This window comes from Rosa chinensis, chromosome 7 (genome assembly GCF_002994745.2).
Source record: "Rosa chinensis cultivar Old Blush chromosome 7, RchiOBHm-V2, whole genome shotgun sequence".
In the NCBI taxonomy this organism is placed as follows: domain Eukaryota; kingdom Viridiplantae; phylum Streptophyta; class Magnoliopsida; order Rosales; family Rosaceae; genus Rosa; species Rosa chinensis.
The window spans coordinates 54954408-55241732 of NC_037094.1; the positions used below are offsets into that span (position 1 = coordinate 54954408).

The window sequence follows — 287325 nt, forward strand, 5'->3', positions numbered from 1 at the left end:
GTCTATTATGGCGTGTATCTAATGCATGCCATAAAAGACCAGGTGAAAATTGATATTAACGGCGTGCATCTAATGCACGCTGTAAAAGACTATATCAGAAAGGGTATTAACGGCATGCCCGTAAAGTGCGCCGTAAATGTATGTCTATTATGGCACACATCAATGCACGCCGTAAAATCTGCGCAGTAAAAGAGTCATTTTCTTGTAGTGTATATACAATATACAAGTTTAAACACCCACACACACACACACACATATATATATATAATCCAACACACATTCAGAAGTTTCATAGTATGATTACACTCTCTGTTTAACAAAATCAACATATAGTTGGTAGCTTCTTTTGGTAAGACTTTCACCTGGTACAAAATAGGTCCTCTAACCACAAAATAGGTCCTTCAAAACACACAAAAGTACCCAACCTTAGAACTCTTTAATTGAATAGTTATTCATGACTTAGTAAGATAAACAACCAAAAGTAATGAATAAAAATACTCCAAGACTACATGGTAACCAGAAAAAAGCAATTTAGAATCATTCTGTCAAACACCTTGTGTGCATGAAAAATTGATGCTGAACAACAAAAGAAAACCAACAAAATCACACTACAAACAACAAGGTTCCAGCTCCTCTTTCAAGAGTCAAAACAAAATGAAGAAAGAAGGAAATTAACATTCAAAATCCGTTGAGAAACCAAAAATATTGATCTCCCCATAGTTTCGTCAATACCCAAACCAAACTCAATTCTTATCGTTTATTCTCTTCTCCGACCTAATTTCCTGTCCAAAGCAAGTTCTCTACCCACTCCTAAAAGCTCCAGCACCCTCCCTTTACAAGTTCAGATAAGAACAACGGTTGAATAGCCAAAAGGTAAACAAGTTTGGTGTCTTTCTAAACTCTAGCCACGTCACGCAATTATAAGAGCAAACTTTAAAGAAAAAGAAAAAAAAGAAGAAGCCTTGTTTCAGTCCACACAATAGCAAGCACAATAGAACAAAGATAATACAATAAAGAAGAAAAAGAAAACAATAAGCACAACAGTGGGACGATACCAAGTTACTAGTCGAGGTAACAAACACTCATTAAAAAAAATTACGGATATCACAAGAAAAAAACTCTCTCTTCCTATGCAGTATAATCAGGCAAAACTGCCATATTATAGTTATGTTGATTCAAACTTACTACAGAGAATGCATTCTGCAAGAAGAGAAGTTTTTATCATAAATCAAGAGATTGACTAACAAATTGCTATTCATTGTTTCCTTTATTATTACAGTAGAGGATGATCTGAACTAAAAGTTTTGCTAACTTAAAAGGAAGAGAAAAAACGACCATGGTTATGTGTTAGAATGACTAAAATCTGAAATGGCATCCTACATTATGTCAGCAACAATGGAAACTTAAGAGTTTATAAGTTCTTCGTAATATGATAACAGAAGGGAGACCACTGCCACTAACAGGAAGGAAGTCAGTTTCAGAGGCTACCTAGAAGAATATGAGAGTCATTAGTGACAAGTAACAACCCAGGGCAACCCCAGTTACAAGAATTTCAGTGAGCCTCCACCTGTTGGGAACTGGAGATGGCTTATTATTATTATTATTTTTTCTTTTCTTGTTTTTTCTATTTTCTTCTCTCTTCTCAACGCATTTCCGCAAACACTATCGGAGACAATTATATTACGCTCCCTTGATGGCGTTGACCATGTTGACCCTCATTGACTATTTCGTCCTTTTGTCAGAAATTCCATTTTGCTCAATTTTCCACTATTTTCTCTCGATTTCCGCAATTCCGCTTATTTCCTACACAACAAATAAAATTGGATTAAGTACATTGTAATTGGTTCAAGTATTAGCTTATTTCTAGTGTTTTATATATAATTACACGTATAAAAATGCATGTAATCACACCCCCACACTTGAACTTTGCTTGTCCTCAAGCAAACTAAATGAAACAAAATCTGAAAATCTACTAACTCACAAACATAAGTAAAATACAGTATTAGCCTTTCCAACCATAACCCTCAAAGAACTAATTATGTACATGACCATGAGGTTGACAAAGCACAACATAGGATTTTTGAATTTGTAAGGCAATTAAGATGCACGTGTGAGAAATACTCAAGTATATGCATGTGTTGACCACGTGTCAAATCGATCCACCACAATTCAATAGGCATATAGAAGACCCGACATAACCTAATAAACTCACATAGGTTCTCTAAATATTACCGCTCAAGTGTTTAGGGCTATATGCGTTTCACTCAAAAGCAATTTCACAACACGCGCCGCCATATGCTTGCTTTTCGATCTCATCTCCGCTAGGTAACCCACAACATTCAAGATCAAGAGGTCTTTTATTTGATTGTAATGGGGCTAAGGGCAAGTGGCTAATAGAAATAAAGGATAGGGAAAGACAAAGTCCATGGAAATCGGTGAAGCAACTCTCTCTTGTAGAGATTTAAGACTTTTGCTTTCAAATGCTAAGTCACTCACTCTAAAACCCAATGTACAACCCACTAACTAAACTACATAATACTTTTTTTTTTCTTTTTCTTTTTTTCTATTTTTTTTTTCACACAACTTTTTTTTTTCCTACTTTTCTTTTCCTTGAACTTTCTTTCTATTTTCACAATTTTTTTTTTTAGAACTTTCTTTTCTATACAAATCACTCACCCCCACACTTATTCTTTTGTAACCTCACACTTTTGACTTATCTTTTCTTTGGAAGCACTCAAACATAAAGTCATTCTCTCGAATCGCTTCACCAACTACCACGGAAGGGTAGGATAAAAGTGTATAGGCTAGGTAGGGATTTGTGGTGCAAATGAATAAAAGGCTAAATATATAAAAAGGCTCAAAGTGGCAATCTAGTGGTAAATATATAAAAAGGCTCAAAGTGGCAATCTAGTGGTAAATATTTTTGGGCACATGCTTCTTTGGCCATGGTGGTATTAACCTAATTGCCTCAATCCTTTCTATTCCGTCGCAAGCTAAAAGTAGCCTCGAGAGGTCTCAAGCAAGTTCTAGATACGCAATGTCATGAAATTAAACACACATGAAACAAAAATGAATGAACAATGCATACACTATATTAGGCTCAAAAGCTCACAAATAAGGCACGCAAGTTAATCAAATCACCTATATTCTTCTCTAATTATGATGAACCAACCTAACATTAGGCTATGTGTACACATATAGTCAAGCATAGATCACATATACACTCAATTACAAAACAAATTCGAAGTCCTAGATCATGCTCAGTCTATCCACAATCATAACAAGTTAAGTCCATGGTTCGTCATTGGGGTTGGAAAAGGCATTAACCACTAAAATATAATTACATAAAGCTAATCTAATCTATTTTTTTTGTGTGACGAAAATAGGGCACCCGAGCCCTCACCCCCACACTTAAAACCAACATTGTCCTCAATGTTGTAAAGTGAGCTCGAAAGCTAAATCCGTGTCAGAGTTAGGCATGAGAGTGAAGTCCGGGCGAAGGCACAAAAACTAACTGTGAAAATGAAAATCTAAATGCGGAGTAAAGTTACGGAAAACCCCCTTTGTCAACCCTCCATTGCTCATGACCGTCTGAGAAGACCAATAAGAGACACCAACCTCAAGGCACAAGGCCTTGACTTCCTTAATGTATGCTCCATAATAGCTCAAGGTGCTCAAGAAAGATCAACTCCATTGAGAAATATATAGTGTCCAAAGAGCAATGCATCCCAAATAGGCCACCAAAGAATAAGGACAATGTCCTCATTAAGATCATAGGCTTTCCCACCTCCAACATAACTCACAGCTGCCTATAATAACCTCCATTGAAGAATTGAAGTGTAAGAAGTCCAACCAACCCGAGTGAACAAAAACTAGTGAGTGCAGAAAACATCCAGCAATGACCTTTCTGTCTTTAAATACCCATATCTCAAAATCAGAAACTGATAAGTAAGTGAGACCCCTTGAATTGGAAAGTAGACTCAGAGAGCTTTCTATCCATATAAAGTGAGCCACCTATCTCCAACTGAGATGAAAACCAAAGCTGGTCAAAATTGTTGATCTATCATGAAGTCTTCTGCTGACCCTCAGTCACCAAAGCAGAAATATCTGAAGCTCCAGAGGTGCAAAGAGGGTGAAGATGAAAATAGACTCAAGGAATTACCTTCTCTTAAAATTACACTTTAAAATTAGTTCTGAGTCAAAAATCGTTGGCCTCCAAACTCACTGTTGTGTTCTGTAGTTTCTAACCTCTGTCACTTGGAATATCATATCTAAAGCTAGAGAGGCTAAAATCAAAAATTGTTTCTCCTGTATATAGAGAACATGTGAAGACACATCTCTGAAAAATTTTAGCTAAAAATTGCTTGGGATGTAGAAGGTGTAGCTTCCCAAAATCACTGTACAGAAGCTGTCTCTGTTCTGACCTCCATGCATTGACCATTGAATAACTGGAGTTCCAAGGACTCAAAAAGGCTGAAATTTTGATAGTACATAGTAGATACACAGAGAAATATCTCCGAAAAGTTTCGGATGAAAGTATTATACAGATTGGAAACTATAGCTACCCAAAATCAACTGAATTTTCTGGACAGAAACTGCACACCACAACATTCTTGCTTTCTTCACACTTCCAACGCCAAACACCTCCCATCCTCCCAAAAAGATGGCTAAATAGCCTTTTTGATGAAAAATGAACAAGTAAATTTCAAAACCACCTAGGGTTGCCTCCCTAGAAGGGCTTGTTTTTAAAGACCCCAAGCCGGTCTTCTTCACTCTTCTTCCTCAAGGTGGCTCAAAGGATGTCTTCTTACTACCCACAACAATTGTGCTAGCATCACTATCATTTCCAAAACATCTAGCAATTGAAGAAGCAAGCTTGTAGCTTGAAGGTGGAGGCCAATCATACCTCTTAGATCTTTCCTTCTTCTTGACAACTCCACAAACCTCCCTTAACTTCTTGATGGACTCCTTTTGTGCTTCACTTAATGGTGGACTCTTCTTCTCGTGTTGCTCATAAGTCTCAAGAGTAGGGGTTGTTTGCTTTTCAAGCTCGATAGTAGGCTCCAAAATAGGAGTAGGAACTACATCATCATGCTTCAATGGTGGCTCATGGTCATAACCCCAAATAGGTGAGAAATGGTCTTGTGCACGGATTGTAGGCTTGGAAGGATTCAAGGGTCCAAAGATCCGCTCACTCTTGGCTTCATTACCCTTCACCAAATCAATAGAGAATACCCCCTTCATAATGTCCGGTGGATAGAATGGATTGCACACTTTAATCTTCACTTTGTCACCTAACACCTTGAGTCTAATGGTACCCTTCAACATATTAATCTTCACACCCGCAGTTGCCATAAATGGTCGGCCTAGAATGATAGGTAATTCATTATCAAGGTAAAGGTCTTCACACATATCCAACACTACAAAGTCGGCCGGTAGAATAAACTTATTTACTCTCACTAGCACATCCTCTACAACTCCCACCGGACGCCTTGTGCTACGATCCGCTAGTTGCAATCAAATTGATGTGGGCTTTAAGTCGCCAATTTGTAGCTTCCGATATATAGCCAAGGGCATCAAATTGACACTCGCCCCTAAGTCCATGAGAGCTCCTTCAAACACTTTCTCTCCTATGGTACACCCTATGGTAAAGCTCCCCGGATCTTGCATCTTTGGTGGTAGTCTTCGTTGGATAATTGCACTTACTTCCTCCTTCAACTCAAATGTCTCATCGGCTTTAAATTTCTTTTTATTCATGCAAAAGCTCTTGAGAAATTTAGCATACACCGGCACTTGATGAATGAGGTCCACTAATGGGATATTGACATCCACTTTCTTAAATATTTCTTGTATCTCCCTCATCAAGCCACTCTTCTTCTTAACCCTCTTTGAATTATCTTTTCTTGCGGCATTAGGATAAGGAAGTGGTGGTTCCGGTGTATTCCCGCCACCAAAAATCTGATAATTGATAGTTGGGTGAGAGAGTATATATGGGTGGGTCGGCTGAAGGGGAAGAAACAATAATTAGAATTAACAAACAAAAATCACCAAAAATATGATAATTGATGGTTGGGTGAGAGAGTATTGTATGGGTGGTTGAGCTTTCTATCCATCAATTATCCTTGGTTATGCCGATTACTAAGTCACTTAGTAATCTAATATGCAGCCCAGTTGCCTCGATGATGGACTTGATTGGAATCATTCACCCGCATTCTTCACTCCAGCACAAGTTCATCCTCTGACCGCGCTCTCCTCTGAGGTGTATCAAGATCCCCATAGAGATAAGCTGTGACCACATCCATTAGCTGCATACTCAGTTTTTCAGAAACTACCAAACTGATAAGGTAGCGGAACGTTATGACGTCCATTACGGGAGAATATGTCTCCTCGTAATCAATCCCAGGGCGTTGAGAGAATCCTTGCGCCACTAGACGAGCCTTGTATCTCATAATCTCGTTTTTCTCATTACGCTTCCTTACAAATACTCATTTAAATCCAACAGGTTTAACATGGGGAGGTGTGGGAACTACAGGCCCAAACACCTTTCTCTTTGTCAAGGAATCTAATTCGACCTGGATTGCTTCTTTCCATTTTGGCCAGTCATCTCTACGTTGACATTCATCAACGGAGCGAGGTTCGATGTCATCGCTATTTATAATTTCGGTAGCTACTGCGAATACAAATATATCATCGATGATAATCTCATTCCGATTCCAGATCTCACTTAAGCATGCATAATTTACCGAGATTTCTCTATTCTCGGGAGTGGGTTCAGACGTTGGAGCGTCCCCCAACGTCGCCTCTTCTAGGACGGACCCATAATCCGGAATTGTCTCGTGAGATGGATCAGTTGAGATTGCGATGTCTAGTGGATTGGTTTGTGCCAGTTTTACCCTCTTCCGGGGATAAGAATCATTTGAACCTAGTGGTCTACTTCGCTTCTGGGCAGGGACATGTGACTGGTTAGCCACCATAGTCGTACCTCATCCATCTGGGGCGACGTGTCCTACAGGGACATCTATCCTTGCAGACATATTTTCAGCAGGTATATGTGATCTCGTCACTTTAGCTAGATCAGAGAAAGCGTCTAGCATATTTTGGGCTACCCTCTGTAGATCTAGAATTCTCCGCACTTCATTATCACATTGTGCGGTTCGGGGATCAAGATGAGACATAGTGGGGACATTCCACGTCAATTCACGTCGTTCATCAGGAACGGTAACGTTCTTATCTCCCTCTAACGGCAGGAAGACTGTCTCATCAAAGTGACAATCCACAAATCTAGCAGTAAAGAGATCGCCTGTCAAGGGCTCTAAAAAGCGTATAATGGATGGGGATTCATAACCGACATATATGCCCATCCTTCGTTGAGGACCCATTTTTGTACGTTGTGGTGGCGCAATTGGCACGAAAACTGCACACCCAAATACGCATAAGTGTGAAACATCAGGTTCGTACCCAGTAACCAATTGTAACGCGGAATAAGGTTGGGTGGCAATAGGCCTCAGTCGGACCAACATAGCTGCATGCAAAATTGCATAGCCCCACACAAATACTGGAAGCTTGGTGCGCATTACCAAGGTCCGTGCGATCATTTGTAATCTTTTAATGAACGCTTCTGCGAGACCATTCTGGGTAGGGAACTGGATGCTCAACATTAATCCCAAGGGACATGCAATAATCATCAAATGATTTTGATGTAAACTCTCCTGCATTATCAAGTCTTATAGACTTTATTGGATAATTCGGGTGGTGAGCCCTTAATTTAATAATCTGGGCAAGGAGTTTAGCAAACGCAGCATTTCTTGTGGACAATAACGTAACATGTGATCACCTTGTCGATGCATCAACCAAAACCATGAAATATTTAAATGGTCCGCATGGTGGTTGGATAGGTCCACATATATCCCCTTGTATCCTTTGTAGGAAAAGGTTGGAGTCTTTTTTAGTCTTTGCATATGATGGTCTTACATTTAATTTTCCCAATGAGCATGCTTGGCATAATGTGTTACTATACACAAGATCCTTATTGGTAAGTGGATGCCCGTGGGATGAATTTAGGATACGGCGCATCATACTTTGACCTGGGTGTCCCAAACGGTCATGCCAAAGTAAGTAGTTGCTCGAATTGGTTAGTTTCTGGCTAGTTATGTGATTTGCCTCAATTGATCTTATGGTAGTCATGTAGAGACCACTCGAAAGGCATTTTAGCTTCTCCAATGTACGCTTCCGGCCGTACAAATTGGAGGTTATGCAAAGATATTCCACTCCTTTTTCCTCAGTGGTTTCAACGTGATAACCGTTGGCTCGAATATCCTTAAAACTCAATAACGTTCTTCTGGAACGTGGAGAATATAAGGCCTCATTAATGGTAAATTCAGTACCATTGGACAACATAAAATGGGCTTTGCCATGGCCCTCTATTAGGTTGGATTGACCTGATATAGTTGTCACAGAGGTATGAGTAGGCAATAAGTTTGCAAAATACTTCCTATCTCGGAGTACGGTGTGCATAGTGGCACTATCAGCCAGACAACAAACTTCTCCACAAGACATGCCTATTCATAAATTTAATTCAATGGATCACATGTATGAAAATAAATAACTTTATTGAATTAAACATCCAAGCATAACCAACTTATAAAACCAATATCCCAAAAATCACCAAAGATAATCCAAAGGAAATATAAACTATTATTCATAACAATAATATAGATATGGCACAAGTGCCTATTATGTCCATGTTCTCTAGTTTACAATCCTCGATGTACACACTGGCTGCTTGGAAATCAGTAATCTCCAAGGTGGTATCCATAGGAACTGACCCTTCCACAAGGTTGGCCTCTCGAGTTCCGCGTCTGGCGTAATACTCTCCTATCTCTTCATTTGTTGCACGGCAGGTGCGAGACCAATGGTCAATTAGTATCGAAAGCAGTATGCATACTAATTGACCACTTACAAGAAGTAACAACGATGATGAACTTGTGCTGGAGTGAAGAATGATTCAATTCTAATGGATGAGGCAACTGGAATGATTCACCCGCATTCTTCACTCCGCCACTTAGTGAAAAAATCAGTAGCAACGAAAGCAGTAGCAAGGATAATTGATGGATAGAAAGCAACGATGGTGGCCCAGTTGCCTCGATGATGGAGTGAAGAAAAAATCACCCGCATTCTATCCATCAATTCCAATCAAGTTCATAATCTTATTCCAATCGAAATAAGTCTGCATACTAATTGACCACTTACAAGAAGTAAAACATTTTTAAACTTCTCAGTGCCTCCACATCTATAACATAGATTATGCTGATTCTGAGGGTGACGGGCCGGGCCAACATTCTCTCTAATTTGAGCTTGTTGGACCTGGGCATTTCTGTTTCCACCACGTGGGCCTTGTCCACGTCCTCCTCGACCCCTTGGGCGATTACCTTGGTGGTCACGGTCATATGGGGCATTTCTGGGCCCATTTCTCCTTCCATGTCTTGGACGTTCAGGCCTCCTTCCCCTTCCACGACCCCAGTTTCTCCTTGCGCAATTATTTTCGCGATGGGCAATAACATTTGCTTCAGGCAAAGGAACTGCTCTGGTACTGGTGGGCCTTGCTTGATCATTCCTCAAAAGTAGGTCATTGTTCTTTTCATTTAGCAACAGGACGGTGACCAATTCTGAGAATCTAGCAAAGTTTCTCTCCCTGTATTGTTGTTGCAGGACCATACAGGAAGGAGGAAAGGTGGAGAAAGTTTTCTCCAATAGATCAGCTTCTGTGAGCTCTTCTCCACAGAATTTTAGGAGTGACCGAATCCTGCAGATTTCAGAGTTATACTCATTGACAGTCTTGAAATCCTAGAAACGTATGTTCTGCCAGTCGTGCCTTGCTTCTGGCAAATAGATAGTCCTCTGATGGTTGAATCGCTCTTCTAGAGCGACCCACAGGGACCGTGGGTCCTCTTCAGCTAAATATTCCACCTCGAGTGCTTCTTCCATATGTTTCCTGATGAAAATCATAGCCCTTGCCTTCATATCTTCAGGGGCGATGTTGTCAGCATTAATCGTTGATCTCATCTTATTTGCAGTCAAATGGAGCTTGACATCCTGGGTCCATTTGAGGTAGTTCCTTCCGGAAACTTCCAAAGCAATAAAGTCAAGCTTGTTGAGATTTGACATTCTCTACAAGGATTCAAAGGATAATTGTTAGTGCTATGGGTAATAATTTCCACAAGCAATCAATAAGAACTTCAGGTTCTATAACATGGTATGAAAATTAGGATTAAACATGTATGGTGAATTCATGAATGAAATTTCAATTTCCTTATATGACATTATCGAAATTACAAATTCGATATTCATGAAATGTTATTTCTCAACCCTTTTGGTAACTCCAATTAAATACGACCAGGTAAGAGTATGAGGTTTGGGTGGAGCGAGGCTCTCTTAAGTACACAGCCTCATTGTATCTTGCCTAGACATCGCATCGAATTGGGTGCGCCTACTTAAAAAGATTCATAACCTTTCAATGTTATCGAAACTACGGGTTCGATACGTGTGAACTTCTGGTTCAATATTTATGTATGATCTTTTAGTTCAATATTTATGTGTGAACTTCTAGTTCATTAAGTACCTGCATTCTATTCATATATATTCTAGTGCAAGGAATTTTTTTTTTTTTAAAGCCACTAAAATATTCATATAATTAATATGAGCAAATAGATAAGCAAGTAACACCACAAAATCATTATAGTAATAAATGCAATATACGTTATTAAAATGAATAATGAAATAAGAAAGAATAAATTATGAAGTGATTGTGGTAATGAGCATAAATTACTATAGTAATTGCTTTGAATAGAAATCAATCAAAATCAAAACACGGATTAATCAATCACCAATTAATTGGCCTCAAATCTGCTTCTGGCAGAATTAATACTAAATAGTGTTAATACATACTAACTTTCCATGGTGGTATAGCGGACAACATGTTGAGTAATTGGTACCTATTTTTTAGCTTGGTTCGAATCCCAGCAACTGCACAATCTGTTTTTTTTTCTTTCTTGTTGAATTGATGTTACTGATATTGATTTGGTACTACTGGACCAAGTGCTACAGATATATAGTTGTAGTCCATAAATTTTTCTCTTTTTTTTTCCAATCAAACAATCCCAAACACATGAACAAATATATACAAATATGTATACCAAGTAAATAAATCATGTAGGATTTGCTAGGGTTCATGCATTATGGTGATTTTTCATATTCAGTCAATAGGCACAATAAGCAAGAAGCATGAATATAAACTTAGGTTTTGGAAAACATTACTTGATGACGGATGGATGAATCTTCAGCTTATGTGTGCAGAACTGAGAAGGTTGTCTTCTAAGCCAATCCAAGAGCTATTCGCCTCTTCTGAACAGCTCCCATTTCGAATGGTGTACAGGTCTCAAAACAACTCCAATAGGGCTGAAATTTGGAGGGCAGATAGAAGAGGCAGAGACGAACAACTTTGATGAAGGAAATATTTTGATTTGAGGTCCCAGCAGTGCAAACAGGCTGCAGCAGGGGGGTTTTTTTTTCTTGGCTAGGGCTTGGGTTTGAGCCTCGTGCTGATAACGTGTTGTAAAATGAAAGCAAAAGTGTTTCAGAAAAAGAGAGAGTTTGGACGCATGGAGATAGAGTGTATCTATTCATCCCACCATGAGGGGGTTTATATAGGAGTACATGATGTATATAAATAGGCAACGTTTAATAGCAACGTCAATTACTCCTATTCACAATTCTATCAATCACTAATCTATAGTGAAAGACATATATGACTCTCCATCTATTTACATGATATTAGCCATAACTATTTACAACATAAATGATTTTGTTCAGAATATATTAAGATTATATAAATGGTTGTTTCTGTTTAGAATTGGTATCCATAAATTTCTTCATTTTGATTTAGGTAAAATGTTTAGAAACCCAATTAGAAAGTTGATTCAATGGCCCTTCACCAAAGTTATACCTGGCTTCTGTCAAGGGTCTTCAAGTGTTAGGGATATTAAGGAATCTAAAATCCCGGCAGTGAAAGATCAAGAGTTTCTTTAGAGCTGTTGGGCTTTTGCTAGTGCTATAGCGGTGGAATGGCCAGTTTTTAGAAAGTACAACTAGGTTATAAACCTGTCTCCTCAATGGCAATTATACCTCGTACCGTGGGATGCAAAATAGGGAGGAATGGTTTATGCAAGCTTAAAATTCATAAGGGATTATGGAATAGCATTTGAAAAAGACATTCCCTATTTGAAGGTTCCAATTACTGCTAATGGGGAAAGGATAAGGATAAGATCAGTTTACTGTGTGAGTGGTTATACAGACATAATGGGAGCTTTAAATGAAGACCATCCTCTTTGTGTTACAGTAGTGTGCTTGGCCGGTTTATTTCACCGCCATGAGGTAACCTTTAATATAATCTGTTAATGGAAAAACCACTTGATTATTGTTTTTTCCTCTTATGTCTCTGTGATGTTTATTAGTAATCGTAAACTTCTTTTGTAGGGCATTATTGATGAGGGAGTTATCCAAGAAATAGTGAAGGCTAAAGGCGGGACTAAATGCAAATATTATGATTATGACTATCTGAATGACCCTCATTGCATTAGCCCTAAAAAGAAGTTTTAAGGCCTATGTCCCTCTTGTGCGTATGGAGATGATTTCCACTGTGTGGTTTTTGTAAGCTTGGAAGATGACTCCAGTGGGAAATACATACTTGTCCAGAACTCTTATGGAGCTGAAATGGGATGTGGAGGATTTTTGAAAGTTCGAGCAACTCAGAAGACCTTGAAAGCTTTAGGAGTTCTTCTCGAAGAAGCATACATTCCGGTTGACCGTTATATCAGCAAAGACGCTATTCTTGCACCAAAAGCAATTGAGGTAAAACCCTTCACTTGATTACTTGAGTTTCATATCTTTAGTATATCTGTGAAAATATGGTACTTAAATATTTGAACGTAGACAACCTTTTGATTGAAAAATAAACCGTTATCTTAATGTCTTACAACAAATGCGTGCATTTTAGAGTATTGTAGAACTAACTCTGCATCTTATCATTTGATGATCAGCATGTGCCTTTTCATATTCACTTAATAATAGTGTGTTTTTGAAATCTTATCGCCTTTCAATTTTCTACTTATCAAACTTGCATCGTAACAAAGAATCTTAGGTTGTGTACTCATTACAATTAGTTTTAGATTAGAGACTGCAGTTGAGCCTAGATGTGTGTGCACTCACTAAGATCTTATTTTGCTGATAGCTATCAAATGAAACTTTTTGGGCCATAATACAAAAGAAATAATTCAAAGTCTTTGTCTCCCTTTCATGTTCATATATTTGGACACAGTTTGTTTTCAAACATAAATTGTAATTTGGCTGGCTTCCATTATCTTGTTGGATTGATTGTGTTTTTCAGGCATTTCTTAAAGGGGTGCGCTTGAATCGCCCTGCTGGAGATGTAGGAAAAGAAGTTGTGAAGCTGCCTAGGTTTGTCAATGAGACCGCAAATACGACTATCTTGTTAAATTTCATTGATATTGCGATGACGTACGTCTCTGTTCCATTAAATTTGTGGTATTAACATGATTTTTGTTTTATGATAAAATTATTTTGTTTGGATAGTGATGTGCTGTTAATGTTCATTTTATTAACCTCACTGACTTTCCAAATATGTCCTTTGAAATTATAGTATGTGTTGGCACCCTGAACACTTGAAGAAGTGGTTGCTGGACGGAATTTTGTTTTTTTTTTTTGGCAGTGGAAGGATAATTTTTATTAGAGAAACAAAACTTTACAAACACAAACACACTTACAAAGCCCACTGTGTGGGGATAATGCAAACAAACAGATGATAAACAAAACAAGTGGAAACAACCCATCATTATCCATCCAAGTAGCAAACCCTCCAAGGGAGGAAAGGACAGCAGCATAAATATAACCAGCCACCTGTCGACTAGTTAAGTGACCCAGAGACGTCACAGTACTGTTTGCCATCGGAAAATTGGAATATACCCAGTTCATCCCGACATCGGAGCACCACCACAGGTTTAGCCCAATTGCAGACCCAACGGAGAAGGAAATAGCTGGTGCTAACACCGCCACAAACCGATCCATTGCGTGATACAGAGATACCATGAGGAATGCAACTAGTGAACACACGAAATCCCATGCAGAATCCAACAACCAAATCTCAAAACCAGACAAAACGCCATCGAACACCATCAGCAGATCACCAGGCAAGAAAATGCCAGGCGGAACGGTAACCAAAGAAAACATAAAAAAGAAATAGGAATCGAGAAAGGCAGCAGCAGAATCGCTGACGTGCCGTTGTAAGACATACGACACAACACCGAAGTCGGAGCACCGAACCGGTGAACATTCGTTGAAAAAACTGATTGGTGAGGGAGACGTGCACCTGTTGTGTGAAGAAACTGAGAGTTGAAAATTGGGAGAAAGGTAGGGATATATAGGTAATCTGAGATCTATAGAAGAGGAAGATTTGGGTGATCGGATAAAGGAAGAAAACCAAAGGGAAAAGCAAACCTGCCACTGCCGGGGCAGAGAGATCAACCACGAAACGGGTCGGGATGAAAACCACGGAGGGCCGGGTTTAGCTGAAGAGGAAGAGAGAAGCGAGAGCCTCTCTCTCCTAGGACTTTCTTTCTTCTTTTATGTCGGATGGTTGCTGGACGGATTGAGTGCAATAGGATTCATTGATAATCAAAGACGATTGGTGATCAACAGAAAAGTTAATGTGACAGAAATTCGAACCGCATTAGATCAGTATGTTGGTGAGTGTCTAGCTTTGATATTTTTATTTACCTGGTTTTGTGATTCTCGTGTTCCACTGATTACAGTGCTTAATCTTGACACTTTTTTGTAGACGACTTTGTCACATGCCCTGAATGTAGAGATACAAACACATAGCTTTGGGACGGGCGTATCATATGCTTGCATGTAAGTGTTAGATAACTACTTCCTCTTTGATTCATTTTAAGGGCCCCTTTCATTTGTAGAAAGTTTGTCATAATCTGTACTTATTTATTGTAGTGTCCGTGATGAAGACCAAACATTTATGTATGTCCAGAGACCGGATGGTAATCACTCAAACTTGTTCTTCTTCTACTAGTATGATCAATACACATGTTGATTCATAGATGGTGTCCTATAGTTCTGTTAGTATGGGTTCAGATATGAGGATGTGGGTGATATGGTGAAGCACACAACATTATTATCAGCACACTAATTTCATTCTCGAGTACTATGAAGCATGATCAACTCTTCTAGTTCTTATTTCCATCACCAAGGCCAATTTCAAGCTCTTAAAGAGCGAAATAGTTTTCAAATGAGGTATTTTGGAGCCTATATATGCCAAAAAGGCCTTCAGACGACAGAACAGTTCTATCGTCTGAACGAACAAAAATATGTCGTCTAGTACGGTGTCGCCTCTTGGGGGCATCAGACGACATAAAAAAATAAAAGTCTTGTGTTGTCTGATGAGTTTTGCATTTTGGGAACATTGTGATTTGTATCTTTAAAAGCATTCAAAAAACAGTTTTGTATTGTCTGATAAACAAAACAACCACAGTCTTTTTTAAATACTATTGTGTGAAGCATATTTGCAAGACTTATTTGTGTGGTCTGAATGCCCTTAAATAAGAAATATGAAGACTCGTATGTAGTGTCTTCTCTCATACAACAACAATTAAAGGTTGTGCTAATTTACTTTAAATGACAATTATATGTGGTCATAAAGAGCATCAGAGGACAATTAAGTGTTGTTCTAGGGTAGGTTTGTATGACATTTAAGTGTTGTGTGAAAGGTTTTGAAATCATACGTATGTGATGTTGGGAAATGGTTTAGACAATAGATATCATATTCTTTCTGTTATGTCAGTCTCATTACAACGACAATTTACTGTCGTTTGAGGTTATTAAGACGACAAATATTTGTGGTTTGAATATAAAAAGGACCACTAATAGTACGTGTTTTATATTGTCTGTGATCAAGTCCAATCACACTTATTTGTTGTTGTTATACGCTTTAGCCAATACTTTCATCTAACTTATGTTGTTGTTTTGCCTTTTAGACTACAATTTTCTGTTGTCCCAATGCCAAAAAGACAATAGACTTCTAATTGGTTTTTGTGTTATTTGTGTGTAGCTGCAACCACACGTTTTGGTGTGCTTTTGTTGTAGCTTGCAATTTGAGACAACACATTTTAGTAGTCCCCTGTTACAATTGGTATGCATGCATTCTAGAAATTAAAATTGGCTATTCCTGAAACCATAAACTCCACATTCAAAATCAATCATTGCAATTTCCATTAATCCATCATTGTCTCATGTACACAAACCTAATCATCAGCATCAGTTCTAAATGGCCCATATCTACTAAACTGGGCAACCAACTAAACACCATGGCAAAATAGCTAGCAATATTGCAATCAAAATCTGGCCTATATATCAACTATGCATGTTCAAAAACCGATGATACATATCTCCAACTACTAGTTAACCTACACACTAGTTATCTTTGAACTTAAGAACATACTTTTCCCACTCTGCCCGGACAACATCAACATTCTCCATTGTGTAATAGTGATTTGCTTTTCTTTCCCACTGCAATGACAACAAGGACATGCAGATGCTTAGTTATAGATCACAGTGGATTAATCCAATAAATCATTATTACAATAGATTAGTTGCAGATTACCTTAGCATTCCACTCTTGATTTTTGTCCTCCACTATATCCTTCATGTAATGCATAATCTAATATCCACAAGTCTTATCACCAATCTGCTCCGGAATGCCCTGAAACAAGGCAATATTTTTGAGACAGAAAGGAAACTAACTTGTCTCTACTATAAATGCTTCACTATGGCATTCAGCAAAAAGAAAATCCATTATAAGAGTATAGAAATGGGACATCCTATTTTAATAGCAGTATCGACATGACCGATTTCTTTTTTTGACACAAAACTGGGATATGGTCAATTATCAATGAATCATCCTAGTAACCTAAACTGTGAGTAACTAGTACAGCAAAAAATGCTATCTGGAGTTCAAAACTAAAAAAATAACACATACAATTACAGAAGCAAACTAATATTACATTTGAGAGAACAATATTACCTGTGGAGCACATTACGATCATGAAGATATTTCAAGCCACTCAAAATCTGCCTTGTGAACACAGAGACTTAAGAATCCCTCAAGAGATAATTTGAATAGAGACTTTCAAGTGATCCTTTTGTTACAAGCTCAAGTAAGATGTAGAGCTTAGTCTCATCCTATAACTATATTTTGAACCATAAAAAGATCTTAGCAGACCAGCAAATAAAAGCCTATAGAAGCAGGCTCAAATTAAAGACTACTTGGCAATGAAAGGAGACTTCAAAATTTAATTCAACTAGATAGCGCATGACAACAATAGATTCATGCACACATGGTATATAAGTGATTACAGGCTTCAACTAATGATTTCATAAGTACAGAGAAGAAAAGAATAGCAGTCCTTACATCCACAGAGGCAAAGTTGATCGGCATATATACTATGAGATGTACAAAATATAGGATCCCAGAAGAATATATGTATCAAAATTTAACAACTGTAACTAAGCTAAACTATTCCATTGCAGCAAAAACAATAGAAGTTTAAAATTTAAAAATTATAAGAATGAGCAATATTTACACGGAACTCACAATTAGTGTACAAACCAAATGAGTTCATTCAATAACTTAATTCAATATTGAGACCTTAGAAAATATAGACACTCCAATAAGCAAAACTATGATTTCTATAGAGCTCTCAGAACAAGCCCCTCTTCCTTACTGAACAAAAAATCTATCTCTTAAAGAGTAATAGAAACTGATGTAGCAGTTATCAAGTAGCTTGGAAAGAATTCATCTAAAAACTCTACATGACAGAAAAACAGTTGTTGGTTGGTCCTAACTCTTAAGATATATATATATATATATATATATATATATAAATAGATAAGGAAAAACAAAACACATACAAATACCTATGTACAAAGGACTAACCACAGTCAACAAGAATAGATTGTAAATACTAAATGCAAAGTGGTGCTGGGTCCCAAAATGATATAAGAGAGTCTAGAAAATTCAAAGTCATTACAAAAGTTGTACTTCTTACTAAGATAATTTAACAGGAACATAGAAGAGATGCAAATCAAGGAAGCAAGGAGCATACCTTGTTTGTACCAAGATATTGAACAATGTTGTCATGTTCAAACGCTTTTATAGTTTCTTTGATAATATATATATATATATATATATATATATATGGTTGTCACAACAATTGGGTATTTGGGCAAAAATTCAATCATTCTAAGATCAGGACTTGCTCCAATACCCCAGAAAGAAAAAGAGAAAACATATCAGGGCAGGGTTGGTCACAGCAGAAATAGGGTGAATGCAAAGGGTGGGAATAGAGAGTGGGACAGCTTCACACCCCTGACAACGATCTACCTTATGCGGTCATGCCACATCCCAGAATGAGGTATCAGGAGCAATCAAGTTTGACCTTAGGCTTCAGGAGATGCCAAGCCTATATATATATACACACATACATACATACATACATATATATATATACAGTCCCGCTACGGTGCGGACGGTACGGATTTTCGGTTTTCCCCCACTTTCTGATCACATTTTCACATCTTAATCGTTCAGTTTTTAGGTCCTAATGTATAGATCACCTCTGCAAAATTTCAGCCAATTTGGTGATCGTTAAGACATCGAAAACTGCAATTTACCATTATAAATACGAACGGTTCCGGTTCGACAGATTTGGTTCGTTCGTGTAAATTGCAGTTTTGGATGCCTTAACGATCACCAAATTGGCTGAAATTTTGTAGAGATGATCTGTACATTAGGACCTAAAAACGGAACTGTTAAGATGTAAAAATGTGGCCGGAAAGTGGTCGAAAATAGGAAATCCGTACCGAAATTTCGGTACGGACGTCCACACCTGAGAAAAATCCATATATATATATATATATATATATATAAACTGAGAGTAAGAGATAGCGAAAAAGTTGATACCTGCTTAAGTTGTAAAAAACTCTGCTTTCCCTGGCTTCCTTGATCGAGTAATGAAACCTCCTTTACAACAAAAAAGAATCCATCACTGCAATAGAATAAATGGAGAGTGAAAACAGACAAGAAAAACATTGTTTAATCCATTCCCATACTCGTTTTATCCCTTGTTTTCTTTTAACTTTACATGTTTTGGCTAAGAAATCTTAAAGCTTTGAGCCAACGGATCAAGGAAAATCAAAAATCACTTAATTTTAACAGATAAAGAACTTACAAAACCTTCTAAGAGCACAGCAAAAAACAAATTTAGGCAAGATGGTTTGAAGCAGGAACTAGGTATATAAATCAGTTATGAGGGGCCAGCAATAAAACAAAAACAGTGAAAACTAAGTAGAAAACATTTTTGGACCAAAAAATAAAAAATAAAAAAAATAAAAAAAAGTAGAAAACCTTTGATGCTAAACACCAATACCAATTACCAAACAGTTCATTCATCAAAAGAGTCGTCAAAACGTCAGTCCTTTGTTTGACGAACAGCAATTATCACATGGAAAATATAAGGGGTACGGTCCTTAAACAAACTCTGGAAACTACAAGAACTCAATAAAATCGTAGTTGAACACTTGTATTACAAAAGGAAGACCTTATCCACTGCAATCGATCGTTAACAGAAAACTCTCAATAGTTTCTCAAAATCCCCATCATTTGATATAATTTATTTCTTAATTTTCAGATAAGTGTTCTAAAAGCTAGACTTATATAGTAAAATTCCTAAGGTAGTGGGATTGGCGAATACTTTATATGAAGCATAACAAATTTGATGAATATAAATAGGCCTACGGAATTCGTATGATCATACTACACTAGTAACTGTTGGTTAAATCTTCCGACAAGGTATGACTGAGTAACAGCTATGAGAAAAAGGTATGATCAGAAATGAAATCCTAAACCGTGTATGGCTATTCCAGATGTCAAAAAACTGCTATTCACGAAGCCCTATGTTTCTATTCATTAGCACAGAACTTCTCAATAGATTCCTAGTTTCCTGCCACACTATAGGGATCGAAGTTCCTTTTGTTGAATTCAAAGCAACTTAAAGCATGCAAATCAGGACAGCCATGTCTTCAAAGTAGGAAATACTGGAGTACAATGTTCAACATTCAAAGTCTTCTTCTGACTGAGGTTAGTTCAAACTAATTTATGTAAAATCCTAATCACCACCAACACAGGGACAGCAATTAAAACACAACATGTGAGCAACTTTTTCAAAGTTCAATAGCAAGAAGAAACCCATCTGCGAGCAGCTAAAGACTTAGATACCCAGCAAAGACACTTTGGCCATATGAATACAGCAAGTAGTCACTTACTCAGTAAAGCCTTCATAGACAGTTCCATAGGAACCACTTCCCAAAAGCTGATCCCTTTACCACGAAGACGAAACACTACGTCTGAGCTTCCCATTCGGAGAAAACACATTATGGATTGGTTGCACCCTCACAGCAATACCAACACCATAATTATCACTATCATTATTGGACGGAGATGAGCTGTAAGACACAGACTCAGCCAAGTCATTGCCCTTCGCTAACCTCACTTCATCTCCCGCTTTACTCCCACCACCATTTGCTTCACTCACAAGATCCTCTTCCTCTGAAGAGCTGATGATTCATTATACATCGAAATAAGGTGAAACTTTCCAGATCATTTGTTAACTAGCAGAACAGAAACGTATCAAAATTTCACGACATTTGGAGATCAGTAAGTAGGGCAATACAAAGCTCAAAGTTAACAGATCAGCAGATTTCTCAGAAAATTCAGCAAAGCTGTTTTAACCACAATATGAAGTTTTGATTTTAAAGTTGGTTTGTTTTAAGAGTAAACAAGAGAGACACAACAAAAAGAACTAGCTTACAAGCCAAAACAATAGCTACTAGATTGGAGAGTAAACAAGGGAATACAAAGAGGATGCATGAAGCATTACAACCCCATTTGGCTTTTCATATCCCAGGTAGTAACTAAACTAAACCATCTACAATCTAGTTAGATGTTTGGGGTGTGACTCTCTGCTTGTCAAATTGCACTTAAAAATCGCAGAGGAAAACGTTCCAACACAATCACACCAATTACATACCAAATCAGAATCAAGCTAGAGAAAAGTTTGCTTTCCGTACCTCAAACCCTTAGCTTTCAGCAGCTAATACAGCCAATAACTGCTCCAACAAATCAATTTCCAATTGCTAACACCCATTTTGTATTTCACAAATCCAGCCACCTATACCAAATTTACAACAAATCACACCCAAACTCCTGGAAAGACTGAAACATAACGAACTTACTTGAAAAGATACGAAATTTGAACTTACTGGAGATATCTGCATACAAAGAAGGATTTCAGTGTTCTCCACCAACCACTTACAGGCACAATACTATTCGTAGAAATAAACAACATAATCCCAAAGAAGATTCAGAAGATTGTGCATGCTATTAAATCAAAGTAACAACAACTAATAATCTTCAGTCCTAACTAGAAGTAATATTCTATTGGACAACAACCTTTCCTCTAAGTAAAATTAGAACAAGGATGTCGAAACCCCAGAGTACCAAAATTAATAGAATTCTAAAAGGTAAAACATAATTGAAATCACATAAATTGGAAACAAGTTATTATTGAAAAACAGAATAAAAGAAAAGCCACTCCCCCAACTCAAAACAAACCGAGAATAATCAAACCATCCAAGCACACCAATCCCACAATCAGTTCATATGCTCAAGGCAATAGAATAATCGGACCACCAAATCCTCAACTCAATTTTCACAAATGAATTACTTGATTTGAAAAGTAATAAGTAACACATAACAAATTCACAAAGCCATGAATCTTGACCAAGCATCAACAGAGCAATAAATAAATTCAAGTAAAATTATAAAACAGAGGAGTCAGCCACCTAAAGCAAGACAACCATAGATACTAAACAATCTGAACGGAAACCCATCACTTCTGAAAACTTCCTCCCTTTGCCTTCTCACAGTTCAGTTTCAAAAGCAGCAAAATCAAACTCCCATTCTCATTCGTTCATCCTCCTTTTTCTTATAACACTCAATCGATCCCCTCCCTTATGTTTTCTTTCTTCTTCTTTTTTTTCCTCTTTTCATCTCCCTCTTCTCTCTTTTCTTTTCCCTTCTTCTTCCCCTTTCATCTGGTTTCTAACTCTCTTTCTTTTCTATCACCCCAAACCTTCTTATCTCTTTAACAATTATCAAGCAAAAATAAATAAAACAATTGATTAAAACATAATATATATATATATATATATATATATAACAGAAAGTTTTAACTAAAGAAAAGTAAAAAAATAATAAGAAATTTAAAAAGAAACTAACCCAAACACAAAAACACAAAAAAGCTTCAAAATTGGGTGCAGGATAGCATACTTACACTGATAAACAACAATCTAAATAGGACCATAACCCAATTTTCTTTATTCTCAGAAGGAAACTATCACTAGATTACTGAGATACACAAATACCATTCCACTGCTGCACTAATTCAATTCATTGGGCAACAAAATAGACCATAAAATTATTTGAATCACCAAACTCAATTCAGTGTTTGGTAGTTCAAAAAATCAACCATGCTTATCGGGATGGTGTCCTCCCCATTCTTAATATGCTATTAACAAAATCAGTTCAAAAGTCTACAAAGGACTAACCTTGCTACAATCACACCAACCAAGCCCCAATGGTCGATATAGCAAACCAATCTTTCTTGTAGGGAACTCTTATGTTGGGTCTTGATTGCTTCGGGGTGAAAAATCTGAAGGTATAGATCTGCAAAACAACCGTGTTTCAATTAAACTTACCAATTTCATATATTGAGAAAACAAAACACATGCATTAAAAACCCAATAAAAACGAAATTGAACGAAACCCAGATCATATAAATCCCAAAAAAATTGACTAAAGCCAGCACCTTTCTCAAAACAAAGCTTCAATGGTGCAGTCAGGCTTCGAGGACAGAGGGAGAGGGCTAGTACTAGCGACCGTCCATGAGAGATTGTGAGAGAGAAGACGACGACTCACTGAGTGATTGACTTTGGATTCAAGAAGACACCAAGTAAAGTCATTGAATGCCGCCGTTTCGCCGCTGTCGTCTATCAAGAAGGCTGAGAGAGAGAGAGAGAGAGGTCTGGGTTTTATGTAACCGGAACACTGAACGGTGTTTGTTATTTTGACGAGGATGAAAGGCACCCCATCCCCAAATAGAAAAGAACCGAATCGAAATTAGCTGAGAGAGAACCGAGATCGGAGAGAGCTGAGAGAGCTAAGTGAAAAGGAGAGAGCGAGGCTGGTGTTTTAGTTTTCGCGGTTTCTAGGTCGAGATGAGAGAGCTGATTGATCGACTGAGAAGGACAAAAAGTGACTTAATTGCGAGGGATATGACATAAGTCAAAATTACTTGGGAAATTTTAAAACAACCCCCACATTTAGACAACATTTAAATGTTGTCTGAATGTCACAACATATTCCAGTCAACTAGGGCATATGGCTATTTGAGAGGGAAAAGAATTCATCAACTTTTGGATATCCCTCCAAATTTGAGATAGGAAATCACCACCTTCTACAACTACATAAATGTGTTGTCTGAATGCTAACCATTTATCCAAATTTGAGATAGGAAATCACCACCTTCTACATCTACACAAATGTGTTGTCTGAATGCTCACTATTTTTCCAAATTAAACCAGTATGGTTTTAGTGTATATTCAGACAACAGAAAAAAAAAATTATGTCGTCTGAAAAACTCAGACGACATAAAACAAAACTTATATCGTCTAAAGTGTGTCGTCTGAAGGCCTTTTTGGCATAATGCTATTCTGCTGCTATGACCTTTTGCTCTCCCAAGTTACCTTCAAGCCAAAGCTTACTGTCCCCGAATGTCAGCTGCTCCTATGTATGCCACTAGCACTGCTAATGTCCCTCGATACACTTCACAAATTGCCCACTTTTCTTAGGAAACCAATTGCATATCACATACGACTCCACAAATAGATCTGACTGACCTGCGAAGCATTTGAGGTTGGAAGTTAGTAAGCTTGGGGGAGGGGATCCCTGTTGAGTGGTTAAACAAGGCTGATAAATAGGAGATGAGAGAAAAGTTTCGATTGCTTTGATGCATTTAACTGGGCTGCAGAGGCTTGTTATATGTTTAGGCATGAATTTCCTAATTGATTTGGTTTTGCTGAACCATTAATGGGGTAATTTGGCTAGTATAATATCCAAATTAGTGAGGGAGGTTGGGAATTGGGCTAGGATTATGCTAGGTGACCTAGAGGAGTAAAGAATGAATGGAGTAAAGGAACTCAAAATGGAGGTAACTTCTTATGGCATGCTACTTTTGATTATCATCATTACAAATTTATTTCAGTAATGCTCAGATTGCTTGTGTGGGTTGATTATGTATCTTGGTTTATTCAGATGGATTCATATTATATCTGTGAAACAAGTTTAAGATAAATGACTGATGGGTTATCAAGGGTTATACATTGATTGTATGTACTGTTGATCCGCTACTTTTCAAGTAGTTAGTCATTAGTTCCTTACGCATTTCATAGATGGCCAATCTGTTCTGCTACTTCGTGTAGGTGCATGAAGCTGCTACTGCAAATGGAAGGTTTCGAGGTGCAGAAACCGTTGAAGATACAAAGGAAGAAGAGCTATTGAAAATGATTATGTTTTCTGTAGGATCTTCTGTTTCCACTAATATCTCCACACCGACATCGGCTCTTGCAGACTATCAAGGTGGTTTTACGGTTAGATTTTCAGTCTATGTTGGGTTTCTGTTTGGTTATGCTTAATAAAACCTGTTTTTGCTTTCGGATTTTGTTGAAACAGAAGAAAAGAAAAGAAGAAGGAGGAGGAGGAAAAGAAGAAGAGGGAGACGGGAAGAAGTTGATGCTCGATTTGAACAGAAATTGAGTAGACTGATCATCCCAGGTATTCTACGATCGCTTCGAATTTGTTTCATTTATTTTTTGTCGGTCTCTCAGCTTTTCAACCATCATACATCACCGTTTTGGGTTTTGGTTTTTCATGTTTAAGAAATCAATCCAGGTAGTTTTCAACTGACTTGGGTTTGGATTATGTAGGGGTATTGTTCGTACTCCAGTTTGGGGTTTGATTGATTGATTGGAGGAGGTTGAAGGTGGGTTTTTGATTTTGGGTAAAATTTCAGAATTGTGGTGGTTTTTATATTTTTTTTATATACCTGAATGGCACAACAGTTTTGCTGCAGAGATAGAGAGAGATTGGTACAAAATTTTCGCTTTATTAGTTTGGATTTTTTTTTTTTGAAGCTTGGTTTATTCATTATCTATCTACTTTATTTTGCTCATTAGCAAAGTGAATGAGCAAATCAGACACTAAAATCTAGATTTGGGCGATAAGTGAAGTGAAGCTTTTGTTTGTGTATTTGATTTTACTATGATTGTTTCTTATACTCCAATGCAGGTGCTTCATTCATTGGTCAATCTGAATAATGTCAATTTGCAAGGAAACCATATTGCTCAAAAGCATAAAATAGCAAAGCAGGTATTAGTCGATCTCTTGCCTTTTCTTCTCTGTATAAACAATTTGCAGTGGAGCATATGTGTGCCATTCTGTTTATGATTACAGTTTAATCTCCAATTTTTGTAATGGCAGTACTTCAATTTTTGGTTCATTGTCCTTTTACAATCACTATAAGAAAAATAGCCGCTTCTATTGTCACAGGTCAAGTAGCTAGGACACTTAATTTTTGAGTTAATTTCCACGTTTCCTTTCTCCTTATCAGCTTTGAAGGATTTTGGTCAAGTAACGAAGAGATTTAGTTTTGCGAATTTCAGGTCTTGCTTTATCCTCACTGTTTTCATTTCTGTGTCTTTCTTTTATTTTCCTCAGATGCTATCAGATTTCAGCACCATATGAGAAACAAAGAATTCTTTGCTGTGCCATGAGTTAGATTATAAAAATCTGTATCTCAAATGATCATCAGTATGAACCAAGAAAAAGGAAGAGCTTGAGAGGGTAGGTTGTTCACACAAGTTTAGCTAGAGCATATTTACATGCAAATATAGGAGCAGATCCATCAGGAGAGAACTTGGAATTGGGCAGCGCCATTCCTAGGACCAGATGCATTAGCTATTTATAATGCCTATAAAAGAAAAGCACCTCAGGAGTCAGGAGTTAGCAGCCAAAGTAGAAATGGGAGCTAATATATATAACTTCATTATCCTAATCAAGATTTTAGTATTAGGACAAGGTAAAGAAAAGACAGCAGGAATACAGAATAATGCAGTCAGGACTTTAGAAAGAATTCATATTACAAACATAGCTGATATAAGAATTTTCACTCAGTACTTCATGCATTATGCCAGTACAGCATAATTAACCTTAGATAAAGCAACTTCAGATAAGTACCTTAATAGATTACCTGGTTCTATAGAAGAATTCCTACGAGCTGAATGGGAGGAGGCTTTAACCAAGCCACGACCCCTGAGAGATGGTATACATGGTATAGAAATAAAGAAAAATCTAGGAATACAGTTTGTATTTAATATCCTAAAACAGCTTTGTCAAAATATTAGTATTCAGAAAGCACATGATCCTTTCTGTAAATATCTTATACAGTCATTACCTTTCAGTTATAATAAGAAGTACTCTAAGAAAATTAAGACTTGGAGTGTTTATTGTACTTTAGGAAGTCTACATCTTTTAGAAAACAGTATAAGCCTAACAAACATTTTAGGAAACGGCAAAATAATTTTGAAGACTCTTAAGAAACCAATTAGATGTTTTATTTGTAAGAAAATGGGACATATTTCCCCTAACTGTCCAGATAAAAAGAAGGAAAAGTTTAAAGAAAGAGTTAACATAGTAATGAAATTGGGGTTCTTCTTCCAGTTGGCTAGCTTGGATTTGATGAATTGAGCTTTACAGTCTATATTAATAATTCTCAATTGGATTTTTTTTTTTTGTTTTTGTTTTAGTATCTGCTTCTGAACATTGTTGTTCTGTTGGGTCTTGCTCCTTTTCTATATATGATTGTTAATTGTTACTTCTTTAATTGGTCAAAAATTAGTGAGATGAAGAAAGGGAAAAGCTGGAATCTTAGTTGGTTTGAATTAAAATATAATTGATTAGTTGAAGCCGAAAATGTTAATGCATTGAGCTTATACCAGTTTGCCTTTTTCTATCTTCATATTGAATGTACAAAAGCATGTGTGCATATCATTACAATATAAAAACTGAATTCAAATACAACATTTCTTTTATCTATGACTCTAATATAATTGATTTGGAATTTATTATCAACGAACTTACATATCTTATCTGCCAATTTCAGCTTGAAAAAACAATGAAATCTACTTTCATTCTTGAGATACAAGCTTTTCAGTACAACTTCAAAATGAGAGTCCATGTATCAAGAGTATCGAGACCAAAGAAGTTCAATACTGACATATATGAACTCTATTGTCTTAGTTGACAAAAAAGTAACCACTGTTTTTTGAATCAATTCCAGCAACAACTTTTCCTGACCAACTCCAGCGTCTAATGCAGCTGCAACTGAGGCAATCAGCTAGAGCATTTTGTGCAACTGTGATTGGAGCAATCACTTTTTTGAACAAGCTCCAGCAATAACCTTCGCTAGATTAACTGAAGGCCCTTTTGTAAAACTAGCATTTTTGCAGCAGCTCCAGTTGAACAAGCTTCAACTAAAATGTAACATCTATAAAAACTGTTTGATACTTTAATAATATGTAACCATGTTCCTTTAATATTTCATCATGCTAATTCATTTACAAGAACAAACTCCGCAGCAAAGCGCGGGAAGAATTTCTAGTCTTAGACGATTCGGTATTAACTGTTACTGTTATGGCTATGAATTTTATACATTTAGTAGCTTATGCTTCGACATTGTGTTGGCAATTTATTTCTTTTAAAACTTGCTGGAAATCATGAACAAGAAAGATCGTCATTAACAGATTTTCTCCAATTGTTATGAATGCATACTTTAACAAAAGATGCATGTTTGCTTCAAATTTGACCTGACCTGGATGAGGTTTGAAGAGTTCAGTTACCAACATAGGCATTCTTTGCTCCTTTTGTTTTTTTATCTTTTATTTTTAACAAAAAAAGAGAAGAAAGTTCATTAATTCAAGAGATTACCAGTAAGGATCATCGTAACTTCTCAATTACTCGTAATGTAGAACCATTATCCGGAAAAATGACGATATTGAACCTAAAAAATGTAGCGTGCCGTTGTATGGCCAAAGCCCTGCTACTACACTAAAAAGAGAGAACATATAACCTTGCTACTACACCACCTCAAACCAAAACAACTGAAAAAATGCTACTTCATTACTACTAAAACTTAACATCAAAGCAAAACGATACAACTAAAAACACATAATTCAATAAAGCCAAAAGAAGTATAGAGCTGCTACTACACTAGCCGAGACACTGAAATGACAAAACTAGAAAACCTGCTACTGCATTTACCGGAAATCTTTTCATGAAACCAAGGTATGGATCCCAAAACGGAGAAAAGTAAGAAAAAGGACGATGCAGATGCCCAAGTGTTAAACTACATAGCTCCTCCATCGTACAAAAATAACAAGAAGAAATATCATAATCCGAATCAACTGGACACAGGAAGGACATCACAATTCAACTTCATACTTTGAAAAAGGAAATCAGTAGTCCAAAAAGAAGAGACTATTAACTAAGGGTGTAGATGAATAGAACCCTAGAGAAAACGAGAAGAAGATGATTTCCACTGTTTCTCTTCTTCGTTCAAATAGACGAAGACAAAATGATTCTCTCTCTCTCTCTCAGTTCCAACAGGACTTGAAATTCAATTATTAGCTTATAGCGTGTATGCACACTCTTTCATTCTAGTCTATGACTAATCATAGTCGTTATGGGCTTCCCATTGAGTTAATTTCCAAACGTGGTGCCGCTGAACTCCTACTCCTACAAATCAATCTGTAGCAGAGCAACTAAATGTCTGGTTTTCAAAACTTGAGAATCTTTTATTATGTCAAATCAACCGTACAGATCTTGTTGGAATGACAATGGGATGAGTTGCATGTAACGGGTGAAGAGCAGATTCATTCAATTGTAACATGGAATTCAATAACAGTATAACAATTAGAAAGGCAAAAATCATTTGGCGTCGATCAAATTATAATCTTTGCAGAGTGATAATGATCCACAATCCCCTAATCCCAACTGTTCCTCAAGATATTAGAAACATCTTTGTTCATATAGTGACATACTACAAGTCATAGTCGAAAAATAAATATAACCAATAGTGCACCGGCTAACTTTGTGAATACCCCCATTGTTTATCTTGGCTCGAACTTCCTTCTCTTGCCAAATGTCGGGACTACAACAAAAGAGATATGATAACACAAATCCATCAATGTATTTATAGTATTACCATTGATAGGAAATTACTATGTTATTTACTCGTCATAAAGCCTGTTTCAATCCCCAATTACTATGTTGTTTACTCGTCAATTTGCTGTAAATAAATACATCAACTTCTTTTGAAAAATATTGATTTCTCAAGCCATGTATAAAATGATAACATGCCCATAAGTAGTTACCTCTACTAAAGCTTGGTCCCATATAAAAGATCAACTAAACAGTCCGCGCCAACAACAAGATCGAATGATTTAAGTGTCATAGGTGAATTTCGAAAAGTCATCTTAACAAGTCTTGCTTTGTAAACTTTAATAACACCGGAATCAGCTGCTTCTAATGTTATATTGTGGATAGTGAACACAGCATCTCTCTGGTAATCAGCACTCCCCACTCTCACAAGTTGCAGTTTGGCATTCTAAACAGAGAAGTTACAACACCAAAGTTGAACAATATACAGAACCACTAGCATGAAACTCCTTTCTCTTCCCCCCGGGGGGAGAGAGAGAGAGAGAGATGCATACGCTATGAAAAACAAAACATTTTCCTATTTTAGCTAAAATTACAGAAAGTTATGTCAAACCTTTCGCTCGTTGAATTTTTCCAGAGCTAGCTGGGCAAGTTTTATAATCCGGGAATGATGCATGGGAAGATAGAACGGCTGAGGAGATGAATGGTACCGAGGGCCACGACGGCGCAGTGAAATCTGAAGAAAGAAATGACAATGTGTGGGTGTGAGAGAGAGATACCACAAATAGGAAGAAAAGCAACCCTGATAGTGTTCCAGTAGATTCAATACAAAAGAGTTAGTCACCCGGTGGGGGAGTCATCTTGTCAAATCCAATTGTTTGTATTAAATCATTCACAATTCAAACAGAATGAAACAATAAACTAAGGTTAAACATGTAAAAGTAAAAAGCAGTAGATGCATCGGAATGCCATAGTACCTCTACAACACTCTCGGGAATGGAATGTAGCCACACAGAATTTCCAGAACCAGGTGTTGTAGTTAGCAAAGCATCCTTACATTTGTGCATCGGGTTGAATGATGTGCTCCAAACTTTAAAAGCCCTAACCAGGATATCTCTCTTGTTACTATTCATACTCCCCAGCGTTCCAAGCACAGACCGAAGAGTCATTGCCATGCCTCCCAAAGTTATAACAATTGCCTGATCAAATTCCAACCCCCAAATTAGTTACAAACAAATAAATTAATCCAAAAATGTCCAATTTATATATATGTGTGTGTGTGTGTGTGTGTGTGTGTGTGTGTGCAGAATTCCCCCAACAAAATACAAAAATAAACAAACTAGAACTAGCTTTTGATCTAGTGGTATTTGTTTCCACAATGTTTAATCATGTCGTAAGTTTGAATCACCTTCCCTATGACAAAATAACTAAACTGAACTACAGGAAACTAATCAGGAGAGAACAGTTGGCTTTAAAATAAGTTCGCAAAAAAGGTTTAGACGTAAAGAACGAAAATCTGAACCTGCATGATTAATATTAGAATTCATATAAAAAAGGGGGCCTCCGGTAGATGCAATCGGACACTTTGGTGTCCAACAAAAAGAATCCTTCACTTCAGGTTCCATACCATCAGGTCATCAGAAACTTTGGGGCATCCACCCAAATTTCCATCCATTTCTCCATTTGGCTGATGTGGATTATGAGTCCCCAATTTTCAATGGCATGGATGTCAATATAGTGCAACATGGCAGTATACTAACATCAACATCATCAAAAACTGGGCTCGGCAGGCAGACACCACACAACTGCAATAAAACAGAGAAATTTGAACGGATTCTCCAAAATGCCTCACGACTTGATAGTATGACGGATCCCAAAGTGCTTTACATATTGAACAGTAGTACAATGAGAGTAACTTGAAACAAAAGAAGTAGTTTCTTACTCTTAGTATTGCCGTCCACTAAGTGACAATCTATACAGGTAGTGCTTAAATGAACTAAAACCGTGATTTCACAAGGTTCCCTTGTTTATAAAATAAGAGAGGCAGATGACAGTGCAGTGGCATAACCTTCTAGAGTTGTGGTTTTAGTTGTATATTTACCATCAATGTGGTTTTTTGATACTTGACCCCTATAAGAAATTTCAAATAAGTTATTGAAAGCATGTCAGCGAAATGAAGAATCAAATCTTTAGTGCGAGAAAACCTGGCAAAATCTAATCACAGTTGTGTGGTACATTGCAGTGTCATCTCTCAAACTGAGAACACTGAGATCATGCACATAAATTTCTTTACTTCTTTCGTGTAAAAAATAATAATAATAATAATTGCAACCATATAACGAACCGCAGACAAAAAAAAAAAAACAACCGCAGCCCTCAATCGGGAAATTCACAATTTCATAATGAGAATTTCAGAAAAGTTTCCGGCTAGAGTTTGGCATACCTGGGACTTGACGGCAGGTAATTGCTCCAGTGAAGCTGGAGGAGCTTCCCTAAGAAGAGGAACAGTTGAGATTGTAATTGGTCATCACAAAATTAAAAATAAAATAACCCAGAGCAGTATGATTTGTGTCTAGAACCAAAATCAAACCTTGAAAATTTAGACCGAGCAGGAAAAGCAGCAGCGGCGAGTTGAGAGAGGGCTGATGGATGCACCGAGAAGGATGAAGGAGATCTAATTTTAAGGAGTTTAAAAGACTAAATTACCCCTTTTTTTTTTTTCTTTTTGAAAAGGGGTTTAGGATCCAGCCCCCGTCCTGTTCCGTTTATTATATTTGTTTGAGCCCAAAAAGTATTTTTTGGGCTGGACCCTTAGAGTAGCGCCCCATACAAGGAACAAGAAACAGACCTAGCAAGGGAATCCTGATGGAATCCCTGCGAAGCCATGCAAAGGCCCAGTAAGTCAGACGATACGAAACCCACATGGAGTAATCATTATATTCTTCGTCCACGAGGAGGTCAGGGAGTGCGGTGCAGCTTTGCTCGCGGTAGAATAAAGGGATTAAGCATGCGATGGGGTCCGTACACAGTTGCAGAAGAACAGGAATATAGCATTATGACTATATTAGTGCGCTATTAATGCGATGTGCTCGCGGGGATAGGATTAAATATATTATCCCAGCTAACCACGTCCAAAAGGTATTCAGCTTTGCCTATATTCTAGCAATATTGGTGCGCCACTATTGCAGAAGGGTTCACCAACAGGCAGTAAAGAAGCATATCCCGCGTTCACATCCAATGGGCACTCAGCTTGGCCTATATTCTAACAATATCCAAGCCGGCTGATAATTATTAATTATCAGCCCACTACAGCTACCAAGACCATTAAGGGTTTTTGATTTGTTTCAAGGCCAACGACTGTGGCTTGATGAATATGCAAAGTAGCCTATATATAGAGGCTACAACGAAATTACAAAGACGGCCAATTCATCGACTAATCTCTATGATTATCCAAGCCTCTCCGGAGCAAACAACCCTTCTCTTCTTACAGGTGACCACACTCTAGTCCCAGTCTCCACGGGAGCCGACTGTCAGTGCCACCGAACCCTCTGTCAACGTACATCTGTCCTAGTCTCCTCGGGAGTCGACGATAGTGCCACGACCACAACGGTTACAGAAACCAGCCAAGCAAGGGTAACGCCCTCGCAACCCAGCCAAGCTAGAGTCATGCTTTAGCAAGATCTCAATACTTCCCGGTGATATTCGCTCTGCTCAATCTACAATATTGAGTATCGACTGTGTGAACAAGAAGAAACTTCAACAAAGTCCTCACCACGAGGCACAAAGAATCTCGCGACGAGGTTGGTGCTCTCCTCGTCTACAATCGCTCGACAGAAGTCAGGTTAAGGGACATCCCCGACGATCGCACCCGAATGGTGCTGGCACGCCCAAGCAAGAAAAGAGACTGTTGACTAGCTACAACAAAAACTGAAACTAGAGCCGAACATTTTGGCACGCCCAGTAGGACACAATCAGAAGTGTTTCAGAGCACAAGTGTCATCATTGGGAAGTCAAACGATAACCCTTACTAGAAGGTGTACGTCAACTGCCCAAAACATAAAGCCTCTAGTTACAAGCCACACCATCATGTAGATTGTCGTGGCCTTTCGGAAGAGCAAGTAACTCAAAGATTTTCTTTTGACTCGCCACCATCTGAGATGGCAACCGGAAATTTACCGTCCATCTCTGATAGCGGAGACTCTGCAACATCCCGAGCAGAGGCGGTCGAGCAGGCTACTGACCATTCCAGTATGGTTGGAGCAAGTGAGGCGGCCGGGGAATATGTTCCTCTCCCTATACCAGAGGATGCAGACATCCTGCAAAAGATGGCTATCATGAAGATTAACACTGAAAGTTTCATGGAAGCATCAAGGCGGAAGTTCGTGCTTGAGAGTCGAAAGGCTCTTCAATGGTTCTAGCGAACGGACCGGATGATTGAGCAGCGGCTTCAAGACTTTACAAGCCGAATACACACAAACCACGAACAACTCGTGGAAATGATCTCTGCCCAAGCAGTCCAAGCCACAAAAGTCGCTACTGAAGTAGCGGCCATTAGAACTGAGGGATTGGCTTTAAACACGCAGGTAGCCATGCAGAAGGCTGAGCTAGACCAGGCCAGAGAAGTCATGAATAGGACGTTAGGAGATCCTAATGCTATTCTCGGCTCTTTGGGTCTAACTCTCGCGACTGGCAAATACATACCGCCAAATATTCGAGAAAAAGCTAGCTGTAGCGGCGCGGCAACTTTCATTCCACTCGTCGCATCTGCCAAAAATAAGTCGAGCGTTCCGATAACCGGCGAAAAAGACAAAAATACATCGTCGGTTTTGCAGAAGAGAGGGAGTTTGAAGATCAGTAGGGAGACAGTCCTAGAGCCTACCATAGCTGCCCAGTACGACAGCGACGGATATGAGTGCATATTCGACGAGTCTATAGAGGCTCGAGAACGGACTGGTATGGTAGGAAATCTACCAAATGTCAATGTGACCGCGGGAAGTCAAACGGTAGCAGGCTCCACATCCCAGACGCCAGCCCAGACTAAGACGGCCCACATAGGTGGAATATCATTGGTCAGCCAAACTTCATATGCTACACCTTTGAATCAACCAGCGGGCGAAACAATGGCCTACACTCATCCTCCTCCCGACCCAGGGTATGTAAGGAGAGAAGAGGTAGAAGCTATGATCAGGGCCGCAAACCAGAGGCCTAACTTGGAAAAGGCCTATCACGGGCCTTTCCCACCGCACATTATGCACTCACCTTATCCTAGGGGATATAAGAACATCACGTTCTCTACTTTCTCGGGAGAGGAAGTCGAAAGTGCCGCAGTCCATTTGGTCAGGTTTCGAGTACAGCGTGGCCAATACCAGAATGATGATAGTCTGAAGTGTAAGATCTTCGCCACTTCTTTGTCGGGGGCTGCTTTTACCTGGTTCACCAAGCTGCAACTAGGATCAGTTGCGAGTTGGCCCGCAATGGAAAAGTTGTTCAAAGAAAATTTCGGGACTATCGAGCCTGAAGTAGATCTGGCTTCACTTACCCAGATGGCTCAATAGCCAACTGAATCTGCTGTCACATACCTTCAGCGTTTCCAGATACAGAAGGGGAAGTTGAGCGTGATTCTACCGGAGAACGAACTGGTGAAGTTGGCAATCAAAGGCTTAGAACCTCGCCAACGCAAGAAGCAGCATGGAAGCACATTCAGCTCCATGGGGGAACTAATCACAGAAGTAGGAAGTTTCGAGCACTTGCTCTGAGAAATGGACGCTATGAAAAACGCCTCGAAAGAGACATACATCCCTGGGACACGCCGAACAGTAGCTGCGCTTAGTCATCAATCAAGCTCCTATGATCCTTACTACAGGAGCGAGGAATCTGGCGTAATAGAGGCTGAGGAGTCCGAAGAGGATGAGGTAGCAGCGCTGGAGCTCACTGGGAAGAAGGCAACAGCGATAAAGCAGCTAAAGTTGTGCAAAGAATCGGTGAAGCTCAAATCGGTGGTTTTCACCAAACCAGAGTTTGCAAGTTATACTTACGATGCGAACGAAGCGCATGAAATCTTGGATGAAATGATCGCCGCAAAGATGGTGAAAACTGACTTCGGCCCATTTCCCAAACCAGAATAGCTGAGAGGGAAGAAATACTGCAAACTTCATAATATGTGGAATCATAATACAGCCGATTGTATTAAGTTGAAGGATCAGATCCAAATATGGTTAAATAACGGTAGTTTGCAAGTAGAAGCGCCGAAAAAGCAACAGCATTGGTAGATCTAGATCCCTTCCCAGACACCGGCATCAACATGGTGGACGTGGCATGGGGTGAAAAAGATCAGTAGAATCAAAGTCCAGACCACACGGCTAAGGATTTGAAAAGGGCTGGAGACAAAACTGCGAAGCAGGAATCCATGACTTGTTTACCCGTCGTCCTATGCTCACGATGCAAGGAAGAATGTGACACTCAGGCGCTGCATGAGGAAATCTCCCAGACCGTCCGCTTTGGATCTCTGCCGCCAATAAGGTTAGTATCATCTTCTAGAAACTTCCAACCATGCAGCCCAAAGGTGCAAAGTGGTTCAGAAGCTTCTTCTCCAAGGGACTCAAACTTATTCAAAAAGTTGAAAGCCGCAAGGGAAGAAGGGCAGACGGATAAGCTGCAGGAGGTTTTAACCAGACCTTACATCCCTCCAATGCCGACATACACCATCAAGGAAGGAAATGGTATACGCGGGAGAGGGGTAAGACGACGGAGATGAGTTCTTCAAGGAAGAGAAAGCTCCAGTGAAGGTTTGGATAAGCCAAGAGGACCTTAACAGCGTTGGACCAAGGATTGATCAAACCATCGCAGCTGGTGAGGTCGCCAAGGGAATATCAGAGATAGGTAGAGGCACTAACCTCTGACAGGTTCGTTTCCCCGCAGGGCTCCAAGCGGCATCTTAAGTTGTCCAGGCAAGTGCCAAAACCCAGCATGCGTGAGAAAGATAGCGAGAAGAATCTCCTAATTCCCACGAGGTGAGAATCACCGCCAAGTCGGAAGGAAAGTATTTGGCGAAGAATATCGCGTGAAGAACGAAAGCCATGTGTCCTCAAGAGCAGCACTCAAGAGAAGTCCTTAGTTCCCACGAGGCAAGAATCGCTCCCAGTTCGTAAAATCAATATTTGGCGAAGAATATCTCGCGAAGGAAGAAAGGGCAAGCCTTCAATCTTTGACAGGCTGGGGGCAAAGACAATCGGTCCGCGACTGTGTAGTGGAAGCCTAAGAAGGTTCAAAGTGTAGTGGTTGCGAAGTCTGAAGAGGCTTCCTCATCGAAACAGAGGCCACCGAAGTGGGAATTCCCCGTAGCAGCAGATCAACAAGAGCAGGCCATGATCCAAGAGGGATCGCTGGCCTTTTACGTTGCAAACAAGCTCGCGGCAGAAGTTGACTTGAGCCCTCCCACGACGGAATCAGAAAAAGCGGACATGTTGGACATTACATGTAATATGGTGTATGTCCTATCATCAAAATATGCCTTGCCAGTGGCAGCTCAATGCCAAGCAGAGGATGATAAATCATTGGACAAACAAACTTTCGAGATCACCTCAGCAGCGTCATTTCTCGAGAAGAAACCAAAAGAGGTAGAAGCAGCAGAGGTTGCAGACACCAATGAGAGGATTCGGGACATGTTTTTCAGCAAGCCAACGCTAACAATGGCACAACACATGAGGCCATTGTATATCACTGCCGATGTGAACGGCATCAAGGTTGGCAAGATCATGGTAGATATAGGCGCCGCAGTCAATGTCTTGACTACCAGAACCATGCAGCTACTAGGAATCAAAAAAGAGAAGATCCAATCCACATCCTTGACTCTAAAGAACTTCACGGGAACTGTAACCAAAACATTGGGTTTGATTTTCCTACAAGTCAAGGTGGGTCCAACATAAGGGGTTTACGCTTTCTTTGTTACAGATTGCTATGCGGCATATAGTGCAATTCTGGGCCGCGACTGGATCCACAGGAGTTATTGTGTCCCATCCACCCTTCACCAGGAGCTGATCATATGGGACAAAGTCGCGGACAAAGCGGAAATTGTCAAAGCAGACCCGCGACCTTTTTCAATAGCCGCCAGCTATATAGATGCGAAGTACTACCTGGAACCAATTTCTCCTTTACAGGTCGTTGGTATTGATAATAAGGGCCGCCCCACAAGGGTGACAGCCTCTGAATTGGCACAATGGGGGTTCGCGGTCGCAAAAAACGACCTCGAAAGGCTCGGCCATGCAGTGCCATCCTCAGACATCAATTAATGGATCACGACCTCCCACAAGAAGAGGTACAGGCCTTGCTTTCTTTGTACGATAGATTATCTTCATATTTGATCGAAAAAGAGGCCTATGCGCAAGTAGCAACATTAGAATAGGTAGATGAAGAGTTCTCTGATCGCGAGAAGGAAGAAGAACCTATCCGACTAGCTCCGGCAGCGTTGGATGATACTCCGCCGAAGGTCAGAGATCCTGTAGAAAAGGTAAACTTAGGGACTAAAGCGGATCCAATGGAAGTGGCAATCAGTGAGAACTTGGAGCTTGACAAAAAATAGACGCTTATCGACTTATTACTGGAATTCGAAGATTGCTTTACGGTCTAGCTTCTGAGCTAGTCTGTCATAAACTACCAACAATCCCGAATCACAATCCGGTGAGGCAAGAATCCAGGTAGATGAATTCGGAAACCCAGGTTTTGGTCAAGGAAGAAGTCGAGAAGATGCATAAATCAGGAATCATCAGGGTAGCCAAGTATAATCAGTGGCTATCCAATGTTGTTCCAGTTCGAAAGAAGAATGGCAAAATAAGGGTGTGTGTCGACTATCGAGATCTCGACAATGCCACTCCCAAAGACGTCTACCCCATGCCGGTCGCGGATATGTAGGTAGACGCAGTAGCCGGTCATGAGCGATTATCCTTTATGGACGGAATTGCCAGTTATCATCAGATTCCAGTGGCAGAAGAAGATAGACACAAAACTACATTTAGATACCTAGGTTTCGCGGGAGTTTTTGAGTACGTGGTTATGCCCTTTGGTTTGAAGAATGCGGGAGCCACGTACCAGCGAGCAATGAACCTAATCTTCCATGATATCCTTGGAAAGATCTTAGAGGTTTATATTGATGACGTAGTTGTCAAATCAAAGCAGCGGGGAAACCACATCACGGATTTGCGGAAGGTTTTTGAAAGCATGAGAGTTCACAAGTTAAAGATGAATCCGGCGAAATGTGTGTTCGGAGTTCAAGCAGGCGATTTCCTAGGGTTTATTGTGCATCAAAGGGGCATCGAAGTATCCGAGGATAAGGCTAAAGCGGTGATCAACGCTTCGCCTCCGAGAACAAAGAAGGAGCTGCAAAGGTTGTTAGGAAAAATCAATTTCTTACGACGATTCATTTCCAAGTCAGCAGGAAAGATTCAGCCTTTTTCTGCTCTGCTAAGGCTGCAAGGGCAAACAGAATTTGTATGGGAGGCGAAGCATCAAGAAGCCTTTAATCACATAAAGGCTTATCTAACAAATCCACCAGTTCTTGTTCCGCCAAAACCAGATCAGCCACTCAAACTCTATGTCTCAGCTGCAGAAGCATCAATAGGCAGCTTGTTGGCACAGAATGACGAAGAGGGAATAGAGCATGCAATTTTCTACCTTAGTAGAAAGTTAATGGATTGCGAGACAAGGTACACACCAATGGAGAAGCTTTGTTTAACGTTATACTTCTCTGCATGCAAGCTTCGTCACTATATGTTGTCTTTTACTACATGCATAATAGCCCAGACCGACTTCGTCAAATATATGTTGTCACGGCCCATTCTTAGGGGCCGGATTGGCAAATGGGTTTTGGCTCTTTCAGAATTCTCTTTACAGTATGTGCCACAAAAGGCAGTGAAAGGTCAAGCCATTGCGGATTTTCTAGCACATCATCCCATGTTGGAGGCCATTGAGATTCGCGAACTAGAAGTCGCAACTATTACATCTGGATGGCCATACCCTGAACCCTTGTCGGGTCACCAGGCAACTGTAATGTTACAACCTTGGGTACTATACTTCGATGGTTCCAGAACTCAAACCATGGCAGGAGCTGGAATCGCCCAGGAGAATCCGGCTGGGGATCACTATTCTTATTCATTCCAGATGGAGTATCAATGTACCAATAACCAAGCAGGACTATGAGGCATTGATCATAGGCCTGGAGATACTGTTGGAAATGGGAGTCAGAGACGTCCAAATTCTGGGAGACTCTTTTTTGGTTATTAATCAGATTTGCGGGAAGTACAAATATGGTAGTTTTGCGTTGGTTCATTATTTGAATAGGGCGCTGGAGCTAGTAGACCAGTTTGATGACGTGGGGTTTGAACATATTCCCCGCGAATATAATTTCACCGCGAACGAATTGGCCCAACTAGCAACAAGGATAACCCTGAGATTCGGCGTACGCGAGAGGATCATAAAAGTTCAGCGTTGAACGCTTCCTTTATGGATGGCAAGAGAAGATCCTCCAGACGACACATTAGTAGTGACCTTAGAATCCATCGATTTGGATTGGCCCATCCCTCTGATCAATTACCTCAAGGACCCTGATCAGACCACAGACAGAAGGATCTGTTTCCTTGCCATCAACTATTTCCTCAGACATGATGAGCTTCGTAGGAGAGTTGAAGATGGCTTAGATTTCAGATGTGTGTATGGAAGTGAAGCAAAGCCACTCATGCGGGAAACTCATTTTGGTATCTGCGGCTCACATCAGGCAGGTCCAAAAATGTGATGGCTGCTCAGAAGACATGGATATTTCTGGCCCAACATTCTGAAGGATTGTATCACCTTCGCGAAAAGTTGTTCGGATTGTCAGGCCCATGGACCAGTCCAGCATGTTCCCAACGTCCTAATGCAGCCCATTATAAAGCTTTGGCCCGCGAGAGGATGGGCACTAGACTTAATTAAAATGATTCATCCTCAGTCATCTCTGCTTACTTTACTAAGTAGGTTGAAGCAGAACCTCTGAAAGAGGCATCCGGTGGTACACTATGACAATTCTTGTTCCGGAACATCATCTGCAGGTTTGGAATTCCAGAAGTATTTGTTTTAGACAGGTTGGCAGCCTTCGTGGGTGGAGAAGTTGCTAAACTGGCAAAGGAATGGGGCATACAATTCATTCATTCTAGTCCTTATTATGCCCAATCCAACGGCCAGGCAGAAGCTAGCAATAAGATCGTCATCACTCTCCTAAAGAAAATGCTGGAAGCCAATTCGCTACAGTGGCACGAAACGCTCTATGAGACTCTCTGGGCCTACCGCACATCTAAGCGGAGTCCCACCGCGACAACACCTTATGCTTTGATGTTCGGCCATGATGCGATCCTGCCTTTGGAAGTCAACGTCCAGTCATTACTAGTTCAAGAACAACATCATCTCATCGGAGAGGATTACGTTCAGGCTATGTGGCAGGAACACAAAGACCTTAGCACAAAACGCTTGGAGGCTTTAGATAGCCTGATTATGGAGAAGCAGCGAGTCGCTCGTGCTTACGACAAGCGGACGCGGGGGCGGAGTTTTATCGAGGGAGAGTTGGTGTGGAAAGCAATTCTCCTGCTAGGCGAAAAGTTACATGGTCGTAGCAAGTGGACTCCCAGGTGGGAAGGCCCATACGTTATTTACAAGATCTTACAGAAGGGGGCATTTCATCTCAAGGATTTGGATGGTGATATCCATCACAACCCCATCAACGACAGATACTTGAAGAAGTACTTTCCTAGTATCTGGGATTTGGAGGAATCATAGGCGGTTTCCTCGCATTAAGCCTCGAGAGCAATAGAATAATTATTCTCCCAAAGCCCATTGACAAGGGCCTGTTTGTGAGGCCCATACTTATCTTTTTCACTAAGGGCCCACCTTTTGGGTTTAGCTCCGCTTGGTTGGACATGGGGGGCAAAAGTCTGCTTGGGCCGAGTAAGCGGCCACGAGGAGTAGGAGAGGTATGCGGTATGACTAGTTTCATCGTGCGTTTATTTCAGGCGGTGGTGGAAGGCTGGGCAAACTTGTAATTTCCCAAGCATCTTTTCCTATCGGCCACTTAGTGTCGAGGGAAGTTTAGCGCGCTGAAAAAGATAATTAAAATTATCGATTGTGGGGCCTATGTTGAGGCCTCACGGGTGTGTTCAAACAACAGTTTTTACGAACATTCAAAAGAAAAGATTCATGTATTCATAAAGTGGCTTTGCGGCCGAGCAATACAATTATAACTTTCCCCAGATTACAAAGCCAAAAGTGGCTAGAATTACAAAAATGACAAAACTTCTTGGAATCTTCTATTTTCTCCTACACATGAAAGTGGCTATAGAGGCCAGCACTGGGTTGAGCCGCATCATTATCTCCGAAAAGGGGCAGAGTGCAGAGGAACTGAAAGAGCGGCGTGACACTGTGCACCCCTTTCCACTTTGGCAGTCACCATTTTCTGGGAAATGGGTATGGGAATGGCCATCCTGCAATCCAAACCCATTCCTTCCGTGAGTCCATCCTCTCCCTCCAAGATTCTTTCGATGATCAGAAGAGAGAGCTCAAGAAGGAGGTGACCGCTAAAGCCCTTTCCATCTGGAGGACTCAGTTCAAGCCACATCCAAATGGAAAGGGGTCCGAGGAGGAACAAAGGCATCAGAGTGGCCTTCCCCCCTCCTCGGCTTGCTCCGCGTATGAGGGATCCAGCAAAAGAAGATCTCGCATGTCCAGATCCCCCACACTAATGGAGCCCCTCATGCTTTTCCACTCTTGACAGCCTGGGTGAAGATATAGGCTGGGAGGAGATGGTAGGCACGAGGTTGCCTGAGATTAAGCCACGAGGCCTAACCCAGGCTTGAAATTAAGCCATGAAGCCTAAGATTTAGAGGCTAGGTTCGTTTTCATGAGGTGAAGACTTGTGAAGAAGAAGGAAGAGAAGTAAGGATTGGAAGGCCATGGTTTCTGGGTTGAAAGCAAGCTTTTGGAAGATCTGTGCATCCATCGTGCAAAGTATCCCTATTTATAGGAGAAAGTGAATCAATCCTGACCTTCGGATGAGCGGTTGGGGAGTCAAATCAGTACGAGCGCCTTTAATCCGGCTTAATTACTCAAATCTAGGAAATGAAGAGTGGGGAAGCGAACGGTTTTCAAGGAGATAACTATTCATTTTTCAAGATTCTCTTTTCACAACCGTTCATCAACGGTTAGTTAATGCACAGTTAAAGCCAATTATGATTACGAGACAAAGAAATATTTGCGATTCGAGGGCAGCAAAAGGGTCCAGATACAGAGTCGGTCTAGAAAACACAATTGGCTATACTGTCAAGGCCCATTTCAACAGCAGGGGGCATTTTTTAGTATTCCTATTCTCGCAAAGCCTATGCTTGAAGGCCTGTTCGTGAGGCCCATCAACACTTCTTCACTGCGACTAGTAACACTAAGGGAGCAATATGGTCCTAAGCGGTAGGGCGGCGAAAAGGGAATTTTTTAGCATTTACAGAATTTACACTTAAGGCCTCGCGGGGTTTCAGGTGTGAAGGCTTTCTCGCGGCGAAAGAATAAGTCAACTTTTGGCGCACCGCATTGCACTTTCCTAGCGGAGAAAGCAGGTTTGTCGCTGGGAATAATTAAAGTATGTTCTTTATGACTGTGGGGCCTATGCCAGAGGCGCCGCGAGGGATCGAATATTTATATATAAGAATAAGCATGAGAAGAAAATTCTAGATATATTCATAAAGTGTCTTTGCGGCCAAAAGCAATACACTCCAAACTTTCACAACTTTCACAAAGCCAAAAGTGGCTAGAATACAAAATTGAAATCTTTTAAAGATTTTCCGAATCTTTCTTCAATTGGAAGCCAGCTAAGGAACCCAACATCGGCTTGAGCCACGCCATCATCTTCAAGAGAGGCAGAGAGCTGAGGAACTGAAGATAGGCTTGAGACTCTGCACCCTCTTCAACTCTGGCAGCCACCTTTTTCTGCGCGTGAAGTATGGGAACAGCCATTCTGTAGCTTGAACCCATTCCTTCCGTGAGTCCATCTTCTCTCTCCAATATTCTGTCAATATTCTAGAAGAGCATGAGAAGGTGGTGGCCACCAAAGCCCCTTCCATCTGGACGACACATCGAGCTCACGCCGGATCCAGAGGGAAGGAAACTGAGGAGGAAGGACGAACCACAAAGTGGCCTTCCTTCCTACCCCATTTAGCTCCGCGTGTGGGATTCTAACAAAGATGAGTTGGTATGACCGGAGAACCCACACTTGGAGCCACCCTCGGTTTCTAAACTAGTCTGAAGCCTGGTACGTTCCATCTAGACTTTCAGAGGGGAGAAATGAGGGGTTGCCTGAGATTAAGCCAAGAAGCCTAACTCAGGCTTGAGATTGCGCCAGGAAGCCTAAGATTTAGAGGTTAAGGTTTGTATCATGAGGAGAAGACTTGTGAAGCAGGAGAAAAAGGAGCAAAGAATGGAAGGCCATTTCTGAGTTATTTCAGAAGAAGGTTTAGTGTCAGCGTTCCCTTTCCAGAATTCACATACTTATAGGAACAGGGCATGCAGGTCTCTACCCATGAGGGGACGATTGAGGGGTCAAACTAGTGTCAGCAAGTCCAAATTAATTGCCAGGAGATCCCAAAAAAGAGGGGACTAATGGCGCGTGAAGGAACCGAACGGTTTTCGAGAAGGTAACTATTCATTTTTCAACATTATCCTTTCAACAACCGTTTTCAAAGTGGAGGTTAATGCGGAGTTAAGACTCATTAAGACGATGGGACCAAGAATCTTGAGTTGGGCCAGTAAGTGGATCCAAAAATAGATATTGGTTTAAATCTTAAAAATGGGTCCGCATCACAAAAGGAAGTAAACCTATACATTTCGCTACTATTATGAGCTTGAAAGAATTACTAGCTTACTTTACTCTAGGGGCCAAGAAACAAAAACCTACTCTATAAAGGCCTAAAGTGGCTGGCCCGCAAAATCAAGCCTTACGTAGAGCATCTCAACTTGAAGGCTTGCGGCGTGAACTCCATTTTCAGCCAACGAAACACGTTCTGCGGATTGGGCCAATAGAGCGCTCAATTCCTCTGAAGCAGCCAAGGGAGCTTCCAGTTGGGCTTCCTCCATTCTGAGCTCGTCATGCATGTGGGCCAGGCTGGCCTGGAGATATTGAATCTGGGTTTCTACGTTCGACATTTGGAACCTTATTTCCCTCATGTGAGCGGCCCGATCATTCAATTGGCCGCGAACAGTCTCCACCTAATTGGTAAGGTCATTATGGGCGCCGCGGATCGTACGAGCTCGAGCTTCCGCGATAGATTGACGAGCGCAAGCCACGTCGAATTCCCTCAACAGCTTCTCTATAACATCGAGTTGAACAGGGTGGACCGCACGCTCTCGAAGGAGGAACACAATGGCCCCCAGGACCCTGGCGAGTTCGGCAAGTCCTAACCGCCGCTTTCCCAGAAGACTTCGAAGCTCCGCCCTCGCTAGTTCAGCAGCGGTAGGAGGATTTTCTGCAAGAGCTCGAGCAAGTCTCTCAAGCCTAGTAGGAGGAGGTGGCGAGGGATTTGCAGCACGATCATAGACCACTATTGCAAGAGGGTCGATGGGTTCCTCAATTCCTTCACCTTCGCCCACAGCTCCGGCAACAGCCTCTTGAACTTGGTTTGGCATCCCCACCGTCGGAGGCTCTAGAACTCCAACGCGAGTTTCACCGGTGGAGTTTTGGGGGCAAGCAGCTCCGGGAACAGAGCCGTTGGAGGCAATGTTCGCCGCGGCAGTTTCTGGGATCAAAGATCCAACATCACTAATCGCTTCGTCCAAGTCTGGGACGTTCATCCCACCAGCAAGATCTTCAGGATCAATGACCACCTCCTCGGTTTGAACGGAGTCCTGGGAAGTTTCAAAAATCAACAAGGTTTAGGAGCAGGTTTCTATTTGAAAGAAAGCAAAATTATAGGCCAACGGTGGCTCACCTCTCGAGCCTCTGATTCGAGATCTGGCACAGGGTTATTCGGGAGAAGAGATCCTGTTTCATCCACTCCTCGGGCCGCTAGGGCAGCAGGAATCTCTGTTTCCACCAACTCCCTATAAGAAGCAGAAGCCTCAGAGTGGCTTTCCCCGCTGTTATGATCCGGAGAATCATCATCAGAGATGGTTATTGGAGGAGAAGGACCTCGAGTTTATTCTCCTGTTGGGGGAGCAGGAAGTGGCTCTGCGAAGCTGATTGGTGTTGGAGCGATCGCCGGCACTGAGCCTGATGCAACGACTGAAGACCCTGCCTCATTCACATGAGAGGGACCAACGACCCTTCGACGAACCTATTGAGGAAACAGCGCATAATAAAAACACTGCTCAAATCCTACAGAGTCAACGAGAATAAAATGGGACCAGAGCTTACCAGTTGCATCGACAGGGGCTCGTCATCCTCAAAGTCCTCTTCAGCGATTTGGACGCGAGCGCGCTTACGAGTAAGAGCAGCAACAGGCCAATAGCCTGCACAGAAGAAAAGGATCACAACTAAGAAAATAGAAGGGGTTTGGAAAACCAAATGCTCAAAGTCAGGACTGGTCTGGGCCAGGTTACCTCAGCGAGGCTTTCATCGTCATCGTTAGAGGACTCCACTTCAGGAGACTCCCCGGCTAACGCCTTTTACTTGCTGGCCTGAACAGAGGCCGCGGCTGAAGAACCAGTCTGATCACAGCCAAGTGGCGGCGGAACAGTACCACTCCAATTGGATTGCTGCAAAACATGCTAATGGGTAAAATTCAAGGGAAGCAAATGAGAAAAGAAATATTAAAAGAGACAGAACTTACTGTCTCGCCTGGCCAAGGTTCCAAAAAACGCTAGGCGCTAGTCGGGCGGAAGGCCGGGGACTAGCGCCTAGGGGCCTAGGCTGGGACTAGGCGGTTTTATTTTTTTTAGTTTTTTATTTTATTTTTATAACATATAATCAACTAATCAAGTCCCATGACTCCCATCTAAAACGGCCAAATATACAAGTATACAACCTGTCAAGTGTCAATTGATTATATTCTCATTCACTGAGGCCAAATTCAATTAATCAAGCCCCATGACTCCCATCCAAACAGACAAATATTCAATTAAGCAAAAGCTGCAAAACAGAACAGTCCATACAATACCCAGGAACATTCAAAGTTTCAAACACTGATTACATTCTAACATTCACAGTTTCATACAATACCCAGCAAGGCAGCAACTTAACAAGAGATTAAAAGACTCACGGAGCTTGAAGAACCCAGAAATCGAACCAAGTCTTCTGCTTTGCTGCTTGATCGGCCTCACTGGCCAGACCGCCCCTGCGCCTGCATCACCGACCGCAGCCGTCCTCACTGCGCCCCAGTAAGAGCTGCAGAGTTGAGCAACAACTAAAACAAGAAATAAAACTCTCACTCCAATTGAATCATCTGGGACATGAATCAAGCAACTTATGTTCTAGCTAAAAATTTCAAATTCGTTTATAAATCAATCTCCAAGCCAATTACAAATTTCACAAATTCTCAAAAATCCATACTTTCTGTATGTACCGCTTGAAAACGTAACATTCCAAAAGATATCTAATTTCCAGAACCCATCAATTTCTTTGCTCAAAGTTCAAAACTTGTTGCAGACAATATGAAAAATAGTCCAATTTGATCATCAATAACACTGACACACAAGAAAATTCCAACTAAAACCCATCAAAAATCCCTGATACATATGCATAATATACGAGAATTAACAAAAAAGCAGAAACTTTAGTGGGGAAGCGTACCATTTGCTGCCTCCAGGAAGCAAAGTGACCGTTACAAAAGTCATGAATAGAGACGAAAGAACCCAGAAAACATGAGAAAGCCACCAAAAGCTGACAATAGGAAGTCAAGCCACAACACAGCTCCTCTAAACAACACCAACCTTCTCATTCTCCTTCTTCAACTTCTGGGTACTTTCTCTCACTGTTTCACTCCATCTAATCAGCCACCCATCAGAGAACCAGAAGGAAGAACTAAGAAGACGCGAAGGAGAAAAAAAAAAGAAAAAAGAGAGGAGGAGTCGAAGAAGCAAACCAAGACTCCAAGCGTCACCGGCGACTCTGACAGTCGGAGAGAGGTTGAGCCGCTGAGAATAGTGCGGCCAGACCACAGAGAGAGGCAGAGAAACTGAGAGAAAGAGACGGGAGCAAGGAGCCTCCAGTTTTGGTTCAAAACGACGGAGAGGCAGAGAGAGACTGAGAATTGAGAAAGAAATCGAACCCTATCTTCGATTTGGGGGGCTTTAAGTCTGAAAAAAAAAAAAAAAAAAAAAAAAAAAAAAAAAAAAAAAAGGCTGAAACTCCTAATCACCGACCCGCCTAGGCGGCCGATTTTCTCCTCAGCGCCTAGCTCGCTCAACTAGGCTAAAATCGGAACGGGTAGGAGATGCCTAGCCTGATTTTTAGAACCTTGCACCTGGCTCGCGAATTTGAATCCCTGGTTGCGGTCGTCGCGCAGGCGGAGCAGGTAGAGGGGGTTGTTCCGGTTGTGCCGTAGGATCTAGGAAGTGCTAGGTAATTTCGCGGTCCCCGGCACTAAGACTACTTAAGCCGCGGAGGATCAGAGCGAAGAGTTGGTCATGCGGGAAGTCCCAGTAGTTTACCGACACTTCTTTCCACCAATCCGCATATTGGTCGCCGACATCATCGACGAGGTACAGCCTCCTAACATGGTCAGGGACCGCTACCAAAGTAAACAGACTCTGGAAAGGGGGGGACCCAGGCAGGCCTGATCTCCGCCAAGAGGTGTAGTGGTTGGCAGACTCAAGTAGAGGCCAAGGCACCAGTTGGGCCAGCCCAAGTTGGCGAGCAAAATGATTTGGGGCATAGAGTTCGTAGCATATGCTTTCGTCAACAAGACGGATATCCCAACATGAAATGGCTCGACGAAAAGCTTCAAGTGCTCGCTGTGATCCCTTCCACTGGGCAGGAAACCATCCTCAAGAGGAGAGGGATACCGCCTAGAAAGGACTATAGTCGAGTCCGGCATCTCCAGCATCAGATACAAGTGAGTGAAGCACTCGGAGTAGGGAGGAGCGCTGTACTTGGCGTTGTGGCAGAACCAATTCCCCATAAGGGAGTCAACTGGTGGATCTTCAGGAATATCACCGCGGCGAAAGCAAGGAAAGTAGGTTTGTAGCTAGAAAGCGAGGATCCAGAAAGGGCCGCTGATATTGGCGTCAAAAGGGCGCATCACAACGGTGTAAAGGGAGAGATATAGCGCACCCAACATCGTTTGCCCAAGGCCAATGCAGATACCATTATAAAGGGCAGTGGCCAGAGGGCTCCAAGTACCGGTAGTTTTGCCAGAAGAGGTATAGAAAATAAACTTACATAGCCAAAACTCAAGGAAGGCAATCCCTCCGGTCTCGTCGTGCTTTTTGCGGTAGTAGTCTCGCCACGACGGGTAGGATTTGCTGTAGTGTGTCCGGTTGGTCTGGTCCATTCACATTGAGAACTTAATCCCATCAAATTGACCATGCTCATAGGGGGGCCTATCAATGGGCAATCCCGTGATAGTAAGGATGTCCAGCAAAGTTATGATCATTTGCCCAAACCGGAAATCGAAGGTATTGCTCGAGGTATTCCAGAAGCAAAGAGCGGCGGCTATCGGCGCAGGGTTGGTGTTCTTTGGAAGACGAAAGCACAGATCGATGGCTTGGGTTATTCCCAACACTTCCCAACGAGGCAGATCTCTCGCTCGAACCTCCTCGTACCAAGCTCTATCCTCGGCGGGGACAGTAGGCCAGTGACCCACTTTTCTCCTCAGTCCCCAACTGCTAAAATCACCAGGCATCCATCTAAGAGCAGCTATGGGTCGATGGACTGGAAGCGAATAGTAGGCCAAGGCATCATCTGGCAACGGGTCTTTCAGAGTAGGACCCAGGCTCTATTGATTACCGTTTTCACCAAAACCCATCAGGCGATGTCTCTCCACACCAGTCTTGCACAGGCATAACATGCCCATATTGGTCTGCCAGGTAAAGGTGGCATTCTCATTGATCTCATCTGGTTCATCGATGGGTTTGTTTTTCTTGGGTGCCATTTCTGGAATTTTCAGGGATGGAAGGTAAAAGTTCAGAGAAGAAAGAGACTGGAAAAAGTTTTTTTCGTTTCTGGGTTCTTCTCCGGGAAAGCAAGACAGGAAGATAGTGGGTTAAGAAGGACTGATACTTTTTCTATTGATTGGTTGGAATCGGAGGCGTCCAAGTGTAAACAAGGGATTTGTGAGGGAAACGATGCAGCAAAAAGGCGTTTCGCAGCCAAAAGGACGCCTCGTTTCATTATTACACCGCTCTTCATTAATGACCTCGTTTCCACCAAAGAGACGTGGCGCTTCAACCCCCTTCGATCAGTTACAAGTTGCCGCGGGCCTGATCTTGAGGCCTAGGTGGCAATGTTTGAGCCCAAAAAGTATTTTTTTGGGCTGGACCCTTAGAGTAGCGGCCCATACAGGGAACAAGAAGCAGACCCAGCAAGGGAATCTTGACGGAATCCCCGCGAAGCCCTGCAAAGGCCCAGTAAGTAGACGATACGAAACCCACATGGACTAATCATTATATTCTTCGTCCACGAGGAGGTCAGGGAGTACGGTACAGCTTTGCTCGCGATAGAATAAAGGGATTAAGCATGCAGTGGGGTCCGTACACAGTTGCAGAAGAACAGGAATATAGCATTATGACTATATTAGTGCGCTATTAATGCGATGTACTCGCGGGGATAGGATTAAATATATGATCTGATAGGAGCATTTTAATGCGACGTTTTAACTGCATTTCCCTACATTTTCTGCGTTATTTCCTTAATAAAACTCTGTTTAGGAAAGTTTCCATTCTTCGATTGGGAAAGTTCCTATTTGTAGAAAGTTTCTATTTTTGTAGTTTCTATTTTTCATTTTTGGAAAGTTTCCATTTTCAGTTTAGGAAAGTTGCCATTTTTCATTTTAGGAAAGTTTCTATTTTTCTTACTAGTTTCTATTTTCAGGACCTCGGAGCTAAAAAGTGGAAATGAACTCACAAATGGAAAGAGGAGCTCGCCAATGTTGGAAGGAGACAAAATGAGATACAAAGGGCTGCATAAATAAGCTGAAAAGAAGAAATGAAGTTTTCCTGGTTCAACCAGGAAATCCTGTTTCAACCAGGAAACCTTGTCCAGAAGAGGAAACCCTGCCAAAACAAGACTCTTGAGTCAACCAAGAAAGGAAAGCAGAAAAATGAAGTGTCATGGCATTGAAAGAAGCTTCTTGAAGACATTAGAAGATGACATGGCTTGAAGGTGACGCATAAAGGCCCAAGAACTCTCAAGAGGTTATGGATTTCGGCAAATGGATAAAGGCCCATGGAAATTAGGGTTTGTGACACATGCGAGATATTTTTGGAGAATATATATGTGTTTGCCGTAAAATACAAAGAGGAAAAGGAGGAGGCAACATGAAAATCTGAAAATATAATTGAAGATTTTGATTGGAGTAATTCAAGGGAGATTTTTAAGGGCAAAGAGATATTCTTGGAAGATTTAAATGTGATTTTTGGCCGAAAATGGTGAAGCAAATCAGCATTTATTTATGGAATTTCGGCAATTACTTTCCCCAGGATATTTGTGGCCGAAATTGGTGAAGCAAATCAGAATTTATTTATGGAATTTCGGCAATTACTCTCTCCTAAGATATTCTTGGCCGAAATTAATGAAGAAAATCAGAAAATCCTTATATAATTTCGGCAAGGATATATATTAAAGGAATTTAGGGAATTAATTTGGAGAGTTTTGATTGGTTAGATGACACACCAAGGCTTACTTGGCATTCTACGATTGGTTGGACCACATCACAAGGCTTACTTGGCATCATACCATTGGTTGAAGTGATGTGGAAATTTCTGATTGCTTGGAGAACCCTAGCCGTGCCCCTATATATTCTCCCCTTTTCTCAACGTCAAGGTTCCTCTCCCCCATACAATTTACACTTTAGAAAAAAATCAGAAAATCTTCTTAGCATAGCCGTGAGTTTCTCCATCCTCTAGTCATCTCCACGAGTTCAAGCAAGGCCAAGGGAGAAGAAGCATAGCCGTGAGCATCCATCATCCATCTCCAACCTTGAAGCTTGCTTTCGAGATTCAAGAGACCACCACATCAATCATTCATCACCATCCCCATCTCACGGTGTAATCCGATTCTCCTTTGTAACCTTTGCTTTGAATTTCGTTGGTTATGAACTAGTTGACATATGTGTTTGAACAAATATTTATTTCTGGAATTTTTATGATTAATTGAGAATTTTCAGATTCATATTATTGTTCTTCGAGAGTTGCTTATGTGGGTTTGTTTAATTAAATTTGCGTTATAGATAACTTTTGTATTTTAATCTTATGTGGTTGCAAACACTTAGGGTTTCGATATAATTGGTGCTAGGTTTAAGAACATGAAATCGACTTTTCGTTTTGTGTAAACTTGAATCAAAGTAGTAAAGGTTTTGTACAAAGATCGAATTTAATTAACGAGGATTGCAATTAGGTGGACTTTTCCATACTAAGTTGTACACTTGAGTTGATAGCCTTTCTCTATGTGTAATGCGTTAAACATGACATGATTGACTAGCTTTCTAGGGTTTGATTGCATGTTTGATAGGATTAATCTAGGTGCTTTCGCTTAGGTTAATTAGCATTGAAAAGTAAAAAATGGGAATTCATTTGCTTTCGAATGTTTCACATGATCAACTCCTTTCTCATGACTTAGATGAACAATATTAGGGTTTGAATCAATTTTAATCATATGTTTCGATTTTGATCTTTGTTCTCTCATTCCATCTTTGTATTTTTATGTTTTTGCATTTTAATTGTTTTGTTAATTTAGTTTTATTTTCGAAAAACCAAAAACAAAATCCCCCCTTTTCGTAAATAATGTTTATATTTTGTTATATCTTTGTTAATATTATACTTTGTTTTAATTTTAATTGTTTAATTGTTTGATAATGACAGGTGTACCCTCAATCCCCGGAATAGAACGATCCCTATTTATTACGTACTACTAATGACATTTCAGGGTTAAATTATGCGCTTGCTAAAAGCCGCATCATTATCCCTGCTAACCGCGTCCAAAAGGTATTCAGCTTTGCCTATATTCTAGCAATATTGGTGTGCCACTATTGCGGAAGGGTTCGCCAACAGGCAGTAAAGAAGCATATCCCGCGTTCACATCCCATGGGCACTCAGCTTGGCCTATATTCTAACAATATCCAAGCCGGCTGATAATTATTAATTATCAGCCCACTACAGCTACCAAGACCATTAAGGGTTTTTGATTTGTTTCAAGGCCAACGACTTTGGCCTGATGAATCTGCACAGTAGCCTATATATAGAGGCTACAACGAAATTACAAAGACGGCCAATTCATCGACTAATCTCTACGATTGTCCAAGCCTCTCCGGAGCAAACAACCCTTCTCCTCTTACAGGTGACCACACTCCAGTCCCAGTCTCCACGGGAGCCAACTGTCAGTGCCATCGAACCCTCTGTCAACGTACATCTGTCCTAGTCTCCTGGGGAGCCGACGGTAGTGCCGCGACCACAACGGTTACAGAAACCAGCCAAGCAAGGGTAACGCCCTCGCAGCCCAGCCAAGCTAGAGTCATGCTTTAGCAAGATCTCAATACTTCCCGGTGATATTCGCTCTGCTCAATCTACAATATTGAGTATCGACTGTGTGAACAAGAAGAAACTTCAACAAAGTCCTCACCACGAGGCACAAAGAATAATCCCGCGACAAGGTTGGTGCTCTCCTCCTCTACAATCGCTCGACAGAAGTCAGGTCAAGGGACATCCCCGACGACCGCACCCTAAAGGTGTTGGCACGCCCAAGCAAGAAAAGAGACTGTTGACCAGTTACAACAAAAACTGAAACTGGAGCCGACACTACAGCAATTTTGGAATCAGATGACAACAAACATTTTAACTGTCGTTTGAAATAATTAGACGACAGTAAGAAATATTCTGTCGTCTAAGTTTTCTAATCCAACAACAGTTTTTTCTTGGCTCTTGTGCAAAAGCATTTCAGACAATGGTTGATTTTTTTGATGTTGTCTGAATGAGTCAATTCAGACAACAGTTATTACGTGATGTTGTCCAAGGTTCATTTATACAATGGTTGATAAAAGATGTTGTCTGATTGTTTTTAATTAGACAACAGTTATTATTTCTCTGTTGTGCAATTACCATTAATACAATGGTTGAAAAAGATGTCTTCTGATTGTATTGATTCACACAACAATTTTTTAGTTGTCTATTGTGCAACTCTCTTTCAGACAATATACTGAAATTGCTGTTGTCTGAGTTTTAGGGTTCAATAGATGCTTGGCGCCCTTCTTAATTGACTTGGCCAAATTTTCAATTTTTCACTTCCCGCCACCATTCGGCCAAAACCCGAGCTCGCGCTCTCTCTCAAAATCACTCTTCATCTCCCCGATCTCACCAGTCATCTATCTCTCCCACACTCCCTCTCAGCTTTCTCTCTCTTTCACTCAACAAAACTACCTCTCTGAAAACTCTTCTCTCACTCTCGTTCAAGCAAATATAAGAATCCGATTATGGTGACCAATATGGTGGTCGAGGATGCGAGCTTCGAGGATGATCAGCTGGCCGCGATGACCACCGACGACATTGTCAGGGCCACCCGTCTTCTGGACAACGAGATCCGAATTCTCAAGGCCCCTTCTCTCTCTCTAACTCTTTCTGTACTTGCGCTTCTACTAGTCTAGGGTTACAACTAGTGGGAGTTAGGGTTTCCTTAATTATTGATTCAGTTCGGAGAATTAGGGTGAAAAGCCCTCGAATTTGATTTTGTTCTGCCCTGGAATTTGTGGGTTTTTGTGAAATTTTGTTTTGTTATTTATTGGGTTGTAAAAGGATAAGCATGTAGTATTTTTTGTGAAGTAATTTTAGGATTCTTTGTGTGTATATTTGTCTGACTTTTTGCTGTGGGATTGAAGGAAGAATTGCAAAGAACAAACTTGGAGCCGGATTCATACAAGGAAAAGATAAAGGAGAATCAGGAAAAGATTAAGCTCAATAAGCAGTTGCCCTACTTGGTCGACAACATTGTTGAGGTATGCTCCTTTTTCTCTGTGGGATTTAGGTTTTTTAGTCTCGGTGTTTCTTGCTTTAAGCATAGTTATTGTGGTTTTGAATATCCGGGATGCAAATGGAAAAGTGTCCAATTTCCTTTGCTAGCCTAGCCTAATTTATGTGCCAGATATGCTGTTTAGCTTTTAAAGTATCAACTGCAGATTAGCTGATGAAAAATGATCAGTACCTTTTACTGTAATGCTAGCTGGTGATTAAAACCTTGCAATACTTACCATGTGTGATGTGTTCAGTCTTTATCACATTTTTCTTTTCACAAGATATGGCTTTAGAGTTTAGACTCATGAATAACAATTGGAATCGCATACAATTAGGCTAGGACAACAATACCGGATCTTTGAGGAGCCTTGAAGAACTCTGACAAGCTTCGATAAAGTTTTGTATAAAACTAGAAAATGAACTAAAATTAAATATGATTAAGAAATGCTTCAGATAGCTTATGAGTTTGGAACCCATTATCAAGCAGATTCTTCACTTTTCATTGTTTTCTACGGTAAGTGATGAAGAGTGTGTGTGATTTCTTGAGCTATATCGGTCTAGGCAATAATGAACATGAAGAGAAACAAATCTTAGGTTTTACACTCTTTGCCGATGTCTCTGTATATGTTGCTCTCTCAGTACTGCATATATACTTGGAGTAAAATACAAATAGTTTTTAACTGGACGGTAGGAAATGTACATTTTTACAATGTATTATTTTGACAATGGTGTCATGAGTCCCTCAGGTAAGAACTAAGTTTGAGATGTGCAATTTTACAGATTCTGTAACGTAACAAATGAGAAAAGGGACTCCGGCCAGTTCTTGTCTTTAACCCAACTATAAACAAATAATGTTTTGATGATAAGGCATACTTGAAGCAAGTTTGTTATGGGAGTTCGTCACAAACATTTAACTTAATTGTAGCACCTTTGTGCTGAGGTTTGAAAGGTTTCAAGATTGGAATGCACAATTCAAACTTGAAATAGTAAAGATATTCTTTGATCTTTATATAAGGCTACTGCAGAGATGCCCTTTTAAACTATTTGTGTCTGTGTTTACTAGCTCCGTCCCTGCTCCCAAGTCCCAAGGGCTAGCTGATGTTCTAGCTAGCTAGCTAGACATATAGTTTTGTACAATATTGAAGTTTGGGGCATAGTTGGAACCCCGGCCTGCCTCTTAGCAAAGAACTTCAAATTTGTTGAACTAATTGGATTGTCACAAGAGTGATGGCAGACTTGTACCAATTTAATTTTAAGCCGTTGAAAGACTTATATTAAACTATTATATAACTTGTTTGGGTCACCATACCCTGAGACCTTGTTAGATGACTTATAAGTATATGAATATGTAATTTCACTCATGACTCTCTTGTTGTAGATATAGACTATATGCAGACCTTTGAACTCTGAGCCCATTTTTTTAAGATGATGAGTTTGTTGTTATTCAAAAATTACCTGGTTCTGACTGATGAAGCTGAGGAAGATAGGGCAAACATGGATCTTGACTCACAAAGAAAGGGCAAGTGTGTTGTTTTGAAAACATCTACTCGTCAGGTAAAGGCGGCTGATTAATGTTTTGTTCATATTTTTGTACATTACTAGTAAAAGCAAAGAGTGCAGTTAGTCGTATTGTGGCTCTTGCATTATCCTTCATATTAAAACAGTCATTCATCAACATTTGGAAAACGAGTTCTTAATCTGTCTACATGAACTTCTTTAGAGTTTGTTGAATTCGGGGGTAACCTCTGCATGTAGCTGTCCCATGATTTTCTTCAAATTTGAGAGTTGATTTTGGACCCAATTCTTTTTTGTACCATATTAGACCCACTTGTTTAATTAGGATGTATTGGTTTTTATTGATTGCAGACAATCTTTCTGCCTGTTGTTGGGCTTGTTGACCTTGATAAAATAAAGCCTGGAGATCTTGTTGGTGTGAACAAAGATAGTTACCTGATCTTGGATACTCTGCCATCCGAGTATGATTCTTGAGTGAAGGCTATGGAGGTTGATGAGAAACCAACTGAAGATTACAATGATATTGGAGGGCTAGAGAAACAGGCGTGGGCTGCTGACTTGCTCACTGTTTGTATCCCCCCAAACATTTGGATTCCGTACCCTAATACCTTTTTTTTTTTGTGGCTGCAACATATTCAAGAACTAGTTGAGGCAATTGTTTTACCCATGACCCACAAGGAGCGTTTTCAAAAATTAGGGGTTTGCCCACCAAAGGGAGTTCTTTTGTATGGACCTCCTGGAACTGGTAAAACTTTAATGGCCCGGGCTTGTGCTGCACAAACGAATGCCACTTTTCTGAAACTTGCAGGCCCACAACTGGTTCAGGTATAGCATAATTTCTTATTGTTATTGTCATTATAACTTTTGTTTCATTGAATGCAAGATTCTGTATTGAGCAATTTTAGGTGCATTTGTAATGATTTTGAGGATGCTTTAATGCCTCTGTCATTGTTTCATTTTCTTCATTTTGGATTTGCATTTGCTCCTTTTATTTTGATCTTTTTGCTCTGTTTACACAAGGATCATCTGTTTCTTAAAGTTACAATGTCCTTGCATTGTGAAAAATTGAATTATTTGTTCGTGATGTTTCTTAGATTTAAATGTTTGTTCTACAGATTTCCTTTGCCTTATCAACTTGATGGCTTACAATGCTGGAATTGCTTAATCAACTTGATGGCTTTAGTAGCAATGACCGGATCAAGGTTTGTTTGTTTTCATATATTCACTTCTCTTGTAACTATGATTATTTGTTACACTGAAGGCATAAATGATTTGAGCTTCCCAGAGTAAACTATAGCTTAATAAACATATATGTAATATCCCTGTATGTGATGAATCAAAATTTTAAGAGCACTGTGAAGATTTTATGCACATTTGTGATCTCGCTTTTCATTTTCATATTGTCCAGTCTGGTATGGTGAACCAGTAAGCATTTTGACCTTTGGGTGACATTTTGGTTTCTCTTTAATATGATTCTTAACTCCTCTGACAGATTCAATTTGTTAATGGACGTGTACCACAATCTATATCAGAAATACGAGGGTATTTGGAGAATAATTTGTTACAAATAATTGAAATATGAGTTGCAATTCAGCTCTTAATACTTTCTGTTGTTTTATTGTCTAAGGTTGGTGTGCAAGGACATAACTGGGGTCTAGAGGATATTGCCATTCCAGCTAGCAATTTGGTCGATGATCCGCCTGTTGCTCCTACAAGCAAGTTGATCATGTTCATGGAGTAATACTTGTTACTTAGATAAAAAAATGTTTATAGGCAAGTTGGAATTCAAATTTCATCCAATTGTCTTGTTGATTTGAGTCATTCTTCCTTATCAAATTACTTTGCCCTCTTCAGTTGCAATGGTGGAACTTTTTCATGGATCTTTTTATATCCCTCAATTTCAGGTTACACGTATTAATATGCTTTGTTGTGTTAATATCCACTGATTTGCTATTGCTGTGTTATGCTTTGTTGTTGAACTAGAGCAGACGAATAATTTGCAGTGGACGCTCGCATCTATACCGTTAATTAAAGCCTTGCATTTGTACTATCTATCTGGGCTGCAGTGAATTATTCTTGTTGTAGATCGATCCTTCAGTTTGTGTTCTGTGGTGTTGAAAGTTGAAGAGAGATCGATTGATATGGGAATGAAGATGGGTGGTTTGGTAGAGAAGGGCAGAGAGATCTTTGGTTTGTTTCAGTACGTTAAGTTCCAGCTCTTTTCTATTTAGGATGCATTGGTTAAAACTCAAGTTAGAAAAGAGGTTCTGCAAATGTTTCTGACCCAGTTGAACTTTTACTAAAATTGTACAGTTCAGTTGGGAATTTGAAGTTATTATATTCTTACAAATTGCAGTAGACATCCTAGGGATCGTTTCAGAATTGGAATCTCCTAAAAATGATTTTTCTAGAATTACTTGTGATTTTTCAAAGTTGCAGGTCTGCTGCTGGAATTTCTGAACACAGCAACTTCTGGATCCTCTTTTGATCAAAGGCTCAAAGCATCTCTGGTTGTTATGCAATACTGCCAGCCTGCAACTGAAGGTATTTCCATTTTGAAGTCATTTTGCATATAATCTGAAAGTGAAGAATGACCTTAAGGGCCAACTTGTCTACTATCTCAAGAGCAATAAAGTCATTGGCAATAACTTCAGAGTTATGTGGGGAAAACATATGGCATATGGCTAACAGTATTGCACCTTCATATGGACCCGTGAGAATCTTAATTTCCAGTTTCCAGGTCATCAGTTGCATATATTTACTTCTAATTATGGATGTAGGTTATGGAGAGCACCTGTAGATTCACTTACTCCTACAATTGTAGACATGCTTAGTGAATAAGCTAAAGTAAATCAAAGAAGGTCCTGAGCCTTTGTTCTCTGTTAATTATATGCAACATCTCAGCAAGGAAAATTTCTATTCTAAGTCAACTTTAGGCTGTTGTTGATGCAACTTCTGCTGGCATACTCATTATCACCACAAAGTGTTCTTCAAGACTTGGTTGGTTTCAATTCACTAAGGCCCCGTTTGGAAATGGAATTTGGATTTGCATTTGAATTTCAAATCTTATGTATTTCAAATCTGGGTAATTGAAATCTCAAAATTTCAAATTCATCTGTTTGGGTAATTAATGAATCATGAGGATTTGAATTTAAGAATTCAAAACTAATGAAGCTATGTAGATGCTAATTTAATGAAGGAAGATTTTCTTTAGTATTTAATTTCTATGGAGGTAATTTTCATGCTCCATAATTCCAAACGCAATATAAATCTCAAGGTTTTCATTTCATATTTTCAAAAATAAAAAATAAAAAAAAATATTAATAATACATGTTTCATCTGTGTAATTCCATCTCATACCCTCAATTACAAATCCGACGTGTTTCATTTTATATTCTCAAAAAAATATATAATAACAATAATAATAATAAGCATTTCATCTCCATAATTCCATATCATGAAAATCCAAATTGTAATGCTCCACCCTCAATTCCTTGGTTGTCCTGAAAACAATCAACATAGAGAAACACGATTAGTCATGAAATTTTGAGTCCAACAAAACTGATGCAGCATCTTTCTTATAAAACAAGCATTATAATTGCATTGGACACTCACATTGTAACTAGCTAGAATACTCAAAACTTGTGGAGAAACATATGAGCAGATCCAATAGTTGAAACATGAGAGAAAGTGGGAACAAGCATACCTTCAGATTGCCATATGAGCATTTTTATCCACTCACTCTTTTCAGCATCATTAAGAGACTTCAGTAGAGAAAATTCTTCGGGATTACCACTCATCAATATGCGTACAGCTTTGAAAACTTGCAATTTGCTGAGATTTGCTACTTTAGAAACCACTTCATGTACATCCTCTCCTTTGAGTTGTGTGGAGACTTGAGCTGCCATAAATTCCTTCAAGGTGTTGGCCACATCTCCAATTGCTTGTGCTAGTGGATCCTTTTTCTTTTTCTTATTTGGAGGATGTGAATCACAAGTTGAAGTTGCTGCATGTGTTGAGGCATATGAATTGGGAGTCACATGACTTTCATTTTCTTCTGCTTCAAATTCCATAGTTTCTTCAGCATCTCCAACATCTTCTGCTCCTTCACCAGTAGCTCTATCCCTCCCACATAGGATAGCGATATCATCCCAGTTTTTTATTGACTTGTTTTGATATCCTTTAGCATTAGGATGTGACTGCAAAAATATGACAATGAATCATGCTAAAGAAACATATACAACAAACAATTTATTCAATGTTTCAATCATACCTCAACATAAGCATTCCAAATTTCCAGGTTTTCAGCAGTGATTGGAACCATCTTTTTCTCTTCATCCCAAACAAGCCCACTTTGACTTCTGATGTCTGTGATAATAGCATAGTGTCTCTTCCAAGCCTTGAGTCTATTCTTGACATTAAGTTTTGTGAGACCAAGTTGCCATGTAGCATTCAACTTATCCACTACTGCTTGATAAGCTTGCGGTTTCCAGTCTCCATCAGTCTTGTGTCCTGCAATTATGATAATACATTAAATCTAATCTATGTTCTCTGTAACTAATATTAGAAGTTAAGGATGCTTTGATGAGGGTTTAAGAGAAATGGAAGACATTCATATAGTTTTACTTTTATATATGGTTGCAGGGGGCTTTAAGAGTTTGACTTGTATTCTATATGAAGCTAATTAAGCACCCATTAAGCTATTAATCCTCTGACCTGCATGTTCCCAAAAATAAAACTAAATGCAGTGCTCTTTTGCACATCCAGACAAGTACTCTTTTGAAACTGGAATGAAGACTTGGTTGAAAATAGTTTCAAAACCATCTTACAACAGTCACATCCTAGAGAACATAATGGAAGTGATAACTTGGTTCATCATTTATAGTATAATGGAAGTGATAAATTGTACTAATCCTCTGACCTATGTGTTCCCAAAAATCAATTATACTATAATTGATAAACCATCTCACACAGGTACACTAGCAGTTAATCTAATTGATGTGGAAAATGAAGACGCAGCTCATCAACTCATGGATAAACCTTCCCAACATTAATAATGCCACCAATTCTTCCCACAATCCCAAATCAAACGGTAGAAATAAAAGATAAAATGAGCAAACAGACCACAAAAATACAGAAAGACAAAATTATAGTATAATGGAAGTGATAAATTGTACCTGCGTTCATTTGATCATAAAGTACTTTAGCGAGTACATCATCCATTTCTTTGTTCCAAGAGAGATATGCCCTAGATGTACCTGTTCCTTTGACCTTGCCCTTTATGTTGAAATTGGACACAGGTACAAGACTCTGAGATTTTTCCATGCCCTTACTCTTCATACCTGGATATAGAAAATCACATAAAAATTGAAACAATGTACAAATAGCATGATTGATAGTTAACGCATGATAGATAGTCTAATAACATGTGCAAAAATGATAGTCTAATAACATGAGCATGTGCAAAAATGATGCCACAACTTCTTTAATTGTAACATTTCTTGTAACCACCAATCCCCCTCTATCCCGTAAGAGTGCACAAAACTTCTCAAATGCAGCAGGTTTCATGCGTAACTGTTCAAAACAAGTAGACTCATGTTCTAAGACTCTCATCCAAAGCATGCTTCTATATGTCTTTTCATCAACTTCACTTCTTGAAGGTTGTTTTCTCATAAACCTTTTGCGTCGCCTTTGAGCACCCATGACCAACATCAGAAATCCAATAACCAATACAACAATATGCATTAATTTTTTCTTACGTAACTTATCCCTATTCATTTCATGGTTACTTTGAACCATCAGGCTTCTCACATCATTATTCATAATGCTACAAACAAACAAAAAAATATCAATAATATATGAACACTTAAAATATGTATTAGAACATGTACCCTAAAAGATAGAACTGATCTAATAGAAAACTGAAAAAAAACAAACTCAAGTCTCTTCTATATATAACCTTTTCCTGATCATAACTTATTCTTTAATGGAGATTGATTGCAATTGTACCTATCTGGGGACTTTCTATATTGTTTGTATGAAGTTATATCTGTATCAAAATTGTTAGGAATGTAACACAAATTAGCATGGCCTTATGTATATGAAGAAACCCACTGGTGGGTTGGGTCATTAGTTGGTACCATCAAGTTTAGTACAGTTTGTATTTGTGTTTCTTTTACAAATCATACTAAGTAGGGGAACGAGTATTGTTATGAAGTTTGCAGGAAGAGCTAGAGAATGGTTGGGTCAATTACAATGGTAGTGGGCAAAAGCCCAAAAGTTTTGAGTTGATAGAAATAGAAACAAGTATCTGTATGTGTATTGTTAAAAAATTCAATCTCAGTTTCCAGAGCTTTGACCGAAAATAGAATAGGCCAGAGACGAAGAGACAAAATAAGAAAACAAAACCCAATACATGGAGAGAAAAAAAATGCCCGAATGATGAATGATGAATGCAGGTGCTACAGAGACATTGAAGGACAATATGATGGAGCAAAGATGATCCATATTATCCACAGTATGCTACACAAACACCGATTTTACATATCATACAAAATCAAGCTGCATATAGTTTAGCCCAAACTTCACTAGCACTATGAACGATCAAATTTAGAGATGAGTAATCAAATTAAGAGAAGAAAGAGAGACCACCTTCACCAAATCTCAAATGAACTCTAGCCCAGCCTTTGCGATTTGTAGAGAGCACGAGTGGAGAGAGAGCGAGATCCGCTTGCTTTGAAATCGAGCTGTGGTGTTTCGGAAGCAAGAGAGGATGAGATTTCAAATAACTACCGTACCCTAGTTATTTAGAATCTGCAGATTTTGTTTAATGAAATCAATGGGCTGATTTCATCGAATCCATATCCTTAATGAAAAATTTGTGCCAAACGGGCTTATTTGTATTTGGGCCTCCGAAATCCAAATCCTGAAGTCCAAATCACTATATCCAAACAGGCCCTTAAAGTTTACAATGGAGTTGATCTTGGTCGGTAAATAATGGAGAGAATTAGAATCAACTCTTGTGAATGATATTGGACGAGAGTGTGTGCCTTTGGTGACTGATATTAGGTGAAATGGTTAAACGCAATTTCGGGTATTGATTTTAGTGACTTTGTTAAGTATCCATAGTGGTTCAAGTGAATTACTATGTGATATGGAGTTTGATTCGATTTCTGAATCTTGAAATGATTGGGATTGAATTGTGGTAAGTTTTGTGGAAGCAATTGATAGATGGAATGGTCGAGATTTTATAAGCATTGTAAGAGTAACTCTAAAGATGTGGGTTTTTCTCAGCTAACTCAGGAAGTGTTTAGCTTTATTAATCCCTAATTCTAACGACGAATTTGTTTGTGTTTGGTTTGACTCAGAGGATGCTAGCTAGACCTCTGTGCGACTTATTTGATTTTTAGATTTTGAGTGATTGTTTTTATTACATCATTCTAGAAGTTGTGTGTAGCAGAGTTGGCTAAGGTTTTGAAAAGAGTATTGGGTGACCAAGGTTCGATCCTTGGTGTCGTTGCTGGTTAAACAAAAAGGAAAAGACTACATGCACGCAATCTTATTGATTTAGTAGATTACAAAAAAGAAAAGAAAAGAGGACTATGCTATACTAAGCCAAATCAGCGGCTCCGGATGGGTTGAGGCTAAGCTCAAGAGAAACATGAGAGCCACTGTTGTAACCGCCCGAACCACTGGAATAGTAACCATCTGCGCTACCTTCCTCTGAAGTAGTCTTCGGGTTACCAAGGACGTCCTCACTGTGCACGGGGAATAGAGGAAGAGTTTCAACCTCCTGGTGATCTCCTCCTCATTGTTCCATGAAAGTTTGTCCTCTTGTTGTGCCGAATGAGGTAGTACTGGTATTAGTGTGGAAGGGTGAGGAGGAATATGGGTCAACACTATAGCCGACAGATGACCCAAAATTTAGATCAATAGATCCATCAGCACCAGTAGAACCAGTGGAACCAAAGTTTAGATCAATGGACCCACCTTCATCAGTAGAACTTGTGGATCCAAAATTGAGATCGAGAGATCCACCAACCCGAACATCCCGAATTGGCCTCATCATCTGCTTCTCTCGAGCTTTGAGGTTCTGGAACCAAAAGAAAACGTTCTTGTCCTCGATCTGCCCAAACTGTTTCAGATGAAGGCAGATCTCTTGAATCTGCTCTGGAGTTGGGTACCTAAACCCCTTGTCATAGTAAAGCCCCTTGAGGATTCTCAGTTGAGCCGGTGTGGGAGCCCACCGGATAGTAGTCGGCCTGATAGGCATGTTGGCACTACTCCCGGCTGCTTGGTTGCTTCCTCCCTCCTCGGTTGGTTGATGTGGTTGTAGTTCCATTTGTTGCTGGGTTTGCAGCTCCATTAGTTGCAGAGTTCGTGGTTCCATGGTGATGGGTTTAGAGGAAATGAAAATCGAAGAATAAAGTTGTTGAGTGTTTGAGGGAGATTGTTGTTGGAAGGATTGAAGTTGATGAAGTGGTGCTGGAGATCTGAAATTCTCAGATGAAGGAAGAGAATTGAATCTTTTAGATGGAAGAAAAGATCAGTGAGAGAAGGATTGAAGATTGGTGAAAGAATGGTTGAAGATCTAAGAGTGAAGGACTGGAGATTTGAGAGAGAAAGGCTAAAGCTCGGAAGAATTTTCTTTTCTTTGGAGTGAACAGTCACTTCCTCAGAATGCACCTATTTATAGAAAAAAGTGAGCAAATCTCCACCGTTGGATGAACGATCTCAGAGATTCAATCTATGCGTTGGATTAAAGTCGTCCTAAAACCCGGAAAAGTTGTTGGCGCGTGGAGAGCGCGTGTGGGGACAGGGCGAATCTCGAGGCGCTGTGGCAGACAGCTTTAGCTAAAAGTGATTCTGATTTCCGTAAATCACGGAAGGGATAAGCCGTGGCAGGTGGGCTGTACTTGGGCTTGTCTCGGATCAAGGCCCTCACTGTAGTTGTGGGTGGAGGCCCGATGGGCTGAAATTCTGAATAGTTTTGGGTGAAATTCATGGGCCGGATTTCTGCAACAGTTCTGGGTATTTTGGGCCGGATTGTTGAAACAGCTTGGTTTAAATAAAAGGAGTTGTATGGATAACAACGAGAGCAGCTTACGCACGAGTGGTTGAAGGCTGAGTCCTTGTACTAGAGGTCCGAGGTTCGAACCTCGCCTCTCGTGTATTTTTATTGTGTTTGTATAAGACATAATAAGTATAACATTTGTACATATTTTAATACGGACAGCTTGTGCTCCAGTGGTTAGGAGCAGAGTTTTCGCACCACAGGTTAGGGTTTCGAACCTTGCCTCCCCTTTTATTTATTTATGTCGCTTATGACATAATAAATATAACACATGAGCTTATATTATTGTAAGCAGCTCTTGCTTCAGTGGTTGGGAGCAAAACCTTCGTGTTCAAGGTCGGGAGTTCGAACCTTACCCTTACATTTATTTTTTGGAACTTGTATATGCTCAGTATACGGACGTATTTTTATACGTAGAACCGTAGCTTTGTAGATTTCTACGGTTTGGTATCTGTAGATTTCTACAGTTTTGATAAAGTTAGAGATAGTATAGTCAAGCGTGGTAGCTGAAGTAGAAATTATGGTGATCAAGTTTGGTGTTTGGTTAGTATTCTGTATAAATTACAGAAAACTTTAATCGGGAGAAATCGACCTACGCTTAAATTTCGGGACGAAATTTCTTTAAGGAGGGTAGATTGTAATACCCCGAAAATTCAATTTAATTTCCGATGACATTTTGGAAATGATTTCGTGGTCATGGGAGAAAGTACGAAGCTTGGAGGAGTGGTGAAATTAGTTCGAACGACTTTATTTCGAAAACGTACGTTAGTTAGGGGCTCGTGAAAGTTGACTTTTTATGCTTTTGGAATTTGTAAAAACTTCCTTCATGAAAGTTGTAGAGCTCGTCGTTACAATCTCGTGCATATGTGGAACGCAATATTCGGAGTTCGTATGAATAAGTTATGAATATTTGAAAATTGGGAATTTTCTATAAATATGAAATTTTCGGATTTTTTTTCATTAAGGACGAAAATTTTCCTTTATTGCTGAACAGTCCCCACCCCTCTCTCTCTCTCGCTCGGAACCCTCTCCACCCTCGCCACCGCCTCGGACCCGACACTTTCGAGCTCGCAGCCTCACGCCAAGCCTCGAACCTGTGTCTCCTTGCCCCGCCGCCGCCTACAGAGTTGGATCAAAGCAGCTCCAGCCGTGCGAAACCCGACCCGGCCGGATTTCCAGTTTTCCGGCGTCCCCTCGGCCGATCCTTACAATTTTCGTGATCTCCTCCTCATGTTGATCATCCTCATGTAAGTCTTTCATCACGATTTTGTGTATAGAACGCTAGATCATGGTTTGACATTTTCAACGTCCCTGATTTGATCTAGGATCTGATCAGACGCACGGTATTAATCCGACTTCCAAGCTTGATCTAGGACGATCTAGGCCGAACCAGACTTAGCTCCACGTATGAAAGTTCATCAACCCTTCATTTTGAAGAAGTTTGTAGTTGACGACTTTTGCATCGGAGGTGGTTGACCGCCGTCTGACCGCCGCTTGTGGCGGCGCGTCCGACCTTATTTTGAGTTTATATTATCTGGAATATGATCAACGCATCCATACGAGCGTTTTGATATATTACAAGGTTATTTTAGAAAAAGTTGATAAATAGTGGATTTACGTTTTGACGTTACTATTTAACGTTTTTACGTTTTTCCTTCGGATTGCGATCTGCGAAGATCTGACCATCGGTTTTACTTCAAATTTGGATATGTTGATCGTATGACTGTCCCGATGACTTTGTGTGGTCACAGGCGCAGATCCGACCGTTGGATCTTCGTATAATTGTGAATTAGTGATTCGGAATGCGATTCGTGAGAATCCGACCGTCGGATTTCCATAAAATTTTGTGGACATGTTTGTAAGGACGATTCAGGAAGATTCGACCGTTGGATCTTCGTGATAATTTTGGAGGATGATCCTAAGGGCGATCTGTGAGGATCCGACCGTTGGATCGTCGTATAATTTCGATCCGACCGTTGGATCATCGTATAATTTATAATCCGACCGTTGGATTGTAGTATTTGTGTGGTTTATGAATGATTGGCTAAGTTAAGATCATTATTGGATTAGGTGATCGATGGATTGATTTGGCGGGCGATTCGTGAAAATGTTGGTTGTGCTGTTAAGAAGACGCAGCTGGATTAAAGGTGAGTAAACCTCACATGGTTCATATTAAGAACCAAAATTACTTTACTTATGTCGTAATGGATTGAAAATGTTTTACGGAAGTGAATATTTGTTTTAAAATACATGGGCTTGATCTTCTACGGTCCATAGGTAAGTAAAATGTGTTTAAACTATAAAAGTGAATTTCTCGGTTTTCACTATGTGTGGTTTATAGTTGGTATTAGTGGTCATTCCTGAGCGGATGATTACGTGTATATATATATATATATATATATATATATTTACGTGGAATATATATATTGGTTGACGTGTGATTGGTGTGATGATATGATTGAGAATGGATTGGTGATTTTGGAGTTGTATTTTGAGTACATATTTACACAATAATAGTACGTGTCATGGAATTATTGATCATATTGTGTGAAAGAATATATTTGTACTCGATTTTGGATTTAGGGTCGATGTAGTGACCAGTATGGGGGGGAATCGAATGCTCTAATCCTCAGTGGATGACGGGATACGATTGTTTGAGTGTATCGGATGCTCTAATCCTCAGTGGATGACGGGCTACGATTGATTGAGTATATCGGATGCTCTAATCCTCAATGGATGACGGGATACGATTGCTCAATATATATATCGGATGCTCTAACCTAGGCCAGGTGACGGGCTACGATACAGTTAGAGCTCTAATCTGTCAGTCACCGTATTTGCATAAATACGCTTTCAGGGTTTTGGGAAGATAGATGTGAGTTTAGACCTCGTATTAATCATTGGTGATTTAGAGTTGGTGATATTAGTGACTGATTTTGGGGATTGTGGATTGCTTCGTGGATGTTGTGATTGTTGGTTGTTTTTCTTGATTTTGGTGATCGATTATTGAGATTGTGGTTTTCTCAGTGGATGTTGAAATTGTTGGGTGTTTACTTGAGTTAAAAGATTTGTGATTAATAAAATCAACAGTTCTTTCTGTTTACTCATGAGCTGTCAAAAGCTTACCGGGGTTGGTGTTGTTGCAATCCCGGTACACTATTCAAACGGTGTAGCGGGTAATCCTACAGGGCAGGAAAATCAGGAAGGTGATCAAGCTATGTGGAGTAGCTGCTAGTGATACTCTGATTTTCTGTTGTGAGTTTTGTTAGGCTCAATTGGAGCTTTACCAATTTACTATGTACAAGTGAGTTGTATTAATTAAATTGAGGAGTTGGTTATGTAATATTGAGCGGTGTGAGGTGTGTGTTTATGAAAAAAATTCAGGACGTTTATTCTATTAAGTTGTATAATTCATGCTTCGGATTTGAATTTATTTATTCAAAATCCGGGGCGTGACAAGGAGATGGAGGCTCTACAAAAGTATCTTTCTAAGGAATTTGAGATGAAGGACCTTGGGCAATTGAAGTACTTCCTTGGAATTGAAGTTGCAAGGTCTAAGAAGGGGATTTCTTTGTCCCAACGTAAGTATGTACTTGACTTATTAGCTGAGACCGGAATGCTTGACTGCAACCCTATTGAGACACCGATAGAGATGAATCATAATCTCGCCATCTATCCGGATCAAGTTCCAACAGATAAAGGAAGGTACCAACGTCTAGTAGGGAGACTTATTTACCTTTCTCATACTAGGCCTGATATTGCTTACGCTGTGAGTGTGGTAAGTCAATTTATGCATTGTCCCAGTGAAGAGCATATGGATGCAGTGTATCGTATTTTGAGATATCTTAAAATGGCACCTGGAAGAGGTTTGTTGTTTGGAAAAAAGGATGAGTTGGAGGTTGTGGGGTACACAGATGCAGACTGGGCTGGTGATAAGACAGACAGGCGGTCCACATCTGGGTATTTTACATTTGTTGGAGGAAACCTTGTGACGTGGCGCAGCAAGAAACAAAAGGTTGTTGCTAGGTCAAGTGCTGAAGCTGAGTTTCGAGGTATGGCACATGGAGTTTGTGAGATGTTGTGGATTCGTAATGTGCTGAAAGATTTGGGTTTTAAGCTCAAGAAGCCTATGGTTTTGCATTGTGATAGTAAGTCTGCTATTGAAATCACTCATAATCCTGTTCAACATGATCGGACTAAGCATGTGGAAGTAGATCGGCATTTCATTAAGGAAAACCTGGATAGGAAGATCGTCAGTTTCCCCTTTGTGTATACAGAAGATCAATTAGCAGATGTTCTTACGAAAGGAGTGTCAAGGAAAGTGTTTGACAACTCAATTGACAAGTTGGGCATGATTGACATCTATGCACCAACTTGAGGGGGAGTGTAGAATATTCTGTAAATATTTACTTTCCTTGTACATATAGATTTCATCTCTCTGTATAATTATAGGAGATCGTTTCCTATTAGGATTACTCTTGTATCACTCAATTCTTAGGGATGAATGATTATCGTAGCATTCCAAAACACATTGAAGTCTTATTTTCTACTATCTGTTCTGGCCAAGCTCAGTGTTTTACCCATAAAATTTCAATCTCAGTAAATAAGCTTTTATCTCTAGGTACTTGATATCTTTTAGCTGAGAAGAACTTGTTTAAAGTAATAGGCTTTATTCATCAATACCCAAAAACAGAATGTAGGAAGGCTCCAATCTGGTTTTCAAAAGAAATCTGAAATTCTTAAGATTAGTTTATTGGTTCAAAATTACTTTATCATATGAGTATGAGGTTTTAGTTTCAGAATTGGTGCCATGTTCTTTTTCGAATCTCTCTGTTCATGGATATTACAAACTCGATCTCAACAATTTGAGGAAATGGTCCTGTACGTTTTCCGGCATTTTCTATCCAAATGTGTTGTAGAATGGATAGCTTCATTAGCCCCAAATAGAAAATAAGAGGATCTTTATGATTAATTTGTGACCCTTGCTTGGGTTGTTTAAGCAACAAGCTGCAAATCAAGATGGACGAAAATGCCAAGTGTGTACCGCTCAACTGTTAATTCTTCTGAAAATAACAGCCATCTAAGCTTCAATCCCGCCACCAAATAATGTTGACTTATTCACTTAGTATCTCAATATGGTGAACGCTAGCTAGTAGTCGTCCAATAATAGCTCATAAAGCCAGAGATGGTCCATAACTGCATGTTATTAGTTTTTCATCTGCTTAATTTTGATATGTCTTCACTTTTTCAGGCAGATTCTTCTACGTCCAAGGCAATGTGATGAAAATCTTGTGGAGCAGTTATCAATGCACTTGGCTGTTGCAGATGCTTCAGGATTGCCAGCTGGGTGGAGTAGACTTGCCCACTTTAGCTTTACCTTGGTTAATCAACTTGACGGCAAGAAGTCCATAACAAAATCTACAAAGGGTATTTCTTTACTACTGTTCTATAGAAAGAACACACTGTATGTACAGGATATTACACACAGTGTGTATTTCTTGTTTGTATTATTAGCATTATCTCTTGACCTTGATTGAATTCGTATTTCATTTACACATTTCTGTAGTAACTTACAAATTTGAGTTGATTTGTTCGTCATTGTTTCTTTGTACCTGCTGATCCATCTTGTGTTCTTGATTGTTTTTGTTTTTGTTCATAGGCACTGTACTGTTCAATGAATATCAGAGTGAGTTGGGCTTCAAGCCGTTCGTGCCTGCTAGTGAGCTTTATGACTGGACTGCTGGTTATCTTGTGAGCAACAAGTGTATTATAAAAGCAAAGGTTGCAAGCCCAATTGTTAAAATTGAAGACCCCGGAACTGAGAATACCTCAAAGAAAGAATCCAACAGGAAGGAGCCTTCAAATGTGAATTCTGGGCAAGCTCAAGTTTTTTCAGCATTTCCTAAGACTCAGGTGGCTGCCTTACACGATACTCCAACTTCTGAACCATTTTGCACCAAGGTTACAACCCCAACCGATATTGTTGAAGACCTGGGAACTGGGACTTCCTCAGAGAAAAAATCCAACAGGGAGGAACCTTCAAATGTGAATTCAGCTCAAGTCTTTTCAGCCGCACCTAAGACAATCTCTTCTGAACAGGTGGCTGACTTACAAGATACAACAGCTTCTGAACCATTTTGCATTAAGGCTACTAATGATGGCAAGGCTGGCCCTTCTGTAGTTGAGAAACTTGGTGGAGTCTTCACCAGTCACCACCCCATCGCTTATAGAATTCAGGGGTTTAGGGCTCATAGATAAACATTTTGTTCCACTGCTTGAGGAAGTCTGTTCATGGCACCCTTCATTGATTGAATGCCAGAAGAACAGATCTCGTACATTTAGTGAATGTGCATTCAAATCTTTGGGTAAGCTACTGCATATTCTAAAGACTACCAAGGTCAAGGATATGACTGGGGATAAGTTTGCAGATATTCAAAAGTTGTGGGAAGAGCTTGATGTCTTCGGATTTGACTTGGCTTGGTTGAAGCCTTGTGTTCAATCTGTTTTGGGCAGGAAGAAATTTATCGAAATGTCAGGAAAAGTTACAAGACTGAGGGAGCATGTGGATGAGTTGGAGGTTGAATTAAAGAGACAGAGGACTGCACTAATTTCTGCTGAGGTGGATCTTGAGATGAAAAGAAGAGACTTGGCAGAGACCGACGAGTTAGATTTAAACTCTGAGCTGGGTTATGGAAGGAAATAGCCTCAATAGGCATGTCTGCTCATTAACATTTACATTGTGTTTAAGTACTTATGGTAGGAGTTAGGCAAGTTGGATCAGTGAAGTATTTAAATACTTGCCTTCTATCTTTGTTCTTTCAATGTTAAGAATGTAACAGTATACAATTCCTCCTCTGGAGCACTATTAAGTAGATGAACTCATTATTCTTTGGATCTGGCTCCTCTAAAGTGAGGAGTGTGAATTTACTTCAATTTCATAAAATCTCGACTCCTTAATCTATTGACACATCACTCTTCCACAATTTACGATTTTTCCATATAAACCACAATTTACTCCTTAGTCTACTTTGATTCCTAGAATGCAGTAACTAGTCCATAGCATGCTTCATATTTTGTTTGGTCCAAAACCCTCCCTTAAACCCTTCACCACCAAAATCACCAAAGCCTTCTTCTCCACTACACCAACCTCCACACCAACATTACTTCTAAAACGATGCAACTCCCTACTCCAAGTCAACCTCGTCCACCAACACATCCTCGTCCGCGGCGTCTCCCACTCCCTCACCGACCTCATCGCTGCCTACGTAGCCTGCAACGCTCCTTCACAAGCCTTGTCTGTCCTCGAACGCCTCGCCCCGCCGTGCCCCGCCACCGTCTACTGGTGGAACGTGCTTATCCGGAGCGCCGTGCGTTCTGGGTTTCTTGAAGACGTGCTCTGTCTCTACCGGAGAATGCAGAGACTTGGGTGGAAGCCTGACCATTATACTTACCCTTTTGTCTTCAAAGCCTGCGGCGAGCTTGGCTCGTTCCGGCGAGGCGCCTCGGTCCATGGGGCTGTGTGTGCGGCTGGGTTTGAGTCGAATGTGTTTGTTTGCAATGCGGTGGTGGCAATGTACGGCAGGTGTGGGGCTTTGGGAGATGCACGGAAGGTGTTCGACGAAATGCTTGAGAGAGGGATTGGGGATGTTGTGTCGTGGAATTCGATTACAGCGGTTTATGCTCAGAGTGGGGATTCAAAGAATGCGGTTGGAATGTTTGGTTTGATGACAGGTGATTTTCGTGTGCAGCCGGATGCTGTTAGCTTGGTTAATGTTCTTCCTTCATGCGCTTCGCTTGGGGAACCGAAGTGGGGGATGCAGATTCACGGTTATGCTGTTAAGAGTGGGTTGGCTGAGGATGTGTTTGTGGGGAATGCCGTTATTGATATGTATGCTAAGTGTGGGATGATGGATGAGGCAAACAATGTGTTTGATAGGATGAAGGATAAGGATGTGGTTTCGTGGAATGCTGTGGTAACTGGGTATTCTCAGGTTGGTAGATTTGAGAATGTTATTGGTTTATTTGAAAAGATGAGGGAGGCGAAGATTGAATTGAATGTTGTCACTTGGAGTGCTGTGATTGCAGGGTATGCACAGAGGGGACATGGTTACCAAGCACTGGATGTGTTTCGGCAAATGATGGCTTGTGGCTCTGAGCCGAATGTTGTGACACTTGTGTCTCTTCTTTCAGGTTGTGCCTCTGCAGGAGCACTAAATCATGGCAGAGAAACTCACGGTTATGCAATAAAATGGATGCTGAACTTGGAAGGTAATGACCCTGGCAATGATATTATGGTAATTAATGGTTTGATTGACATGTATACTAAATGCAAGAGTGCCAAAGTTGCTCGAACGATTTTTGATTCTCTATCACCGGACACAAAAAATGTGGTGACTTGGACGGTGATGATTGGCGGGTATGCCCAGCATGGTGAAGCAAATGAGGCACTTGAACTTTTCTACCAGATGCTAAGACAGAATTTTCCCTTAAAGCCAAATGGTTTTACTATATCTTGTGCCCTGATGGCCTGTGCTCGTCTGGGTGCATTGAGGTCTGGTAAACAAATTCATGCTTATGTACTACGCAATCAGTATGATTCTATGAAGCTGTTTGTGGCCAATTGCCTTATTGATATGTATTCCAAATCTGGAGACGTTGATGCTGCTAGAGTTGTGTTTGATAACCTGGAGCATCGGAATGAAGTTTCTTGGACTTCACTAATGACAGGTTATGGAATGCATGGTCGTGGTGAAGAAGCTCTACAAATTTTTGATGAGATGCAGAGACTGGGCCTGGTGCCTGATGCTGTAACATTTCTTGTTGTTCTCTATGCTTGCAGCCATTCTGGAATGATTGATGAGGGAATGAGATACTTCAATGGCATGAGCAAGAACTCTGGGGTTGTTCCTGGGCCAGAGCACTATGCTTGCATGGCTGACCTCTTGGGGCGTGCTGGTCGCTTGGATGACGCTATGAACCTGATCAAAAGCATGCCTATGGAACCGACCCCAATTGTATGGGTGGCCTTACTCAGTGCTTGCAGGATCCATGGCAATGTTGAACTTGGGGAATATGCTGCAGATCGGTTAACAGAGTTGGACTCAGAGAATGATGGTTCCTATACATTGCTTTCAAACATATATGCCAATGCCAAGCGTTGGAAAGATGTTTCCAGGATTAGATTGTTAATGAAACATACAGGCATCAAGAAGAGGCCGGGTTGTAGTTGGGTGCAAGGAAAGAAAGGCACAACAACCTTCTTTGTGGGTGATAGGACTCATCCACAGTCTGAAAAAATATATGAGATCCTTGCAGATTTGATAAAGCGCATCAAAGGCATGGGGTACGTTCCTGAGACAAGCTTTGCCCTTCATGATGTTGATGATGAGGAGAAAGGAGATCTTCTCTTTGAACACAGTGAGAAGTTAGCTCTGGCCTATGCAATCCTAACCACCCCACCAGGTGCGCCCATCCGGATTACCAAGAACTTGCGTGTTTGTGGTGATTGCCACACTGCAATGAAGTACATATCCATGATTATTGCGCATGAAATCATACTGAGAGATTCAAGTCGTTTCCATCATTTCGAGAAAGGATCCTGCTCATGCCGAGGCTATTGGTGATAGAAATTATGCTAGTTGTGTGCTCATCTTTCCTTCGTATCATATCCTATCTGCATGAGATTGTAAGATTACTGGATGATGGTGAAGACGGCCATTATTTATAATAGCGATGAAAACATCATTGTCTCACAATCATTGGTCCACGATTTGCAAGTTTCAAAAATTCCTTCCTCGATCAATGAGTCATGCCTAATAGTAAAAGAAAAGAATTGGCCTGAGGAGTCGTTCTGTTCTTTCAAAGAATGGACGCCAGTCCTGCTAGATGTCATTGCACCTTTCTAATCAGCGTGCCATCATTCAACACTCATACATCCATATTGGCAGTATGAATAGTGATGCAAGAGAGAATGGAATTGACAGAAAAATACTTGTTTTTGAGGTAATTATATACGATACCAATTTTTTCTCATCATAGATGCATACTGCATGTGGTCTATCATGCAGTATTCCTTCTTGATGCTAGTTGCTGGGAAAGAAAAAAAAGCATGTTTTGTTGAAGTCCAGGTGGAGAGAAGAGAGTGATTGTTATGCACAATCTAATGAGCTTTTAGTGTCCATGAATTAATCAGGAAAGAAATGTAGGATGGTGTAGAGGAGGCAAAGAAGAACGCCCTTTCTTTTTTGTCTTCCATTTATTTTGCAATGGGGGCGTATGAACATAATATTACTTCCTCTTGCTCTTACTTCCATTACATTTTCCTACATACTCGAGAGCAGAACTTATTGTTACTGGGATTTTGGATGCATAGATCTAAATCATTAACGTTGTTGTTTGGTCCCTTCCTGGCATAGCAAAGGCATCCAAAGACATGAAGGTGATCAAAGGTGGGTGGACGGTTGTTGAGAAACTTCCTGCCACCACTTGAGTAGGTAATCTATTAATTAGATAAACTGCAGTCAAAACACGTTCAGCACAGAAAATAAAAGGAAATTTAACAAACGTTGCATCTCACATTAACGGTGCATTAGAAAAAAAATCCAAGTTCATCAAGTATCATCGATAATAATGTAAGAAAGTAACGGGCACCTGAATGAGCCAGTTTTAAAAGTTCTTTAGAAGAAATAGAACTTAAAGGGAAAGACAATCTTGTTTGTTTGGCTGAGGGACAAATGTTACAATCATCATCTAGAAAAGAAATAGAAAGGACTGATTTAGTAACTAAATTGAGTTGAATGACGAAGGGAAGTAAAAACACCCAATTAACAGGTTTTTCACAAATGAGTCATGTTAGGTACTGTTTCACTGTTTGATTCAAGCTTTCTGTTTGTCTAGCTAGCACTTTGTGGATGGTAGGGAGTGCTCCTACACAACCAAGTGCCTTGTGATTTGAAGAAAGCCTCCTAAAACAAACTGAGGAAAATAGGACCATATCATTGACACTGGTTTTAGGCATTCTTTGCAGCATTGGAGTTAATCATGTTGCCTTATAACCGGTAATTATAGCCTAATACACAAACCATTACGGCACGGTTCATCCAGTGTATTCGGTACAAAAATGAATCATGTAGCAAGATAAAATGGATATTTTACAATGTACATAAACAACATCCGTCCTTCATCCTCTATACAAAGCGAAAGCCCCAAATCTCTACTTGTTGAGTAACCAATAAATTGTTCCATGCATTTATCCTTCTCAGTTTTCACAATACAGTACAAAAGGATATATCATCTACCCCATCCGTTGCTTTTTCGTTCCCACTATATAACACCTTCACTTTGCTTTCTTTTGGTCCAACCACCTTCCATTTTTTCTTCTTCTTTTGGTCTGAACCACCTTCATCTTCATTAAACCACTATGCTAGAATTCCCCCTTGGCTTTTGTACTGAACTAGCGAAGAAGGTTCTTGGTGGCCGCAAGCAGCTGTTGCTTTAGCAGGATTGGCGTGGAACAGAATCACTGATACGTCTTTGATGGTCATTATCCAAGCTCTTTATTGGTCCTAGTCTTTTCAGCGTGCACGAGCTTTACGTACTGCCTGTTGGATGTGTCTCTCATGCTCTTTGAGCATGTCTTCAATGTTTCCCCCTGGAGGTACCAACGGTCCAGAGCAATGGATTCTGCTCTGAGGTACGTACCGCTGAGATATACAAATAATTCAGTTTCTTATATATAACAAGTTTTTGTGTTTCTCTTAAATCAAAAGAAAGCTTTAAAACGTCAAGTGCTTGCGAAAATGAATTTCTCACCATTCCAGATTCTTTGAAAAACAGTCTGTCATCCTTCCTACTGGAAGAATTAAACAAGTCTGTTGCAGTTAGAGGCTTGTGAGATTTCAGTTCCCTTAATTCTGGCTTATGTTTTGTAGAAGCTGTCGTCTTATTCAATGATGATCCTACTACACTACGAGGATGTATCACTGAACTACATTGAGAATAACCATTCTGCCTAGCTCCTCTGTGTGGTTCCATTGCAAAGCCAGAGACACTATCCTGCTGGTGAGGCATGTACTTGTGACCCATGGATTTCGGGTTCGACTTTCCCTGCTGTTTTTACGTTAGCCAAAAGTATAAAGTACGTAATAAGAGGTACAAGAATGAATTAATGGTTACATGTGTCAGGCCACTCATATACCTGCATATTTCCTTGGGCATTATAATCTGGTGTTGGTGCTATCTTGGCATCTCTTGAAGCCCTTCTAACAGATTCAGGACCACGCCCTTTAATAGGATCCGCTCTTTGCCTGAAATTTAAACAAGAGATCAAATGCATAAATATTAACAATAACATGCATATCGTTTCAAAACTGTTAAGGAAGTTTCTTAATCTTCAAGAATCAATGGCCTCTCCAAGAAATACCTTTTTTCCTCATCCCGAAGCTTGGCATCAAACTCCTTGCTTGGAGGATAGTGTGGTAAAGCTGATGGATGACAAGCTACAGGCGGTGTAGTGAAGAACTGAAATAGAAATAACCAAATTAAAGATAAATTAACAGTATTTACACAAGAACCAAATTCATAATTAAGTCAAATTATTCAAGTATTGTCAGCAATATCTTAACACAGTAGTTATCAAATCCTTTTTCTTGTCATTGTAACTTTTCATATTTGAATCAATCACTCGGCCTATAAACGTAGACCATCAGTTTCATGTGAAAGCATGTAGCTAGGACATATCTGAAGCTATATGAATATTAAATGACATGATATAATAAGTCGCAAGTCTGCAAAACTCCTACAATAATGGAAGATTGTTTTAACTTAAAAGAGAACACAAACTTACTTCACTTCTAAGGGCTGAACCAGCAGATCCTCGATGATCTTCTTCTATGGCGAGGAGTTTATCGACAAGAGCCAAAGCTGTAGAAGGGAAGTCTTTGAAGGTCTCAGCAAGGCGACGCTTGTAAGGTTGTTGAGGCTTGAAACTAGTTGCATGTGGTAATTTTGTTTTCTTCCAGAAGTCCTCAGATGGTGAACCACAGAGCTTGAAAATCTTATGCATTTGTTCCACCTGAAAATAATGGTGATATTATTGTCACATAAAAAATTGAGGTTTAAGGTACAATTTAACACTCATAGTTGCAATGTCTATGGAGCTTAATAAAATCTAAAGCAAGCAATCAGTTAGTGCAACAAAGTTACAGATACTTTGCCTGCATGGATGCATGTGAAAATCAAAGGTTGATAGAGTTATTGATAGCTTAATCTCTTTTGCAAACATAGAACATGAATTTATTGCTCAGATAAGTAATTACTTCTCAGTTGCAGGAGGCACTTGATTACAACAGAGCAATAAGTAACCGATGAAACTGGGGGATGGAAAGAGAACTTATACAAATTATCAATGATATATTGGAATTTCTCGTTTACCTCTGTTCTACCAGGCATGATAGGCTTTCCAGCAAACAATTCTGCAAGGATACAGCCTGTGCTCCACAGATCTATTGCCGGACCATACTCTGTGGCACCAAGCAGAAGCTCAGGTGCCCTATACCACAGAGTTACAACACGACTAGTTAATGGCTGCTTCTGATCGGGCTCATAAAATGTTGCCAAACCGAAGTCACCAATCTTGAGAACTCCATCATTATTAATCAAAAGATTAGAACCCTTGATATCTCGGTGCAGGACACCTCGACTATGGCAGTGTTCAAGGCCACTAAGCAATTGTTGAGCTAAACATTTTATCTGCAAGCACCACACAGGAATTATTAATTTTTTCTTGCAAACATTCACGGTTCAATTGAAATGACAGCGAAGGCAGAAATAAAATGTGATTTCCATGGAAGAAAGAAGAGTAGAGACCAGGTAATAGGTTCTCAGACAGTTCAAAAATTAGTATAGCACGAATACTCATTCCTTTTGCTAGCGCTAACATAAATTTTCTAAAAGGAATACAGAAAGAGGCAAAATGAACTAGATAGAAATGGCTCTATACTAATTTTCTAAAACAATCATTGTACTCTATTACGACAATACTAATTCATAGATGAACCATGCAACCTGATTCATTGTACAGATTATAGACACAGTTAAAATGATAGATACGCTTGACAGCAAGAGAAGAATGTGTACCTGTGGTTCAGTAAACTTGATGCCACGTGTTGCTGCAAGACCTGCAAGGTCATGATCCATATACTCGAACACAAGATATAAGCTGCATGACATTGTTGAAGCGACTAGACCCTCAAGCTTCATGACATTTGGATGGTCAAGTTTACGTAAAATATAGATTTCTCTAGCCATGAAGCGCACACTTTCCGGGTCCATATTTACAAACCGTACTTTCTTCAATGCAACTATTTTACCAGTTTCAAGATCACGAGCCTTGTATACACTGCTATAAGTTCCTTGTCCGATCTGCAAAGACAACATCAATCAGAGATTTTATATATGATATGGCTGAATTACCATGAGATAGAGACTCTTTCTACAACTCTAGAATAAATCAGACGGAGATATATTCATATACCTACCAAAAGACTGCATAAATTCTGATATCTTTTTCATCTGATGATGCTGTCTTCATGGACTAGTCTATTCATGTGAACTGAACCAAAGGCATTTGAAGTCCATTGAACCAAAAAGTTAATTACTTTTAGGCGTATGGGAAGACAATCTTATGTTTCATATTAGTTCAAGATACTATTTTAACTAAATCAATGGCAATGTTGATTGTGTAAATCCTAATGTCTTCATGCTTATATTTCCATATACAAAGATATACAAGCACACACATAACATGCCACATTCTATTGAAATCCATTTATGAGTTATCAATTTACACACAACACATACAAAATGAGTTTCAAACACCTTATAATCACATAACATGTCCATGAAGCACAAACGAAAACAATTTTATATCATGCATGTATATCTACCACTATATATAAAATGCAATGAAGGAAGCAATTAACAATTAGAACTAACTTTGTCTAGCTTCTCAAAGGTGTCTGCCCGGCGAGGAACCCACCCTTGGATGGCATCTCCGGCAACTGAAGTTAGCCACGAAGGCCACCCTGCAGCTGCTTGTGAGGCTTCTTCACCAAGTGGCAAGCTCACTATCCTAGACATTGCCACTTTTTTTTCCTTGGCGGCCATTTCCACTGTTGCCCCTCTTTGATGATTAGCAATCCCAGGTTTCTGAACCTTTGATTTATCTTCAAGATCTCTAGACACATTGCTAATTCTCCCATTTGCTTTGGAAGCGTTTCTTGATAACAAACGCATTGATGAATCACCGCCTTCTGATACAAAGTCATCTCTTAGTGAAGGAGTTGGAGCAACCAATTGAACCGAATACTCCTTCAAATTACTTTCTACTCTCTTAGAATCCTGTACGTGTTCTGGTTCTGAGGTTCCTTTCGAGCAAATGCAGCCCATATTGTCACCTCAGAAATCCCCTGTATATTCCCAAATCACCCCTTATCTGCAAATATATGAGAGGCACTAATCAAATATTTTGATCTCACATTCCTGGGAAACTCAAGAGTTTCCCTTCAATCCATCTTCCCTCCTCAAATTCTCAATCTGGGTCTCTTAGAACCCCCAAGAACAACCTCAGTCACATGTTTAAAGCCTCATCATGATGATCATTGTAGCCCTTCCCACATTGCCCCAAAGTCCCCAAATACAAAATCCTCCACAATGTGCAAGGAAAAGGAAGACAAGAAACAACTTTTGGATGAGGGTAACCTCAATACTTGTTATGCAAGCAAGACTTTTGGATAGGATAGAGATAAGAGAAAAAAAGAGAGATAGGAGACTCAAACCCCAGACCAGAAATTCCTGCACCAAAAAAACACGGGAGAAATGAAGTTCTGTCTTGGAATGCAGGAGTTCTGGCTGGCGGTTCTGGGTTGCAGAAATTTCCTAATCTTTTTTTTTCCCCTAATTATCGATAAATATCCTAAATAATTACAAGCCAAAAAAACAATATTTTCTTTGATTTGACAGAGATTAAGGATTGGAGAAAGGGGGGAGGACATGAATGGAAAATTAAAAAAAAATCAAAAAAAAAAAGGACAGAGAAAAAAAAAATAGAGGGTTATGAAAGTGTGGGTTGTGATTTGGAGGTGAGCAGTGAGAGATAGAGATTTTCGGGTGTACTTGTCCCCTGAAAATGCGAGAGACCGATGGTTTTTGGGACTTGACAGGAAGGAAAGGTGGCTGAGGCAGCTGACCCCAACAACACCAAGATCCTCTTTGACTCTATCTCTCTTTCTCTCCAGCTATGCAAGATTGTTGTTGACAAACGGTAACTACCATTACAGGAAGGGAGTGGCACCATGAGAGAGCCGAGAGGGAGAAAGCTTGCTTGCAGCTCTCTCTATATAAAGACGTGCCGTGCAGTTTGTCTTGCAACCACCGCTACTCCCTCCAATAGCTTAGCTCGTTTTAAATTTTATTGTCATATTGTCTTTTTTTTTTTTTTCCTCTCTTATGAATACAAATAATTAAATGAAATATCTAAATTATCAAGAATAGAAATTTGAGCTAATTAAGGACCAAGAAAATTGCGAAACCTTATAGCGAGAATTTGTAAACAAAGTAGGATATTAAGCTTATTGGATGTGTGACTACGTATATGGCTTGACGGGGTACAGTAATCTTGGTTTGTTTACTTTTTTTTTTTTTTTTTTTTGAAAAAGAGTTTGGAACTCAGCCTAACTGAGAGACTCAGCCCCACGCTCATAATTGTTATTATTATTTAAAAGATAATTATACTGCGAGGGGGACATATAACCTAAACCTCGAGTACTAATACATGAATCCTTGTAGAGTACATCTCGGATCATCATAGGAGTCTCATATATCTAACCAATAATCATCTAAACACTCAACACTAGCAAAATGCGCTAATCTATGGGCCACACAATTTGCTTCACGTTAAATAGATCGTAGAGTGAAAGAAGACAGTGAGCTCAAATAGGCTTTACAATCCTCCACTATACAACCTACCTCAGAAAGATCTTCCGTATTTATATGAAGGCCCATACTCACCGCAGCACAGTCGGTCTCAATATCAACACTATCCATGCCTTGGTGAATAAGTAAAAGAAGACCAGCTCTCATGGCCTCCACCTCCATTTGGAAAGCCGATCTAACCCGGGAAAATGGCCGTGCAATTGCAGCTAAACACTCACCATCTTCATTTCTAATAACGGCCTCGATCCCACCATGACCAGTTGCTCCATGAAAAGCCCCGTCCGTGTTCAGTTTGAGTCTACCCCTCGGGGGAAGCTTCCATTTCACTTGCGGCCTAGACTTATTCTTTCTAGACACTGGGTGCGCCTTATGATAATCATCAAGAAGTTTGCTAGCCCAGCCAACAATATTAAGAGGACAAAAAGAATTGCCCTTCCAAACAACACCATTTCGTTCATGCCATAGAGCCCATAATAGCATATAAAACCAATCCCATTTGTCTTTAGGAAGAGAATCACATGCATGCAAGATCCATGCAGAAATGGACATGCACTTAAGGGTACGTACCTTTATATTGAGTGGACCACATAACCAAAACTCCTCTACCCTTTTGCACTCTTTCAGAACATGCAAGTCATCTTCAACATGCAACCCACAGAAAGGACAACTAGTATCCATGATATTGCACCTGCGAGCCAAAGCCTTTCGAGTGGGCAAGATACCCTTATGCAACCTCCACATAAATACCCAGACTTTTGGGGGAACACGGGCCTTTCCATTGCAGATCACATGCCCTCACGGAGCTTCCAGACGACGATGCATGGTTAGTAAAATCCTCCATGAGTCTGAGAGTATGTAACCACTTCAGACACTATAAATCCCCTTCTTATCATAATGCCACACCCATCTATCCCTTTGTTCATGAATACTAAGCGGGATGCCAGCAATAATATCATCCTCAGCCGGCGTAAAAATTTCCTCAACAAAAGGCATAGCCCATTCCTTCGTTTCTTGCTCAATCAGGTCAAAGACCAACAGGTCCTCCAGCCCTTCCATAGGCAACGAGAAGGGTTTGAAACTATGGGGTAAAGGAAGCCGCAGATCTTCCCATACCCTAATGGTTTATTTACTTTTATTTAGGTGTTGTTTTGGAGTATCATTTCAATGTTTTGTTAAGTACTGCTGTCTCAGGTGATTCATGTTATTTTTAAATAAAAATTTTGGGACTTTCAAATAAAGCTTCTTGGGTAATTATTTTGTGGTCTCAAACTATCACATGACAGTGTCATGTGGTGGTCAAAACCAATAAATTGAGTTGTTCCAAGGCGATCATTGTGCTAAAAAAAACGAATCTTTTTAAGGAAAACTGAAATTGGGAGAGAATTGAGTTGTGCTTTCATTGATAATAGCGGCCTCTTTATATAAAAGATTACAAGCATAGAGATAGAGTTGTACATGAAAACATAATCATACATTGATTGTATATCTACGAATATATTCGAGAACATCTCTCACATAAACCCTATTACAACAAGAGCAAGTAACTTAGAGTTTGGGCCAAACATATGTTCTGGATTTACTTGAACACTCCCTTTTTGTGTCTCCCAAACGTGGCACTCCTCTCGTTGCCTCATTAAAAACCTTGCTGAGTAACAAAAACCCAGTGGGACAAAAATAACCTCGGTCGAAAGAGAAAAAGAGCACAACACACCCGTCACTTTTAGAGACCATACATGTAAACATCTCTCCCTGATGACTACGGTCATGGGAGTTCGGATAACTTTTTGAAACGATACTATCAACATGTTTCTCGAAAGTGGAATTGGCAATGACTTAGTGAGAAAGTCTGCTACACTATTCTTAGATAGAACCTAGTTCACTTTGATCTTGAGGAGAGTCTGTTGTTGTTGATTATGCTTGGTGTTATCGCTTTTGATGTAGCCTTACTTCATTTGTTCAAAGCAAGCAGCATTATGCTCATAAATGCTCATAGGTTCATCTGTGGTAGACTTCAAACCACAATTGCTTCAAACATGCGTAATTATGGATCCAATCCATATATATTCACAAATCACTTCGTGAAGAGCAATAATCTTTGCATGGTTCGAATAAGTAGTGACTAGGGTCTGTCCTGTAGACCTCCAATATATCACTGTCTTTACCCTTGGTGAACACTTAACCATTTTGGGAATGATCTTTGTGTGGGTCAGAGAGATACCCAGTATCAGCACAAGCTTCCAAAACACTAATGTTGTTTTGGGATGGGGATGAAAGATGCAGGCCAGTGTTGGCGGCTTTGCTGGTGTGTAATGGGCACGAATCCATCATCTCTCTGTAGGGGTAGAACTAGCCCATATCAATCGTACATCTCAAGTATCGAAATATATCTTTTAACCCAATCCAATGGCGTCGCGTTGGCACAGAGCTATACCTAGCTAACAAGTTCACTGCAAATGAGATGTCAGGTCTTGTGCATTGAGCTGAGTACAATAATGCGCCTATTGTACTCAATTAGGACACATTTGCCTCTAGCACATCTTGGTCACCATCCTTCGGGAGAACAGGATCATTTTTAAAATCAAGACTACAGACGATCATGGGGGTGCTTGAAGGCTTGACCTTGTCAAAAAATCTAAGCATCTATCAACATGATGCTCAAGTTCCAAACCAAGACATAATCATGTTCTCCCAAGATCCTTAACCTCAAACTCGGATTTCAAGTGTTCAACGGTTTCCCTTAACTCTCTAAGGGCTTCCAATGAAGATCATGTCCAACATGAACCGTGATAGAATCTGGAACTTGCCTTAGAAACGCATCCCTTCCTAATCAAGTAGTCACTTTAATGAGCATTTTAACCTCATTACAAACGCGCTTTGTGGTCTAGAGCCACCTGACTTGGGTAAATGAAGTTCACCATGAACCTTCATGTATATTTCGTATCTAGATCCCCATAGAGATACATAGTGACCACATTTGCAAGCTGCATGTTCAGTTATTCAGAAACTATCAAATCGACAAGGTAGTAGAGTGTAATGACATCCATTGCGAGAGAATATGTCTCATCGTAGTCGATTCCAGGGCTTTTTGTGAGAAGCCTTGCGCTATAAAGTGAGATTACTATCTCTTTTTCTCATCAGGCTTTCTAACAAAGACCTACTAGTCAACAGGTTTTTATGTTAGAAGATGTTGGCATCACTGGCTCAAAAAACTTTCTCTTCGTTAGAGAATCCAACTTAACCTGGATCGCATCTTTCCATTTAGGTCAATTTCTCTACGTTGGCATTTATTCATCAATGGAGTGTGGTTCGATATCATCAGACACAACAAACTCATACGCTATGAAATGCGCGAATACATCATCAATCATGATGAAGTTTCTATCCCACGTCTCATGTACACTAGTGTAATTTTCATAGAGCTCTATATTCACAGGAATAAGTTATGACGTTGAGGCGTTCCCCAACGATAACCATAATCCGGAAGATTCTCATGAGATAGATTTTGAGTGTTGATGATCCAAGGATTGGTTTGTGCCAAAGTATCATTTGAACCCACAGGCCTCCCACACATCCTAGTTGGGGCCATGGCCTATAATACCAGAGTGTCACTCTCTATGGCGTTAGTGTCATGCCTACCTTCGTGTAAGGTGGTGATACGTCCTCTTGTAGGGATGTCCATCCTTGCAAGCATATTTGCAGTAGATATGTGTGATCTCGTCACTTTAGTGGGGATTGAGATTAGACATAGTGGGGACAAGGCACGACAATTCTTGTCGTTCCTGCTGAACATCCATGTTCTTATCTCCCCCTTCATCAAAGTGACAATCTGCAAGACATGCGATAAAGAGATCGCCTAACAAGGGCAATAAGTGGCGGACGATTATTGGAGTCTCAAATCCAACTTAGTTGCCTATTCGTCTATAAGGACCCATTATAGTGTGCTGTGGTGGCAAAATTGGCACATAAATGGCTCATTCAAATGTGCGTAAGTACAAAATACTTGTACCCAGTCACTAGCTGTAACGTAGAGATAGATTGAGTGGCAGTGGGTCGTAGACGAATTAGCATAGCTGCATGCAATATTCCATCACCCCAAGCGGATATAAAGAGATTGGTGCCTATTACCAATATCCGAGCTACCATCATAGTGGTTTTCGCGAGACCATTTGGGTGTGTTCATGGGAATATGATGTCCAACATTAGTCCCAATACTCTGTTTCCACGGGTCTCGAATTATAGTTCTTCACAAAGATGTTGTCATGCTTTTCAGCGACATTCATAGCTCCAATGAGCTCATGAAACCTTGTGATACATCCTGCAGTAACATCAATTGGATAGTTCTTTGCAACCATCAATGCAGAGACGGGGAAGGTAGAGAGAGTCCTCTCAATCAACATCGCATCTGCGATATCTTTTTCACAGAATTCCATTAAGGATTTAATGCGAAGTGATTCCGAATTGTAGTCAATAACTGACTTGAAATCACAGAAGTAGAGGTTATGCCATCTCACTTCTAGTTCATAAAGCAGGGAGTCACAGATATTGCCAAATCTTTCCTTCGAGTGAGACCCGCAGCCTTCTTTATTCATATACTCATACTGGCGCGAATCATCCATATGACTAGTCATTAGGATGATGACTTTCGCCTTATTTGCCTCCAAGGCTGCTCTATTTGCTTCCAAAGCTTGAGCTTGCTCAACAGCTAGCATGTCCTGGCTAAACTCGAGAATTGTATCCAGGATTCCATCAACCTTGGGATGCTGGCGAACGTTACGAACCCACTTGTGATATCCATAGCTAGTTGTTCCCAATGGAGCGAAGTCCAGTTTGTTCAAGTTACTCATCTTGAAAGAGAATAAGAAAAAGGGTTAGTTTCGGAGCGGAAAAAGCTACCACGAAAACATATAAAATTTCTGAGCGTAGTCTCTCCCAAGAAATTATTAATTTCCGAGAGTAATCACTTCCAAGAAATTAAGAATTTATGAGCGTAGTCACTTCCAAGAAATCTGAATCCAAGAAGTATTGGATTAGATCGAAACAATGATGTAAGTGGTCGATCATAATTCTCTACAAACTCTAAGTTTGGAGATCTCAACAAGTTCCAAGCTTGGAGTGAGCACGAACCCCCACAGTTCGGCTTTTGGTTTCCCCTATGAAGAAGAAAACGGGGGTAAAAGAAAGGGAGGTTGCAAGTCCCTGAGAAAAAGAAGAGAAAAACAATAAAAAAACGGGAACTAATAGAACCTTTAAAACATATCTTGAAACGTGTGAAAAATCACTGGAAAGTCGATGAAAAAGTGTCGGAAAAGTGGCCGGTGATCAAAGGAGGCCGGAACTATTTGGCTGGTGGGCTGCCCTCGGTTTGGCCCAGGCCTGACCCTTTTTTTTTTTTCTTCTTCTACTTCGGCCCAAGCCCGCTCCTCCTTTTTTCTGGGCTGGCGCTGATTTTTTTTTCCTGGGCCTGCTGCTTTTTTTTTTAGGAAAATTCTCATACACCCCAAATCTAGCAATATACTTCTCTTACACCTCACCAACTTATTTTTATTCCCACTCACACAAAACTTTTCACTTTTTCCCACTACTTTTCAAAACCACTCACTATTCATCTCACTAATACCCCTCTCTATCATCCTTTTCTTTTATCTACATATTTATTAAAGCGTGGTGGGCCCATCTTGAAGTTATTTGTTTAGACTATAATTACATATCAGAATTCATCCTCTATATTCAAAGGTAAGCAGTTAGTTTTTACTATTCATAATTCCAATCGTTGACAAAGTTGAGTTACTGGCTATCTGTAAAGTTACAAGTAAAGAATTGAAAACAGAAAGAGAAAAGTTGAGAAAGTTGAAGGACTTTAGAGATAATCTTAACAGAAATACTCCCGATTATTGCGATATCATCTTTAGGATTCAAAACAGAATCTATAAAGTTGAACAAGATATTGAAAATATCTTATATGTTCTTAAAGAGGAACAAAAACCTCTTGATTATTTGAGCATTGGTTAGATCCGCACATTACTTGTATCAGAGCTTATAAAATAGCTCAAAAGGGGAATCCCCAATGGGGACAATGTCTGATTTAATATTAGAGAAGTTGAATTCTCTATTGAAATCCTCTGATGAGAAACATCAGATCTCTTTCAGCAAGTTATCTAGATGTCAAGATCATCTAGAAAAACTACCTCCTATAATCTACCAATTAGAAAAATTGGAAAACAAAATAGATTATATCAAGGAACTTCCAAAAACGGAAGAAGAAAAACTAACAAGTGTTAGTAGAAAAATCAATGAACAGCAAAAAACGCTGGATTCTATGAAAAATATACTGAAGGACAAGAAAGTGCCTACACTAAAACCAAAGAAAGCTAATGGATTTAAACCATTAGAAAAGCTTGAGAAGAATCATGTTCCAAACATGATTTTTCTTGGACCATCTACTAGTCAAACTAGTATTCAGTATGAAAACCCGAAAAATACAAGAGATGTCAAAATGATGAGCATCTTCGGGAAAAACAAAGGAGTACAGCTCCTAAATGCTGAAGAGTTCGAATACAATGAAATCGAACATGAGGTAAAAAAACTCCTCAATTCCAAAGTTAGATTTTAAACAAATCTACAAAAGGGGAGCATTTGATCTGATGGATAGCCATCATTTCAAATTACTGGAATTTACAACCCCCTCTACAACAGGAGAAACCGATCTACTGATGATCACTCCTGCAGAAGTTGCTCGAGCAAGAACAAAAAATTATCAATTTATGCATATTGGAGCAGTCCAAGTAGGCATAAAACTTCTTGCCCGAAAAGGTATAAATTGTTCAGTCTTATGTGTCTTACAAGACAATAGACTAACAGATTTTCAAGCTAGTCTGTTGGCAACACTTGAAGCTTCTTTATGCAATCAAGTGGCATACTTCAACTGCTTTCCAAATTTCTCAACCAGCTTGAAAGATGCAGCTCACTGTCTAAGACTGAGAGTTAAGACAGATGTCATATCAATGAAAAAAGATATGCAAGAACTCGCAATAGTATACAGAATATACTATAAACTGATGAGTACTACAGTAGAACCAAAGACAAGGATATCAAATATCCCAGGTCTTACTACTAGATTCCTCACCAGTCAGAGGAACCATTCACAGCAGATCCACAAGGTTACTTGGAATGAAGTAACTTTTCCCAAAGCGGCAATATATGAAAGCAGAAAGACAGGAGATATCAGTCTAAAATTTGACAATCACAGAAAAAGTGACGTCTGTCCTAAAAATGTCAGGATAAACAACAATCTTCTTAGAAGAACCTACAACACTAGAGAAGCTAGTGTTAGTGGTACCAAATTCTCTGTTGAAGAACCAACAGAACCTATCACTGAAGAAGAATTAGAAGTTGATCTGAACAGACCAGTAAATATGCTTAGAGCACAAAAGCTCCATGATTTCTATGATGAAGCAGAATCCTGTGAAGATCCTGAACGATTAGAAAAACTAATTTAAGAATGAAAAATTTCAGACCAGGAAAGGAAAGAAAACTCCTTCCCTATCAGGATATTGAAATGGAAGAAGGAGAAAACTCTAAAACAGTCATCATAAGAGAGAAGGGAAAAATAAAACTCCCTTTACAGAAACCCCTACGGGCAAAAATGGAGAAAGAAATTCTCAAAGATTTGTCCCAGAGGACAACAGACCCAGAATACCAATTTCTACTCACGGTATCTGGCTAAATCTAGACAAAGCTCTAGACAAGAGAAAAACTCTTGATCAATGGGTTGATAGCCTGATGATGGCTTCTGCTCTAACCCTTGGAAAATTTGAAGCACCAGATCTTCAAGTGTACTATGAAACTACTCTCACTGGAGTAGCAAAAAAGTATTACTTCTCTTTTAAAGAGACTGCCAGAGGGAAAGACTGGCTTGAAGAAATTCAAAATTCAAAATCTCCGTATGATTTTGCAGTACTGCTGTATGATAAATTCTGTGGAGATCTCTCAAATTTAAGTGAGAAGGCTAAAGAAACGGCCAAATCCAATATCTATGCTCTCAAAATCTGTGACATGAGATATTTTGAATAATACTTGAATGAATTTCAAAAATATTACTGTACAATTGGTGAACTAGAAAATACTGATCTAGTCAACCTGTTGCACAGGAAACTCCCTGAACCATGGAGAACAGCTGTGAGAGAAAGCATAGCTGAAAAACCAATTGAAAGATTTTCAGTTGGACGAATTGCCGACAGAATCAGGCAATTATTGAAAAAACAATGCAAAACCAATCTTAGAGCAAAGATGGCTAAAAAACAACTCAAAGGAGTTGAAAATTTCTATTATGGAATACTGGATATGCCAACCAACTGGGGATGTCATGAATCCAAGTTCCACAGAAAAAGAAAAGAAAATATTACTCGAAAAAATTCAAAAGGAGTAAGAAAAAAGATTGGAAAGTCAAGAAAAGTTCCAATTACAAGAAACAACAGGATGAAGATCCTAAAAAGAAATTCTTAAAGAAAAAGAAGAATCACCGAGTCAATCCTCAGAATACTCAACCAGGCAAGAAAGCTTGCATATGCTGGTTATGTAAAGCTAAAAGGCACTATGCCAATGAATGCCCGAAAAAGGGTTAAAAATCTACTAAAGCTCTATTTGAAGAATATGAGCCTATAGTAGAAACAACAAATATGAAGGGCTACGAAATAGCCTATTCTGATGATGAAGAAGACGACAGATCAGTTTACTCTGCCTGGTCTGAAGAAGAAAATTCATCTACTGATGAAACAGATTCTGAAGTATAATACTTAGAATCTAGACAGATAAATGTTCTACATGTCAAAAACTGGGAAGAAAGTAAGATGGAAGCAATAACATCTTCCTACCAGGTGAACCCTGGTACATTCGTTTGTGACTATTGCTTATGTCACGAAAAGAATGGACTTCCTATGTTCTGTGAAAGGTCTAAAAAGAAATATCACAAAGAATGTTTCATAACAGAAGCAAGAAGAAAGACCAAAAATGGCCTTGTCAGCCAATTGGTAGAACAAGAGTATGAAGAATATTTCTCAGAAAAGAGAAAGAATTAGAAACTAAGTTCCAAGAAATCGTGGAACCATCTTCCTCAAAAGAAAAGGAAGAAAATATCGAGGAAGAAAAACTCGATGCAACCATTGAACTGGTTGAAATACTAGAAAATGTTCTAGAATGATGTAAACCATTCACACCTCAGGAACAGGCTCAAGAAAATGAGCTACAACAATCGAAAGTCGTCTCTACTAGTAGATACAGCAACTACATAGAGATTGGACTCAAATTCCTTGATCACAAAAAATATCATCTACATGCATTTGTAGACAATGGATCAAGATTTACAGTTGCAAAGAGATTTGCAATTCCAAACGAACTCTGGAAAGAAGATAAGAAAAGAACAGCTACTGGGGTTACGTTTGATGGAAGCCATCTTACAATGAATAAAGTAGCAAAAAATGTTCATATCACCATTGGTGGAGGAACATTTATCATGCATAATGTTTGGCAATCTGAAGGCCAAGGATCAAATTTCTTGTTGGGAAATGATTTTATTCTCCAACAGAGATTCATCCAAGATAAAGAAGCAATAGGCTTCAGAAAAAGGAGAACGGGTATTCTGGGCAGACAGATTTACCCAAGCCAAAACTGTAGTAGGTCCAAATTTTACTACACAATATCAGAGATCACAACAGAATAGTGGTGATCTTATTCCCTACAAACCCAAATTTGAAACCATCCTCCAAATTAAACAACAAGAAGAGCTACTTGTTGAAGAATCATCTGAATCATCGTCTGAAGAAGAAGAAGAAACAGCTAGCGCAGATGAAGAAGCTAGTTTCATCCATGAGCATAACCTCAAGCACTTTCAGAATAAGCTTGAGTCTAAAAAAATTCCCACTCTTGAGAAAATCAAGAAACTACTCAAGCAGAACATCGATGTAGACCCTCAGAAGTTTTGGGAAAAAGACCCAATGGTCTGTAAATTAAGATTACATGATATGAATGCCATTTGTCATGTCAAACCCATTCCTCAGTACAAAGAGGAAGATAAAAAAGAATTCAGAAAAGACATTGAAGATCTCCTGAACAAGAGATTAATTCAACCTTCCACTAGCCCTCCTCATGCTCTAGCATTCTACGTGAGAAACCATGCAGAAAACCTCAGAGGCAAAGCTAGAATGGTAATTGACTACAGAGATGTCAACAAAAAGACTGTCAAAGACGGTTATCAAATTGCTCAAGTAAGAGTACTGATCAACCAGCTCAGAGGAGCTAAAGTCTTTTCGAAATTCAATGCAAAGTCAGGTTTCAGGCAAGTCAAGATGCATCCTGAGAGTGTTCCTCTTACTGCATTCGGAACGCCACAAGGACATTACGAATGGTTAGTAAAGCCTTTTGGTCTAAAACAAGCCCCCTCAATCTTCCAAAGAAAGATGGACAACATTTTCAAGCATGTGGCTGAATTCTGTGTTGTCTATATTGATGACATCCTTGTCTTCTCCAAAAACAGAGAAGAACACATGAAACACCTCCATGAGGTTGTAAAGCTGATAGTTCAGCATGAAATTATCCTAGGAGAAAAAAAAAATCTTCTTTATCCTTGATGAAGTTGATTTCCTAGGAATAAATATCAAGAATGGAGTCATAAAACTCCAACCTCACATTCTTGAGAAAATCTGGAAATTCCCAAATAGAATTCCTGATGCCAAGAGTCTAGAGAGATTCTTAGGAGTCATAAACTATGGGAGAGATTTCATTCCCAAAATCTCAGGACTAACAACAATGTTATCTCCTAAAACAAGTTCCAAAAGAAAATGGAATTTCACTGATGATGATGCAAAAATTGTGAAGCAGATAAAAAATCTTTGCAAGAATCTCCCTCCGCTTCAACAACTAGAGGAAAATGATGAGATCATTCTCCAAATTGATGCGAGTGACAATTACTGGTCCGGTGTTGTTCTAGCAAAAACGCCTGGAACTAACATTGAAAAGATCTGTAAATTTTGTAGTGGCAAGTTCAGGCCTGCAGAACAAAATTATCCCACAGGGGAAAAAGAAATTTTGGCTGTCAAGAAAATAATTTTAAATTCTCCAACTTTTCTTGGAAAACCCTTTACTGTCCGCACCGATTTTTCTAGAGTAAGAATTTCAAAAATTTTAAACTTGATAAAGCTGCTGATAGAGGAAGATTAGCAAATTGGCAATTGTTTCTTAACTAATATGATTATATTGTTGAACTAATTGCATGAAACAAGAACTATCTTCTAGACGCCTTAACCAGAGAAATGGCAATGTTCAGCCGAAAAGATGACGATGAAGGTCGAAACCCCAGAAGTAGAAGATCTGGGAAAGAACATGAACCCTCTGAGGATCCTAAAGAAAAAATCCTCAGAAGATTCCTGCTAGATCCAAAAGGACTAGCCACAACTGATCAATCCCAGGGTAAAGGATTGGCTAGCCCATCTCAAACGGCAGACGGTAAAGGCTCATCAAGACAGTTGACGGCTGTTGCTTTGCCAAAAAGCAAACCTACTCCGATTGGAGTAATAAATGTTTTTAACTATGAACTTCAAATGTTTGATACTCCTGTGTTCAGAACTGGCAGGAGACTTGCTTAATTACCACCAGAAGGCAATCTTAGATAACATCTTATTTGCCTTTCAAGAAAGAAACAATGGCATAATGTTCCTAGCTCTGTTTGCTTTAGCAGAGGAGCTTCATGAAAATGGCAAGCCACAGTTTGAAGAAGTTCATACACAGAAAAGTGCTGATAGAAATAAAAAAATTCATTTTCTTGAAGATCCAGAAAGTGCTAGAGTTCCTATCCTGGCATTAACAGAATCAAACTGGTTCGAGTTCCATAATCTGATAAGAAGTCATAATTCTGAGGCATGTATTCCTCCAACTCTCTTCATTATTGCAGGACCTTATGTTGAAAGATATCTAGTCAATGTTCAGAGTGAACATCCTCAAGAACACAAGCTCTGGCTTGTTGAAAATGGTTTTGTCCATAATCTATGGACTAAAACAAATGATGATCTCAAGGGACTGCCCCTTATCATTGTCAACACAGTCAAAAATGTCAGAAAAAATGACTGTATGCTAAGACTGAAGTTCAGATCTACTCCACCTGAATGGATAAAGAAGACAACTTGTGAAGTTGAATACATTTCTCCATATCATTATGTGAGAATTATTCAAAGAAGATATCTTCAGCCCGCCTGTACGTGTTGGATACAATGGCCAGCCTAATTCAAGCATTCCATGGATGGAGGCCATGTCTTTGGAATATATCAAGAAGATCATCTCTGAAGATACAAAAAATATGTTTTTGGCAGCAGGAGAAAAGACAATTATCACTGCTTATGATCATCCTGACGTTGTCAGCAGTGACATTTTTCTATCTCTCACAAGAAAGGAGATAGACTCGACACTGGCATGCTTACAGTGGGTTGAAAAGCTTGAAACAGACAACCACTACAAGATGTATGTTGAAACAGATGTCGAAGACAATGCAACAACTGCGCGTATGGCCCAAGCAGATAACAACTCATTCGTCCTTGGTCATAATTCAAAAACTGACGAGAACATGTGAAGCAGCAGGTGTAGAAACACCGAAAGCATTTTTGGACTTTTCCCAAAAGTTGCTTTTGCTTTCCAAAAAGACAGGTGAAATCTCCACCAGCAGGAGCACTCAAGAAAGCAGAAAATCACGGATTTTTTCTGTACATTTTTAAGTTTTGAATTCCAGTTTGAGTTCCGCTCTCTATATAAGAAGCTTTAGGTTTCATTTGTAATTCATTCGAAAATTGAGAAGAATCATATTCTCTCAAGAAGTAAGAAAGCCATAGTAGCAGTGTGCTCTCTTTCCTTCCTGTCTAGTGTGAAGTAGTGTGCTTTTATTATAAGTAAGTATCTGTTAATCATTCTTATGGATAGCTAAACAGCTTCTTAGCTGTTTACCTGAGAATAGAGGTGGCAAACGGGCCGCTAAGCACGAGCACAGCACGGGCCCGGCACGCTTAAAAGAGGTCCGGCACGGCCCAAGCCTGTTAAGCCTGTTAGTGGCCCGGCACGACCCGAGCACTTTAGAATAACGGGCCGGGTTGGGCCTAGGAATATTGGCCCATTGGCCTGGCCCGGCCCGGCCCGAGCTCGTAATGGGCCTGGCACGGCCCAAGCACGACATATTATGGGCCGGCTCGTTATAAACACAAAATTTCATTTTGTTTTTAAAAATATTTAAAAACCACAACGATAAGATTTGAATATTAGACCTCTTTATTTAAAATCTCATGACATTTCCACCAATGTTATTTCTTTATATTGTCAAAATAGTGAAATAAAACATTATATCCTTGTTTTGACATAAAATATTTTTTTTAATCTCATAATAATACAACTATAGAATGAAGAAAAGAATAATATGATATTATATCTTCATTATATTAATAAAGATTAATCTCACAATAATATACTACAAGCAATATATTTTGACTTATTTTTTTCTTTCTTTCTTTCTTGTAGTGGAATATAAAAAATATTAGAAAACTAATCTTAAAAAGCTAAGATTAAGAAAAATATTGTAGAACTTAATTTATTTTAATTTTCTAAATAGTTAAACAAAATTGATTTTTATTTATTCAAATTAAAAATTTTAAATCGCGCTTTATAGTGGGTAGGCACGAGCATGGCCCGTTTATTGGCCCGGCACGAGCACGGCCCGACACGATATGAGCTCGGGTCATGGGCCGGACCGGGCTTAATGTTTAAGTAAATGGGCCGGCACGAGCCCAGCACGATAATAAATGAGCCGGCCCAAGCACAGCACGAAGCACGACTAGGCCAGCTTAAAATGGGCCGGGTCGGCCCGTTTGCCACCTCTACCTGAGAATGAGGCTCTGAATTTTAGTCTGTAAATTATGTTTGAATAAATAATTTCAGATTGCTCATCCACCTTATCAATTATGTTTTAAACTTTAGTTTGATGTTTTAAATATTTTTATCTGTTTCTACCTTATTCCTGTACGATTTTTAGGATTAAACTTTCTTTTTCTTAGGAAAAATTGCCTCAGCTTAAGATAGAAACAAGCAGTAGTGATTCCGCATGTTAAAGTAACCGTTAGGTGAAAAACTTGGGCATGTTGAAGGCTAGTTTTGTTTTTCTCAAAAGTATAAACAGTTTTTTCTAGGAAAAAGCAAAGGTTAAACCAAAGAGTCAACATAGGATATATTAAACACTAGTTTAGAAAAGGCTACCCTCATAGGCATTTTCCCCTAAGATTTGTGTAAATGGGCACAATACAAACTTGTTGGTGCAAGTAGGCACAATACATGTGATTTCTGGGTAAACAGGAATTAACCTTTTTTTTTTCTTTTCCTTCTGGTAACTTGGGTCGGGCCACGTCTCCTTCTCTTCTCCTTTCTGTTTCTTCTTCTGCAAGAGGTTCAGTCACTGTGGCGGTTGGTTCAGTAACTTCTAGATCGGTTTTTAGGGTTCTACTTCCGGTTTCTGAATCTTGGGATCGAGACGCTGATGCTAGCAAAATTTGGTAGCAATAGGAGGTCCAAAAGGTGGTGAACCAGTGGAGTATTTGCTGCCACTACAGCAAACTGGTCTTTTACAGCACATATTTTATGGCGCACATTTGACGTGCGTCGTAAAAGACTATCATTTGTATGTTTATTCAGGTCATTCACGGCATGCATCTTATGTGTGCCATAAATTTAGTTATCATGCATAAATATGTGTGCTATAAATGAGTTATTTTATTAGTTTTTTACGACTTACTTTTTTAGCATGCCGTAAATGAGTTATAAAGTATTAAATTTTTTTATTAAATTATATTAATAACTTATTGAAAAAAGAAAAAAAAAATCTGATTTCAAGTCGAGGAAGAGCTCATGTCGTAAAACTCTTCGAATCCCTTCTCTCACTTTGTCTTCAATTTTTGAGCTCAGAACCTCCTCTACTCTCACTTCCGGCTCTCGATTTTGCAGGTCAGTTACTCGATTCTCTCTGTCAACTTTCGGATCTGAATGTTGAAATTGCTCGTTATGTCTCGCCGACCTTGTCGCCGGTGAAGGAAAGGACGGGGAGGGTGGCGGTTAGGGTTAGGAGTCGTCACCAGCGACTAGCTCGCCCTGGCCTCCATGGGCCGAAGGCCCGACGAGCAGGGGTCGGTTTTCGCCACCGAGGTTGAGCGGTTGAGCCCAAGCCGGCTTCTGATTCCGGGAAGCCGTTCAGCGTCATCGTGGAGTTTAATAACTGGCGGAAGCAGCCTGATTTGGCTGAGGCCGTGGCGGCGATTCGGGCCTTGGTGTCTGTTATAAGGCTCTGATGGAGCTCCAAATTAAGCTCAAGAAGGCTTCTGATTCCCTAAAGGTGACTCAATTTCTCAGCCCTAATCTGTGTTCTGATTCTTTGATTGGCAAGTAAAGTAGTTCATGTGCTAGTTCAATTTGGGAAAAGTTATTTTAGCTTGGAAATCAATGTGTAATTGAAATTCGTGGGTTCATGAATCCTCTACTGAAATTGAAATTTAGCCATGTAATTGAAATTCTCTTTTTCTGATTTTTTTTTTAATTTTTATTTATTTTGATCTTCCCTCTCTGGTTTGATACTTTGATTAGAAACTGATTTCGTGTTTTGGCTAAGCAAAAGTTTTTGTATTCATTATTCCCTGCGAATTCTGTTGTGCATTTCTCTGGAAAGTGAAATAGTAAGCGTACAAGGATTTACTTGGTGAGAGTATAAATTTGGAACAGAAATGGAAATTAGCTGCACTGAATGAGAACTGAAGTTTAGCTTACAACTGGGTATATGGTTTTGCAGGTTTGAGACATGTCGTCTGATTTCAAGTTAGAGGGAGTTAAAGGCCATGAAATTGAGGACCCAGAAGTTGGTTCTCCAAATGGAATACATAATATTCTTGCAGGTCGAAGAACTATGACTTTCAGTGACAGGTAAAGTCATCATCAACTATTGTTTTTTATTTTTACAAGTTTCAGCAAAATAGGGATTTCTTTTGTAATCTAGTTAAACTAAAAAAATTGGCCATTGTGAATTCCTCAAGTACATCAAATTTTCATAAGCCATATTCCTCAAGATATTCTAACGTACATGTAAAGCTTACTGTATTTTATTAAGGGTGTTTGTACCTCACTAAGTTGATCCTGTTCAGCGCGTTTCAGGTGGGATCATACCTGCACCGGAAGGCATCAATGGCAGCATATGTGGGAGCAGAGAGTTGGTGGAGAAAGTTCTGGAGTTCATTCAAAGTGATGACCGCCTAAGGGGGCTGAGAAGATTGGAGTCACGTGTGAGTCCAGAGGATGAAGCTATTCATCATGGACACAGTAGCAGTTCTCCTTTGTTAGCAGGGTAAGATGCACCCTTCTGATGGGATCATGTTAGGGTCAAGTTAAAGAAGGAGGTATTTGTTGTTGAATATGCAAACTGTAGTTGTGGAGTACATTTTCTTTTTTGTTGTGAGGTGTGCTAATTTTCTCATTACACATGCTTAAGCAGATTGTTGCTCTGGGCATGCCTGCTGTATCGCCTACTGAAAAGGTTGGAAAGTATGTGAGTCCAAGGGAATGGAATGAACTGATTAGTGATCCTAGTAATGTCTCTGGTATTCTTAATGTCTGATAACTATGATGCTATTAATTTTCCTTGATTCACGGACTAATCATGTCTTTTTGCTTTTGAGTTAGAGTTCTTTTGAATAATCTGTACTCTATTATAAACCAAAAAAACTGTATTGACTAGCTCTGTGGAATACATGTGATTGTTTTTTATTCTAAACAATCATGATTTATTGGATGCGCATGTTAGTGTTAATTGGATAATTTTAAACTGACTTAATGGACTTTGGCTCATTGCCAACCCATGTGTATCTTTTTTTTTTTTTTTTTTGTGAAATCCTCAAGTGTATTTTCTTTGTTCATTTAAGATTTGAGAGGACTCCCTTTCCTTGTGATTCCTCCCTTTCCTAGCCTTTACAGATAATAACTTTTGAAAATGTTGAAAAGGTACATTTATTGCTAGGATTTAATAATTGTATGTTCACTTTTAATCAAGAAGGAAATCCTCTCATTGTATCCCTTTCGGTACCCATTTTTGTCAAACACCTCTTTTGCTTGGATGTAGGTAGCTTGATTAGTTTGACCTGGAGCAGATCTTGTTGGTTGTGTTTCTCAATATAGTTGGCCTTTTTTTTTTCCCCCCACTTTCCCATGTCATCTTAAGGCTGGAATCATCTTTGAGACCAGAATCTTTTGGTTTCATGAGTCTGTTTTTACATGTACTAGAGTATAACTGCTTAATCAATTTGCCCATTGTATATAATATGGTACTGCCAATGTTGTTACACGGTCATTGGGAATTTATGGTGAGGACTTCATTTTCAGATACATAAAGACTACAAGATCAAAGCTAACCAAAAGGTATGAGCCTCTGTTTGGTGTAAAGTTACAATACCAACTTTAACTATTGGCAGCTTACCTTCATACCTTGTATTAATTTGAGCCACACTTGAGCCTTACATGAATGTTCTGATTTTTTTTTTTATGTTCTGATTTTTCTGTCAGTTTTGGTAGCTAGGGGTTTAATTTGTTGGTTGGTTTGAGTTGTAGTTGCATTAGGTCTGTAGGTTTGTTCAAGTTATTCATCATAATAGTTTTAGAGCTGGTAATGATAGATACTCCTTAACATGTAGAGAAAGCAGATCCATTTTCTCATCTGGACATGTTATATGTATGCTGATAACCTTAATGTAAAGCAAAGTTCTAGTGCTCTTGGTATGCCTCTAGTCTATCAAGAAACCATTTGTGCAACAACACTAGCTAGAACACACACATACACACACACACACACACATTCTACACTAGGGTTATTTGTTTTGACTTTTATGGATTATTCATTTGGACTGATTGAAGGGCCAACTTCACTAATGTTTGTGATTGTGTGTCTTTGTAGGCTCTATGATGTGTGACTTCTTTATGGGAAATGGTTAGCATGTGGCATCATATCAAGCTATAATCAGCCCCTTCAAGTACTCTTGTAATCAATCTGAAGACAATTCTAATCTAGCTAGTATGTTCTATATTTGAAAACCAGTTTAATTATACTATGATTTTGTAATATGAATTTATTTAATTGATCTACGTGAATGCTTTTGTTTACTATGCTTGAATGAAAGGGTTTAATTGAAAGTATTGTCTATTAGAAGAGTGAATGAAGACATCTTTTACGACATGCAAAAGGGTCTTTTACGACACACAAATTGGTCTTTTACGGTACACAATTAAAATTCACGGCGCGCAAAAGAGTTTTGTGACGAGCAAAAAAATGTTTTTTACGCAACAAGAGAAATTTATCTTTTACGACACGCTTCTTTGGTCACTTTCAGTAACACTAGCCTTGCGCGCGTGCGGAAGTGCGGCAACATCTTCCGACTCTGAAGCAGTCACCTAATCAACAAACTCAGCATGCCCAGTTCTTTTGGTGTGCAGATCACTTTCCTCCATGATCAAACATACAAAATCCACAAACAACTGCCCTACAAATCAAAATTATCAATAAGTTATGAAAACCTTTTCAACTATCAACAAATAGCAACATATGAAACTGGAATGTGTTGCTATCAGCAGAAACACACACCAATGAATATATATACAGTGAAAGTCAAGTATAAGCCGCAAGAACTTAAAAGGAAAAACAAAGCTGATGACTTCAACATTATATGATGTAAGGCAATAACTCCCCCATAGCATAGTCAGATTCTTCTACGAATTAAGGAGCAGGTTCAGCTTTCTCTTATTTTTGGTCAAGCTCTTTTTGTAATTAGTCACAAACCTATCCAATTCCCTAAGTGTTTCAGGATCAATATTGCCGATGTCCAATTCAATCTCATTGTCTTGTTGTAAAATCCCTTGACTCCTCTTTTTAACAATCTGGATAACATTAGCTAGTTTCTCAGAGGCAAAGTGTGGGAATAAATCAACCTCAGATAATTATCACATTGTGTGCAGCAAACTTTTTTTTATTTTTTATGACTTTAATTTACTGAGGTGAAATCGATGTTGGAGGGTCCAAAAAAAAAAAAACACTTTACTATGCTGCTTTGGAAACACTTTACTATGCTGCTTTGGAAGGAGCGTTATCAACTACATTCATTGAGATCAAAATCACAGTTCACCTTCAAGTTAACATAGCATGCATCATTCAGCACTACCCAAATAAAATAATGCAACAATTTCAACACCACCAACTCGCACTACATGTCACCCCTTTCATTTCCCCCATTCCCTCAGCAACTGAAAGCCAGTCACAAAAATTAAATCCCACAACCAAAATCAAACGCAAAAACAACAACCCACGATCAAACAATCCCAAAATCCCTAAAATACTAAACCCAGAGGAAAAAAAATCACAAATTAAGACAGATAGAGCAAGAAATCAAAAGCAGCATACACCATTTTCTCCATAACCACAGGATTGGGCGACCTATCAAGAAATTCCTGCTGGGACTGTGCCAAGACCTCTCTTATCTTTATTAATAGAGATTCACTTAAAGTGAATGCTACTGAAAGTGACCAAAGAAGATAGTGTGATGTGCCGTATCAGTGGTGTTATAGCTCAAGGTGTCCACAGGCTGACTTGCCCTACACGCTACATATTTGTTATTTCCTTCCCAACAAGTATGTTGGCAAACTGAGAGTGGCCATTGAAGGTAGTGAGAGTTAATTGCATCAATAATTCAATATAATGTCATTAGTCACATTGAAGTTTACTGATATATGCTTTTTTGGTTGACAATCAGTCAATCACAGCCTTCATATGAATATGTATAAGGAGCTAAGTCTTCAAATTTGTTTGCCATGACTTTGAAAGCATTGGCAGAACTATCAGAGAACTTTCTACATTACCTGGTCCTAAGTGTATTCTGTGTGGCCTAGGTTCTTTAGTACTTTCAGTAGCCAAGCTATCCCTGTGAAACAGAGAATTAATTGGCATTCTTCTTCTGTGAAACATATTCAAGCAGGGATGCAACTAGGTACTGTTACTTTGTTTTTCTTATTTATCTTCAGTTTTCTTCCCTCACAGTATGGCGCTGAAGTATACAACATAACTCCTTCACACCCATTAGCAGAGGGACAAACTCTAGTCTCTCCTAGCCTAATATTCGAATTGGGCTTCTTCAGTCCTAATAGTTCTGCTAATAAGTATGTGGGGTTGTGGCACAAAAGTATATTTCCCCGTAAATATGTATGGGTGGCTAACAGAGATAATCCTCTTGCTGCTACAGACACCTTGGCTACTTTGAGCATTGGCAGCAATGGGAATCTGGAGCTCGTAGATGGGAAACAGAGTTCTGTCTGGTCAGCCAATATATCTAATTGTTCATCAGCAGTTCTCTTAGATAATGGAAACTTCATTGTCAAAGATGGTATGGGAGCTGATTTGTGGGTGAGTTTCAATGATCCTAGTGACACACATCTGCCAAGAATGTTGCTGGGATATGATAGCGGTTCTGGAAAACGGAATTTCTTGACATCTTGGAAAAGTGAAAATGATCCATCACCAGGCCTATTCTTGGTTGGACTGTCAGAAGAGTTACCGGCACAATTGTATATTTGGACTAATGGATCTACTCCCCACTGGAGAAGTGGGCCATGGGATAAATCAAGGTTTATTGGTATACCCACATCGAATTCTGACACTTCTCCGTATCTAAATCCATGGACTCTTGTTGATAATGTGCCCCAGGGAACAAGGTATTTATCTTACAGTTTTGACAAAATTCCTGGTGCGAATGTTTTTACATATGCTGACATATCTTCCGAAGGTATACTGAGGTTTTTGTTTTCAGAAATTGGCAAGAACTGGTATCTTGCGTGGAAGTCATGGAACAACCCATGCGATAATTATGGCGCCTGTGGACCTTTTGGGGTTTGCAAAGCTTATGAATCTCCTATCTGCAAGTGTTTGAAAGGGTTTATACCCAAGTCAAATAAGGAATGGAGTAAAAGAAACTGGACCGGAGGTTGTGTGAGACGAAGGAACTTGTCTTGTGAGACCAACACAAATGAATCAATCTCATCAAAAGGAAAAGATGGGTTTTCGAAGTTGGAAAGATTGAAATTACCCAATTTTCATGAATATTTGGGTTCTGTGGCTCTAGACAAGTTCGAGGACTGCAAGACACGGTGCCTGAGTAATTGTTCTTGCCTGGCTTATGCTTATGTTGATAACATAGGGTGTTTGGTGTGGTTCAAAGACCTTTTTGATATGCAGCAGTTTACAGCTTTTGGAGAAGATCTTTACGTTCGCCTAGCACACTCAGAACTAGGTAAATGATGATAGCTCTTGCACAACTCGTACACCACTAATTTTCATATGTATTGTAAGTTGATTTTGCCTTTTCTTTTCAGTTGAAGGAAAGCCGACAAAGTTAATTGCAAGCCTTACAACTATTGGATTTTTGAGCATCTTGGTTGCTATAATCTTCTGTTTGCACAGGTGGCGTGCTAACCAAAAGCGTAAGCCAATTAGACGAGGGGGTCAATTAATTTATCACATTATAAGAATTTATTACTTATTGTCTGTTACCCAAATGTTGCTTCTTGTTTAGTTCCAACTCTGTGTTTGATAGTTTTATTTGCAAAATCAGGACACGTTGAATTAATAGCACGACGCTTGGAATCAACTAGTAGGATTCAGATTCATAGAGACGGTCTTCGAGATTATATAGGAAAGCATGATTTCTCGGAGCTAAAGATATATGATTTTGATAACATACTAATCGCCACAGACAACTTCAGCATCACAAACAAACTTGGGCAAGGAGGCTTTGGCCCAGTTTATAAGGTATTTTCTTTGCTAAGAAAACATATATAGCATGTCTAAATGTTCAAGATATAGACATGCAACAATGACTAATTTGTGGACATCATGTAGGGGATGCTACCAGAAGGGATGGAAATAGCAGTAAAAAGACTATCTAGTAGCTCAAGACAAGGTGTCGAAGAGTTCAAGAATGAGATGCGGTTGATCTCCAATCTTCAACACAAAAACCTTGTTAGGATGATGGGTTGCTGTGTTAAAGAGGATGAGAAGTTACTAATTTACGAGTTCATGGCAAACAAAAGCTTGGATACTTTTCTATATGGTTAGTTTCACAAGTGTTTTATTTTAGCTGCAGTACTTTACTCATTTTTACCTATATTGCTTTTAATATAAATATGCTTGAAAAGTTCTAGCATAAGTTATGATGAACTCACATAAACTAAATTTACCAAGTGAAAAATTATCATAGAGTTTGACTAAGGGAGAAATTCAGCCCTGCAAGTTTAATGCTCACCACTGTCAAATAATTCGTGTGCTTGATCAGTTCAGATCTATATTATGTCCTCACTACTTTTCATACAAATGTCTCTATCTTTTAACACTTAAGGGGTAGTAATCTAGTTATATTTAAGGCTAGAAGTCTAGTCATTGTCAATGTTTCTTTGCTACATGCATGTGAAATATGAATAACATTACTACTCTAACTTGGTCCATTGAATGTTTGATTAGATCCGACGAAGAGAGCAATGCTTAATTGGGCTACACGCTTTAATATTATTCAGGGTGTTGCTAGAGGGCTTCTTTATCTCCATCATGATTCCTATGTGAAGGTGATACATAGAGATTTAAAAGTCAGTAACATTCTCCTAGATGAGAAAATGAATCCAAAAATCTCAGATTTTGGATTGGCGCGCATAGTTGAAGAAACACATAGTCTAGATAATACTCAAAAGGTTGTTGGAACACGGTGAGAATCTATTCTTTAAGCCAGAAACCAAAAGAAGCAATTTTATCAGATACGTACTAATGTGTTTGCTGTGCAGTGGCTATATGTCTCCAGAGTATGCCATGGGTGGGATATTTTCTGAAAAATCTGATGTCTACAGCTTCGGGGTCCTGGTGTTAGAGATTATTAGCGGTAAGAAGAATGTCAGCTTCTATTGCTATGACCAACAACTAGGCTTCCTTGCCTATGTAAGTTTATACTGTAAATCTTAATGTAATTGTTGTGTACAACTTTGCGGTCTTGACAAGTCCTAACAACAATTAATGGGATCATTTTCAGGTATGGAAGTTATGGAATGAAGGCAGGGCATTGGAGTTAGTAGATGAAGTATTGGGTGATTCATATTCCTCATCCGAAGTAATGACATGCGTGCATGTTGGGCTTCTTTGTGTACAAGACAATGCTCCGGATAGACCAACCATGACAGATGTAGCTTCAATTCTAAGTAGCGAGAAAGATGGTCCACATCCAAAGAGGCCTGTATTCACTATCCAAAACTCAGTTTATCATCTTGGATCATCCTATGAAAATACAAATTCCTCCATAAATGAAGCTAGCATTACAATGATTGGAGGACGTTAAGCGACAACAAATTGGCACATCACAAGGCCTTTTGGTCATTCTCAAGGGGTTCTTATACATACGGGTAAAGCTTTGGTATATTAACATTTCTCATACATCAACTAGTTTTACCACTTTAAGGACTCACGTTACCACTTTGAGGACTAATATTACTATTTTGAGGACTCATATGGTAAACTAAGAAAATTTACCACTTTAAGGACTCATGTTACCACTTTGAGGACTAATATTACTATTTTGATGACTCATTTTACTACTTTTAAGGCAATTGTATGCATGTTATACGTTAACGCATTGTATAATTTTCCTATACATATTGAAGGTTTTCTATTTGGTAGTATATGAAGGTTTTTTTAGTTAATGTAATACCCGAGATATTTAAAATAAATGTCATGAAGGAGTTATTCACGTATCTTTCTTGACACACGTAAAGAAATAAAGTAAAAAAAAAAAAAATGGTAGATCTGGGCCATTAATGTGAGCCCTAGAAATATTAAACGAGCTAAGGTGAGAGTGTTTGATAATTATTTTACGATCTCAGTGTCATGGGGTGTTCATGATTATTTTTCTAAATTTCTCTCTTGAGGTGAAATTTTCGATTTGTGGACTCAATGACTCGACGAGTCTGTGGAAATTTTCGGAAAATTTTCAAACACCGAAACCATTTAATATGATTTTAAGAGGTTTTAGAATTATGCAAATTATTTTAAAGAAAAAGAAATTTGTGTGGTGCAATCTGTACCATAGAAATCAACCGCTTGATCAGGGCCGTTAAAAATCAGTTAAATAGGAAACTATATAAATACCAAGTCCGATCAAGAAAAGAGGAGGATCAGTGGATCACCGAGATAGACTCTCTAGAACCCTCTTGATGAGAAAGAAAATTAATCTCCTCTTGCATTTGTTGTTAGCAACGCACGGGAATAAGTTTCAGTCAAGGAAATCAATTATCATCGTCTATGAAAACTCTCTCGACCGACTTCCTCAATCGCCTTTCCTTTTGTACTCGATGAAACAAGCACCAAAGCACATCGTCGCCGCTAACAAGCTTGAATATCGAAGTTGCCGACGTATTAAGCTCCGATTATTTAAACTAAGGTAATATCCGAGCGCGACTCTTATTGGTATTGAATTCCGATTAAGAAAGAAATCAGTTTGATTAATCGGGGTCGGGGTGTTACAAATGGTATCAGAGCAGGGATATGATTTCTAAGGTGTGACCTGGGAGGAGAAATGGGATTGACTGCATTGAATTATTTCGCGTTGATGTCTTCGATCTTTGATTTGTTTCACATGCAACTGGTCCATTGATTGTTTGAAGTCGTTCTTGTTGTATGTTGGTTAACTGTACAAGGTGTTATGTGTGAAGTTGCCCGTTCTTGATGCAGCTGGTTCTGAAATTTAAAAAAAAAAAAAATGTTATTACTGGCTTAACTTAGAGAAATGGTTCCAATTTGTTCTCAAGTTTTTCTTTTATGACTGAAAAATCAAAACTTTGTTTTTCCGAGGTGTGAAGATATTTAAACTTCAAAACCAATATATAGTTAGATCGATATTCGATATTCGTTCTGTTGTATTGATATGTATCTTTTTGGTCCATTCTTGATTCTTGATTAGTGTGACAAATTTCGATCAATAGAATTTGATTTTGATTTCAAACTTATTGTTATCATCTAAACTCTCCCTTGGTATATTTGGATGATCTGTGTAACATTGTCAGTCAGTACTTTTGGTAATTGATACTAAAAGTGATGCATTTATGAATAAAGGTTTGGTTCTGCAATTTGTTTTGCATCTGTACTTGGTACTTGATAATGATAATAATAAAAATAAAAATAAAAATAAAATAAAATAAAAAGAGAGAGAGAGAGAGAGAGAGAGAGAGAGAATTGTAACTACATATACCTATATGCATATCTGATCTGTGTGCTTGATTTGATATATAAATAGATATCCTTGAATATGGTTGATTTCATGGTTCTATGATTGAACTTGGTTTGAGCAACTAAGATAGGAATTTGTGGGAGCTTCAATTCGTCAATCCAGTTTTGTAATGGAAGAAATAGGTTAGGTTCGAAAAGAAGTTAATTTATACCCCGACTTGGACAACATAAAACTGTGTACAACTTTTGCATATGCTTATAGTTTACTGGTTTGGTTGTTTGGCACATGTGGATTACAAAATTGGAGATGTATATGTTTCTATGGAGTGTTTCAAGGCTTCTACTTTACCGCAAGGTATTATCATAGAAGTCTTAATTGGGGTCTGTTATTATCATAGAAGCCTTTATTGTTTTAATATTTTGATTTTCACAGGGACTTTTGAATCCAATTGTCAACCTTTGATTGAGTTTTTGTTTACAACTTTGTGGTTGTGTTATAAGGTCTGAGAACTCCAAAGTGAATGGAGAGTTACTAGTCATTTCAGATTTAGGAAAGAAAAAAAAATGATTCCAATTACTTCTGTGAGTGAAGGGTATGTGGATATACTTAGGTAGGTAATTGATATGGAAATTGTACGTTGTGAATATGGTTGTGCTGAGATATGGGTAGATTTGTTTTGAAAATTTTATACGCCACAAACCTGAATACAAACACGTTACAGTTTAAGAACTTCTTAGTGTACTGTGATTTGGTCACTACATGATGAGTTGAAAGTGTACAAGTTCAGTTCAGTTCATTTATTCAAGTGTTTGAGATTCTGTCCATGTTTATTGTATAAGAATTTCCTACGTTACATGTTGCTGCTCCTATATCCCATACTTCTTAAATTATTCTGTCTTAATCATTTCGATTTGCTTCCAGGAAAGTTAAAGTTAAATTGGTAGTTTCCGGCCACTAATATTATTATAGAGAAGTTGTGTAGAAGTAACAGATTCACAAGGAGTTAAATTAGCCTTCATACTTGATTTTGAGGGGTTCACATATCTATCTATTTCCCATTTGTATATATTTATTTGTACAAATGTATTCTTTTCGCTGTGCATTTGTGTATGTAATGATATACAGATCCTATCCAGAGCAAGGCCTCGCTCTGAAATTAAAGTGCGAGGTTGGAGTTTAGAGTCACTTTTCGGTCGCATATCCACATCTCGACCGTTCAGCTTTTAGGTACTAATGTGTAGATCATCTCTGCAAAATTTCAGCCAAATTGATAGTCGTTAAGGTATCTAACTCGTTTAAACCAATGGACGAACTGAATCTGTCAAACCTGAACCGTACTAGCTTTAAGGCAGTTATCAATGCCTTAACGACTATCAATTTAGCTGAAATTTTGCAGAGATGATCTAGACATTAGTACCTAAAAACTGAACGGTCGAGATTTGGATATGCGACCGAAAAGTGACCCTAAACTCCAACCTCACACTTTAATTTCAGAGTGAGGCCTCGCTCTGGATAGGATCTGATATATATATATATATATATATATATATTCACTCTGAAATTAAAGTATATATATCTCAGATCCTATCCAGAGCGAGGCCTCACTCTGAAATTAAAGTGTGAGGTTGGAGTTTAGGGTCACTTTTCGGTCGCATATCCAAATCTCGACCGTTCAGTTTTTAGGTACTAATGTCTAGATCATCTCTGCAATATTTCAGCCAAATTAATGATCTTTAAAGTATCTAACTCGCTTAAACCAATGGACGAACTAAATCTGTCCATATATATATATCGTCCCGTCAATGAAGCCAGGGACCTATCAATCTCTGCTGCAGGTATCTTATCAGGTAAACTACTTTTACTTGGTCAATTTGCTTTTTACCATTTTGATATGCCTTTAGATCCTTAGATTCTAAAGGTTGGATTTACTTGCATAGTTACTCTGTTTGGATTGGGTTGCAACTGATTCTCACTTCTTTTCATAGATGTGCACATTTTGAATGAACAGGTCTGCAAATATGTATGAAATCATCTAATCATTATGAATAAAAAGGGGTTAATGTGGCATAAATGGAAAAGCAACAAGTTAATGGATTGATTCTGGTTAGGCCTGGGATAAAAATTAAGTAGGGATTGTGACAAGACCCTAAACCTGATTGGGGCTCGTGGATTCGAGCGGATAATTAAGTAGGGATTGTGCCTCGCTAGGGTGAAAGACCCAAAACCCAATCAGGAATCCGCTTAGTACGGGGTGCCCTCGGTGGCCGTAATCTGAGGTTTCGCTTAGTATGGAGTGTTCTCGATGACCTTAATTCGAGAGGTATTGGGCCGGGCCTAAATAGGATATAGAACCAAAAAACAAAATGGAAAGGAAATGATGCTTCTTGTCATGAGATGTATACGATAAGTTTGATTTGTGAAACTGGATACGAATAGAGTTGCATTTTAAATGATGCTATGAAAGCTGGTTGAACTAACCAGGGCAAGGAACAAAATTAATGAAAATATTATTTACAAATAGCACAAATGGATAATTGAGGAATGAGGAATGTGTGTGCTTGCTTGATTATGATAAATGAACATACTGGTTCTGATCTAGAAAGCAAGGAACTGCCCATGAAGCTTATGTGGAATATGTCTTCGCTATAGTTGTAGTGGAATCAAAGGCTGGGGATATAACACACTGGTGCTACCAGGTATGGTCAAGATTGCAATCTTGTACGTGGTATGTTTTTTAAAATTTGAGCTGAATTGAAAACAATGCTAGGCATGAATTTTGAACTGATAACGTGAGAGAACGTTCAAAATAAATAAAGTCTATTGCCAAGTGTTTTCACTAGATAAGTTTATTGCAATGTGTAGATGTTAAGTTTTGTTGGGTTCCAATGAACTGTTTTCGGTTTCCAAAGTCTCTCTGTACTCAAATTGCCTCTCAAATAGCAAGGTTTTGGTGGGGAAATAAAGGAGCTCATGGTATTCATTAGAAAAGTTGGCATTCTTTAGGTTTCTCAAAGGCTCAAGGAGGAATGGGTTTTCGGGATTTGACCGAGTTTAACCAAGCTTTGTTGCTAAACAGGGATGGAGGATTCTTACCAATCCGTCTTCTGTTTGGGTAATGATGCTTAAACACCGTTATTTCCCTTCTGTTTCTTTCATGGAGGCTCGTCTTGGTTCTTCACCTTCTTGGTTATGGGCTAGTTTATTACATGGTCGGGAACTTCTTAAATCAAATACTCTTTGGAGAGTGGGAAATGGTTTGCATATTTCAGTTTGGGATTCAAATTGGATTCCTCATATGCAGGAGCATCGTTTAACTCCTCCACCTCGAGCTGATTTTACTATTTCTGTCTCTTCTTTGATTGACTGGTCTTCTCTCTCTTGGGATTTGACATCTATTGCTGGGCATATCTCTGTGGATCAGAGTCGGGCAATCTTAGCTATTCCTTTGGTTAATTCTTCTGTTCCAGATAAACTGATTTGGTCTTTGAACAAGTCTAGCAACTATACAGTCCGGTCTGGCTACTATGCTGCTCACCTCAAATCTTCCCAGATGGTGGTACCTCATGCTCATCACTCTCATATCACTGATCCAATTATTTGGAAGCGTCTATGGTCTCTACATACGCTACCAAAAATTAAAATTTTATGTGGAGGGTGGTTTCTAATGCTCTAGCTACCCAATCGAATCAATTCAAGCGTAAATTGACTCCTGATCCTTTGTGCTCTTTTTGTCATTGCTTTCCAGAGACAATAGAACGTATACTTTTCGCTTGTCCTTGATCAAGAAGGGTTTGGTTTTGTCATCCTCTTGGTTACCGTCCTAACCTTCAACAGCTAACAACTTTTGATAGATGGTTTCAATTTTTGACATTCCCTCCCTCAGTATCAAAGGAACATCAAAAGGAGATTTTGACTCATCTGACTTTTCTTCTTTAGCATATCTGGATTCTGGAAGCATCGATGCTACTGTATTTTTAATCAGCTCTCTCCAAACTCAAAGTTGGTGGCTAATTCGGCTTACAAAGCTTCTTCGGAGTTTCTTCGAGTTGTGATAAAGACCAAGTGCCCCCAGGCTTCTAGTTTGCCCGGCCCTCCAGGCCTTCTCCAAAGCCAAAATGGTTACCACCGCCTCCAAACTATATTAAGATAAATTCGGATGCATCCTGGTCTTCTACTGAGGTTGGTGTGGTGGCTATTGCTCGAAACTGTGATGGAGTTGTGGTTGGTGGAAGTCATCTTTCTACTTCAGCTCCATCGCCTCTGTATGCAGAAGCATTGGCCCTCTGCTTGAGTGTTCATCTTGCTCAAAATTAAGCTTCAAGCAGATAAATTCCTCTTCGAATCGGATTCACTTCAACTTGCCAATCTCCTTCAACATTCTTCTCCATCTTCAGATTGGGTTGTTATGCCCCTGATTCATCATATAAGAGATTTGACAGTTGCTATTCGTTCCGACAGCTGGACTTGGTCCAGCAGATTGGCAAATCAGGCTGCAGACCATGTTGCCTGGTTGGCTCGCAAGAAGAAGTGCCCGGCTGATTGGTTGCTTCAGCCTCCTTCGTCTTTGTCTCATATCCTCCTTTTTGACGCAGTTCACGCTCCTACTTGGTTTGTTTACAGCTTTGTTTGTTTGGGCGGTGTGTTTGCTCTTTGTATTTAGTTTCCAGTTTGCTTTGTAAGTCGATTGGTTTTTAATGCATTTCTCCTTTGTCAAAACAAAAAAAAAAAGTTTTGTTGGGTTCCAACTTACTTAACATTTAAATATGAATTGGAAGCTTGCAGATTGCTCGTGTAATTGAGATGTTGGATTCTACAGTTTTTGGAAAACATTTAATAATTAAGGTTGGGTGATGGAACTAAAAAGGCCATCCATAACTTACCAATATTAGTTGGGAAACTTGATCATGTTGAAGTGGTTGCAGACTAGTAAAAATTGCCGGAGTCCATTATCGTACAAGAAAAACCTATATTATTGGTAAAGCAACATGATATCATAATCCATGAAGTCCACAAGTCATATATACGCAAAAGCAGTGGAAAACATTTCCTACTCCATTTCATGTAACACATGAACTCAAAGTTCAATCGCATGCTTAAAGAAACTGGGTACATAACTAAAATAAAATATACATAAATCTCATTGAGTATTTGGCATGTTAGAAAGAATGCATCTTTTGGGATGGTAAAGAACTAATGTTTGAGGCATTTATTGGCCTATCGTTGTTATAAATTTCAAGGACAATTTTTTTTTTTAAGAGGGTGGGTTTGTAATAGCCGAGGTATTTAAAATAAATAAATAATTGTTACGAGAGAGTTCTTCACGTATTTTTCTTGACACACGTAAAGAAATAAAGTAAAAAAAAAAATGGTAGATTTGGGCCATCAATGTGAGTCCCGGAAATATTAAACGAGCTAAGGTAAGAGTGTTTGATAATTATTTTACGATCTCGGTGTCATGGGGTGTTCATGATTTTTATAAATTTCTTTCTTGAGGTGAAATTTTCGATTTAAGAAAGAAATCAGTTTGATTAATCCGAGTCGGGGTGTTACAGTTAAGAAGATGCTCCGATCCATATTGATGCTTTTACAAGTTTTATACATGAAAAATTAAGTATGCAACTGATCTCCATGAGAATTGATTGTCTTGTACTTTTCGTGGGAAGAATTCCTCTAAAATTAATTCATCTAAATCTCTAGTATTAGAAATGGAGGCGTTTGATTTATTGTTAAAGGCTTCACCCAAATTTAAACTCTCAAAAATGCCCATGCCAGAGACAAAATAGATTAATATCTACAAAGTTAATTAATATGGTAAGCTACAGGTACACCCAATCAATCATGTTTCTCTGTCTCTTAATTGTATTATGAAATCACCATTGTAATAGCTAGTGAGAAGAAAATCAAGTAATCTTCTCCACCATTGGAAAAAACAACCCTAAGCGTCGTCCTGTACGACGTCGTCAAGCATGGGCGTGGCCTCCTCCCTGCGCACCCTACAAGCTTTGATCCTTCACCATTGAAGCCACACTATGTTACAAGGTAACATCCTTGTTTGGAACTGTAGAGGAATCGTGAACCATGAATCTCAAAGAGCCATTATTGATATCGTGCAAGCTCGAAAACCTAGCATTATTTTTCTCTCAGAAACCCTAGCACAGAAGGAACACATCAATGCTCTAACCCGAAAACTCGGTTTTGTGGACAACATATGCTACCCACAGGAGCGAGACTCACAAGGCGTTGCACTGCTGTGGAACGAGGATACCCATGCAGAACTACGTTCCCACTCTTCTAACCATATTGACGTTCTTATTAGCAAACAGGATGATGCCCATAAATGGCATTTTACTGGCATCTACGGGGTGGCATCCAGAGGGGGAAGACACCGCACTTGGACCCTTCTCCGAACCCTAGCGTCGGAAGTTTGTTCCTTACCATGGCTTGTGGCTGGTGATTTCAATGAAATCATGTCAAATAATGACAAATCTGGGGGACCTCCAAGAGCTGATGCTCCAATGGCTACGTTCAGACGTACTATGGCTGACTGTAATCTCATTGACATGGGCTTCCTAAGGAGTCGATTTACGTGGAGCAATAGATTCACCAAAGAGAGGCTTGATCGGGGTTTTCAAACTCCATCATGGAGGTCTAGGTTCCCTTTCAGCAAAGTGATCACTCTCAACCCTAGTGAATATGATCATTCTCCACTTTTAATTGTGGTCAGTGCTGCAAAACTGAGTTACAGGAAAGCTAGCAAGTTGTTCCGTTTTGAAGAGTGTTGGCATGGCCAACATAACTGTGCTGAAATTATTCAACAGTCATGGGCTACGCCTTCTACAGGTAATGCTTTACTTCAGCTAGCCTCCAAGATCAAAGGGACAAGATACAAGCTGCAACAATGGCATATTTCAGAATTTCAAAGCCAAAAGGCTGCATTGCGCACCATTCAAGAGAAGTTAAATGATATCATGAAATTGCCTTTCTCCCCAGACCAATATGAAGAACAAAGGCTCTTGCATGTTCGTCATAGTCAGATTCTAACCCAACAGGAGCAGTATTGGAGACAAAGGTCTCGCGCTATTTGGTTAAAAGATGGTGACTGCAACTCAGCCTACTTTCATAGAAGACCCAGTAATAGACGCAGTAAAAACCTAATTCGGGGACTCAAAGATGAGCAAGGGCAATGGTAGACTGAACAACCGGAAATTCAAAGATTACTACGGACCTATTTTGAGAGCATTTTCTCCACCGAAAGTACAAACAATGAAGCACTTGACACAATACTGGCTGCAAAACCGAGGAAGGTCGCTTCTGAAATGAATGATAGCCTCTTACAGCCATACTCGGATAAGGAAATCAAAACTGCGCTCTTTCAGATGCATCCTTCAAAAAGTCCGGGTCTGGATGGTATGTCTCCTTTATTTTTTCAAAAGTATTGGCACATTGTGGGTGTTGACTTATGTTTAGCTGTGCGTAGTTTTCTGGACACTGGTGAAATTGATCAGAATACAAACTACACTTTCCTCTGTCTAATACCAAAGATCAAGAATCCCACTCACTTTAGGCCAATTTCCCTAAGTAATGTTATCTGCAGACTATGCTCTAAGGTTGTAGCCAATAGGCTCAAACAATGGCTCCCTGATATTGTATCCCCATTACAGAGTGCGTATGTGCCAGGGAGGATTATTTCTGACAACACTTTGGTTGCCAATGAAGCTGCACACTTCATGCACAAGCTCCGCCACCAGGAAACAGGTTTTTTCTCTCTCAAATTGGATATAAGCAAAGCGTATGATCATCTTGAATGGCAATACCTCCAGGCAATCTTGACATGGTTAGGGTTTCACCCTGATCGAGTCAATATGGTTATGAATAACGTCAAAACTGTCAGTTACTCCATCTTGATTCAAGGAGAGCCCACTCCTCCTATTTTGCCTACTAGGGGAAACAGACAGGGTGATCCGTTGCCACCGTATTTATTTATCCTCTGTGCGGAGGGTCTTTCTGCACTTATCACTCAGGCGGTGAACTATAATTTGATCACAGGTCTCACCATGTGCCCACAAGCCCCAACGCTTCACCATCTCCTTTTTGCTGATGATAGTCTGCTTTTTGGTTCAGCTAATATTGCAGAATGTTTGGCGTTTAAAGACATCCTAGACACATATGAAAAAGCCTCGGGTCAAAAGGTTAACTTCCAGAAGAGCAGTGTTGTCTTTAGCAGAAATGTTGACATGACCACCCAAAACAATTTGGCTACCATCCTTCAAGTTCAACAGGTCGATGAACATGACAAGTACCTTGGGTTGCCATTGAGAGTTGGCAGATCCAAGACAGCCAAGTTTGCCTACATCAAGGAGAGATTAACCAAACTGGTCAATTGGAAATCCAAAATTCTCAGTTGTGTAGGTAAAGAAATACTCATTAAAGTTGTTGCACAAACAATGCCTCTATATGCCATGAATACCTATCTTCTTCCCAAAAGCTTGTGTGATGACATCCATCAGCTGTGTGCTTCTTTCTTATGAGGAGATACTGATGAGAAGAAAAAGATACATTGGAGGAGTTGGGAAAAGATTTGTCTAACCAAATATGGAGGTATGGGATTTAAGAACATTTATGCTTATAATATTGCCATGCTTGCAAAGCAAGGATGGAGACTAGTCTCCAATCCTCATTCTCTTATTGCTAGATTGTATAAAGCAAAGTATTTTCCTCAATGTTCATTTTGGGAAGTGGAGATTGGTGACTCACCCTTATTCTCCTGGAGAAGTATCCTACAAGGTAGACATGTCCTCCAAGCTGGTATTCAATGGAAGATTGGTGATGGAAAGCAGGTTGACATATGGAAGGATCATTGGCTTCCTATTCAGACCCTCGTACCGCTCATCAAGCCTCCCAATGCTACCCTACACAAGGTCGCTGACCTTATTGATGAAAGTACAAGACAATGACTCCCAGCTGCAGTCTATAGCATATTTCCAACTGATGTTGCAGAGAGAGTTCTTTGCATCCCCCTTGGTCGCAACACAACCGGCGATAGACTCATTTGGGGTCCTGAAAAGAAAGGCTACTACTCAGTCAAGTCTGCCTATTGGATTGCAAGAACAAACGTCTTGCAGCATGTCCTTGTCTCCACATCTAGTGGAGATCCTTACCAAGATCTATGGAAGTGTCTTTGGAAGGCAAAGGTTCCAGGTAAAGTGAGTATATATGTGTGGAGGGCTTGTAACAACCTCCTCCCTACTCGGGAGAGACTCCTAAGTCCTAACTAAAGGGTATGAGGGCCCACTTAACTGTATGCTCTATGCTCACGGTATTGAAGATGTTGGACATCTCTTCGGTCACTGTCCAGTGGCCACTACCATTCTTACTGCAGCACCATTTAATTTGGGTAGGACACTACCTCCTTCTCTAAACTTCAAAGAGTGGATGCTGGAAAGAGCCTTCACTATGACACCAGCGTTGTTTGCACAGCTTCTAATGGTTATATGGGCTCTCTGGAAGAATCGGAACAACATGCTGTGGTCTGGAACAAAGCAGTCAGCCCAAGACATCACCTTAAGTAGTTTGGCATGGCTGGAGGAGTTTCAGAAAACTAGAGCAGCTCCTGCACAGGCTTCATAGAAACAGAACCAAAGATGGAAGCCAGCAGAGAATGGAGCTTTCAAACTCAATGTTGATGCTGCCTTCTTATCAGATCAAACCAAAGGAGGCATAGGAGGGGCAATCCGAAATGCTGCAGGGCAATTTATTGTTGCATTCGCTAGTCCAATTGCTCATACTGCATCTCCTAAACAGTGTGAACTGCATGCTATCCGCGCTAGGGTTGGATCTCTTAAATACACTTCGCATACAAAATGTGGTAGTTGAAAGCGATTGTACTGAGGCTATCTCTGAAGCTACTTGTCAAGATCATTCTTTGCTGGCTAATGGTGGTCTCATTGATGACATTAAGGCTGCTACACGTAGAATACCATCTGTGCAATTATCCTATGCTCCTCGTTCATGAAACATGGTGGCACATAGACTTCCAGGCATTGGTTTTGAAGCTCAACATGGCACCGTGTGGCTAGACTATGTTCCTAGCTGCATCATTGATGTTATAAACACCGATTGTAAACACCTCAATTGAGGCCATCCAATGAAAGTTATCTTTGATTCAAAAAAAATCTGGTAAGCTACAAAAAAGAAAAGCAAAATAAAAATTAGAAAAAGATGTGACAACATGGGAGAGCAAAAATTAGAGTAGAGTAGGGACTAGGGAGATGGCTTCATGTCTTCGCCCGTGTTCAATTTTAACCGCCCATTGTGGTTTCATACAATAAACTAGTGGGAGATTTGTGGTTTCTTTTTTCAATTGATCTCAATTTCTGAACAAATCCTGACCCATTTTAGCTTAATCTTTCCCTTTTTATGTCATTGTTTGGGTGAGCTCATCTTATCAACTTACTTGGTATACCATATGGACCATGAAGAAAGTCATCAACAGACTCGTCTTGACGCTGCTTGACTTCGGTTAATTCTCTAACAGTAGGCAAAAGGACCACTCTCGGTTTGTTGGGGCTCGAACACATCACATCTCAAATGAAAAATTATTGTCTTACCACCCCACCAAAAACATGCACTCTAATTCATTACTTGTTTGATTGTTTGTTTGTATATTTTTTTTTGGTGATGCCGTATGAAAATAACTCTCTCTGGTAAATATCAGATTTTAATTGTGGATGCATGTCAATTATTATAGATTAAAACTGGGTCAATTATGGTCACCCACCAAAAAAAGTAAAAAAATTCCATTTCACATAAACAAGAAAGTGAAGAAACTTTACATTTTGGTGCAGTGACTGAAAATTGAAGAAGAAGCCGTCAATGGCGGCTTGTTGGGTAAAAGAAGCCAAAGCATTTTGCTCTCACTTCCCTTGACTAGCTCCTTTTAGGTACTGAATTGTTTCTTCTGTAAATTTCTGAACATTGCTAAATATCAATCTTTCACATCAAGTTCTAATGTATTCCAGCTATTTTTGATGATGATGATGATGGGTGTTATGATGATTCTTTAATGTTGAGATTGCTTGGTTTTAATTGAGAGGTTGGCGGGAGAAAAGTCATGGGAGATATTTATTGGGTTTCATTTACTTTCTCTGAATTTCTTGTTGTTATATTTACCTCTCAGGATGATAATATCATACACTACATGCTTTGCTTCCTTCACATAGAAGTTCAATTCTATTGCTTAATGTTAATTGTGTCCATGGTTGAAAAAATGTTACAGCAGCTCACTAAGTTTGAATGTTAGTGCATGTTCACCGGTGGGCTTGAGACCGATGTCCACCTAGGATGGCTTAGGTGGTGACCAACTTTCTCCAAAAATTTGTCTCCACCGATTGAAACTTGACCAGCTTGAATTTGACATTTGCTTACCCAGGCTAAGAGTAAGTCCACCCGTTGAGCTTGACCGGTTAAGACTATTCACTGCTTTTTTTCCTTGTATTTCTACTATCGAGGCTGGCCGGTCAAATACTGTTCACAAAATGTCACGACTAGTTAAGTTTTTAGTCAAGAACTCGACTAAAAAATAATAATTCTGAAGTATGGCATCGATGCAGATTTTCAAGAAGGAAACTCAACTTGCCTTGCATAAATAACAAAATACGGTAAATTGAGTCATTTAGAGAGTTCGCTGCATATCTAATGATTCCGTATTTATATTTTTTTTCATTTGTTTTTTATATTTTATGTTGCTGACTCTGTCTTTATCAGTGTCATGGGCAATGAGAGTTCAAAAATTTAACCAAAGCTTAATTAATAAAGATATTGTTCTCTCTCTCTCTCTCTCTCTCTCTCTCTCTCTCATGAATACAAATAATTAAATGAGATAGTTGGCATATAACTGGTCTACTCATAAGAGGAGAGAGAAACCCTAGGATTTAGCAGAGGGCCGCGGCAGACATTTTTCGGTTGCTGTCGGATCAAGCAACGGCGAGGATTCTCGTCGTGGGTCGCGGCAACACAAGTGACTGGTGAGTCTAGAGAGGGAACGAGTTCCGATTAAGAGGTTGATTCAATCGGTGCTATTTTCGACCTCTGCTTAGGTCTGACTTGTTTGGAGCAGTTCTCGGTAGCACGATTAGCGGTGTCGGATCGGCGGCGATCTAGGGAGGCAGAGGGAGGCTGACTTGGTGAATCCGGGTCAGATTACTGGGTTGTCGTTTCGCACCGGCTTGGTATTCCGACCTTGATTGAGCGGCATTGCAGGGGCTGTGTTCTCCGAGTTGAGTGATTGAGCGGCATTGCAGGGGCTGTGTTCTCCGAGTTGAGTGATTGAGTTGAGGCTCTGGTCTGCAGGTGGGTTTTGGTCGGTTGGTGTTTGGCTGTAGTGAGGCTTTGGTGACCTGATGGCCTGTTGGAAGGGTCGCCCGCCGGAAAGCTGGCTGGCGTCGTCGATGGCTTAGCAGAGGACGTTTAGGGCTTCTCCTCACTTTGCTTGGGTTTGGGCTTGGGCCTTTGGGCCTGGGCTCCAACTTGAGCTGATGGGCTTTATTTTGTGGGCCTTTAAGGAGGGTGTCTTGCCACCCTCATTTATCACTTAATGCTGAGGGTGGGCCTAGCCCAAGATGTGGACCTTCTTGGATATTTGGGTCGGTATATGGTCCATGTCCAATCAATTTCGGATCATGGCTGCTAAGGGAGTTGGTAATTATCTGGAATAAGATTGGCGTTTTTTATAGCGGCTTATGAATAAGGAGGTGCTCCTATTTGTTTGCTAGGAAGTGGCTCTCTGTTGGTACCGCAATTGCGCGCCTGGCTAATGGGGATGCTAGTCAATGATTCTGCCCTAGAAGACACAGAGTTGTTCTTTGTTTATGGGTTCGCTTACAAAGCGGGCTCAAAATCGACTTGTAATGAGTTTACATTACTTAGATAGGAGCGTGGTTGTTACCCCGTCATTTTTCTGTTTTTAAGTGTATGTTAGACTCTGGCTTTTGGCTGGTCATCTAATGCAATGAACCTTTGTTTCAAAAAATAATAATAATAATAATAATAATAATAATAATTAAATGAGATATCTAAATTATCAAAAAGAAAAATTTGAGCTAAGGATGGAGAAAATTGCGAAACTTTACGGTGAGAATTTGTAACTAAGTAGGATATTAAACTTATTGGTTGCGTGACTAAGTATGGCTTGATGGGATACGGTGATCTTGGTTTGTTTACTTTTATTTAGGTGTTGTTTTGGAGTATCATTTCAATCTTTTGTTAAGTACTGCTGCTTCAGTGATTCATGTTATTTTTAAATAAAAATTTTGGGGCTTGTAGATAAAGCTTCTTGGGTAATTATTTTGTGATGTCAAACTCCCACATGGTACTATCATGTGGTAGTCCAACCAATAAATTGAGTTGTTCCAAGGCAATCATTGTAAGGGTAAAGAAAAATAACCAATCAATATATTTTACTTTACATGTAGACCAATAATATTAGTACAAATCACAGTAGACGTGGTGGTTCAGAACTATACAATAATTTGCCCAGTATCATTTGGTATAGTGGCATAAGTCTCCCCTTTGTTAGTGAGAAGTCATGAGTTCGACTTACTAAAATTAATTGTTGTAATTATGAGTTGTTTGTATAATAAAAATTAAAAAATTAAAAAACTATACAATAATTTGATCACGGATCATTCATTGATTTTTTGTAAACTTGAACAGTCAATTTCAGGTGGTTGTGGTAGACCTTTTCTAAAAGCTGCACTTTCTTTCAATTATGTGTTGTTTGTGAGGAGTTTTTTTTTTTTTTGAAAGGGAGAGGTGTCAATCAATTAAAACATGGAAGTAGGTAATAACATATCATGACTCACTCTTGAGGGCTATGACATTAGTTCATCACTTCATCTTTTGTTTATTTCTTCTTTGTTTTTTGTTTTATTTCTTAAAGAAATAATTTAACCATGATATAGTGTTGGATTGTTGGATTGTTGGTTTGTAAGCTTAAGTTGCTTAACTTCATCTTTTCATCACCGAACTGGACTGAACCGACAATATGACTCAACCGAACTTGTCAGTCCAACCTAAAGGAAGCAATACTTCCCTAAAAGAGATTTGGGAGTCTTTGTTTTTTTTTTTTTTTTTTTTATTACAAAACGGAACAAATTGAATCAAAATTTCAAGCATTTTAATCGAAAATGGGTATAGGTATCTAAATATATTAGCATCCGAAAAAGATTGTGAGCAAAATTAATGTCACCGTTGTTGGAGTTAAGAAAAAATTTCAGTATAAGAATGAGTGTGAGATTGTTAAGATAATGCTTGGTGGATGCAAGAATATGAGATAAATGAAATGATTAAATTCAGTTTACCCCCCTGAGGTTTGGGGGTAATTTCATGTTAGTCCCTGTCCTTTTAATTTAATTAGTTTACCCCCCAAACTTGTCAATTCTCCTCAACCGTATCCATTCCATCCAATTTGGAAGTTAAGTCTGACTTTTGAGGGTTAAAATGGTCATTTCAAGACCAAAAAAAAAAATTTATTTTTTTAATTTTTTTTTTCTTTTTTTCTTTAAAGAGGATCAAAAGATTTCACTCCTACTCCCATGGTGACTCGAACCCATGACTTCGTCATTAGGTGGTTGAAAGTCACTCGCTGATCTACGATATTTGTGATATATCTCCGATAAAGTGAAGAATTTTAGGAGATATCCCCAATAAAGTGAAGAAATATCTGTAAAAAACGATCTTACACTTTATCTATAAATATCTGTAAAAAATGATTTTACACAAATATTTCTTCACGATTTTACACTTTATCTGTAAAAAATAATTTTACACAGACATTTCTTTACTTTATTGGGGATATATCCTAAAATTCTTTTCTTTATCGGAGATATATCTTAAATATCGTAGATCCACGAGAGACTTTCAACCACCTAGAGTATCTTTTTGTTTTTATAAACCTATTATAACTTGTGGTGTATAGGTTGAAGACAAAATTTATATAAAAAAAAATATGGAAAAAAAATAATTTTAAATAAATAAAAAAAAAACAGAAAAAAAATTCCTTTTTTTTTAAAGTTTTTTTTGTCTTGAAATGACCATTTTAGCCCTCAAAAGTCAGACTTAACGGTCCAGATTGGATGGAATAGTAGAAATTGGACACGGTTGATTGAAATTGGAAAGCTTGGGGGGTAAACTGATTAAATTGAAATGACAGGAACTAACATGAAATTACCCCCAAACCTTAGGGTAAACTGATTAAATTGAAATGACAGGAACTAACATGAAATTACCCCCAAACCTTAGGGGGGTAAACTGAATTTAATCCTAAATGAAATGATATGTTGGTATTATAGACTTTATAAATGAACTAAAGTAAAAAAGAAAATTAGTGTTACTTATCATCGAAAGAGAGATTTCATTGCAGTGAAGAGACTAACTGTATTGATGATTAGATTATTAATTCGAGGTAATTGCATCGATTAATTATAATGTGAAAATATATAAAACCTTAGCTAGGTCCTGTCCCAATGTGGCTCAGCCACTAGAGGCTGTATAAATATCATTTAGAGTCATTTCTTACAGAAGAGAGTTTTCACATTTGAAAAAAAAAAAGTTCTTCCTAGAGAGAAATGAGAGGAGACAGAGGAGCTTCAAACCCTCTCTCCATTTCTCTTTCTCGTTCATCTGAGTGAGCGAGTTTAGTGTCTCTGACCGGGTTTAAGGTAATTTCATTTCAAAGTTACGAGAAATTTGGATATATATGTTTTGAAAATTTGTTAATTACTCTTCTTAGTATTGTACCATTTGGCCTGGAAATTGGCCTTCTTTCTTACAAACTTGGGTTAAGCAATTTGGCCCGACAATATGGCCCAACTAAATTTGTTGGTCCAGCCTAGAGAAAGCAGTACTTCCCTAAAAGAGATTTGGAGTCTTTTTATTATTATTATTATTATGAAATGGAACAAGTTGAATCAAAATTTCAAGCATTTTAATCGAAAATGGGTTTAGGTATCTAAATATGTTAGTATCTGAAAAAGATTGTGAGCAAAATTACTGTCACCGTTGTTGGAGTTAAGAAAAAATCTTCAGTATAGGAGTGAGTATGAGAATTGTTAAGATAAGGACTAAATTCAATTTGTCCCTCCAACTTTGGGTCGATCTTCACTTCAGTCCCTAATCTTTTTTTTTAATCACGTTGGTCCCTGCAGTTCCAATTTCCATCACCCGAGTCCAAATTTTAAAATTGGTTCCAAATATGACATCATAAGCTGAGTTAAACCCCTAAGAAGGGCAAAAGAGACATTTATAATTTAAATCAATTTCTAATATGCTTTTCTTTTTGTCTGTAATTTCTCTCTTCTCTACCTCACTTTTTTTTTTTTTTTTTTTTTTTTTTAGAATTTTGAACCCCTAAGATGGGTCCTTGGGTGCAAGACTGCAAGCCAACACGCGCCGCCTCCATCCACCTCTGAACCGGATCCGAACCCTAATTGAATGCTTGACAAAGCCGCCTCCATCTCCTGACAAAGCCTCCTTCATCTCCTGACGAAGCCTCCTTCATGCCCTGACGAAGCCGCCTTCGTCTCCGCTCTCTCCCTCCGCCTCCGCTGTTGACTTTGCTAGATCGCCGAAGCCGAAGATCTTCCAACTCCTTTGGAGGTTACTATTGCGGCGGTCCACCGTTACGACTTCAAGACAGTCGGGAAGAAGGAGATCGCAAGGAGCAATCAAGCGTCGGATCTGATTACGTTTCGAAATTTTGCAGATACTGGGTTTTAGTGATTTGAAGCTCGCTCCTCTGGGTTTTATCACATGTACTAGTATCCCAGCCACCCCTCCTCTACCTTTCGCAGTCCAAGACCCGAATTCTCTAACTCAAGCCCAATTACAACAAGAGCAACTCAGCAGCTTTCAAGGAGAAGAAGTACACCTCCGTCGACCATGCAACGGCACTTACAGCCTCTCCACTCATATCGGTGGTTTCAGGAAGGGAGACATCCCCAAACACCACCACTTACACGTCGAAATGGAGCATTTCCAGAAGGACTGGGCGGTCTCTAACGTTGTCAATTGAGTCTATCAGCTTCGTCGTGGAGACGACATTGATGGCGTGCTCAACAGATGGGTCGGACGCTTCGCCATGAAGAACTTCCCCATCATAATTTGAGTAAGGTTCATTCTTGATAAGAATTATTAGTATGTGTTTACGATTGGATCTGTGAAATTAGAAATTGTTTGGCTTAAAATTTTTAGGAAATGACAGTAAGGGGCTCGGTGGAGCACTGAATGGAAGTGTTCTGGTGGATGAAGACGACCCTCAAGAACTATTGTGCTTGCACTGGTATTTATAACATGTTGATTAGATTGCGCTCATGGTGGCAGTTAAGCGGGTGTGGTTGCACTCATGGTGGCGGTTGAGCAGAGCTGCAAAGGGATCTGGGTTTTTGGGGTTAGAGAAAGGGTTGTGGACTTGTGGGATTTAGGAGAGGAGAGAGAAGAGGAGGGTAGTTTGGATATTTCGTCCAAATTGCGGGTCAACTTCTGAAAAGTGGGCTTTCATGTTGAGGCCAACTCAGCTCATGACGTCATATTTGGAGCTAATTTTGAAATTTAGACTCGGGTGATGGAAATTGGAACTGCAGTAACCAACGTGATTAAAAAAAAGATTAGGGACTAAAATGAAGATCGACCAAAAGTTAGAAGGGGTAAACTGAATTTAGTCCTTAAAATAATGCTTGGTGGATGCAAGAATATGAGATAAATGAGAACAATATGTTGGTATTGTACACTTTGTAAATGAACTAAATTAAAAAGAAAATTAGTATTGCTTATCATCCAAAGGGAGATCTCAGTGCAATGAAGAGACTAATTGTATTGATGATTAGATCATTAATTCGAGGTAATTGCATTCAAATGTTAATAAAGTATTGAAATGAAAATGTGTAATCGCGTTGAGCATTTGGTCGGGACCTCTAACAAAAATGCATATGGTTCTTTTTATAATAAATGGTAACACTACTAAATAAAGAAAAAGATACATCTCAGTGTTAACTATCGAGACCGTATTGATTGCACGAAATCAAAGTTGAGAATTAATGCACGGTTATATACATTTGAATGCAGAAACTGCTAATTTGGGAACTAAGAGCATCTTTAGCAATGCTAGCCATTTTTGAGTCAAATTTTAGCTAAAGTAGCTAAAAATTCATTTTGGCTAGCCACTTTAGAAATTCTTCTGTATCAGTGCTCTCTGTTTTAGATCATTTTGATTTTATATTATTTTTAAAATGAAGATTAAATAGTTTAAATGTATTTATAAATTACATAAAATAACTCAAAAGGAATGTTTTAAATTATAGAGAGCCTCATCTCGCTCTCTATATTTAGGAGTGAGATAGCTAAAAGTTATAATGGAGAACCACTTAGGAGTCTGGTGCAGCTGTTAAAATGGATAAAAAGTTAAACATGCTCTCTAAAATAGCTAAGGAGCCAAAATAGAGAGTCTGCTAAAGATGCTCTAAGACTCACAACTATGTCTTCAAGCCGATTATCCAAAATTTTCTCATCTGTGGCATTGAATGCCCTGAATTCCTTTTGACATCTGCATCTAATGGCCTTTACGAACTTGCATAACCGTGTCTTCAAGTTGATTATCCAAATTTTTCTCCACTGAATTCTCTGAATTATTATTGGGCAAATTTCATTTTACCTTCCTGAACTTTACACCCTAAATCATTTGTACCACTGTACTTTTAATTTCATCACGTGTGCCCCAGTACTTACCAATTTCAATCAATCTTGTCTAACCCTGGTTTTTTTGCCAATTGTTGTGTGATGTATATTGAAAATGTAGTCACATATGATATAATTTTGCATGCCACATTAGTAAATCGTCATCATACAAAGGAACCCATTAGAGCCACACTTTCAATTTATAAAATACTTGACAAAAAAAATGAATTATTGGACATGATTGATTAAATTGGAGAGTACAAGGGTACATGTGATGAAATTAAAAGTACAGGACCACAACTGATTTAACATGTAAATGTTAGGAATGTCAAATGAAATTAGCTCTTATTTTAACGTATGCATCTAATGGCATTTACGAACTTGATTTACAATTGACCACGGTGCCCATTTTACTTGTTAAACCGCGGTCATTTACTATGTCGCGGCAATTAAACCGTGGTGATTCAATATGTTGTGGACTTGTGGCCATTCAATCACAGTCTCACATGCTATTTATCGAATTTGTGTAAATAGTCATGGTGTGGGCTAGGTAAGCAAAAATGCTTGGTAGGCTCGACCCACATGCTTACCATGTGGGCCTTGTTAAATTAAAGTTCATATAATTTCTTACACTAGGAATTGTTAGATGGCCTATTGGAAATGGTAGTTCTAGTCTTGAAAGTGATGTGCACTGCCTAGGTCTAAATTGACAAGCCTAGCTGTATCACTATTTTGTGCGCATAGGTTTCAGTTGATAATGGAATCTAGGATTGATGGTATGGAAGTATGGAGTCTATAGCTAAATGTGGGGCTATCACTCGGTCGGTTTGAATCAGTTATATGTATTACCAACTTCAAAACCAAAGCTTTCGGTTTCAAAATTGAGCTACCAATTATCAACTAAAAGTTTCGGTTTTTAATCATGTTTACCAAATTCGGTATTTCGGTTTTCGGTATTACCAACTTTAGAACAACTAATTTTTTGTAATATAAATTAGAATGGACAGTAATAGGTTTTTCAATTTTATAGTCATAAACTTTGTATTCATCTACTTATTATAGCTTTATTTTGTACATATGACATCAAGTTTGAGCCATTTTCAATAAAGCTAGGTTATTTAACCATTTTTGACTAGATTACTTAAAGTACGTGTATTATTAATGGAGTATATGTAGTAATTTTCATACTATTATGAAAGCTTTTCTATGTATTATTTAATATGCATGTATGTGTATTGAAAATTATAGTATATAAAACTAATATTTAGATAATCAGTAGATTCAGTATTTACCAAAACCAAACTAACTTTTTTGGTAATTTTCGATTTCGGTTTTATTGGTCTCAATTACCAAAAAGTCGGTTTACCAAACACAAAACATCGGTTGGTATTCGATCGGTTTGGTAATTACCAAACCAAGTGGCAGCTCTAGCTAAATGTGATCTATGGTGGTCATCCATTACCCCAAATACAACCTATCCTATTTCTACCATCACCCCAAACTAAACTCTCCAGAATTTCATGCCCCACGGGTTCAGGTGCATAATATGTATGGCACTTACGATTCTGTAATTTTGTCTCATGAGTTTTTTTTATTTTTTATTTTTTATTTTTTATTTTTTATTTTTTATTTTTTATTTTTTAAGGTTCAGTCAAAACGGTTGTCCTTAAGCCTTAACCATTAACAAAACTATAGAATATAATGGAGGGATATAAAGTCTAAACTCAAAATGACAATAAGCCTTAAGAGAACGTTCTGAAATAATATCAGAAGTCTCTAATAATCTTGTGGATTCTAATATACACCAATTAGCAAATACTGCCCAACTGGCTACTCCATTTGCTTTACAATTTTTGCGACGTACCGGAAAGATAATACTCACGTGGAGCCATAATAGTGATAATACACTAATAATGCCAACTTTCCCACTATGTTGCCACGGAAAAATAAATCCAGTAACACTTGATTTCATCTTACCACTAACAGGCTGGGACTATTTGATGATGCAAAGAACTCGCCGCGGTCCAAGACCAGACACGGCACTTAAGAGGTCTTTTTTTTTTTTTTTGAAAGGGGTTTGGAAGCCAGCCTAACTGGGAGGCTCAGCCCCACGCCCGGTTCCATTTATTTTATTAATAGTAGAATTTTGCATCCGGGAGGACATAAAACCTGAACCCCGAGCTACAAGAAAACAGTGACAATAATCATCGTAGAGAACATCCTGAATAATAGCATGAGTCTCATCTAACCAAACATCATCAATAGCAAAAACACTAGCAAGGTGTGCAAGCCTATCTGCAACATCATTTGCTTCCCGGAAGGTATGTTGAATTCTAACTGATTGAAAAGAAGAAAAGTACTCGACACTTAAGAGGTCTTATTTAAGTAAGATTTAAACGATGCCATATTTTTGGTTTAGAAATGAACAAAAATTTTCAGATTTTTCAAAACGAAGAAAATAAATGCATCCATATTCAATTTTATTTTCGTACAATGTTCTACTAAAATCTCAAGACCGGCCCATGCTTCTAGAAATCTGATGGGTGGAAACCACAGCTTTTAGAAACCTTGTGTCGAACCTGAGACCAAAACTAAGAGAAAGATTTCAAACAGGTGTCATGAGCATGGTGCTACATTTCACAAAAATGGCAAGTGCTTGTAGCAGATTTACTACTCCTTCATGCAAGAAACTCCAAAACTTGTTCCATTCGTCACAACATGAGCTTCCAAACCAACACGTGTTTCTCACAAACACTCATGCATGTAAGGATACTGCTGTTGATCTCACCATTTGCCACTACATGTCAAACTCGAATCGATCTTATCTCCAGCTTCCGTCCCAGTCTCTCATTTCGATCATCAATATCAGTTACCAGGTTAGCCAAAGGACCATATACTACTACTACCATCCATCTCTTTCAATTTCATAACCTAATGGATTTGCTTAACTCGGTTCTGAATTTCGTGGTGCCACCGGCAAGTTTGGTGATGCTGGCTTTTTCTTGGCCTGCACTGTGCTTCATCAGTGGTTGCGAGTGGCTTTACAACCAGTTCAATGGTGAAGATATGGAGGACAAAGTGGTTATAATTACTGGAGCTTCTTCTGGCATAGGGGAGGTAACTATTTTCAATTTCAGCCTGCATAATATTGACATTATGTAAAGCTATGCCATCAATGAGATTTAGTAATCCAAAGACTTATGCATTGTAATTGAAGAATGGAGAGCAAGAGAAGTCTATAGGGTCCCTCAACTCAAAGTATATAATAGAAGTGATATAGGCCCCCCTAATACAAATTCAACTCAATTACATGAGTTGACTGGAGGATGAAGTGGTGATTAGAGAAATTCAACTAGAAAACAATTAAGGTTGGCCTAGAAGAGTTCTTCAGTATTATTCTAAGCTGACTGTTGACCTATTCTTATACCAGTTGATTTAGATTCTCTTGGTCCCAATAGATCTTGGCTGGACCTGAAGGTTGAGGAAAACGGTGGCATAATTAAGCACACAGAATCATTGTACTTCTGACTAATTCAGACAGAATTAATTGTTATCTCTCTTATATTATTTTTATTAGAATTTGGAGAGCCGGATTAGTCTTTTATATGACCTCTCCCAACAAATGTCTTTGTCATGATAAATTGTAAGAGATGTGCTACATGATTGCTAGCATCAAGTCTTTAATCTCATAGATACCACATCGCTTGGTAGTTTGATGGTAGTGTATGTATATGATGTGATATAAGGCTTGTGCTTCCAGCAAATTGCATATGAATATGCAAAGAGGCGGGCGAAGCTTGTATTAGTGGCAAGAAGAGAGACCAGGCTGCGAGGGATTGGTGAGAATGCAAGGTTCTTGGGTGCAAAGCATGTCTTGATAATTGCTGCAGATGTTGTCAAGGAGGAGGACTGTAGGAGGTTCATTAATGAAACCATAAACATTTACGGCCGAGGTATGCGTCCCTCAAATTGTTCTTGAAGAAACTTCATTTAGCAAGTTCCTTATAGTCCTTAATTATACTATGTTGTATAATAACCATGAGAATAAATTAATGATATTCTTGTGTCTTTTATAGAAACAGTTAGCATTCATGGTATGTCAATCATGATCAATTGAAAATGTATTATAAGCTTGACAAACCTGTGACTGCACTTCTTAAGCTCTAGTTTAGTTACTAGACTATTTGCACGTCTCTATCCACATACACCAAAATGTATGAATACCTTCACTTAGTCTGCGTAATTAAGATAGAATTTCACAAAGAGCAAACCGGCCAGTTATGAAGCCTTATGTAATACCGGATGTCTCCCAATTTGGTGGTGCACTGGTATTATCTTGGACGAATTTTTTTGGATAAGAAACTCTATTAATTGGTGAAATCTTAAGTTAAGCTCAATTATAAATAAACAGACACTTGAATAGAGAGTTTCCTAAAGTAGCACCATTTTGCTACAACTGCTTCACTATAACAGCTATTGTTTCAGCAGTAGCATGATAATGAGTCAGCTTAAATCAAGAATTAATTAGCTTCAGTTAAGATAGTTAAATAGAATTGGATTGGTTATCTTATGTCTCTTCCCTTCAACTGCCGAAGCTTAATTTTTTTTTTTTTTTTTTTTTCCAATCAATAGAAAGGGGGAAGCAAGAAGTTCATGTTTTATATTTGATGATTTTGTCACTCCACTATTATGAGGAATCCAATAGTTTGTCTTTAATTACCTTTGTGTTCCAATCTTTACTTTTTGCACTAGTCAATCGGTTTCAAGAATACAGTCTGGTGTGTGTTGGATCAGGTGGTTTCTAATAAGCTACAACAGTCTAGTGCTTATACTATGCTGAAAAAGAAAGTACTACCAAGTACTGCTTCTTCTAATCATCACATTTCTTTTACACACTAAAGTGATAGGTGGTTAACTGATGCTATGCCAAAAACACTATTCCACCTTCATGAATGTGGTTTGTGCCTTAGTTCTGGGCCTGCTGGCCTATATGTTTGTTCTGAAAATAAATGTAGTCATTTAGTGTTAGTTCTCTTCAAAAAGCTATCTTCATACTCCTTTTTCTCCTACTGAAATGCTCCCATTCTGCAGTGGATCATCTTGTAAACACAGTAAGCTTAGGACACACGTTCAGCTTTGAGGAAGTTACAGACACTTCTGTGTTTCCCCAGCTGTTGGTAAGGATTTGAAATTGCATACACAGAACTTTAAAATTTTGGATTATAACTTTAATACGATTTGAAGTTATTTATGATCAATTTCTGTAGCAATTAAAATACTGTGGTTTTGAATATCTTTGTTCTCAGGACATAAATTTTTGGGGAAATGTTTATCCTACATATGTTGCTCTTCCTTACCTGCGTCAAACCCATGGAAAAGTCATTGTTAATGCTTCAGTTGAGAGCTGGTTACCTTTGCCGCGGATGAGTTTATATGCTGTGAGTATATGTTACGAAGTACTAGCTGGGGATAGTTTGAATGTTACATGAATATCATATGTTTGAGTTATTTAACTTATTGTCAAAGGGGCTATAGTGGTCCATCAAAATGTCTCTGCAGGTGATTAAATCAAAGAGCATATATTAACTATTGATTTCCTTTTGTTGTGTCAAATTTGAATGATCACTAGGCGGCAAAGGCAGCTCTGGTCAACTTTTATGAGACACTGAGATTAGAAGTAAAAGACGACGTGGGGATAACAATTGCAACTCATGGATGGATTGTTAGTGAAATGTCAAGAGGCAAGTTCATGGTAGATGAGGGTGCTGAAATGCAATGGAAGGAAGAAAGAGAGGTACTTGCTGTTGCCTTTTTTGATACTTCATTACTGGATCTGCAATGCATAGACGATTTCATTGCTAACCGGACTGATTTTCATACTAGGTACATGTGAGTGGTGGACCGGCGGAGGATTTTGCAAGGTTAATTGTAGCAGGGGCTTGCCGAGGAGATGCATACGTGAAGTATCCAAGCTGGTATGACATATTCCTGCTTTACAGGGTGTTTGCACCTAATATTCTGAATTGGACATTCCGCATGATTCTTCCTACACACGGTATGAGGAGAACTTCACTCATTGGCACGGGGAGGCCTATTTCATCTGAAGGTAGCTATGGAAGGCCTTTGTTGGAAGGAACTTCACCAAGGAGACTTCTTGTTAGTCCAACTTTCACTCCACTCAGTCATCAGCACAAACTGGAATAATGAATTGAAATCGCTTTTAGGGAAGTGGACATGTTGTAAGCATCAATCTCTCAGCTGGAAACTCGGTTTCATCATGTTGTGGCGTTAGGCAGTGACGATGCACATTTTGAGCAGTCGAATGAAAGAAGTAATTGGATTCTGTTTGTGTAATAAAATCTTTTCATCTTTAATAAAATTCCGTACATATCTGATCTTTAGGATACTGATGTTTTAAAAGGTGAAACAGGGGAAGTCCAAAATCTTCTCTTCATGCAAAGGATACTACTAGAGCTTCAGGTCTCCGCGAAAGACTTACAATTTTTATTCTTTACTAGGATTTACTATTTAGTTGAAAGTACGTGCATACGAAAAACACACTTGCCTGTAATGTAGTGAGTTCTGTTTTACCAATCAAGTTCAAGTGGAGTTGGATCGGCAAGGGGTTCCATTCCCATGAAGTTTACTCATGAGTGTTTTTAGTCTTTGCTCTTATTCATCAAGAATTAGTTAGGTAAAGTTGGTTCCACAAAACATTTCAGTGCAAAAATCTGTGCAACCAACTCTAGTTAAAACTGGCAAATTCATATATTTAAGGTGTATCTTAATTGTGCGGTAATTTTCTCTCATTCAAGCAGCTCTTAAGATTATTTGAGTTGGAGACGTGTCATTATTAGTTTCTATTTCTAACGTTAAATCTCTCAAGTCAATAAAAAAATCGAATAAAATAACTAAAAGTACGTGTACATCTGTAAAGAACTATTTTGTACAATCTAACTACTAAAGAAAATATTTACTCCGTGCTACACCCATAGTATTTGAAATGGAACTTTACATACAGATCATAGTGACATATTGTAATATCATATGGCACGTTTACCGATTGGAAAAATTTCACAGAAGAACTAGTCTCCTTCTACAACAACTCTGATCAAGCAGTAATGAAAACGTGGTCTTCAAATCTACCCAATCATATATATCAAGATCAGAGAATTGGAGCTGTCACTAATAATATCTCACGTGTGACGTTCCCAAAGGATCGAGTTGAAATTCAAACCAACAACTATCACTGATCATATATAGCTGACCCGATCGACCTAGTTTTTCACTTTTTTTTACCTCTTCTTCAGTTTCGTTTTGGCTTTTGGGGTCAAAGTCAAGGCTCAACTTGAAAAACCAACTTTCTATTTTAAATCATTATCTGTTATATTTCCATTTCTGGGGTACAGAACTCACCCACAAGTTGAGTGACCCTAGGGCTGTCAATGGGTCATGTCGGGTTAAAGTATTTGTTGTGTCGCAAGATACAAACTCAAACTCAACCCATTTAATAATCGTGTCAAAAATTTAAACTCAAACTTAACCTATTTATTAAACAGGTTACCCGTTTCCAACCTGCTTAACCTATTTAACAAATAGGTCGTGTTGTGTTAGACAACATGATCAATTTAAGAGTTAATAATACGACCCATTTAACTAAAAAATGCATAAATTGATTAAATTCACTAAAAACTCTACAAGACGAAGAATATAAATAATTTTATATATTCATAAATAATTAAATCCAATAATTATAAAGCAAAATATTTCAAATTATCTAATCCTATGATCAAATACTCCCAACGTCCAAAATTTCAAGAATAAGTATAGCATAATCAGGTTATACGGATTCACTTCGTGTTGGCGGGTTGACCCATGGCCGACCCGCTTTTTAATCGTGCGACTTCAACCCGCTTTATTTCGTGCGGGTTTCGAATAGTGTTATCGGGTCATGTCAGAATTGACAGTCCTAAATGACCCCTATATACACATATACAATATGTAAGATCCAAGCTAATACATATGATGCCACTCCGTGCGTCAACTCCTGCCGTCGAAACAGACAGCTAAACATTGACAGTCTTAGAAAAACCGTCAACCGAAAAAGATAGTCTTAATATTTTTCTACTATTAGCTAGCTAGAGTATAGAGATAATCTTCAATCGAAATACTCAACCCCACGCCGCCAGTAGTGGCTGATGAACTCTCACCGACATTGTCCCAACACCCACCGCTCTCCATTCCATGTGGCTCACTTCCGTTGGCCTGTCTCCCGTTCTGCGGCGATGACGAACTGTTACTATAAGCATTGATCAGCTGAGCATCAACAGCCATGCCGGCATCCGAAGCTGCCTTCTATATCAACCTCGGAAACATGTCCGCCACTTGATTAACCGAACACAGCAAGATTGTAGGAAAGTTGAGGCTCTCCAAAGTTGAAGGCTTACGCAAGCAATAGTAAGCAACGTCGCGAGCCAAGGTGACGGCCTCAGCAATGGAGAAAGAGCAGAGCCAGAGGCGATCCTGCGTGCCAAGGACGCGGATTTCCGACACTCACTTGCCCCATTTTCTTTGACACACTCCCTTCAACTTACGGCCGTTCCTAGCCGTCATCGGACTGCTACTGTCTTCTGAACTGTAAATCATTACTTTTATCGTGTGCGAATTCACTCCAAACTGTAAGGTTGTGTGGATTTGGTGTTGGTGGAGAGAAAAGAAGGAGCAGGAGAGTGTTAGGCCACCTCCAACCGAAATGGCTAAAAATAGTCATGGGGCTAAATTTTAGCCCTGAATTATGTACCATTCATCGATGTGACATCAACCATCTCTAATCCATCAAGGCTAAATTATAACCCTAAAACATATTTTAACATTTTAGATATGTTATATATATATACATATATATATATATGTGTGTGTGTGTGTGTGTGTGTGTGTTCTTATTTTTTATCAGATTTTTACTTATAGTAAGCTAAATCATTTTTATGATAAAAATATTTTTCTGGTTGTATTTTTTTTTTTTAAGATAATCAAAAATATCTTTAGGTGATTTTATATGAGGAAGTAGAAGGAAGATGTGAAAAAGAAGGTTGAGGTGATATGCATTTATAGTGTAAAAGTTAAAAAAAAAAAAAAAAAAACAAACAAACAAACAAACCAAAGGCTATAAAAAAAAAAATAAAAAAAAAATAAAAAAAAAAACCCAACTGCTATCTAAGCCGTTGCTGACGTCATGCTTAGGTCACAGTCCACTACAACCCGTGGGCCTCCATTTCTGATCCCTTTTGTTTAAAGGGCTAAAATGCTAACTTTAGGGCTAAATTTAACCCTTTGGGTTGCCCTTTAGCCCTAGCTTTTGGCACTTTAACCCTTAGTTGGGTCGGTTGGAGACCATTTGGGCTAAAAAAATGGCCTTTTAGCATTTGGGTTTAGGGGGTTGGAGAAGGCCTTATATACTTATATAGGTTGAAGAAGTGGAAAGTCAAAGGGGTGGTGAGGGTGGCGGTGCTCACGTGGGTAATTGGGAAAGAAGGTCAAATATTTCATTACTGGATCTGCAATGCATGGACGATTTCATTGCTAACTGGACTGATTTTCATACTAGGTACATGTGAGTGGTGGACTGGTGGACGATTTTGCAAGGTTAATTGTAGCAGGGGCTTGCCGAGGAGATGCATACATGAAGTATTCAAGCTGGTATGACATATTCCTGCTTTACAGGGTGTCTGCATCGAATATTCTGAATTGGACATTCCGCATGATTCTTCCTACTCACTGTACGAGGAAAACTTCACTCATTGGCACGGGGAGGCCTATTTCATCTGAAGGTAGCTACGGAAGGCCTTTGTAGGTACAAGGTTTGTACTTGGTGTGTTGACATTTCCATACAAAACATTGAAGAAGCCTAAAAATTGGTCTCGGAGAATCCCTAAAGGTAATTGCATCTCATGAGTCAGCATATGCACCGAGTCCATCCTAGCTCTTATGAAGTTTGCTTTAAGAAAGTATCTTTCTGGTTCTTAATCTTTATAGTGCAAAGATATTTCCCACATGTTAAGTCGCACTATTGAAATCTAAATTGATTTAGGATCTGTCAAATTGATTTAAGATTTGTTTAGTTTAATTAGATATCTTTTATTAAAAGACCTTTCTTATTAGGAGTCCAATCAGGGTAAAGTCTTGATTGTTGAGGATTTGCTTTCTCCTCAATATATCCAAAAAAGCAGCATTCATTTGGATACGCCTTTGACGCAAGAATTATTGTGCATCTTACTTGCTTAGATAAAGTCTCATAGGAGTTCATGAAACACTTGTTCCGTGTCTAAGTGTCTCATTGTTCATTCACTCATATGCATTGATTCTCTCGAGATCAGTAGAGAAGTTATGGATACAAGAAGAGAGATAATTGAATATCCACTATGCCAAAAAAGCTATCAGACAACAGAGTTCAGACGACAGAATAGTCATTTTCTGTCGTCTGAGTGTTTCAGACTAAACTCAGACGACACATAAATTAAATGTGTTGTCTGATTACAATGAGAAATCATGCTTGTTTCATTTTGAAGATATGGTCAGACTCAGACGACACTTAAATGTCGTCTGAAAAGATGAAAATTTTTTTAGCAAAAGGTTTAGATTTCCCTCCAACAAGATTAATTCTTTTCCCTCCTAATTGCCCAAACCCTATCGGTGACCAGTGAATGTAAAACTATTCAGACAACAGAGCTAAGAAATTCTGTTGTTTGAATAAGGAGTGTTTGACTTTTTTTATTTGAAGTCGATCTGTTTTGACATAACACAAAACCTAGCAGCTTCGTGTTTTTCATTCCCACAAACCTCTCTGTCTAAAACTCTCTTGCGCCAACCAGAAACTCTATACCTCTCAAAAATCGGCCCTCTCTCAAATCAAATCTAATTTCTGAAACCCAGTCCTCCCTCACCCAGATTTCTCTCCTAATCTCCTTGACGAATCGATGATTGACGGCGGTTGCATGACGGGCAGCGACACATCTCTTTTCGGGTTGCCACAGAAAGTCTAGAAACCCGTAGAGCAGAGAATCGTAACCCACCCGTGTACTTTCTCTGTTTTTAGCCTCCACTGACCCTTCCAGAAGTTCCATGACTTCTAGATGTTTACCATGCCAAATCTATAGATAAGAGAAAAGCATCGGAGGAGAAGAGATTTTTCATCGGAGGTGATGTTTTATTGATGCTTGTAGTTTTGTGGTTTTGAATCGGTGGATTTTGTTGTGGTTGGGTTTCAATTGATCTTGGTTTTTATGTTTTGTTGAGGTAATGATTTTGGTTTCTATGTGTTTGGGTATGGTTTTGTGGTTTTCAGTGGGTGGTTTTTGTTGAGGTTTGGATTGTCAGTTTTTATAGATGTTTGGGTGTTTTGTTGTTTGAATGGTGATGATTATTTTGTTCTTATTGTGTAGGTTTTATGCAAAGGAGTATTTGGGTTGTTCTTTTGGTGTTGTTAGTTGGTTTTACTTGGTTGTGCTGCTGTGAATCAGGTATTTAAGTTTTGTTTTCTGATTATTGATGAATCTTCTGTTCTTTAAATCGGAGGTAAACAGAAAGCAAATAAGCTCGATGAGAGTTTCTTCTATTGAGTTGGAATGACTTGGAAACAAGGAGATTGAGCGATGAGCTCGCTATGTCAAATTAATGCTTGACAGGAATTGAAGTACTATAGAAATGTAGGAAATAGATTCTATATATATATATATATAAATAAAGCACATATACTAAACCTCTTTCTTTGGTTAACATAAATGGATTCTATTTGCTTTGAAACAATAAGATCTATATGTCAGGAATCACGATGCAAACTAATCTCTTGCTACCTTTTCATTATCTTTGCCTATTCATTGATGCTTTTGTTCTTTCATTATGTATTCATCATCCGATGGGTGTTGTTTATTCAAGAGAACTCGGGTTCACAATCTATTTGCCGTAGCTCTGTCTCTCTCTCTCTCTCTCGATGCTGATGTTCTTTCTGCGTTATATGTGGTAGGCTCCAACATCGTTTTCAGATCTGTGGCAAGGCTCCCCAAATCGTTATATGCGTTGCACTCTCTCTGTTGGAGTTGGATCTCAAGATACTTCGCATCGTTTTCAGATCTATGGTAACCTATCCGGCTATCCGTTATTTCTTTCCATGTTGCCATTATCGCCATGTTGTCTCTCCTCTCCTCTCTCATGCTCATCTATTGTGTTGATCTTTGATTGTAATTTGGTATTGTGCGAATTTATGTGGATTTCATTTGGGTCTGTTTAGGGCTCAAGATCTAATTTTGATTCGCTTTTCTTTCTGGGTATTCAGGATTTAATATTAGGAGAAGGACCTTTCCCCAAATGATCAGTCTCTCAGATTCGCTCCAAAAATCGATTTTAGCTCCAGTAATGGGCATGCACTCAGCGCTCTGTCTTTCATGGTGGTCTGTTTCTTCGTTCTTCTCTTGTTATATGCTTTTGTTGTTCCATTTGCTCAGTTCTTGTGAAATTTCCTTGACTAATTAGTTCCATTAATTATTTGATTGGTTGCTTAGAAATTTGGATAGATAGATATTTCATTTCATGGTTAGAGTTATCCCTATGAAAGGAAGAAGCGTTCTTTAATTATTGGACATTGTTCATTTTCTAATTCTAAATAAGAAAATAAATCACCGAGTGTCTACCCATACAATTTTTCGATCAGTGAATGTACAGTAACTAGCTTTGGAAGCTTGAGGTGTTTAGATCGATATTCAAAGTTACGAACTACTTTTTTTGAGCTTGATGGTCAATTTGGTTATGTGAAACATACAATTAATTATGTACTTGGTCAGTTGTCTTTGCTTAGCTTATCACTGCTCAATGTTAAATGGGTATTTGTAAAAACCCATGTTGAACGAGGTCGAGGATTTGCAAAAGGATCCGCCTACCTCGTGTAGTGCTGGTATAGGCTCCTTTTACCACTCTCTTTCATGCTTATATCTCAATTTTTATTATGAAAATCCTGATTTCCGTTTCAGAATATATAAAATAATGACATGGGATATAGAAGGTACATATTGACTAGTTAATTTTAAGGCAAAGTACTTTTGGTTGATCAAGTGCAATTGACGTTACAAGACATTTATCTAGCAAATGAATTTGCTGCTTTCAACTGAAATTTTCGAGGATGGTTTTAGTGAAGTTGCTATTGTCCTTTCTCATTAACTTCCCAGTAAGTGAATGGATACAAGTACATTACATCTGCATGTTATTTCAGTTTTTCTTGCTCTGGACTTAATTATTTTTTACTCCAATCTGGAAGGCAGTTTCCTGAGCATGCAATCAAGGGATTGTTGAAGATGAACTGGCAACCTTGAAGTCCATCGTGGTGAAGCTTATTCTTATTACAAGGACTTTGGGAGACATATTGCTATGGTATGCTTCTTGCACTTCTACTGTTGTTTATTCCCAAATGTATTACTTGTACCATGAAGATGGAATTTACTAACCATGATTGATGTTAAACGTTGATTTCACTCACAAGCTTTGTGCCTCTTTGATGCTTCCTCCTTTGAGGTTCCTGTTCCATTTCATTCATTCTTATGCATTTTGTCCTGACAAGTTTCACTGGTTCATTAATCGATTGATTTCTTTCCCTTTTCTTACAATAATGGGAAGACTGCAGGAGCTTCTGGTTTTTGTCCTTAATATGGTTTTCTCCTAAACCTCAAGCTTAAAGTCTCAACTCTAAACTATGTGGTTGAGTAATGTCATAATTACTATAAAGGCTCTACTATGTAATCAAGTGTGTGTGTGTGTGTGTGTGTGTGTGTATTGTTCTTTTAGTTTGAAGAGATAAATTTGTGTTTTTTATTCCTGGACATTCACTAAACTCTTGATTTCTTGTGTCTTTTCATAAAGCAAAACAAAGAAAAAACCAATAGAAACAGCAGAAGCCCCAGAGTGCCATGAGCAAATAGACTGAATGAAGGGAAGGAGGTGCTGGTTAGTAAATCTCTTTTCCATACCTTGTACTTCTATGCTTTTACTTTAGCATGTGGTTCACGCATTATAAGCTTTGGTTTTGGCTGTAGCTCCTAGTAGATAAGGTTTTTATGTTATCTTCTTATATATCTATGATATATTTCATAATGAAGAGTGGTTATAGTTAGTAGTTTTTATCTATGATATATTTCATAAGGAAGCAGTTAGTTGGACGTACAAGGCCTCCTAAAGTACTTCCAGAACTGTAATTGAAACTGTGAAATACTGAAATGCTTCGAAGACTTTAAAAAGTATGCTTAAAGTAGCTTTTGGGCAAGTTCTTCTCTATAAGTTAGAGCCAAATCAGCATATCCAACTGGTTAACATTATACACATCCTCATCTTGGAATTAAGCTTCTGCTGGTGTCATTGCTCCTTCTGACTTTGTGAATCATTCACTGAAAGAATCTTTTCCATACTTGGTTTTCAGCTAAGAAGTGTGCCCAGCTTTTTTGTCGATTATACTAGATGTTTCACAAACTAATAGAACTAATGAACAAAAGTTTTGATCATGTGGGAACTGCATTTGTAATTTGGGCTGTTTTGTGTCAAAGGTTCTTAATCACATGTCAAGAACCTTGTTTCTAGTTATTGTATCGCCACTGTACTAATTATGCAGATCTTTGGCTCAATCTCATGCTGTAGGTAAAATTTTACTCGCATTCCTTGTATGGAATGAAAATTATTTTCTCAAACTGTAATCATGCGTTCCTCATATGAACTTGCATAACTGTGCCCCAGCATTGTCTGATAGTTGTTGACTTGTTGTCGTCTTTCAGATCAGTTGAGCAGCACCGTTTCGCCACCAAAAAACAACACCGTTTGATTCTGTTGTTCCCCATTCTTTCAAATTCATCATTCCCCAATGTTATCTCAATACTGTTACTCTACTTGGTTCTCTATGCTTAGTAATAAATGTGAGTTGATGTGGTAGTATTTGTGACTTGGTTTTCAAGTGGGAAATCATCTGCATGTAAAATGTGTATGTTGCTGTCAATACCTGTTTTGTGCGAGTTGGTTTACTATTGTGCTACAGATGTGGCCAGATCATTGGCCTGTAATTTGGTTGCAACCCTCTTCATTCTTCAAATCAATATTTTTTTTTGGAATAAACATGAATTATTATGCATTTCTCACTTAAGGAAAGTATTCTTTTTCTTTTTACTATACTTCTCTTTATTATTTACATGTACACTATAACTTAAATTGTTCCGGAGTTCACTATGTATTGCTACAGTATTTGGACGAGAACAAGTCATTGATTTTGAAGATTGTTGAGAGCCAGAATTCAGGGAAATTGAGTGAATGTGCAGAGTGAGCATTTATTTCTTTTATTCTCCTACTTTGCAATTTATTAGCACCACGCAGTAAGTTGGACCCTCTAAAGCCTAGGATATTGGAAACTGCTTTGTGGGGTTTAACCTATTAGTTTCTAGTAAAATCAGAATTCTTGTTTTGAAAGTTAGCCCTATTTGGCTTGGAGGTAAAACGTGTACTTTCAGAATTTACTGCTAATTAAAGCTAGTCAATATATCTGGGTGCTGCCTAGTAGTGCACATAAACATGTGCCAAGGTCCTGCTGAAGGCAGACTGGATATTCGAAGTGACATACATTTTTGATTCATGAACTGCTCTTTAGTATACTATAATGATGAAGTTTTTTTTTTTTTTCTTTCTTTTCATTCATAAAACATGCAGTAGGGTTTGTTATTAGGTCTCTGGTTTCAGTCTCTACTTCTCACCATTTAACAAATCTATTAATCTCTTTATGTTCCATTATTGTTTTCCAAAGTATCCTATAAGTCTCTCTCTGACAGGTTATGGAGGTCATGAAGATATTGGAGATTGACCTTGAAAGTGGATGGATTTTGCCCAAGTTATTTCAGGTAATTGATAATAACTTTTACTTGGTCAAATTAAAAGCATGCCTCAGAGTTTTTGTTGTATCTTTAGGATTATTTGTGATAAATAAAGACAGCAATGTATGAAGTGCTTAAAGTTGTTGACTATGAGTGTGCATATAAACTTTGTTAATTTTCGCTTCTTTTACTTGCTACCTATTTACCAATTTCTTTCTCTCTCGATCTGTTGGTATCATATGCCAAAGCTAGCATGTTTGCATCATCTCCTTTCGAATAGACTGCAGCTAAAATCTAAGATGTATGAAAACTATTTTCACTATTTGAATGAAATGTGATGATTTTCCTTTTGTATGTTATTTTTCTAATTTACTCACAAGAACAAATTCCGCAGTAAAGCGCGGGTAGTATTTCTAGTGTATATATATATAAATATTAACTCCTTCCAATTCTGATTACTGTTGTGAAACATATCCATTCACATTAACTTGTATTTTTTTTTAATACTTGCAGTGGGAAAGGAAAGCAAATCACTTCTACACACAAAAAGACATTGATCAGGTCCCGGCCGAGTGGGCAAAGTATGTCAGCCAATTTCAACAAAGCTAGTGTGTCGAGAAGATTCTAATTTTGGACATGCATCATCTATAACCCATATTAACTAGTTATGCAGTTGGTCTAAGTATCTATTTTTGGCCTGCAAGTACAGTTTATGATAAGTAGTATGAGATATCAGTGTTTTTTGGGTTACATTTGTTGATCATGCCAACTGCTATGGGTTATTGAACTGATGTTTATTAAGTTTAGCTCCATGATGGATGTATGTATAGCTGCAGGAACAGATTGATCAAATATTGGTATTTTTGTGAATGAATTTCATATTTGATGAATGCATTGTGTTGTTCCCAGATTTACATGATTATGGCACAACAGGGATATGAGTATGACATCTGGAATAGAAAGCAACAACAAAATGATGTTGTTGGACGCGTCAAAGAACAACAGAAACAAGAAAAAATGTGTTCATATTTGGACACTCAAACAACAGATAATTGTCATCTTCATGTCAAAACAAAGACAGAGTCGAAAATGAAACAACATTTAACTGTCGCTCAAATTAGCTTCAAGCAACAAATAATTGTCCTGTCTGTGCTCTTTAACCTTCAGTTAATTGTTGTAGAGTATAAACCACAACAATAGATAAATGTAACCTTAACAACTTTTAAACCACACTTAATTGTAATTCCAAGTTATATGCCACAACAGATAACTATTACTATAAGTTAATAAAAACCATAGACAACTGTTATTTGTATTCTCTTTAAACGTCATTTAACTGTCATCTGTGACTAAACTCAAACGGTAAATAAATGTAGTATTAACTAAGTTCAATGTACACTTATCTGTGACTATAATGCATATAAAACAACATATAAATGTTATTGTAGGCGACTAAAGACGATAGATAATTGTATTTTAAACTGAATAAGAATGACAGTTAACTGTTATTGAACTGGAATAAAACAACACTTAACTGTTATTATAAGTCCATTCAAACCACAGAAATTATAAGGAACTGTTATTTGTTTCTAGTTCACACGACATTTATCTGTCGTTTGAATTCACTAGCCTCATATCTCGATTTCATCAGACAACAGAAGACCTAACAAATTTCTGTCGTCTGATAAATAAGACGACAGAGGAAATCTGTCGTCTGATGCCCCAAGAGACGGCACCGTACTAGACAACAAAATTTTTTTTAATCAGACGACAGAGGAGATCTGTCGTCTGATTGCTTTTCTGGCATAGTGATCGTTCAAGTGAAGAAGGCAGTCAAGGTTCAAAACAATCACCTCATTAGTTAGTCTAATGATTGTAACTGAGTATAGTGCTAATTGTGTTTGTAAAGAAACATATCCTTCATCATTAGTGAATTGATTTGATTTTGGATTCTCAAGAGTAATAGCCCCGCAGTGTTTCTAATCACAAATTTAAGGTTTTCACTACGTAACCAAAGTTGTGAGTTCAGTGTGATTTTTTTTTTGGTTTCTACCCAGTAAGGATTGCAACCTATCTATCGATCCCCGATACGCAGAAACACTTGTGGTTCTAGTATTTTCACCTTTGTTGGAAGGAAATTCACCAAGGAGACTTCTTGTTAGTCCAACTTTCACTCCACTCGGTTATCAGCACAAACTGGAATAATGTATTGAAATAGCTTTTAGGGAAGTAGACATGTTGTAAGCATCAATCTCTCTGGAAACTCAGCTTCATCATGTTGTGATAGGCAATGACAATGCACATTTTGAGCAGTCGATGAAGGGAGTAATTGGATTCTGTTTGTATGATAAAATCTTACCAGCTTTAATAAAATTCCGTAAGAATCTGAAAGCACATATCTGATCTTAGAATACTGATGTTTTAAAAGGTGAAATAGGAGAAGTCCAAAATCTTCTCTTCATGCAAAGGCTGTCACTAAAGCTTTAGTTCTCCACAAAAGACTTAATCTCTGTTCTTTGCTAGGATTTTACTAAGCATACGAAAAACAATGTAGTGAGTTATGTTTTACCAATCAAGTTCAAGTGGAGTTGGATTGGCAAGGGATTCTATTCCCATGAAGTTTACTCAGAAGTGCGATATTTTAGTCTTTGCTCTTATTCATCAAAAACTAGTTAGGGGTAGTTGGTTTCACAAAGCATTTCAGTGTAAAGATTTGTGGAACCAACTCCCCTAGTTGAAATTGGCAAATTCATAGATTTAAGATGTATCTTGATTGTGTGGTAATTTTCTCTCATTCAAACAGCTCTTAAGATGATTTTAGTTAGAAACGTGCCATTAACAAATTGGTAATACATAATTTCTATTTCTAATATTAAATCTCGCAAATCAATAAAAAAAATTCAAATAAAATGATCGAAAGTATATGTGTACGTCTGTAAAGAACTATTTTACACCATCCAAGTATCTAACTACTCAAGAAAATATTTACTCCGGCCGACACCCGTAGTTTTTAAAATAGAACTACATATAGATCATAGTGACATATTGTAATTGTAATATCTTAGATTGGAAGAATTTCATAGAAGAAGTAGTCAAAACCTTCTACAACAACTTTTAGGCTCTGTTTGGTTTGTGGAAAAGAAATGAATCATTTTCCTTTCCATTGGGAAAGTAGATCCTGAGTAGGTTGGGGGAATCATTTTCCATCTCTTTTTCCTTTCCACTGGGAAGCATTTTCCCTTTTATTGTCACTCTCAAACACATGAAAGCCCAATGCCCAAAATCTATAAAACAAACACAGCCTTAGAGAAGATCAAACAGTAATGAAAACGCGGTCTTCGAATCTCCTCAATCATATATATCAAGATCAGAGTATTGGAGCTGTCCCCCATTTCACTAATAATATCTCACGTGTGACGTTCCCAAAGGATCGAGTTTCAAACCAACAACTGTCACTGGTCATATATATGGCTGACCCGATCGATCTAGTTTTTCACTTTTTTTAATATCTCTTCTTCAGTTTCGTGATTGCTTTTGGGGTCAAAGTCAAGGCTCAACTTGAAAAAACAACTTTCTATTTTAAAATCATTATCAGTTATGTTTCCATTTCTGTGGTACAGAACTCACCCACAAGTTGAGTGACCCCGATATGCACATATATAACATGTAAGCTCCAAGCTAATACATATGACGCCACCCGGTACGTTACCTCCCACCATCGGAAAAGACAGCCAAACGCTGACAGTCTTAGAAAAACCGTCAACCGAAAAAGATAGTCTAACATTTTTCTACTATTAGCTAGCTAGAGTCTAGAGATAATCTTCAATCGAAATGCTCAGCGCCTCGCCGCCGGTATTGGCTGATGAACTCTCACCGGTGTCCTCCCAACACCCATCGCTCTGCATTACTCGTGGCTCACTTCCGTTGGCCTGTCTCCCATTCTGCTGCGACGAGCTGTTACTATTAGCATTGATCAGCTGAGCATCAACGGCCATGCCGGCATCCGAAGCCGCCTTCTGTATAGACCTCGGCGACATGTCCGCCGCTTGATTAACCGAACACGGCAAGACTGTAGGAAAGTTGAGGCCCTCCAGAGTCGAAGGCTTACGCAAGCAATAGTAAGCAACGTCACGAGCCACGGCGGCAGCCTCTGCAGTGGAGAAAGAGCCGAGCCAGAGGCGGTCCTGCTTGCCGGGGACGCGGATTTCCGACACCCACTTGCCCCATTTTCTTTGACGCACTCCCTTCAACTTGCGGCCATTCCCTGCTGCCGTCGTCGGACTGCTGCTGTCTTCTGAACTGTAACTCATTTGTGTTATCGTGTGCGAACTCGAAACTGTAAGGTTGTGTGGATTTGGTTCTGGTGGAGAGAAAAGAAGGGGCAGGAGTGGGTTATATGGGTTGAACTAGTGGAAAGTCAGAGGGGTGGTGGGGGAGGCGGTGCTGACGTGGGCAATTAGGAGAGAAGGTCAAATATTTCAAAGGTCAAAGTTTTTGAAGGGTTCACTGTCAAATCGCAGAAGTTAAGGTGTTCAGGAATCATCTGGGAATTTTTTTTTTTTTTTTTTGTGCCGACAGAAAAAAAAAAAAAAAAAGTGGATATGGAATTTTGATTAAAGAAAGGCCGAGGTGAGAATCTGGGGTATGAAATCCACGTCAGGATTTGAGAGGTGAGGAAAAACCCACGTTGGGATTTTGGATGGAGGTGGAGGATTTGGCGCGTGGGATTTGGAGGTGGAAGATTGGAATGAAGAGGTAAGGCATGACATCATGAGTCAATTGTGACCCACGGGGGGGGTGGGGTGTTTGATTATCACTGACAGGTACGAACATCGTGGAATGAGTCGTTAAGGATCAACTAGGGACCAGAAGATAAAATTTCTGGCATTTTAACAGTTGAGATGACAGAATTCTGTAAATAATCGCAGAAAGAAAAAAAAAAAAAAAAAAAAAAAACAGATGAGATGACATGGTTCTTTATCTCTCTGTAAAGAATTTGATGAAGTATTAGCAGATTAATCGGATCATCGATGTGTATATCAATTAAACTAATTTGATGTAAAGGTAAATATATTTATTGGCAAACTAATATGAGATTATATTATTTTTATACTAAATTAGTCTATTTTTGTATCGAACTAAATTTATTTGTATGTTATTGTACCGTAAAACTTTTCTTTTGTAACATTTCATAACTTTTTTTTTTCGAAATTGAGACGACAAGCTTTTTTAGAATCAAATCACTTCTTACAATGGGTAGCTACAAAGAGCTAGAGGAGGAGTGTGACTCCAACTAGCTGTAATGGTATAATGAAGAGCTAACTTAGCAAGCAAATGTGCAACAGAAGTTGACACTCTATGGCTATGTTTGGTACGGCTGAACTTTTCAGAAAAGCTGGCTTCTGTTTATTTCTAAAAATAAGTGGCTGAAAAGCCAAGTAGCTGAGTGTTTGGTAAAATGGCTTTTTATAAGAGATGTTAGTGGCAAAAGTAATGGCAAAGTGTTTGGTAAAATGAAACTGGCTTGTGCTTTTTGTTTGTGAAATGACCAAATTGAACATGAGAGATTATTTTGCCTTGATTATTTGGTAATACAATGTTGTTCAAATCCTCATGTTATTATTATTATTTTTTTTTATGTCCTTATTAATTTTTGTTAACTTTCAATTTTTATAAATCATGGTGACCATATGATGCAGAATTTGACAATTTTAAAAATGACTTATACAAATATATTAGTAACATTAATAATAATTGAATATCCGGCTCGCATCAAATATCATAACATATTCAAATGTTCACGTTATTACGCGCATTCATCAAACTTTGAGTAATGTTTTTTCTTATTGTTTCCATTTCTTGTGCACCATGACCATGATATTCTTCTTCTACATCATCATCCATTTCTATCCCACCACTTGACCCATAACCTTCTCTTTCTTCATTGCGAACAAAATGTCTATCACCATGTGCATGTATCCATATATAATTATGCAGTGTCATGGTGGCAATGACAATCTTCACTTGCTTATTAAATGAACAACCTTGCATGTCCCAATACATCTTCAACCCAAAACAACACAATTAAAAAGTGCAATACAAACAAGAATTGAACATTAACATGCAAACCATGATTTATATCAGCATGCAAACTAATTAGGAAAAAACTCCAAACCATCGGGCACATGCTTTTGAACAGCCAAAAGACTACTACACAAAAAGCACTTAACCATACACAAAAATCGTTCAATCATATCCAAACACTAAACACCAGGATAACAAAGTCTCAAATCTCTGAATTGAGCCAAGCTCCCATCAGATCAGGTACCAAACGTTTAATTTCTGTACCCAAATGCACTCTTCTACTTCGATTAAGAAATCTCAAACAAGAAACCACATATAACAGAAACAAAAATTTAACAATTTTTCAAAAAACCCATTGATTGCTGCAATAGCATTGATCATGCTTATGGAGTCATCGAATTTGATGCTCCTCCTGTTCATTCTTCTGTATTCATCCCAACTCATGAAACCCAATTGAAATTACTGATAGTTCATCACAGCCCATACAAATTCACTTAACCATTTTGCTAAACATTCCCATCACTACGAAAATCAAAACAAATATAACACCCATTTGATTAAAGATAAGAACGAAGCAGAGGGAGAGAGACTGACTTGCTACTCCTTCCAGATGCGGCGACTGATGCGGTGTTAGATGCGGCGATCTGCGGCATTACCAGCGGCGACTGATGCGGCGTACTACGGCGACTGATGCGGCCAAAGGAGGATCGAGAGACGATGTGGCACTGTGATAAGAGGAGGATCGACTGATGCAGTGATTTGTGGTCAGAGGAGGAGCGAGAGACTGATGGAGGATCGAGAGAGATGCGGCCCAGCGTTGAGAGGCTGATCAATCGAGGGTTTCATGGCAGATGAGTGTAATTGATTCAACCAACGGAGGGTACTAACCGGGATTTCAAAAAATTCATTAATGAACAGTAAAGACCGCTACAGTGCTCGGCCAGCTTCTGGCTTCTAAAAGCAGGGAGGAGACAGCTTCTCCTTTTCTATAGAAGCTGGGGCAGCTTTTGAAATAAGCTGAGGATAAGCTGCGTTACCAAACACTTATTGCTCTTTTGCTTATAAGTGGGGGAGCAAAAAAGCCCCCCCAAACATAGCCTATAAGTATTGGAGAAGAAAGCTGCTAGCATAAGAGAGCAGGAACCTCACCTCTTTTGGAATACTGCCAAAACTCGAACCATCATCCTCATTAGAGTTAGAGGCATTAACCACCTTCAAGCAGTCTGACTCAATTACCAAAGGTGAAAAACTGAACTCAATAGCTAGCTCAAAAGCAGATCTCTATCAACCTCAAAAACGCTCAATCTTTCTCGGAGTCACAACCCTAAAGAACAGAGAGTTGAGTTTTTTTGTTTTCACTTGGCGGCTCTCATCCGGCTGCGTCCTAGCGATAGCGTGGGCCTTTGGCTCCGTCGGTGTGTGGGGATTGCTGCTGGACGGGTCTTGGGAGGCTCTATGGTGGTCGAGGCGGTGCGGTAGAGCAGTATGGCTATTTGTTCTAGATGGCGGTGACAACAATTCTATGGCTTCACGCTTGACAAGAAGATGGGATCGACGGCCTTCTACATTAGATCTGGACGATGACGGTTGTGGGTGGGGGTATGCAGCTGTGCTTATGGGTTTTGGTGGGCAGTTTGTCTGCGAAGGGATTGATTCCTCGGAGATGGAGTCTCGTAGCCTACCTGGGATTGGATTGTCCTATTGGTGGTCTAGTTCTATTGGAGGGGACGACGGTGCTGTTTTCTGTTCGGCGATGATGGTTATCGATTATCCCGTGGCAGCTGTTTGGGACAAGGATGTAGAATTAGGTAACACCCTGTTGGTTAGTTTTAGGTTTCTCTTTATCTTCGTAGTCTTTTGGTTAGGTTCAATAAGTCCCTACTCCTTCGAGTTAGGGTTTGGCAGTTGTGTTCTAGTTGGTGTGCCATTATTGTGGCATTACTCCTGGGAATTATGGGTTTTAATTTCAGTACTCTGTTGTCAACATGAGGGTGGATTGCCTTTGCACGTGGTCAGGCGGTACTTGGACACGGTGTTGAGGAGGGTAAATTGGCTCGGTTTAATGTTGGTGGCGAGGTTGTATCGTTACTCTCGGAATTGGGTATCTTTCATTGTAGCTTGTGATTTCGAGCGTAAAATTTGGTTAGGGGTTGAGCCTTTTTGGCTCATGGATGTTGCTATTAGCGACAGACTCGTAACTACGGATCTTTGTAGGAATGTGTGTCGTGGTGTAGGTCCACAACCGGTTATTCCAATGGGTTGTAATCTTTTTAGTTATTAATGGATTTTATTTCTTCTCAAAAAAAAAAAAAAAAAAAAAAAAACGCTAGCCCAAAAGCAACCCGGGCAGCCAAAGCTTCAGCAATGTCAGGAGAGAGGACATTCGACACCCTACGGCACAGACCACCAACTACCTCACCATCGTGATCTCTTACCACTACACTGATCCCACTAGTTTTATTGGATAGATCAATAGACCCATCCATATTTGCTTTGAGCCAACCAACAGGGGGAGGAGATCAAGGCCTACGTTGCCAGCTGGCCCGATTCGGAGCTGGAAACGCAGTCTGCTGCACAAGGAAATAAGACCTAGTTTGGAAAAAGAGTTGGCTCAGAGATAAGAACTTACCGTACCAAACTCTATTATTCCGCTCCTTCCAAACCGACCAAAGAACAATCAATAGTAGAGCAAAGTGAGGTTTACTCAGAGACTCAGCACAATTCTGAAGCCACTCCAACAAAGCCAAGGAGATAGTGTTGAAATGCATGACTGAACGGAGCTCAGGGAACAAATTGATGAAGTCACGCACAAAACAACAATCACGGCTGATATGATCAACTGACTCCACCTTAAAGTTACAAAAGTAGCAGCCATTCTCTAAGTAAACTTGTCTGGACTGGAGTGCCAAAACAGTGGGCAATATAAAAGAGCAAACCCGCCACAAGTGAACCCTAACCTTGCCAGGAACTGAAGTAAACCAAATACTCTTCCAAATCTTTGCACTCAGAGTAGGAGTAGAGGAAGGAGTAGAAGGAACGAGAAGTGCTCTTGAATTACACCTCTATTCTCTACTACACATAGAATAGGTATAACTATAATATATTACATTCCTAATATTATGCCATGACTCACGCTAACATACAATCCTATCAAAACTTGGCACACATTTGATGGAGAGAATTATAAAAAGATTTAGGTAAAAGAAAACAACTCATAGAGTAAGAAGGTAAAGCTTGAGCCACAAACTCTTATCAAGATATCTTTTCCCACACCACTTAGCAACTTAACTTGCCAACCTCCAAGTTTCTTCCCAAGTTGTTGCTTTATATAAGCAAAGGTCTCCGTTCTGTTTCTCCCAATATAAGTAGACAGCCCAAGATATTTTTCGTGTTTTTGAACAATGCCAAGTTGTCAACACCCAACAAATCAGCTAACTCCGCTTGCAAATCAGACCATACACCCTTGCTAAAAACCAACTTTCTATTTTAAATCATTATCAGTGATGTTTCGATTTCTGGGGTACAGAATTCACCGACAAGGTGAGGGACCCCTATATACACACAATATACGGGCCCACAATACACACATATACAACACGTAAGCTCCAAGCTAATACGTATGACGCAACTCCGTGCGTCACCTCCCACCCTCGGAAAAGACAGCCAACGTTGACAGTCTTAGAAAAACCGTCAACCAAAAAAGGTGGTCCGACGTTTTTCTACTACTAGGTGGCTAGAATCTAGAGATAATCCTCAATCGAAATGCTCAGCGCCTCGCCGCCGGTAGTGACTGATGAACTCTCACCGGCATCCTCCCAACACCCATCGCCCTGCATTCCACGTGGCTCACTTCTGTTTGCCTGTCTCCCGTTCTGCGGCGACGAGCTGTTACTATAAGCATTGATCAGCTGAGCATCAACGGCCATGCCGGCATCCGAAGCCGCCTTCTGTATCGACCTCGGCGACATGTCCACCACTTGATAAACCGAACACGGCAAGATTGTGGGAAAGTTGAGGCCCACCAGAGTCGAAGGCTTACGCAAGCAATAGTAAGCAACGTCGTGAGCCACCGCGGCGGCCTCGGAAGTGGAGAAAGAGCCGAGCCAGAGGCGGTCCTGCGTGCCGGGAACGCGGATTTCCGACACCCACTTGCCCCATTTTCTTTGACGCACTCCCTTCAACTTGCGGCCGTTCCCGGCCGTCGTCGTCGGAATGCTGCTGTCTTCTGAACTGTAACTCATTTGTGTTATCGTGTGCGAACTCGAAACTGTAAGGTTGTGTGGATTTGGTTCTGGTGGAGAGAAAAGAAGGGGCAGGAGAGGGTTTTATATGGGTTGAATAAGTGGAAAGTCAGAGGGGTGGTGGGAGAGGCGGTGCTGACGTGGGCAATTGAGAGAGAAGGTCAAATATTTTACAGGTCAAAGTAAAAAGAAGGGTCACTGTCAAATCGCATGGACGGTGAAGTTAAGGCACTTCTGCTGGGATATTTTATGTTTTTTGTCTACAGAAAAACACGTGGATGTGGAAATTTGATTAAAGAAATGCCCAGGTGAGAATCTGGGGTTTGAAATCCACGTCAGGATTTGAGAGGTTGGGTTTGGAGGTGGAGCGCTCAGCGCGTGGGGATGGGGAGGTGTAAGATTCGAATGATGAGGTAAGGCATGACATCATCAGCCTTAATTGACCAATTACCACCGCGAGTACGAGTTTGATAATCACTGACCTGTGCAACACCGAGGAATCAGTCGTTCAGGGTTTGACATCATCAGCATTTTTTGCACCCAAATGCCTCATTTTGCCTCTCATTTTGCCTTTGGTCTATCTCGATCTTGGTCCATAGTAGAATTTTCAGAAATTAACAGAAAGAATGTTCTTTATCTTTCTGCGATTCTTCACAAAATTTGATGACCTAGTAGCAGATTAATTGGTAATTAAACTAATTTAATTTAAAAAGAGGCTAGTTCTATATATTGGTAAATTAATATGAGATTACACTACTTCTATACAAAATTAATCTATGTATGTATCGAACTAAATCTACGTGTATATCAATGTTACTCTAAAACTTTCTTTTTGTGATATTTCATAACTTTTGTTAAAAACATCACGTCAAAATGGATCAAAATAGAACTTTTTTATTGAAAAAAAGAAGAAGAGAAAAACATACATTAGCTCACAATTTGCAAAATTTTTGCTAAATTATCCACATATTAAAGGTGTGTGAGATACCTTTCATGGTTTGGCACAATACTATAACCTCAATAATCTTTTCTTAACAAAATTTATTTACTTTTAATGAGATTCTCCATAAAATATTTTAGATCACATTCATCTTTTACAAGACGAAAACAATGTGGTCGGCAAAAATAATCAAATTCTCTAATTTGTCCTTCCTCCCTTAGCACACCATATAGTTGGACAGTGGGAATGGCATTGAATATGAACCCTGTTTGAAGTTTGAACTAGTCTCATGACTCTCACCGTTACATAATCAAATTAATCACATGGAATTGGGCCTTACATTTATTGAAATAGTTGACATAAATAAGTCCAGAGGGAAAGTGGAGCCTTGACTTGGAGACTATAAAAGAGTTGAATTTGGCTTGGCCTTTCGGGTATTTTGAAGGCCGATATAACCAAAAAGTACAACTTTGTTTCTGGTTTCATTTTCGTGAAACACAATGGTTCAAACAAACCAGGTGCGACCCGGGCGAAGCCATTCATTTCTCTTTGTTCACCAGAAAAAAAAAAAAGAAGAAGCAAATACTGAGTTTTTTTTTTTTACGTATAAATGACAGAGTCACAAAAGATATAACTGTTAAAGGGAAAACACATTATGTGCTTTCGTTAAAGTGATTGACGGAGAGGGAATCAAATAATTAGCGATCACCATCAATTAGCATGGATTACGGACCAATCAGTAATTAATATCATTATTGTAATTGATTTTTCCGTTGTAATTCTCTCCCTATATAAAGGGGCTATGAAATGAAATGAGTAGACTAATTCCAATTGTCATTTTACTTTTACACGTTATCAGCACGCTCAAAGCCAATACCCAAGAAAAAAACTCTAGTTTTCTAGTTTCTTTCAATCGAAAAAAAAAAACCCAAAACCCTAAGAAGAAAAAAAAACTTTTTTCTTCTTCTTTTCTGCCACCACCCTAATATATATATATATATATATATTCAGTCCAGATAGGGCTAAAGCCCCGCCGCCAGCCTTCACCGGCCTTCTACCCTTCACCGGTCCTCTCCCCTTCACCGGCCTTCATCTTCTGATCTCGACCTCGACCCAGACCGCTCTCACCTCCCCTCCCCCGCCGCCCGTGAGCCTGCCCATTCCAACAGGCTGCCAGCCTTCGCGTCCGTCCACCCCGTTCCCTGCAGCAGCCTGCATCACCGATTCCAGCAGACCCGCGCCAGTCCACAGTTGCAGCACCCATCTAGGCTCTCCACCGTCGCAGCACCCAGATCCAGTCGCTCCTCTGCAGCAGCCCAGCGCCGTTCCTCTACCCTGCAACACCACGGATTCCTGCGCCTCCTCACGCAGATCCCCGCGCCTCACTTGCACACAACCCAGCGCGCTGCCTCCACCGGCCTGCGCAGCCTCCGCCTTACACGTCCGGATCCCAGGAGCACACGGCACCTCCACCGGCCTATGGCCCAGATCCCCCACGGCACCCATCTGCAAACCAGAGAGAGAAAATGAGAGGAAAGAAGACGCGAAGAAGAGAGAGAGAGAGAAAAAAAAGAGGTGACCCGGTCCAAAGTAAAGAGCCGGCCCAAAATAAAAATAAAAAAAATAACAAAGGCCCAACAGCCCAGAGAGAAAAGAAAAAAAGATCCGGCCCAGAAAAAAGGAAAAGAAAAAAAAATTAATAAAAAAAAGGCCCTGCGGCCCACCTTTGGCAGAAAAAAAGAAATAAGGAAAAAAGTGCTAATTCTCAGCCCAATAAATCAGTAGGCCCAGCAGAAGCTGAAAAAAAAAAAAAAAAAATCGCTACGCACGCATTCATCAACACGCCCGTGCGTTAGGATTGTTTTATTTTTTTCGAAACCAAGTATGTTCTCTTTTATTTATTTTCATACTATGGTATATTTCATTATTTATAATTATAACTTTTGAGCATGTTTAGTTAGATAATTTTGATCATTTTAAGCATGCCTTATTATTTATGTTTTACATGATTATATTTAAGCCAGTTTTAATTATGCTATGGTTTATACTTTATTTTGAACATGCCATATATATATATATATATATATATATATTGGTTATATATTAATTATGCAATTTTGAAGCATGTTTTGTGAATTTTATTTACGCTTATATAATTATTCCTAAGCATATATTATGCTACCGTTTGCATTTTATTTTACGCATGATATATTATTGCTATTATTATGTGTAACATGCCATATATATATATACCGTTTGAGCATGCCATGTAGTTTATTTTTATATATGCTATGTTTTATTTATTATTAAATGTGCTATTGTTATTTCTAGAATGCAACATATACAATCCGCTTTGCCATGATAATGAAATTTCATGCGCATTATAAACACAACGTTATCTTGATAAAGTATTTTCACATAACATTGAGAAAAAAAATGTGACCATTACGAATCTTGGTTTTGAAATCTAATTCACATTTTTGGAAAATAATTTACGTGGATGTCTTTATGACTACATAATTTATATCGTCTCTCTTGTTTATGTAGATGGCTGATCCAACTCGACCTGAATTTGACATCTTGGACTGAGAAGGACTTGAGTACCATTGTTGGGTTTCCGATGTGGAAACTGCCTTTGTGGCAAAAGACTACACTACCAACATTACCGACCCCAAAGATGATGAACTATCTAATCAGGTGAAAGCAAATGCCTTAATGTTTCTGAGGCGACATATTGATTCTAGCCTACGCTGGGAGTACCTTCAGTTGAAGACACCCAAAGAACTGTGGGATGCCTTAAGGGACGTTTTGGGAATATTCATGACACTTTGCTCTCAGAACTGGCCGTTCAGTGGAATGGAATCTGCTTGCTTGACTATAAAAAGGTCAATGACTTCAACAAGGACATGTTGCGCTTAAAGGCACGTCTCAATTTTTGTGGAAGGGAAATCATAGAAGATGATATGATCTACAAGACTCTTACCACCTTTCCTACTTCAGCATTTATATTAGCGAACCAGTATAAGTTGGAGTATGACAACAAAAGAATCACAACCTTCAATAAGTTGATAAGCCTACTGCAAGTGGCTGAAAGACATAATGAGGTTCTCTTGAATAGCAATACCATGCCCACTGGGACAAAGAAAATTCCCGAGGCTAATTATGGAAAAATGAAAGGTGGAAAGAACTCCAATGCAAGGGGGTTTAGGCGTGCTGATCTCTACCCACGTGGCAACAATGCACCAGATGGAAAGGGACATGGGGATCGTGGAAACAAAATGCAAAAGGAAAGAGTTGACAATGAACCATGCTATAGGTGTGGATTCATTGGACATTGGTACAAGAACTGCCAAGCAAACAATAGAGTAGCAGCCAATTACAAGAGGTATAGAGAGTCTAAAGAACAAGAGGCTCACTATATGGAAGAATGAGGTCATGACCTAGACGTCAACCTTCCAATTGCAGACTTCAATGGCAAAAAGGAACTTGGTCAGTCAATGGATGGACTAGATTTTGACCGATCTGCTTTAGCTATTTATTTTCTAAAGACAGATGTGAAGGCATAATGCCTCATTTTTAATTAGACTATTACTTGGTCTTAAAGTTTATTTCAATAATGGTTTGATGAATTAGATTTGTGAATATGACCTTGATTTGATTATCGTTGGCTTATTAATAAATTTCGAATTTTATTCTGAAGCACTGAATTTATTCAAATTTATTTGTTACCCATATTTACATGGTTCGAAATAACACAATAAAGATGTAAAGCAATACATCTAGAGAAAAAAATTATTTGAATGAAAAAGATTATCATTCTACCAAAATAGAAATACTCTAAAGAATATGAGAACTGCTCTGTATGCACCAAGAGCTAATCGAACCTTGTTAAGACTCAAAGATATTCGTGCCAACGATTATCATGTAGAAACACACTGTGAGAATGGAACTGAATAACTTTATATTACCTCTAATGAATGTGGAAGGAAACACATTTTAGAGAAACTTATGAGTCAATCTAGTGGACTGTACTTCACTACGATTCGGATTATTGAATCCTATACTGTTACCAACAATGAAATGTGGGACACTGACTCATACAGGCTTTGGCATGACCGCCTATGGCACAGAGGTCGTGACATGATGATCCGTATTTTAAAGAACTCATATGGACATCCCTTCTTTCGAGTGAAAAATAAAGTGGGAGAAAAATCCGTCACACTGCAAGGTGTCGGTCCTAGTACTGCTTAAATGCAGTTATTGCTTTCTGAAGTACCAGAAGCACTACCTCCCATTATGCCTCATTGACTATTTCAAAGGCACATCACTCGTTTTGCAAAGCCTGCTCTTTAGCAAAAACAGGATCGAGACCTTCCTATGCTAAAGATACAAAACAAAACATTCCATTCTTACAAAGAATACAAAGAGATATCTGTGGACCTATCCATCCAAAATGCGAACCATTCAAGTACTTTATGGTTCTGGTGGATGCTTCGACACACTGGTCACATGTCGCTTTATTGTCCATAAGAAATACTGTAAAACTCCTAGCACAGATTATACATTTAAAGGCTCACCACCCTGATCACCCTATCAAGTCTATAAGGCTTGATAACGCTGGAGAGTTTACATCAAAAGCATTTGATGATTATTGCATGTCTATCGGGATCGATGTAGAGCATCCTGTACCGCATGTGCATACACAAAATGGTCTCGCAAAAGCCACCATCAAAAGGCTACAGATGGTGGCTAGGGCATTGGTTATGGCACCAACTTGCCTATATCTGCATGGGGTTATGCAATATTGCACGCAGCTTTACTTATTCGTTTCAGACCCACTACTGGCCAACCATTTTCTGCGTACCAGATGGTAACTGGATATAAGCTTGACATTTCACACCTACGCATATTTGGTTGCGCAGTATATATGCCTATTGCACCCCCACAGCGCACCAAAATGGATCCTCAAAGACGATTAAGTATTTATGTTGGATACGAATCCCCAACAATTATCCACTATTTGGAACCCTTGACAGGCGATCTCTTTACCGCTAGATTTACGGATTGTCACTTTGATGAAACAGTCTTCCCGTCATTAGGGGGAGATAGGAAAAATGATTTTCCAAGGGAACGACAGGAATTGTCGTGGTTTGTTCCCACTCTGTCTCATTTTGATCCCCGCACTTCACAAAGTGAAAATGAAGTGAAAAGAATAATCGATCTTCAGAACGTAGCAGATTCGATGCCTGATGCGTTTACTGATATTGCAAAAGTGACGAGATCACATATACCAGCTGCAAATGTGCTTGCAAGGTTAGAAGTCCCCAACAAGGGGCACGGTGCCGCAGATAGAGGCACTACAACTGCACTTAGTGGAGGTGTGGTTGAGGCCGTGGCTCCCCAAGGAAGAGGGGGAGGCCACTTGGTTCGATTGACACTCACCCAAGGAAGAAGAGGGTGAGTAAGGCATAAACCAATTATCAATGTATAGAATCCCTCTCATAAGATTGTCTCTAATTATAGTTATGTCTATGAATCAATACTGGAGGACGCTCCGATGTTAAAAATGATTCCAGAGAACAAAGAAATCTCAGAGGATTATGAGAGTGCGTATGAGTTTATAGAAAGATCTTCCATACACATTGATGACATATATTGTTGCTCAAGGAATCATAGAGCACGATGATATCGAACCACGCTCTGTTGCAAAATGTCAACATAGAGCAGATTGGCCTAAATGGAATGAAACAATCCAAGCAGAATTAGATTCTCTGATAAAGAGACAGGTATTTGGTCCGGTAGTGCTAACCCCACCAAGTGTAAAGCCTGTAGGACATAAATGGGCCTTTGTCAGAAAACGTAATGAGAAGAATGAAGTCCTGAGGTACAAGGCTCGCCTTGTGGCGCAAGGTTTCTCACAACGCTCTGGAATTGACTACGAGGAGACATACTCTCCCGTAATGGACGTTATAACGTTCCACCACTTAGTTAGCTTGGTAATTTCCAAAGGACTGGAAATGCAGCTCATGGATGTGGTTACTGTATATCTCTATGGGGATCTAGATTTAGAGATATATATGAAAGTGTATGATGGCCTTACGTTACCCAAGTCAAGTGACTCTAAACCACAGAGTGCATTTGCAATTAGGTTGAAACGCTTACTTTACGGATTGAAACAATCCAGGCGGATGTGGTATACCTGTCTAAGTGACTACTTGATTGGGAAGGGATATAAGAATGATGAATTATGCCCCTGCGTATTCATAAAGAAAACAAGTTCCGGATTTGCAATTGTAGCAGTATATGTCGATGATATAACATAATAGGTACTCTTGATGAAATAAGAGAAACAGCAAGCTACTTGAAATCCAAATTTGAGATGAAGGATCTTGGGAAAACTCGATTCTATCTAGGCCTTGAACTAGAAAACCGAGTTTGTGGAATACTAATCCACCAATCTGCGTATGTCCAAAAGTCAGGCAATATAACATGGACAAAGCGCATCCTGCTAGCACTCCCATGATCGGTCGAAGCTTGGATGCAAGGAAAGATCCATTTCGTCCAAAGGAAGATGACGAAGAGGTGTTGGGAGCTGAAATTCCCTATCTAAGTGCAATAGGCTCATTATTGTACTTAGCCCAATGTACTCGACCAGACATTGCATTCTCAGTGAATTTGTTAGCTAGATTTAGCTCAGCGTCAACGCAGAGTCACTAGAATGGTATCAAGAACAATTTCCGATACATAAAAGGAACCATTGACTTGGGACTGTTCTTTCCTTACAGAGAGACAAGAGGGACTGCAGATGGAACTGCAATCCCTAAAGGAAATGTTGATGGCGAAAGCGCCACTCCCTACACCGAAACGCCAAATGACGTTTTGGTTGGTTCTGCTGATACTGGGTACCTCTCTGACCCACATAAAAGTCATTCCCAAACTGGTTATGTATTTACTAGTGAGAACACGACGATATCTTGGAGATCAACCAAGAAAACCCTTATGGCTACCTCCTCGAACCACTCAGAGATCATTACTCTACATGAGGCAGTTTGTGAGTGTGTATGGTTAAGAGCTATCATCACACATATTCGAGGGACTAGTGGTTTGAGTTCTACCACTAAAGAGCCTACTTGCATTAATAAAGATAATGCAGCTTGCATCGAACAGATTAAGCTAGGGCATATCAAGGGTGATAATACAAAACACATATCATTAAAGTTTTTCTACAATCAGCAACAGCAGGCCCTCCTCAAGATTCAAGTGAATCAAGTAAGGTCTGAGGAGAATATGGCAGATTTGTTCACCAAATCATTGCCTAAGGCCATATTTGAGAAACATGTGAAAAACATAGGATGTGAAGACTTTCCAAGCTCCCTTTATTAATGTAAGGATCATGGGGAGGTGTAGACGTTAGGGGGAGTCTAACACACACATATCATCCTCAAATGTAAAAGGTGCATTGTGCCCTTTTCCTTCGACCAAGATGTATTTTTTGTCCCACATGGTTTTTATTGTTACTTGGCTAGGTTTTTAGTGAGGCAACAACTTATGCACCATTTCATCTTTGACTTGGCACAAAGGGGAGTGTTAAAGGAAAAACACATTATGTCCCTTCGTCAAAGTGATTGACGGAGAGGGAATCAAGTAATTAGCAATCACCATCAATTAGCATGGATTACGGACCAATCAGTAGTTAATATCATTATTGTAATTGATCTTTCCGTTGTAATTCTCTTCCTATATAGAGGGGCTATGAAATGAAATGAGTAGACCAATTCCAATTGTCATTTTACTTTTACAATAACACTTATTTACTAAAAATATTTTCATGCGATGCTCGTATTCAAAATAAAAATCTCAATTAAAGAATTTTTTTTTTAGAATAATCTCAATTAAAGAATTTTGATGGTACATAAATTTGAATTTAATGAAGAGAGACTATAGTTTTTAAAGTTGTAAAGATAATGAGCATCTCTCTAGAGTGAGCGGTGAAAAAACGTTTGGCTTGAATTAAACCTTTCACTTAGGTCATGAATGGGGATGAGACCGAAAACTCAAGCTCAATTTTTATCAAGCATGTATTGAACTTAACGAGCATATTCACCTGGTTAATAACGTATCAAGAAAATCATGCCCAACCACTATTGGATGTAAATCTAATAGTGGAAAGAATTATTTTTAAGTTGATTTATTTTTCTATCAACTATTGAGCTTACATTTAAGGGTGATTGAATATAGTTTATTTAGTCAGTTACTGATCAAGTGAATACTATTGTTGAACTAATTAATTAAGATACTAAGAGAGTGCACGCACGTCACCCACGACCGTTGAGGAAATTGACGTGGCCTAATAGTTTGGGACAAGAAAATTGATAATAAAAGTCCACCCCAATCTATCATAAGCTTTACTAATATCTATCTTGAGGGAGAAGAAATCTTCATTCTGATGTCAAAACTTATGCATGAAATAAGCAACTTTAGAAGCAACAAGAGTGTTATTTGAAATTAAATGTCCAGGAATAAAAGCACTTTGTAAAGGGGAGATAATAAAAGGTAATAAAACTTTCAAGCTGTTGGCAAGCACTTAAAAAGAAAATTGAGAAAATTATATATAAACCCAAAAATTTAGGCCTCATCATATGGCCTTTGGGCCCAAAACCCACCCGGCCCGGCCCGACCCTTTCTAAAATAGGGTAGGGTATGGGTCATACAAATGAAGCATGGCCTTACCCTACGGCCCTGCTCGATTGAGCCCGCAAGGGCTAGGCCTGACCCGACCCTAACCCGGCCCTAAAATTTAATATTATATTTTTGTTATTTTCTATTACAATATTACATGTGTTAAAAACTATAGGAAGTTTTGATGAATTATTTGAATATGTCAATCTGTCTCTTAAATCGAGTCTGTGTGTTTAAGGCCCAAAGGCTGAAGGTACGAAGCCCAACTGTCCAAGTCCAACTCAAGTAGCAATAGGGCAAAAGCAAAACCTAGACGCAGACGCTATCCCGTAATCCCACTATCGAGTCTCTCTCAAATGTAGGCCGCCTCTCTCTCAAACACTCTTTCAAACCTGCTATTCCTTCATCAGAGTCCAGGCCGCCTCTCTCTTAGCCACCACCTATGACAGATGCTATCCCACTATCGAATCTCTCTCAAACACTCTTTCAAACCCTCTGTTCCTTCAGAGTCTAGATCGCCTCTCTCTCAGCCACCACCTCAAGCGGTTTTAGGAGATGCGAGCTTGCGACGAGTCGGATCAAAGATCGAGGAGGTGCTTGCGACGGATCGAAGACCGAGGAATGGCCTGCACGTATATAAATGGCCTCCACGTGCGCTGTGGTTACTTGCCCAGATTCAGTTGCAGCAGTAATCGACGGAATGGAGCTCTAGGGTCGCCTCCTCCGTTGTCGTCGTCGTGTTGCTCTTATTCGTATTTGGCCTTCTCTGCTGGTAAATTGAGTGAAATTGAGTACAATTTTGTTAGGGCTAAATACTGTTTAGTACCCTGTGGTTTGGGTCGAACATCAATTCAGTCCCTCGACTTTCAATTTCATCAAAAACACCTCCACACTATCATTTTTTGTTCAATAGGTCCATACGCTATCATTCCGTCAAATTTAACCGTTAACTTGCTGACATGGCATTCCAACTTAGCACAAGTGGGGCCCACATAGAAGCCAATTTCCCAAAATAACCCTAACTCTATTCTAACCCATATGGCAGCCCCAAATACCATTATGGCTAAATTTTAAAGCCAAAAAAAAAAAAAAAACCCATTACGCCTATATGGTCCCGCCCATTATAACCTATTTGCAGAATTGCACACAAAGTAAGAACATTGACTTATACATATCAAAGTAACAACATTGACTTCAAAGTAATCAATATAAATTTCAAAGTACCAATCTGCTATTGATTCCGAAAGCAACACCCATTCTTCATTTGAAGTTTAACAACATCATTCTTAAAATACCCAAAAAAATAAGCAGCCCAAATGTTTAGAACATCAAATGTTTGCCTTTCAAATAGCTCTGATCATCCTCCCAAAAAATTAGAGCCAGCAACCTAGGTAGCACACACCAAGGTTGCACAAAAAAAATGAAAAATGTTAGGCTTGCTTATCATTCCTCAAAGTTCCTCTTACTTTCCCCCTTGTTTTGAATTCTGTCTAATCCTCTGAGATGATCTGGAAGGTGTTGGAGCTTGGTCCTTTGATACTTTACCGGATGTAGGAGGCCTTGTGGTTGTTGAGGTAGATGTGGCAGTGGCAGCAGCTTTGGTGGACTTAGAATTTGTGGCAACAACAACTTTGGTGCAGGTAGAAGTAGTGGCAGCAACAGCTTTTCTGGATGCCTTCAATTCAACCATTTTATCACCATCATGACTGAAAGAAACTCACTGTTGCAATGTAACCATTCTTCATCACTTGTAAATTATAAACAAATATTTCACTAGCAATCTCATGCACAACCATACTGCCTTGGAAAATAAGCAAATAAATTGATGCACTACAGGACTTGGAGATTGGCATAAAAGTAATTGATGCACCACCAATTACAGCTTTGGTTTTGTGCTGTAGAATGGGGATTGACAACATAAACTAGATGAATTAAGAGCTCAATTCACCTCAAGTGCAATGTTTTGTTAACCATATACAAAAGTAAATCCAAACGGATTGCTTGTAGAACCTTGTGTGTGGATGGCAGCTCGACCACAGTCCCCAAGAACTTCCTATAGAGAAAGATCTTTTGTTACGACCATAGTCTCAATCATGCACTTCAATAAACCCAGTTCAAAAAGGGTAATGTAACATCATGCAGTACACTAGGAGGTATGAAGGCATCTAACCCAAATCCTCAGTCCACTATTTTAAGTTTTTAACTGTTTTTAAAGGGAAAATGATCCGTACGGTACCTCGCTTTTGGCTCTTTATAACTTTTGGTACTTGACCAAAAAAAAATATCAATACGGTATCTGAAGTTCTCTGCCCGACCGAAGATTGGTACATATGGCCGTTACCTCTGTTATGGAACTTACCAGCTGTCAAATTTACAAGGGTACTTTCATCCATTCACATATCAATTAATTTTTTTTTGGGAAAATGGTCAGTACGGTACCCCGCCTTTGGCTCCTTATAACTTTTGGTACTTGACAAAAAAAAATATTAATACGGTACCTGAAGTTCTCTGCCTGACCGAAGATTGGTACATATGGCCATTACCTCCATTACGGAACCTACCAGCTGGCAATTTTCAACTTAAAACGACCAATTTACCCTTTATTATTATTTTTTTCTTAGTTCTTCTTCTTCATATAATAAAAAAATCAAAAGAAATTTTTTGCTTAAGTTCATGTGGGTTTTGTTTAATTTCATCTGGCTTGTGTGATCTTCATCACAGGTTGTCAAATTGGCTGATGCATTTCCTGAGGCACTTTCATCAAGAAACTCTCAATGAGAAGGATATTGGATTGATTTAATGGGGTCTGAGACATATAGAACTGCATATTTTGCCCCAGACTGATCCACAAAACTAACCATCTCAGAGAAAATTGTACTCTCTGAATGTGGGTGTCCTAGTTCCTTTTTAGAATCAGATCCTTTGTGGCAGAACACCACCAAATCTGCTTCCCCATTTCGTCTCTTCTCCATCCTCAAAAGAAAATAATCACGGACCGAATGCAAGTCTAAAAGCTTTTGAACATCATCACCCCACATAGAGCATGACTCTGAGAAACAAATATTACTGAATCCAAAATTCTGCCCACAAATCTCTGACATCCCTGACACTAAAGAACTTTCCATAGCATCATTCTCTAATGCAGAAATACAGGGGAATGCCATGGAGGCGATAGATCGACCAAGTGTGAGTGGCTGCTTGAGGTTGAGCCGGTTCTTCTTCTTCTTCTTCTTCTTCTTCTTCTAGGCTCTGGGTCTCTCTCCATTGACTAAAGCTAGCTCTATGGGTGTAGCCCCAAAATCAAACGCTCCCACATCTAGTCCATCAAATCCACATCCTTAAGAAACATGGACCTCACCGAGCTCACACCCACCGTGGCCAAGCACGCCGGCAACGCGAGATCGACGTGCGTGAGCCTCTCAACACAGCCGTTTCTCAGCACAGAGAGGGAAATCATACTTGTCACGCGGGGCTCAATCTTCCTCACTCCAGAGGTGGTACTCTTTGTCGATGAAGAAATCGAGGTCAGGCTCACGCACTTGGAAGCACGTGACGGCAGAGCACACCCAAGAGTCGACGTGGGAGGTGTAGTACTGGTAGAAGATGAAAGAGAGGTGGAAGGTTTTGATTGGAGAATTAAGGCGGAGAATGAGAGCGCGGTTGACGAACTCGATGAAGCCGTGGCTCGTGATGGGGAGGGGTTCGGCGTCGTTGATCGGGAAGAGGTGGTGGGAGAACTCGTGGAAGCGGAGACGGGACCAGAGGGATCACCATTGGCGGGAGACGAGGGAGTTGTGGATGGGCTCTAAGGTCGGAATCAAGGAGAGGATTTGGATCAGAATTTCGGGAAGATCGTTTAGGATTCGATTGGGTTTGGATTTGGGGCTTGAATTTCAGTGCTGAGAGAGAGAGAGAGAGAGAGAGAGAGAGAGAGAGAGAGAGAGAGAGAGAGAGAGAGAGAGAGAGAGAGGAAAAATGCTTAGAGAAAAAAAAATTAATTGATATGTGAATGGACGAAAGTACCCTTGTAAATTTTCCAGCTGGCAAGTTCTGTAACTGAGGTAACAGCCATATGTACCAATCTTCCATCAGGTAGAGAACTTCAGGTGCCGTATTGATTTTTTTTTTGTCAGGTACCAAAAGTTATAAGGAGCCAAAGGCGGGGTACCGTACGGACCATTTTCTCTAAAATAAAGGGTAAATTGGTCATTTTAAGTTGAAAATTGCCAGCTGGCAGGTTCCGTAACGGAGGTAACGGCCATATGTACCAATCTTCGGTCGGGCAGAAAACTTCAGATACCGTATTGATATTTTTTTTTTGTCAGGTACCAAAAGTTATAAGGAGCCAAAGGCAGGGTACCGTACGGACTATTTTCCCGTTTTTAAATACCAATGATTCTAGATACAATCCTATATTGTAAAAAGCAATTTTACCTTTACATGCTCCCACTTTGTACTTGGTGTAATCTTGTGCGTGCAATTATTTATCTCATGCAAAACGTATAACTCTACCAGAAGGACGACCCAAGCAACTTGGCATTTAGACATCACATCAACAATACCTGCTTTTAATGTATCCCACAAGGACGACCCAATTCAGTCCAAACATCCTGTAGAAAAGAGGAAACCATGAGCAAATGCACATAATGAACAACAGAACAGCAACAAAAGATGCCAAGCGAAAAGTTTAAACTAGAGCTTAACTAATACTTGCCTGAGGTGATGCACCAAAAGGAATATTCTGGCCTCCAATAGTGAAGTGTAGTCCTTCCGTTAGCTGAATATAAAAAATGAATTGAATTCAAATCTCCAACTCTCATCCTTGTGCTTTGCTATACTGAAAACCTCAAATGGATCAGGGACGATTGAGAAAGAAGTCAAACCTTGACATGCACATCTTCCATATAGACACTGCCAATAGGTAATGGAGGAGCAGAAGCCTTATCCATCAAGGATCCGACACCAACTTTTTTATCGGTAGAACTATCGTATATGGAGACAAAGGCAAGTAACTGGTGTGGTTCCATCCGAGAACTCTAGCGGTAGTTCCGGTTTCATAGTCAAAGTTGATAACGTTAAGTAATTAAAGCTTGCAAATTCTTTAAAGCAAAAAGAAAACAAAAAACAAACAACGTCAATAGAATACCTTCTCTATCATGATCAACGCAATCTGTATACTTGCTAGGCATAGGAAAAGGAAAGGAAAGCCCCTGTGTAGCCATGGTTGGTTTTAAGTTGGTGACACAAAACAGGTTCCAACTTGTAAGATAAACATGTCAGGAAATGAAAAAAAAAATGAAAAGTGAAGATAGGGTATTTTATTAACATATTGGGTAAAATAGATTGTAGACACCTCTATTTTGATCATAAATTCCAGGAAATGTTGCCCAAACAAGGCATAAACAACTATGAAAGTCGCCAGAGTGGATGGCCCTCTGAAAGTAGATGCGAAATTCAATAATCTACATCATGGTATATATGATTATATACCCAAAGCAAGAAGAAAGTAACCCACCCAATCAAAGACATGACATAGAGAATCTGAAGCTGCTTTATGTCAAATATTTCAACAAGGCAGAGATAAAACCCATGCCCAAACACACGTAGGGAACATGGAGATAAAACCCAATGTAGGAATTAAGTTAGACAGGCACAATTATAAACATAACAATCCAACCAGAATGGTAATCCACAGACATATTCACCTTGCATAATAAAACAAATGAAGACAAAGTATGAAAAGATCATAAAAGTACACTAACATTAGCAAAAAATGATCAACTTTCAACAGCTAAAATATGAAAATATCAGAAAAATACAGCAACAATAACCAAAAATTGGTATGAGGACCCTAAATCCTATATATCTTCTAAATCCAATTCTGAAATTTTGAAACCCTCAACCTCAAACTCTAACACCGAAACCCTTTAATCCCAATTTTCAATATTTGAAACGAAATCTAGAAACCCTTCTCCCCAATTTCAAAAATTTGAAACCCTAATTTGAAACCTTAAACCTGAAACTCTTTAATCCCTAAACCCTAAAGATTTGACCACCATAATGCAAAACCCCAAGACACAAACTCACCGTAATGAGGGATTTCATCTCCATCCTTCGTTTTTCACTTCGAGCACATTGTCGGCCATGTCTAAATCTTCTCCAGCTTTCAATTAACCTTCTCCTTATCGATCTTTTGGGTGTCGCTTTCAATCATATCAACCTTCTTCTTCTTCTTCGCGCATTCGATTCTTTATGTTTTCTCCAGATTTTTTACTTTCTCCAAACAGGTTTGATTTGAGATTGTGTTAGGGGTTTGGGTCACGTAATGGAGCTGCAATGGGATTTGAGGCTCTGATATGGGTTAGAATAGAGACAGGGTCATTTTGGGAATTTGACTTCCATGTGGGACCCACTTGTTCTGAGTCAGAACTCCATGTCAGCATCTTAACGGCTGAATTAGACGAAATTATAACAGAAGGATCTATTAGACGAGAAATGGTAGTGTGGGAGTGTTTTTGATAAAATTGAAAGTCGAGGGACTGAATTGATGTTCGACTCAAACCACAGGGTACTAAATAGTATTTAGCCCATTTTGTTAATTGCCTAAGAAATTTGCTTAGATTTTGGAATTTAGGAGATTGAATTGTTGCGGTTTTGGTTTTGGTTTTGATTTTGATTTTGATTTTGATTTTGATTTTGATTTTGATTTTGATTTTGATTTTGATTTTGATTTTGATTTTGATTTTAATTTTGATTTTGATTTTGATTTTGATTTTGATTTTGATTTTGATTTTCCAGGGGCAAAAAATAGTTTGATTTTGATTTTGTTTGTGTTTGTGTTTTTATGTGTGAACTGAAATATATGTCCAGTTTCTAAATTATTTATATGTTTTTGTGCAGGTTCTTTGTTTGGTGAAGACTTGTTTGTGCAAACCTTTGCGAGTGTTGAATTACATACAACTTTTTGGGAATTGATACAATTTTTATATCAAACATTACAAAGTTTTGGGAATTGATGAGGACTTGATCAGTTCTTGTATCAAATCAGTTTTTGTAGCCTTAGTGTAATCAGTAAGAATGTGAGTTTGAGACTTGCGTTTATGTGAAATTTGTAATTATTTGTAATTAACTTAGGTTCTTAAATATCAAAGTATTCAGTGATGTTTTTTTTTTAATAGTTAGCAAAATTTGGTTTTATGTGAGTTAGACAAAAGCCCGGCCCGACCCTATTCAGAAAGGCTGGCCCGGCTCGGCCCTTTTGGCCCTTGCGGAATGGGCCTTAAGGGAGGGTAAGGGTTTGCATTTTGAGGCCTCGGCCCGACCCTAAGCTCTGTTGACTTGGTCAAAGCCCGGCCCTGCCCTACTCTAAGCCCTAAATTTTAGGGTAGGGCTGGCCCTAGTCCGGCCCATAATGAGGCCTACAAAAATTCAAGCTTCTATTAGAAAAACCTTATATATATTTTTCTTTCAATTTACACCCAAGCCACATAAGTAAACCTTCCATATAGAGTGTAGGTCTGTAATTAATATTTCTCATTTTTGTGTGTATGAATTGCCCTTCTGACATGTAGAAAGTTAAATTAATATCTTCCTTAATCTTAATATTCATTGAAATTACAAATTACAAATCACTTCATATTAACTTTATCATAATTAATTCAATCCTTGAATTTTTTCGAAGATTTATATTCTTATTACTGACTTGAGTGTGTTGTAGCTAAATAGCCACCCTCAAGTATAAGGGGTACAAGTAATAATATATAGATTTAAGAAAGGTTGTCGAACCCACTAGGATTAGATTCTTTTCACTAGCTAGGGTGTTAACCTAAGGAGAGCTAGAATAAGCAAATGTACAATCACGAACCTAGAATCACAAGGAAATCTAGGCTCATGGTGAATATGTGCAAGATGGAGTAGTGATTTGATTTTGGTTTTTGAATATAGTTTTGGATTGAAAACAACTAGAGGCACAAATGTAAACTAAATTACTCTAAACTAAACTAGTGATTAAATGGATGAAAGTTAAGATTTAGATTGTCTACCACTAACCTCCTTTACAAGTATTGATGCATTTCAATATGAATGATGCTAAATTAATTGACCAATTTCTCTCCTTGCATCCCTATTGGGTAAAACAAGGGACATGCTCTTTTTGTGATATCAAGCAACCCCTCTCGGGTGTAATATTTAACTACTTCAGTCATGCATTTCAATTTAGTTAGGTATCTAGTGCATTACCCTAAGTGGATAAAGGTTGAAGATGAAGAAATTATGCAAACCAACCAAGCTCATCTCTAAGTAATTGTAATTAACAACCCCTACATGCACACCTAGTGTGCTTTCATGCTTTAATATTCAAAGGTTACCAAGCTCTAAACATTATATCATGACATGGCAAACACACATACTCAAAGTGGTAAAGTCTAAGCATATGCATTTAACTCTTGAACTAGCATGTAGGCATATTAAAGAAAATTGCATCACATAATATTATAACATCAATCCATACAAGATTGGCTAGGGCTTTCAACCCTAGCCCCAACAAAGTACTACTCACTCATAGTTACATATACTACATAATCAAATTAAACACCAAAATATAATCTAGAGTAAGAAGGATAGAGTTTGCTCAGTGGTGTGTTGGATGGTCCCCAAGCTCACGTTTTGGTGGTGATGGTGATGGTGATTCCCTCTCCTTTTTGCTCTCGAAGATTTACTGATAAAAGATAGTGAAACTTGTATTATGTATTGTGTGAATATGTGGAGTAAGTGGAGAAAGTGATGATAGAAAAGAGAGTGGAGAAATGATGTAGTAGTGGTGATATTAATGGAGGTAGAGGATAAGAAATGGTGGTGGTGATGGAGGAGATAGAGTAATATGGATAGTATGAGTTTGGATTTTGGGAGGTGGAGATAGAGAGAAAGAAGATGTAATTGGGTGGTATTGGTGATGCCTCTTCCGTGTGAGAAGAGATGCTTAAATAGATGAAGATAGAGGTATGAAAATGATGATGAGAAGCCAAGATAGCAGCTCAAGAATTGTAAGAAGTATGGAGGTAGAGTATGAGAGTGGTAATAGATCCCAAAAATAAGGGAAAAAGGTATGGAAAAGATGGAGTAAAAATAGGGAAGTAATGATGAGCTATTAAAGAGAGTAGAGTAAAAAAATATGGCTAAAGGAGAAGAGAGGAGCAGCTTCCTCTCTATATTGTGCATGAAAAGCATGAAAATGAAGACTGTTGAAGTGGTTTTGGGTCACCAAAGTTAATGTGGCAACCAAAGGAGAGAAGCTGCATATGGATGCCTATTTTGGATAATATGATGGATTAATCTTGCCATAATCTTGTAGGATTCTTCTAGGACTTTCCTTGATAATTTCAGCATCATAGACCTTTCAAAAATGCACAAGAAATCTGCCCAAAAAAGGTTCTAGGCCAAACTGCCATGTTTTGACTAGGATATGTTTCTTTCTTTGAAGCTTCATTCTTGGACAAGGATTGACTTGATATTTCCGTGATTCTGGATGGTTCTTGACTTATTCATGATCTGTGACATCATATCTTCAATAATCATAAATAACCTTCTAGAAAAACTCCAAGTAAGTCGCCGAAAAAGATCTCCCAAGAAGCTTCGTGAAAAGCTGAACGTTTTTGCCTTATCGGGAAGCCTATTTTTGCACTTGATTTTCTGCTGCCTCGATGATGATTATGACCAGTTATTTGGCTCATGTTGAAGTACAATATCATATATTTAAAGAATATTGGATGTTTCTGAAAATTTGCAATTGGAAGAATGCAAGAAACACTCTCCAAAACTGTTCCCAAAAAGCTGATTCTGAAACTGCAATTTCCTGCTTGCAGCAACTGTTTTGCATAAATATTTCTGTGGACTTCCCTTGAAATTTCCGGCCAAAGGAGTGATCAAACTTAGTCCTTTGCATCATTCAAACTCCTATTTTTTTGTGATTGCTTCACGAAGTACTAATGCCACCAAAAGTTGTGGTGCATGTAAAAATTGCCGGAATTTGACTTTAATCTCCTATTGACAAGATTTTCTACAAAACATGGACTTAGATTAGTAAATTGAACTTTTAGAACAAGTAATTTTTATGTTTTATGGCGCAAATATATATATGAATCATGATCCAACATGTGTGTGCATGCGCTTAAGTATTACATATGTAACACAAACTGTAATTCTTGTTTTCCTTATACATAGGTATTTTTTTTTCCAAATATAATTTCATGAGAAAATTAGTTATAAACCCCAAAACATCAAACTTGTGTTAGGAAAAACCCATATTTTTTGTAATCTACACCCAATTCACATAATTAAACCTTCTTTATAGGTTATATATCTTAATTAAGATGTTTTCACTTTTTTCAATTGACTATTTTGCCTTTCTAATTAAATATGGTGTTAATTAAGGAAAATCTTCCTTAAATGTAGCATTTTTGAATTTGAATTATGAGTCAGTTATAAACACAATTTTTGAATTTAATAAAATCAATTTAATCATTGATTTTTTTCTTATTTAAAACAATTAATTACCCTCTATTCATCTCTGATGTGAGTTATATATTTGTTTTTTTTTTTTGAAGTAAATATATGTGTGTTGAAACCAAAAAAAAAAGGGGCAAACACAAAGCATGAGAGTGATGTCCAGGCTTGGGAGAGCTAGATTTACTCCATATTTCTTCTAATAATATTATCACGTTATCTGGGGAATTCAAATGATAGTTGCAGTTGATGGGGTTAATTGCAAACAAAATTCAAATTTAAAAAGGAGGATGATCAGCAGCTTGCAGCTCATGCATTGAAAAGAAGCATGAAGCTTCTAAAAATAGAAATGTTCAACTGTTCTTATCTAAAGAGCTTAACCCCTAGTGAGTTTCATTACAAATGGACTCTAGGTTTGTTAGTCATTTCAAGGGAATAATCTCTCAGAGATAAACATGGAGTCAACCCCACGCTGTTTGAAAGCAAGTCTGGTCATGCATTCAAACAATTCAAAAGTAAAATGAGATTGACTTATCCACAAAATAGGATTGACTGCACCTCTTGGAGATTCAAAATGCAATTATGGCAGCTTAAAAATAGCCACGTTGAAATGAAAGAAACTAACAAGCTCAACGGAGCTTAGGATCGCATATTTGAAATTTGAAGTTTATGGAATCAATTCGAATTCAAATTTTGGATGGCCTTGTAGCTTATCTCTAGCTGATCCCAAGTCCCTATAAAACGGACGGTTTTGCATCAAAGGGGGAGGGGGGAGCAAAAACAACAAAAGAGAAAGGAAAAAAAAAAGAAAAGAGAGAGAGAGAGAGAGAGAGAGAGAGAGAGAGAGAGAGCAGAGGGAAAAATGCACGACAGAGAAGAAAAAGACTCTGAGCAAAGAGAAAATTAATCCGAAGCTAAGAAGACACCACGAGAAGCTACAAATATAGAGCAGTGGGTATAATTTCTTCTATATGCTGTCAATTATTATTTTCACTCAAGTGTTATCTTTGTTTTGTATTATATGATTACAGAAAGCTAATAGGTGATCATGTAAAACTATGAGCACTCCTAACGAGAACCTGATGGTCTATCCTCTCTCTAAGAGTCCCTGGTTGCTTTCATCCTCACAAATCTCACCAATGGCTTCCGGGCAAGACAAAAGTCGACATCAAGCTCTCATTCACAGCCACAATGGCATTTCATGCTCACTTTGGTCTTCGATGTCTATATGGCGGTGCGTCCTGTGTATAGGAAGTGAAAGCAAAGTGAGCTAGACTAAGCATGGTGATTCCTTTCTTTCGATGTCTATATGGCGGTACGTGCTGCGTATAGACTGTGAAAGCAAAGTGAATTAAACCTAGCATGGTGGGTGGTGCCTCTTCCTCAAGCACATGAGCCTTGGTTTCACGACAACAACATAAATGGAGGATTCATTGCATGGCAGCCATAAAAATAGGTATCTGCACAAGATGGATACAAAGGTGTTTGGGGGATACAACATGGTTGAACAACCCAGCTTATGGATTGAACATGTATATTCAATCCCAGAAAAATATATGTCGAAGCTTCAAGGCCGGCTGAAGTGAAAGACCACCTCTTATGAGGCAATTGCTCCTACAATGTCTGCATAAAGAGCAAAAGAAAAAAACAAAAGAAAAAGAAATGATGAAAGCATTTGCTTGCCAACACTCAGAAGCCATCACGTCTAGCATGCATGAAGGATTGAACAAGTATAATCAATCCCAAAAAAGATATGTGAGACTACCTCCTAGAAAGCAACATGGATCGACACTTCTCCAAATTGTACACACATTTGTCTATCTTGCTAGAGTGAACAAACCTTGAAATGCAAACAGGAGGCCAAAAAATAATCAACGGCAGATGACTATGTTGAGCACTTCCTTGTGTACAGAGATGCAAGCCCAAAAGTTTGGAAGGTGTCCAAATCAACTCTGCTCCTACTTTGAAGTTCTGGGCTTACTCATATTACCTGTCTACAAATTTTAGAGCAACAACAATCAAGCATATGCAAGGCCTATTTCAAGTCCAAATGTAAAGCTCAGCACGACAGGGTGCCCAAATCAAATCGATGGATACTCTACCATATTGGATGTCCACCAAAAATAAATTTTTGTTTGACGGAATCAAAATAAATACACATCCATCAAACCCAAAGTCGGTGCAAAAACCGAAAACTCAAATCCTTGAACTACAATGGTTTAATAATTTCACAGAGTATGTAGGCAGTCTAGCGACCTACTAAATGTAACCGCAACTCCAAACAGAATCCCTGACTCCACCAGTCAAATTTGGCCAGTCCCAAATGAATTACTCACTCCAGTTAAATTCTCCTCAATACCAGAGAAATCAAATTTATTCCCAAATCACATAAATAAAGTCCTAAATCAAATTCAAGGGCTTTAAACCCTCGCCTAAACACAAATTCAAAATAAATGTGTCATCTGCCCATTTAAATCTCAAATGCTGGAACTACATGTGGTTTGATACCACAAAGGGTATATAGGCAATCTAGAACTAAATTTATCTAGAAGCGACCACGTCCTAAACACAAAATCGAATCCCTGGTCTACTTGAACCAAATTAGTCCCAAACACTATTCTCTTTCCAAAATTAAAGCCCTCCATTGAGTCATGCACTCATTGGAACTCTTGAACTACGAGTGACTTGAAATATCCTGGTGCAACCGCAAAAGTAAACAAACACACATCCCATCAATTGGTTTCTTCATAAATGGAATCAAAGGGCTTTTCCCTGTAATGAGGGATTGTAATTAAAAGACACATTCTGTCTTGAATGTGTCAAACTTAAAATAATAAAAACTCTATTCTTTTAATAAATACAAGTGAAATTATATTGGGTGACATTTTTGTTCACTGTGTGCAATTTTTACACAACAATGTGGTGTATCATTGTGTGAATGTTTCTCTTACAATATTCCTTTTATTTAGGTTTTTCTATTTCTCAGCGTGGTTTGATATTCTCTCACCAAGATATGTTATTTTTGATTCCACATTGCTCCACTGATCATATCATTTGTTAGATTTTGAAAATTTCTTTTGCTTCTGGATTCTAATAAACATTCTAGTGTAGGTATAAAATTGTCGACACAATCATTTCATGTTCATTAATTTTCTAAAAGAGAACATGTGTTATTGTAGGTGATGGAGGGTGCGATCATTGCAAGGTCCTGCTTTAATTCAAAAACAATAACTATTGAACATGAATCAAAACACAAATACCTCTTGAGGGGGAGGTAACCAAACGACATATACCTATTGAACATCATAAACACTGAAAACCAAAACACAAATACCTCTTGAGGAGGAATTAACCAAATGTATATTACACATACCTATTGAACATGAACCAAAACACAAATACCTTTTTAAGAGAAATTAACCAAACGACACATACCTATTGAACAAGAAGCAAACAAAAAGCCCATCAACCGTAACTCTTTGATTAAAGGGATGTGCATCCAAACAAAAGCAACCCAGCAACCTCTAATTGTGCAATCCATTTATATCCCAATTTAAGTTTGAAATCAAATACAACAAAATTGCGTGATTCCAGCAATACTAATGATGCTTTTGAATGTGGAGATTACATAATCTCCTATCTAGGTATTGATTTTGATTGCTTCAATCAAGGGTCTTCTTATGTTCTAGGCGATGTTTGTGGGCGACAGTTTCATCTGCTATATGTTTAGGGCTTGTGGCATCTTTAGTAATTTTTAACAAAAATAAGTTTAATTATTTATCCTAGTTAATATATATTTTTTAGATGAACCTAGTTAACAGATGTGGGTGTATAGTAAAAGAATCTTAGGGGTGAGTTTAATTTAATAAGTGAATAATAATTTGGGTGTATAATGAAATTCCCCTAAATTTCATATATATGTTTTCAGTGCCTCTCTACAACTTTCTCACACATTTCTGGTGGTTAGCTTGATTGGTTAAAATTGGAAAATTTTCAGTTTAGTACCCTGTGGTTTTCACTGGACATCATGTACTTGTCCTTTCAATTTGATCAGCAACACCCCTGAGGTACCAATTTTGATCACCTATGACCAAAATTTCGTTGGTCATCCAAAACAGATGTCAAATGCTGACCTGGCTCTGACAAACCTAGCAAGAAGGCCCACATCAAGGGGTAAATTCCTAATCTGCCCCTAATACTTCCCATCAGCCTCCACTTGATTAACCTAATTCATTTTGAACAAAATCAAACACCTCACTCTCCTAAAATCCTCCCTGAGTGGCCTAACTCTCCCCCAAAATCTAGCAACCCAGAATTTAATAGCACCGAAATCTATCCTAAAATCGGGCAACCCTATTAAGGAAATCCTCCATTTGAAGCGTCAATGGATGAATGGAGACCCTGAAATGGGGGGGATACAGTTGCTGACAAAATTCCTAAATATGGTGAGTTGTTTTTTGTTTAGAAAATTTGAATATGGTCTTCAATTAGAGTGGGTTGAGCAAAGGTTTTGAAATTTTGAGGGTTTGGGTGTTCGATTAGGAATGGGTTTGGGGGTTATTGCTATAAGCTAGGGTTTAGGGCATCGTTTAGCCCTCTTCAAAGCTTCTGATTTGGTGTATCGAAATGTGGGGTCTTATTGTGGGTGGAATGGGTTTATAAATGGCAAAGTTTGTACCTTTCTTGTCTGTTTGCGCTGACGGTTTAGGGATTAAACATGCTGCTGATTTGGTGTTTGGAAATGTGAATGAATATTTTAGGGATTTGATTGTGGGTGGAATGGGTTTATAAATGGCAAACTTTGTACTTTTCTTGTCTGTTTGCGCTGACCGTTTAGGGATTAAACATGCTTCTGATTTGGTGTTTGGAAATGTGAATGAATATTTTAGGGGTTTGATTGTGGGTGAAATGGGTTTATAAATGATTGTGTGTAGCTTTATAGTTGCATTTTTCATATTCAATTGAGTTGTTGTCTGTTTGTGTTTATGGTTTAGAGAAATTGTGGTGTAAAGTCAGTTAAAGTGTAAAAAATGCATGTGATGGTTGTTAGGGAGCTGCTTTATGCACTTTAATACAGTACTGCATGTGTGGTCCTAATGTGGACAAAAGAAGAAATTTGACCAGAGGGCTTTTAAAAGTTGTTGTTTTGTTTGGACTTGTGGTGCTTCTCATTCATTCAATTGTTTGGATGTGTGGTTGTTTTGCATTTCAATACATGGCTGATTAAATCCTTCTCTATGTTGCAGATCACCCAGGTTACTTTACGATCAAGATGTATCATGGTAGATACATCAGTGGAAGCAATTATATTGGTGGTCAAGTGAACTACTATGACTATGTAGATAAGGATTGAATGTCACTTGTAGAGGTTGATGGGATGGTCAGAGGATTAAACCAGAACTACAGAGGAAGAAGAATAGATTATTGGTACAGTATAGGTAATGAGGATGATAGTATGACTAAGATTAAGACAGACAAGGACGCAATTACAATGTGTTGATGTGTACCAGAAATCCGATTAGTCATCATCTACTTGGATCACTTAGATCTACATGATGACTATGAAGAAACAAAATTGGATAGTGACTTATATATGTATGAAGATAGGGAGGCAGATTGTTTTGTAAGTCAAGCTAGAAAGAATAGTGGAGTTATGATTGAAGAACTCTCGGATTCTCCAAGAAAGAAACCTGAGGTTATCATGAAAGAGCTTCTGAATCCACCAAGGAAAAGTGGGATAGAGAGAGCAGCCAATAAAGAGCTTGGGATTGTGATTAGAGAATGGAATGGGGATGGCAGCATACCTACTCAAGCAAGCAAAACACCTGCCTTGGATCCAAAGGCTAAAGGTAAACAAAAGGTCAGTGAAAGTGAGGATTTGTTTGACATTAAAGTGGGGGAGTTTAGGAAGAGAGGAAGAGTGCAGGTTGATTATAAGGAGAATGGGGCACAATCTGGAGATGATGATTCTGCAGAAGAAGATTATAGACCACATTTTGAGGATGATGAATATGGGGATTATGGTTGGGATGACGATTGACTGGGAGATATGGAAGATGAATTTGATGTCTTTGGTGAGAGTATTGGACAAAGTACACAAGTAAAAGCTACTGTTGGAAGTAGTGTTGATGAAGAGTTTGTGGCCGAGGACAATGAAGATATGTATAAAGCAATTGATTTTGATGAGGAAGTACTAGGAGGTGAAGCCAACTCTGATGGTGAGATAGGGAATAACTTTCCAAGTTCAATCCCAAGACAGACATGAAGGACCCACAGTTTATGTTGGGAATGAAGTTTGCATCAGCAAAAATCTTGAGAGCTACTTTAAGAGAGAAAGCAATAATGGGAGGATGAGAATGCTACTTTTTGAAGAGTGACAGAAAGAGGGTGAGAGTGATTTGCAAAGCGGACAACTGCCCTTTCGAGTTGTATGCTAGCAAAATGCAGCATGAGTTAACCCTGATGGTGAAGACATATCATGCAAAACATACATGTTCTAGGGTTCATGTCAACTCTATGGTCAAGGCACCTTTAGGCAACTCTATGCAAAGCATACTAAAAAGTTTGTGGATCAGATCAAGCTAAATCCTGATTGGAAAACAGGTACCTTTGTTTTCATAATTTTGATTTTCAATCTTTAGAATGATTATGTTCCTAATATGTTCCTTTATTTATTGAACAAAATCACTTGCACAGACGATGTCAGGGGGTCTAAAGGCAAAGGTATCCTTGCAGCAAGCCTATAGAGCTAAGAGGGTAGCCTTGAAGCAGCTTGAAAGGTCCATCATGGAGCAATATGCTAGAGTGAGGGACTATGGATCATAACTGAAAAGAGTAGACCCTGAAACCATAGTGGACATAAAGTGTGATTTCAATGATGCTAGTGGGTTGCCTGTGTTTAAAAAGATGTACATTTTCTTCGGGGCATTGAAGACTAGTTTTAAAGCTGGATGCAGATTAGTAATAGGGATGGACAGTTGCCATTTAAAGAGTCCTCATGGTGGACAACTCCTAACTACAGTAGGAGTTGATGCAAATAACACCACCTGGGTAGTTGCATATGTCCAAGTTGAGATGGAGAGCACCGACTCTTGGAAATGGTTCTTAGAGTTGCTGGTCAAGGACTTAGACATAGAGCATGAGGGGGTTGGATGGACTTTTATCGGTGACAAGCAGAAAGGACTCTTACTAGCCTTTGAGTCCATTATCCCCCTTGCAGACCGTCGCTTCTGTGTGCGACACCTTTGGATAAATTTTACTAAGTTGTTTCCTAGTAAAGCCATGAAAGACCAATTTTGGGCAATAGCAAAGTCAACCACCTTGGCGTATTTTCACAAGGAAATGGTTATGATCAAACAAATGGACACTAAGGCTTATGATTGGCTGATAGGTTAGTATTGTTCTTGTTTTTTTTTTTTTAAAAAGGTTCACCAAGTTAGTTTCTGCCCCATTTGGATTAAATACATGTGTTTGTCTTGTAGATCCAAGAAGGCCTCCCCTTCACTAGTGTAGAGCACACTTCAAGACTCACATTAAGTGTGATATTCTTCTGAATAATTTATGTGAGAGCTTTAACGCATTCATATTAGGTGCAAGAGCCAAGCCGGTTGTGTCAAGCTTTGAGGAGATGGTTAAACTCATGAAGAGGATTATGTTGAGGAAGGAAAATATGATGAAGTATGAGGGTACCATCTGCCCTAAACCTCGAGGAATTTTGGAAAAAACACAAAGTCAAAGATGCCACCGATTGTATCCCACATGGTTCTGGAGGTCCACAAATTGAAGTGGAAAGTTTTGGAGGAAGTAAGCATGTTGTTGATCTTGAAAGAAGGACTTGTGCATGTCGGAGATGAGACTTGAGTGGTATACCATGTAAACATGTTGTTGCTGCAATTGACTTCATGAGGCTAAACCCAGATGACTTTGTCAATGATTGCTACTTTAAAAAGACATATATGGCCACTTACAGCCACACCATCAAGCCTGTTAATGGCATGGAGTTGTGGTCCACTTCTGAAGAACCTACAATCCTACCCCCCCCCCCCCCCAGTACACGTACAAGACAGCCGGGAAGGCCAAGGACAGCAAGGATCAAGGATGCATTAGAGAGGGCTGAAAATGGAGGTTCCAAGCTTGGCAAAGTTAAGAGAAGTTTGAGGTGTCGTAATTGTGGTGTGGTTGGCCACAATGAGAGATCATGTCATAGGCACTTGCCTCCCAAGCCAAAAGCAACCAATATGAACAAGAGGAAGAGGAACAATGAAGAGGCTGGAACATCTGCAAATCAGGCAACCAAACTTTATTTTTCGTATAACCAACCGATGAGTTTTAGCACATAACCATTCTTTTAGAATAATACAATGCTAATTTTGTTTCTTGATTTATTGTAGGGTACTGGTAAGAAAAAGGCTACCAAGACAAAGAATGAGTTAAGGCAGAAGGCAAGGGAAAGGGCAGAAGTACTAAAGGTTAGCTAATTAATCAAAATCTGATCATTAAAATGGTCCAATAAATTATGAGCTAAGTTGGTGTGGTTTGAGTGATTATAGAAAAAAAAGGATGAGAAGAAGGCTGCCACAGCTGGAGCTGCTCCTACAAATGCAAGAGCTGCTTCTACAAATGCAAGAGCTACTCATTCTGCAAATGCAAGAGCTGCTGCTGCTTCAACCTTAAGAGCTGCTCCTGCTTCAAGCTCGAAAGCAACTGCTGCAAAAGGTAAAGCTCCTGTTTCAAGCTCTAGAGCCTCTGTAACACCCACTAGATTATCAAAGAGGCCGGCTTAGAGAAAGTGGAAAATAGAGTCAAAGCATTTCAGATTAGCAAGCCTTAGTTTACCTTTAGGTGATCAGTTTTTGTTTAGGGATAGTGATGATGATTTGTGTTTCAATCACTTGTGCAACCTTGTCTTGTGGTACAAGGTTGTTGGACCTAATCTTTTGATAAGATGATTAGGTCTAATAAAACTGCAATTTGTGGATCCCATTTGAAATATTTTTTTGGGTGATGGATGTAAGACATGTAACTTGTTTGGGTATGCTATTGTGAAATACAATTGACGATATTGATGTTATTGTTATTGTTTCAATTGGTCCTTGTTATTGTTTCATTGTATTGTTATAAATCAGGTTGTTTTGATGTCTTTCAATATGTTTGAATTGAAAAAAAAATGAAAGAACTAGGTTCTGTCAAATTCTGGGTTTTTGGAGGCAAGATTTGTCAATTGTCGAATTTACCCGTTCATGTGGGCCTTCTTGCTGGGCTTGTTAAAGCCAGGTCAGCAGTTAACGTCTGTTTTGGACGGCATGGTCACGAGTGATCAAAATTGGTATCTCAGGGGTGTTGCTGATCAAATTGAAAGGACAGGGACTGACATGATTTCGAGTGTAAACCACAGGGTACTAAACTGAAATTAATCCTAAAAATTTTGTAGGGTAGCTAGAATAGAGTTACCCGCCCTCTTTCCTTAACGTCGAAAGTTGTAGCAATGGGCAACTAAACAAACAAAGATTAGATTACAGTTCATATGAAAATTAATTTTCTGCTGCAACTATTTTGAGGTTGCGTTTCTGTATTTTATTAATTTAGAGAAACCTCGACAATGCGAGAATTTTTTATTAATAATAAAACAAATAGTACACTCAGTTAGGAGGGACATAAAAACCTCAACCCTTGCTAGAAATTCAAATTAGAAAATTACATTATAAATTCTTATTTTTTGTTTGAAGAGTATAGTAGAAAATTTATAATTTCGTGAAGCCTATGACACCAGACTCCAGACATCTTTTTATAGATTACTTGCAACATACCTGTGAAATGCCCAGAGTAATATAGCAGAAATTTGACGTTTTTTTTTTGTCTCGATAAAGTTAAGAAGGGAGTTTCTGTTTATAACTCCTAAATTGTTAGCTAGACTCCGTTGAAATTTTATCTCAAGATTTTCCATTTTTGCCCTCCCTAGCTTTTTTCCCACATTGACCACCCTTCCCTGTTAATACCTCCAATCTCTTCTAACTTTCCGCCATTTTCATCTACGCCCACTATTCCTATCTTCATTCTTGTCAATCAATTTTATTGGATCTTTTTGTTGCAAGGGCAAAATAGGGTTTTAAAAATTACCAAAATATAGGGAGTAACTACACACTAATTTAGGAGGTATGAATAGAAGCTCACAGTTAAGAAACTGCCCCTAACAATTTATGGATTGAAATTGTGTTTCTAACCACTTTTTTATTTTCTTTTATAATTTCCTTTATTTGGTTTTAATACTTTAACATAATGACATTTTATATGATTTATATATGAATTAAATATATTTTATTAAAATGGTATATATGATAATTCTGTTCAAGTAAATCCAGAATATGTGTCTGGCCCAAACTTTAGGTTACTTGACCTAGTGGTAATAGGGTTAGAATTAGAGATAATATCAGAGAATCTTGGAGATATCCAATCAATTGTAATATTACGTTTCCTTGTAGAACTCTGATTCTATGCCTTGTAATCCTCTATATAAAGAGGCCCCTATTATCAATGAAAGTACGACTCAATTCTCTCCCAATTTCAGTTTTCCTACAACACGTTATCAACACGAAGCTCTAACCCTGAAACCCTAAAATCGTAGGCTTCAAAACCCTAGCAACTACCGCCGGCAACATCCCCGCAAGCGCACCTTGCATCTGTTGCCTAGGCAACCGCACTCTCGCTGGCTGCCCTCGTGATTGCTAGCCTTTCCCGCAGCGACCTAGCCACCCCGCGGCCTCGTGACTCAGCGACCCCCGCGACTCCGCGTCCACGCTGCAATCCTACAAGTCTACTTGCTTGCACTAGGACTGAAGCTCGTCTCCAATCCTACGACAAGGACCAAATAGTTCTGCAATCCTAAGAGGTATGTTTTACTAAAAGTTCCCGTTTTTGAGTTTTTCCTCTTTTTCTCTTCTTTTCTCGGGGACTTGCAAACTCCCTTCTTCCACCCCCTTTTCTTCATCATAGGGGAGACCTAATTAAGCCAACCTGTGGGGGTTCATGCTCACTCCAAGCTTGGAGCTTGTTGAGATCTCCAAACTTAGAGTTTGTAGAGAATTTATGATCGATCACTTACGTCATTGTTTCGATCTAATCCAATACCTCTTGGAATTGAATTTCTTGGAAGCGATTACGCTCAGAAATTTCTCATTTCTTGGAAGTGACTACAGTAAGAAATTTTATATGTTTTCGTGGTAACTTTTTCCACTCTGAAACTAACCATTTTTCTTGTTCTCTTTCAGGATGAGTAACCTGAACAAATTGGACTTTGCTCCATTGGGAACAACTGGCTCTGGATATCACAGGTGGGTTCATGATGTTCGCCAGCATCTCAAGGCCGATGGAATTTTGGATACGATTCTCGAGCCTAGCTAGGATGTGCTAATTGTTGAGCAAGCTCAAGCTTTGAAACCAAATAGAGCAGCCTTGGAGGCAAATAAGGCGAAAGCCATCATCCTAATGACTCGTTATATGGATGATTTGCTCCAGTACGAGTGTATAAATGAAGAAAACCCCAGAAGGCTGTGGGTCTCACTCGAAGACAGATTTGGCAACGTCCGTGACTCCCTGTTTCCTGACCTAGAAGTGAGATGACATAGCCTCCGCTTCTGTGATTTGAAGTCAGTTCTTGACTACAACTCGGAAGCACTTCGCATTAGATCCTTAATAGAATTATGTGGTAAAGAGATCACAAATGCGATGTTGATTGAGAAGACTCTCTCTACCTTCCCCGTCTCTGCATTGATGGTTGCTAAGAACTATCAAATTGATGTTACTGCAGGACGGATCACAAGGTTTCATGAGCTCATTGGAGCTATGAAGTCGTTGAAAAGCATGACAACATCCTTATGAAGAACTATAATTTGAGATCCGTGGAAACAAAGCATATTCCAGAATCCAATTATAGTCGCGCCCCTAAGAGAGGGCTCCAAAGAGTGAAACCCTAATCTTGGGGATACTTTTGGACGTTCTTGTCCATATAATCGCTCTACTTGGGAAGGTAACCGCCGTAATAGGCCAACACGGAACCGAAGAGGTCAACGTGGAAAGAGAAAGGGAGGCAACGCCTCTGGCCATATTGGTGGCGCCACCAACACTAAGAGCCATCTAAATGACGCTTTCAAAGCACCTCAATCAATGGAGTTTGAGCAAACAGATGTATGTTCGCGATGTGGAATATTTGGCCATTGGGCACACATTTGTAGAGCTCGTGAAGAAATTGTCACCGCCTACAAAGCATATTGTGAAGCAAGAGAAGCTCAAGATGTGGAACAAGAAGATCAAGAAGATTGTCTAGAGTGAAGGGTTGAACACTACAAATCTGGCTGGGATCAATAGATCGCCAATTTTGTTTAAGTCTTTATTTTTCCAAGAGATGTAATAGGCAATTGCCATATATTTTTGTAGTAAATGCCAATTATTTAGTCTTTCTTCAAAGTAGGCTCACCCAAAGTAAGTGTGATGTCTAGGAAGGTTCTGAGATAGTGGTACTTAAGCGAGCCTTGCTCCACCGACATCTCTCTACTTGCCTGGTCACATTTATTTTGGAATTACCGAAAGAAGTTAGACGACTACCATTGTTTTGCATTAGCTAGAATTTTGGATTAGATTTTCTTTGGTCAAAGAGACAATGATGTAACTCCGTTGGCTTATGAATAAAATTTTGAGTTCTTTTCATTGTGACTCCATTTTGAGCATATGACTTTGTGACAACGATGGTCGGGCCATCGGTATTAATTCAAGGACATGGACTAGCCCGAGTTGCACTTACCAAAGTGTTAACTAGCTAGCATATATACTGAACCCTAAAACTCAGACAACATCAATTCAGGTACATTGTCTGAAAGAGAGTGACACAACAGATAACTAATAAACTGTTGTGTGAATTAAAACAATCAGACAACATCTTTTTCAACCATTGTATTAATAGCAATTGCACAACAAAGAAGTAATAACTGTTGTGTGATTAAAATCAATCAGACGACATCTTTTTTCAACCATTGTGTTAATCAACCTTAAACAACATCAATGTAATAACTGTTGTCTGAATTGATTGATTCAGACAACATCGAAAAAACAACCATTGTCTGATTTACAATTGCACAACAGTAATGTAACAACTGTCGTCTGATTTAAAAATTTAAACGACAGAATTTTTTTTGCTGTTGTCTGATTATTTCAGACGACAGTTAAAATGTTTGCTGTCGTCTGATATGTGTTGTCTGATTGAAAAATTGGTGTAGTGTGACACCTTGATTACTGTCACAGAAACTCTCTACGCTCTTTGGGCAAATCGTACCCTATGAATAGCTGACGGATTCCATGCGAAAACTCATGTAGAGAATGGAAATGAGTTCCTTTGCAATACCTCTAATGATTGCGAACAAAGGCGCATCTTAGAGAAGTTTATGTGTCTCTCTTGTGGACTCTATGTCACTATTCGAGCTATTAATCCAATAAAAGTCATAAAAGAAGATCTCTTGGATTTATTAACATATTGGATTTGTCATGACAGGATAGATCATCCTAGTCATGATATGATGATCCGTCTATAAAAGACTTCACACGGACATCCTTTCTCTCGAGTGAAATGAAGCATGAATCAAATGTTGATTCCTGGACTAAGTGTGACCGTTGCCGCTGTCTCTGGAGCTGCCGCCGTCTACCACCAGCCTAGGGCTAGCATAGTCCTTATCCATGATGCCATGGATAGCGTACATCATGGTGATGACGCCAGAGGTGATGCTGCAATCACCAACTTGCTTCAAATAGCGTTTCAGACGCTCAGGCCCAACCAAAATCCTCATTGGTTGCTTCTTGTTAATGTTAGTGATCCGTGGGATCTCTAGTTAGCTTTAGAGAGAGAGAGAGAGAGAGAGAGAGAGAGAGAGAGAGAGAGAGAGAGAGAGAGTGTGTGACACGAGATGTATAGTGGTTCGTCTCCCGCCTTAGCGGGAAACTACGTCCACTTGAATGTTACACTAGTGTGTTGAGCCTTGCGGCCCAAGGGGATTACAAAAGATGTAATGGGATTGTGTTTAAGTGGGAGGAAGCATTCCTTTTATAGGTGAAGGAAGCCTCCTCATTTACATTTTCTTAGATGTGGGACTCAAAATTACTATTCTAGTCTAAAGAAGCATATTGTGGAGGCAACTTGGCAAGGCCGGGAAGGTGGCTTCCCGGCGACGGATTTCTGACTTCCGGATACCGTAGCGTAGCTTGAACATAGGGCTACAACATGTATGTCTCAGTTGGGCCTCACCATGGCTTGTGGGTGTCCCAAAGAGGGTGTTACTTATGCTTGGTGAGATAGCAAACTAGTGTCACTAGTAGAGGTATCTACACTTCTAAAGCCTCTTGCTCGTTTTACAAAGCCCGTTCCTTAGGGAAATTAGGACTGAGACCGTCCTATGCAAAGGATATGAAAATACTTATTCTGTTCTTACATAGAATCCATGGGGATTCTGTGGACTGATTCAACCAACTTGTGGACTTTTAAATATCTCATGATGATTGGTTGACAAGCAAACACGTTGGCCACATGTTGTGCCATTGTCCACTTGTAATGCTACTTATGCTACACTCCTAGCAAATATCATATGACAACAGGCTCACTCCCCGGATCATCTTATTCAGTCAATTGAATTTGACTATGCTAGAGAGTTTACATAATAGACTTTCGATTGTTATTGCAATGGAACTGATGTTGGATATCATATTCCCATGTACACACCCAAATGGTCTCACGGAAATGACTACGATGGTAGTCTAGACATTGGTAACGCACACCAATCTCCTTATATCTGTTTGAGGTGACGCAATATCGCTTGCAGCTATGCTAATTAATTTACGACTCACCGCCACTCAATCTACCTCTGCGTTACAGCTAGTGACTGGGTACAAGTATCGTACTTATACATCTTTGAGTGTGCCATTTATGTGCCAATTACACCGCCACAGCGCTCTATGATGGGTCCTTACAGATGAATGGGCAACTACGTTGGATTTGAGATTTCAACAATTGTCTGCCACTTAATACCCTTATAAGGCGATCTCCTTACTGCTAGATTTGCAGATTGTCACTTTGATGAGACAGTCTTCCCATCGTTAGGGGGAGATAAGAACATGGATGCTCAGCAGAAACGACAAGAATTGTCATGGCCTGTCCCCACTATGTCTCATCTCGATCACTACTAAAGTGACAAGATCACACATCTGCTGCAAATATGCCTGTAAGGAAGTACGTTCCTACAAGAGGACGTAGCGTCACCCTACACGGAGGTAGGCATGGCGCCAACACCAAAGAGAGTGGCACTATGACATTACAGGCCGTGGCCCCAGCTAGGATGCGTGGGAGACCCGTGGATTCGAATGATGCTTTGGCACAACCTAATCCTTGGATCATCGACACTCAAAATCCGTCTCATGAAAATCTTTCGGGTTATGGTTATCGTTGGAGGACACCTCAACGTCAGAACCTATTCCTGAGAATATAGAGCTCTTTGAAAAATACACTAGTGTACATGAGACGTGGGATAGAAACTCCATCATAATTGATGATGTAGTTGCACATTTCGTTGCGCATGAGTTTGTTGAGTCCGATGATATCGAGCCACTCTCCGTGGATGAATGAATGCCAACGTAGAGAAATTTGACCTAAATGGAAAGATGCGATCCAGGTTAAGATGGATTCTCTAACAAAGAGGAAGGTTTTTGAGCCAGTGATGCCAACACCTCCTAACATAAAACCTATGGACTAATGGGTCTTCGTTAGAAAGCGTGATGAGAAAAAAGAGATGGAAATCTCACCTTATGGCTCAAGACTTCTCACAAAAAGTCCTGGAATCGACTACAATGAGACATATTCTCTCGTAATGGATGTCACTGCATTCCACTACCCTGTCAGTTTGGTAGTTTCCAAATAACTGATCATGCAGCTTACGAATATGATCACTACGTATCTCTATGGGGATTTAGATAAGGAATATACATGAAGGTTTATGGTGAACTTCATTTACCCAAGTCAAGTGGCTCTAGACCACGGAGCGCGTTTACAATAAGATTGAAACACTCAATAAAGTGACTACTTGATTGGGAATGAATATGCCCACGCGTTTCCATAACAAGTTTCGGATTCTATCGCGGTTCATGTTGGACATGATCTCCATTAGAAGCTCTTAAAGAGTTAAGGGAAACCGCTGAACACTTGAAATCCGAGTTTGAGATGAACGATTTTGGGAGAACACGATTATGTCTCAGTTTGGAACTTGATCATCGTGTTGATAGATGCTTAGGCATTTTGACAAGGTCAAGCCTTCAAGTACCCCCATGATCGTCCATAGTCTTGATCCTGAAAAGGATTTTCTTTGTTCAAAGGATGATGACGAAGATGTGCTAGAGACAAGAGTGTCTTACTTGAGTACAATAGGCACATTATTGTACTTAACTCAATGCACAAGACCAGACATCTCATTTGCAGTGAACTTGTTAGCTAAGGTATAGCTCTGCGCCAACGCAACGCCATTGGATTGGTGTAAAAGATATCTTTCGATACTAAATATGTACGACTGATATAAACTTGTTTTATCCCTACAGAGAGATGATGGATTCAAACCCATCACACACCAGGAACGCCGCCAATACTGGCCTGCATCCTTTATCCCCAAACGACATGTGTTTTGGAAGGTTTTGCTGATATTGGGTATCTCTCTAACCCACACAAAGGTCATTCCCAAACTGGTTAAATGTTCACTATGGGTAAAGTCCATGATATCTTGGAGGTCTACAGAATAGACCTTAGTTGCTATATCTTCGAACAATGCAGAGATTATTGCTCTTCACGAATTGGTTCGTGAATGTATATGGATTGGATCCATAATTACGCATGTTCGAACAATTGTGGTTTGAAGTCTACCACAAATGAGCCTACGAGCATATAGGATTATGCTATTTGAAGCAAGGCTACATCGAAAACGACAGCACCAAGGATAATCAACAACAACAGACTCTCCTCAAGATCAAAGTGAATTAGGTTCGATCTGAGGACAGTATGGCAGACTTGCTCACTAAGTCATTGCCTAAATTCCACTTTCGAGAAACATGTTGGTAGCATCGTTTGCGGAAGTTATCCGAACTCTAATGACCGTAGTCGTCAGGGGGAGATGCAGACATCAGGGGGAGGTGTCTACATGTATGGTCTCGAAACGTGAAGGGTGTGTTGTGCTCGTTTTCCCCTTCGACCGAAGTTATTTTTGTCCCACTGGGTTTTTGTTACTCGGCAAGGTTTTTAATGAGGCAACGAGAGGAGCACCATGTTTGGGCGACACAAGGAGGAGTGTTCAAGTAAATCCATAATGTGTCTGACCCAAACTCTAGGTTACTTGACCTAGTGGTAATAGGGTTAGAATTAGAGATAATATCGGAGAATCTTGGAGATATCCAATCAATTGTAATATTACGTTTCCTTGTAGAACTCTGATTCTATGCCTTGTAATCCTCTATATAAAGATGTCCCTATTATCAATGAAAGTACAACTCAATTCTCTCCCAATTTCAGTTTTCCTACAACAAATTCAAAATTAAATGAGATCTTTGACACTAATTTTTATCTTCCCTTTCTTGTAGTAGAGATAAATCATTAAATGTAACAAAAAATTGTGCTAATTCTTTAGCCTTTTTTTTTTTATCGTGTTTTCATAAAAAGAAGAAAATTTAAAGCTCGAAATAATAATAAAATGCCCAAAATGGACGTGCAATTTGTATAAAAAGCAGCCCTCTTCGCTCGCACCGTCCCCCAACACAACAGTCAAATTCATGGCCTCACTCTTGAGCTCCACCCAACCACTTCCACCGGCGTTTAACCGAGGACCGGCTCCGGCCACCAAACCCGCAACTCCACGGGTACAGACGACGCCCCATCCTCAACCCACTTGTAATACTAGTGCAGATGACAACTCTAGACTAGCAGTAACACAGAGAAAAGCAGTAGAGCTTCAGAGGCTAAAAGACAAGGAGGCCAAGGACAGAAAGGAGGAGACCAACAACAAGATAGCTTCTCGGAAAGCAATTTCGGTCGTTTTGCGGAGAGAAGCTACCAAATCCCACATCGAGAAGAAGAAAGGCTCCAAGAGACTGCTTCCCAGGACTGTGCTCGAAGCCCTCCATGAGAGAATCACTGCTCTGCGATGGGAGTCTGCTCTCAAGGTCACTCCTTTTTACCTTGGTTTTATTCTGACTCGATTTTCGAGAATTGGGTCTTTGAAATTTCTATCTGGGTTGTGCACTATGCTAGGATTTAAGCAATCCATGTGCTTGGTTAGCTTGAGCTTTGTCCATTTGATCGATTTTCGCTTAGTTAATGAGTTGATGTAGGAATGGATATAATGGTGTTAATGCAGTGGAATCGAAATTTATTAGGTTGATGATAGTTCCACTAATAGTGTGGTTGAAACCTGTTAGAAGAATTGAATCAACTGTAAGCCAATGAGGAATGGAGAATGTAAATGGAATTGGACGTTCATTTGATGTGAATAAACAAGTAGTTGGCATGATGCAAACTCTGATCGTTGCTTATGTTATTTACTGATCAAGGAATCGTTCATTTAAGATATGTTATGTTTAATCTTCAGGTTTTTGAACTGCTGCAAGAGCAGCTCTGGTACCGGCCCAATCCTGGTGTTTACAATAAGCTAATTGTCATGCTAGGAAAATGTAAACAACCAGAAAAAGCTGAGGAGCTTTTTCAAGCTATGATTGACGAAGGCTGTGGTGTCAGCCATGAATCTTATACTGCTCTTATATCTGCCTATGGTAGGAGCAGTCTCTTTGACAAAGCATTTTCCCTCCTTGAGCAGATGAAGAATACTCCTGACTGCCAGCCTGATGTCCATACTTATTCTATCCTCATAAAATCTTGCCTGCAGGTTTTTGCATATGACAAAGTGCAGGCTCTGCTTTCAGATATGGAAATTCAGCACATTAGACCGAACACCATCACATACAATACCCTGATCGATGCTTACGGGAAATCTAAAAAGTATTGCCCACTTATCCTTCCTTTCCAAAAATTTGAATGCTGTATTTAGTTGCTGTGAATAATCTACTGTAAGGTTTTATACCTGTGCTTAAACAGTTTTTTCCCTCTTTATAAGATATATAGTTGTGGATTGTCATTGTGAGTACCAAAACAGGTTTGAATAGGATTTTGGACTTAAGTATTATGAGATCTTATGCTAGTTTGATATTGATAGACATATGGGTACAATACACTCAACGAATTACATTGGCTCCCGGCTTTTCATTACAATTGCTCCTACACAGATCTCTTCCTCCCTTATCATTTTTTTCCGGTCAATGAAATAAAAGAATAGATTTTCAGTTCTTCTCCTCATAATTTCTCTCTCTCATTTTTTTTTTCTTGGATTGTACTGTTATTAGTTTCCCTTATTTTCCTCTCATCCAAAAAGAAAATCGTTTCTCTTGCATTCTTTTCATTCAGATGAATAAGTGTAATTCAGTTTGAAGGAATTACTCATTCTTAATGTCTTTCTCTTTCCTAAAAGATTTGCAGAGATGGAGTCGACACTTGTGGCAATGCTTAGCCAACAGGATTGTGAGCCTGATGTCTGGACCATGAATTCTGTAGTGAGAGCCTTTGGCAGCAGTGGGCAAATAGAAACAATGGAGAAATGTTTTGAGAAGTTCCACAGTGCCGGAATCCAACCAAACATCATGACTTTCAACATTCTCCTTGATTCATATGGAAAAGCTGGGAATTATAAAAAAATGAGTGCTGTGATGGAATACATGCAGAAATACCATTACTCATGGACAATCGTTACATACAATGTGGTGATAGATGCATTTGGGAGGGCTGGGGATTTAACACAAATGGAGTATCTGTTTAGGCTAATGGGGTCAGAGCGGATCAAACCAAGCTGTGTCACACTTTGCTCACTCGTAAGGGCTTATGGGAAAGCAGGTAAACCTGAAAAAATTAGTGGTGTTTTACGTTTTGTGGAGAATTCAGACGTGATATTGGATACTGTGTTTTTCAATTGTCTGGTTGATGCTTATGGGAGGCTGGGATGCTTCACAGAAATGAAGGGGGTGCTTGAGATAATGAAGCAAAAAGGATGTTCTCCTGATAAGATCACATATAGAACCATGATTAAAGCTTATTCATTCAACAATATGACTGGCCATGTGAAGGAACTCCATGAACTTATGCAATCGGCAGGAAGTCAGATGACTTGGTCACAGAGACAAAAACCTGACTTTTGATGAACACTAGTTGCGGTTAATGCATCCTTCGTATATATGCAATCGACAGGAAGTCTGATGACTTGCTCGCAGAGACAAAACCCCCTTTTGATGGGCACTATTTGCAGTTTATACTTTATACATTCCTCATATATTGTACAGTATCATTGTTTGTAACTGATTCCTGACCCTCTTACATGCATATGTGAAGGAAAATGAAATGCTGTGTGGTGTGGTAGTGTTATACGACCTGTGAAGTGATGACATTAATCATGAATAGTAAATAGTACTGACATATTTACTCTCTTTCTGATATCCTATACTGCTTTTGTATCACACATATATTACTGGTTGAAATCACCTATCGTTTGATAGAGGAAAACAACTGTTTGATGAGATGTTAAACAAGGGTATTTCTCCTAATGTGGTTGCATATAGTTGTTTGATTAATTTTCTTTCGAAGACAGGGTAGTGGAAAGAAGTCACTGTGATGGCAATGATATGACACACAATGGAGTTCTCCCTGATGCTGTTACTTACAGAAGTATCCTTGATGGGCTTTTCAAAAATGGAATGGCTACAAAAGCCGCGGGGGTATTCAGTTAGCTCTTGAAGGGTAAAGAGCCTAATAATGTAACATACAACGTTATGATTGATGGACTATGCAAGGAGGGGTTGATGGATGATGCTTTAAAGATCTTAGAAATGATGAAAGGGAAAGGTATGCCTGATGTAATTACTTACAACACCTTACTAATGGGACTACTCTGTGCTAGGAAGGTTGATGAGCCAATGAAACTTTTCAGTATGATAACAAATGATGAGAACTTTGTTGAGCCGGATGTTATCACATATAACACAGTCATTTTGGGACCGTGCAAAGAATTGAGAACTGCAAATTACTTGCCTAGTGCTGTCTCATTTAATACCATGATTGAAAGAATTCTAAAAGCTGGAGATATTAAATCTGCTAAAGAGTTGCTAGAGGATATGTTCAAATTGGGTTTAAGTCCTGATATAATTACCTTCTCTACATTAGTAAACCGGTTTTCAAAACTTGGTCTCTTGGATGAGGCTAGTATGTGTGTTGAGAAGATGATTGCTTGTGGACTTGTGGTATTGAACCTGATGTCTTTGTATTTGATTCTTTATTAAAGGGCTATAGTTCAAAAGGTGAAACAGAAGAAATTGTTAATTTGCTTCATCAGATGGCAGACAAGGGTGTTATTCTTGACAAAGAAATAACTTCTACGATCTTGGCATGCCTCTGTCAAATCTCTGACGATGTTGATGTGATGGAGGTTCTCCCAACTTTTTCCAAAAACACATCAAAAGGAATAAGCATTACCTGGAATGAGCTACTGATGAAAGTCAATAAATCTTAAGCGGAACTTATGTTACGTGCTGCTTGAGATTCTTTCTCCTGAAGAGGCCTCCCAGTACCACAAAAGCGTGTTGCTTTCTATGTGCTATGCTACGTAAGTCATATCGGCTTTCTTTTGTTCAATTTGAAATGTTTGCTATTTATTAATTCCTAAAGGAATGGCCAATTGCTGTTCTTACTATCATTTTGAAAATAGAAAAGTAAGATTGGAGTTGATTTAGTCAGATTCTGTAGATAGCGTATTTTAATCCAATTTACGAACAGTATTTTTGTGGTGCTTTAAGGTTCACCTTTTCCTCTCTTGCCCATAATATACTAGCTAAGTGAAGCTCCATGATTACTCTGTTACAGTAAACATTTGTATGCTGAAAGAATAGAACTATTGCTGTATCAAGCCTCCTTTCATTAGCATTGGTTCTTCTGGTGTTCTTTATGCACATAATAAGGTGTTTTGAGGTGCGTGCATAAAAACATGTAAAAGAATGTAGAATAACCTGAAAAAAAAAAAAAAAAAAAAAAATTCAAGAAAGATTATAGTTACAGAAAAGGAGATAGATAACATTGAATAGTGGGTAGAACTTGATAAAGAAAAGAACAGAACAGAAATTTTAGCTCAGGTTGTCATAGTTAGAATGTTTCTGGTAGATGATAGGGTTGTGTAACAGAGGGACAAAAGATGGTAGACAGAACTCAAAGAAGCATTACAGTATATATCTGGATTGCATAATACACACAGAGACACAGAAAAACACACACACACCTCTCTCTTCTTTTTAGTCAATTCTCTCCCTTAAGCTTCTGTTGATGCACAAAGCAATGTCTTTACCCTATTGTATTTTCAGTTAACAGGCCCTTGTGGAGCAATGGATTGATTTTGCAATGTTAGAGATTGATGCCAATATTTTGCGTTGGTTCATACCGCGTATCGGTTTACAGTCTACCTTCCTCCGGTAAGAAATTGCTGCATTTTGTTTCGCAAGATCTGTTCTTTATCTTTAGTAATTTGTATTTACCTAGACCTGTCAAGTTATTCACACACATCTTTTGTTTTTGGCACATAGGCTGAGGAAGCGGCAATTTCTTCCTTGAAGAGAGCACTAACTGCTTTGAACACTTATCTTGCTTCCAACATGTACTTAGTTGGGCACTCTGTGACGTTGGCTGATATCATTATGATATGTAGTTTAACACTGGGTTAACCCGTTGTTGACAAAAAAATTTACCTCTGAATTTCCTCATGTTGAGAGATACTTTTGGACATTGGTTAATCAGCCTAATTTTCGCAAGAAGCTGTTCAGTCAGCAACGAAGCCTTCTCAGCCTAAGGAACTGCAAAAACAAAGGTCAAGCATGAGGCAAATAAAGAAGCCAAGAAAGAACCAGCAAAGCCTAAAGTAGAAGAGGCACTCAAGCCCAAGGCAAAGAATCCTCTTGATCTTTTGCCTCGTAGCAAGGTGATTCTGGATGAATGGAAAAGGCTTTATTCAAACAAAATGACCAAATTCCGTGAGGTTGCTGTCAAAGGTGATTCCTTATTGACTTTGTTTATTCATGCATTCAAGCAGATCTTGTTTATACTCTGTACTGTTCCCTGTATTGTTTATAATCTTCAGCTCAGTTACTTGGGTGGCCTTTGAGATGGTATTTGGTCATTTTGTATATTTATTGGTTCATGATAAAGGGCGTGCTTCTAATTTAAATGTCATGGTCTTGAGTTCTATTTAGTGGGATTGTTTTGGTTCCAATTTTTTAAATTGAAATAAATTTTTCCTCGATAGAAAGTAATCCACAGAAAATTATACCGCCTTTCTCTCGGTCAGACCTCAATAAGAGCATACTGGTGCTTTTGGCAAGTTAATGAATCAGATTCTTCTTTAGGCTAGTCAGTAGCAAACCTTCAATGTCATCAGACAGTTAACTGTAGCTTCTAGTTGGTCTTTTATATATGCTATATCAACATGCTAACTTCTGGTTAGTGCCAAATCAGAATTCGTAATAAATATTTATCACAATAGTGAAATTATAATTTATGGCTGTAAGTTATACTTGGATTTCGATGGAACTTTAATGCATTTGCCAAAATATTGAAAATTTGAGTGAAAGTACAATTTTGAAGGACTATCGTTAACATCCTCTTGCCATCCATGCTGCTTTGTTTCCTTCATTTTCTCCTAGGCAAGCAATGGATTATATTTGTGTATCTGTTAATAACTTAATACTTAATACTTGTGTGAGTCCGTGTGACAGCTTTTGAACTTGATGCCTTTAAGAAATTATGAATTGAGCACGCCAGATATTGTTAAATGCTGTAAAAGTCTGCGTCTGAATGGCAGTTATCTGGAAGTTGGGTTTTCTAACTGCCTTAACATCCAGTTAGAATTCTCATGATTTCTCTTGTTATACTAACATTCACTTCATCTTACAGGCTTCTGGGACATGTATGATTCAGAGGGTTACTCTCTTTGGTTTTGCGATTACAAATACAATGATGAAAATACAGTTTCATTTGTGAGTTTGAACAAGGTGGGCGGTTTTCTGCAACGGATGGATTTGGCTCGTAAATATGCACTTGGGAAGATGTTGGTGATTGGGTCTGATCCTCCTTTCAAGGTGAAGGGCTTGTGACTGTTCCGCGGGCAAGAGGTTCCCCAGTTCATAATTGATGAATGTTATGACATGGAACCGTATGATTGGGGTAAGGTTGATATCACAGATGAGGATCAGAAGAAGCGCGTGAACCAGATGATTGAAGATCATGAGCCTTTTGAGGGAGAGGCTTTGTTGGATGCCAAATGCTTCAAGTGATGAGACAAAGGTGTTCGAAGAGGTAGCTGTAACGTCTCAGGGGTTTCTTTAGAGGGTCCATTCTGGCTGATTGTGTTTCAGACAATATCTTTTGCTTCTCGTAGCACTCTAATGTATGACATTGATAGGATCTTGTATTTTTTGTTCTTATATGATACAATGTTGTCCGTTGTATTAGCACTATGAGTTGAATTACATGGCGATGAGGTTAATAGTTATTTGCAAGTTATATTAGACTTCGAACACGTGTGCTGGTGAAATTTTGAATATTACAACAATTTCGTAGTTCCTTACAATCTCATGTAATATGCACTCTGACCGTAAGTGAAATGTTAATTGCTTTCGACTTCCGGGAGGCTAAACTATATATGTTGGGTTGGGTTATCTGCGACTTCATTGTGGTCAATTAAAACTCCAGAGAGCCTTCCAGCAGGTAGCATGTGGCATATCATATATATGTGAAGCATTGCTTTACACGATTCTTAGTTTAGTGGGCCTTACGCGAACAAAATCTGATGAGGGGAAATGATGCACAATAGAAACGCAATGACGCAAGGGAACTAGAACATCAAGAATGGGGTTTGGCCAAAATCTGTGCTTATGTCCTTGGGAGAGATCCTCCAAAAGATTTCATTAGCTTATGATTGAAAGAAAAAAAAAAAAACCACCAATGATTCTCTCACAATACCTGTGTTTCCTTGCCCCTAGAATCTCAATCTTTCCCTCATACACTTATAATTGTTACCATTATTTTTTGGGCAGCTTTAATTGATACCCTCAAGTCTTATTGTACTACTTGGCTTTGCCAAAAAAAAAATAATAATAATAATAATGTAGTACTTGGAAAACTTTTCTAGGCATCCCAACACCTATAGATGATTGGTTACAGGTTTGGGCCAATTCAGATTCCTAAATCAGTTAAAAATGGGAAGAAATGATGATTAACAGTTAACAGAGATAACTGGTATGCAGTCAGCTGGTGACCGGTAGTGAAACTCCCGAGCTGTAATTCTAAGCAATTGCCCCGGTACTTCAATCCATGACGCCTATGGCGAGCCAATCACAACAAGCTCTTAGTACTGCATTAGTACATTTAATTGTCACAAGCCTTATACAGTATCTTCATCAAATCAATGGACAAAAATAAAATGCATTATGCTAGAGGCTAGAATATGCAATCTTTGCAAGTGGGGCGGACGCTACAGGGCTTCTCATGGTAATAGGAGGTCTCTAGTTCGCCCAGCTTGTGAAAAACATCCCTTGGGGAGGGCTATACCCAAGTTGCTCCCCTCCCCGGAGAGGTAGCTCACTCAAGCCACCATTTTATATCCAAAAAAAAAAAAAATGCAGTCTTTATTTAGATGGGACTCTAGAGGCTGATGAAATGAAGCATTGTAAATTAGCAAGCAGTTCACCAAATCCCTTCAACTAAGATGTAGCTTTCTTCTTTTACCATAACATATGACATTTTAGTGTATCGATGCAATTCTTCTATCTTGAAACATAACTTAATGCAACAATTATATACTTTTCAATCATTTATTAAGCACATGAAGAAAACAATAGTCCATAGCTCCATACCCTTGACATGCCGCATAAGAAAATCAGCTTGGATGAACTCAGTGTTCAGAAATCCATTCAGTCTCCACCTTTGCTGAGAACAACAAACAGTTCCTATATCAAATAACTGTAACAATTTGTGGTGAAATTTCTTTTTCTTTGCATAAGGAGTAATAATTTGTTAAACTTACTAATGGAACTTTAAATCCGGTGGAAAATATGAAACAACTTTTTTTTTTATGGGAACTTGATTGAAAAAGTAAATACAAGAAAACAAATCTGTTAATAAAAGATTATGAGACACACACCAGACATGAATTACAAGGAAAGAAACAATTTATCATACTAACATAATCCTGCAACTCCAATTACTGAACCACCTTTTACCTTCAATTGATTTTGCAACCTCAAATCCCTTATCCAGTTATCCTAGTATGAATACACTTCCCAAGCTTTAGAAACTAAACTTCGAACATGTATCTGTAAGTAAATATATATATATATATATATATGCAATGCTATATTTGGAATCTTCCAACTGATTTCGATCAGTAAGAAGTAGACATCTGATTCAGTATAACATACAAAAGCTTTAATATTTGATCTTATGAAGAGAGAAGGCAAGGGACATTAACAATCAATAACAGTTAACACCGAAGGTCTGTAGAAATCAGTATTGGTTTCAAACAAAAGAACTTAAAAGTTCCTTGTGATATTGATACACATAAGCAAAATAATTTAAAAGTATCAGACACACCAAGCAACAATTACAAGGAACAAAAACCACTTACCACTCAACAGCATCCTGTAGGTCCAGTTACTGAACCACCATTTAACTTCAACTGATTTTGCATCTTCAAATCCCTTATCCTAGTCAAACACTTATCAAGCTTCAGACACTGAACTTCTAACGTGAACCTGTAACAAGAATATATATATATATATATATATATATATATAATTATATATATATGCGTAAATTTGCAACGTTAGGGCAATAGTTATCAATCAAACCCTGTTACATAGCTTATCAATCAAGGCCATAGTTTTCAGTGTACAATTGTTCTAACTTGAAACATTACTTCAAAATATGTTCATAGCTATTATAAGATTGTATAGCTTTTAGCTATCCAAGTTATGGAAAGTTGATCATACATGAACAAAGACCATAATTCTTTTATCCATATTGATAATTTTGGCATTCAGCCTTTTCACACATGCCAATCATTTTTTGTTCATTCCCCATTATTTCATATCTCTGTTCAGTAAGCGGTGCATTTCAGTAAAACAGAACAAAGACAACATAATCGAAGTCTTATGATGCACAAAGTATATATGTGAAACCCAAGTAATGATACCCCAGATTTATATATCTATGTATTCATAAGTAGTAAAGCGATATAAATGACCAGTAAGAAATAGACGTTAATATAACAAAAGCTTTAAAATTTGATCAATCTGATGAAGAGAGAAAGCAGGATAAGGATCACTAACAAATAACATCCTAGGTCCCCAGCAAGTTAACAAAGAACTTAAAGCAGCAGTTCAGATAGGTATATTTGCAATATTAGAGCCATAGTTCTCAATGAAGGGGCCAGACTATATGCAGGTGTAGTTCAAGTGTTCAACACAATGATCGTCTAGGGTATTATGGTATTACCTTTGACAATGGTGAGGTTGAACTGTTTGCAATTCTAGGCATTGTAGTTCGATCAAAGTGCCAGTCAATGTTTGGCTGTAGCTTAACACAACAATCTGGACCATATATTTACCTCAAGTAGCCTTCAACGATTGAGATGGCAGCATTTGAACGGTCCATTTGCAGAAACACAAATTACCGAGCTCTCTGCTGCTTATCGTTAAAATACAGATTGCAGTAAAAGCTTCCAAACCCCAATTACTAGTCAACATCCATTCCACAAAAGCTTCAGCCTAAGACAGGAAAACCCATACTATGGAAATTAGACATCAAACCTAGTAAAACTAGATTATTTGACAACTGGACGTTGTGTAAATTGAAGCCTTTAAAGTTTAAATTATACATAGGATTACTTAAGATGCTGATCAAAGTTACCTAGTTTAGGTGTGAGGCACTTCAATCATTCAAATGGATACCAAAATTCCTGTATGGTGTACAACGGTGTTATAGCCCCTCCTGAATAGAATGTTTTCTTCAAATCATATTCATTTCTCCACCAGGAGTCAAATCTTATGACAGTTCAACAAATCACCAACCAAAGTAACTAAACATCGGATTGCAGTAAGATGGCAAATGACTAAACAGTGGGTTGTTTCCTTCCTTGTAATTGAAAAAGAAAAAACAAAATTCAAGGAAATGCTGAGCCTACAGGATTGGAGAATAGTTCTATTCAAATCCATGTTTGTTTGTTTTTGTTTTTTTGTTTGTTTGTCTTTGAAAGGCATCGCATCTTGTGGGATACAATATATGCAATTGATATGTTAATTACATGCCAGAAAAGGTGGATATCATTGATTGACAGATTTATATCACCACAAATTAGGGTAACTAATTTTTCCTCCTTTTCAAATGAAAATATGTAATGTTACTAACACAATCTCAAGTCTGGTTGAAGATATGATACAAGGAAGGAAAGCTTTATAAGGATACAAGGAAGAAAAATTTTATAAAGCCACTATCATAAAAATCTAAAATAAGCAGAAAAATATCAGATACAGCAGATAACAATTACAAGGAAAGAGAACTCACCACTCCAAAGAGTCATGCACCTCCAACTTCTGAACCACCATTACCTTGAACTGATTCAACATCTTCAAATCCCTTCTCCTAGTGTAATACACTTAGCAAGTTTCAGACACCAAACTGTCAACTCGCAAAGTAGTTGAAATCTAACAATATGAATACCTGAATGGAAATTTATAGCAAAAAAATACAAAATTAGAGTAGTCATCTATAAACAAGATTATCCTCAGATAATTAATACTAAAGTAAAGATTCATTCAGAATTTGCATTTGGTGATACCTATTCAGTTCCATGGAGATTTGTATTTGGGCAGCGAATCATCCAATAAATCTTTCAAGTCTGAGTTCACACCATTTATCGGGCTCGATGTTTATTGTAACAAAATCGTTCAAGTCCCATTTACCATATCCCAATCAGCATTAACGTTCATTTCACAAAAAGCTACCGCCGAAGACACGGAAACCCATGCCATGGATATTAGATATCAAACCTAGTCAATTTAGTTCCACAACTAGAAAGTGCATGATTTCAAGCCTTTAAGTATTGCATACATTGGATTGCTTAAGATACTGATAACACATTAAGGGCCACTTCAATCAGTCAAATGCATACCAAATTTCCTCTGTGGTGAAAGTCTGCCTGATACATATTTTGTCCTGCATAGAATGTGTTCATCAAAATATATTCATTTCATCACCTGAGTTTAATATATAGGCAGTTCAACAAATTAACAACCAACTCCTGTACCCAAGAGGTAGATAAAATGAAATCATGAGACAAATAAATTGTGAATTAGCAAGCAGTTCACCCAAAACTGTAAGTCCCCTTCAACTAAGTTATATAGCTTTTCCTTTCCTTTACTACTCTAATGTGACATTTTAGTGTGCAATTGTTCTATTTCCAAACATACAATATAGCATATTGAAACATTTAAGCTACTGAAGAATAGTCCATACCTCCATACCCCCATCATGATGCATAAGCACATCAGATTGGATGAACTTCAAATTCACAAGTTAATTCAGTCACGACCTTTGCTGAGAAGAACAAACAGTTTCGATATCAATAAGCTGTAACAGTTTAAGGTTAAAATTTTCTTTTTCATCTAGGCATAAGGAGTTAGAAAAGTAACATAAATATAAAGAACAAAAGTTTTAAGATTTGATCTAATGGAGAGAAAAGCAGAGGAATGATATTGAGGCGTATCTAGCTAGCATACCTATCTAGAGAGCTTCATCAGCTTGACAACTCCAATGACGTCTGTAGTCCTAGAAGCTTCATTGTGGTCGTTAAGTGTAACTTAATTAGTGTGATTCTCTGTCGGGAGAACTTCATTTCCTGTTGAAGATATGATACAAGGAAGGAAATATTTTATAAGATAAAGACTACAAAAAATTAAAATGAGCAGAACAATGTGGTGCTAAGACTACACAGTGTGGTGCTTCATTAACTACTCATAAATTGGAGTGACTTATGACCTGTACAGAGCCAGTACCAGTCTTTTACTGAATGAATCCAATATATCAATTGACACTTTAAATACCAGCCAAAGCGGATTCTGCATAGATATATAAAAGAGGTTTACTGCATGTACTTTTCTACCACACAGATATATGTATGAATGTGTGTGTGTGTGTATAAAAGAGGTTTAAATCATGTTTGCCTATCTAAGATGCATCTGTTTCTTTCCCAGCTTAATTAAGAAGCCCTCCAAAGTCGGGTTGCTTACCATATCCTGATTGACTCGCACATATTCCATTTGCATTTGCAAGTTCTTCATGAAGAACCTAAGAACCACTTAAAGTGAGAACACAACATAACTTTTCAAAAAAAAAAAAGATTCGTATTCCGATATGGACATTGCGAAAACCATGGATTTAACTCCTGACCTGACTGCAGTGTGCATCCATGAGAGGACATGGAAGCCCATCACTCAGAAGCACGCCAAGTAAAGAGATGGAGCACATCCTCGTTGAAGGCAAAATAATTTGCTGCAAACAAACAGATCATCAAAATTTCAACATAAATTAGAAACTGAAAAGAAAAAGGAAATGCAGAAAGTAGAAATAAGAAAAACAAAAAAGAAAAGTCGAAATAGAACTACCTCCGAGGATGAAGGAAGAGCCACTTTAGTCTAATTGGTTTACTTTATCATTCGCAACCGCTTGAAAATTCCTCCTGCATAGGATGTGTTCATCAAGTTGGATTGGTGAATGCAACTGTAAAGATTAGAGTACAAAATTAGAGAGGTAAATGTAAAGATTAAAAAAAGTCATAGTAAATATTGTAAAGATTCATTCAGAATTTGCATTTGGTGATCGATACCTGTTCAGATCGACTATTCAGATTGGATTGTGAGGTTTGGGATGTGAGAAATGTTGTGCCACTCCTTCCCCATGCCTTTTTCGTATTCTCCTCCCAGAATTGGACAAGCCACGATCTTCAAAGTACTCAGTGCTGGTATCTTGTAGAGGAAGTCTGGCAGTGCTTTCAGCTTTGGGCAACTCCGAATATGCAACTCAGAAAGGCGTGGCATTATTGTGATTTCAGAAAGAAAGGTCCACTCTTCCCAGTTGGCCATGTCCCAGAAAGAAAGTCGTTTCAATTTGGGGAATAGAATTCCAGAGACTTGTTCTTCTTCTTCTTCTTCTATTCCCAGAAATTCAACTCCCACCTTTTTCACTTTCCCCATCCTGAATATATCCAGAATTTCAAGCAATGGCAATTTTCCAAAAGGAGGTAAAAGTTGACAAAATTGCCAATTACAGAGATAAACTCTTCTCAAATTGTGTAGAGACTTGATCCAATAGAGAGACTCGGTGGTGCCAATTTGGCAAAACCCAATCCAAAGAGATTCCAAATTTTGATGTGGTTGCAATGCTTTCACTATTTCGTCATCGCCTTTTCTCTGCTCTAGGGATTGCATCTCGAAACGTACTGCCAACTCAGAGAGGTGCTCCTTATTCCCCAACTGTGCTTTCTCAATCTCACTCGCATCATCTTTCCCCCCTAGTCTTTCAATCCGAAGGCTCACCTGAAGCTGGTCCATGATTCCGAGATATCCTAATTTCAATGCTTCATCATCATCACCCTCACATACATAAAAGCAGTCTAGTACTTGCAGACTTTTCAAACTCCCAATCCCTTTCGGTAAGTACCTCAGCCCATAACAACCCGTAACATATAGATGCTTCAAGTTAATCAACTTTCCCATTGCCTTGGGTAGTTTTTGTAGATACTGGCACCCTACAAGAACTAGAGTTTGTAGATTGTATAAATCACACACAGCATCCGGTAATTCTTTCAAATTACGATTATCAGACAAATCCATATATCTCAAATGAGTCAATTCACCAATCTCTTTTGGAACTTCATGGAGACTGTTACCACTCAAATTCAATGTCCTAAGGCATTTCATTTGCATAATTGAACTGGGGCTTATGTTTGTAATGCTTGAACCAAGAAGTGTGAGGGTTCGCATACTTTTGCAATTGTCAAATGAAATAGGAAATGAAAGTGGACCTTCCGGTAAACTTGTTAAGGTCAAATGACAAACCTTATTACCCGATGGCTCCATTTTTTTATTATTACCCTGCACCGCTTCTATAATAATACATTCTTTTTGGGCAAGAAACCGCACAAAGTCATGCACTATATCATGCATCTTGCACGCTATAATATTTCCCTTGCAATCTTTGTCAAAATCTTGAAAGAAAGACCGCATTGATAGACTCTCAAAATAATTTTGGCCTATTCTTCTCTTTTCTTTTTTCCCCTTTGAATTAAGATAATCTTGTGACATCCAAAGGTCAATCAATTTATGTTTTCTTAACTCATAATCTTTGGGAAATGTAGCACAATACAGAAGACATCTTTTGACTGCAGGAGCCAAATCATAATAACTAAGTAACAGAGGTCGGAAAACTTGTTCCTCAACTTCTTCTATTTCCCATATCTTACTGTTCAGAACCTGCTGCCATTCCTCTCTTGTTTTCTTATGCCACACTAGACTGCCTAAAGTCTTTGCGACAAGAGGCAAACCTTTACACTTTTTCACAATTTCCTCACCAATAGCTCCAAACCCATTAGCCTTATCTTCTTCCCTATCAAAAAATGCGATGCTATTGAACAATGCTAGACAATCCCCATAGCTCAACTTGTCTAAATGGATCATGCTACTGGTTGCTCTCATCATTTCGGCAACCCCTTCTTTTCGCGTGGTAACCAGAATTGTACTCCCTTCTTCACAACTTTGCAGAATTACTGATAATTTCAAACTTTCCCACTTGGTTTTGTCTTCAGTCCACACATCATCTAGGACTAGGAGGAACTTCTTTTTCTCAACATGTGTCTTTATACATGACAGCAGAGTTTCCAACTCATTTGAACTTCTCTGAGTTTCATTTTTATCTAGGCTTTCAATAATCGCTTTCGCAATCTTAATTTCATCAAAAGGGTCTGAGATACAAACCCATACTTTCTTTTGAAAATGGGCCGTAACCTTTTCATTGTTATAGGCTAGTTGGGTAAGAGTTGTTTTCCCCATCCCTCCCATCCCTACAATAGGGATGACAAGGAACCTCCCCCCATCCTGGTTACTCTCTCTCAACAACTTGCTCAACAGAAACTCTTTTTCTTCTTCTCGGCCAAATATCGTAGATATATCGACCAAAGATGAAGTTTTCTGCCGTTGAATAAGCTGCTCATCTGTGCCACGTATTGTGGATAGATGAAAGTCATACTTTTCTTTTTCAGCAGCAATCACAGTTAGTTTCTCATTCAGTTTCTTTATGCTTCTAGCAATGTTATGATGATGAATTGCCTTATTGACTTGACCAAAACAAAAGCAATTGGCGGGAGTGGGGAAACGTACCTTCTTCTTGGTAACAAAAGCATTTTCACCTTCCTCCACTTGTTGTTTCAGAATTTCAGTATTCCACTCGTCTAGGACGTCGTCCATCTCGTACGATACATCTTTGAGGTTCTGCAACCAGTCTCTCACCCTGGCCTCCGTCACTTGTTTCTTCTCTGCATCCTCCAGCACAGCTTGGATGGCCTTGAGATTGCTGCTGAAACTATGAACATCTTCCTTAGCATTCAAAACGAGCGTCACCGCTTGTCTTGTGTGTTCAAAAACTACTGAAGCCAGTTGCTCTAGAAGCACGGAGATGAGTGCTTCAGCCATTTTGACGTCAGGAATTGGTTATTTTTGGAAGGGGAAAAAAGATCTATGAATCAAGTAAGAGATACTGGATGGCTGCGATATCAGCCGTCTTCTGTGCGTCGAGTTTATATATATAGTAGTAGTAGTGTCATGGGCAACTCCTGAGCCTTGATCTATCTGTTATAACTTTACTAATTAACTTAACCTATGTAAAACAAAACGAGAGAAGATTATTAATGGAATTGGAGCATTGGATTCTCTGAGACACATCGAACGATGCAGCCAGCACCACCACACCGCCATCAGTTGTGTAATGACATATATCTCGTTGTCTCGCATTGTGATTTGTACATAATGGCTTTTAGAATCTTGAGGAAGAATAGTGCTGACATTTCCACGTGCATCGACTCGGGAAGTACCGAGTAATGAGGATACCGAAGCTGTAGTGACATTTTCCACGTGCATCGACTCGGGAAGCACACAATAATGAGGATACCCAAGCTGTACTGACATTTTCCACGTGCATCGACTCATTTTCCACGTGCATCGACTCGGGAAGCACACATCACTTGGGATAATGCAAGGGCCTCATGTATAAACCCTCCTCTATTAATATGTCCTGTAAGGGGTTGTTCTTGTATTAAAGGCTGGGTCTGTATATAGTCCATAGTCAATTACCATAGACAAGTAAGAACAGACAAAATAGAGTGGATCCAACCACTTGATTTAGTCAGATTTAGGGAGGGCTGCCGCTTGATTCGGTAATTACTAAATTTATCAAATATCAACTGATATTTTAAATGTGGTAAATCAAATTTTTTTTTTAAATGGGATTTGAAACCCAGTCAAGCTAGGAGGTTCAGCTCCACGCCCATATTATTATTTATTATAGACTGACACATCAGGAGGGGACGTAAAACTTGAACCCCTAACGCTCATAGAAGCTTTACAAAAATCCTCATAGAGGACATCATGTAGGTAAGCATGAGCCTCTTCTAAAGAAAGGTCAACAACATAACCTAGACTAGCAAAGTGGGTTAATCTATCCGCCACACTATTTGCTTCTCTAAAAATATGTCGAATTACAATAGTATCAAAAGCACTAATATAATCTTTGCAATCATCAATAATTCAACTAACCTCCAAGTTATCCTCCCCTTGATAGTTCAACGCATTAATTAGAATGGCCAAGTCACTTTCAACTTCGATTTCTCTCCATCCTTGGTGTATTGCAAGTAACAAGGCCGCTCTGCAGGCCTCGGCCTCGCACTGGAATGCATAACTAAGAGGGACCAGTGACCTGGACCATGTAGCATGAACTTTGCCAGAAAAATCCCTTACAATAACACCAATTCCACCACGACCCCCATCTCATTGAAAAGACCCATCAATATTTAACTTGAGCCGGCCCCTAGGGGGAAGACCCACTTAGTTTGTTCCCTTCTCCCTTTCACCTTGGCCTCTTGTAAAGGGTGCAGACGTTGGTATTCCAACAACAGCCTAGTTGACCATGCAGATGCATGCATCAGATTGAATGTGGTCCCATTCCAAACACTTTGATTTCTCTCAACCCATATAGTCCAAAGAGCCATGAAAAAAGTGCAAACTTGTTGCATGGGGAGTACATCCACCATGTCCATAATCCATGCACAACTAGAAGGTGTCTGGTAATTACGAGCATGTAAACCCAGTGAGCTATGAAGCCAGAAGCAAGCTACCACTGAACACTCCTTGAATAAATGCAAATCAATTTCCCTCTCACATTTACAAAGCGCACACGCCACCTCTGGAAGCTGGACTATTTTCTTATTCAAAGCTTCTTTGGTGGGAATAATCCCACATACCAGTCGCCAAACGAAAGAGCGAACTTTCGGTTGGACATTAACTTTCCAAATTTTCTTCCATAACGCCTTCATGTCTGCCTGCCCCGTAGAGGAAGAAGCTTGGAGTGTAGGTGAGGACACCGATTTTTTGTTAACCGAAATTGAAAATTACCGAAAAAGTTAGTTTGGTTTTGGTAAATACTGAATCTACCGATTATCTAAATATTAGCTTAATTTATACACTATGGTTTTCAATACACATACATCTACATTACGAAATAAACATAAAATTTTTCATAATAGTATGAACATTACTACATTAGTACATGTATTTTAAGTAACCTAGTCAAAAATGGTTAAATAACCTAGTTTTATTGAAAATGACTCAAACTTGATGTCATATATACAAAAGAAAGCTATAATTAGGAGATGAGTACAAAGTTTACTACTATAAAATTGAAGAACCTAGTTTTGTTCATTATAATTTTAATTACAAATAATTAGTTGTTTTAAAGTTGGTAATACCGAAAACCGAAATACCAAATTTGATTGTTATGATTAAAAACCGAAAATTTTGGTTGGTAATTGGTAGTTCAATTTTGAAACCGAAAGCTTTGGTTTTGAAGTTGGTAATACTTATAACCGATTCGAACCGACCGAGTGACAGCCCTAGTAATTTCAGAAGAGTCGGAACTATCTTTAGCCGCATCCTCTGATGCTGCATTGTTGTGTATATCTTCAGCTTCTTCAAATTCTTTACTATTGTGTATGGTTTTTCCGTCTCTCTAAAAGACTCCTACCCTAGTTATAGAATCGTTTTGACGTTTTTGAATTAATAAAAATTAGTTATAGATATTTAAAAAATAGTAAAAAGAAGAATGTGCGTGTTTGGGTTGAGTTTTAGAAGCATTTGAGAGTGATTTTATAAAGCATTATTGCCGGCTCACCTGAATTCATAGCAGCCCATGCGCTACGAGAAGCAAATTTGGTGACTCATTTACTTGCTACCCATGCCTTAAGAAATAGTGAGAGCCAAAGCTAGTTTGTATGTTGTAGCTCCTAAAATTGTAAGGGATGCAATTTTGAACGGTTGTGATCATTATTTGATTCAATAAAATTAATTTTCAAGTTGGAGGTATGTTTCTTAGTATTTAGATAAAAGAGTAAAACCCACCACTAGGGTCAAAACTTTCTTGCACCGGACAAAATGATACCCAACTTTCAAAAGTGATCAAAATGATACCTAAATTTTTAAAAACAAATCAACTTGATACCCAATTTTCAAAAGTGATCAAAATGATACCTAAAGTTTTAAAAACAAATTAATTTGATACATCAGTTTAATTTTTTGTTAAAATTGATCACGTGTGGTGCAGTATTTTGTGGGGTTATAATAATATTTTACACAAAAAACTATTTTTCAATTATTTTTTATTTCACTTTGTTAATTCTCTTCTTGATAAGAGCATATTTATGCGATGTTAATAGCATTAATCTTCATACTTTCTTTGTTAGTTTAGTGTATTTTCTAGTTATTTACTTTGTTTATTTGTTTTATAGGTATCTTGGAGTAAAGAAGAAGAAAAGAAGTAAAAGAGGGATTGAAAAGCAAAATTGGGAAATCTGCCTGTGCAGATCAGTTAACTTCGACAGAGCACTGAGACCAGCTCAGAACGATCCAGAGGATGATCTTTATATTTATGGAAAGCTCCAGATGTCTAGTTTCCAGATCTTTTTACGGCTCATCAATATCATTTTTCTAGAAGAAGTTATGACCAATTTAGTACAAGAGGTCAGGCTGCGCGTGAATCTGAGGTTGAATGGGAATTTATGTTTTGAAGCCCAAATCACACCAAAAAGCCTGAGGATGAGTTTGTCTGTTTGTGCATCATATTCTGACTTAATGGGCGATGTGAATGGTTGGAATAAGTCATCAAGTTCAAGAGCCAATAGAAAAACTCCACCTAAGCACGTGAACCCTAATTCTTTTAGGTTTTGGATTTCCTACACAACAAGAAAGATGAAGGCAACCTCTAAGGATATAAAAGGAGATCAATCTTGCAGCAAGGCTCTCTCTCTCCCTCTCCCCTTCTTTAGTTAATTTTGTTTATTCTATGTTTTGCTAGTTTTTATTAGTTAGGGGGTTGCTTGAAGCCCCTAGACATGAACTACAAGATTATTTGACTTTTGATTTTATTTTCTTTCAATTCAAGATGAGACTTTTGTTTACTACTTTTTCATTGATGAATGCTTTCCTGTATGCTTTGAGTGCACGCTTAGTATACATGTTAGGATTCTACCGCTTTGATTGTTTGATGCCTGTGTCAATAGTTGGACTCCTCAAACCTTCTAGAGAAGCAATTGTTAGTTTTCACTATCAAGTAAACAAAGTCCTAGGTTTAGCAAGGCGCTAAGTTTATTGCGATGCCTAGTGATGTCTCAAACTCTTTTAGACCTTAATGATCTCTGCATGTTTAATCTAATAAGCATACCTTTAGGTTGCATTGCTTGGGAATTGTCTAGGTGTAGAGCACTTCCTGCCTAGCGTACGAAGTAAGAAAGGGTAATAGGTTATGTTCAAGCGTACCGAACCAACCTGAGCATCTTCATCTAGATTAATTAAAGTAGAATTAAATAAATTATCTTGTGTGTGATTGTCAGGGGTGGATGCATCTTCCCTAACTATCTTCATCATATTGTTTTCAAACCATCTTAAAACCAGTTTTTGTTATTTTCAGCTTCTGTACTCTATATTTTCGTATTTGTTTAGAATAGTAAATCAGTTCCAAAAATCACCAAATTTTGTATGCTAGACACCCTGTGTGTCTAGTATATCTCTGTAAATTTTCGTAATTGTCTGAGTAGTTTAGATTAGGTTTTTAATTAGGTTTTCGACTGCTGTTCGCTAGGAACAGTGGTCACTTTTGTGACATTGTTTTGAGTAGTTATAACCTTAGTCCTATGCGGGAAAGACCCTTGTTTACTCTTGCTACAATTGACAATCTTAAGTGTGAATAAGGAAAATCAATAGCTTATAAATTTAGCTATCACTTCTTCTTCTTCTATCTCTACACCTCTCTCTCAATGGGTTTCTTTGCTTCTTTAGAAGTTGGGAAACATCCGAACTTTATTTGTTTGTAGAATTGAAATTGAATGGAAGATTTTTTTAATTCTATAGAGGAAGAAGATTGTGTTATAGATGATTGATGGGCCTCTGACCACAAATCACTTCAATTTTTGAGCTTGATTTTGCATTTGATTTAACAAAGAAGTTAAAAAAATAAATAAACTGAGGTATCAAATTGATTTATTTTTAAAATTTTAGGTATCATTTTGATCACTTTTGAAAGTTGGGTATCAAGTTGATTTGTTTTTAAAAATTTAGTTATCATTTTGATCACTTTTGAAAGTTGGGTATCATTTTGTTCGATGCAAGAAAGTTTTGACCCTAGTGGTGGGTTTTACACTAAATAAAAATATGCTTCATTGGAAGTTTAAGTGTTTAACAACTTCTTAATGAAAGTTTAAGGGGTCGTGACCACTTACCCAATTTTAACCAAAAAATTGCCCACTTGCTCCACTAAGAGTTTTTTGACCCCATTTACCCAATCTAACTTCTACTGACATAATTACCCTCCTTTTAATCTCTCTCTCTCTCTCTCCCCCCCCCCTCACCGATCTCTCTCTCTCTCTCTCTCACTGAACTCCGTCACGCTCGACGAATCCGGCGACCCAGACCGCAACGACTTCTCTCTCTCTCTCTCTCTCACTGATGCTCAACCCAGGCCTCCGGCGACCTAGGCTTCTGACGAATCAGATCGTCGAACTTCCAGTGCCACTGGAGCATCTCCACTGGTTGTACATGTCCAGGTCCATCGGGTTGTCAGAGACCCGAACCATCGGGACAAACTGCTCCTCCTCGCCGGGCACGTCTGGTGCTATCGTCGTTCTCCTCCTTGCCGTGGACGACGTCGATCCGCTTCAGAGCTTTCTCCAATGACCAGTCGAAAGAGGTCGTCAAGCTTCTGGAGAAGCAGTCGACGTGCACCGCCGATGAGCTCCACCATCAACCTCGTCCCAAATCCAATCGATTCTGGAGCTTCAAGGTCCGGCCATTTGCACCTGCAATTTCACAGTTCCGGCCGGCCGATCAGACAGCAAATAGTGCGCCGGTGCCTCCGTCCCTTGTCCTTCAGATCCGGTGCCCAGAGCAATTTCTGGGTGCCAGAAGCATTTTTTTTTTTTTGTACACTGTGAACCCAGTAGAATGAGGAAGGAATGAGGAAGGAATTGCAATGTAACTGTGGGGTTTGTTTGATGGTCTACTGGGGGCAGTAGACACATTATTGGCCCCCAGTAGACTTCGATATGAGGGACAGGGATCACTATAGTGTGGTGTTTTGATAAGTTATATGTTGTTTTCTGTGTATTAAAGTCAAATTATCTGTGAATCCTACAAAAAGGTGCATTTTGGTGGTCTATTGGGAGGTAGTAGAAACATTAGACTTTGTATTGGGGGGCAATAATATGATTACTGGGGGCAGTAATATGATTATAAATTAATCAATTGTTCCTGTAGTGTATTCATTTTGGTTTTGGGAGTTCATACAATTCACTGGACGTCAATAATATGATTTTTGGGAGGCAATAATATGATTACTGGGGGGCAGTAATATGATTACTGGGGGGCAATAATAGTCGGATTCTGGAATCCGGTCACCGGTCGTCGGAATCCGGTCACCGTTCGCCGGAGTCCGGTCACCGTTCGCCGGAATCCGGTCACCGTTCGCCGGAGTACGGTCACCGGTCGCCGGAGACCGCGCCGGCCACTAGTCACCGTAGCACAGCAAGGTGGAAGGTGACTTCTCTCTCTAAGTGAGAAAGCAGGAGAGGGCAAAAAAGTCTTAAAAAAAAAGAAAAAAGAATTAATTGGGTAAAGGGGAAATAATCCCTTAGAGTGTTTTGGGTAAATGGGGTTAAAAAACAGTTGGTGGAGCAAGTGGGCAATTTTTAGCCTAAAATCGGGTAAATGATCATTTTCCCAAAGTTTAATTAATGAGTTAAGTATAAAAACAGTTTTTAAGGGACTGTGAGGGACAAATACATCTTAACCACATGTATTAAATAAAAAAACAGAAATTATAACAATTTAAAACTATGCATTTATTTTTAGCAGTCAGATTCATTTGTCTCTCATAGTCTCTTAAAAATTGTTTGTTAGGTGAGCATGTTTTTTTATTAGTTTATTATATTTATTCTGTTATAAAGTATTGACTTACTTTGTAGAGAGTAAGAAATATATAAAGAGAGATGAGGGGAAAATGGAGAAGTAAGTTATTCAGTCTCAGAGACCTCCCTTATATAGAGGTAGAGTTTACATGATAAGTGTTCAGACTATTGAGATATTACATGTAGGTCCCTAACTAATAATGTGGACAGCCACATAAGAATTAATATTTACAACACTCACCCTTGGATGTCCACAAATTGATGATAGTGTTAGATGCGCTTACTATTGCCTCGTTAAAAACCTTGCCAGGTAACAAAAACTCAATAGGATAAAAATAACACTGGTCGAAGGACAAAAAGAGCACAACACACATATGTACCTAGGTAGCATGTTTCTTGATGCTCCCCCTGATTGAAATCTCCCCCTGATCTTTGCATGCATCGCTTGATAGCTTCGAGAGTGGTCTCAATTCAATCCCTTCCACTAACTTCTGGAAAGTGCACTTAGGTAGAGATTTGGTGAATAAATCAGCCAAGTTTTCATATGATTGAATTTGCTTCACTGCAATTTCTTGATTCTTTTGAAGCTCATGGGTGTGGAAGAACTTTGGTGCGATATGCTTAGTCTTGTCACCTTTGATGAATCCTTCTTTAATCTGAGCAATACAAGCAGCATTGTCTTCATACATGACTGTTGGATTGTCAATTACTGAAGGTAAATCACAAGTACTTTGAATATGGCGAATCATGGATCTTAACCAAAAACATTCTCGGCCAGCTTCATATAATGCAATTATTTTTGAATGCTTAGAGGAAATTGCCACGAGTGTTTGCTTAGATGATTGCCATGAAATTGCCGTGTCTCCACAAGTAAAAACATATCCTGTTTGAGAGTGACCTCTATGCAGATCAGAGAGATATCCTACATCAGCATATCCAACAATCGTGGGATTATCAAAAGATTTATTTGTATAAAATAAACTCATATCTGTTGTACCACGAAGGTAGTGTAAAATGTCTTTTATGCCTTTCCAATTGCTTGATGTTGGAGCAGAGCTATATCTTGCCAACACATTAACTGCAAATGCAATGTCTGGTCTTGTACATTGTGCCAAATAAAGTAGGGCACCAATAGCACTAAGATATGGTACTTCTGGACCAAGGATAATTTCGTCATCTTGTCTTGGACGAAATGGATCTTTCATAATGTCAAGACTCCGAACAACCATTGGGGTACTCAGTGGGTGAGACTTTTCCATACCAAATCTCTTCAGAATTTTTCGATATAAGCAAATTGATGGACAAGAATCCCACTATCCAAATGCTCAATCTGCAGCCCAAGGCAATACCTTGTTTTTCCAAGGTCTTTCATTTCAAATTCTTTCTTTAAATATTCAGTAGTTTTTCCAAGTTATGAAGAACTTCCAATCAGATTCATGTCATCGACATAAACTGCGACTATTGCAAAACCAGAATTTGATTTCTTAATGAACACGCAAGGACATAGAGGATCATTGACACATCCTTCCTTAAGTAGATACTCACTGAGGCGGTTGTACCAAATTCGTCCAGATTGCTTCAATCCATATAAGGATCGTCTCAGTTTGATTGAGTACATATTGCGTGGTTTTATAGTTGCAACAGGCAACCTAAGTCCTTCTGGGACTTTCATGTAGATATCAATATCTAACTCACAGTATAGGTATGCAGTAACCACATCCATAAGTCGCATATCAAGTTTTTCCGAAACTACTAAACTTATTAGATAGCGGAATGTGATAGCATCCATTACAGGAAAATATGTTTCCTCATAATCTATCCTAGGCCTTTGTGAAAAACCTTGCGCAACAAGTCGCGCCTTATATCTTGCAATCTCATTTTTCTCATTACGCTTTCTTACAAATACCTATTTATATCCAACCGGTTTGACATTGGGTGGTGTTTGGACAACAGGTCCAAAAACACTGCGTTTTTCCAGAGAATTTAATTCAGTTTGGATTGCATCTTTCCATTTGAGTCAATCATGTCTCTGTCTACATTCATTAACAGAGTGAGGTTCAGTGTCATCGCCTTTTATTATTTTAGTAGCTACTGCGAATGAGAATATATTGTCTATGATCATATCTCTACGACCCCACAACTCATTGGTGTACACATAGTTTACGGAAATTTCCTTATTTTCAGGTACCTAAGCCTCTTCATGGGCTAGTGTCTCACCGATGTCATTTTCCTCTCCTATATTCATAGAATCATGAATTGTGGATCGGACATTAATGTCTTGCCCGATATTCTCTTCAGGGGCGATTTCATTTGGATTCAGATGTGCCTTTGATTTCCTCTTTCTGGGAACTGAATCTTTTGAAATTACAGGTCTGCCACGCTTCAGGCGTGCAACAGATGGCTCGTTGGCCGCCACATTACACTACTAGAAATCTGTTCATTTACATCACGTCATTTAAATCGGTTAGACTTGCACATGATGTAAAAAAGTAAGTTAACATCGTTTTAGAAAAATACCGATTTAAATGTATAACATTAACATCGGTTCTTAAAATGACCGGTGTTAAAAGTTTTGTTTGAAAATTTGCGGCAACCTCATTTTCGTGGACGCGCTAAGTGTTTTAATGAAATCAAGGACGCGGGGAGGAAAACTTAAAATTTTCACACTTAGAAAAAAAAAAGCACCCGGCCCGACCCCAAAACCAAAACTCAAACCCTAAGAGGCTAAGCTCAGTCTCGACCTCCATTTTGAACCCATACTCGAGCTCCTCCCAAAACTCGACTCAGTCGAACTCGCGGCCACTGTTAACCTTCATCCAGTCCTTCATCTTACGCGCCTCCCACTACGACAACGTCCGCTGCTGCTCTTCATCAACTCTCGCTGTTGCCCTCCCCCTGCCAAACCAATAATGTCGACGCCGATCAAGCATTGTGCTCCGAGGAGGAGGAGGACATCATCCAGGCTTTTCTAAACGGCGACGTTCCGTCTTAGTCTCTCGATTTAAAGGTCGGCAACTGCAAGAAATCGGCAGCGATTCGGCGCTAGTGGCTTCAAAGAACGACCGGGAGGCCACTGGGTAATACAGGGCCACTGTCGAAGGTGCAGATCTGGACTCTTTAAGGAGACGAAGTAATCTTTGTAAGTATGATTGTTTTAGTATCAAGTTGTCCAACTTTTATCAAGTTCTTCAGATACAAAGCAGCCAACTTTTATGAATTTGGTACCAAATTGACCGACTGGTAATACAGGGCCGCAACTCGAGTTTGAAGAAAAGCCCAACTGATTCCTGTATCGAAACATCGTTGCTCCCTGGAGGATTTCTCTCTCAACTCGACCACTTCAGGTACTGCTCAGATTAAATTTAAATGGTACTGAATCGATGTGGGTTTTTATATTGGAATTTTGAGCAAGTAGTTGATGTTAGCTGGTTTAGAGTTTAGATAGATTTCTGGGTTTTTGTTGTGATATTTCGGCAAATCCGATGTTACCTTGGGGTAAATGAGGTGTCGTTTCTCTTTGTTTGCAGATTCTTTGGTGTGTTTTCTGAATTGTGTTATGTTTGCCTCTGCATATATGTGGGACCTTTAGGAAGACTTAATGTGTGTCTGGTCGTATTGAGTGACTATCCACCTAAACAATACAAGTGTTAACTACTCTTTCCTCTGATTCATTTGTATATGACCATTATTAGAGACTAGGAATGTTACTTTCGATATTGGATTAAGCCTCTTTCTCTTATCAAATCAAACGATGTTTAATTGTTGTTGATGTCGAATCCGAATATGTGTTGTATATAAGGACAGTGGTTAGGAGATTAAGAAGTTGAATGGATTTTCAGTTAAAAGTTATTAGTTTTCAATCTCAAAGTAAGGAACTAAAGCTGTTTAGTACCTGCATTGTTTCCATAGCATCTTTTGTCTCTAAGTGTGAAGAAGGAATGTGGGAGTAATTTTAAAGTGAGGGACTAAAAGATGAGTTATGGAGTTATAGTTTAAATGTTGTTATTGCTCTTAACAGCTCAACCCTACCTTTGCAGCTTTTGATTTCTTCATCTGTTGTTGTTGTTGTGGAGTTAATTTTTTTCTTTTTCTCTTTCCTTCTTAGTACTTTGCATTTCTTTTAGGTTCGTCACTCACATGGTTTGCATTCCTCTTATCCTATTGCTGTGTTCTGTGGATATTTTTATCTAACTCACCCGTTTCAAATTACGCGTGCATTAGGCAACTTGGATGAACCCTTTGTCAAGCCTGCATAAATGAGAAGCAACCATTGCACGTGTTGATGGTCAGTGTTCATTCAATGTTGATTCTTGGTGCCTTATAAACAGAATAATGTTGCTGTATTTGTTTTGTGTGCACATGCCTTTACTCTTTCTCTACTATTTTTTTAATCCATAACCCAATACATGTCTCATTTATTAGGTTGAACCAAATGTATCAAACAAATCTCGTTTTACTTGAGCTGGTCTCAACTCTTTGTTTTTGTTTTAAAACTTACAACTACATAATGATTCTGAAATCTATGTATTTTGGATCATATTAGCTCTATATATTGGGTTCTTGTTCAGTTTAGACATAGTCGGTTGTGGAACTTATATCTATCCTATAATGAATAAATATGTTGAGTAGTATATAGAGGTGCACTATGACTTAAAAGAATGAACTGAACTATCATTGGACTGTTTTTTTTTTTTTCATAATCTTATGTCGTTGTAGTAAAGTCCTATTCAATTTTATATTGCAATAATCTGATCTTGGTTATCTTAATAAATTGTAAGATACCAAGTTGGTTGGAAGGAGCAGCAGGTTAAGAGCGGGTCTTCAAGGCGAAACTAGTGTTGAGTAGTGAAATCCAACTGTTCAGGTTAGTAACCCAACTCTTCTGCTTTGGTTTGTTTATCAACTGTATGAAGTGTTTAGCTAATTTTTAGTTGATGATTGGTGTATGAAGTTTTTGAAGTGATGATTATGAGTCTTTTATTTGTGCATGAACTGTATGGCAAGTTGAAAATCAGTCTTGAATATGTATATGAAGTGTTGAACGATTGTAATTCATCTTTGGTTTGCTGTCCAGTTTTGATTGGTTAAATTAATTTACTTTTTCATGATGTTTCAGCAATGGATAAATCTTGGATTAATGAAGATAGGGATACTTTGAAGTACCAATTAGGTGTGGAAAATTTTTTTATTTTTGCTGAAGAAAATGCTAGTAACCGTAAAAGAATTCCTTGCCCTTGTTCAAGATGTGTAAATTTCAAAAAAAAGTCTAGTAAAGTGATTAGGGGCCATTTGTATGATTACGGCTTTTGTTTGAGCTACACAAGCTGGATATGGCATGGAGAACCCTCTTTGTCCTCCTGTGCTAGTGCGCCTGGTGGTTTTGGGGCAGACCAAAACCATCAAGTTGGGTCTGAAACTGTTGATATGTGTCAAGCAGCCTTTAATGAGGGTGATTATGATGAGGAGTCATTTGAGTTTAATAAGTTTGTTGAGGATGCAAAGAGACCTTTATTTGAAAATAGTGAACGCACTAAGTTAGATTCATTGGTGCAACTTCATAACTTGAAAGCTAGGTTCGGTATGAGTGATACTTGCTTTTCTGAGTTACTTTCCACTGTTGGGTCATTGCTTCCTAAAGATAATGTACTCCCTCAAAGTCTATATGAGGCAAAGAAGACTCTCAGTAATTTAGGGCTGCAATATGAGAAAATTCATGCATGTCCTAATGACTGCATATTGTATAGGAAAGAGTTTGCCGTTGAGATCACTTGTCCTAAGTGTGGTTTGTCTCGTTGGAAGCTAAAGAAGGATAAAACTGTTAAAGTGGGGCAACCAGCGAAGGTGTTGTGGTATTTTCCCATAATTCCTAGATTCAAACGCTTGTTCAAATCTGCCGACACTGCTGAAATGCTTAATTGGCATGAGGACAAGCGAATTAAGGATGGACACATGCGCCATCCAGCGGATTCTCCCGCATGGAAGTTGGTAGATTATAAATGGCCTGACTTTGCTGCAGAGTCAAGAAATCTTCGGTTGGCTTTGTCAGCTGATGGTATTAATCCACATAGTTCTCTAAGTAGTAGGTATAGTTGTTGGCCCGTAATATTGGTGACCTACAATCTTCCTCCGTGGTTATGTATGAAAAGGAAGTTTATGATGTTATCTCTATTAATATCTGGTCTGAAACAACCGGGAAATGACATTGATATCTACTTAGAGCCTTTGATTGATGATTTGCAAAGTTTGTGGCAAGGAGTTCATGATGTCTATGACGCACACAGAAGAGAATATTTCTCACTCAGAGCTGTTTTATTGTGAACCATCAATGACTTCCCCGCATATGGAAACTTATCGGGATGCACCACTAAAGGATACAAAGCATGTCCAATTTGTGGTGACAAAACTTCAGCCACACATTTGCCCCACAGTAGGAAAATGTCTTATAGCTGCCATCGCAAGTACTTGCCACGTCATCATCCTTACCGGAGGCAGAAAAAAGCTTTTAATAATGAGCAAGAATTTGAAGTTGCACCTGCACCGTTATCCGGAGAGGATGTGTTAAAGAGGGTAGAAGATATTAACTATGAGTACGGAAAGGGAAAAAAGAAGAAGAACTCAGATTCTGCCTGTACTCCTTGGAAGAAAAAATCCATTTTTTTAACTTGGAGTATTGGAAATCTCTTCATGTTCGCCATGCTCTCGATGTAATGCATATTGAGAAGAATGTTTGTGAGAGTGTGATAGGTACACTACTAAATATGCCTTCTAAAACAAAAGATAGTGTGGCTGCCCGCTTAGATATGGTTGACATGGGTGTTAGACTTGATTTGGGTCCGGATATTGGGGAGAAAAAAACATATTTACCTGCTGCCCCTTACACTTTGTCGAGGGCAGAAAAGATAAAAATGTGTACTTCTTTCTTGTTTATGAAAGTTCCTTATGGTCATTCATCAAAGATAAAAAATTTGGTATCCATGGATGATTTGAAGTTGTATGGATTGAAATCCCATGATTGTCATACATTAATGCAGCAATTGCTTCCGGTGGCTATTCGTTCGGTGCTTCCCAAGCATGTTCGGATATCTATAATGAGGTTGTGCTTCTTCTTTAATGCTTTGTGCACCAAAGTGGTTGATGTGTCGAAGTTGGATAAGTTGCAATCTGATTTGGTTTTGACCTTGTGTGAGCTAGAGAAGATATTTCCTCCCTCCTTTTTCGACATAATGGTTCATCTCACTGTGCATCTAGTTAGAGAAGTGCGATTATGTGGGCCTGTTTTCTATAGATGGATGTACCCTTTTGAACGGTTCATGAAAGTTTTGAAGGGGTATGTTCGCAACCGTTTTCATCCGGAAGGTTGTATAGCCGAGAGTTATGTTGGAGAAGAATCTGTGGAGTTTTGCTCCGAGTTTGTTCACCATTGTGATCCAATTGGAGTTCCTAAGGATTCAAGTAAGTTGTGTGGACCACTTTCTATTGCAAAACTAAAGTCCATAGATGAGAAAGAGAGAGACCAGGCACATCTTCATGTCCTATCCAATAATGCTGAGGTGGATCCGTATAAGAAGTAAGTACTATCAACTTTTATTTTTATCGTAAATCTAAATTAAGCTAGGCTCAAACATTTTCACATCCGTTTTTATTATTTTTTATGTGGATAGGGCACATAGAAAGATTGTGGAGCAGTTGTACGGGGGGAAAAATAAGAGTAAACAATGGCTATTAAGTGAGCACAATCGTACTTTTGCAGATTGGTTTCAATCCAAGGTCAGTACCTATTGTGTTCAATGCTAAGTTATATAAGAATCAAATATAGTTAAATACTCAAGTAACTTCATATGGCTGTTTTATAATCAGGTTTTAGCTGAAATGAAGGAAAATCGTAATAAGGTTTCAGAAACAATTAGGTGGCTAGCTGAAAACCGAGTTTCAGAGTGTTTACTTATGAAGGTTATATTTATAATGGAGTTAAGCACTTCACAAAGCTGCGAGATGAGGCAAGAGCCGTCCAAAATAGTGGGGTTTCCTTATTGGCAAAGACGATGCAGGTGTCTGGCGCTAAGGATAAAAATCCGGTGGAGAGTGATATGACTTTTTATGGGGTTATCGAAGAGATATGGGAGCTTGACTATCATGCTTTCAAAGCCCCATTGTTTCTGTGTAAATGGGCAGCGAATGAAAAAGGAATCAAACAAGATGAGTTTGGTTTTACACTTGTTGATCTTAATCATGAAGGCCATAAAAAAGACAAGTTTGCTTCTGCTGGTCAAGTGAAGCAAGTATTTTTTGTGGAAGATCCACTTGATTCCCGTTGGTCCGTTGTACTAACCACCCCAAATAGAGACTATCGGGATTGTCTCTATGATGATGATCTAGGGGACACCACCTTGGAACATCAACCATTTTGTGCTGAAATACCCGCTTGTAATGAAGACGAGAATGAGGCTGATGCCACTTATCTAAGAGAGAATGTTGAGGGGTTTTGGGTCAACCAGTTCACTACTCCAAGAGAGCATTAGTAGATTTTGTTTGTGTTGTAATATAAGTGGCTTATATTATTGTGTGATGTATTTTAGTTGAACACTATGCTATTGCTTATATGCATCAATTCTGTTATGTATCCGGTTCCTTATTTTAATTATCTTTTAATTCGACTCTATTGAATCTATTTTCTTTTAATTGCCTCCATGTTTTGTTTAGAACTATAATCTGATTGCTTCTCTGCTGTTTGCATTATGTAACACTTTGTTGGTGCATTGTGATCAGATAGCTTGAAGAAATGGGTTCAAAGAAGACGGGAAAATCAAAAGAACGCAAAGATTCAACAAAAAAAGTGGAGAAGGTTGCTAGTCCAAATGACATTGATGACGTGGTTGATGATAAGGATGACCAAGTATCAGCTGAAACTATGACGACCACTGAATCAGCGAAAGGAAAAACCAGAGGGAAGCGAACTGTGGCTGCAATGTACAAGGTAGTGGTGAAGAAAGCAGTTGGGAAGAAATTTAAAGTTACATACAGCGACACGGGCAATCCAAACGGCAGAACACGGCACACTCTACAGTCATATATAGGCATGTTGGTGCGGACAATGGTTCCCATCAACGTGGACAGCTGGCCTGAGGTGGATCCTGATTTGAAAGCAAATATTTGGACAGATATTCAGGTACTCCTCTACTTTTCTTGCCTTGCTGCAGTTTGAGGTGGATTAAATGGATTAAACTTTCAGCTGCTCTTGTTTACTCAATGCTTCTTAAATTCTAAGTGTTTTCTGTTTTTTTATTACAATATAAGTTTTTACTGATCATTATTTACTTGGGAAGCTGAAATATGTGTTCACTGATCCTTATTTACACTTTAGTACTCCTATGTACACATTTATTGTTTCTTTGCAAGCTTGATATGAAAAAGTAATAATTTTGAGTAAGGCTATCTAATCCTGATATTACATTTGTTGCATAGGATACATTCAAAGTAGCCCCTGAAAGCAGAAAACTAGTGTTGTCATCAGCTGGCGTGAAATGGAGATACTTCAAGACCACATTAACAAGGAAGTATGTTCTGCCATTCTTGGGAAAGAAGAAAAAATTGAGAAAGCCACCAAAGCAGTACTCCTATGTTGGCCTACAGCCGTGGAAGGAATTTGTAAAACAACGGACTAGTGAGGAATGGCTGGTATGCTCCTATTGTGTATAAGGCTGTGTTGTATTCTATGTATACATTTTCTGTGTGAGTTGAAACATATTTTATGCAATAATTGTGCTTAACATGTATATGCAGAAACTTCATCAAAAACAAAGTGAACGAGTGAGGAAGAGAAAGTACCATCACAGATTATCAAGAAAGGGATACCTTGGATTAGAGGAGGAATTGGTTAGGATCTGCTAGTCTTCATTTTTTCACCTCAAATTTTTTTTTCTATAATGTGTTCCCTCATGGTTTTATTTGCTGCACAGAAACGAAAGTTGCCTGAAGGAGAGGTAATTGATCGTGCAATTATGTGGAAGAAAGCCCGTATACCAAAAAATGGAAAGATAGATGAAGAACTCTCATTAGTGGCAGCAAAAATAGTCAGTCCAGATTTTTAAGTTGAGCAATTTAAGGTGTATCATCACCTCATCTAACTTGTGTTTACATATTTGATTAGGATGAACTGTTGGAGAAGAAGAGTAAAGGTGAGTTGGAAATCTCAGGGAGTAGTGATGTCTTGTCTCAAGCTCTAGACACTCCTGAACACTCAGGTAGGGTGAGGGGTGTTGGAGGCTTTGTCAACCCATCCTCCTACTTTAATCTGCCAAAGAAGAAAAGGATTCGAATTACAAAGGCAGATATGTTGGCCCGTGATAAGGAGCGTGATAAAGAGATGGAGGACACAAAGAAAATGCTTCTTGCGCAGCAAGCAAAGACGGAAGCCATGTTATATCAAAGGATTGCACAACTAGAAGCACTAGTAACAGGGAAGACAGCCATGCATCCGCCTGCCACCGGGGACAATGTCATTTCCCCTATATCCGACAAAGGCAGCTTCTATGATAAATCAAGAATTGACAAATCTAATCATAATGATGCCAAGGTCATGGAAAATATGGAGGAATGTGACATTATACCTACTCCTGGAAAGGTAGCAATATATGTAGTTTTATGTGAATTCTAATAGTTGCATATAAATTATTGCTTTAAACCTTTGGTAGATTTGATCACTTTCTTTTTCCCCTCTTAGGGTGCCGGGGTATGTGAGCTAGCAGTGGATAATATAAATAATATAGTTGCTTTCGGTTCCGTATTCGAAGAGGGGGAACTAAGCAAGACACTGCATGGAGTTCCACTTAAGGAGGGAACTGTTCGTGTATCGGTGGATGGTATACTAAAACCAGATGCGGTGCTTCCTTTCCCCATCGAGGGTGAGATGGAATTCGTTAGGGAAGCTCTTGGGAGTCACGTAGCTTGGCCTGACGATCTTGTTGTGCGGACAATGTTTAAGGTACGTTTGGTTGACGAGTTTTCTGTTTCGGTAGGTTTTGGCTTAGGTGTTGTTTAATTGCTACATGTTATATATATGCTGCATCTTTTAGCAATATATTAAATGCAATATATGCTACCACTTGAGAGAAAACCAAAACTGAAAGGATAGCTTTCTGTTATTAGCAAGTTGAATCTGCAACACCAAATAAATGACAAAGTTTCTCATCTTTATCATAACATTTCATTGATTATTCATTAATTTATTTTATCTTTTTATAGAAAACAAGGTGCAGCTCTAATTACATCAATATGTTGTTGCATCTTTTATGACAGTTCAATTGTTATGGAAGAATAGTGGCAGAAGTTTGTTACCAATAGATAATGGCAGTTGGGTTGTGGTATTAATGATGTAAAATTTATGGGGTTTTGCAGAAAAAGAAGAAGAATCCGCAATTCTTCAAGTCATTGTTTGATCAAGTTGAGATTAATCCGTGGGTGCCAAAGCGCTGCAAGTTGTTGTATAAACATGCAACAACTATCATGAAAGAAACGGGGAGCTCAATAAGCATGGTGTTTTCTAAAGAAGTGTTTGGCGAACCCACACAACTCTTTATCTTGTCTGAGAATGTGATTAATCTGTTGGAGATGCAGTGGATTGGCCAAGGAGTTATAGCAGCATATGAAGGGTAAGCTTCACTTTCTCTAGTGCAATAATTCTTATTTTGTTTATGCAACAATTCAAATTAAGTGATATCAGCCAAGTTTCAACTATATATAAGACTTTGATCCTAGATATTTGTGGAAAAATTCGAACATATTTATTCTAGTCTAGCAAATGGTTATGTTTGGAAATGTGATATGGATTATAGGGTTTTGCTGCATTTCATATCTTAGCTTTTGACACAGGTACTTGCATGAACTTATTACTGAAAGGGACCTTTTGGACAACTTTGCTTTTGTTGATCCGGCAGCTACATATAATTGTCAAAGACCGGACTTTGTGCGGTACTTAGTTGATCGGTTAAAAGAGGGAAAATCTGATCGTATTTTCTTTATGCCTTACAATCCGGGGTAATGCTGCAATATTTTTAGTATACTTGGTATTATTAAACTGCTTTTATATTTTGCATAATGTTGACTTCATTTTTATTGCAGGCAGCATTGGATATTAACTATCCTATGGGAAGGTGAAATCTACATGTTGGATCCGTTGCCAAAACCAGTCCATTACAAAGAATGGGAGACCTCGGTGATAAAGTAAGTATTACATTATATATATTGAGCTGTTTTTTTTACATATCCGACCAAGTAGCATTTAAATTGGGTAATGATAATGTGGTTGTGTAGTGCGGTGAAAACCTTCAATGCTGAAACTGGAAGGGTCAACAAACTGCCTAAAGTAAAACCGCTTCCGGTAAGGCTTATACATGTGTTTAATTGGCTGAGATAATACATTACATCTAGTATGTCGATATATGCTTTAATTCAATACTTTGAATAAATAGGGCGTACCTAAACAACCGGGTGGGGTTGAGTGTGGCTATTATGTTATGCGATACATGAAGGAAATTATAGAGGATGAGACACTTTCATTTCCAACCAAGGTACGTATATGCATTATTATGAAGAACATTTTGGTTTAATTAAGTATTAGCTTGTTTAGCCCCATTGTGACTTATATGTTCTTTAATACATTTCTAGTGGGCGGTAAAGACGCGCAAATCATATAGCCAAGCTCAAATTGACGAGGTGCGCATTGAAGTGACTGATTATATACAGAGTTGGGTGTAGGACTTGTGGCTACGAAGAAATTTTTGAGTAAGGCTGGCTAGTTTTTGCTTTGAAGGAAAGTTTTGTGTATATATGTAGAACTGATATAGTTGGTTGCTATTATGTTTATGGGCTAGCCTTTGTAGGTTTTGGGGTTTTGGTTTGTGAATTATGTAGAATCATGAATGAAGATGAGAAAATGAATGGAAAGCCCCAATTTTTGGATGATATATGAGAAATGTATTTCTAGGTCTTTTACAACCACCAGCAGCTAGATGGTTACTTGCACATCATTCTTATATATATGAACTGATGTATATAAATGGGAAACAAAACACCAATGTCAAAGAAAACGATGTCAATTCAGAGATTACAAATCAGTACCTAAAACTGGACTGATGTCTCATGATTATGAACATATCGATATGTCACTAAAAAATCGATGTACACAAAACCAATGCACATCGATATCTAAACACCAAACCATTATCTATTGTCAACATACAAATCAGCTGTTACAAAGTAAACCGATTTACCGTGAAATACAAAACATCAGTTTTGTAAAATAGAAATGATGTCTACTAAACTACTAGACATCGTTTCAACTAAAGAAAAGCGATGTTCTTAGTAACATAAAACATCATTCTTAATAGATTAACTGATGTTACCTAAAGGTACATACATCGTTCTGAGGAGAATAATGCGGCAAGATGCACGTAAAAATGGACACGATCATCTAGTATTTTTGGAGACTGATGTCTACGAGTGTATTAGACATCATTTCCGAAATTGTAATCGATTTAAATGTTCACTTAGGTATTGTTCGAGATATACTTTATTAAGCATAAAATGTGAAAATATGAAGAATTAAATATAGTTAACATATAAGATTATGATGATTATAATGATTATACATCGATTTGTTTTTTAGAATCGATGTTGGTTGTTGTCTGGGACATCGGGTAAAAACGTGCTTATACTGATGTCTATATCTTTTACATCAGCCACAAAGACATCGGTCAGAATTTAGTTTTACATCGGTTCTGGACTGATGTAAATGAACAGAATTCTAGTAGTGTTAGTTTGTCCAATTTGGACATTAATTCTTGCCGGTGCATTTATTGCTGGGATATGTGATCTTGTCACTTTTGCTGTGTTAGTGAATGTATCAGGCATTGTGTTAGCAATATTTTAAAGGTGCAGAATCCTTCGTACTTCAATTTCACTTTCTTTAATACGAGGATCAAGATGAGATATAGTGGGTATAGTCCACATTAATTCACGACGTTCATTTAGAACAATCTTATCTCCCTCTAACGGCGGGAATATTGTCTCATCAAAATGACAATCTGCAAACCGTGTAGTGAAGGTATCACCCATCATGGGTTCTAAATACCGAATAATGGATGGTGAATCAAAACCAATGTAGATTCTCAATCGACGTTGAGGGCCCACTTTTGTACGTTGTGGTGGTGCGATAGGCACATAAACAACACAACCAAATGTTCGAAGATGGGAGATATTGGGCTGGCTCCCAGAAACAAGTTGTAATGGGGAATACTGATGGTTGACTATGGGCCTCAACCTAATTAAAGCTGCTGCATGCAAAATTGCATGTCCCCATGCAGAAAATGGCATCTTTATTTTCATTAGCAAAGTGCACGCTATTATTTGAAGTCGCTTAATAAAAGTTTCTGCCAAACCATTTCGTGTATGAACATGAGGAATCGAATGTTCAATTTCAATTCCCATAGACATGCAATAATCATCAAAGGTTTGAGATGTAAATTCACCAGCATTGTCTAAACGAATGGACTTGATAGAGTGGTTCGGGAATTGAGCTCGTAATTTAATTATCTGAGCAAGTAGTTTGGCAAATGCCACATTACAAGTAGACAAGAGGCAAACATGTGACCATCTTGTAGAGGCATCAACTAGGACCATAAAATATCGAAATGGTCCACAAGATGGGTCAATAAGTCCACAAATGTCCCCTTGAATTCTTTGTAGAAAATATGGGGATTCGATATCTATCTTTGCATAAGATGGTTTAACCACCAATTTCCCTTGTGAGCAGGCTTTGCAAGGGTTGCTTGACAAAACAATATGTTTAGTCATCAATGGACGTCCATTGGAATTTGTAATGATCCTACGCATCATGGTGGATCCAGGGCAGTGTTCTAAAAAACGGTCTAGGCGCTAGGTGTTGAGTGACCGCCCCGACTTTGGCCTAGGCGATGGGATAAATCGAGATGGGTTTAGGCGGGCACTGGGCGGCCTGGGAGTTTGGTTGGGCGTTGGGCGGCTACCCAGATGCATATGTTCTCTCTCTTGCCGTCTATCTCTCCTCGACGGCACGACAACAAATCAATCATTTGCCTAATTGCTTCTCTAAAACAGTAGTATATAGATCATAATCCGATCACAAAACCCATAAATTCAAGCTTATAGATTGAAACATCATCTAGATAACACAAAAATCCTTACATCGGATCGGCGAAATTATAGAAAATCCTAAATCAGTCTTCTCCAAATCTTCTTACCTTCTCATGGGCTTGCCTTTTTATCGAGGTGAATCAGTGATCTGTTGATGGTCTGCACTGGGTTGAAAGTTGTTTTGACTTCTGAGAATGTTTGAAGCCATTTTTGCTTCGTTTTGATTTTCTCAGAAAGCATCATAAACGATGAGAATGGCTGAATGGCAGATTCAGTAAATAACCCTTTGCTTTTAATGTCAAATCTTTAAATGGTGGACAAGATTGAAATAATCTGTAGGGCTTTATCATAGACTTTCTCATACTAGACATTTTCATTAAGGCCCTTTTAGAATAACATTATTATTTTTTCTCTATTTTAACTACTTTTAATTAATTTTAGGCCTTTTATTATTATTAAATATTAATTTATGTCATAAAAATAATTAAGATAATAAGAAAATTAAAACCGCCTACTCCCCGCCTAGGCTTCTAGGCGCTAGTCCCCGAGCCACCGCCCGACTAGCGCCTAGCGTTTTTTAGAACCTTGATCCAGGGTGGCCCAAACGGTCATGCCAAAGCATAAATGTATGTTGATTTTTGAACTGCTGGTTCACAATATGGTATGCCTCAATTGGTTGAATGGTTGTGTAATACAACCCAGATGATAGGGCAACCAATTTTTCCAATATCTGCTTTTGACAGTTTTTATTGGACGTAATGCAAAGATATTCCACATGATTATCATTTGTAGTCTCAATGTGGTATCTATTTAAATGGATATCTCTAAAACTGAGGAGATTTCTTCTGGATCTCGAAGAGTATAAAGCCTCTTGAGTGGACAATTGAGTTCCATTTGGTAACCTAATGTGGGCTCTTCCAGAGCCTTCAATCAGGTCTGCAGGACCTGAGATAGTAGTCACATTGGCTTTAGAAGGTGTTAAAGTGGAGAAATAAATCTGATCACGAAACATCGTAGAGAGTTTCTATTAGGACCTCCAAATCTGCTCACTTGACCTCACTCTATTATGAATTATTAAATGACATATATAACCTACTATAAAATGACTATTAAGGACAATAATTATACCAAAAGAATATTATATTTATTTTCTATAGACTTTCTAATTCAATAATATTAGATTGTATTCCTTATTATTTTCCTTATCTATTTTCATTTTCCAATTTCACTACATACTCATTAAAGCATTCATATATATTTAATAAGAATTAAAAATATGATTAAGATCATGTGACGTAAAAATATATGATATATATGTTGAACGCATATTGGTGAGGGAAAACAAAATAACTCCCTTATGATTTATGACCTAAATCTAAGTCAATCCCTTATATTTGCAACAACAACAAAAATAATAATAATAATAATAAATTAAATTAAATAATTAATCATGTGGTACAAAAAAATACAGAAAAAAAATAAACATTAAAAAACTTTTTTTTTTTTTTTTGAGAATAAAAACAAATGATTTCTTCATTTTTTTTTCACAGCTAAAATAGAAAAAAACATAATAGTTCATGGCATTTTCTTATTGATTAGACATTAATTTTTGAAACTCAAGTTTGATTAAGAAATGTATATTTAGTTCAGATTTATAAATCATTGAAATGATTAAATTTTTTATTTTAAAGATAATAATTTATTTCCAAATTATATGAGTGAGGTTATTTGAGGAAGTTTAGTGAGGTTTAGTGAGTAAATTTAGTATTTGAAACTTTGATAAGAGGTGTAAAAAACATAGAGGTCAAGTGAGTAAATTTGGAAGTTCAAATAGAAAAACTCAAGATCGTATGTGTAGTGGCACTGTCAGCAAGACATATATCTTCTCCATCCTTCATAACCTGAGAGCACCCGAAATCTCTTTCCATGCTTTGTAGAGAGTAAGAAATATATAAAGAGAGATGAGGGGAAAATGGAGAAGTAAGTTATTCAGTTTCAGAAACCTCCCTTATATAGAGGTATGATTTACATGATAAGTGTTCAAACTATTGAGATATTACATATAGGTCCCTAAGTAATAACGTGTACAGCCACATGAGAATTAATATTTACAACATATTCCTTTTATTGGTTGTTTTTGGGGGTTGGGTTTTTTTAAACAGAGGAATGAGGAAAGAAAGAGAAGAGGAGAGGGGTGGGGAGACGCGATTGAAAGTAAAAGAAAGAGGAAGGATAAGAGGAGAGAGTTGGGGCTGCCATCAGAAGTAGTAGTCTGGTATGGAAAAAGTTTTGATTTTTCAGAAGAAGAAAAGGTGAAAGATTGAAACAGAATTGTGGGAAGGCCTTTGTTTTGGCTACTAACGGTGAGTGAGAGTGGCTCCTTTGATTTACAAATTTTACATTTGTTTCTGTTTGTTATGCTTGGTTTAAAGTCATGGTCTCGTGACTTTGATTTTGATTCTAATGTATGAAAGATGGATTCTTTTGGTATTGGTTTTCTCTGGTTTTGTTCTATTAATTGATGAAAACGCTACCTCGGACTCTCTCTATCTATTCTGGAAACTTGGTTTTATTTAACTGGTTTGGTTATCATTGCTTTCGGTCAGAGTAGATAAATTGGAGGCTGAAACCAGTTGTTCATAGTTGTGAATGGTTGGTTTATTACCTGGGTTTTGAAATGTTGTTAAACCCTTTAGGATTTGACTCGTGTGTAAATCCATGTGTTTTTGTCTTTATGGTTCTATTTTAGTTTTAGGTTCAAACTACGTTTTACCTTTTCTAATAGAATGCTTTTCGAATTTCATGCTTCTTTATACTCTTCTGTTTTTGTTTTTCTCCTGCTGCTCGCTGTGAACTATCTTGTGTAGACATACAATTCTTATTCCTAAGTGTTTATTGATGGATGCAGATTCTCGTTGCATTTCTAAAACCTTGAGGGGACTCTTATCAGTATTGTCTGGTACGCGTTTCGATACCTGGAACATTGTGGATTCAGTTGTGGCCAATCATAACTCTTAACTATCTAGATTGGTTTAGTTGGGTTTTGACATAGTCTTTGGATCTAGGTTTTTATTTAACTAAAGGGAGAGGCAAAACTTGCTATAGTGTGTATCATCTCTTGACTTTGATACTGACATGTCACATTTCAAAATGCAGGCATGTGGTCATTACAGGCTTCCAAGACACGGGTAAGAGATCTCTCTCTTCTATTCTATGTTAATTTACTACAGCTGGAACATGTGATCAAAATGTAGAATGACATTCACTAATATGACTTTCCCTTTCTACGTTTACTTGCAGCTCTTCTCCTCACTGCCATCTATTACTTCTCTCTCGAATGTAGAAACCCAAATGAGAGCTCTTTTGGAGGACCCAGATCCTAAAATTTCAGAGGCAATTTCGATTTTTCATCATGCCATACATTCCAACCGCTTGCCTTCAGGTTCAGCCGCAGCCTGCAATTTTCTCGTAGACACTCTCTCAAGGTCGAAAAATTATGAACTAGCATTCTCAGTTTATACTAAGATGACCAAGGTTGGTATTTTTACAAGCTTTGTATCATTGAGTTGTTTGGTTTCATATTTTGTCAATATCCGTAAGCCCGAATTTGCACATGGGGTTTTCTGCTTGGTATTAAAGCGTGGATTTCAGTTAAATGAGTGTGTTTTGAATCTTGCATTAAAGGGTTTTTGTTCGAATGATGAAGTTGACAAGGCAATCAATTTGTTTAGAGTAATGGGAAGACATTTTGTAACGCCTGGCATTCGTAGTTATAACATTCTTATAGATGGACTTTGCAAAGCAAAAAAGTTGAAAGAAGCAGTGGAATTGTTGGTTGATATGGAGGTGTCAGATTCTGAACCGAATGTGGTAACGTACAGCACATTGATTAATGGATTTTGTAAACAGGGTAGAATGGACGAGGCCATGGGTTTCTTGGAGGAAATGAGGCAAAAGGGTTTGGAAATAGATGTTTTCGTATATAGTACCCTTATAAGTGGTTTTTGTGCTAAAGGGAGTTTTGATAGAGGAAAACAACTGTTCGATGAGATGTTAAACAAGGGTATTTCTCCTAATGTGGTTACATATAGTTGTTTGATTAATTTTCTTTCAAAGGCAGGGAAGTGGAAAGAAGTCACTGTGATGATAAATGATATGACACAAAGTGGAGTTCCCCCTGATGCTGTTACTTACACAGGTATCCTTGATGGGCTTTTCAAAAATGGAATGGCTACAAAAGCCATGGGGATATTCACTTTAATGCTCATGAAGTGTAAAGAGCCTAATAATGTAACATACAACGTTATGATTGATGGACTATGCAAGGAGGGGTTGATGGATGATGCTTTAAAGATCTTAGAAATGATGAAAGGGAAAGGTGTAAAGCCTGATGTAATTACTTACAACACATTACTAATGGGACTATTCTGTGATGGGAAGGTTGATGAGGCAATGAAACTTTTCAGTAAGATAACAAACGATGAGAACTTTGTCGAGCCAGATGTTATCACATATAACATGGTCATTTTGGGACTGTGCAAGGAAGGTAATCTTGATGAGGCTATGGAGATTTATCATACAATGATTGAAAGGGGCATTTCTGGTAGCTTATGTACTTATAATACTTTGATAGATAGATGCCTACAGGAAGGATTAGCTGACAAGGCCATAGAATTCTGGAGACATGCAGTGGACTTGGGAGTTATTCCTAATTCAATCACTTACGGTGTCATGATCAATGGATTTTGCAAAAATCAAATGTTCAGGGTTGCAAAAGGACTTTTTACTAAAATGAGAGCTTCTGGGATTAGTCCTACTGTAAATGACTACAACACTTTGATGTCATCGTTGTGCAAGGAGGGTAGTTTGGGGCAAGCTAGGATGTTGTTTCAAGAAATGAGAACGGCAAATTATTTGCCTAGTGTTGTCTCATTTAATACTATAATTGATGGAATTCTAAAAGCTGGAGATGTTAAATCTGCTAAAGAGTTGCTAGAAGACATGTTCAAATTGGGTTTAACTCCTGATATAATTACATTCTCTACATTAGTAAACCGGTTTTCAAAACTTGGGCTCTTGGATGAGGCTAGAATGTGTGTTGAGAAGATGATTGCTCGTGGTTTTGAACCTGATGTCTTTGTATTTGATTCTTTATTAAAGGGCTATAGTTCAAAAGGTGAAACAGAAGAAATTGTTAACTTGCTTCATCAGATGGCAGACAAGGGTGTTATTCTTGACAAAGAAATAACTTCTACCATCTTGGCGTGCCTCTGTCAAATCTCTGACGATGTTGATGTGATGGAGGTTCTCCCAACTTTTTCCAAAGAGACATCAAAAGGAATAAGCATTACCTGCAATGAGCTATTGATGAAAGTCAATAAATCTTACCCGGAACTTAAGTTACGTGCTGCTTGAGATTCTTTCTCCTGAAGAGGCCTCTCAGTACCACAAGTGTGTTGCTTTGTATGTGCTATGCTACATTAGTCATATTGTCTTTCTTTTGTTCAATTTGAAATATTCGTTATTTATTAATTCCTAAAGGAATGGCCAATTGCTGTTCTTACTATCATTTTGAAAATAGAAAATTACGATTGGAATTGATGTAGTCAGATTCTGTAGATAGCATATTTTAATCCTATTACGAACAGTATTTTTGTAGTGCTTTAAGGTTCACCTTTTACTCTCTTGCCCATAATATACTAGCTAAGTGATGCTCCATGATTACTCTGTTACAGTATGCATTTCTTAGTGTAACATTTGTGTTTGTTCTTCTGGCATTGGTTCAAGCCTCCTTTCATTAGCATTGGTTCTTCTGGTGTTCTTCATGCACATAATAAGGTGTTGAAGTGTGTACATAAAAACATGTAATAGAATGTAGAATAACCTGAAAAAAAAAAAAATAACAAATACAAGATAGATTATAGTTCAGAGAAGGTGATAGATAACATTGAATAGTGGGTAGAGCTTGATAAAGAAAAGAACAGAACAGAAATTTAAGCTTAGGTTGTTATTCTTAGAATGTTTCTGGTAGATGATAGGGTTCTGTAACAGAGGGACAAAAGATGGTAGAAGGAAGCGTTACAGTATATATGTCGATTGCATAATCATGCAGACACAGACACAGACACACTGAGACAGCTAGAAAGACGCACACTCACCTCTCTTCGCTTCAATCAATTCTCTCCCTCAAGCTTCACTTAAGTATCTATACCCAGCCTGTTAAGAAAGGAAAAATTAGAACAACAGGAAGCTTCAATTAATAGCAAGTTCAAATGTTCAATGGCAAGGCCAGGGGCCGAAGAATCAATAGAGTATACTACATTCTAATTTTTTTTTATTCCTGTCCGTCCAACTGAGCCAAAGCTCGTGTTAGAAGATTGATACCTAATCCCATTTGTTCATTTTATACTACATCACTATGATACACTTGGAATAAATAAAGAAAAGTACAGTATCATAATCTCAAGTCTTTTGCCGCATCAAAAAAAAAAAAAAAGTGTTTGGTTTCCTCATTTTGACCCATTATATTTGTGGATTTTATGTTTTATTTTATTTTATTATTATTGACATTTTAGTAGAAATATGTTTCTGATTCAAATATCATTTGATAAGTATCTGATGAAAAAATGTCCCAGGCATCTCGAAACACGCTGAAAGGTGCAAAACAAAATTTGATAGAATTTTATTGGAAGTACTGTCATAAAGGTATGGACTAGAAACTTGGCTCTCACTGTAAAACTTACATGAAAAGTGAAAACGCAGTTGAGGTGGTGATGAACACTTGGATATACTAATCGATTTTTGCTTCCTGTGCTGTTAAGGAAGCATCTGTGCTTCAAGATATTCACCCTGAGGAGCTTTAAGTGAAAATGCAAGTCCCAGTTTCATAGAAGAGGCATGACTGATCAATGTCCATTAATACTCTCCGGAAACCATGAAAATCCTTGTAGTAAAGAGTCTCCCTACACTTGAAGATGATGAAGTTGAAGTTTCTGAGTAGAGCAAACCTGCTTTCTCGCCCATAGCCTATGGTGATAAGGCTGCTAGTTGCTTTTGAGATGGTTTTGTATAAAATTCAAATTGCTCTAGAGGACTTGGAATTTCAGTCCATTAAGTTTATGCTAAATGTTGAATGGATATATTGAAATTGGCTTGGCAATTGTTGTATTAATATTGAGGAATTTTTGAATGTCACATGAGTATATGTTTTGCAAGAGACATTGACCTGTGCCAATGATGTGAGATCTTTTGAAAGAGCTGCACTTGCTCTGCGGGCAAACTTGGATGCCTGGAAATAAAGTTGTTTATAAGGAAAAGCTTGCATTCTATATGGTATCTATTTAAGTGCTTGGATGTGAAGAAATGAAGTTCTTGTACTATGTGGGTGCATATGTACTTCCAAATTTGAGGACTGTTTGGACACGCAGTGTACTTCTGTGACTTGTATGAAAACACATTTACCTTCCCTTTCATGGAAGTATGGGTGGAAGTCCTGGAAGCAACGACTGTCAAACTCAAGTTTCATGGTAGGTCTTCAATGTCTATGTATAAGTTCTATCGCTAGGAATGAGATTGGAACTTGGAAGACCCTGAGGGCTGAGGTGCAAGTGCTGCAATTCGAGGACACGCGAACTATCCCAGTTACTAAATGCTGGGCACTTCGAGACACTTCCATATCGCTTTTGAAAATTTATTTACTGAAAGAAGACTGCAAAGTCGTCTGTGATGCAGTCACCAAGAAAGCTAGTTTTACGTTAAAGATGGAAGGTTTTTCCTTGCTGGCAAGTTTCTCCAACGGCAAAAATGACGGATTACTCAATATGTTTGGGGGCTTCAGAAGCTGACCACTAATGAAACTATAATGGACGCCTATATGCAAAAGACCTATGAAACTTCTGACAACTCCCGACCAAAAAAGAGAACCAGATAGATAAAAGATAGAAATTCATTACGATACATAGATGTATATAATTATATATTACGGAGAAACACAGTTTGTATATTCTCTTTCACACAAACGCTACAGCTGCTATTATATCTGAATTCTGACCATGCTAAAGCTCCCTGAAGTTTTGACTCACTGGAAAGAAGAAGAAAGAATCCTAAAGAGCCCATCCGGATTATCTGCATGCACCTGAAAATGTAATGAAAATGAGCAGCTGTGCAAATGTAGCAGATAATGCACCATAGATATCAGGCCAATCTTTGCTAGTGCAGAAACAAATTAGGTTGAATAGTTCCATTTGTGCGCAGCAACATACATAACCATGCTTTTAATACATAGACTGATAGGAAATTGTGCCAAAACATAAGCAAAAACTGCCAATTAACATAATTTCCCAAACATTGCCAATTCCCCATATATAAATCTGATAAGAGACTCCAAAACTGTACACATGAGGAAAGTGTTAAGAACATCGGGAATCACTGGGTTCATCCAATTGCATTACAGTTTTTTTTTCTTTAACATTTCATTCTTTGCCAACTTATAAGTCATCAGAACCTTCTTATCATTCAACAGCTACTGGAGTGTTTTAAAAAAATAAAAAGAAATTCATCCACGGTCACTTCTTTAGCTTCAATACATGAATATTTGTTTTCCATAATGAGTTGTCGAAGACTAATGCATGACCTGTATGTTTTATGTCTACTATCCGGAGTATTCTAACAATGGAATGTTGTGTGGTTCAGTTCATCACACACAAGCACTCGTGCGCGTGCGCAGAGAAAGAGAGAGAGAGATTAGCAACATACCCAGTGACCTGCAGCCTCAAGGACATGCATTTCAACTCCACCTCCCTCCTCAACAGCAAGCTCCTCAGCAGCATGAATCCTCTGGAGATCTTCTAGAGCCCATCTGTGCAAGCTCCTTTCTGCTTTCAAGAAGTTCACATGGACACCTCGGGGCACATCTTCTACAATTTTCCTATAATGGTCCGAATCGATTAAATCCAGTTGCAAACTTAACATTTAAAATAATTAAAAAGGTTGAAGCATATATAATTTCAGGATAAAAGTTTCCTTTTTGTTTCACTATTTTGAAAACTCCTACAAGGAAATAACATTGATTGAAACGTATGGAGTTTGTTTGACATGCAGAATCAAAATTGAATTCACTTTAAAGTTTAAACTAACCACGAACACAAAATGCATAGCAGAATACTAACTGTCAGACTATTGATAAGTAGGAGGTGTTGCTGTAAACTAAACAGATATTTAACTAGTAGGTATTAAGGAACTGAACTAAGTACCATAGATTTGTTTCTTCATAAGATTGATACATTTCAGAAATTCCATTGAGATCGAATGTCCAAGAGAAGGTGGATGGTGTTGAACCAAGAGGACCACTAGGTCGAAGATTAGTAACCACCCACTGCATATGAAATAACATATCAATAAGTAATACAGAATCATCAAGGTAGAGATTAGAAATTGCAGTAGAAGCCAAAAAAAAAAAAATTAGTAATAATAAAGTTTGATTTCTTTTCCTTCAGTTTTTGGTTACTCAAAATACTAGTGCTAAGTCCATACTCTGCTCTCTAACATTGATATTTGAAGATTACAGTTAAGTTACTTATATTATGCTCCCAAAGGAGAAGATAATAGGTTTAAAATAGATTTAAAAAGATACTTACTTGGCATCAAGTGAACCAAGAAATTGAACATGAAAAATGAAAATTGATATAGGTACAATACCGGGAGGATGTGTAACATTTATCCACATGGTCAGTTAAGATGGTGTCATGGTGTGCTTAAAACAACAGAACATCAAAAAATGCATCACTGCTAAGAATGAAAATCAGATTGGTCTTCTCTTGTATTTAAATCAGATTAGTATGATCTCATAAAGAAACTGGATGTAATGACCAAACTGTCATGACTCATGAATTTTAGGTGCATGAAAAGAACACGGTACTCAACTATTCATGTCCACATAAGAACAAACTGATCCAGGCAGATAAGTCTCAAAGCCCAAACTTCAGATTGAAAAATTTAGGCACATCTCACGAAGTGAAATATACCTGTGCCACATCTTTGGAGAATCCTTTTTGAACTAAAGCTTCCACAACATCCCGCTTTGAGGAAACCTGTCTTCAAACAAGATTGTTCGAATTAAAATCATACAAAAAACCCAAAAAAAAAAAAAAAAAAAAAGTTTGACATGGTATTAAATAGATATAGACATATAGTTTAATACTAAACACATAAGAAAAATTCTCTTTACAATAAACATCGCAGTGCGAAAAAAATACTTCTAGTTTGGTTACATATCAGAGATGCACATGTTAACGGTATCTGCCTCCAACCAAAAAAAAGTGTTGTTCACATCAACATGATGTCAGCGAATGCTGATCTAGAAAACATATGCATGGATACGAGATACAGGATGCCATACTAGATGATGAGGTGATATGGAAAGTCTTCGACACTAGGATAGATCAATATATGTTTAACTTATAAAATACATTCAACAAAGATCATAAATATACCCCTCCTCTCGTCTTTCTCATCAAAGGCTGCAAATGAAAACTCCAGCTCCTTAGCCTTTTATTGTTGCGTCACTCCACAAAGTAGATAAGAACTTTTCTTTTTCCATTTATGTACTTTTCTTTTCTCTTATTGCAACGTCCTGCTGGTTATTTGGGTCGTTTGGACGGTAATGAAAAATCTTTGAGGATTTAAATGGGTGAGGGTAGAAGAATTGTGGTAGAGGCAGTATTTAGGTCATCTTCGTAGGCATCTGTTGCCGATATTTTCAGGAGTGGAAGTCTTCCATCCATATTTTGATAATTATGAGACTGGAAGGCATCTATAACTAGGTGTTGGTGTTTCCGTGTTTCCTTTTTTCTTTTTTTTTTCTCAGGGTGATGCTGATCTGTTCATCTGTTGGATCTAATTGTTTTGAGTGGACTTCTTGTCTGCTAGTCGTAAATTGAGAAGAGACAACTAAAAAAAGGGCTTTGAGGAAAAATATTAACCACAAATCATAAATAATAAAAGCAATCAAACTATAAAGAAAGAAAAGGGAATAACAATTGAATACGAACTCACCTCTTTGGGTAGAGTACTTAGGACAGATATTAATTCTGCTGGATGGTCCTCCCCATCCCCACCAGGACGAACCTTTCCTGGAGTAGCATCTAGAACCCAAACCTAAAGAAAAATAAATAAAAACAAAAGGATAAAATCAACTTGTGAGAAGGGATAATTTCCTTTCCACAAACACAGACACATTCCTAAGTAAATCAATATACACTACTTACTCTGACTGGTCGTGCAAGGGGCTTTGCAGCTTGCTCCACCATGCTCAAGGCAACTACATGACAATTAGAAAGCATAGTGAGCATCAGATCCATTTGAAATAGTAGATTTAGTATGAAGTCTCTGACATATTAAAACTTTGCTAAAATACCTTTCCCCCCGAAACTGTGACCAACCAAAACTCGAGGTGTTATTCTAAGCTGCCGAACCTTGCAGGAAGAAGAAACAATATTACAGCAGACATCATCTCATGCCAGGGAAGATTTTAGACAGGAACAACATACAAACAAAGATGGAGTGTTTAAATGCTGCATATACAATGAAAATCATGCAAGCCAAGTGTTGAAGGCTGTGATATTTGGTTCTAGCTGATTCCTTATATGTCATCCCTTCTATTTTAGTTTCTTCAAATGAAAGAAAATAGAAAACTGCAAGAGGATGAACTTTTCCTTGAAAAATGGGGATAGTTAAGGCTCATATATACGTACTAGTTTTAAGACATCAAGAGCGGTTGAAGAAACATTATGGGGGCCTGTTTTCTTAACTGAGGCTGAATCACCATGACACCGCAGGTCCACCAATAGGAACTGTGCCAACAAACAAGAGCAAAACAAGTTTAGATTCTCACCAATGCCAAGTACTAAAATGTCACATTCAGTGTATGTAGATACACCAAGAACATGCTTTACAAATAGAAGCAACAAATCTATGCTTCAGGGATTAAAAACAAATTAACTGTGCAATAGGCTCAACATTAGCAGCACTTAGGTTAGTTAGTCAAAGTACTGAACAGAAATAGACAGAGAAGGAGTATTGTCAAAGGAATTCCTAATAGAAATTTTAGAAATGTTTTGAGCTTTACCAGATAACAACATGCTCCAGTGATAATAAGTGATAAAACGCAGAGGATGATACCTGCCACGTTGGAAATTCCTGTGCCAATCTCCTAGTGAATGTTCCTGCAACAGACATTACAAAATGAATCACAAACTACTTCTGTGCAAGAATACCATAGAAAATCACACATATACAGACTCATTGAAAACAAATGCATGAGAAAGCACCTGTAGGTGCAGCAGACTACAAAAAAGGACTCTATTAACTTGTAAGGGAAACAAAACAAACTGTCGGGGAAGGTAAAGATTAGATACAATAGCTAAGGTGACAACTAGACTCTGTGTCCAGGACATACTTTCCCATTCAAACAGAATTCTCATATATATATGTGTGTGTGTGTGTGTGTGTAACTGTAGGATGGACATTCAGACTCAAAAGGTGCTTCTATAATGGGAATTACCAAAGATAATGCCCAAAGGAAATCCATCACAAAAATATCCTTTTCAAATATAATAAGAAATGGCACTTTGGGCCTGTGAAAGTCGAAAGTATTCTTCTCTCAAATTCGTTATTAAACAACCACGAATAATGGTATTTATTTCCTAAACTAGAGTTGTATCGTCCTTTTGAAAAGGGCCATTTTTGTTATCATTTCAGAAAAAGTACATTTTTGTGCAAGAATTTCATTCCGTGCCAGTTCCGGCAAGTCCCCCTTTATATTGTAGGAAAAAGGAACGCATTTCAGGAAAATAATTCTACAACTAGAACAGAACAGGTAAATGAGTTTTACTCAGATTTCAATGATACTCCACATTCTACAATCAACAGGAAACAAAAACATGCAAAACAGATCCTTCCGGTGGTATTGTACTAACTGAACTTAAAACCCCACAAATAGATGGGGAAATGGACAGAATAAGAGGTTAGTATTCAAACTCTAAATTTTTCACTGAACGATTTTGTCAAAAAATGCCTAGGAAAAGCAGCTCAACATTGTCAAAAATCTTATTGTCCCAGATGGAAGTGGAAGTGTTGATATGATTCTCAATATGTTAAAACTAACCTTAGTAGAATCTAATTTGAGAACGGTGTCAGCCAAGCTACTTGGACCAACATGTCCACTAAATAACTGTTATCCACTAAATAACTGTTATCAACTTTAGTTTTTATATTATTAGTTCAAAGTCAGAGATGCATGTAGTTTAAACCTTGGTTTTTCAACATCAAGAAAACAGAAGGTCTGATAGGAAGGTTTGAGCAAAGATTATCAACTGAGGTTTTAGATATGTTCCTCTCGCATATTTTTTTCATTTATCAAATGGAAGAAAAAAGTTCACTGTATGACAATGTGAAGATCTGATAAATAAATAAAAAGTAGTTTGTCCACCTGCAATTGCGATAAAAGGAGTAGAAATGAACAAGATTCAAACTTAACAGCAAATGCATTGACTAGTAATCAAGAATACACCAACAGTACTGTTCCCATCAATTTCTTCTAAGTTAAAGCTTTTGAGGTAAAAAGAAATTATTAATATTTCAAGAATACTAACACCCACGTACCCCAATTTTTCCTGCTACCTAGAATTCCATGCAGAAAAACAGCTGTTGGGGGCTCGGGCAATGACTTGTCCATAACAGAACTCCATTTTACCTGAAAACTGTAACAATTCAGCTATAGCATGATGCCAGCTTAAGTAAGAAAAGAAAAAAAAAGCAACATCATAGCATCTCCTTCTCATAACTTCCACAGTCTCACTAGTCCCAGTGCATGTGAGATTGTTCCTCAATTTTAGTTGTTAAATCTTGAAATAAATAGTGGGTCTGTGTAGTTGCTCTTTTTGGCTACTAGATAAGGTCAAATGAATTTGAAAAATTGTAGACCTGGAAGGTTGGGAAAACAAAACCCTAACACTGTCTTTGTTTATAGATTGATAGGAGAGAGAGAGAGGTTGGAGATCTCATCTTCACAACAACTATATGGAATAGTGAGAGAGAGAGAGAGAGAGTAAATTTGCACTTATCTTGAAGAACAACTCAATCATTCCAACAATCACAATATCAATGATAAAATCGATTTACATCATCTTATAGGAGATTAGTGAATGCAGAAGACTTACAAGTGCCCCTTGAACAAGATCAAATGCCTGCCAAAATAAAATAAAAAAGGGTTAATTTGGTAAAAGTTATCTAAGCTTCTAAGAATATGAATTTTCAGCTTAACATAATGTCCATTCCCAAAAGAACATATTTACAGTTTATCTATTATGTAAGGTTTTGCAAAAAGAAACTTTAGATACCAGGATTTCAGAAGCCTTGGCCAAACTTCCACTTTGTGCAACCCTGTCATTGACTAATGCCATACGAACACCAAGTCTTTTGTCAGCCTTGCCCAAGTGGCCAACAGCTAACTGAGTCTACAACAAGAAGGGAGAAAAGGAGAAAGAGCGTGAACATCAAACCAAGTTGTCTTTGAATCATTACAAACAATTTTCTTTTTAAAGAAACAAATTTTATCAAACCAAGGTAATATATAATAAAAGTGGGATTGATCATAGTTCACAAACAACTGTCCACTTAATCATAATTCAAAACTAAGAGTGCATTTACTAAATTTGAATGGGATTAAGAAGGAATTGGAGAGAGAAGCAGTCATTCCCATTCCCGTATGTACTTGTTATATGGAATCAGAAACGGAAACAGAGTTGATTTCCATTCAACAGTTTACCAAAGTGTCTTGAGGCCCCGAAATCCCTAGAAAAAATTCATTTGAACAGTCTTCAGATGTTTCAAAAAAAATTATCCAAAGTTATGCAACGAAGATTCAAAACCACCCTTGTAATCTAAGTTTACGAATAACTGAATGTTCGAATGACACTACATCTCCGGTATTGCTACCTGGTATCTTTACACATCACAACCGATATGCTAATCTAGCAAGCCAAATAACAAAGTCAAGCATGTATATCATGAAGTGATTGAAATATTTCTAGAGCTACAATAGCAATTTCCACTGTTCATTGTTAATTGGTTTTCTGCAACATTGGTCCCAATAATTTCATGATCGTAAAATAAATAGGCTCTATCATCTGATTTACACTGAACGAGAAGTTGTTGAGAGCAAAATGAGAGGTAGATTACATGAAATTGAAAATTGAAACTATGCTAGAGAATAATGTACCTTAGAGGGAAAAGAGATCCGAGAATTCAAACAGGGAAGTGAACGGAGCTCGGAGTACCTCCTCTCTCCGAAACTGACTGCGCTGCTCCTCCCGGCGGCGTGACCGCATCCGGCGAGATTCGAAATCGCCGCCATTGTTGAAAACGACGGCGTTTCGAGCGGTGCGGGATTGTGGAGATTCCAGGGAGGGGCTTGGGAATTTCCGATTTGGGGAGAGAGGCGGAGACACCGAGGGAGATAGAGAGAGAGGCTGAGTCGGTGCCTCTCTGGGAAGTCGCCTTTTGAAATTTTGGGATGAATTTAAGACAAGTGGGGGATTTGTTTGGCGCTTTGAGAGAGAGCGAGGAGCGTCGAAGGAAGACGTGGAAATTACTAGGATGCCCCTCCAGCCAATGAAGTTTCGCCACGTGGATCTCAGTCCGTTACTCTGGGCGAGATCTGTTAGTTAACCGCAGCAGTAGCACCCGCCTTTTTCTAAGTCCAAAAAACAAAATATATATATATATATATATATATATATTTTTTTTTTTTTTTGGGTGGAAGAAAATAAAATTACCAGAGAAGTTCTTGAACCAGTCCGATTGAAATCAAAACTATGGAGAGTGGCTCTAAGCCTCTAAGAAGGGAGTGAATTCAAATATTTTCATCATTTAGGCGATATTTGATGTGAGCAAATATATTCGTAATGAAGCAAAATAAGTTTTCTGATCGATTATGTATTGCCAATTAAGTGATTATATCATCTCTCTTACTTTGCTTGTTCATATTGATGAATATGATGTTACATTTTACAATTACACGTTGAGAGGGGTTTGGGTAAAGGGCGAAATTGATATAATGACTACCTTTTGGTTAATGAAGATGAAAACCTACACAAAATTGGCTTATTACTTAAAACATAAATAATTCATGAACCAAAACCACATGTTTTTGCCTTTCAAAAACAAAAAAAACCACATGTTTTTGATGATCAAAATTGGCAATGCCACATACACAGAAGTTGAGCGGTCCAAATTTGAGGCAAGATGTCGCCTAGTGAGCATAGAAGACATGATTCACATGTTCCACCCAAATAATTTTTCCTTTTTAATGTAGATACATTTTTATGTAAAATGTGATCAATATACATATGTAATCACTGTAATGCATATACAAATTTTACTTGTTTATACAAGTTCTATGTAAATGATGAATATTTACGGTGACTGTAACTGTGTACATAACTACTTTAAAACCGGTCAACCAGCTGAGGGAATTGTCGAAGAAGCCAAGCCACACCTCTGATAGCTACCTGTAAATCACATACAAATATAAGAGAACTGAAACAGTAATTTGAGAAATTTCAATTGTATGTTTGTGCTCAATTAGGCTGCAAAGAAGACTGAAGTCACTGAACAGACACATATAATGGGAATGTAAGAAAATTGGACGATTATGCTGATTGCTGAGCATATATTCATGCAATGCCAATATCAGGAAGGGTTCAATTGAGACCAATTTGCTTATATTACAATTCAAACTATAGCTCAAAATTTCTGGGTTTTGAAATACAATAAGAAATGCCTGACCGGAAAGAGTAGTATGATTAAGAGAAAAATAAAAGGATATATGCATACAAGGAGGAAAGACGGATATAATCATATACATGTTGTGGCCATATCTGCTGTTTAATTTACTACTTATTGGATAGGTACTTTCAATTATCAAGTTCAATTATAACTTTAGAGAGACACAAAGAAAGCATTCTGCAAATCCTTTGTTTTCAATTTTCTTTTTTGAGTCAGCTTGATGTCTGTGTAAGAAAAAAATGACAGCACCTAGTGTCTGATGTGTATTCTAATTCTAACTTACTTACCAACACAGAGTCCCCAGGCTTGATTGCAGGTTCAACACTATCTCGACCATAGCTGTTATCCAAAGACAAACTTAGTTTCACAACATAACTCTATCCAAAGGCTTGATTCATAACAAAGTGAAGGTAGATTAAGAATGCATCAGAAAGTCGCATAAGCTTGCAAAATTGAAATCTGAGGGTAACTATATCCTCTGATGATAAGCAATGGATGTACTGAAATTACAAGTTGTTAGTTTTTTACACACATTGATGCTTGTACTATAAGCCCTAGTTCCATACTTCAACCAAGACTGAAAGTGAGTGGATGCAATATGGTATGAATTTTTCAACATAAACCCAACCGACTAACAATACCTGTTTAATTCAGTAAAAGCTTTTAGTGTTTCATATGTTATTTATGTTTTATATAATAAACGTCCTTGACTAATCCTCAGTGGAAGTCACTAAACTCTTCAAAACACAACAGTTCTAACTGATTAATTGAGTAGAGTGTGTGTGCGCGCGCGCGTGCGGCAGCTAGAAAGATAAAAATTTGGGCACAGGAGATATGTGTTGTGAGTCTAAGAATGTAGTCTTGCAAACCACTTCACTAAACATATGTGCAACGTGGAAGAAAGCAATAGGGTACAATACAATCAAAATTGAGAGGTAAGGCATATTTTAATAAAAAAATCAAAACACAACCATAGCTTGAAGATCTAGGAGTGTCAAGCATAGAATTGAAGTCAGTAAAAGATTAACATATCAAGATATCACTGGTTGGACTTTCACCAAGTCAGGTTCTGTCCATCAAGGTTTTTGCTGTAGAAAAGCCTTAGAGTCGACCGGGTCGACCAAGAACTTATCCAAATCAACCAAAATAGTAGGAAAGTATGAAAAGCAATCCAAAACCACAGTACATGAAGGATCATCTACTGGAGCTCTACATGATCAAAGCCATAAGCTGTCTGAGTAAGGAGTTGCTTAGTTTGGTTACCTGGTTGTCTGGTAACTGTAATCATTGATCAAAGCAAAGTGCTGGGCTTAGGTCTATTTGTTAGTTGCTCCACCTTAAGATTTAAAAACAGGCGTAAGCTAATTTTATCAATCACTTATAGAAATCTCATTTTCCACAAGATCAAAATTTGAAGACATTTGCTTAGTTGATAACAACTCATATGCTTATACAAACCCAGGACTTCACTCTTAGAGAGAGTGGCACTGAGAGGAATTCTTGGAGGGTTGATCTCCTTGCACACTAGTCCCTCCATGTTAGGTGGTGGAACCTTTAATGGGTTTAGCCCACCCCCCAATTGGGTGACAATGGAATCTAACATTGAGGTAAGATCTCTCTGCTCACTCTTGTAGTTATATTGTAGTGTCCATATTTGTAATTAAAATATACTTCTAGGTAGTATATGGTTTAGACAACATATGGGTAGGAGAGAGACTCCCATAAGCTTTCAGTTTTTATGTTAATTCCTATGGTGAGGAAGACTGAGTGAAGATTTCCACAAACCAAATGTGAACAAAATCATGCTTTAGATCTGGGACTGTAAGGGTATAGTATGTATACATACAGCCTATGTCATACAGTTAAGTTCTATTTAATCCCTCAAGAACATGAAACTAGTACATATTTTTTCTTTCTTTCACATGGAGAAAATGCTGAAGTATTGAACTCTCTCACAATCAATAAATATAGTTTAGACCCAATATATTGACATGACCAAAAATGTGAAAACTCACACAGACACAATGCTAAGTCATAAATTCCTTACATAATCTGTCTCTTGCCGTTTATGACCTCCAACCGATAAAAGCTACATCCTTTGCTAAAGGGGAAAGGCTTCCCATTCCATTCTGAAAATATTTATTATTTCAGTTAGGAACTTAGGATAACAGATCTTAGATGTGAAAAAGTAATATAATTTCCATCCACATACCTAAATGCCATGTGGCCCCAACTGCTGTAGAATCCTTGGTGGATAAATCGTCAATAATAAACTGAAGGTCTTTGCCGACAGAATCATTAAACTTTCTAAAGAACTGAAGTATATCCTGCACATCAATTGAAGCCAAAGCTTTGCCATGAGAAGAAAGCACAATAACAAATTCTACATGTTCTATCTAGTAGTCCAATGTGCTGTTTGAGTGCTGATATAAAGCTACAAAGACAGGTTTAAACCCAAATTCTTATGGTAACAATCAGCAAAATACATGGCTGACAAATGCAAAATGAGGGTTTGTGCCTTTGTGGCCATAAAATTGCAGCAGACCAACAACCAAAACCTGACAGGATTAGTGACCAGGAAACCTATTCAACATGTAGTGAGATATTTAAATTGTAAACAATACCCCACCCCAGCTGTGTCAAACCATAGATCAATCTTGTTATGCATTATGTGTCCAAAATCACCTATCAAGTTCTTGTTAAAAAGAGCTAACTGCGGCTTTTACCCCTTGTAGAGGTATAGGCAAAGAGATCTGCAGTCACCCTATCTCTTTATCTATCTATTGAGAAGTCATCCCATATAATTACTGCAGAAGTAGAGAGAAGGTGGAGGAAACCAATTGAAGTGTCTCAAGCTGGTCCTGGTAGCTCTCACCTGTTTTCGGCTGATGATCTGATCCTTTTTCTGAGGCTACCTCTCAATTAATTCTTAACATGTGTATTGAGTAATTCTGTCATGGCTTCAGGTCAAACTGTTTATTTTCACAGATCAATCATTACTGTCAAAATGGTAGGGATGATGTAACCAGGGAGATTAGCTTCATCTATGGGTCCTGGTTGCTGGAGTTTAGGCCTTAGCTTGGTATGTCTCGCAAAAGCTACCTATATGGAGGGTGATCGACATTTGTTTTACTACTTCATGAAAAAGTAAGGTCCTTCTCTGGCTGGTAGATGACCTTAATCCAATCAGTCACTTCGTCTATTCAAGTATATTCAACAGCTCAATGCAAACTGCTACGCTTCCTCTAAGCATTTGTGGGGAGGTTTACGGAATTTATGGAATTTTTTTATGGGGTGATACATCACCCAAACAAAAAGACACATCTTTGTCAAAGAAATCTGTATGTAGACCTAAATCTAAAGGCATTTGGCCATCAACTCTGCTGCTAATATGAATCAAGCTTTTTTTTAGCCAAATTGAGCTGCAGACTTCATCATGATTACTCTGGACTTTGTTACTAGGAATATTCAAAAATGAATATCTTCTGAGCAATGGTATGAGGCTTAGAGGTGTGAGTCTAATAACTTGAAGGGGTGTTATGCATCGTGCATTTGTGCTGAACTCCTAAAACAGGTTATGACTTAGACAAATTGGAATGGCTTGAAAGCTAGTTTTAAAGATTTTTTTGGTTCTTAAGATGCCTTCAGTGGATCTAGTTTACGGTGTTTTCCTTTATTGTAACATAGCAGATTTTTCCACAGATGAGTGGCGGGATTTCTAGAAGTTGCATGATGACATTGTGCAGAAAAATCACTTTGCATTCCAGTAGATAATCATCTAATAGAGAAGCTGAGCAAACTTGGGAGGTCAAATCATGTAATGGAGAATCCGGGGTAAATAATGCTTAGACTTCTTCTTGACAGGCAAAGAATGGCCTTCTTCTCCTTGGAATTGTATTTGGAAACTCAAGATTCCCCTTAACATGAAACTCTTTCTATGGTTGATAGCCCAAGGAAAACTATACTTGCCGATAGCAGAAATCCAAAAGGAACCTCATCTCGGGGTTCAGCCCCCTCTTTATAATGATTGGTCTTAGTATGTCCAGAAAGTTTGCCATATTCTAGGAGACTTTCCAAGAGCTAAAGGGAATTTGGTAGCTCTTATTGGTAACTTGGACTGGGAAGTCTGGCTTTTGGCTAATCTCCAAGTCTATTCTATAGATGCTGATCAAATTCATATTGCTCTCTTTTGTGCTTATATATCGTGGTACCTTTGGAAATGGCAGACTAGCCCCTACGTGAGAATAGTTTACGTCTTCCTGCTAATAAATAAAGGCTGCATCACAATGGATGAAGAAAATAACTCTAAAGGGAACAAGGACTCCTAAAGGCCAGCTGTATTTAGCTTGGGGTCCCCCTAATGTGGGAATGTTTAACTCAATGTTGATGAATCCAGCTATGTGTTATTCAGCATATGATGCATATCTATATAGCCAGAAAAACTCTATAGCAGTTAAACTAGTTAACTGGAGCTACAACTTGGGTTTTGGTTGCCATGTGTGGAGGAAACTCCAATCTCGGGTTCCAATGCTCAGCTTGTTTGTATTGACTGGAACAAACACAATACCCTTATCTAAAATACTTGGAAGAAAACGAGTACTGCACTAGACAGGAAGCAGCAGAAAGAGCAATCGGAGCCAAGACTCGAACTTCAAATTCAGATAAGTGAAATCTAAGGCCTATAACTACTTCCCCTCCAACACATCAACCAACAAATATTTCAACAACACTCGATCATTTCCAAACTTTCCTTCTACAATGTTGTTGTTTAGTAGTTTCTACCAACTTTGAGATTGAACATGGTAACTTACCCACTACCAAAAATTTTTACTTTTTTATTTTCACTAGTAAGTAATGACTGAAGGCACATAGTAAGTGAGGATTGGATAAGAGATAAGGTACCTTACGACCAACAAAAGGCCGAGGAAACACAAGGTCCTCGTACACACATTTATCGGCGATGAGCTCCTCCACTGAGGCCAAATCCTGGCGGTTGATTCCGTCGTAGAACTTCCGCACAATGTCCGCTCCAGATTCGGGTTCTTCACCGTCGACATTAGCCGGGGATGATGGTGCAACCTCGACCGTCGGATTGGCCGACGATGACACCCGAAATTGAAGGGCCTGCTGCGGGTTCCATGTCGATAGTGTGATACCAGTTGCGGCGTTGGAAGTGGGGAGTTGAAAGGGAGGAGATTTGGTGACGTTTAGGAGAGGAGATGAAAATACGGAGGGCTTTATCATCAGCATCGCGGACAGTGGCTCACGACTCCTACTTCTTTCATGTACTGTCTGTATTTATACTTGGAAATAAACATTGAAAATGTGGCTATGTTGTATTAAGGAAAAATAATCTATGATTTCTTAACCCTTTTTTTTTTTTTTTTTTTTTTCTTTTTCGGAGAATGTATGATTTCTTAATCTTTTTTTTTTTTTTTTGAGAATATGATTTCTTAATCCTTGAGGATTATAAAGGTAAGAAAAAATTGGTTATACCTAACAACATGCCACTTATCTTAAATATAGTACTAGCAACGTGCTCGTGTTTCTTGCTGTTGATAACTTGATATTATTGTAGGTGGTTTGGTTACTTTAGGGGTCGTCAACGGGCCGGGCCGGGCCTTGCTATATTTTTAAATAATTGCGGGCCGGGCCGGGCCGGGCTTTATTAAAAATCAAAGGATCCAAGCCCGTCCATATAAAGCGGGCCTTACGGGCTTTTTCGGGCCGGGCCGGGCTTAGCCTTGCAGGCTTTTTTGGGCCGGGCCTTGCGGGCTTTATTTATAAATAAATATTTAAATAGGGCTGGGATCGGGCCGAGCCCGGGTTATGGCAACTTTTTTCGGGCCGGGCCCAAATAATGATTTTTTAATTTTAGGACCGAGTCGGGCCCGGACCGATTTTTACGGGCCGGGTTTTCCGGGTTTTCTGGCCCAATAACCTGATTAGGAGGAAGAGAAAAAAAAATAACAGCTAACTGATACAGTGAAACAAAATGAAAAAGAACAAGTTCCAAACTTCCAGTTTTCCACATTCCAACAATTCAAAGTCCAACTGAACAAGATCCACACTCCAACATAACAAATTGCAGATTAAAATCTTCCAAGTTTTAAATAAACAACTTCATAATCAAATACTCCCAACTTCCAAATAAAGTAAAAAACAAGTTCCAAATATTGTAGAATGCTAAAGTGTTCCCAAACCCAACTCCTTGAACTTGGCTTCAATGGCTTCACTTTTTTCTTCTCTATCCTCTTTCTCTTGATCTTCTGTGATGTTGGAGGCTGCTTTTCTTCTTTTCGTTCTTCTTCAGAAGCTGGAACAATTTCTTTCGCCATCGTCGAATCATCAGTGGCCATATTCAACACTGAAGCTGAGGAGGGAAAAAAAAATCAAAACAGAAAACAATATCAACACTGAAAGCTAAAGCATAAATTCAACAACTTGGAAACAACAAAAAATAAAAACAAAACACCAAAATTTTGGGTAAATTATACAAAATTAACCTGCAAATCTGTTCCTTTGAGGAATGAGGCCTGTAATTTTTCACTTGCAATCGTCAACTCCTGCAATTTTACAATCCGAAATTCCTCAGACTTCTCATTTTTTGACCCCCTCAATGGACTATCTGCATTCACTTCCTGCAGCCAAAGCTTCTCCCTCACTTCACGAAGCGCGATTTCCAACAACAAGAAAGATCAGCAGAGACCCACATCACCAAGATCAGTTAAAAACCCTAAAAACATTACACAAAAAAAAAAGGAGCAAGATTTATAGAAAGAGGGAGAGATTGGAGCTATGCGTACCACGGTGATGGTGTTGTCCTCCACGTCGGATAACGGTGCCGTAGACCTTCCATGTGATATCAGACGGTGCAGATCTTGACCTTCCCAGAATCCCCGCAACTCAAAAAGCTTCCTCGCAGATCTTGACCTTCAGTTCCTCGCAGACCTTCCTCGAAGATTCTTCACACGGCCATGAAAGATTGAAAGAAAATCGCATCAATTTTGGTTATTGGAAGAGGTGGTTTCGAATTCAATCCCAACAATGAAGTTCAAAGAGAAGGTTTTACTTACAGTGGGTAGGAGAGATCGAACCGGCAAGGGTGGGTCGGCGGTAGAAGCGGCGACGGGGTGGGTCTGCGGATGGTGGCCGAGAGAGAGAGAGAGAGTGAGTCGAAAACGAAAAGAGACTGAGAGAGTGAGGCCGCTGACTCAGTTAGGGTTGAGTGATTTAGGTTTTAGTTGGGTTAGGAATCGCCTGTGCACACATATTGTAAGCCTGAATACACCTACCAATAATATGCAAACATGTGTCAATTGCACCAATTTTCGGGCCTTCGGGCTTTTTTATTTTTTTTATTTTTGGGCCCAGGCCCGGACCGTATTTTATTTATTTCGGGCCGGGCCTTGAAAAACATGTAAAATAAATATTAAAGCCCGGACCGTTCGGGCCGGTCCCGGGCCGGTTCCGGGTCGGGTTCCGGGCTTCCGGGCTAAAATCCCAGCCCTATATTTAAAGACACAAGTATTTTTTTTTTTAATCAAGCTTTGGAAATTCAATGGATAATGATCAAATACAACAAAAGATAACAATCTATATAACTATATTGTACAAAAAAAAATCTATATTTATATATAGATACTAATTTGTTGATAAATAAATTTTTAAAGACACTAATTTTTTATAAATCTATATTTTTACATCATACACTCCAAAGAGCTACATATAGCAATTCAAAGAAAATGAGAAACCGACCGTTGGATGAGTTTATTACAATAAATTATGAGTGTGGTAAAAAATTTAGCCAATTTCACCATATTTTTGAATCCGATCGGATTGGTCAACCGTAGTCACTTATATGTTTTATTGGTTGACCGATGGCGTGGCAACCACGAAACGTGCTTATTTTTTCACATCACGTTTGTATATATTCCATCGATGGATGTGCATGAACATAAGATAAAAAAAATTAATTTTAATTACAAACACATTGGAATATACCAATTTTATTCCTAAAGTTATATGACTTATACATTGCATTTAAATTGTTTAAGTTCATTCTAAAGCAACCATGAAGTGGAAAATGAATTCGGAGAAACCAACCGCTTGATGAAGAGATTGTAATGTTTTATGGTGGTTGTAGAAAATCCAGCCAATTTGGTTCACGTTTCGAATTCGATCAACTAGGTCAAACGTAGTTACTCTTATAAACCTATATTTATATATCATACACTCCAAAGAGCAACCCCTATCAATTCAAAGAAAATGGAAAAACCGACCGTTGGATGAGTTTATTACAATAAATTATGAGTGTGGTAAAAAATTTAGCCAATTTCACCATATTTTCGAATCCGATCGGATTGGTCAACTGTAGTCACTTATATGTTTTATTGGTTGACCGATGCCATGACAACCGCGAAACGTGCTTATTTTTTCACATCACATTTGTATATATTCCATCAATGGATGTGCGTGGACATAAGATAAAAAAAATTAATTTTAATTACAAACACATTAGTCTATACCAATTTTATTCCTAAAGTTGTATGACTTATACATTGCATTTAAATTGTTTAAGTTCATTCTAAAGCAACATGAAGTAGAAAATGAATTCGGAGAAACCAACCGCTCGATGGAGAGATTGTAATGTTTTATGGTGATTGTAGAAAATCCGACCAATTTGGTTATCGTTTCGAATTCGATCAACTAGATCAAACGTAATTACTCATATAAATCTATATTTATATATCATACACTCCAAAGAGCAACCCCTATCAATTCAAAGAAAATGGAAAAACCGACCGTTGGATGAGTTTATTACAATAAATTATAAGTGTGGTAAAAAATTTAGCCAATTTCACCCTATTTTCGAATCCGATCGGATTGGTCAACCGTAGTCACTTATATGTTTTATTGGTTGACCGATGCCGTGACAACTGCGAAACGTGCTTATTTTTTCACATCACGTTTGTATATATTCCATCAATGGAAGTGCGTGGATATAAGATAAAAAAATTAATTTTAATTACAAACACATTGGTCTATACCAATTTTATTCCTATAGTTGTATGACTTATACAATGCATTTAAATTGTTTAGGTTCATTCTAAAGCAACCATGAAGTAGAAAATGAATTCGGAGAAACCAACCGCTCGATGGAGAGATTGTAATGTTTTATGGTGGTTGTAGAAAATTCAGCCAATTTGGTTCTCGTTTCGAATTTGATCAACTAGGTCAAACGTAGTTACTCTTATAAACCTATATTTATATATCATACACTCCAAAGAGCAACCCCTATCAATTCAAAGAAAATGGAAAAACCGACCATTGGATGAGTTTATTACAATAAATTATGAGTGTGGTAAAAAATTTAGCCAATTTCACCATATTTTCGAATCCAATCGGATTGGTCAACCGATATATAGAATATATATATGCACATATTTTATATAGAAATATAATAGTATAAGAACTTCCACACACACACACACACACACACACACACATATATATATATATATAAACACACACACACACACACATATGATATATTGATATATATATATATATATATATATATATCTCTATATCTCTCTCTCTCTCTCTCTATATATATATATAAACACAAACACACACAAATATATATATAAACACACACACACACACACACACACACACATATATATATATATATATATATCTATATATATATATAAACACACACACACATATATGATATATTGATATATATATATATATATATCTATATATATATAAATTGATATATATATCTATATATCTATATGACTATATATATATATATATATATATATATATATATCTCTATATAAACACACACACAAATATATATCTATATGTGTCTATATATATATATATATTTATAAACACACACACACACACATAGATATATCTATATATATAACACACACACACACACACACACACATATATATATATATATATATTAATATATATATATATAAACACACACACACACACACACATATATATATATATATATAATATTTTGCGGGCTTTTACGGGCCGGGCCGGGTTTTTGCGGGCTTTTTTTGCGGGCCTCTATCGGCCCACCAAGGCGGGCTTTTGCGGGTTTTTTAAAGGGCCGGACCGGGCCAAAAGCCCTGCGGGCCGGCGGGCCTCCATCGGCCCACTTGATCCGCGGGCTTTTTGATGAGGCCTAGGTTACCTTTTCAATTTTATACTTTTGTCTATTTATATTTTATTGCTTTAAATTGATAATTATGTTATGTAAAGGTATTATGAACACTTTAAAATTTGGTAAAACTCTTTGACAACAAATTGGAGCCTCCATTTGTAGTACTAACGTTATATCCGTGAGATGCCTGGAGTAATATAGCAAGAATTTCTTCTTTTTTTTCATCTCAAATTTCAACAGCTAAAGCAATTTTTAGATTGAAATTGTATTTTGACCCACATTTTTTTCTTCTCTAACTTTCTTTTATTTGATTTTAGTATTTTACATAATGATATTTTGAATGATTTTTATATTTATTAAATTTAGGTCCTTAACCCAAAGCACCAAAGTCAATCAAAATTGTCTCACTTACCCTACCAACATATTTTTATTTCCACTAACTCAATTTAAAGTAAAATGACAATTTTGTCCTCAACCTAATTAATAAACTACAGCTACTACCACTCATCTCTCCTCTCTCTAGCATGCCGACAGACTCTCTCTCTCTCTCTCTCACACCAGATCCTTCCCTGAAGGATTCGATAAGGCCCAGCCCTGATTCCAAACCTGACGCCTCTAATTCCGATAGACAAGACCCAGGCCTAATTCTGAACCCAACGCCTCCGATTCTGACCCGCTTCACGACGGAGGCTCCGATTGTGACATGTTCATAGTAAACTCTTGATCTCAAAGCAGAACCCGGAAACTGCCGGGGTCCATCACCTTGTTTCAGGTGGACTCCAACATCATTTCTCTCAACGGACGCTAGCCTTTGCAGACGAATGCCGAGATTGGAGAGGATGGAGAAGTTACACGTAGTGGTGAGAAGATCGGCGATGTCATCAATGGTGTCGTTGTTCAAGTCTCACATATTGAACTCCTTGAACTCCGATTCGGTGCCCAGAGCATTTTCTAGGTGCCCAAATCAATTTTTTTTTTTTTTGTAAAATGTGGGCAGAAGGCTAAGAAGAGAAGTTTTAAATACACACCCCTAATTACTTAATACGCACTCCTTACTCAATGCACTTACCATTTAATTTTTCATTCTAATATTTTACTAAATACACAACCCAAATTACCCAAAATATCCTTAAACTAAAAAACCATGAAATACACTATTATTTAACTACATACTATTTAATTTGATTAGTATATATAATTGACCATATTAATTACTTGTGTTAGTTATTGAGAAATCCATAACGATTCATTATTGTTCCTTCAAATAGATGCTTAGAAATATGTTTTGTATTATTTGAGTTCTCATCCACTAAATCCCTATTAATCAAGTATAAAATTTTGAGTCAAACATTCAACCAAAATTGTATCAGTAGTTTCTCCACAATAGCGGAACTATGAAGTTGTCATTGATGGTCAAACAATTAACAATTACAAAGTTTTATACCTGTGATGTTTAATATTAGATAATAAATTGACTAATCATAACTTTTAGAAAGAAAAAAAAAAACTAAAAAGTGGTAGTAAAGCGATATGTTTTAAAAACATTTAGTGCCATTGATTTCAAAATTCTAAATTATATGTTCTCTCACCCCATTTAATTACAATTTATTTAAGGAAAATTTAAATTAGATGGTTTCATTCTTGTTTTAAATGAGGATGCCATGTCTAGAAATTCATTGTGTTTTATAATTATAGAATAATATCATATGATTATTATTATTTTTCTTCTAATACATAGATGTCTATTTTGGTCATTTAATCTACCTATAAAATTTGATTTGAAATATAAAATAATAGGGATGTGTATTAAGTAATTTGGAGTGTGTATTTAAAATTTCTCAGCTAAGAAGGAAAGAAAAAAAAAAATTTGTTGTATTATCTCATAATAAAACAATTAATAATAGGGATGTGTATTAAGTAATTTGGAGTGTGTATTTAAAATTTCTCGGCTAAGAAGGAAAGAAAAAAAAATTAGTTGTATTATCTCATAATAAAACAATTATTGCCCCCCCCCCAAAAAAAATATTTATGATGAAGTTAACAATCATTAACATGAAAATAGGCAATCTAATCATAAATCATGGATCAAATATGTGAATGAAGAAATCAATCAAGAACATAGATGAACGCATACCAAGTTCTTTTTACTTTACTAGATGAACGCACCATAATTAATCCTAATAATCATGCAAAGCTAGTGAGTGATCAATCCCCTAACAAAACACAATTAACGCATTAAGCACTTAGAAAGTTTGATCTATTTAAGCCTAAAACACAAGTTGGAACGTCATAAATGTATGCAAGACTCTTCATTGACTTCCCTAAGGAACTATAGGGTTTCCGCTTTAATAATTAAGACATAGAACGCTAGCACATCTTAATTTGGATTCAATCATGCAATTTAGATTCTAAGTTGGCCATCAAAGAACTCAAAACACATGAAAGATGGGTTATTCATACAAAATCAATGAACTGAAATCATCACATATAGAAATCGCAATTTATGAATTCTAGAAACCTAAAACATTTTCATGCTTCATGATTATTAGAAACTAAACATCAATACATAAACTCAATCATATCAAAGCATTGAAATTTCCAATTTTATAAACAAAAGATTCGAATTGTTTTAAACAAACTAGAAACCGAAGACAAAGAGTTTATGGTACTCATGCTTACACTTTTAGAGAAGTTTCAAGAACGCAAGAAGATCTTCAAGAGGATGGAGGCTACGGCAAGGATAGAGAGATGATGATGGAACTTGCTTCACGGCTTCAAAGTTTGCACAATGGAAGATGACTGAAAGTTTGAGAAAGAGAGAGAGGGGGGACATTTTTCAATTTTAATTCTGGATTTTGAATGATGATTGAAACGTCTCCAAGGGTCTCTCTATATATAGGGGAAGGCAAAGCTTCCATTTCTTCCTTGCCTTCATTTCTAGCACTTGATAGCTCATTTCCTGCGTTTGTAGCTCAAATGTACCTAATTACAACAAACTAAATTAAAAATGACTTTGTTAAGGAAATAACTAAGTAAAATATAGAGAGAATAGCATTAAAAACGTAGCAAATATTGCTTCTATCAGGTACAATGTTTATTTTCTTGTAATCTTGCTTCATGTTCATCTATTTCTTAAATTTTTTTTGTTGATTTTACTTTGATCACGTACTGTCAATTATGTCATTGTTCATCTTTTTCCACAAATTTTATGTTGATTTTACTTTGATCACTGTTAATTGTGTCAAATTGTGAATGGGCAAAATGAATCCCACTGTTTCCAAATTAAGATTGGAATCTCGATCATTTGCACATGTAATTGTTATCTTTAATCTTTGATTTTTGTATTTGTTTTTTGTTTTAAAAAAATTGATGTGCGTGTTTGAAGTTTTGTGCAATTTAGATTCAAGAATGCAAGAAGATCTTCAAGAGGATGGAGGCTACAACAAGGATAGATAGATGATGATGGAACTTGCTTCATGGCTTCAAAGTTTGCACAATGGAAGATGGCCGAAAGTTTGAGAGAGAGAGAGAGGGGACATTTTTCGATTTTAATTCTGGATTTTGAATGACGATTGAAACGTCTCCAAGGGTCTCTCTATATATAGGGGACGACAAAGCTTGGTGTCAAAGTCTTTCTCTACTTGCCTGCATCATCCCAATAGAAATATTTCAAAGGAAGTAGAAATCAACCTTGAATCTATAAAGTACGAGTCATTGCCGAAATTTCCATGTACTTACTCCATATTTCGCCAACTTGCATGTAGAATGTAATCAGGAAACCTAATTCAATAATTATTCTCTTTTACTTTCTTTTCCTGATTGCACACGAATTAGATTTTCCTTGAAACTCTCCCCTTTTTGACTCATTGCCAAAATCTTCTTGAATCTTCTTTACTTTGCACTGCAAAAAGGAATTATTTTTGGAATAAAACTCTTTTGAGATGTCAAGGACATTCTAGAAGGTCACATGGAAGTTACATGCTTAAATCTTTGGGCCAGACTTCTCAACTTAGACGTTTCGAAGCCCATTCTATGGTTGTGACGCCATTCTTGATTCTCTAGAACATTCTTGATCAATCTTAAGTCATCTTGAAGCCACAACATCTTTTAGCCTTCCCAAGTATCCTAGTATCATCAGGACTCCAAATGCCAACAGGTTTCCTAGTCCAATTAAGACTCTTCTTTTCCGGGATGTTTTGGAACCTTCTTGAGCTCTCCTTGTGTAACAAGGATTCCTAGTCATGTTAGGTTTTCTTTTCCTGGTAAGAATGGGTTTTGCTTATCCAACTGGGATTTTGTCATTTTTCATTTCTATCATTTTCACGAGCACACTCCTAGTTGACTCAGGATTCCTACTTCAACTGGAATTCCTTTTCCTAGTAGGATTAGGAAAACATTATTTCTCCATTTTTTTTTAAATTTCTTCCTTACCTTCATTTCTAGCTCTTGGTAGCTCATTTCCTGCGTTTGTAGCTGAAATGTACCTAATTACAACAAACTAAGTTAAAAATGACTTTGTTAAGGAAATAACTAAGTAAAATGTAGAGAGAATAGCATTGAAAACGTAGCAAATATTGCTCCTATCATTTGCCTACGTTCCGTGGACCTTTATGCGCACCAAAATAACAAATGAGCATCTTTGGAAGCCAGATTGCACATAAAGGTCTATAGAATGTAGGCAAACAATGCCGAATCAACTATGAATAGCAAAGACCGAAGTGAAAATGCGAACTCAGAATCTTTGGAAGCCAGATTATCAATGAAAATGCTAACAAAAAGGAGGGCTCTGTTAATCAACACTTGCGGGCTCACATAGTGCCTCTCTGAAGGTGGAGGGTGAGGAGAAATAATGTGGAGGGGAGAATTTGTTGCCGGATTAGATGGCTATCTGGAATGGGAACAAGAGTGGGGGGTCTATGAACTCTAGGCACCTTTTTAGGGCGCTTAAGCCGCTTAGGCCACCTTCTTACCTAATTTTTCTTAGAATCAACAAAATATGAATACCACGTGAAATAGTACCACCATGCTTCCTAAAAAAATCAAGGGCCTGATAAAAAATTTGATCACTTCTCCACTCACTGAAATTTAAAAAAGCAGCTATAAGAAACTCAACATTACATATTCTGCAATGATAATAAGGTGAGGTCAAATTATATGCTTTATTTTAAGGAAATGCACTTTCGTCCTTAATTTTCACCCTTAGGCATGCTAATTTGTGTTTCTGCAGACGTTTGTTTATGGCGATTTTTACCCATACGATGTTGAAAAGCAGGAATGGAAGTTAATTTCAAGCCCTAATAGTCCACCCCCTAGTAGCGCTCACCAGGCTGTCACCTGGAAGAACTATGTTTACATCTTCGGTATACTGACATAACTGCATTCATATATATATACAAACACATGTTCACTATTTGCAGTTTTAATTCTTTTGCGTCTTGAACATGATTGCATTGTCTGTTATTAGGTGGTGAGTTTACTTCCCCAAACCAAGAGAGGTTCCATCACTATAAGGTGAACCCTTCTGGAAACATAATTCTTAATAGACTGGGATTTGACTCTTTATCCTATATTTCGGCCTCAATTGTGTGATCATAATGTTAGCTTTTCTCTTTTCCCTTACAGGACTTTTGGATGTTGGATCTCAAAACAAATCAATGGGAACAACTAAACTTAAAAGGGAGTCCAAGTCCACGCTTAGGTCTTCGAATGGTAAATTCAGGTTGCTTTAATTTAGATACTTGTGTTGGTCTAATTTCCGGATCCGACTCCTCTAAAGTTATTTTTGGTGAAATTTTGTGAAGTTCGTAAAATCTCAATCATCCATGTAATCTAATGGTTTAAGAGTGTACCATCTCATTTGTCTTAATTAAGATTTTTTTTTTTTGAAATATCTTAATTAAGATTTTTGTTCTTCCTTATATATTGAGACAACTTTGCCGTTTAACCTTTTTTTTTTTTTTTTGTTGGTGAAGAGCTTTGTCGTTAACTCTGTGTATTGGCTGGAGAAAGAAACTCTTTGTTTCTTCAGTTCATCTCCAAATTAACTTGTGAACTTGAATTTTCCTCTTCAGAAACAATGATTAACTATTGTTTTATTGTCAATTGTTGGGATCCGAGGGGTTGGTAATTAACCCTATTTCTTTCTTTGATGATCTAATCCAAGTTTGATGTTCTTAAATTATATGCATATGAAATATGGGAGAATGCATGCTTTAATCCCAGATTTGTCTCGGTTGTGATCCACGTTTCATGAGGGGAAGAAACCACCCTCCTGGCAATTGAATGTTTTCATTTGACATGGATACTTAGGTAATCATAAACTGAGAAAGGGAAGATAAAGACTAATGGTGAATTTGAGATTTTTTTTTTTTTTCAAAAGAAATCAGACAAAAAGGGAGAAGAAGGAAGAAGATGAAGAAGAGGGGAAGATCGGACTACAATGAGAATAAGCAAATAGAATATATTTGAGGAATTGACCAAAACAAAATTTTCATTGATGAGGCTTAGCAAGGACCATTCGATTACATGGATGATTGAGATTTTACAAACTTCACAAAACTTCACCAAAAATAACTTTAGAGGAGCCGGATCCCTAATTTCCATATAGCTTTATGTGTTCGTGTGTGTTGAGACATTCACTTTACAACATTAGTCCAGTCTTCATCTCCATTCATTGTTTTTTTCATAGTGATGCATTATCGGTTATGTTACAGGTATTGTACAAGCACAAGATTATTGTTTTTGGCGGCTTCTATGACACTCTAAGAGAAGTGAGGTTGTTGATGGTTTTTATGAAACATTTTTGAACATTTTATAATTATGTAACTCATGAATCTTTGTTGATCTCTCTAGCAAAGAAGACTGTATGAGCTTGCAAATATTTATCTTTTAATTTACTAATTAGTTGGTTATTTTATTACGATATGCAGGTATCATAATGATCTTTATGTATTTGACCTGGACCAGTTCAAGGTAAAGATATCTAGTCTCTGTCATGTTAATCCAGTCTTAAGAAGTTTTTATCTGTTGTTGTTATTTATAACTAGTCTACAATCACATGTTCTGCATGTGTACGAATTATTATTTTTTTATTAAAGGTGAGTAGTTATTGCAGAAGAAGTAGATTCACCGGTAGTTATTGCTGAGAGAAAAATGGGGGTTGTGGAATCATTTCTTTTTAATTTTCTTAATAAAAATCTATTTTATAATTGTCTTATTTATCCTTCTAATTTAATTTATTTTCAAAGTTTTTTAACCTTTCAGGGTTAAATATGTCAAAATATTCAATTTTGACTAACAAAACCTCTCCTCTTAATAATAGTATAGATTATTTCTAACAATACTTGTGCAATGTTGCATTTCAGTGGCAAGAAATAACCGCTAGGTCTGGGGCCATGTGGCCAAGTGCACGAAGTGGGTTTCAATTTTTGGTTACCAAGATGAGGTGACGGACTTATTAACTTAATAACTAGTCTTCTTCATACATGCTCTGCATGTGTAATAGTTTTTTATTTAAGAAAATAAAAAATAAATAAAATAAAACAGTTATTGCAGAGAAAAAATAGTGGGAGAGAAAAGTGGGAATTGTGGAATAATTTCTTTTTTATTTTTTTTAATAAAAATCTACTTTATAATTATAATATTTACCCTTGTGATTTAATTTATTTTCAAAGTTTTTTAACTTTTTTGAGTTAAATCTGTCAAAAATTTCAATTTTGGCTAACAAAGTCTCTTCTCATAATAATAGTATAGATATGATGTACTGACTTTCTCAATAGCTTTAACGTTTAACCATGTGTTCTCTTTTGACATTACAGATCTTTCTATATGGTGGCTATTCCAAAGAAGTTTCATCTGATAAAACCGGCTCTGAGAAAGGAATTGTTCATTCAGATTTATGGTCCCTTGATCCTAGACATGGGAATGGAACAAGGTTCTTCTTTCGCATCACTGTTTTCTTGTATTTCTTTTATTACAATGTATCAATCAAGAAATGGAAGAGTACATGATTTTCTGATTTCAAGTTTTACTTATCTATCCATCTTCAGATGTTCTTTATGATGCTTATACAGAAAACGCATAATATACTGGGGTTTAGGTGAGATTTGGTGTTGGTACGTACGGAACTGGGTGTTAGTGTTTGGGTTTGATGCTTCCTATTGTAATTGCCATGTGGTTAGGTCTGGGTTTCTTAATGGTTCCTCCTATGAATTGCGATTTGGAAGAAATGAAAAGCATTTTCGTTTTGTTACCTGGAAATAAAAGTAAAGAAAAACTAATTAAACCCCCTATTATACTACTTATGAATAGAATAACAGTCATACAGGTTTTATTGCATTTGTAGAAGCCATGTCATTTTTGTTGGTTGATCATTAGGAGAATTGGAAGCAACTTTATCATGGAATAATTTTAAATGTTACTTTTAGTACGATATTTATGCTCCTACATGTTTTTTTTTTTTTTGAGAGAATTGTCAATTCATTGCATTGATCAGCGAAATTACACATAATGACACATCCTTGTGGGACTGTCAAAAGAGTCACTACCTAAGTAATTCAACCTTTTTAAAGATCATGATGCTCAGCCAAAACTATCCTAAAACATCCATAAGAATCAAAGGGGCACATATACTACGGACATTTTTGGCGACATATTCTCAGAGAGACCCTATGAACTCCTTCCCCAGAGGAGACGGAGTCCTTACAATATAATAATAGCAAAAGATAAATAAAATCCAAGCCCAAAGAAATAGGCCTAGACCCAAACAAGAAACCCTAACGGAAGGAAGCCCAATAGAGTACCAAGCCCAGCTGGAATTGATGAATCCACCCAACCTCTTGGGCACCCCATCCATCAGCCGCCAACCACCAGTCTGCCTCCCTTCAACGACATCGATCGAAAATATTTGACCCAGCAGCCCACCGCAACCTTCGCCGCAGTCAACCTCAGTGCAAGGTAGTTGACGTCGCCATCTCCGTAGCAATCCTCGACCACCATCAGCAAAAGTCAAGAACCCACCCTAGCCCACCGCCCAGAGCTCCAGTCCGCACCCCAGCCGAGCGCAGTCACCAGATCTTCTTGCTCAAGCAGCACCAAGCGTCGAGACCCCGAGACCGTCACCGATCCAGATAGCCCAGGATCACATCCCAACGCCACTGCCTTGCGCCACCTAGGATTACCAACGCTATTGCCAAAGCAGACGACCCCAACCAAGAAAACAAGAAGCAAAATTTTGAGAAGCTGACAACGAAGAACCCCGCCGCCTTCAATCTCCCGTCGACCCGATGAGAGGGAAATCCCATCTCCTCCAGTCCAATTTGCAGATCCGCCGCCAAGAGGCCACGACCTCCACCCACATCTCAGAGAGAGTAGCCTAAGCATTTGTTTTAGGAATTTGCTAATCTAGAAGAGTTTATTCTATAAACCATAAAAAATTGACATGTGAAGATTTGTTTAGTATAGATAGCAGTATTTATATTTTTTACATTGAATTTTTCTTTTTATTGTGGTTACACAACTGGCATAGATCAGCTTCTTAATTGACCATCTTTTTAATAGTTGTCACATGTACGGTTGTTCTTACTATTGATTCCTTTGAACAGGTAAAAAAAAGTGGGATGCCTCCTGGACCTCGTACTGGGTTTTCTATGTGTGTTTATAAGAAGCGAGCTCTGCTATTTGGGGGTGTAGTGGACATGGAAGTTCAAGGTTAGTGCTTTTTGTGTATTTTATATGACTGTGAACCATGATGTTGTCAGAATCATATTTTCTAGGAAAACTGTTGGTGTTTTCATGTTTGGCAATAAGAAAAATAGTAAGAGGTACTAGTTTCTCAAGAAATTAGCCCCATTATATGAGCAACTTTATGTAATGCCTCACTAGTTGTCTCTCTAACTTTGTGGTCTAAAAGCTTTGGATTGCAAAGCCACACCTCCATAACAAAATCATCCGTTAACATGACTTCCATGGATTCAAGATATTTTGCTTACTTGAAAGTATCTCACAACTTCCAGCCAAAAATAAACACACATACTAAAAAGAGATCAATCGCAATCAAAAGATTTAGATCAATTACCAACGAAATACTCGCCCAGTATCATTTGGTCTAGTGACATAGGGGACTTTTGTAAGTGTGAGGCTGTGAGTTCTACTAACGAAATACTAGTTGTAGTATTTGAATTGTTTATCTGATTAAAAAATAAATAAATAAAATAAATAAAACTATCAAGTGAAGTTTTTCCCGGTGTTGAATGTCGTTTTGGTGCAAAAGTGGTCAATATGGTAATCAATCCCTAATCGACTCATTATATCCCAATTTGTTCCCATAAACGAAACAGCACATATATTTGATTGAAGAAGGAAATAGCATCCCATCTTTGATCTCCAGCTAAAATTTATCTCATGTACGTTGCAGATCATATAGTAGCATACAACAGAACCATACCATTATAGAAGTACTCTAGAACAAACTTCGAAAACAAATTTAATATCGCTTTCCATAACAATTCTTCATTTATTAGTTATATGGAACCAGGCTTGGTAAACTAGTTCAACTACTATATCCACACAAATGGAGAATGCCAAACAGAGTTGATATTGATATTACAAACTAACATTGAAACTCCGTAAGATATCAAAAAGTGGTAATTAGACAATGCAAAGTTGGTAAACCTGTATTCGTCACACTGGTCTTTGCTGCATTAGTACTAATTAGACCTTTTCGTTCTCCAATTGTGCATCAGTAAATAATACTTTGCAGTCAGCCCTCTGTTTGGGATGATAATTTTCCCAATAGTCCTGCAATAGCATTTTTGTTCAGATGTCAGTACTCGGTCCTCTGAAACTACTGAAGCAAAAATGAGGAAATTTTCATAAAGGGAAACGATACCAACAAACACAATTCATACTATATTATTTGTAGTGGTTAGGAAATAGTAAAATACCTGGTAAAGGTCAGATGGAAATTCATTGTTGAGGTTCTCTGCATGGGATAGCTTCATACAAACGTCTTCATTGGGTGGTATTACAAGGTGCACCCCACAGGTTTTTAAGGACACCTGAGAGTGATTACACTGAAAAATAGTGACTAGACACGTATATGGTCGCAATGGACGCACATAACCAAATCGCCACTTATCAAGGAAGGGTATGTAATGCAGCCACACATGATCCGAATTTGAAACAACATACTGTGTCAAGACGTGAAACCCTTACTTCATTGGTATGAATATATACATTAAAAGCGCAAACAGCACAAGTATCTTGCAACTTTTGATCAAAAACAACACATGCCCCGAAGCTGTCAAAGTGGCCAGGCACTGTGCTGCAATGCACAGTTGGAGCATTTCACATGCGCCGAAGAGGTTTATCTTGGGCCTAGGAAGCCTTTGGGTTCCCCTTGACAAAGTCAAAAAAAATCCTATGCTGTCCCATTTGAAATTTTTAAGTATTTCAATACAAAATTCAAACCGTCGAAAACGTTTGAAATCCATTTGACACCCAAAACACTAGTGGCGGATCCAGGATTCTAGACTTGTCTAGGCTAATTAGAAGTGCACAATTTTTTTTAAGTATTTTTTTGTTTTAGGTTTGGAACCCAGAGGGAGGCTCATCCTCACGCCTTTATAATTTTTAATCAAAATATACAACAGATGAGACATAAAACCAAACCCCATAAATTAAAAATCACATTTAAGAGAAGTAACATCAAAACTTTCTTCTCTCTCAATTCTTTCATTACGACACTCTTCTAGTGGAATAGATGGAGAAGGGTTTAAAGGGACATCATTAACAGAATTATCAGTCACATTTCGATCTACTCCCACTCCCAATCTCATCGACACTATCACTTGATGGAATATCATTTTCAAACCATGACAGAAGATTTTTGTATCTCTTGGATTTCCGGTGATCCGTCTTTATATTCAATACCTATAATTTTATATAGATACCACCATTAAAATTATATATATCTATATTTCAGACATGACAAAGTATTCAAGTCGGCAAGTCACAGAGTAATTAAACAATGAAACCAAGCTGCAACATTTAAACAATTATATATACCATCATTATATTCAAGTCCGCAAGTCACAGAGTAATTAAACAATGAAACCATGTAACCAAATAATCAATTAAACAATTAAACCATGAAACCAAATAAGCAATTAAACAATTAAACCATGAAACCAAATAAGCAATAATAGACTAATAGAGCAAATATGAAGAGCACAGAGTCACAGAGACATAAGAAGGAAACAAATCAACTAATAAAGTCGGCATTCGGCAAGTCTTTGGAATCAAAAAAGTCAACAGAGTGAGAGACTCAATACCCAGAAATCCAGAATCACACAGATTCACAGCAGCAACTCGCTCGCCAACTCCAATTCTCCAAAGTCCAAATCAAACAATCTCACGCAGGCATGCAGCGGCAAGCCAGCAAGTCAGCCACTGACCGCCATCCAAACGCACAAGCAGGTCTGCCTACAAAACCAGTAAACCACAACCCATAAATTTAAAGTTGATTCATGGGATTTCCCCAAATTGAAATTTAAATCTCCATGAAGATGAAAGATAGAGGAATTGTACTTGTGAAGCAGGGATCCCCAAATCGGATTGTGGGTTCATGGCGATTTCCAGTGGCAGTTTGTGGGAGTATTCAATCATTCACTTCAACTGACCTAGTGAGTAGTGACCTGCTGCGGCCTGTGGGAGACTGGGAGTATGCGATTTCGGATGAAGGGACATATACTTGGCGGTTTTTGGGCCAAAATGTTGTCTGGGCTATAGTCCATATAGCCTTCCATGTGGTTCCGCGCCTGTGAAACACTTTGGAACCTCGCTTCATGGAAATCGAATTGTGAAGTCGACTTGTTGAGAAGATAGAAGTTTAGAGAAGAGATCAGTTAGCGTCCAACTCATCATCATCCTTGTTTGTCATCTGAACCAAATGTTCACAGCCTCACAGGGTGTCCAACAATTAGTCAAGTCCATCTCCTTCATCATTTGGGATTCTTGACGCTCCAAAATGTTTGACAACTTTGAAATTCTTTCCAAAGATACGTAGTCCCTCAGATACAACCATTCAGTCCTCAGTTGAAGCTTTGGAATTTCGATAAGCCTCGTGCACCCCCTCAAATTGAGTCTTGATAAGTTGACAAACTTATTGATGCATTCGGAAAGAATACAATGGGGTTTCCTGATAAATCAAGTTCACATAAAGTGGCATGCACAATCAAGGGACGCGAGGAAATCAGTATTTGATAAGCTGCATCCTCCCTCAGTGAATTCAAATAGCCAAGGAAGAGCCAAATCAAATTCAGAGTCATAGTTGTCATGTGAAACCTTTGAGTAAGTTGGAAGCACTTCAAGGTACACCTTATTTGGGAATGCTCTGAGTTTGGGGCACTCATACAGCTTAACCTTCATTTGTGAAGTTTTTACATTCCATTACATATAACTCTTCAAGATTAATCAGATGTCCAAGTGATGAAGGCAATTCTTTGATAGCAGTGTTCCATAGATTCAAGTCTTTTAAGTATTTCATCTCTCCCTCAATTTCAGGGAAGTTCTCCAGCCTTGTGCAGTCATTAAGACAAATGAATCGCAGTGATCTCCAGTGAACTTTTCTTGAAAGCATCATAAGGTTAGAGCATCCTTGAAAAAACAAGTGAACAAGCTTTTCAAGGACTCCAATAGAAGGGCGAATCTCATCTAAACTTGAACATCCGTCAAGATGCAGCCACTCTAAATTTGGGCTACCAGACAGGTCTGAAATTTTTTTTAGGAATTCGCATTTCGCCAAATTCAAAGTTTTCAGATTTGGCAAGCTCTGTCACACCAAAGAAGAAAAAGAATTGAAATATAAGATCTAAAGAAATTAATAATTGTTCAAGTAAATTCAGAATATGTGTCTTGCCCAAACTCTAGGTTACAACAAGTAATAGGGTTTATCTTAGAGATATTCGTAGATATCCAATTATAGGGTTGGGCATTTAGCCCGAAAACCCGAAACCCAGCCCGAACGGTTTGGGCCCTTTTAATAAAATTTGACAGTTTTATAAGACTCGGCCCGAAAACATTATATAACAGGCCGGGCCAGGTTCTTAAAAGTAAAAAAAAAAAAAAAAAAGAAGCTCGAAGGCCCAAACTCTTTTTTTTTTTTTTTCATAGAAGTTGATTTCATAGATCAACATCCAATAGGCCAGAGTTTACCATAACTTACAACGCAAAACTCGGCAAGAAAAAACCGAACTAAACTAACTAAGCTAAAGCAGATCATTAAAATCTCTGGGACGCTCGCATTTAGGCAAGCCTATCTAAGAATGCATAAAACTCGCCCTCTACGGAAAGGAAGTCATTCAACTAGCCCTTCCTTGCCAATCATGCAATTATGGTACAAGTAAGAAACTAGAAACGTCATAGAGACCTCATAGAGATCCATCCATTCTCACATAAGCTTTACCCCAAGAACCGAAATTAGACAATAACTGACTCCTTCCCTTTCGAGTTGGAGTGTTTCCCCCCAGACTGCTTCTTCTTTGGAGACTTTTTCTTCTCCTCACCCTCCCCATGTTTTGAGGCTTTCTGCTTGTCACCAGAAGACGACATATTCCTACTGCCAATAGGTCGGCCTCGTTTCCTTGTCACCCCTTCAGAATGGATGTCCTCCTGTACCGGATTCAAGCCAAGATTTTCAGAATCTAGAATAAGGTTTCACTTTCCCACAGCCAAACTCAGTTTCAGTTTCATGGGAGAAATTGTCAAGCTGTCATCTCTTCCCCGTCGCTTGCCAGTTATATGCTCTGGAGTTCCTGTTTTGTCATGAAGCTCACGCACCACAACCTGGCGCTTCTGCTTCTGAAACATTGCATTCAGGCAAAGCTCCCCACTCAGACCAGGATCTGGCGTTTGAAAAACCAAGGGTGGGCATGAGGTAGAAACCCTAGTTCTCAATCCAGTATGGAGCCCGCTGTTACTGGCAGTACCAGAAGCTGACCTGGCCAGAGTTCCCACCGGCAAGCCGCCTACAGTGGCCTCCGACCCCCGTATCCTGTGACCCCAGAAAGGTGCATTCAGCGTCATCGTCATCTTTGTCTAGCGCCGGCCCCGAGCACGGCAAGCACGGCAAACCCATATGCGTAACAAGACCACACACAGAGCATCTCCCAAAAAGTTTGTCATACTTGAACTGACATCGGAATTCAACCTCGTCCTCCACCAAATACCACCTCTTGAAGGGTAATGGTTTGTTCAACAGGATCTCCACCCGAATTCACAGCTTTCCAATCTTCTTAGCATTCTTATCAATTTCCTGGAAATCCCCCAATGTATAACCGATCATGGTCCTAACACGTTCACACCGGAAAGCCGGTGGGATGCCCTGAAGAGTTACCCAGTACGATGCCAAGGTCAATGGCACCTTCTCCATCGACATAATGCCATCGTACCATGCTAAGGCTACCAGCGCATGGTTATACCCCCACGGAGCACCACGCCAGATCCGAACACGATCCGACGGATCCGACAACTTGACAAGGACCCTCTGTCCTTCTGCTTCCACCACCTACAAAGACCCATTTACCCTCCAGGCGTTGCGAAACATCCCCATGAATGACTTGACCTTAAAGTCCCAAGCGGTGAGAAGCTTTCCCACCAAGAATACTTTTTCCTAACGCAAACCTTTACCCTGCGTTGGCCGCAAGTCGATCTGTCTCTTGCCTTCAGCAAGAGCAAGAGAGGAGGCTAATCTAGTAGCCATTGCATCAACAGAAGTCATCTTGTTGACAAGGAGAGACAAAGAATCGAAACCCTAACCCTAACTTTTGGGAGAGAGAGTTGACGGCTCAAACTAGGTTTTGAAGGCCCGAACTCATGTATATATAATTACTCACTTTGTTGTAGTTTTTTATTCTTCTCTCGTCTTCTTTCTGGACTCTCTCTTCTTTCTCTTCAATTACTCATATTTTTTTAGTTTTTTATTCTTCTCTCTTGAGTCTCTTCTTCTTTCTGGACTCTCTCCTCTTCTCTCTCTTCTTCCTCTTCTTTCTTCTTTCTTTTCCCTTCTCTTCTTGTTCCTCCCTCCCTTTTTTTTTTTTTTTCCTTCTCTGTTCTTATCTTCTTCTTCTTCTCCCCAAACACCTCCATTGTCTATTTTTCTTTTCTTTTCCCTTCTCTCCCTAGGCCTCCTTCTCTATCATATCTGTTGTAGATAATGAGAGAATTCATAATTCTTCTTTGTCTTTACTCAACCCCAAAATCTCTCTCTCTCTCTCTCTAGTTTTTCTATAGCTAGCCAATCGGAGGACGAATCTGAGTTGTGCAAGGTCTGGAAGTTTGATTGGATAATGAAGTTTGAACTTGATTCGATAATGAAGTCCGAGCTTGAGCAAGAGGATCGAAGTCTGAGATTGATTCCATAAACCCAGATTTTCAATGGTGGTGGTTAGGTGGCTTTGGAGGGCGGAGGAATGGGTTTGGAGCAAGATCTGTTCTCATATTTTTTTTTTCCTTTTCTTTTTAGCCTTTTGGGCCCTAAAAGCTGGCAAACCTGGCTAGAAAAAAGGGGTCTGAGCCCAACTCGATCCTAAAATTGAAAAAATATTATTTTGGCCAGGCCCGAAAATTTCTATCAATGTCCGGGCCCTAAAAATTTTACATGGGTCGGGCCCAATCCTAGTCCCATCCAATCATTGTACGATTATGTTTCTATGTATAACTCTATCTCTATGCTTGTAATCCTCTATATAAAGAGACTCCTATTATTAATGAAAGCACAACAAATTCTCTCTCAAATATCAATTCCCTAAAACACGTTATTAGCAAGAAACTCTAACCCTGAAACCTAATTTGTAGCCTTTAAACCCTAGCAACCGCCGCCGCATATATCGAAGCCCTCGATCCCAGAAGCCCAGATTGGCGGCAGAACCACCAGAACAGGCCGGAAAAGCCTCGAACCGGCCCCGTTAGCCTTGCCCAGCCTTCGCACATGCCCCTGCCCCTCTGACCTACCGGTTAGCCTTGCTACACCTCACCTCTATTAACCTCGTTGCCGACAGCCTCGCGCACCCACGTGCCTGCTTCTCACAACGCCTTCGAATCGACTATAAGGAGACCTATTCTCCCGTAATGGACATCATTACGTTCCGCTACTTTCATGGATGCAGTTACTGCGTATCTATATGGGGATCTAGATACATAGATATACATGAAGGTCCTAGATGGATTTCAGTTACCCAAGTCAAGTGGCTCTAAACCACGGAGCCAATTTGCAATAAGATTGAAACGCTCACTATATGGATTGAAACAATCCAGACGGATATGGTATAACCGTCTAAGTGAATACTTGATTGGGAATGGACATGTTAACAATAAACTATGCCCATGTGTTTTCATAAAGAAGACAAATTCCGGATTTGCAATAGTAGCGGTTTATGTTGATGACATGAAGGCACTCTTAAAGAGTTAAGGGAAACCACTGAACACTTGAAATCCGAGTTTGAGATGAAAGACCTTGGGAGAACACGATTTTACCTCGGTTTGGAACTTGAGCACCATGAAGATGGTATCCTGATTCATCAATCAGCTTATACCCAAAAGATGCTTAGGCGTTTCAATACTGACAAAGTTAAGCCTTCAAGCACCCCAATGGTCGTTCTTATTCTTGATCCAAAGAAGGATCCATTCCATCCAAATGATGACGATGAAAATGTGCTAGAGGCAGAAGTGCCCTACCTAAGTACAATAGGTGCATCATTGTACTTAGCTCAATGCACAAGACCGGACATCTCATTTGCCATGAACTTGTTAGTTAGACACAGCTCTGCGCCAACATGGAGCCATTGGATTGCTGCTAATGATATCTTTCGATACCTAAGTGGCACGATTGATATTGTTCTATCCCTACAGAGAGACGATGGATTAAGACCCATCACATGTCAGGGACGCCACCAACAGTGGTCTGTGTTCCCTCACCCCATCCCAAAACGACATAAGTGTTTTGGAAGGTTTTGCTGATGCTAGGTACCTCTCTGACCCACATAAAGGTCGTTCCCAATCTAGTTATGTGTTCACCATGGGTAAGACTATGATATCTTGGAGGTCTACTAAACAGACCCTAGTCGCTACATACTTCTTCGAACCATGCAGAGATTATTGCTCTTCATGAAGCAAATCGTGAATGTATATGGTTTAGATCCATAGTTACGCATGTTCGAAGCAATAGTGGTATGAAGTCTACCACAGATGAGCCTACTAGCATTTATGAGGATAATACTGCTTGCATTGAACAAATGAAGCAAGGTTACATCAAAGGCGACAACACCATGCACATATCTCCCAAATTCTCTTACAATCAGCAACAACAGAAGCTCTTTAAGATCGAAGTAAACCAGGTTCGATATGAGGATAATATGGTAGACTTGTTTACTAAGTCATTGCCCAAATCCACGTTCGAGAAACATGTTGCAAGCATTGATTTGCGGAAGTTATCCAAACTCTGATGATTGTAGTCATCAGAGGGAGACACAAACATCAGGGGGAAGATGTCTACATGTTGATCTCGAAACTTGAATGGTGTGTTGTGCTCTTTTTTCCCTTCGACTGAGGTTATTTTTGTCCCACTGGGTTTTTGTTACTCAGCAAGGTTTTTAATGAGGCAACCAGAGGAGCACCATGTTTGGGCGACACAAGGGGCAGTGTTTAAGTAAATTCAGAATATGTGTCTGGCCCAAACTCTAGGTTACTTGTGCATGTTGTAATAGGGTTTATATTACAGATATTCTCGGAAATATTCGTAGATATCCAATTATTGTACGATTATGTTTCCATTTACAACTCTACCTCTATGCTTATAATCCTCTATATCAATGAAAGCACAATAAATTCTCTCTCAAATATCGATTCCCTAAAACAATAACTTAATTTTAAAATAAATAAATAAATTGCTGAAAATAATTTATAAAGACCTTGAATCCTTCCCCAAGACATGAGATTCGGTTTTCACAAATATTCAATTGAACAAGGTTCTTCATTGTAAAATTGGACGGCAAATATTGAGATGGATAGTAAGGCCTATCAAGCAACCTCAACTCATTTGGTAGATAATCAACTTTTCCACATATCATTCCATTGACATTTAAATTTTTTTTAAGATTTTTCATCTTTTCAAAGCATTTAGGACTCAAGTGTATCTCATATATTGTAGGCAGCTTTATGATTATCCCTTCAGTTTTACTTATTCCCTAATTAAAAAGGCAATAGTATTAGCAAAACAAGAATTCTATATAACAAAATGCAACTGTTTTGAATTTTGTAATGTCTTCAAGAATTCAAAAACAAAATATTTATCCATATTATTTAGATGTTGGAATTGGATCAAACTACATATAAATATGAGCATATTTATACTATTTAGTACTTACTGTGTTTTCTGTTAAAACTTGGTGCTCATCCTCATGATACCATAATCTGTTGCATTCACTAGGCTCGTTTGGTGATTGTCAATAAACTATCTCTTTTCCCATTTCTTCTAGAAAATCATGCATGCTTAAATATCTACCAACATATATGAGGGCATTTTCTTCGATAACTTTAATACTATGCTCGGGGTTGATGTGGCCACAACCTTCTAGTATTTGTATCACATCACTTCTATTCCAACCTTTGAAGAAACTGGCAATGTCAAGGAAAACTTTTTGCACTGTTTCTTGCAATCCATCATAATTGATTATAAGAACATCTCGAATGTCTTTAGGAGGATTTCTTTTTAAAACTATGTAACATAGCTTTCCATTTATACATAGATGTATCACATAAACATGAACCTAAAACCTCTAGCGCTAGTGGAAGCCCTTTAGCATATTCAACAAAACTACTAACAAACAGTTTCTCATTGTCATCCAAATTTTTATTATTCTTGAAGGCATATGAACTGAAGAGCTCATGAGCTTCATGACGACCTAGTTCATGGACCTCATATATTGGCTTCACTTGATGAGCAATCAACAAATGCTTATCTCTTGTTGTTATGATAACTCTGCTGCCACATTGAAACCAATCAGATGTTCCTGCTAATTTGTTCAACTGGCCTAGTTTATTCACATCATCAAGAACTAAGAGAATCCTTTTATGTCTCAATCTTTCATGCAATAAAGTGCTTCCTTCATAAACATTGGTTGCTATCAATTCTTTCCCCGCAACAATCTTAGAAAGAATAATGTTTTGTAGGTTGACTAAACCTCCATGTGGCTCTGAACCTTCTCTAACATTTGCCAAAGCAGCTACCTTTAAACTTATGGGCAATTTTATTGTAAACAGCTTTAGCGATTATTGTCTTCCCTATTCCACTAGTTCCCCATATCCTTACCATGCGTATATCATCTCTGTCAACACCCAAAATTTCACGCATATCTTGTACTCGAAAGTTAGGCCCAACTTGACACTTTTTTTTTTTTTGGCTAATAGATCAGAACTTATATTAAAGAAGAAAATTAATACATGAAAGACCCATTGGGCCTTCCAAACACAAACAAAAGCAAAAGAGGATAACATGCCCATTTTTGCCCAAATAAAGCTAAAGAAAGAAGACTCATGAGCCCAAACCAGGCGAGCCCCTTTACTTTGCCACCAATAGACCAGCCTAGCAACAAGGAGGAAGCAGCTATAGCAGCCACACTACCGGCAAGAAAACTCCAATGAACTTTGCGATCCGACAAGATCGAGAGAACTGGGAAGGCATCTGTAATGACCTGGATTTTCGTATTAAATTCTTGTATTTTGCGTGAAAGTAATACAAGTCCCATTTGGTATAAATTATAGTTGTGATGCCATGTTCTTATGATTAATTGTGAAATAGTAATTGTTTCGGACAATTATTCGCTCGAAATACTCTGATTCAAGAGTTGACTTATTATACATTAGGATTCTGTGAAAACTTCCTTCACGAAACTTGTAAAGCGCGTCAATACGAGTTCATGGACACGTGGCATGTTAAAATTGGAGTTGTAATGAAGAAGTTATAAGGGAGTTTCAAGTGAGTGGCAGTTTTATAATTGTGCTGAAATTGTGCTCAATGAATAGAAAGTGTTGACTTTCCATTTCAGGAAAATCAGCTTCTAACCCAGATTTTTCTCCTCCTCGCTGCAGTGACTTCCCGGCGTCGCCACTGTCTCCTCTGGCCACTTATAGTCACGAAATTGGTATCAGTTTCTGTCTTGAAACAAACTTTCCATCCATATATGCCTTGCATGCATCCTCTCATTCGCCATAGACGATAAATCGAAGCAAAGAAGATCCAACCCCTTTTTCAGGCATTTCTTCAAATTTCGGCCAACTCAAGCCAAATTAGGAGGGAAGACTAACTGGGCTTTGTTCATCTTGCCATGCTCTACAAACTCACCAAGTTTCATATCTCAATTCAACCCGAGGAAGACGAATTTTGGATTTGAGCGATTTCGACCTCTTTCTTTTTTAGGTAAATCCCAGCCTCTATGCTTGAAATTAAACATTGTTGCAATTATGAAAGTTGTTGTACATGTTGAGATGAACATTTGGACATATGATAGGTAATTTTTGGAGATCATATGAATATGTTAGGGTTTTTACCGGTTTCGATTATCTCGGTTTTTGGTCCATGAGGATCCGGCGGTTCGATTGACTTGTAGTTTTGATATATTGACCATAGAAGTGTTTCGGAGACTTTGGGTGGTTTCGGATGAAGTTTCACCTCGATTGGCGTTACTTATGGGTTTTAGTTCAAATAAGGGATTTTGAACTTTAATCGGTTTGTGATTTATGTACTGAATTGAGATAGTATTTTGTTTAGGTGCTTGACAAAGTTGTCTTCGACGGATATTTTTGTGATTACAAATCTCAGCTGTATGAGAAGACGCAACTGGACTTAGAGGTGAGTAAATCTCACGTGGTTCGTTTATGAACTGAGTTATATTATTGTTCGATTTAATCGCTAAATTATGAAATTGCTTTCTAGAAATAAAGATTTGTTTTGAATTATATGAACTTAATCGGCTATGGTTCATAGATAAGTAAAATGATATTTTAATTATAAAAATGATTTTCTCGAGTTTTGCGATTGTGGACTATAGTTGGTATTAGTGGCATTCATAAGTGGATGACCGCGCGCGCGCACGCGCCCGTGTGTGTGTGTGTGTTACGTGGAATATATATATACCTTGATGGCATGGCATTATGTTATGCGTAGTGAATTGTGATTTTATTTGGATTATTATTTCGAGCATTTACTCTTTACGGGAATACAATATGTCATGTAATTGTTGATTTTATTGTGTGAAAGAGTATTTGAGTGTTGGGTAACACTTTGAGTCATGTGGTACTTTTAAATATTTCGATCTACGAATCTAGTGTCATAGTAGTGACAGAGACAATTATAGCGGATGCCATAACCCTAGCCGGGTGACGGGCTACGATTGAGGCAATTATATCAGATACGATAACCCTAGCCAAGTGACAAGCTACGATTGAGACAATTATATTGGATGCCATAACCTGGTCGGGTGACGAGCTACGATTGAGGCAAGTATATCAAATGCCATAGCCTTGGCTGGGTGACTGACTATATATGATTCAGTTAGAGCTTTAGTCTGGCTGCCATTGTATTGCATGGGGGTAACACGTGGGTTGCATGAGGCCCATGATTACATGTTTCTAAAGGAGAGTTTCAAGTGGTTTCTTTCTTTTATGGATGAGTTGAAATAATATGATTTTATCACTTTAGTGGTGTATGTTACCCTTAAGGGGTAACAATGTCGAGCTTTGAAAACGAGTCATTTTGTGAGATCGTTTATTTGGAGTTGAATGGTGATTTCTTGACTTTAGCTTGAGTTGTTTGATTTATTTATTTATTTTCCTTTTTCATTTCTATTTGTTTGATTTTAAATGTAATCTCCTAAACTAAACTATATGCATGTATTACTATGATTTTTTTTGTTTGATTTTAATGTAATCTCATGAACTAAACTATACACAGAGGTTACTATGGTTTTGGATTGTATGTTTTTGGTGATCTCCTGAACTAATTTCTATGCAGGGATTACTAGTTTTATTTAATTTAATTTTTGAGTGCTGCTGTGATTGAAACTCTAATGAGTTGATAAATGCTCCCTGTCGTGAGGAAAGAAAAATGATTTATTGGTTTTGTAGTTGAGATTTCAAATGTTTTGGTTTGTCACGGTGGTGACTTGTGTTTTTCTTAAAAAGAAAAGGATTTCGATTTTGAAAATAATCTTGTGTTGATTTGTTTTCTTGAGTAAAAAATGTGAGTTTGTGGTTGTCGGAGTTTACTCACACGAGCTTGCAAAAGTTTACCAGGTTTGTTGTTCAATCCGGTGCACTGTTTTATAGTGTAGGGGTTCTTATGCAGGTCAAAGTAATGATCAGCAAAGCAGAGGTTTTATTGCTGTCGTAGCTTGGACGTGGAAGTGTATGTTCAGTTTTAGTATTCCGCTATGTAGTGAGTGTGTTTACTTATTGAATTGTCATTCAGTTTTATTTGTAAACATCTCTGTAATGTAATATGTAACTCTAAAAAATGAGTCCGTATTGACGTTATGAGCTTGGTTGTTGTTGACTTGTTGCATAATTTAAATGAAAAAATTTCTAAGTGTTTTCTTGTGCTTGTTAAGTTATTGAGTTTCGGATTCGAATTCCTTTATTCGAAATTCGGGGCGTGACCAGCATCAACGGTAGATCAGAGTGAAGAGCACTGTACCAATTTTGATCCAGAATCAAAGACAGGAACTACATAACTCAAACCATCTGTCTGGGTTTTCTCTCTAGAAACACCTGGAGAGTAGGTGGCGATTATCCTCGCCCCCCATGGGCGCTTTTGCCCGGAGTTTGTCTCAGATCTGAGGCTCCGTGCCTCTTATTTCCCTTTCCGTTATTTTCCTTTATGTCTTTCCTTTTCATTTTCGTTTTTGTTTTCATTATTTTAGTTTTTTTAGTTTTTTTTTTATTCAAATTGATAATTTCATTCACTGATGTCAAAGGCAAAAAGGTTAATAGAAGCGCATAGGTGCCTCTGTCCCCAAGCTTATTACATAGTGTATTTCTCCACGAGGTCTTGTAGCCAAATACGGCCTATTTCCTTGCAAAACATACTCCCAGCCATAGCCAAAGCTGACTGAGCTAAAGCATGAGCAAGCTGATTGTACTTTTTCCTAACATACTTCCACTTAACCATCTCCATCTCTACTATCACATGTTTAACATCCTCAATAACAGCCCCAATCTCACTCAAGTCAAAGCAATTACAGTCTAAAGCCTTCAACACATTCAAGGCATCACCTTCGATCTCAACTCTACTAAAACCCAGCTCTTTACAATAAAGAATTATATACCTTAAAGTTGCAGCTTTTGTTGCCAGCGGACTAAGTTGCATCCTTCCAAATTCATCAAGAACTACTGCACCCATACCAGCTCTTCGATTTTTTACATCACATGCACCATCAAACTGAAGCTTCACCCAACTAGAAAGAGGTTGTTTATCTTTTTCTTTTTTTAAAAAAAAAAAATTAAAAAAAAAAAAAACCACAGCAATGAATTCTTATGTCCTATTATTTTTGGTCAACATACTGACCCTTATGCGTGAAGTATGAACACAGTTTTGAGATATATGACTTGAAAATATCGGTTAGTATCCGTAGATGTTTCCCCTGCAGAGCTTATGTCTCCATCAATTTTAGTCATGGTTTGCAGCAGTCAAAGAGTACTAGAATCCGACACGAGCACCGCCATTTCAAATCGTTAGGCCCCACAAAATCCATCAATTTTATACATTCCAAATTTTCAATGGTAATTTAATAAACACCTGCCAATCCATCATTTGCTTTCGAATTTGAGTCAAAAGCAAACCAATGTCGTTTTTATAAGCTCTGCTTTGTGTGTTGCAGCTGTTTTCCTCTCATCATTATCCATGTCCTTGTTCAATTAGTTTAATTAATCATTCTTAATCCAATAGATTAATTAAAACTTTAGAACGCCATAACGTAGGTCTATAACATCCCTTCCCCTTTTCCAATGAAACGGGACTGATGCAGCTTATGAAACCGGAAACTATATTCTACTGCTTAACCTTGATTATTATACACTAATAAAGTTGGTACTCATTTGAGCCAAAGTTGTCGGTGTGGGAACCAAGAGAAAGCAGGTTCTTGTTCTTCATTCAGTGAATGAAAATTATGACCAGGTAATTGATTTGAAGAGATTATAAAAACTAAAGCATATATGTTTAGATTTTTAGATTATTACTTATAGTTAATGGCATGGCATTGGTTGATTGAATGAAAATCATGACCAGGTAATTGATTTGAAGAGACTGGCCTGTGTGGCTGTGTGATTAGAAAAACTAAAGCATGTTTAGAACTTTAGATTATTACTCATAGTTAATGGCATCGGTTGAAGGTTTGATTATCAGTGTCGGTTAACTATAAGTGCGATTGAATTTGGTCGATTTCTGAGATACTCATCATACTCTTGAGTGAAATGGGGTGAAAGCTTTGTGGTGTTGTTTGTACGTGGTTATTCTTTTGAACATTGCTTGGTGAAAGCGTGGTAGAATTTAGAAAGTTGGTGGTCTCCTCATGGGGTCATAAAACATTACGTTGGTGTCAAGAAATTAATTAAAAGAGGGAAGATGATGCGAAGGACCAAACGTGAAAAGTTCAAAAAAGATAGAGAGAGAAACTTTTGGCGCTCTACCTTTGTAGTGTGAAAAAAGATACATAAGTTGGAAAGAGAAGAGTCAAAATGGAAGTCGTGAGACGACATAACTAAGGAAATTAAAACTACAAATCGGACGAAGTAGTGAGAGAATGTCAATACTCTACCTACTAGCGGTACCAAGTACCAACCTTCATCTCTGGTAAGGTGATATGATAGCGAAAATGTTTCACTGTACCCCAAAAAAAAAAAAAAACTCGACATAAATGAAGTATCTCTAGCAAATCACGACATTAACGACTATCATGTTAGTAAATCATGGGCACGCCCAAAGAACAAGAGAAACTTAACCACATTTTAGGTTTTCATTATTGATTTTTATTATTCAACACAATTATAATCTAATATGATGCTTATATAGAGCTTATTAGAAACATAATAAGAAAAGTAAGTAATTCATTTCTTGCAGACAAGCAAATCTTATTTAATGGGAAATAGAATTCTAGATTCCAACAGGATGTCGAATTTTGTCTAGTCACATTAAATCTCGAATTTGAATATGTAAACGAGCTGATTTGGCTTAAATCTGACAAGGCTCACAAAAGTGAGTATTGTAGATCTCATGTTTCCTTTTTTGGAAAGGACTCACGCGTTAGATATGAACTTTGTAGCCCAAAGAGCTAATCTGAATTCGCAGTCCAAACAGGCTTCTGCTTGAGAAACCTGATAAATCCAAAAGAACCATTTACGAGAAAGTTTAAAACCTATTTGAATACAAATTTACGATCTTTAGGTCGTTCTTAACATGCTGATGTTTTTTTTTAAATTTTTTGTCAAAACTGACCAAATTATTGTCATACATCAGGTTACCTTAAGAGGCTATTAAAAATTTGTATCACATTCAATAGCCTACTATCAGATGACCATTGCAAAAAATTTAGTGGGAAGACGACAATATATTAAAACTGAAGATTACACACAATATCACACCTTTTTTGGAGCACCATAACAAGAGATATCACCTAAATAACTTTAGCTATTCCCTGACACAGCTAGTACGAAATGGACATACCTAGAAACTGGCAAAACAAAAACTAAGAACTTAGGGGCCATCCTAATCCTAAACTTACAGATGAGTACAATACATGAGAAATTTTAAATACACACCCCTAATCACTTAATACACATCCCTATTATTTTATATTTCAAATTAAATTTTGTAGGTAGGTATAATGACCAAAATAGACATCTATGCATTAGAAGACAAAAAAATAGTCATATGTTCCTTATATATATTATTCTATTTATGTATAAATAGTTAGATAAACACAATAAATTTCTATACATGGCCTTCTAAATTAATACAAGAATAAAGTTATAAACTATCTAATTTAATTGTCCTTAAATAAATTGTACTTAAGTGAGGTCAGAAACCATAACATTTAGAATTTCAAAATCAATGGCATTAAATTTTTTTAAAACGGATCACTTTACTCCCATTTTTTAGTTAATTTCCTTCTTTTTTTTTTCTCTTAAGAGATATGATTAATCCATTTATTTTCTAATATAAAACATCACCGGTGAAAAAACTTTGTAATTGTTAATTTGTTTGGCCTTTCTAATGACAACTTTGTAGTTCAGCCATTGTGGAGAAACTACTGATATAGTTTTGGTTAAATGTTCAACTCATAATTTTATACTTGATCAACATGGTGTTTGGTGGATGAGAACTCAAATAATACAAAATCTATTTATATGCATATATTTAAAAGGAACAATAATAAATCTTTATGGATTTCTCAATAACTAACACAAGTAATCAATATGATTATTTACAAAACATCAAGTAATATACTAGAATATACTAATCATATTAAATAGTAGCCTTAATATAGTCAAATAATAGGATATTTCATGATTTTTGAGATTAATGATATTTTAGGTACTTTGGGTTGTGTATTTAGTAAAATATTAGAATGAGAAATTAAATTGGTGGTGTATTCAGTATGGAGTGTGTATTAAGTAATTTAAGGGGTGCATTTAAAACTTCTCAAAACTATATACTACATATGTATATAAGTATACATAGCTTGCTAGATAAATTGTCAACTGTTTCAGAAAAAAAGCTGGAAAAATAAATTTGTATACTAGTCCTCTGTGTAAAACACTTATTTTGAATATGGTCGAATTCTTATGTATAGTTATAGTTGTGAACTACATAAGACATATTTCATAATCAAGTGTTGGCATCACAAACGTCCTCCTTGTTGAGGGTTTGGCTCTTTGAGAAGGTCTTGTTAAAAGCTCTTCAACACGGATTCAATTATATTCAAGTGGAAGTGACTCTGGTTCTCACTAAAATCATCAATGACTGGTTTTCCCCTCCTTGGTGCTTAAAAACAATCATTCAAGACTATCAAGTGGCTAGCTGTTTTTTTTTTTTTTTAACTCTATTTTTTTTTTTCACCACATCCTACAAGAGGAAAATTTCACTACTGATAGATTAGCGAAACTGGGTCACTTTCACTGAAAGAAGTCACAATCTTCCCCCTAATGTTGCTATTACTTCAGTTTTTGATAATCTCAATGTTGGTTGTCCTAGAGATTTTTCTTTGTATTTTGTTTTTCTTATCAATGTGTGTGTGTGTGTATATACAGTGCTTCTCTGCTAAGGATCTCCACATATATTAAAATATGCGGATTTCCTTAATAGACTCACTTTCGATCGCATATCCACATTTCAACCGTTCAGTTTTTAGGTTCTAATGTATAGATCACTTCTGCAAATTTTCAGCCAAATTGATAATCGTTAAGGCATTCATAACTGCGATTTGCAATTATAAACCTGAACGGTTTAGGTTGGATAGATTCAGTTCGTTATTTGATTTAATCTAGTTCGATACCTTAACAATCATCAATTTGGCTGAAAATTTGCATAAGTGATCTATACATTAGGACCTAAAAACTGAACGATCGAAATGTGAATATGTGATCGAAAAATGATTCTATCAAGGAAATCCGCATATTTTAATGAATTAATTTCAGTTTATCCCTCTGAAGTTTGAGGGTGTCATCATGTCACCCCATGTACTCTCAATTTTAAATTTTTACCCCCTAAGCTTTCCAATTTTAATCTTTTGTGTCCAATCTCTGATGCTCCGTCCAATTTGGACGTTAAATCCAATAATGGAGCCCACTTTGAGGGCTAAAAAGATCATTTCATGACAAAAAAAAAAAAAAATTTCTCCTTCCTCTCTTTTTCACTTTCAGGGGTTTCTCACTTTTCGCTCTCTGCGCCAAATCCATTTCTCTCTCTCTCTCTCTCCCCTGCTCTGCACGGCTAGTCCGAAGCCTCCTTGAAACTAATATTACCTCCGGACCATTTCTTCTTCTGCGAGTCTTCTTCATCATCCGAACCGAACCACCAGGATAACACATCAGCAGTACCCGGCTTGGACTTGACCCACGAACTCCCATTGCGGCCGCGGTGTGACGGTGAACTCGGGTTAGTGGCGACGGTGGCGGTACGGCTGTAGGGTTGGCAGCGGCGGCGCCGTTCGTGGCAACCTTGGAAGACAGGTAGACTCTGTCTGTCATTTTGGAGGATGAAATTGAAATTGGGATTGGGATTTGGATTTGGATTAATCAAGAAAATGCAGGGAATGTTCCGGTAATGAATGGGTGCAAATTTAGGGCTGTCACTCGGTCGGTTCGAATCGGTTATAGGTATTACCAACTTCAAAACCAAAGCTTTCGGTTTCAAAATTGAGCTACCAATTACCAACCAAAATTTTCGGTTTTTAATCATATCTACCAAATTCGGTATTTCGGTTTTCGGTATTACCAACTTTAGAACAACTAATTCTTTGTAATATAAATTAAAATGAACAAAATTAGGTTTTTCAATTTTATAACCGTAAACTTCGTATTCATCTACTAATCATAGCTTTCTTCTATATATATGACATCAAATTTTATCTATTTTCAATAAAACTAGGTTATTTAACCATCTTGGACTAAGTTACTCAAAATACATGTACTATTAATTATGTAGTATATTGAGTAATGTTCATAATTATTATGAAAACTTTTATGTTTATTTCTTAATATACATGTATGTGTATTGAAAACCATAGTATATAAAGCTAATATTTAGATAATCGGTAGATTCGGTATTTACCAAAACCAAACCAACTTTTTCGGTAATTTTCGATTTCAGTTTTATCGGTTTTGGTTACTAAAAAGTCGGTTTACCAAACCTAAAGTATCGGTTGGTATTCGGTCGGTTTGGTAATTACCAAACCAAGTGGCAGCCCTAGGTGCAATCAACAGCTTTTGTTGAGGGTAAAGGAAGAGGAAAGAAGAAAACCCAGTTCCATCGAAAACCCAGCAATCCGATTTTTCAATTGACTAAGAATTTTGTATGGATTTCAAAAATTGAGAGGAATATGGGGTAAAGTTCAGGGATTAAATTGGTGGTTCTGATTTTGGTATTTGGATCAGGACTGTGGAGGTCGCAAATGAATCATGATGGAGTGGCTTTCAATTAGCTCATTGGACTGAGCTAATTGTATCGAATTGAAGGGTGGAGAGGGAAAAGATTCGATTGGGGAAGTGAAATTAGGGCTTCAATTTCAAATAGGAAGATTGAATTGTAGAGAAAGGACGGAGAGAGAGGCGATGAATGCATACACATCTGGGCATTCGACGGTGGTGGACGTCGGACTAGCTACGCAAAGCAGAAGAGAGAGAGGGATTTGGAGAGAAGAGAGAGAAACCCCCGAAAGTGAAAAATAGAGGAAAGAGAAAAGGTTTTTTTTTTTGGGTCATGAAATGACCATTTTAGCCCTCAAAGTGGGCCCCATTATCAGATTTAACGTCCAAATTAGATGGAGCATAAGAGATTGGACACAGAAGATTAAAATTGGAAAGCTTGGGGGGGTAAAAATTTAAAATTGAGAGTACATGGGGTGACATGATGACACCCTCAAGTAATTGCTATTTAAATATATTTCATAATCAAATAATTGCTATTTAAAAACACAGCAAGAATTAGGAAAAACGAAAAAACTCTCTCTTAGCCCTAGCGCCGCAAGAGAGACCCACACCTCCAAACGTTTCCTGTCCGGCAGCTGCCATGGGTAGTGCCGGCATCGCAGCGTTGTCCCTGTTGCTGGCTACCGGACGGGTACTTCATTGCCCGGGGTTTTTGGTCTGAAGAGAAGGGGTTGTCTTGAGGTTTTTTGGCAGGATGGTTGGCAGTGAGTTTTGGCCAGCGTCTCTGGGCGTTTTGACGTCGTTTCTGTGCAGATTCGGCATGGAGGTCGAGCGTCTGGGTGCGCTCATGGTGGATTTCCATATCCATCAGTGCGGGCTTCGTGGGGCTCGGGGTTGAACTCGACAACGGTGTGGGCTGCGTGGGGCTCGACGTCGGTTCAGGCTGCGTGGAGCTCGGCGTTTCTCGTTTTTCTCGTGGGCGGTGCGGCTTGTGGCGAAACGGGTGGTTCTGGTTTGTGGCGGGGCTCGTCGGCAGCGGAAAAGTACCGGCGCTGTATAGGCGGCTACGGGCGTGGTGGAGACGTGGTCTGGGCTTGGGTCCATTTATCTTGCTGGGCCTTGAGATTGGTCCTCATTCTCTTAGGGCTGCCCGACTTTCTAATTTAGGCTGGGGTTTTTAGCCCTAAGCCCATTTATATGTTTTTTAGTTTGTCTAAATTACAATAATTCCTTGTATTAGGAAACTAAGTACCGATGTGCACTCTATGTCTCTTTAGCGTCTCTGGAGTA

General features: G+C 38.4%; 20 protein-coding genes, 3 long non-coding RNA genes and 4 pseudogenes across 58 annotated transcripts; 14 read left to right on the plus strand and 13 right to left on the minus strand.

The window, feature by feature from the left end:
- Positions 1 to 8698: 8698 nt before the first annotated feature.
- On the minus strand, positions 8699 to 10164 carry LOC112178194. Its single transcript, XM_024316384.1, has 3 exons — positions 9938 to 10164; positions 9429 to 9802; positions 8699 to 8943 (listed from the first exon to the last, which is right to left on the minus strand). The coding sequence occupies exons 1-3, from the start codon at positions 10162 to 10164 to the stop codon at positions 8699 to 8701; spliced, it is 846 nt and encodes a 281-aa protein (XP_024172152.1).
- Positions 10165 to 14640: 4476 nt separating this feature from the next.
- On the plus strand, positions 14641 to 25425 carry LOC112179716. The gene is made up of 6 exons (XM_040512041.1): positions 14641 to 14816; positions 14909 to 14982; positions 15076 to 15122; positions 24736 to 24892; positions 24986 to 25087; positions 25240 to 25425. Exons 2-6 carry the CDS (start codon positions 14973 to 14975, stop codon positions 25269 to 25271), a joined length of 348 nt encoding a protein of 115 aa, XP_040367975.1. The 5' UTR covers positions 14641 to 14816; positions 14909 to 14972; the 3' UTR covers positions 25272 to 25425.
- A 3856-nt stretch (positions 25426 to 29281) lies between these two features.
- LOC112179276 lies at positions 29282 to 32205 on the minus strand. The gene is made up of 6 exons (XM_024317645.2): positions 32118 to 32205; positions 31971 to 32019; positions 30505 to 30726; positions 30141 to 30263; positions 29743 to 29975; positions 29282 to 29519 (listed from the first exon to the last, which is right to left on the minus strand). The coding sequence occupies exons 3-5, from the start codon at positions 30700 to 30702 to the stop codon at positions 29748 to 29750; spliced, it is 549 nt and encodes a 182-aa protein (XP_024173413.1). The 5' UTR covers positions 30703 to 30726; positions 31971 to 32019; positions 32118 to 32205; the 3' UTR covers positions 29282 to 29519; positions 29743 to 29747.
- A 7820-nt stretch (positions 32206 to 40025) lies between these two features.
- LOC112178195 lies at positions 40026 to 41323 on the plus strand. The gene is made up of 2 exons (XM_024316385.1): positions 40026 to 40306; positions 40603 to 41323. Exons 1-2 carry the CDS (start codon positions 40026 to 40028, stop codon positions 41321 to 41323), a joined length of 1002 nt encoding a protein of 333 aa, XP_024172153.1.
- A 12818-nt stretch (positions 41324 to 54141) lies between these two features.
- On the plus strand, positions 54142 to 57932 carry LOC112180563 (annotated as a pseudogene).
- Positions 57933 to 59541: 1609 nt separating this feature from the next.
- On the minus strand, positions 59542 to 61524 carry LOC112179429. 2 transcript variants are annotated; one of them, XM_024317836.2, is made up of 4 exons: positions 61369 to 61524; positions 60465 to 60703; positions 59898 to 60390; positions 59542 to 59694 (listed from the first exon to the last, which is right to left on the minus strand). In XM_024317836.2, exons 1-4 carry the CDS (start codon positions 61514 to 61516, stop codon positions 59678 to 59680), a joined length of 897 nt encoding a protein of 298 aa, XP_024173604.2. In that variant the 5' UTR covers positions 61517 to 61524; the 3' UTR covers positions 59542 to 59677. The 2 variants fall into 2 exon arrangements, with proteins under 2 accessions (XP_024173604.2, XP_040368176.1); XM_040512242.1 differs by lacking the exon at positions 59542 to 59694 and having other exon boundaries at positions 59802 to 60390.
- Positions 61525 to 69852: 8328 nt separating this feature from the next.
- Positions 69853 to 75544, plus strand: LOC112175151 (pentatricopeptide repeat-containing protein At5g16860). Its single transcript, XM_024312814.2, has 2 exons — positions 69853 to 70691; positions 70924 to 75544. Exon 2 carries the CDS (start codon positions 72326 to 72328, stop codon positions 74885 to 74887), a length of 2562 nt encoding a protein of 853 aa, XP_024168582.2. The 5' UTR covers positions 69853 to 70691; positions 70924 to 72325; the 3' UTR covers positions 74888 to 75544.
- Positions 75545 to 76304: 760 nt separating this feature from the next.
- LOC112180373 (probable serine/threonine-protein kinase At1g54610) lies at positions 76305 to 81308 on the minus strand. Of its 2 annotated transcripts, none has more exons than XM_040510525.1 (8): positions 80259 to 81308; positions 79401 to 79685; positions 78696 to 79013; positions 78109 to 78336; positions 77686 to 77783; positions 77461 to 77569; positions 77076 to 77369; positions 76305 to 76966 (listed from the first exon to the last, which is right to left on the minus strand). In XM_040510525.1, the coding sequence occupies exons 1-8, from the start codon at positions 80709 to 80711 to the stop codon at positions 76838 to 76840; spliced, it is 1914 nt and encodes a 637-aa protein (XP_040366459.1). In that variant the 5' UTR covers positions 80712 to 81308; the 3' UTR covers positions 76305 to 76837. The 2 variants fall into 2 exon arrangements, with proteins under 2 accessions (XP_040366459.1, XP_040366458.1); XM_040510524.1 differs by having other exon boundaries at positions 77076 to 77372.
- Positions 81309 to 82217: 909 nt separating this feature from the next.
- LOC112178196 lies at positions 82218 to 82997 on the minus strand. The gene has a single exon (XM_024316386.1). The coding sequence runs from the start codon at positions 82995 to 82997 to the stop codon at positions 82218 to 82220; it is 780 nt and encodes a 259-aa protein (XP_024172154.1).
- A 14160-nt stretch (positions 82998 to 97157) lies between these two features.
- LOC112179786 lies at positions 97158 to 100463 on the plus strand. Of its 5 annotated transcripts, none has more exons than XR_005803754.1 (4): positions 97158 to 97659; positions 98110 to 98240; positions 98459 to 99725; positions 100258 to 100463. It is a non-coding gene; the product is annotated as an uncharacterized LOC112179786 (long non-coding RNA). The 5 variants fall into 5 exon arrangements; XR_005803755.1 differs by lacking the exon at positions 100258 to 100463 and having other exon boundaries at positions 98459 to 98710; positions 98806 to 100140; XR_005803757.1 differs by lacking the exon at positions 100258 to 100463 and having other exon boundaries at positions 97160 to 97659; positions 98459 to 98658; positions 98806 to 100140.
- Positions 100464 to 102046: 1583 nt separating this feature from the next.
- On the plus strand, positions 102047 to 106086 carry LOC112179255 (G-type lectin S-receptor-like serine/threonine-protein kinase At1g61370). Of its 2 annotated transcripts, none has more exons than XM_024317618.2 (8): positions 102047 to 102337; positions 102590 to 103633; positions 103716 to 103823; positions 103955 to 104151; positions 104242 to 104452; positions 104860 to 105097; positions 105174 to 105324; positions 105416 to 106086. In XM_024317618.2, the coding sequence occupies exons 1-8, from the start codon at positions 102328 to 102330 to the stop codon at positions 105716 to 105718; spliced, it is 2262 nt and encodes a 753-aa protein (XP_024173386.1). In that variant the 5' UTR covers positions 102047 to 102327; the 3' UTR covers positions 105719 to 106086. The 2 variants fall into 2 exon arrangements, with proteins under 2 accessions (XP_024173386.1, XP_040367668.1); XM_040511734.1 differs by lacking the exon at positions 102047 to 102337 and having other exon boundaries at positions 102892 to 103058; positions 103154 to 103633.
- Positions 106087 to 124213: 18127 nt separating this feature from the next.
- On the plus strand, positions 124214 to 132732 carry LOC112175622 (11-beta-hydroxysteroid dehydrogenase B). Of its 5 annotated transcripts, none has more exons than XM_040512027.1 (8): positions 124214 to 124763; positions 128315 to 128378; positions 128942 to 129445; positions 130089 to 130281; positions 131420 to 131505; positions 131635 to 131766; positions 131958 to 132122; positions 132212 to 132732. In XM_040512027.1, exons 3-8 carry the CDS (start codon positions 129047 to 129049, stop codon positions 132530 to 132532), a joined length of 1296 nt encoding a protein of 431 aa, XP_040367961.1. In that variant the 5' UTR covers positions 124214 to 124763; positions 128315 to 128378; positions 128942 to 129046; the 3' UTR covers positions 132533 to 132732. The 5 variants fall into 5 exon arrangements, with proteins under 5 accessions (XP_040367961.1, XP_024169096.1, XP_040367962.1 ...); XM_024313328.2 differs by lacking the exon at positions 128315 to 128378 and having other exon boundaries at positions 128942 to 129204; positions 129310 to 129445; XM_040512028.1 differs by lacking the exon at positions 128315 to 128378 and having other exon boundaries at positions 124214 to 124768.
- Positions 132733 to 136950: 4218 nt separating this feature from the next.
- Positions 136951 to 143104, plus strand: LOC112176043. Of its 9 annotated transcripts, XR_002926761.2 has the most exons (8): positions 136951 to 137523; positions 137767 to 137844; positions 138348 to 138459; positions 138657 to 139744; positions 140231 to 140314; positions 141591 to 141667; positions 142171 to 142239; positions 142726 to 143104. It is a non-coding gene; the product is annotated as an uncharacterized LOC112176043 (long non-coding RNA). The 9 variants fall into 9 exon arrangements; XR_002926760.2 differs by having other exon boundaries at positions 141133 to 142239; XR_005803437.1 differs by having other exon boundaries at positions 136952 to 137523; positions 140231 to 141667.
- Positions 143105 to 145407: 2303 nt separating this feature from the next.
- LOC112179387 (ethylene-responsive transcription factor ERF020) lies at positions 145408 to 146593 on the minus strand. Its single transcript, XM_024317785.2, has one exon. It carries the CDS (start codon positions 146520 to 146522, stop codon positions 146022 to 146024), a length of 501 nt encoding a protein of 166 aa, XP_024173553.1. The 5' UTR covers positions 146523 to 146593; the 3' UTR covers positions 145408 to 146021.
- A 4514-nt stretch (positions 146594 to 151107) lies between these two features.
- LOC112177168 (ethylene-responsive transcription factor ERF020) lies at positions 151108 to 152590 on the minus strand. Its single transcript, XM_024315390.2, has one exon. It carries the CDS (start codon positions 152535 to 152537, stop codon positions 152037 to 152039), a length of 501 nt encoding a protein of 166 aa, XP_024171158.1. The 5' UTR covers positions 152538 to 152590; the 3' UTR covers positions 151108 to 152036.
- A 10929-nt stretch (positions 152591 to 163519) lies between these two features.
- On the minus strand, positions 163520 to 166628 carry LOC121050394. The gene is made up of 3 exons (XR_005802845.1): positions 166591 to 166628; positions 164105 to 164209; positions 163520 to 163876 (listed from the first exon to the last, which is right to left on the minus strand). It is a non-coding gene; the product is annotated as an uncharacterized LOC121050394 (long non-coding RNA).
- A 75-nt stretch (positions 166629 to 166703) lies between these two features.
- LOC112178197 lies at positions 166704 to 167760 on the minus strand (annotated as a pseudogene).
- Positions 167761 to 190440: 22680 nt separating this feature from the next.
- LOC112180375 (pentatricopeptide repeat-containing protein At5g48730, chloroplastic) lies at positions 190441 to 196097 on the plus strand. Of its 2 annotated transcripts, XM_040511641.1 has the most exons (6): positions 190442 to 190881; positions 191307 to 191713; positions 192240 to 193660; positions 194097 to 194417; positions 195166 to 195273; positions 195385 to 196097. In XM_040511641.1, exons 1-3 carry the CDS (start codon positions 190492 to 190494, stop codon positions 192958 to 192960), a joined length of 1518 nt encoding a protein of 505 aa, XP_040367575.1. In that variant the 5' UTR covers positions 190442 to 190491; the 3' UTR covers positions 192961 to 193660; positions 194097 to 194417; positions 195166 to 195273; positions 195385 to 196097. The 2 variants fall into 2 exon arrangements, with proteins under 2 accessions (XP_024174674.1, XP_040367575.1); XM_024318906.2 differs by lacking the exons at positions 194097 to 194417; positions 195166 to 195273; positions 195385 to 196097 and having other exon boundaries at positions 190441 to 190881; positions 192240 to 192658; positions 192776 to 193244.
- Positions 193588 to 197428, plus strand: LOC112178198 (annotated as a pseudogene).
- A 305-nt stretch (positions 197429 to 197733) lies between these two features.
- On the minus strand, positions 197734 to 206682 carry LOC112180194 (putative disease resistance protein RGA3). Of its 14 annotated transcripts, none has more exons than XM_040511899.1 (15): positions 203736 to 206681; positions 203515 to 203629; positions 203300 to 203401; positions 203140 to 203197; positions 202889 to 202968; positions 202630 to 202748; positions 202367 to 202447; positions 202023 to 202066; positions 201690 to 201851; positions 201416 to 201571; positions 200762 to 200842; positions 200348 to 200619; positions 199479 to 199557; positions 198709 to 198781; positions 197734 to 198206 (listed from the first exon to the last, which is right to left on the minus strand). In XM_040511899.1, the coding sequence occupies exon 1, from the start codon at positions 206593 to 206595 to the stop codon at positions 203749 to 203751; it is 2847 nt and encodes a 948-aa protein (XP_040367833.1). In that variant the 5' UTR covers positions 206596 to 206681; the 3' UTR covers positions 197734 to 198206; positions 198709 to 198781; positions 199479 to 199557; positions 200348 to 200619; positions 200762 to 200842; positions 201416 to 201571; positions 201690 to 201851; positions 202023 to 202066; positions 202367 to 202447; positions 202630 to 202748; positions 202889 to 202968; positions 203140 to 203197; positions 203300 to 203401; positions 203515 to 203629; positions 203736 to 203748. The 14 variants fall into 14 exon arrangements, with proteins under 14 accessions (XP_040367833.1, XP_040367832.1, XP_024174472.1 ...); XM_040511898.1 differs by having other exon boundaries at positions 201962 to 202066; XM_024318704.2 differs by having other exon boundaries at positions 201690 to 202066; positions 203515 to 203588; positions 203736 to 206682.
- A 12062-nt stretch (positions 206683 to 218744) lies between these two features.
- Positions 218745 to 219944, plus strand: LOC112178199. Its single transcript, XM_024316388.1, has one exon. It carries the CDS (start codon positions 218745 to 218747, stop codon positions 219942 to 219944), a length of 1200 nt encoding a protein of 399 aa, XP_024172156.1.
- A 117-nt stretch (positions 219945 to 220061) lies between these two features.
- On the plus strand, positions 220062 to 222145 carry LOC112178200. The gene is made up of 5 exons (XM_024316389.1): positions 220062 to 220254; positions 220371 to 221193; positions 221288 to 221393; positions 221484 to 221516; positions 221600 to 222145. The coding sequence occupies exons 1-5, from the start codon at positions 220062 to 220064 to the stop codon at positions 222143 to 222145; spliced, it is 1701 nt and encodes a 566-aa protein (XP_024172157.1).
- A 2368-nt stretch (positions 222146 to 224513) lies between these two features.
- Positions 224514 to 226427, plus strand: LOC112175929. The gene is made up of 7 exons (XM_040510174.1): positions 224514 to 224607; positions 225021 to 225274; positions 225495 to 225659; positions 225744 to 225845; positions 225936 to 226002; positions 226094 to 226192; positions 226290 to 226427. The coding sequence occupies exons 1-7, from the start codon at positions 224533 to 224535 to the stop codon at positions 226377 to 226379; spliced, it is 852 nt and encodes a 283-aa protein (XP_040366108.1). The 5' UTR covers positions 224514 to 224532; the 3' UTR covers positions 226380 to 226427.
- A 4551-nt stretch (positions 226428 to 230978) lies between these two features.
- Positions 230979 to 234399, plus strand: LOC112176989 (pentatricopeptide repeat-containing protein At4g28010). The gene is made up of 4 exons (XM_024315133.2): positions 230979 to 231157; positions 231703 to 231753; positions 231951 to 231982; positions 232095 to 234399. The coding sequence occupies exons 3-4, from the start codon at positions 231953 to 231955 to the stop codon at positions 234207 to 234209; spliced, it is 2145 nt and encodes a 714-aa protein (XP_024170901.1). The 5' UTR covers positions 230979 to 231157; positions 231703 to 231753; positions 231951 to 231952; the 3' UTR covers positions 234210 to 234399.
- A 2302-nt stretch (positions 234400 to 236701) lies between these two features.
- Positions 236702 to 244385, minus strand: LOC112176990 (putative esterase/lipase HI_0193). Of its 2 annotated transcripts, none has more exons than XM_024315134.2 (13): positions 244072 to 244385; positions 243191 to 243307; positions 243011 to 243037; positions 242454 to 242544; positions 240972 to 241015; positions 240545 to 240643; positions 240208 to 240265; positions 240059 to 240111; positions 239847 to 239948; positions 238817 to 238882; positions 238046 to 238167; positions 237549 to 237720; positions 236702 to 236928 (listed from the first exon to the last, which is right to left on the minus strand). In XM_024315134.2, the coding sequence occupies exons 1-13, from the start codon at positions 244204 to 244206 to the stop codon at positions 236872 to 236874; spliced, it is 1143 nt and encodes a 380-aa protein (XP_024170902.1). In that variant the 5' UTR covers positions 244207 to 244385; the 3' UTR covers positions 236702 to 236871. The 2 variants fall into 2 exon arrangements, with proteins under 2 accessions (XP_024170902.1, XP_040366894.1); XM_040510960.1 differs by having other exon boundaries at positions 242454 to 242551; positions 244072 to 244210.
- A 740-nt stretch (positions 244386 to 245125) lies between these two features.
- LOC112175227 lies at positions 245126 to 250940 on the minus strand. Of its 2 annotated transcripts, XR_002926366.2 has the most exons (6): positions 250542 to 250940; positions 247852 to 247966; positions 247687 to 247768; positions 246903 to 246975; positions 245927 to 245978; positions 245126 to 245362 (listed from the first exon to the last, which is right to left on the minus strand). XR_002926366.2 is itself a non-coding variant. In XM_024312883.1 (5 exons), the coding sequence occupies exons 1-5, from the start codon at positions 250887 to 250889 to the stop codon at positions 245300 to 245302; spliced, it is 660 nt and encodes a 219-aa protein (XP_024168651.1). In that variant the 5' UTR covers positions 250890 to 250939; the 3' UTR covers positions 245126 to 245299. The 2 variants fall into 2 exon arrangements, 1 of the variants encoding a protein (XP_024168651.1); XM_024312883.1 differs by lacking the exon at positions 246903 to 246975 and having other exon boundaries at positions 250542 to 250939.
- Positions 250941 to 269257: 18317 nt separating this feature from the next.
- Positions 269258 to 276247, minus strand: LOC112178201 (annotated as a pseudogene).
- Positions 276248 to 287325: the final 11078 nt, after the last annotated feature.

Coding starts and splice junctions, on each gene's coding strand:
- LOC112178194 (XM_024316384.1), bottom strand. CDS start 10,164: ATGTCAAATCTCAACAAGCTTGACTTTATTGCTTTGGAAGTTTCCGGA. Junction 9,803..9,937: donor TTAGCTGAAGAGGACCCACG/GTCCCTGTGGGT, acceptor TGAAATCTGCAG/GATTCGGTCACTCCTAAAAT. Junction 8,944..9,428: donor ATATGACCGTGACCACCAAG/GTAATCGCCCAA, acceptor GTGGTCAATTAG/TATGCATACTGCTTTCGATA.
- LOC112179716 (XM_040512041.1), top strand. Junction 15,123..24,735: donor GTATGTCCAGAGACCGGATG/GTAATCACTCAA, acceptor TACTTCGTGTAG/GTGCATGAAGCTGCTACTGC. Junction 24,893..24,985: donor GGCTCTTGCAGACTATCAAG/GTGGTTTTACGG, acceptor TTGTTGAAACAG/AAGAAAAGAAAAGAAGAAGG.
- LOC112179276 (XM_024317645.2), bottom strand. CDS start 30,702: ATGGCAATGACTCTTCGGTCTGTGCTTGGAACGCTGGGGAGTATGAAT. Junction 30,264..30,504: donor TTCCCGAGAGTGTTGTAGAG/GTACTATGGCAT, acceptor TTCTTTCTTCAG/ATTTCACTGCGCCGTCGTGG. Junction 29,976..30,140: donor AAAAATTCAACGAGCGAAAG/GTTTGACATAAC, acceptor TTCTCTGTTTAG/AATGCCAAACTGCAACTTGT.
- LOC112178195 (XM_024316385.1), top strand. CDS start 40,026: ATGGCAAGAGAAGATCCTCCAGACGACACATTAGTAGTGACCTTAGAA. Junction 40,307..40,602: donor CATCAGGCAGGTCCAAAAAT/GTGATGGCTGCT, acceptor CATCATCTGCAG/GTTTGGAATTCCAGAAGTAT.
- LOC112179429 (XM_040512242.1), bottom strand. CDS start 61,516: ATGGAAAAATCTCAGAGTCTTGTACCTGTGTCCAATTTCAACATAAAG. Junction 60,704..61,368: donor TTATGATCAAATGAACGCAG/GTACAATTTATC, acceptor TCATAATTGCAG/GACACAAGACTGATGGAGAC. Junction 60,391..60,464: donor TTTGGAATGCTTATGTTGAG/GTATGATTGAAA, acceptor ATATTTTTGCAG/TCACATCCTAATGCTAAAGG.
- LOC112175151 (XM_024312814.2), top strand. CDS start 72,326: ATGCTTCATATTTTGTTTGGTCCAAAACCCTCCCTTAAACCCTTCACC.
- LOC112180373 (XM_040510524.1), bottom strand. CDS start 80,711: ATGGGCTGCATTTGCTCGAAAGGAACCTCAGAACCAGAACACGTACAG. Junction 78,337..78,695: donor TCATGCCTGGTAGAACAGAG/GTAAACGAGAAA, acceptor CATTATTTTCAG/GTGGAACAAATGCATAAGAT. Junction 77,373..77,460: donor ATGCCCAAGGAAATATGCAG/GTATATGAGTGG, acceptor ACGTAAAAACAG/CAGGGAAAGTCGAACCCGAA.
- LOC112178196 (XM_024316386.1), bottom strand. CDS start 82,997: ATGTGGAGGTTGCATAAGGGTATCTTGCCCACTCGAAAGGCTTTGGCT.
- LOC112179255 (XM_024317618.2), top strand. Junction 103,634..103,715: donor CCTAGCACACTCAGAACTAG/GTAAATGATGAT, acceptor TTTTCTTTTCAG/TTGAAGGAAAGCCGACAAAG. Junction 103,824..103,954: donor GTGGCGTGCTAACCAAAAGC/GTAAGCCAATTA, acceptor TTGCAAAATCAG/GACACGTTGAATTAATAGCA.
- LOC112175622 (XM_040512028.1), top strand. CDS start 129,047: ATGAGCTTCCAAACCAACACGTGTTTCTCACAAACACTCATGCATGTA. Junction 129,446..130,088: donor CTTCTTCTGGCATAGGGGAG/GTAACTATTTTC, acceptor TTGTGCTTCCAG/CAAATTGCATATGAATATGC. Junction 131,506..131,634: donor CTGTGTTTCCCCAGCTGTTG/GTAAGGATTTGA, acceptor CTTTGTTCTCAG/GACATAAATTTTTGGGGAAA.
- LOC112179387 (XM_024317785.2), bottom strand. CDS start 146,522: ATGAGTTACAGTTCAGAAGACAGCAGCAGTCCGACGACGGCAGCAGGG.
- LOC112177168 (XM_024315390.2), bottom strand. CDS start 152,537: ATGAGTTACAGTTCAGAAGACAGCAGCATTCCGACGACGACGGCCGGG.
- LOC112180375 (XM_040511641.1), top strand. CDS start 190,492: ATGGCCTCACTCTTGAGCTCCACCCAACCACTTCCACCGGCGTTTAAC. Junction 190,882..191,306: donor GATGGGAGTCTGCTCTCAAG/GTCACTCCTTTT, acceptor TTTAATCTTCAG/GTTTTTGAACTGCTGCAAGA. Junction 191,714..192,239: donor GCTTACGGGAAATCTAAAAA/GTATTGCCCACT, acceptor CTTTCCTAAAAG/ATTTGCAGAGATGGAGTCGA.
- LOC112180194 (XM_024318704.2), bottom strand. CDS start 206,595: ATGGCTGAAGCACTCATCTCCGTGCTTCTAGAGCAACTGGCTTCAGTA.
- LOC112178199 (XM_024316388.1), top strand. CDS start 218,745: ATGGATAAATCTTGGATTAATGAAGATAGGGATACTTTGAAGTACCAA.
- LOC112178200 (XM_024316389.1), top strand. CDS start 220,062: ATGTCTTATAGCTGCCATCGCAAGTACTTGCCACGTCATCATCCTTAC. Junction 220,255..220,370: donor GAAGAACTCAGATTCTGCCT/GTACTCCTTGGA, acceptor AGAGTGTGATAG/GTACACTACTAAATATGCCT. Junction 221,194..221,287: donor GAGGTGGATCCGTATAAGAA/GTAAGTACTATC, acceptor TTATGTGGATAG/GGCACATAGAAAGATTGTGG.
- LOC112175929 (XM_040510174.1), top strand. CDS start 224,533: ATGGAATTCGTTAGGGAAGCTCTTGGGAGTCACGTAGCTTGGCCTGAC. Junction 226,003..226,093: donor CTAAAGTAAAACCGCTTCCG/GTAAGGCTTATA, acceptor TTGAATAAATAG/GGCGTACCTAAACAACCGGG. Junction 226,193..226,289: donor CACTTTCATTTCCAACCAAG/GTACGTATATGC, acceptor ATACATTTCTAG/TGGGCGGTAAAGACGCGCAA.
- LOC112176989 (XM_024315133.2), top strand. CDS start 231,953: ATGTGGTCATTACAGGCTTCCAAGACACGG. Junction 231,983..232,094: donor TACAGGCTTCCAAGACACGG/GTAAGAGATCTC, acceptor GTTTACTTGCAG/CTCTTCTCCTCACTGCCATC.
- LOC112176990 (XM_024315134.2), bottom strand. CDS start 244,206: ATGGCGGCGATTTCGAATCTCGCCGGATGCGGTCACGCCGCCGGGAGG. Junction 243,038..243,190: donor CCAAGGCTTCTGAAATCCTG/GTATCTAAAGTT, acceptor TTATTTTGGCAG/GCATTTGATCTTGTTCAAGG. Junction 241,016..242,453: donor AGGTAGCAGGAAAAATTGGG/GTACGTGGGTGT, acceptor TGTCTGTTGCAG/GAACATTCACTAGGAGATTG.
- LOC112175227 (XM_024312883.1), bottom strand. CDS start 250,889: ATGCTGATGATAAAGCCCTCCGTATTTTCATCTCCTCTCCTAAACGTC. Junction 247,769..247,851: donor TGGGGCCACATGGCATTTAG/GTATGTGGATGG, acceptor AAATATTTTCAG/AATGGAATGGGAAGCCTTTC. Junction 245,979..247,686: donor AACGGCAAGAGACAGATTAT/GTAAGGAATTTA, acceptor TTTGGATAACAG/CTATGGTCGAGATAGTGTTG.